Source organism: Plectropomus leopardus, chromosome 18 (assembly GCF_026936395.1).
Source record: "Plectropomus leopardus strain MGB_pleo_1.0 chromosome 18, ASM2693639v1, whole genome shotgun sequence".
NCBI classification, from domain to species: Eukaryota; Metazoa; Chordata; class Actinopteri; order Perciformes; family Serranidae; genus Plectropomus; species Plectropomus leopardus.
In genome coordinates this window covers 29,696,186-29,942,041 of record NC_142193.1, presented here as the reverse complement: position 1 = coordinate 29,942,041, position 245,856 = coordinate 29,696,186, and the positions used below count along the sequence as shown (strand labels likewise).

Here is a 245,856-nt window from a genome sequence, read left to right as displayed (position 1 = left end):
CATCAACTGGAATATTTCCATCGTTCGACTCCGGGGGGACGAGATGAAACATACAAGTTTTTAACTCCTGCAATAATGACCCCGGGGCAGCTCTGAGCTGCTGCCACCTATCATCATATAGGTACAGCGCTGTGCATGTTTGAGAGTTCGTGGCGAGGCAATAATCACCTCTGTGTTTGGCACTTGTCTCCTTCTTGTTTTGGCCTCCTCTCTCAGTTGTTATTTGATGCTATTTTTAGAGCAATTTTGCATTTTTTTCCTTCCAAAGTCAGGTAGCTTTTAATATTTCTCCTGCAGAGATGATCTCTCCCACGGCTAACATCTAATTTCCTCCCTCACTATTAAAAAAGAGGTGCACCAGCTTTGATACATACAATAGAGGTACATTTTCCTTCACGTGTGGCCTATATTTTACGATCTTTGATGTGAGAGAACATCTCACACAAAGCACTACACTTTGAACATTAACATATAAAATGATGATGATACAAACAAAAGAAGCAGCAAGGTGCATTTCTCCCAGTGCTGCATAATAAGATCACCAGTGTTGCTGCGTGGTAGTGGCCTAATATTTAAGACCTGCTCTGCCTATAAATGGAGAGGTAATTTGCCGGTGACGCTCTTCCCTTTAAAGAAGGAAATGTCATCCCCAAAGATGAAGTAGGTAACAGAGACCATCTGGTCGACTGAGTCATGTATGCCGTCTGCTCCGGGAACAAACGTTCCCTCGGCTAAAGAACAATACACTATCACTGTCACAGCGTCCCGCCACGGCTGCTGCACTACTGTCAAATATGACCATGAGCACACACGCACCATGCATGTTTGTTTCGGTTTTTAGCACATCTGAACTTATGGAGCACAGTGAAGGTTTAGAAGATAGTTTTGATTTATGTTCTGTACACTTTTCTGTTTCTCTCACAATTAACAGGCACTTTTGTACCAGAAGAACTTTGCAGTAGTTCTACGAATGCCCCCTTTTTAAAAAAAACTGTTGTCTTAGTTTTTAGGATGTTATTTTAGGGATTTTTTAGCTCTATTTAACTATTTCAGTTTTTTTTTTTTTTAATCTTTGGGTTTTTAAAAAAAAAAAAAAAGCTATAACAACGTAAATGCGCGTCTTTGAAATATTAGTAAGTGTAGCTTTTTGTTCTTCATGTTTCTGAGTGAGGTGAAAGTGCACGAGTTTAACAGTAAACCAGATTTTGGAATTACACTATTTCAATATGTGGATATGTGATTTATGATTTAGGAATGATCAAAAGCTAAATAATAAAAGCCAGGTAACACTGCTATCCATCCCAGAGAACACAAAATATAACGTAATATAAGACATACATTTGTCAATAAATTACACCTAAATTACTCAGTTAACGCTTGGAAACCAGGATGGACATCGGTTTTCTTGTGCTGTGTTTAGTCACCCTTGAAAGGATATTAAACTCTTTGAAACCTGCGCACATTGGTTTGATTTCTTACAGAAACATGGGAAAAAGGCAGCTACCTATTTGAAGAAAGGCGACAAAAAATGTATGCAAAAAAATGATTCATTTCTCAAAAAAACTAGGAAAAAATATCTTGAAAACTATATAATCTATAATTATTATAATGATGTATGTTACAGAAATAAAATGTCCCAAAAATTGCTGAAAATTTCACACTTTATATCTATCTATTTTATTTTTTTCTGTTAAATCATTATAATTTTTTGTGCTTATTTTTAGGTAATTTTCTTGTAACTACTTTTACTAACTTCTTGCTCATTTTTGGGCCATGCTATTCTTGCCAAACTCAAGGCACCTATGGCGACGTCACACTAGCTATTTCATACGCTCTACGCCACTGACTCCATGGGGAGCTCCCCAGAACTGTTTGATCCCAGAATGCATCGTGACCTGTGTTGTTTTTGGGAGGTATGGCGGACGGAGCTGCTGATCAGTGTAATCCAGGACCACCTGACTCGCCACAAAATGCCCACACAGACACTCGGCGTGATGAAACAACACGCCCCAGGAGGAAATCAATACTGCTTCGTGTACTCGTACAGCTCTGACTAAATTCAATGTTGTACAGAAGTTTCTGGAGGTTTAACAAGCCGATGGCCTTCATCAGAGCTAAACTGACTTAACCGTTTCTGTGATGTGAATTAGTTTCAGCAGAAAAGAAACAGAAGGGGTTGAGTGGGCGAGTTCTGGCTTCCACCGGGTCCCAGATTATGCAGGCCCCATCTGAGCTGGCAATAACACATTCCTTGTCAATGCCTTTAATCTTAATGCAGTTGGCAGAGGCCGTATGCTTTCTCATGGATTCCAGGAGCTTGTGAGTCCTGGGCAGGATCTCCCACACACGAGCAAACACGCACCTGGACGGAGAAGAGACAGCCACCGGCTTAACGGCACACATGAGGCAACTGACGCAGCGCTCCCTCCAGAGACGGTGGAGCCCGGGCTACGGAGCTATTTCTATTCATGCCCTATTTCATCCACGACCAGTCCTACTTTCACTGTATCTCAACTGGTATCAGTTACAGCAGGAAACCACACAGCAGGAAACAAACCAGCTCAAATTATAACTGCAGCAGAAATGCATCTTATTCCAGTCCCCTGGGCCTGTGGGGAAATCATTAATATATTTTTTGTTGTTGTTGGTATCCCCTGTTAGTTTATCTCTCCTCCCCGCCAAATGATTTGCCTGCTATCTCAGGTGGAGGCTGTCAAACTGTGGGTGGTGCAAACAGGGAGCCTCCTCTTTCGCATTTCAGCAGTAAACACACAGATTTTCTGTCACTGTTTGGCTGCAAAAAGACAGGCGGCTCATGTGTGAACAGATGTTTTGGTGAAGTTTTGTAATTATTAACACGTCATAAGTTGTCGGCACCTGTGCGCCGACAACTTATGAAGACGTGAAGGATAAACTGCAGAAAGGTTGACATATTTACGGGGTTACATGCAAATCAGAGTGAAAGCTGCTGGTTAATGATGCTTCTGTCAATCATAAAGTCTGCAGAACTGCAAAAAGCTCTGGACTTGTAACTGTACAGTGCCACTGCAAAAAGACAACACCAATATTTAACTGTGCTGCTTTTATAACTAAGGAAAACCAGCTTTTCCAGTTTAACCCTTTGAAAATAGAGCAAATTGGTTTGATTTCTTTCAAAAGATGGAGGGAAGGCAAAAATCAATTTAACAATGGCCGGAAAAAAAAAAATTGCAGAAAATTACCTGAAAATAAGCAACAAAAAAACAAAATAAAATTTAACTTTTAAAAAATTGACCTAAAAATGGCTGAAAATTAAATATATGTGTTTAATACACACACACATTTTTTGTAACAACTTCTTCTATTTTAAATATAGTTTTCTGGACATTTTTTTGATAATTTTCTAATAATCCTCATTTATTTTTTAGGTAAAAAACAGGGGCGGCAGGAGCACTTTTGGTGTTACTCAAACCACTAGTGCTCATGGAAGGGTATACATCAAAAAAACAACAACAACAAAAAACAGGAACTCAGGATGGTTTGAAACCAACACGTATCAGCTTACACCTTCTTCAGGGTTTGTGACACACTGAGACAAAATTTTTAGGTAATTGTCTTGTTACCTTTTAACTAATTTCTTGCAATTTGTGGGTCATTTCTTGCCAAGTTGCTCATGGCCCTTTTCCCCATGTTTTGTCAAAAGATATTAAATCATTCTGCACAGGTTTGAAAGAAACAAGAAGCTTGTGAAAGGCGTCTGAACGCAGCATGGGAAAACTGATGTTGATCCAAGTTTCAAAGGGTTAAAGAGCACGTGCACACGCACGCACACACGCACGCACACACACACACACACACACACACACACACACACACACACACACACACACACACACAGCCTGACAAGCTATCATAAATACATGATATGACACCTCAGTACATTTGCAGCAACTTCAGATTACTTGTGTTATGGCTCCCTCTACTGGTTAGTTTTGAATCTGACATGCCAAAATTTGAATTTTTAAAAGAGAGCAGCCAAATGGGACAAAACAACACATGAATATTGAACAGATGATGGTGACACTGATGAACATACTGACAATCAGGACTGTCACAGTACACGCATCTGTTACAAAGAACACGCCACAACTCCTCACAGTCTCTGACTCGTACCTAAAAACCAAAAGGTGGCCAACCTTTTTCTACTGCTGCTCTCAGGCTCATGAATAACCCCCCATCCCACAACTGACAAGTTTAAATCAAAATTAAAGACGCACCTTTTTTCGCTTGAATTATTGCCAAGTGTCAGTGTAAAGAAAAAACTGAATTTGATGGAAAAAAAGAAGACAACAGTGTTTGTATAATAATAATAATAATAATAATAATAATAATAATAATAATAATAATAATAACTTTATATTGCAGCTTTAAGGATACCCAAGGATGTTTAACACAATTGTATGATTGTTAAACAAACATACAAAAAAAAAAAGAAAAAAACACAATACAGACATGGAATCGAAACAATATTCACAGGACATTATATGCTTAAAATTTCTCGAAATTGCTTGTTTTACACAAACTTCCTGCAGTTATTGCTTTCATTTTTCGGTTTAATCGTACAGTTTTTCAGATATTCTATATGGTTATGGTATTCTGAAAATAACACGTAAAAGCCATATATTTGTCAGGGGGCTTGAGCTTACTCAATGATAAAAAAAGGTTGGGAACGGCATTTTATAATTCAGTATTTACTCTTAAAAACTGTGTCAAAGGCACAGTCAGTGTGTGAATTATTGACTTTTTTTTCTCTGATGCAACAATCTTGTTATGTTGCCTTTATGGTAATGTTTCTCAGAGGACCTCTTTCAAGATCCTAAAATGAGTTTTCAAACGGGCCACTGACCTTTTCAACAAAACAGTTAAGTCAACGCTGCAGTGGCTTCAGGACAAAACTGAAGGAGTCACTGAGCGGCTCAGCCAGAGCCTGTTTTAAATTCCATTAAATATTTATTGGATGATGATGATAGCTGCTATGATGATGCTCCCCATCCAACTTGGCTGAACATGAGCTAATCTGCAAGCAAGAAAGGAGGGAGATCCAAGAGTGCAGCCAGGACCAAGAAAACTCTCCTCCAGAAAACTTGAAAATATTAATCAGTGCCATAGGGGCTTTGATAAAGTCAAAGTGGAATTCATTTTTTTATCAAATTGTATTTATTTTATCTAACCAACAGTCCAAAAATTCAATTCCAAACCTGATTTATGACAGATTTTTGGACATCTTTTTTATATGTTTGATATTAAAGCATTGCACCTAAAGTATAAAAATAGGTGGTATATGTGTGCTCCCCTGCAGAGGTATATTCAAATTTGATAATTAGAGTGAGTTAGGTTAATCTTTGTTTTGCCAACAGGTAAGTGCAAGTATAAAATAAACAGTATTTGTTTTAGCAGTAGGTTTAAAAACTAATAACATCAGAAATGTGGACTTTCACAGAAAAGAGCTTAACTCATTGACAAAAAGAAATTAAAAGAGGGATAAATTTAATGAGATAAAAAGTTTGCAGCAATTAAGACCTCACAAATTCAAATCTAAGACTATTTAAAAGTCCTTATATTTGTGAAGTTGAATTTAAACATTTCTGATGACAAAGAAAATTAAAAATTTAAATTAAATGTGTTTGAGTATTTGAGACAGCCATATTCTTATTTTATTTGTATATATCTATTTTTTAAAATATTTTATGTTTGTTTCTGTTCGTATTCTTATATTTGTGAAGCTGAATTTAAACATTTCTGATGACAAAGACAATTAAAAATTGAAATTAAATGTGTTTGAGTATTTGAGACAGTCATATTTTTATTTTATTTGTATATATCTATTTCTAAAAATATTTTGTGTTTGTTTCTGTTCGTATTCTTCTGTAGTTCCTGTTATATCTGTTTGCCTTGTTTGTTTGCATTGATAAGAAGAAAGAAAAATAATAATAAAAATAAATACAAATTTAACACATTTTTGTAAGTAGATGAAATATCTTGGAGTTGTGTATGCGTTTTGCATAAATGAGTGAATAAAAAAATAGATAAACAAATAAATAAATGTCTTACCTTTCACCTCCAACGGTTTTCATTACGACGTCACTTCCTTCCGCTCGTCGGCGCCTGATTTTAGCGTTTTTTTAATTAGCCTAATTTGGCACACCTGTGATACATGGAAACAATGAGGACGTTATTGGTAGGTTATATTTGTCTAAAACTTCTTGGCTCTTTCAGTTTAACCGGCCTTTTTTCATACCGAAGACATTTTGACACGTCGCGGCGGGAAAAGTGGTATAAAATATAAACAAAAAATGACACGCTAGCTCCACTTAGCCATGTATTAGCTTGATGCTAATACACAAAATGGCTCTTACTTACCGGGACACTAAAAACAATACAGACACTTTGGAGACTTTGACGGTGTATATTAAATTTAAAAACGACTGACTTTAAGTTGTACGAGCCAAATATCAACCACACAATCATCCCAACAAAGCGAAGATGTTATGCTAACTGGTTGCTAACCAAACGTTGGCTAATGTAGCAAAACGAAACACTCGACGTTAGCATGCTTTTGTGTTTGACCGTGTACTTTTTGTATTACGTTTGGTGAATTATATTCAATAAGTAGAGTTCTGTGATAGTTTAGTAGTTATTTTTTACGCTTACTGTAAAGGGACAGGAGATGACAGTCTTACCGGGATCCTTCAAACATGTCCGACTCGCTGTTGACGACTTTTAGTTTAACGCTAATATTCAAAAGTCTCCGTCTGAGACACTTTAATGTCATTTTTATTAGCAAAACACGCGCTTTTGCTGCTATCACACGTCAAAATGGCAGCTGTTTATAAAAAGACAGGCGCATTTACAAATGCTAAATTGTATTTATTGAAGAGTAAGGTTAGATTTTATTTCACAGTGAAGCGGCTGAGATCTATTTTATTATGCAGCAGTAAATATATTTATATTTCATACTTACAATGACAATGCGACTCCAAAAGTTGTCTGTAAATGTGTTTGTGTATTTAGCTTTGACGAACTGCCCCCCTCCCCCCTCCTTTTCCTCCTCAATGCATGCTGGGATATGTAGTTGCACTACATTACATTTTCTGCTACGTTGCATTACTACATCCAGATGAAAGTATTTTACTTTTTACTCCACTACATTTATTTCAAAGTTTTACTTCAAAGCTTACTTTGTAGATTTAGACTATCAACATAAAATGTAATAAATGGTGTGTTGATATAGATTAACCAATTAATGAACTCCACTTATGCAACAATATTGTGATGAACACATTATAGCCACATTAAAAAAACTATAATCGCGTGTGTGTGTGTAAATATTGTATACATATATATGTCTGGATTGGAAATTAACACAAGCCACCAGCCAAATGTTGATAAAATATGCAAGTGGCTAAAACAATGGTAATCCTATGAGAGGTAGATTTTGGAAAACACCAGTAGAGAAAAATTAAATTTCCAACCCTGATATATTTATAACTTATGCATATTAATGAGACTACTTCTATATTTGGCACTGCATGTATATTTTATGCAAATACTTTTATACTTTTACTTTAAAAAAATGATTGCGTAAGTTTTTTCATGTAAAGGAGTATTTTTTGGTATTATTTCTTTTACTTAAACACAAGATCTGTATACTTCAGCCTCTTGCTACCTGGTGCAGTACAAACAGTGAATAAAATGGGTGATTATAACAATATACCATGTATGTAGAGTTTTTGCACTATATAATACGAAATTTTGTAATTCAGTGAAGACTTTAAAAAATACAGTATTTTGAATATGCATGTGCTTGTACGACATGGACATTTAAAATGCACATTGATATAAATGTATACATTCATGTGCAAAAATAAATAAAAGCAATTTGTATGATTTATTTCATATTTTCTTATTTGCAGGGTAGATTCCACTACACTTTAAACAGGCCGAGAGGACTTCATATAATAACTGACAATATGACGGTGAGTTGACATTGTCCCGAAAATGGCCACAACAAACACCAGACTCCATTTAAATAAACAGTAATTTTAGTATGTATAGTGCCAGCATATTTTCACATCTTACTGGGAGAATGAAGGGCTTCGTTATACCACATTAGAGTTGGTAATAGTTAGAACAGCTAAACCAAACAGCTTTTATGAGTTTTATTTGGCATATGTCAGCTTTCAATGAAGTGTATTTTACAATGATAAAATTACTCTTAATATAAATGGAGTCTGGTTGGTTGGTCTGTTGGTAGTAAAAACGAACACTTTGAGCAGATGCTAATCGACCAGTTTCAACAATTGTTGTTCTAATTCCTCAGACACTTAAAAATGGGAATATAGGTTCCAGGTTGAAAAGAAAAGTTAGAGAGAAAGTAAAACGTACCCTTTAATTGTTAGTGTTATCATTTATTTTATATAAATTTAGACTGACGGCACAAAAGCCAAATAAAATGTCCATCTTTATTCCAGGAAAAAAAAGATCACAGTGACATTTCATTACTATAATAGTCAGCCGACATCTTTGCGATACATTTCAACAGGCCCTCTATTTAATGCTTTGTGTTTTGCATAATGTGTGGTGAATCAGTGCCCCTTGACACTTCAACAAAAGTGAGGTTCATGCTAGAGCAGGCGCCGTTCAGAGCCGCCCGGCACAAAGGTCTTTATTAGGGTCACATTCAGCGTTGGCGGACCACCCAGCTGTGCGGATGGAGACACATTATGTTGCCCGAGCTTTGCCCTCATGATGACAAATGTGGAAAAAATAGTCATAATTCTCCCTTAGACATAAATGACCTGTGGCACCTTGGCTGAAAGGGTCTTCAGTTACACTCTGCAGCCGACCTCCAGGGTGGCATCTGAGCTGGGTGAATTATGCCAAACATGAAAGGCACAAAAGTGCAATTCAAAATGCCTTTAAAGCTCCTTGTGTGTAACATTAATCTTTGAGTAGGAAGCATGACCAAAAAACACTGTCTCCCTTCATGCACATCAATTCAAAAGTTTATTGTTTGCACCCAAAGAGCCACTTCTCCTCTGCAGAGGGCAGTATTTAGCAGAGAATGGTTTCTGCACATGGAAACTCCTCTTTGGAAATGTTACTGGGAGTTCAGAGGATCCATGAGAGGAAACCACAGAGGTGGCCCAGAACCATCATGTCGTAGGCTTTGGCACAGCCGATCCTCTAATTATGAATGACATCAGGCAAATTGTTGTAATTTGGGCTGCTAGAGTCGCTCCAACACAGTGGTTTGTCTTGAATTGCAGGATGTTTTATTGACCACCAAGTCTCATCCATCTTTATTATCATATTTGAGTGAAAGGACCAATAAGTTTAGTGTGTTTTTTGGGAAGCTGACTTTTATTAAACCTGGAATTCTTTGTCAATCAAACAATATTTAAGTAGACAACACAGAACTTTAATCAAAAACTCCTAACCTGCACTTATTGGATTTATCGTTTTTCAAGGTTTTATTGAGGACAATGACCTAAAAGACACAATGTGGGGTCTCTCCCAGCAGTAATAATAATATTCATGCTTGATTTACCTAAGCTTTCCTCTCTCTAATACCTGAGTTCAAAACCAATTTGAGATGTGTTAATTGAATATTAGCTGTAAAACAAACAGAACGACCCATTATTGTGGTGTTTAGGCCTCTCACTTTTCTGTGTGGCTCGACTGATCTGTGGCGGCCTGGGCGGCAGCACTTCAGTGTGGTCGTGGCCTTTAGATGAGCCTGATTGGCTGAGCCGGTTTTAGCACAGGGCTAATTGGATAAGCTTCTAATCTTCACACCATCGCTCCGCTGCTGGATCCTAGGTGAAGGATTACATAGATACTCCAGGGTAAAACAATTTGATGAATGCAGTTCAACAGCTATCATAGGTTTTCATACAGGAAAATATATATATATTTTTAACAAACTTGTGTACACAAGGATGTGCAAAAGCAGGTGGTTTGTAGAAGTTTTCTTCTGTGCCATTGCAGACAGACAGATGTGTACTTACTTAAAATTTCACTGTTACAGTGTCGCAGCAGATAAAAGACTAAAATAATGTGCAAAAACTGTACAATACAACACTTCACAAAATTCATGATTTGGTTCAATACAACACGGTGGCGTCTTGGTTTGGTACGTTTTTAATCAGCAAGAAAGAATAAATTCTGGATAAATTTCCTTGATTTTCAACAGTTTTGTTAAAACTAACATCTTAAAGCAATGGATCCCAACTGGTCCAGCCAGACTTCTCCTTAGTCCTTAGCTGAAGTTCCACATGTTAGATAAATTACCACATATTCAATAACATTTCACAAAATGTAAACAACATGTGGGCTTAAAGCATCATGAAATAAAACATAATGTAAGAATGGAGTGCAATTACTTAAAAATGAGTAAATAAATAGCACTGCAAACAAAAAAGTGTATATTTTCGCTTCAAGACCAGTGACTCTGCAAAAGTACCGTATGTCAATAGGCCATATAAGACTAAGAACAGGGCAATGAAATAGTTGCTCTACTGAAAAATAAAACAGGTTGGTGTGATAAATTAGGCCCCAAACAAAATCTGTATATTTGTGCTTAAAATAAAGGGTTTTTTTTACAATCTTGACACATTGTCGTGTCATTTGCAGCCCTTTCACAATAGACCCATGACCCACTTTTTCCTCACGACCTACCAGATGGGCACCACTGTCTTAGCATAGGATCTCTTTTGACTCCAAGCCATGTTGGAGGTTATTTAAATGACCCATCTTTTGGAGTGTCTTCTCAGCAGCATAAAAAAAAGCCTCTTATAAAATATTAAAATAGTTACGATCAAATACAAATGAATGAAACAATTCTGTTTCTGAAATGCCAGATGAATTTACTTGTTGCTTCAATTTTTAAATATTTTAAATTTCAGCAAACTTCCTTTTTTTTCTCATCCTGTGTGTCTGTGTCCCTTTTTTATGATTCTGTGCCCCCTCTAATTTTGCATGTTTTTGCAGGTTTGCAGAGGTTTTCTTACCTCAGCAGCAATTTGAGGAGTTTGAGTTACAGGGTGGATAATTAATCTGTCAGTCTGGTCAGAGTTGATGAGATTAGATTGATGGATTAGAGGAGCAGCTGCTGCAGAAACATTTAAGTTTCACTTTCTCTGTGCTTGAGGTTCTACTGCTCCATCTGTGCCCAGAGGAATGGTATATATATTCCTATATATTCCAATAGCGTTTCTAATGAACATTGCAGCTCCCAAAATGTAAACTCCATTTCTGGCACCAGATGTTTCAATCATAAAAAAATAATACATTTGTGGGAAACCCTGTAGAACATTGTTTTAAACAGAAATTCGTCAGTGTATTTATTAATCAAATTTAATAGGATTAGTTCAAGGTATCATTCGGTTTGTAATGCGCACCGAACTAAAAGCCTCGTACCAAATGGTTCAGTACAAATGCATTTATTGTTACAACTCTCCAATACTTATAAGTCTACAGTAATTAGCAATAATAAATATTTTTTTTAACCAATAGCCTACATAAATGAGAATATTTTACATGTATGTGTAATGCCTAAATGTGTAATGCCTAAATGTGTATTTTATTAAATCGCCAAAAGATGTGTTGCGAGACTGCAGACTTCTTAAAATCTGTTTTCAGTCTGTATTCTCTGGATTTTCCCTTTTGAATAAAGGTGTTTAATATTATTGTGGCCGGACATAAAGCAGATACTGTATGTGTTAGAGACTCTGGTATGCACTCGTATCACGTCTGTTTACAAAGAATTTCACATGATGTAGTAGCAGCGCATGGCTATGTTTTTGCAAAAGCACAAAATAAGATTTTCCTCATTTCACCTCATTGGCCGAGCTCTGCCATCACTGACGAAACACAGAGATGTTTATGCAGTAAAATCCACGCATGTAAAACATTGTGATCCATAACTGTGATTACGCCTACGGTGTGTTCTCAGAGAGGATTTGTTATTATTACATACTTCATACTCCTACTCTCTAAATATTCTATTTGTCAAAACTTCAGATGTGTTTTTAAGTTATGACTACATACAATAAGTTGCTAAAATGTACACAAATTACAAAAGAGAGCCAGTATACTGGTGGCCAGGAGTGCCATGCCAACAGCTTGTACCGGGATATCCTCGGGTGGTGGCTCCTTTACATGTCACCCTTTTTCGATTGTGCATGCTTGTGCAGTGAGGAAGTCCACCTGAAGCGAGTCCAAATAAATTTCACCAAGTCTAAAGCTGGTTGAGACTGAGTTACAGCAGCGGCAGAGCGAGTTCTGTTGAGGACTGAGACCAAACCAGGCAATAAATTGTCTGCATGTCCTTCCAAAAACAATAAGCCTAGGTGGCCCTAGTGATAGCTGGGTTATTGTCTGGTATGTGCATTTCCAAATGTAAGACTGGCAGTATGTTTTAACCTCTGTGGGGCGGCCCAAAATATCTCAGGGGAAAATGGGGATGCAGGTCTGTCTTCAGGAGCTCTGTGCTGAACCCTGTCACCTCCACAACAGAGAAATACATAAGGTTTTGACGATTAATGCATGGAGGTCTGCTGCTTTACACCGGTGTTATACATAAAGGGAAACTGATTTTTTTTCAGCCTGGACCTCTATTTTCCCATGCTTTTATGTCTCAGTGATTAATGGGAACAACAATTTTTGAAATTGGTCCAGTAATGAGAGAGTGCTGCAGCCAGCAGCAGCAAAACGGGCTGCAATGTAAACACTTGGGGCAGGTGCACCCTGTTAATTTAAGTACACCAAAAGTGCACTGACAGGCTCAGATTGTTATCAGGGTTTACCACACATTTATTCATTTGCAGCCGCCTGCCATGATTAAAAAATCTGCCTCTTTTTGGTGCTGGACCATTTACTGAGAGTGCTGTTGAAATATATATTCCATTTGGTTGCATCGCAAGACACTCTCGGAGTGTAGAGCGTACTCTGGGCACAGATGGAGCAGCAGAATGTCGGTTGCCTAGAGAGTGACTTAACCGTATATTCTGCTTGGTCTAAGAGTTTGCATTCACTCGCAGCAACTGCTCCTTTTATATATCGATCTGATCATCTCTAAACGGTTTGACAGATCAATTATCTACCCATGAGATAAAAACTGCTGCTGAGGGGAAAAAACCTTGTGCTGCTTTAACGAACCCACAAAAACCTCCAAATTCAGAGAGAGGCCACAGAATGACGTCGGCACCTCGACGTCACCCATTTGTTTTGGACTCACGTCTTGAAGCTTTGAGGCATTTTTATGGTCACCATCTTGGGTTTTTGGAGCCATGGATGACCATATTTGGATGAGAGGTGAAGAAAACCTTAACACTAGCTTCTAGCTTTGTTCGTGCTGTGCATTTAAAGCTTTGGTTAATTGTGATAACACTAATGCACACTAGTAAGAACACTAGCTATAAACAGGCTTAAAACCAATTCAACAAAATATGTTTAACATAAAAACCGAATATCCTTAGAGGGTTTTTTAATACAACCATACACAGAACAAGACTTTTTTAGCCGGCCAAAATGTTACAGTTAACATTTCTGAACCAAAAACAAACTCAAATAGCCACAGTGGCAGCTATGCCTATATGAATATATATGTAAATGTATAATGTAATACAATATGGGAAACGCAACAACAACAAAGTAATGAAACCCACCTGTCACTCAGATGAGTTTTATAAAAAAAAAAAAAATTCAGCTCTCATACAGTTGTCATGAATGTGGAAATTAGCTATAGAGACCAAAACTTTTTTTTGTATTGGGCTATAAACATGTTTATTTCTGCTGTAAAGGTTGACATTTTAAAATGGGGATCCATGGGAATAAACTCCCTCTTGGAGCCAGCCACAAGTGGACATTACAGGAATTGCAGTTTTTGGCACTTTAGTCCCCAAGGTTGCCACTTGGCACTTCAGCATGCTTACATTAGAATTTAGCATTTAGTACAGCCTCTAGTATGGAAAAAGCCTCACTTTTGTTGATATATTTTAATGTCAATCATCCAGCAATGACTGAGAAAAATCTCCTCAGCCTGTTCTCAAGTGCTACAATATGTGTGCCTGGGTCTTTGTTTGTGTATTAGGATACGTAGTACAAGCAAACTGCAGACATAAAAATTTATGTGTGGCACCATGTTTCCATTAGTGTGTTTATGCCGTGTGTGCGCGGAGATCTTTGAGGTATTTTGAGAACATAAACTTGTCATTAATGAGCATCATTAGAGGCGATCGTTTGGGACGCAGCAGCTAGGTGCAGCAAGGCACTGCAAAAGAATGCAAGACGTAAGTCCAAGTTAATCAGCTCCTCCGTTGCTTTTCTTGGCGTTAGCCGGGCCCACCACAATGCCACAGCCCCGGAGGACAGCGTAATTACAAGCTGCTATCTCGCTAAATAGGGCTCTTGCTCCTATGCAGAACAGTGATGACATGATTAGTGTTTTCCTGCTCATCTAGGCCTTGTGAATGGGGATGATGACAGCTGTATGTGGCCGGGGAAACAGTGCTAGATTGTTCCTCAGTGCCTTTAAACATAACAGCACCTACCACAGAGAGCGCTTCTTGTGTGAGCCGCAGAAATGAGTGTTAGCAGAATAACAGCAATCTGTCTGCATTCCCTCATTATTCAGTTGAACTTGCGGTCTTTGGTATCAAAGAGTGCATGATTTTTGGTGGCAAATGAAGACAAATTGTGTTGTCCTGTGGAGTGATGAGAGGAGTGCGAGAGGAGGTTATATCCTCGCCACACACCGTATAACTAACAGATATGATTGTGTTTTCTTAGTATACTTTTTTCTGCAAGAAAAACAGACTTGTGCAAGAATAAAACTCAGAGTAAGGCTCTAAATTATATGATAAACAGCTGAGCACAAATTCTTAGAACAAACCTGCAGACACTGTAAATTAGGCTGTAGAGTTTGCCTTTGGTTTTGCACCATCTTCAAAAAGTTGAGCTCTTTTAACCTTTTTGTTGTCCATATTTCATACCTTCTTTCTGCTTAAAGTTAAACTATAGTAGGTGGTTGCTAAAATGGGATGATAACATATGACCTCAGTGGAGTCTGCAAGTCATATGTCACTCTCCAAGCTTTCACTTGGTGTAATGTTACTGTTGTAAACATCATAAACATTGCTGTAATCTAGCCAGTCAATTTGTCTCGTATTTTACTATACTTGCAAAATTTATGCCAGAGTTATATCTTTGTTTCTCAACTTACTTTGCAAACATAGTTAGTTGGCTGAGCTTAACCTGACCTAACTTACTGCATTAGCTAACCAAGGGTCTTCATTTTACTTTTTTGTTTCCTCCACTGTTGTTTAGTGTGTTGTTTATTCTAATAATGGCATTTGCAGCTGATGTGAGGTGATCAGCTTAAATCAACCCAATGGATTACTCAAGATCACACCGGCAGAAATCTTGCTCTCTTCTTTTCTGTCTCTCGGCCTCAGGGCACCACAGGATGGATAGAAATGTTTCTGAGGTCCACCAGCACAAGCACGGTGCTGGGTACAAGGCAAGAGTGACTGATGCTGGTAGACGGTGCCCACCTAAAACGTCCTGTAACTCCATTTAAAAGCAGCGGACTTTAGCAACACATTTATTCTTAACGCAGCAGCCAAACAGCGCCTCATCACTACACAACTGACCAATACATTCTTATCCCAAATCATCCTATATTTTCAGTTTTCAGTGGACCTCTGTGTCTACCTTGATTTCTACATCAAGTACATGGTGGGATTACGCTGCATGTTCTTGTGTTTAGGCAGCAAAAGCACATGCTGGCATGGATGGTCAGGTTTAGGCAAAAGAGGCACATGGTAAGGTGTAAAAAAAAAACATCACATTCAGACGGAAAGCGAACACTGGACTCCCTCACAAAAGCCCCGCCCCTCCAGCCTGTCCTATATGGACCTTGGTGCTTGTTTATTACATTGATACCGATAGCGTGTCAACCACTGTCCAGAGTGTATCATGCGGACACACACGTCCCATTCGGACACCACTCGTCTACAAATCATGCTGCCACGGCATATATTAACAGTAATGTCCAGTAGTGTCATGCAGACACGAGAGGAGGCTTTTGATGTCTTGTGCAGAAAACACTGCAAAAACGGCACTTTTTTACAACTTCTGAATAAGAACGGGCTGAACTGACAGCTACAGCAGGGGGAGATGGCAAAGAAGAGAGGGAGTGAGAGAGAGTTGTTGTTTACTCATTTGTTGTCTGATTAAAAAGTTAATTCATCACATTAAATGTCGTATTGCAGTTTTCCAAACTACTGTAGCTGCAGTCTCGTTGCTATGGTAATGTGGACTATGTCTGACTGTTAAACACCATTCTCTGTTTCAGAAAGAACGTTAACGGTTAAAAGGTACCACTGGCTGGAGATGGGCTTTTTTTGGAAAATGTTACTTTTTATTAGGAGAAGACCCCTTTGCTTCAGTATCCTCGTCCCTAACACCTGTCGAAATATTAAAGAGAACTTTGCACTCCATTAAACGCGAGTCCCAGTGAGGAAGAGGTGGGTTCTGTCATCAGAGTAAATCATGGATGTGAAGGAAGGCCTTCACCCAGAAACGCTGGGATCTGCCACAGTGTGAGTTACTGGCTCTCTCCTCCGTCCTGCAGGTGCTGGTTTGTGTAGCAGAGAGCTGCTGGGAGCTGGCAGAGGTCACTGGAGGGGGGGCTCTTGTACTGAGTGAGTGATGTTCGATCTAAACAGCATGTACAAAGAAGTCAGAGGGAAATGGCTTTGGCCTGAGAGAGGCTGTTAACAGTATGCTCCAATAATATTTCCATTAACGACTTCTCATTAAACTCTGTCTGTTTTCGGCTGCTAAAAGAGGGTCTAAGCTTCCTGCATTACACCGGCTCCATTTTATTTAAACTATAAGGGCCTGGGGTCTTTTATAATATATAACCCTCTCTATCACATAACTCACACAATTTTTCTAACTCACGCTTTCCTGTCGAGTGGATGAAATGTCTTTAAAGTGGTTTTACAGTATCAGCTCAGTGCAGAGGTATTCCATCCCAGGCGAGGGTTGCTCTTGTTATCTTTAAACTCCAGAGGTTACATCGATCCATAAATCACCCGGCCCGCGGTGTCTAAACGTTCCGGCTCGACCTGCCTGTCCGACGGTGGATTTATGATTCACGGGTGTAGCAGCGAGCGCCAGCGCGGTCTCCTCTGGGCTCGCAGGCGCTCTCCTGTGCACTTGTGTACATATTTAGAAAAAGTGTGGGGTGGCTGAGTGCTGTTCTGTTGTGGGTCAGACCGCCTGAGCCTCCCATTACGGTGCTGCTGCACCTTTTTAATGAGATACAAGGCTAAAAGCAGAGTGCACACTCCTGCTGGAATCCTTTATGCAGGGTTCCCATTGTCATGGAATTTCACTATCACATTTTCCAGGCCTGGAAAAGTAATGAAACTAGTAAAATCATTGACAACAAACTTGTTGGGTGCAACAAGTTAAATTATATCAGTGAAACATAATGCTAAACCTTCTCTGTAGCTGATGACATACCGTGTTTTTAATTTGTATTGATGTGAGACAGCATTTTATTTTTGTTTTTGTTTATTCATTTTCTCCCCCCCATTTCATCTCTCCCTTCATGTATGCCCACTGGGAACATCAAATAATTTTTTAAGCACTTTTGGCTTTAGGGGTGAGGCGTACAAAAAATTGCTGTGTTTTGTATTTATTTTTCCGCTAATAAAAAACCCCAACCTTCCAAATCCAAGGGCCCGCGATTTTGACAGGCTTGTTCTCTTTCTGTCTTTTGGAAGGCAAGATTTCTTTTTTTTTTTTTTTTTTGCAATTTTTTGCAATTTTTTTTCATTAACATTTTTGGGGATTTTTTTTTTTTTTTGCAATTTTTTTTTTTTTTTTTACAATTTTTGCAGAAAGGTTAACGAAATTTACACTTTTTCCCCCTTTGGGGCATTTGTAAAGAAAATGTAAAAATTGTTGGTGACTTTTTTTTTGGAAAACCACGAGTTTGGAGTTTGGAAGGTATTTTTTTTAAAATTGCTTTTTTTCTCTATTTATAAATACATATTCTCTATTTTTTCTTTATTTATAAATAAAAAATCACCAAAATTACACTGCTTATTATAAACAGAAACTTGAAAAACTACAAATTATTATTGGATTTTCAATTTCCCAATGGTCCTTGAATACATCATTGGGGATGCTGAGCATATGTTTGAGCAGCGTTTGAATCATATATATGTTTGAAAAATGCTGGGCGAGTGGGACAAGGAAAAAAGTAAATATTGGATCCTTGAAAAGCCAACGAAAAGTTTTGATATTTTGTCCATTAAAATGTGTGGGAACCCTGTTTATAGGTGGGAAGAATCAACACGAAAAGACCTCAGGACAGCTTGAAGCACACAGATAATGTGCAGAGCTGAAACCTGAGGGAGGGTGATGGTAGAAGCTGTGCTGCAGGCTCTTTTTTTCAGTTTCACATTCATCTTGTGAAACTATGTGCTTTCAACAAAGCTTGGCAAAGAGGTAAATAGCAATAAAAGGGGATTGGAGTGTACATGTTTTCCTTGCCAAGTGTTGGAAAAAAGATATTCCCCACATTGAGCGTCTGGCAACAGAGCTTTGGCTGGTGATGTCATCTCCAGGTCCACAGTTTCTGTTTGTTTCACCTCCATTATATGTGAAGGTTCAACAGACCTGAATCTCTTGTGGTTTCTACCCTGAGACACATTTTCCCTTGTTTGGTGTCCAGTCGAGGCCTTACAAGGCTTTAAAAGAAGAAAAAAAGAGGGTATGTACAAACTTCATGCCTTTCTGTGACATGTCTGTGTAATTCCATTAGCAGTAATGCCTCCTCTCTGTTGCCATTCATGCTTCAGGAAATTTGGATCTGACATGTTTATTAGCCTGGCAGATAAAATGACGTGCTTTTCTCTTCACTGGCAAAGATGGCAGCTAATAGCAGATTGAACTGAGAGCAGAGACTTGGAGTGAAGTGGCGTATTAAGCCCTGTTCGCACGGGACGAGTATTACCAGGGGACCTCGTGTGATTTAATAATTACGCCCCGACTTCTATGTTTAGCATGGCACATTCGCATGGGATAAACAAAGTCTGCACATTACTTAAATATACGAACATTATTCCGAGAATATGATGTCAAGACTCTGTGTAACATCCACTTCCTGAATAAAGAGAGCAACAACTGCTTAGAAACAGGCATTGGATGCACTAAATAGGGCTCCTACTGTCATGAAAAACCTGGAAAAGTCATGGAATTTTCATATAGCAAGTAAAAAGCCTGAAAACGGTTTTGTAACCTAAATATTCCGTAAAAGGTTTGGAAAAGCGAAGGAATTTTGTTTCACAAATCTGTTATAACAATAACAAATGGTGTGTTCAAGGATTGTTAGATATTTGAAAATAATTTCCATTTTTACACTTTACAGTTGACTGTAATAAATAGATTTGTGTATTTTTGTAGTAATTTTCAAAGAGAAAAAAAATTGCCTTTTTTTCTTTAAAAACTGCCCAAAAAATAAAGAACATATAATCGCCTATTTATTTATTTATTTATTTATTTATTTATTTATTTTATGAGGTTGTGTTGGGAAGTGGAGGGTATGAAAAGCTATAAAAAGAAAATCTCCCCATCTCAGCAACAGAGCATTTGGTGCACTTGTTTATAACAGCTTAAAAACTCTATAGAATTTCTACAGATTTTCATTACTATATTATCTTAACTACCAAAAAAGACACACGTGCACACACAAGCAATTATTTTATTATTCACTGTTATAGTAAATAATAGAAAGAGGCCGTATCACCTGTTCCTGTGGACTGCAGGCATCTATCCGGTCTGATGCCTGGTTATGTAATTGGCCTCCGCAGTGTGATGTTGGATTGCTTTTCTTTAAAAAATTGGATTTGTTTTGACTTTTTGCTGCAGGCTGCTGCTTTTGAATTTTACTTTGGTGCTGCCATGCTTACATAATGAACATGGTAAACTTACACCTGCTGAACATCTTACACACAGATTACACATTTACATTTTCTTCAAAGCAGTTTGACCCCCAAATAAACCTGATTAAAGTCCATTGCAGTTGATCATATATCAAGTTTCATTAGGCTCTGGTGTGAAATGACACCTAAGGGCTGCGGTGATGCACAGTATGACTCAAAATTCATACCAGGATGAAAAGAAAATACTTCAATGATGATCGTATCTGGTTCTTCAATCAGTGCGCTGGAATGTGTAAAGCTTTCAACAGCCATCTGTGCCATTGTGACATTAAATTCCTCTGGTGGAAGTACGGCACATTTACAAGTCCTGCCCACGGTGTCAGGAAGAATTTGTCCTTTGCTGTCTCTGTGTAATGTGTGTGTAAGAGGATGTATGTTTCCTGTCAGTGAAGAGTAGTCTTCTTATTTCCTGTGTGGACATTTTAAACGTTTCTACACAAACATTTTCATTGGCCCCAGAGCTGGTTTTCACCACAAAAAGCTCGGGCATGCCAGCCGCCGTGTTTCCTCAGCTGGTGGATAACCTCCACTCCTCACGCATCTCTCCCTCTGCCATCAATTTCCTCCTCTCTGCCTCCTACCGGCCCATCTTTCAGCACTTGAACGGGCAGTCAACATGACGGGCTGTGGGTCCACGGTCTTTGCTGGGAGCCAAAGTCAAACTGAATCACATATGATGGACAGGAAGGGAAAATATAGTCTGAACTAACAAAACTTTTTGAAGCTTTATGAGACAATTGACTGTTTGCTAAATGCCAACTCCGACCACTGATAATCCAGATGAACCCTTAGCAACCGTAACTAGGCACAACAGGCCTGTCAAACTTCGAATTTCCCAACATTTCGAAAAGCTTTGCATCGGACTGTAGTAAGATAAAAAGGTAGCGCTTTATAGTACAGCTCACAACTTACAACGTACTTTAGAGGAAAGATGTTTGAAGTTACCCTCTAAGTATTTTGTAATTAAGTAAGTATTTGTAAGTATTGAGTACCTACGGGGTACCGTACAGGTTTATAGATCCAAATCGACAAAAAATGGGATCCTGCTAATTACCCCACAGGTACCCAGTGCTTGAAAAATACTTAGAGGATTGCTTCTTTTGTTTTCCCCTAAAATACCCCGCCCCGTAAGTACCCAGTAATTGCAAAATACTTAGAAGATAACTTCAAACGTTTTTTCCTCTAAAATAACCCTCCAAAATACCCTGTAGGTACCCAGTCCTTTCAAAATACTTAGAGGATAACTTCAGACATCTTTCTTCTAAAGTACCCTGTAGGTACCCAGTACTTAAAAAACACTTAGGGGATAACTTTAAACACCTTTCCTCTAAAGTACCGTAATTACACCATAAGTTGTGGGCTGTATTATAAAGTGTTACCAGATGAAATTTAAAGGGTTTATAGGGTGATGTGTTTTTTCCCCTCGTCACTACAAAACAAATAATACAAGTGCAGAGGTGCAAAGAATTGCCTGTATGGGGCACACGCTCAACCAGGTGAGCTAGAGGTCACCCTGGGTGTCTGTATTTTTGACGGGATTGAGAACTATACCTTTGGGATTTCTAAATACCCCGGTGGTACAACTTGATACCACCCAAGCGTAACGTGCAGGACAGTAGCGCAGTAACTTTCTTTATTCCCTACAGTATATGAACACACTTTCATTGCTCAATTCCTTCCTCCAACATCAAAGCTCACCTCGACACCCACCTCGGTGACCTCACCCTGCGGTTGCCTCACTCCGACTACGAGGAATCCAACTACGTGGCAGGTTTGAGATGAGGAAGCCAAGGGTGAGAACAACGCTCCGAGTGCCATACTTTGAAGTTCCTGCATGCTCTGGAAACAGGGCAAGGAATCACCTGCCATAAAGACGTGTGCGTAAGCGCTGAGCTATTTGTTCTGGTGCCTGGGTGGTTATGGGTCCCCAGGGAAGGCTGGCCCGGGCCCCTGTGAGATCACATCAGTGCGGAGCGGGCGGGAGTCCACCCGGAGGTGGAACTAATGGGCCCATGTGTTCGCAGACACTTCTGAGAGCCAGATGCTGGGAAGAGAGACGTCCGTCGAGTTTTTCACAACACCTCCCCTGGAGAGAGGAGCGGGGAGCGCAGTCAGGCTTCACACGCACGCTGGACGCAGAAATCGATGTATACAGATACACATACCATGTTCATTTGGTTAAATGCAGTCAGGAATGCTCTCTGTTACACACACACCTTTAGTTTGTTGAGTCTACGCCGAGACTGTTTCCACTCTCCCTCTCGCTGATGCAGCACGCAAGGTGAAACGGTCTAATAAAAGGGATTCGGGGCTCACATCTATCTATTCCATATGATCTGCCCGCCCCAGTAAAAGTCACGTACAGACCCCGCTGCCTGCGGTTCGCCGTGTTATTGATGCAGTCTTGACCTCTCCGATCTGACGTCTTATTCGAAGTGGTTAATGATTACCATCTTTCAATGTGTTTCAGCTGTCGCACCGGTAATCCCCCCCCCACCTCTGCTCCATCACAAGGATTGTTCCTGTGGATGTCAACGTCTGGACATTGTTTTGACCTCATCTCTTCCTCACATCAGACACAGACAGGGTGAGTCATTAACCCATCTGTCCAATCTGATGTAACATCAGACACAAATCCAATACATTGATATGGGGATGAAGCACAGACTTAGGAGAAATACGTGTTAATGGCCACCTGGTTTATCTCAAACAAAATTAGAAACACTCAATAACTCCACCAGAGCTGATGCTGTCAGATGGTTATAGAGTCAGTAAAGGATAAATAATAATGTTTAAAAATCAAGATAGTGTGACAGATTGTCCAGCGAAAGTTTCTTTCTTTCAGGCAACCCTGATACACACTCTGCAGTCCTAAAAGGACAGCTCTCCCCAAAATCAAATTTCAGACTCAAAGTCATTTTTCCTCCTACCATTGGTGGTATGTATCTGTCTAGATAGCTGTAGTGTGAGTTGTTGGAGATATCAGCCATAGAGATGTCTGCACTTTTTTGGGTTGTGGTATTGTTTGTTGGGGGTTTTTTTTTTTTTTTTTGCTTATTTTCAGGTAATTTTCTTGGAACTTTTTGGGCCATATCTTGTTATATCTAGGAAATTTTCTTATAATTTTTTATTGATTTTTGGGCCATATCTTTTTTGCTTACTTTAAGGTAATTTCCACGCTTTTTGCTAATACTTTTGCTAAATTTTTGGCCATGTCTTGTTAAGTGGCTCATTGCCTTCTCCCTATATTTTTTGCAAGATATCAAACCAAAGTTTTTAGATTTCAAAGAGTTGATAGTAGTTTTGATTGTTCGTGTGTGTGTGTGGCCTGTGTTCTGTTTAATGTCTTTCACAAATTACTCCTAAAGGAAACAATAAAGGTTAATCTAATCTGATCTACAGCTCAGGTTCCTACATGAAACTGCTCACAACAATGTCTGTGGAGTCATGATTTCTGGAAAGAGACATTGCTGTTGAGTTTATCAAATGTTGTTTTTGGCGCTTTGAGCACTGCAAGTCGATTGTCATCTGGTTTCATTATATCGGAGAGAAGGCAGACACATCCACGGCTGATATCTCCAACACTCGGCTCACACCAAAACTATCTAAACTGATAAATAGCACAACAATTTGAAAAGTTTATTTTAATTGTGAGGTAAAGTATCCCTTTAAGTGGTGGTGTTTTGAGAAATTGAAAGGGAATGTGTCACGAGTCCCCATGCTGCCCCATCCAGTCCAAACCGGAAGACTGGCGCAGTCCAGAGCACACAGATAATGTGTCGCCACCCTCTTCCTTGCTTGAGTATAACATCCTCGAGTTTTGTGTGGATCAAAGCGGAGACGGATCGCACACATCCTCAGTAAAACCCCACAGAGTGACTGTCTTCAGTGTCACGGAGGGTTACAGAGAGCGATTCCTCTGCGCCTGAGAGAAAAGGCTGGCGGCTGAAAGTGGCGGAGGCTTTCTGCAGAGAGGAAAAACATTAGGAGGAGGAGGTCAGCGAGGCCTCGGTAATGACTGCTTAATAACAAAGACAGAGGTGAGAATGAGTCAGACAGTAAGAACAAGATAGGAAATAAAATGTGACTCAATCCTAATCCGTTGTTTAAATTTCAAACTATACAACATCCAGAGGTGGATCTAGAAACTTTTCAAGGAGGGGGTCAGAGCATGGAGGTATTAAAGTAAAATCTGGATACAGCTGTGGGGGCGGGGCCTTGTTCATTCCTTTGAGAGCTGCTCAATGGTGCATGACGCAGAGAAAGCTCTTTTTCCGGGTTTAGAAATGTGTAAAATACCCGGATCTACTGGCTCATAGAGCATGCGTGGTAGAGATTAACGGCAGCCGGATGCTCTGCAACCGACTACCGGATTAGTGCCTCAGCTAGTTTGAATGGCGGTCTAAACAATGTAATCTTGCAGCTCTTTTAGACTTTCCAAATGTTATCGAACCGGATGGTTTACATCCAGACAGAGATAGAAGACGTTTTGCAGGGGTTTTGATGCTTACAAAAATTATTTACTGACTTACAGACGTATCTTTCCCCATGTTAGCAAACAGGGAAAAGTCTTTCTGGGCCAGTTTAATTCCGCTTTCGGCAACTATGTAAATTTTGCATCAACGCATGCCGCATGCCTGGGGGCTGGGTCGGACTGGGTAACTGTTTCAGAGAAGATCACCACATAATTAGAATCCATGTCTGTCCTGCTCCGTCTGTGCTCAGAGTACTCTATGAGCTCCGAGAGTGTGATGAATAACCAGATGGTATTTTTCAGTAGCGCCTCTAATGAATGGTCCTGCTCCAAAAATATAAATTAAACATGTGGCGCCACATGTAAATAGTATGTGTCAGTTATTTTCTTCATGCTGTTTGGTATAAATATCAGAAAATACTAAAAGATGTCAGATCAAATCAGTGTTTCTCAAAACCCAAGATAATCTTCAAACTCTTGTTTGCCCACAACCCAAAGATATTCAGTTTATTGTCATAGAGGACTAAAGAAACCGGAAAATATTGACATTTAAGAGGCTGGAATCAGAGTATTGTGACTTTTTTTTTCTTCTGAAAAAAAAAAATACTCAAATCAGTTAAGCGATTGTCACATTAGTTGGAAATTAAATTGGAACTAATTGATTAATTGTTGCAACTCTGGTGTTTACAAGACACATAATTCTACTTTTAAGTCTAAACCAAGAAGTTAATTTACTCGTGACAAATACAAGTACATTATACTGAAGCCTACATTGTTTCAATGACATGATCAAAAGCTTTTTTTTTTTTAATTACCAAGACTGAATAAATAAATTAATTGCAGGACGCATGCATTTGGACACTTCTTATTAAGGTGCTAATAGATTCACACCTCCTCCTGTGAGATGCAGATGCATTAAGATGCGCTGACACACTCTGGTAATGAGTGCGTGTCATTAGAAGTGCTTTGTTTATCAGCGTTTCCCTCGATCGCATGAGGACAGCTTAGCTGTTAATTGGTCTGAACGTTGAGTGCTTGTTTTCCCAAGAAAAACAAATCTGGGACCTGTTGATTCACAGGCACGGCTGCTTATTTTGTGTGTGCATGTAGCAGCCTGCGCGTCTTGAATTAAACACGGCTGCTCGTCTCTGTAGTATTTCACATTCCTGGTATCTTTAACGGAAAAAAAACAAAAAGCAGTCATCAGTTTTCCATGCAGGTTTACCACCTTCTGTCCTGCGTTTCATCGTGGAAAAAGGAGCTGTTGTCCATATGGGAGCAGACAGCTCACATCACTCAGGAATCTTTAACATGATTGGATGAGCAGAGAGTGTGAGTCAAGAGCGTTGAGCTGTTTTCTTTTCCTTGTTGAGCGTAACGTCGAGGGCTGGGCGGCCTCTGGTCAGTCACTCGCAGCAGGGATCACAGCGTTTTCCCTCAGATGAGCCTGGAGGAATTTTTTTATACTCATATTAAAAGATCTGTTCTTGTTGATTTAATGCTGTGCACGGAGCAACAAATGTACCAGCTCCGACGTGACTTTATTGGAGATCAGGGCGCACCTGACTGGAATGAAACATTCACTTGATGACACCAAAGTGTTGTTGCTGTCTAAGGCTGTAACTGAGAAAATAACAGATTTTTAAAAATACCATGCTGCTTAATACATGATAGATAGATATTAGTTATGTCACAGTCCACAGAGTTTAAGTTTTGGTCTGCTACATCAAATGGTCTCACTCCGAAGTTGTTACATGGCAACAGTCAGTCAGTGACCTTCCAGGTCAACATATGACATTTTAGGTATCCTTGAAGCGTCAACATATGACGTTCCAAGTTCGAATCGAGAATGGGTAGGTAACCACGTAATATAAGGAGCACAAACACGCTCATAGAGCAGGTGGTTGGGGAGGAGGATGGGTCCCACAAACAACCAACTTTCATGTTGGAGTTCACATCCTGTGTGTGTGTGTGTGTGTGTGTGTGTGTGTGTGTGTGTGTGTGTGTGTGTGTGCGCGCACGCATGTACGCGTGCGCACGTGTGTTTGTGTGTGTGTGTATGTGTTTGTTTTCTACACGAGTTTGCGTCCCGTGTGTGAGTGTGAGTGTGTGTGTGTGTGTTCAACACCACCTTACCATGTGCCTCTTTTGCCTTAACTTAACCATTCATGACTTTGGTGCTTATTCCCAACCATCGTAACGGTGTGAACTTGGGGACCGTGCCATGTCATCCCATCTCATGTGCATTTGTTGAAATCACGGTAACAGGCTGCGTCATACCACCATGACGTCATCCCACCACATGCATTTGTTGACATCACCATAGCAGCATCCGAGTTCGGAGTGGTGTCACAGTTCAGTATGTGTTCAATACAGCAAAAGAGTAGAAATTTCTTTCCGTCATTTTGTTGTTGTTTTACGTTCTTTAGCCCAGTTATTTATGTCTAGAAAGCTCTATGGCTTCGAACAGCAGCTCTCTCATTTTAGTGCAGAGCATCAGATTGGATTTAGAAATGCAGCCAGAGTCAGAGGGCTGGAGCAGATAGAGCTGTACCACGCCGACTCTGCTTTGCTCCATGGCTGTCGTCGTGGAGACAAGAGACAGTTAAAAAAAAATTGAGATACAAGGAGGTGTCAATTGAAACATGATTTGCCACGCCCACACAGTCTGGAGAAATGCTATTATCCTCAAAATGAGCTGTTTTCAACTCGGTTTTCTGATAGTTTGGAACATTAATTTTCAGTCAAATTTGTGTAGATACTTAATGAGACTTTAAATATAAAACATGCATTCTTACTATTTCAAGACAATAAGTCTCCTAACAATGCAGCAAGAACCCCAAGGTCACCATCCTGAAGGTGACTCTGCGTGTGCAGGTGTGTGTAGATAGATTTCCTGCTGGCTGGCGGTCTGACCCGGGTCCTCCTCCTGTGACCCTGTGGATGATTGCTGTGACTGAGACGTGTTTGATCCCTGTGCTGATGCTGGGCTTTTGATGGCCACCCCGCTTTGATGCCGCCACAAGATTGAATCCGACCGCCCTCTGTGGCTCACGTACACACAGTGGACCAAATAGCACCATCAGACGTTGTATCTAAACAGGAGGTGCTCTTTCCTCCTCCTCTCTTTGATCCCGAGCACTGATATTTGTCATTTTTCTGACATTCTGCGTCCAATACAGCATTTTTTTCACTGGAAATCATTCACTGAATCATACACGATGTCAGTATAAAGATAACTTTTAGTAACCCTTTGAAAGCTGATTATATTGGCCTGATTTATTTCAGATGAGGAGGAAATGACCCAAAAATTAGATAGAAATTAGTAAGTAAGTTAAAGAAAATTATTTGAAAATTTGTGATAAATAAATAATAATAATTAATAATAGATAAAGACTAGCTTTTTTAAAAATAATTTTCTAAATCTACTAATTTCTTTGGAGTTGGTACATTTCTTACCAAGTTGTAAAGAGAAAGAAAATTTAAGTAAAAGAAAATTATCTTGAAAATTAGTGATAAATAAATAAATTAATTGATAAAAATATTAATAAATAAAGACCTGGAAAAGTGTTTTGAAAAATTATAATAATTATAGAAATAATAATAATTCTGTAACATGATTTAAAATATGTAATTATGATAGTTTTATATTTTTCCATAGCTTTTGTATTTTTTCCCCTGGCTTTTTTAAAAATAATTTTCCAAATCTACTAATTTCTTTCGATTTGGTATATTTCTTACCAAGTTGCTTATTGCAACATGTTTTTGAAAAAAAGCTGTCTGAAGGCAGCACAAGAAAAGTGATGTCGCTCTCGGTTTTTAATGAGTTAAATTTCTCCAGAGTCTTCAGTACATGGAGTATATGATTTTGGACAGACAAACTGCAACTTGACTGGTTCCATACAACCACGGGCGGTAATTCTAGTTATACAACAGCTCTGTTTCCTGACCGTTTGATGTCTTCCTGTATTAATCGGAGCGAGAGAGCGGTCTGATTTACTAGCATCTCAGGACCACTTTGCTTTTACTCTGCTTTTATGTCGAGTTCTGCAGGATGGAACAACACGCTGACTAATGGTCAAAGCAGACCCACACCATTAAATAAAATAAAATTCACTTTCTGCTCATATAATGAAAGTATATGAAGACATTTTCATTGAATATGATTTATCGCTAAAGAAAAACAGCTTTACAGGTGCTGGAAGGCAGATTTTTTTGTTACCTTTAAACGGAGCCAGGCTAGCTGTTTCCCCTTGTTTCCAGGCTTTGTGCTAAGCTAACTGGCTGCAGCTTCATATGAGACAGACACATGAGCAGCATCAATCCTCTCATCTGAGAAAACCTTTTCAGATGTTTTGATACCTTTGAAACACATTAGTTCATGAAAATTTTTACATGGGTAGCTCATGCTTTGCAATTTTTTTACCTTTACTCAAGCACTGTAATTACAAAAAAAAGTAAGGCATTTTTTTCTTCATTTGAGTATTTTAATTTTATGTTACAAACTTCTACATAGTTCTGAATTTTGGGAAAATATTGTAGTTTTTACTCCACTGTATTTGATTACTTTAGTTACTTACTTAGTTTAGTTACTACTTACTTTGGAGATGAAGATTTTATGAACCTATGATGAAATACTGTACGATGCATTTTTGTGTAGTAAATTAAACCAACCAACAGTAATAACGAGGAATAAAATTAGCACTGTTGCAGCCAACATTAACCCTTATAGGGCACGCTGTCATATTACACACACACTCGTATTCCTCTGCACACAAAATGTGCTTTAATGAATATAATTCATTAATATTAATATGTTATTTTTTTTCCATTGAAACTCATGTTGCTGTTTTTAGGTGGCTTAAAACTAATTAATGAAGGCAGAGTTTGCCCATTTGATTATACGTATGTGACACACCGGTGATTGTAAATAAACGATTATGATTGTATAAATAATACAGCTTTATAGCACAAGCTGAAAGAGGTCGTATCTCCACCTGTTGTGGCGGCGGACAAACTTCATCAATAAATGGATTCTCCCTCGGTGCTTGTATATTGGGACGAGGGATCGAGCCAAAACCGTAGGTCGACTAAACTATGCATGAAAACGTGACTGTAACTTGCTGATGTTGTGACCAGTAAATCAAAAATAACTTGTTACCCAGCAGGTTGTGAAGGGGGACTGTTTTGAAATTGTCATTTATGAGAGAAAAACAGTTGAACATTTAGTTTGCAGCCAGTCTGGAAACTAAAGCGAGACATCCTGAGAGTTATCGCTCTGCCTCGTCCACACGAAGCGTTTTTCTAACACTAAATCTCAACATAGGTCAGCGCTCTGTTTTCCTACATTTCTGTCTCCCACTCGACCCAGAACTGTCTGGTAGCTTCTCAGCGCTCCGCGGACGGACAAGAGCAAAGAGAGAAAAATGGCGGATAGAATAAGTGATTGTGAGATGTGGGAGCGAGGAGTGTTTGGCAGCGCTCGTCTTGTTTGCTCAGTAAACCCCCGAGGCCTGTGTTTTTTCGCTGAGGGAAATGCCCGCATTGTTGGGCCCGGAGACCGTGGTTACGGGCCAGCCCGGGGCCCAGCCAGGCAGGTTGGGACAAACAACAAGATGAAGGTCAGCTAATATAGCAGTTAATTCTACTTCCTGGTCCCCATGACACCCAGGCAGGGTTTATTTGAAGATCCCAGACCCTGAAGTCACTCTGCACTTTGTTTAGTCCATGAGTATTTTTGGTCCGAGCCAACACTTTCAGATATTAATGTATTCGGACGAGAAGGAAGGGAGGGTTGAGGAGAGAGGAAAGGGGGACACAGCCGAGCAGCGAGGAAGAAAATTCCAACAACACGCCTCTCAGCTGCATATTTGACTAATTTCTTCAACAATGATGAAGAAGTTAGCTTCTAATTAGATTAATAATTTCCACATCCTTGAGGATTAATTGTATAAATAATTACAAAAATAATTAACTTTCTTTGATATTTAAGTCAAACCTGCATTTTTTACACAGTAATGATGTATGCTGGTGCAGTGATTTTAAATAATAATAATACTAATATTATGTATATACCTTTTATATAAAAAAAGAGTTTACAAAGTGCTTTGACAAACAAAGCAAAAGCATAAATGTCCTGTGAACACAAGTGAGATGAAACTAGGGTAGAGTTGGGATAAACTTAAAACAAAAGGACAGATAATGCACTCCTCCCTGCTGGAGGACAGATTAAATATGCAGGTTAGTGATAACATTAGTATAGTAACAAGTTGCCTTCAATTTTTAAAAATGATACAAAAATAAAAACAAAAATTAAAAAAAAAGGGAAACTTATAGTAAAATCAGATATTTAGGACGCCACATGCCAAATATGGTTTAAAAAAAAAAAAAGATGTCATCAGGTGGAAAATAGTAAAAATTAATAATTCCACGGCAAAAGCCCAGAATGACTCCCAGAAATAATATAATGCATGTTTTTATGCTTTGACAGTATGAATGTAACAATTTTGTTTACACAGTGTATTTTAGACTTATTGTAGGAACTGAACCTGCCAAAATGTGTGCCATATGCATGAACAAAGCCAAAATAATTTTTTTTAAAAAGAGGAGTAAAAAGTGCATAAAATGTGCCAAAAAGTCCCCAAGGGTTAAGTGGCTATTGCAGAAAAAAAGTCGACCATAAACAGTATTATAAATGATGTTTTAATGGAAATCTTAAGTATTGAAACTTAGCATTTACAGAGCATATAAAATGTCAGTGTCAAACTTTGTTTGGTGTCCTCTTGTCCCCGTTAAAGCCTGGCGGGTGAAAACAGGGCGCTACTGTGAGGCAGCTGAAGGACTCTCCTCATGGCGCAGACTCCAATGAGATCCATCCACTCCGGCCTCCTCTGGACCCGGCAGCGTGCGTGAATAGACATTTAAAAGAGCCAGTTTATGAGCTGATGGTCTTACCGATCGTTTAACTTGGACCTCGAGAATGCAGCGAGGGGGGGTGGGGGGTGGCGGGCGAGAAATATAGTACACACCATCCAAAAGCCAAGTGGCTTAATCCTGTATGGAAATGGTAATGAGAAAAAAGAGGTCTAACTCTGTCTGTGTGCGCTCTCCTATCCTGGATGGGATGGAGGCCTCTCTAGTGGGGCTTCTCCAGGATGCATAAGAAGAGCCTTTGTGCTCCAATCTAGTAAGCCAGAAATACAGCTTTTGAACCATGTGCATTGCAAGAAAGAGAGAGATGGAGAGGCAGTTTGGGAGAGAGTGAATGAGTCAGTGAAGAGGTGGGGGGCAGGGGGGGCTCTGAAGGTGTCAAAAGCAGCAGTTGTAATAATTGTGTGTCTGTGTGTGTGCACATATATGTTTTTTTCGGGGTGTATGCGCCCATGTATGTGTGTGTGGTGGTGGTGGTCACACACTGGGCTGATATCAAGTACCTCTTTAAGCCCTCCTTCCATCTCCGAAGGTGCTTCACTCTTTGTTTCATGGACCCCATTTCCCCCATTTCTGCTGCAGCCTGACTGTGAATGAAGGCTGGGAAACAAAAAGAGAGGCTGTCAACTGATGGAAGACGGCGCTTTAAAAAGTGGTAGAGTGGTAAATGATTTACATGTTGTTCTGCATAACCAAGCTGGAAACTCACGACACCTGAACTCAAACCGCGTCCAGGGCAGAGTGCATCTGGACAGTTATAGACGACATTAGCCGATTACAGCACAAGCAAAAACATGCAGGCCTACCTGCAGCAGACAGTGTAGGACAAACACCTGCTGCAGACACCTGTTGGACAATGAAAGTGGAGCGGACACAGGGAAAACACAGATTGACGGAAAATCTCATCAATGGTGGGGAAAGAGGTAAAAAAAGTGAAAGAAACAATGGGTTAAACCCTGCTGCTGACTGATGACATGTTGTGGACTGATCGAGCCGCAGCAGTTTGACATGCAGCATAATGCAGTGTGTGTAGTACTGACGGAGCGAAACCATGGCAACACAGGCAAAATCAAAACAATTTATTGTTATTATTATCAGATCTACTTACCGGCTAAAAATGTTATTATCGGAATCATCGGTATGACGTCATGAGTCCCATTATCGGGCCGATAATTATCGGTCCCTATAATTATCGTGCCTCCGTACTTTAAATTTTTATTCAGCGCAAACTGTAATGAAAAATTTGACAGGTGATAAACATTTATCAGGGAAGCAGGGAAGCGTGTTGGTGTGTCACATTAAAGCAAGCCAAATTCCTGAGGTTTATTTTGATAGTTTATTTTCTGGCAATCTTTGTGAACGCTTGCATGAATTGAAACTCACTCCGCTAGGTTTGTAAATTATATGATTGTTTCCCACATCCTCACGAGAAGCAAAGCAAACAGGGCTTGGAAATACATTTAGTCAGCTGAGAAAACACAGTGTTATATTGTTCTCTGTTTAGTCGGGTGCTTAGGAGCAAACAAAACAGCATCTGTGGCGCAGCTCGAGTTTTACCGAGGGTTAAGAAGAAGGAGCAGGGGGCCAAGTGGGTTTGAGAAAAACAAAAGACCGTGATTGCGTATAGTTTTCTGGCAAAAGTGGTGGTCGTCGAGATCTCATGCATAAAATCAGACTGAAAATCTGGCGTGATTGAAATGATTGAACATCCCTGACTGAAATAAAATGTAGTGACACGCATAAAGAAACGTTAAATGACGTCCTTCTTTGACAGTCGCTTCCCCTGAAGTGCTGCTGTGAATAGAGATTAGAGGTGGCGGCGTTAAAGGTCCGGGGCTGCTGGTTCATGTAAATCAGCCTCTGTGATCTCCTCTGGTGTTCCTCCTTCGTCCCAAACAACTAATCCACTTAAGTATCACAGGCCTCTCAGCTCGATCTCAATAATTAGATCTCTCCCTCGCTGTGCAATAAAACACCAATCATAGTCATTAAAACACTGGTCATTTACACCGCCGTTAATGAACGTCTCTTCACTCCACTGTAATTACCTGCTAATTAGATTGTTATTGGACTATTTAAATACCTCCTTTTCTTTTTTCTTCTGCTATTGAAGGCTCTATCGGGCCCGCTGATTAGGGTGTGTGAATGGGATTAAGCTGCCTGTGATGCTTCCTGTCCCACCATGGTGGTCATTCTTCCTAATAGATTTTTTAGGAGCTTTGTCCATAGATTTCTGGTTGTAGACAAAACTTGCGCTTGAAGAAATCCTCTTTTTCATTCCAGACTGAAAGAATCTCTACAAATCATCATGTACAAGCACGAAGTTTGTAAACTAGAGCCTGTTTACGCCTGGTATTTTCTATTTGACCTGGAAACTCGGCCAAAGTAGCAGCTGCACATGTTAAAATCCAACATTATATACAGACATATGCCTTCGTCTCGACATTCTTTATGACACCTTTAAATTAATAAATGGATATAAAGTTTATTATTAAGATCCTTTTGCAGATTATGCCACGCCCCAATGTGCATTGTAGGATAATACAGTTTCCCCAGATTTGTGAAAACATGGGGCACATTAAGGATAAATGGAGAAAGTGAGGGAAGGACGGGACCAGCAAATCAATGCACTGTGCTCAGCTCTAAAGTGAAATGAGATTTCTCAAGTTTTAAATAGTAAAATTGCGGTGATTGGACAAAATTACGAACTCACGCAGAATTTGCATTAATTGTTACGACGGCAAAATCCTGGAGGGACTGATTTATTTCGGTGATTGCGTTGATTCACTGCATTGACAGTCCTTCAGTGCTGCGTCTAACCCGTGTAACAGCAGCAACCGAAAGTTTGCTTGTTTGTCTGGGAGTCGGACAAAGATGTCAGCTAATATGGTCTAGGACCCGAACTCACCCTCCACGGAATCTGATCACCCAAATCACACTTTAAAAACTCAGGGGCCGTTTGGTGCATTTTACACACTTTTTATTCTTCAATTATTTGATAATTTTGGATGTGTTCATGCATATGGGAAAACATTTGGTAAGATTGTGTATTTTTGTCTAATCTTGGAATTTCCAGTTCAGCTCCTACAATAAGTCTAAAATACACTGCACGAATTTATTATATTTATACTGTTAAGTGCAAAAAATGTGCCCCCTGTGATCATCCAGAAAAAAAAAAAGAAAAACTACTTTGCATGTAGCGTATTTTTTAATCTAAAAAAATCATGACAAAAACCTGGCATTTAAAGTGTTAAAATTCTGAAAATTAATGAATATTTGATATTTATGATTAGGACTGATGTTGGTTAAATAACTCAATGAAAGTAGAGAATAATACTTATGTATAATATATTTTTTGAACCTATATTTTGTGTGATTTGTGTTTATAATATTAAAGCTGGCCCTAAGGGTTAATACCAGGTGTCAACGGGACTTTAGATTGTTGAGTGATTTTGAGTCCACTTGGGTTTTTGGGCCTTGGGGGACACTGTAAGTGTCTCCACAGAGTTATAAAATGCAGTGTAACCGATGTGTTGTTGTTTCAACGTTGCAGACGGCCGCAGCGGCCTCGTAACACTTAACGCTTACCTTTCAGGGAACAACAGAGGGGGTAGGGAACAATAAGGAAAAGGCAATAAATTCAAATGCTCCATGTATTTTCACGGGCTCAATCTGACAAAGAAATCAACGTCTTTTCCATCCTGTCCTCATCGGTGGACTTATAGAAGATATGTCATGGGATTTCACCCAGCCACTGGCTGTTTCCATTTCCTGACAGCTGTCAGCGCAGCATACAGTCCGAGGGCAGAGCTGCCACCGCGGCGAGGACACCCTCAGCGTGTCGCATCGTCAGCGCCGCCCCGCCTGACTCTGTTTTCCGAGGAGTCCTCTCTCTGTTAACACGGAGACAATAGTAGCGGTGCGACGGGGGGGACTCATCTGTGTGGAAAGTTCCAAGTTGGTGCTGCTGATGGAAACCCGACCCCTGCATTCACTCCACTTTGCCGTAGTACGAAGGCCAAAAAGCTTCAGTCATATTGTGTCCGTGTGTTTGTTGTTCCAGCTTCATCTTTGCACATACTGAGAGTGAAGTTCACACACACCCAGATCTCTTTTCAGCTCTCCCATCCCGCCCAAATCATGGGAGAAATCACAGGGAGATTGTGCAACAGTCGGCCTCGATGAGCTGAGGTGAAACTGTTCGTGTCCTGCAGGCACTATCGTGATCTCATCGCCAGAGAAGCCAAAGAACCCGAGCAGGCAAACATGCCTCCGCTCTCTGGTCTCTTCATCCCTTATTCCAGGGACACTCAACCTGCTTTGCTTGGGGGCCAGTTTTGCAAAATGACAGAGGGTCAGGGGCCAGTGGCAGCAGCCCCAGACATGTTTTAAAGACATTTTCAAGGATTTTTGGATGTTTCTAGGATTTTAGGATGTTTCTTAGACTTAAGACTGTTTCTCAGATTTTAGGACATTATTAGGACGTTAGGACATACCTCAAATTTTACAACATTTCTCGGATTTTAGCACATTTCTGGGATTTTAGGACATGAAGGTGAATGTGACTTATATTGTGAAAGTCAAACATGACTAGAAAAGCACTTTACAAGTGCTAGATCATTCTTGGATTTTAGGACATTTGTAGGATTTGAGCAAGCATGAAGAATTTTAATGCATTTCTCATATTTGGATGTTTCCGAGATTTTAGTGTGTTTCTCCAAATCAAGACATTTCGAGGGTTTTAGGATGTCCCTCGCATTTGACAATGTTGGTAGGATTTCAGCACGTCTCCACTACTTTTGCAGGTCTCTAGGTTTTGGGGACGTTTCTCAAACCTTTGAACATTTCAAGGATTTTTGGATGTCTTTAGGATTTTAGTACATTTTTAAATTTTAAGACATTTCCAGGATTTCAGCACGTCTCTTGGGATTTAGGATGTTTCCAGGATTTTATGACATTAGGGGCTTAGCTCGTACCTCTGTCGGGGCATTCAGGAGATCCTCCATTTGCACTTTTTTTGATTAACACCTCCAGCACCTTTCTGAGACATCGCATCATTTCCAACTCATGTGTACTAAAAGTGCAAAAACTATTCCTGGTGTGAATTACTTTATTTTTATTGTGGATTAGAAACTACCTGGGGGCCCAGATTTGGCCCTTGGGCCGTAACTGGAGTATCACTGCCTTACACGCTCTTTAGTCGGGGCGGTTTTATGGTTGGTAATCCTGGTGGCCTTTATATTAATGGAGAACACAGTGACTGTGTAATTGGTTGGCCCCTTTGGAGTATTTCACACTGGGCATTGTGGGAGCAGTATATCAATACCCTGTCCTCCAGCCAAGACAGATGGACTCTCATTTGGAGCAGGTTCAGATCTGTGTGTTTTTGTGTTTAACTCCCTGAGGAATAAGTTAAGGGGTTTCCACTGATGCCAGAACCTCCCAGCTACAACAATAACATCTGCGGTTTGGATTAGACACGTTGGTGATATCACCCTTTTAGTAATATGCCTGCATTATAGCAATCTTACAGCCAGCACTTATTGTGTGTGAAGTTTATGGAGGCGCAGGATCCAACACAAATGGTGATCTGAGCTGCTTGAAGTTCTTTGGCTGACGCTGATGTTTTAATTCATTTGCTTCATTTCATTGCTTAACTATTGGATTCACATTTTTTATGTCACTTTGACAACTTTCCCTTTAGAGAGTTCACATTTTTCTGAGCATATATGGTATATATTTTCAGGCTAGGAAAATTATTGCAGAGCCCTCTCATATTCAGAATACAAACAGCTCTCATCGAGTAACTTTGGATTTGAGGGTCTTCCTCTGAAAAGAAGTTGCCATTTTAATCCCATTTCCTGCATTTCTACATAGATTTTGAGATTCTCATAACCAAAATAAAATATGTAAAAATAATAAAGTTGGTCAACATACTACAATTTGCTAGAATAGCACTTAAAATGTTGAATATGCTACTCCTCTGTGGGATTTTTTGGACTATATCTGAGCAAAATTAGCAGCTCAATTCCCATTCTCAGACAGAATTTGACAGCTGTTCAAATGGTTGAATATTAAGTACCATTTTTTTATGGTTAAAAAAGTTTTTGAAGTTTTCCAATGAATGAGCACAAGGGGATATTGAAGGCATCAAAAGTAAAAGTAATGTTAATTTTCTTAATCATTAAGAAAGAAATCATCATTTTAGTACAAAATAATCATTGTAAAGATTCTTTTTTTCCATAATGTTACATTATTATTAAATTGCGCGTAAAGTGCTCCTTGAGCCTGCTGAGCTGTTAATCACTTACACTCCTGTACCTTGCTTTTCAACTAATTTTATAATTTAAAAAATAATTTTAGAAAGCTTACTTGCTAGGTTCTCAGGGCAAATGAGAGATTAAGGTGGTAACACATTTTAATTTAACGGAGCCTGACTTAAATTCAGGGTTTCACAAATGCCACATATTTCCCAGTTCTGTTCTGCCCTCATCACTGCCACAAGACAAAAAAAGTCAGGTTTTACAGTTTACATTTGGGCAGTAACGAAGTGATGTCGGCTCATGTTTTCTTTTTTACCCTGTAATTTTGGTTAGTGTAAATTGCTCTTAAATTTGGTTCTCAGTGGCATTTAAAAAGGCTTAAATCTTGCCTTTAGCTGTAGAAACCCCGAAACGACACTGTTTTTTAATTACCTGGTAAATGATAAATAATTACAGGGTACAGACAGAACCAGCTGGCTCAGACTACACAGGTCCTTTCACAGTAGCTACTGTATGTCATGACAAGAAATCTAATTATGTGTGGCACTTTCACTTAGTCAAAAAACCTTTATTATGAACTTAAACATACCCCATAACCAGCCACTCTATAATTACAGTAAAAAGTGGTGAAAAGAGGCTGCTTACCCAAAACTTACACCGTAACAAGCAGGCTTTCTCACACTTTTTTAGTGCTTTATCTTGTTTAATACAATATAAATATATAACATGTAATTTGTTCAATTTATGAATAGCTGGCCTCACTTCAATTAAACCCATATGTCCAGTTAACCTCAGTGTAATGGCTCCTTATTCCTTTATGATCTGATGATAAGACGGGGCAGAAACAGTCATCTAGTTTATTCCATGACGCCAGTTTTGATTGTTAGATGGATTTTGGAATTGGATCATAAGAAAGCTTTACTTTTGCCATGTATTTAATCGTTTTCTTATTTTGTATTATTATTTTTTAATAAGCTTTTTTATGGACATTGCGTTAAAAGCGCACCCTTTTTTGTTTTGTTCCTCAGCAACAAAAGTAATGAAAATGGCAAAACATTGCTCAGTAATTATGTCCTGTTTTGTAAATGTCATCATTTTGAAATAAAAAATGACATATTTCTTTGTAATATAAACAGTATCAAACTTGTTTTTCCCATTTTCGTGCCTCGTTACCCAGTAATAATATTACTACCCCATTTATCTGTCTTCGTCACCTTTGTCTCCTAACTGCTTGTCTTCTCACCTCATACTTACATACTGTTTACATTTGCAATAATTATTGTATAATTACACTGTAATTTTTGGCCTGTAATCTTTAGTGTTGCTAAAAATATCCTGCGGCATGTTTGTTGGCTTTCTCCGAGGAAATTATTTGACTTGAGTACTTATAATTTTGTATTTATGTTTTGCAAGCAAAGTTAAAATACATACTAGCTTACAATTACAACTGACAAAACATGAAGAATACTGCTGCCTCTGAGTTTTCTAGGTGTAAATGCAGTTACAGTAGTTTAATTTTCAGTATGTAGTGTGTTGTAATGACAAAAATAATGACACTTTTTAAATGTAAGAGGAGAAAAGAGTTAAAAAATGTCATTTCAGCTGGGATCATCCTCAATTAGTTTTTTTACACAGCTTTATTTCAGATGAATTAATTTTCAGTTCTATCAGGCTGTTCAATAGCCAAACACGTATCAATACTTTTCATTACAGCCATCTACAATTCAATGCAAAAAAAAAGTAAAAAATAAACCATAAAAACCACAAAAACCACATTGTTTCATGTATCATTAAATATATTCATTTGTGATAAACATAATATATTAGTATTACAAGACATTACACAACCATTTGCAATGGACACTGCTAAACAACATTTACAAGCCAATGTATAAACATGAGCAGATAATTATTCAGATATAATATTCATGGAGAGCAGAAGTCTGGTAGAAGTACCTTTCTGCAAACGCCTGCAAAACTAAATGTGTCGGTACAGATGAGTTGGCAGAGACTCGATAAGTGCCTTGTAGATTTCAGATACATACAGTATAATGCACAGAGTACTGAGTGTACCCATGTATTTGTGTGTGTGTGTGTGTGTGTGTGTGTGTGTGTGTGTGTGTGTGTGTGTGTGTGTGTGTGTGTGTGTGTGTGTGTGTGTGAGATCCTCCGGGTGCTCACGTAAACATGAGACATTTCTCTGACATTCATTTATTTGTCTGTCATTTATTAAGCCTCTAGTATTTAAAACTCTGGTTAAGTTCACAAGGAGATAGATCTAGTTAATGTTTAACAAAAAAATAAAAATAAAAAAGTAATACTATACAGCTATATAACACGTAGACAATCAGTCATGCCTTTTTGTCGAGTACCAAGTCTTGATCATGAAATCCAGTCCTCAGAAAGTCGCTCTGAGGTGCGAGCGTTTGACACGGCGTGCTGAGCGCACTGTACAATAAACATCTGTGATATCTTTATCACTCCACAGGTTATTTTTCCCACAACACTGAATACTGTATACAAAGTAAATGTGTACATAATTCACAATCATTGTTAGCCATCAGTCAGCTGAAGTAAATAGTGAGCATGCATTGTGTCAGTGGTTTGAGCATTGCTTGATAGGTCAATATTCTCTCTCTTTTTTTTTTTTTTTATGAGTGAGATGCTTTACTTCTTCAGTTTTCTCTCACTTACAAATGTTTTGGACATCCAACTTACATTTAGTCCTCTATTAGAGAATAAACACTATTGTTTTCTGTCGTGACGAATTGGGTTGTTCCCGTTAACCAGAAACACGAGTCCATACAGAGCAGCCGTAAGTCGCCAGAAAAAAATGTTGGCATCGTCCAAACCGCAAATTACATTTGCTTGTTTCATGTGTGTCATATCAGTGTTTCTAAATATCGCCGTTTCTAAAGTGAGGTATTATATGAGCTGACTTTGTCATCGGGAGGTGGAGGGGATGGTGGATGATGTGTCACCTAAGCGAGATGTCTGCCAAGCTGCTGATTGCTGTTTGAGGCCAAAAAAAAAAAAAACGGTTAGGATTTAGTGACTCGCTGTTTTTCCAGCAGAGATAGCGCCTTGAAAAGCCATTTTATTTTACAATGGTGCGTTTCCAGCTGGGATAGTGCCACAAAAAGCAGTTGCTTTTAACTGAAATATTGCTGCTATTTCTGCCAGGAGAGAGACACAAAAAGTGATTTTTATAGAAACATTACTGTGTTCCCTGCAGAGGTAGGTATTATAGAGACATCGCTGCATTTCCAGCCACAATAGTTTAACAATAAGAAAGTTGTTTTTATTGAGACAATGCCGCATTTCAGCCAGGATAGTGGCATAAAAAGTGCCCATTTATTATATAGAAATTGCTGCATTTCCAGCCAGAATAGTGGTTAGAAAAGTGAGCCATGAGAAGCAATTCTTTTTAAACAGAGACATTGTTTCATTTCCAGCCAAGATAGTGCCACAAAAAGTGGTTGTTTTTACAGAAACATTGACGTGTTTACTGCCAAGATAGTCCCACGAAAGGTTTATTACAGAGACATCGCCGCATTTCCAGCCAGAATAGTGTCACAATAAGCACTTGTTTTCACTGAGACAGTGCTGCATTTTTAGCCAAGATATTGCCAAAAAAAACTGTTGTTTTTTACAGAAACATTGCTGTGTTTCCTGCTGAGATAGTGCCATGAAAAGCGGCTTTTTATTGCAGACATCGCTCAATTTCTAGCGAGAATAATGGCATGAAAAGTGGTGGTTTTGTACTGAAATAGTTTTGCATTTACTGCCAGGAAAATGTCATACAAAGTGGTTGCTTTTTGATAAGACATCACTGATTTTTCGGCAGGGAAAGTGCTCCCAAAATATAATAGAATATCATAACCAAATCATTTTTGTTCCTAAACGTGACAGTGCGTTAACCACAGCGTTGTTGACACGTGAAGTTCCAGCATTTCGGCTACATAATAGCATGCACATGCAACATATGCATGGTTTGCAGACATATACAATGCCAACATTTTTCTGGCAATTGGGTTGCATCAGTGAGGCAGTGAGGGTTTGAACTATACAGCTTTTTTTTTGCATCATATATGGGATTTTTTTTTTCTTTTTGGATGCCATTTCTAAAAATGTGAACATATCTCATATGTTCTAAAACTTTTGACTAGTAAAAAATAAGTGCATGGTTGACATGTCTACTCTACAACTAGCCGATGCTACGGCATCATCTACTAAAAATAATGTCTATGTATGCGCGTATGGTTACTTTACATTGCAGAGGTCACAACCACAACATAATGTTGATACATCGAGAAGCGCTGAGCAGAGACTTGTGATGTGATCATTATACAGAACGAGCAGAGGATCTTTATGGCATTTTGTTCCCACGACACCAGTCGTCCCACTGAGGTAACACTCACATACGAGCAGGGAGCTCTCAGGCAGAATGGCACCTATTATGTTTCCACAGTTATGAATAATTTTACATTTTTTTCACTTTCAGCTGTTAAAAAGTTTATCCAAAGTTTGGCAGGTTACAAGAGCAACTTATCATACATGAGTGGATTTCCTCAATGCCAGGAAATGTCTCTTCATTTAACTCGAAAATGCTTTACACAGCACAGTGGAAATGGATCCTCTGGAAAAACAGAAGAGTGATACAGTAGATGCATTGCTCTGTAACCCCTCGAACCTGAGCAAATTGGCTCAATCTTTCAAAAGCACAGGAGGAAGGCAATGAGCAACTTCACAAAAAATTACCCCAAATTAGCAAGTAACCTGTAAAAAGTTGCAAGAAAATATGCCTGAAAATTAGCGCACAAAAATGAAAAGAAAAATGTTTTAAAAAAAAGAGTCAAATGATTAAAAAAGGGCTAAAATGTCATTGTAATCAGCAGCTTTTCCTAATTTCGTGAAAATTTTAGGACATCTCTTGCCAAATTGCTCTTTGCCTTTTTAGCTGTTTTCAAATGAAATCAAACCAATTTGCTCAGGTTTAAAAGGTTCAAGCACTTGTTAAAGGCGTTCAAACGTAACACAAGATTCTGGTGTCGATCCAGGTTTCAAGGGGTTAAAACATCTAAATAAGGGACTCTAAAAAAACAGCGGCATCATGGGTAAAATCGTCAGGGCGTGACATATCTGTAACATTAGGTGCAAACTCTGCAATTACACAAAACAAACCTTGAAAGACGAACAGAGACAGAACAAATGTAGAATGAGCTCCTTCACGAAAGTTCCTAAAAAACACTAATCTCTTCGCTCCGACTCAGAGCAGCAGCACTCAGTCAATCCCCCATCTCTCCTACTTTTCACCTGTGTCTTTCTATCTTTTATTCTTCCAGTTTATGTTTTCATTCATCCTCTCCTCTTCCTCGCAATCCGGAGACGATATTATGCCTCCTCCTCGCCCTCAATCTCTCCTCTTCGCCAACTTTTAGCACTTCCCCCTCTTGTCACGCTGTTGGAACTTCCTCAGCCGGCGGCCCCACAGGTCCTTCCAGGGGATGAGCAGGCTCCCCTTGTCCGCCACCACGCCGCTCTGCCCGGGGGAGTCGTCGTCTGTACCCAGGAGCAGGTACTTCCTCCCAGGCTTGATCTTGGGGCACTTGCAGGCCACGTCTTTGGCGCGCACCCACAGCAGCTGGTCCCCGCGGCGGATGCGGTGCTCACCTTGTTTGTAGACGGAGATGATGTTGACGGTGAACTTCCACCACTCGCCGGCCTTGTCCCCTTTTAGCACGTGCACTTGGACCGCTGGAAGAGGAGGAGAGAAAATCCAGCGTTAAATCGATAGCTTGTATCATTAACGATACCCAACCAGGGAGGCTTGTTCCCATGGAATATACGGCATGTACCCCTGAGTGTACTGTATGTACCCCGGGTTACTGCATGTACCCCTGAGTGTGCTGCATGTACCCCGGGTTACTGCATGTACCCCTGAGTGTACTATATGTACCCCGGGTTACTGCATGTACCCCTGAGTGTACTGTATGTACCCCTGCTTATAATGTATGTACCCCTGGGTCTACTGTATGTACTCCTGGGTTACTGTATGTACCCCTGGGTAACTGTATGTACCCCTGGGTCTACTGTATGTACTCCTGGGTTACTGTATGTACCCCTGGGTCTACTGTATGTACTCCTGGGTATACTGTATGTACTCATGGGTTACTGTATGTACTCCTGGGTATATTGTATTTACCCCTGGGTTACTGTATGTACCCCTGGGTATACTGTATGTATTCCTGGGTAACCGTATGTACCCCTGGGTAACTGTATGTACCCCTGGGTATACTGTATGTATTCCTGGGTAACTGTATGTACCCCTGGTATACTGTATGTATTAACAATTGAATAGTTGGCTGAAAGTAATAAACTGTTGAAACAGCTTAAAGAAATCTGTAAACATTTAAAATAGTTACTAAAAAATAATGTGTAAACAGTTGTAAAAGTTAGCTAAAAGTAGTGTATAAACAGTTGAAACTGCTAAAAGTAATGTATAAACAGTTAAAATGTTAGGTAGAAGTAAGCACTTTAAGTAACAGTTGCTACAAATCCAAAACAAATGAGCCTAAAAACAGGCAGCTTGGCAGTATGAAAAACAGTGTAATGATATCTACTTTCATATTGTCAACAGTGTTAAATAACATCCATTGGGGCTGTGGAGAACGGACAAAAGACGTTTGGGAACCGCTGACATAAACTTTAACACCTTCTTTTTTTAAGAGTTGGCATCTGTCTGAGGCCGCACACAGATGCCAACTCTTTTATACAACGCTGTATAAAAGGTCCAATAAAACCTCCTGTATAAACATGACCCAGAAATCGCTGACTTTGCTGCGTGTCACTGGTCCCTCCCCTCATCTCTGACCTTTGACCTCTCCTTGTTGTGCTCCTGAGCATACTCCCTATTACAGCAACAGTTGCCATAGCGCTCTCTGTGCGAGCACAAAGGGGCCCGGTGGAGAACATCTGAGAGCACACTTCCATGTGAGACGCAGAGAAACACTTTTCCTTCAGGTGGCCGGGCTGAGTTTTGGATATTAGGTTCTTTATTGCAAACATAAACGGCCAAAAGAGATTTTTTTTCTTTTTTAATGTAGAAAAATGGCACATCTGCTAACAATATAACTCCTGAAACAGATCTTTTTAAATCGGTCTGTCAGGTGTTAGCTGGACTCTGAACACTGACAACCTCAGGCTACATTAAGCTAAACCTGGTAACTATTGGAGCGCCACTTGTAACGGATATTTTCATACCAGGAAATGAGTAAATCTCCCTCCGCAGAAGCTCCCCTGCACTGATTCTCCGTCAGGCGGCGCAGCCATTACTCCATCACTGTGATTGCAACAAGAGGCAAACAGCTCAGCGGTGATGGAGCTAATCTGTGCTTGAAGTGAAGTGCTTTACCCCCGTGGGTTTAGTGAGGAATGTGCTATTAACGCTGAAGTGTGTGGGGGTTTACTTACAACTGTGAGAATTAATCGAATCTGGAGGAGATTGGATTAGATGATGGGAAAGATCTGAGTAACAATCGGCTGCATGTGCGTGGAACAAATCTTTAATTTGTCTATTTATGTTCTATCTGTAACCTGTTTACTGCTATAAATGGACAGTTTGTCCCTTAAACAATAATACATATTTTTCCTCTTACCTGTAGCGCTATGTATTTTATCTGGATTGTTTTGGTGTGAGCTGCCGAGTGTTGGAGATATCAGCTGGAGAGACGTTGTACTGAAGTAGATGGCTCTTAGACTGCATGATTATGGCCAAAATGATAATTACTGAAGAGCTGTTAGTTTGTTTCCAGCTTACAGAGAATAAATCATCACCTTTAACTGCACTGCGGTGGTAGTGTGAGCAGCTGAGATGTTTGTTTTTCTGTTTGCAGAGCTCCAGTCGTGACTATTTAGTCACATTTCACGACCATGGAGCACTACAGGGATTTTCAAATACTGTTGATATCTGAACTAGAGTGCTGTTAGTTTGTTTCCAGCTTAATAAATTACCACATTTAACGTCGCTGCAGTAGCAGTAACTTCATGAGTGGTAGTGGCAGTCATATGAGCAAGTGAAGTGTGTGTTTGTATTTCTAGAGCTCTGTTCGTGACTGTTAGGTCACATTTTGCGACCACAGAGCACCTGTGCGATTGGAAATATTAGTAATATATGATGATTGATGATGACATGATTCAAGGCGCCATGGCATGTTTTTAACTTTCTGTCGATGCTAACATTTAACCGTTGGCCAAAAGCTTCAAGTCCACAACAAAAACATCAACACTTAAAGGAGACAGGCCCTTCAAAATAAAAGCACCATAGATCCTGCCTTGATGTATTTAATTATAACAATACTTTTTAAAAATTTATGATAAAAGTACTTAATTTCACTTGATTACTATATTTTATGAAATGTTATTATAGCAGTAGTGTATTCAACTTCATTGTTCATTTAATAATTTTAGATTTTAGTTATTAACATCAGTTAAAAGGAAATCTAAAAATAATATATCACGATATAGCCTTAAAATATTGTGTATATAATATTTTAAAGCCATATATCGCCCAGCTCTACTTGCAAGATAACATCTATAATAATAATATCTAAAGTTTATTTCCTTCTCATTTTGTTCAGACAGCTAGGTATGTTAGCTTTTTCTTTGCCTTCCTGGCTGAACATGATCACTTTCAGTGTTCATCAGTCGTCCGCCATCTCTGCCAAGAATGAAGAGAACCGGAGGAGTGGGCTGTTTGAGTATGTGTGTCAATGCATGGTGTGAGCAAATTGCACACAATTTCAGAAGAAAGAAGGTTTGTTGGGCTGAGTAGAGCGAGCTCTCACAGCCCTGCCATTCATTGCAGCCCTCTCCTTCATCCAGACACATAAAGGGTGTGTGAGGGGGAGGGAGGAGGGGCCACTATTTGTCTTCCCAGCCACAGAAAAAGTTCCAGGAGAATCGGGATGTGTTTCCGACCTCATGAGCTATCCGGGTTCTGCTCCCAGAGCCCCATCCAACTCCGCAGCGTGAGAATCCGGCGGAGATAGCGCTCTCCTGTCCAGGCCGAGGAGACTCGGTTACAGCGTCCAGTCTCTCTGCCTCTTTCTCTTTCTGCCTCAAGTATGTTCTCAGTCTGCGCCGCTTATTTAAACACACGCAAATCCACACACCTTCTGCCACTCTGAGCTAAATAGACACCAGAGAGAGGCACAGGGTCAAACAATCTATGACAAAATAGTGCACGCTGACACTGTTTGGTGAGAGATAAGTGTGAGATGATCCTGCGCTCGCACAATGGCTGCCAACCGAGCCTCCTTCACAGCCAAACTTCCAGCTGGGTTTATCTTCTTTGGGTGGTGTGCTGCAGCTTGACACCGCATGCCACCAACAAGCAAGGGCTAATGAAATTAGAGCTCGCTTAATTACCGCGCTGAGGCCCCTGTCCCCTCTGGTTATCAGCTGAGTGAATGATCAGGGACCTGTTACCCTTGGGTGAGCGCAGAGGGGTGGCCGGGGAGGCTGGGGGGCCCTGCCTTTGAGCACTATCCCGGAGCGTCAGTAAACACGCGGCCCTTTGATTCATTGTCCCCCCCTGTGGCAGCAGGGGGAGGGTGCGTGTGTGCAGAGGAGGGTGTCAGGCGAGAATATAATCCCTTTGTGTCCCCCGTCTCCGTAGCTACGGCAGTGATGAAAAACAAAAATTGAATAAACAAAACATATTTCTTTCTCTCCGGGGTGGCAATCCGTCACCGTCTGCCTAATTTACCACCTGTTTGTGCCCCGAGGAATGCTCGGTGCCGGCAGAGCGCACAACTGTGTTTAAACAGAGGGCCCCTTCCCGTGACCCCCGGGGCCCTGCAGCACCACTCACACATGGGGGTTGTGGCCCCCAAAGAACAGAGGAGAGACCCACAAAAGCAAGGCGACAGGCCTGAGAAATGAATTAGGCCGAGACGGAGGGAGTGCATGCTAAGCACGGGGTTCAAGAAAAACCTGGAAAAGTCATGGAATTTGCACATAGCAATTCCCAGACCTGGAAAAGTTTTAGAAATCTAAATATACCCTGTAAGTTATGGAAAAGTCATGGAATTTTGTTTTGACAAACCTGTGAAATAACACATGATGTGTTGAAGGATTGCCAGATATTTGAAAATTGAACAATAATTTCGGGTTTTAATGTTTTTGCCTATGGTGGCATTTTTTAAAGAAAACATAAAAATCACCTAAAAAATGAAGAGAAAAAAATTACCATTTAAAAAAATAAAATAAATAAATATTAAATATTAAAGGAAAAAAACAAAGCTCAACTTTTTTAAGAAAGAGAAATTGCCAAAAAAAATTTAAAGAACCAAAAAATCCTATTTTTCTTTAAATTTCACCTAAAAGTCTTCTTTCTTCATAAATCTCCTTATTTTTAAAATGACCTACATTTTTTAAAGAAAACATACTAGCAGTTAAATAAATACATTACACAGCCATTTAAATTTATATGCCCCTCCCCTAAAGCCAAAATAAAAAACATACCTCCCTCCCAGTGCATGAAAAAAATATTTGACACCCCCTCTCCTCTCACAAATAAAGCACACTCCCTAAGTTATATGTAAATATTCCTTTCTAATCCTGTTCTGAATTTATTATTTTATTAATTAATTAATTAATTATATTTTGAAAAGCTTTTATATAGTAATGAAAAAGAACCGATAAGGAGTATCGATGGTCATTTCGGAGTACGGATGGTCTTTGAAGTTTGCTTCAAAGTCGTGGAAATTTATTGGTAAAAATGTGTATGAACCCTGTAAGCGATGATGTCTGTCATCCTGCCTCAGCGCAGCTCAGGCAGAATCATCTGCTTCCAAACTTTTTTGGGGAACTTCAGAGGGAAAAGCAACAGGAACCGCCCGCTTTGCTTGAATCAGCCTGACTGATTTATAGACGCAGAGCTTGTCTCAGCTCTGATGATTAAGATTTAAATCAGTGGAAATATGAATAATGGCTGCATTTGGCTTCCTAGCAAAATTTAACAAATGGCCTGAATTACTGTCTGCTCAACTGTAAGGGGGAATAAAATATATTTGGCTCAATGTTCACTTGGACGCTGTTTAAAGTCTATAAAGATGAAGTTTCAGCGATGATGATTTTGAATGAGAGACAAGTTTGTCTGAAAGAAATCAATATTAGGGGAGCTGGAGGGGTTCGAGCGGGGTGATTTTTAACAAAGAAAAATGTATTTACAGACTCTTACTGTGTTTTTAGAGGATACAGTGCTCGCAAAAACCTGGCTGAGAAGAGACTACATCCTGTGTAACATTGGATCGGCCTTAGAAGATTTTTATGTGCGTTTCTGTGGTTTACAGATGTGGATCCACAGTTAACAGATAAACTGTTATATTGCGATGATTAATGGTGCAGAAAATCCAAAGAGTGCAGTGGATCGTTTGCCATGTGAGTGAAAGGCAGAGCTGCACAGTTGGATAGTGCATTTTAAAAAAACAGTCTCTTTTCTATTCTTATGTCCTCCTGTGCTGGAATTACAGGTATGATACTCGTCTTTGTTGTGGTTTTTGTTTGAAGCATAATGGCTCAGTATCAATCATCAAAACGTCCTCTCCTTCCAAGTTTTTGATTTGTGAGACACAGCTGTCTTCGCTTTATTCTGGTGGTACCAACGCTTTAATATATCATTTCAGACCCTGTAATATGTTGTTTATTTACCTGGCACTGCATTGTTAGATGTATTTCAGCTGCACCACTTTCTCTGTGGATTCATTGACAACTTCATGTGATTGCTGTGTGTGTTTTGGCGTCTCTTATCAGTTTGGGATTTGCTCTAAAACGTCTCACAGTTTTGCCAAATGCCTCGGGCCGACTGAGCTGGATGGAGCTGATCTGCCATACTTGTGTGGTCTGTTCCTCTGCAAATCCACCGTACGCTTACCAAAGCTGAGACATCCACACTTTGACTCTTAAAGACCTTTTTTTACAGCTGACGTCATTAAAAATATTCGTGTGCATGTTGGTAATGAAAGTGGTGTTTTGCTCCGGCTGTTCTGACGAGTGATCGAGCTTTAAATGTTGTAATAAAGCTAGTGACAGGATTTAAATATCTGTTTGTGGTGTGTTTGGTTGTCAGAATCAGTATTCCAACAGTTCTGCCAAATTCGGTACAATCACAATGGTTTCAAAGCAACTCGTACTCGGTCAGCAAACTTCCTGTATCATTATTCTTTGGTGTGTCCCTTATCATTCTTTGTCCCCTCTCTAAATTTGTTGGTTTTTGCGGATGGAAACACATGAATTTAACAAACTTACTAAAAAAGTTTATGTGCTTGCATGAGGTGGTATTTCAGGCAATTTGGAAAAAACATATTTCGCAAAACTGCAATGGAAACACTTTTTTGGCTTCTTTAGGTCACATGATGCTATGAGGTCACATGATGCTGTGTCTCTGAGCTCGTCAGTAGGAACTGGCTCCCTCATGATGCAGCAGGAGCTGCAAGAGCTGGTATTGCATCACACGTATAAAGGGCTTGCCTTTCCATTATCACTCCATAACACGCCTACGTCGCCTTCGACTGGAAATATTGACAGTTGCAGTTGCGGTGGCTGCAATAGAAATAAAGCTGCTAATGTTTTGAACATCCATTGCCATGGTTACTGGGATGTTATCACCAGAGGAGAAGCTGCATAACATCAGTTAAGATATTGCTTAAATTTTGCACAAATCTGTACTGGTAACCAGAACACAGATAGATCCACATTTGCCAATTTGTTTTTGTGGAGCTCAACAACATATTAGACTCCACCATACCTTATGTCCTTATTTCTATCATTTTTTACAAATTATGAAAGGTGCTGCACAATACTAGTCTTGACTAGATGTAGACTGTGACTATAAACCTGCCACTGGCCGACTACTCATGCTGGCACTCTCCCCCTCTACTGTCTGCATTTTACCATTTTTATATGCAAGGAACAACAACCTACAGGCTGAAAATGTCAAGTTTTGATGAAGTTTTTGATTGTGCAATAAGGCATTCCTGCTTTGCTGTTTTGGTGAATTGATGTTAAGAGTTACAACAAATAAAACAACTTATTAAAACACCTCGGAAAAGCCCACAGTCAGCCTCGCAGGACTCTTCCACCCACATTGACACAGCACTGTGGAGACTGATTAATCTAAGGGAGATGAATACAGTGCAGCCGTTCTGACTGGCCTTACGGGATATTTCTGCTGTTGTGTGACTGTACAAGCGTTCAATAGTGATCTGAGAGTAAATGCTGCCTGCTGAACCAAGCTGACAATAATTTTTCATCATTTGTATAAAGACTTTCAGCTGTATCATCATACGTGTTACTTGACAACAAGAAAAAGAATTAGATGTCAATGAAAACACTTGTCCTGTGTGATCAGATCAGCTGTATCAATACACAAAAACGAGCAATTTCCAGTGACATATTGTTGGCTGACGGTCATACGTCTTGAACAGCTCAGTTTTATGTGTCCAGACTTTAAAATTATCCACGTTTATGTAAACCTCAGTTCTGTCAGTTTGTCAGCTGTCAGTTTGGTGTATGAAAGCTCTCAGCAGAGGGAAGATAAAATGTTTTCAGATTGATTTGTGTCAGCTGACATCGCCTCAGGCTGTGTAAGTAAGCCATCGCAGAAATATGCAGAAAAGCACCAGGGTGTGGATTGGCGTCGCTCGGGTCTGATTAATTGAGACATCTGACCTTTTGACTGCTGGCTGACATCTGGCGGCAAACATTCCTGCATATTGGACTCACTCACCGTAGTCTTTTTTACAGTACTTCTTCATCGTGATCTTCATCTTTCCCTTCGAAGCTTTACAGTGAGACTCGCAATCTGAGGGGAAAGAAAGAGGGAAAGAGAGTTAGATAGTTACTTTCATCCTGCATCGATCACACTAAAGCATCATCACACCAGCGTCTAGTGCACTGATACTCAACTTACTGCCCACGGGCCAAATCTGGCCCCTGATAGGGAGCCAGTGGCCCCCCAAACCATTTTCGAATTCACAGTAAAATGCAGTGATTCACACTGGGAATTGTTTTTGTATTTTTAGTATACATAAGGTGCCAGAGTGCATAAAACAGCATTGAAATAGAGCTTGTTTATCAAAGAAAGTGCCAGTGGAGGATCTCCTGCACCCCTGACAGAGGTCCTAGCTAAGCCCTTAATGTCCTAAAATCCTAAAAATGTACTAAAATCCTAGAAATATCCCAGAATCCAAGAAATGTATTTAAGAAATATCTTAAAATCCCAGAAACATCTTAAATTTCTCCAGAAATTTCTTAAAATCAAAATTGTCCTAAAAACATACCAAAATCCTAGAAACAGATTAAAATCCTAGAAATGCCTTAAATTAAGTAATCTCCTTAAATCCCAGAAATGTACCAAAATCCTAGAAATGTTCGTAAGTCCTAGAAACATCCTAAAATCCTAGAAACATCCTGAAATCCGAGAAATATCCTAAAATGTCCTAAAATCTGAGAAACCTCCCAAAATCCTAGAAACGTCCTAAAGTCCTTGAAATTTCCTAAAATCCGAGAAATGTCCTAAAATCTGGGAAATTTTTGGGAAATGTCCAGAAATCCAAGAATTGTCCCCAAATCCTTTTAAAAATTTAATAACATGTATGGCACTGCTGCGACAGGTCCCTGGCTTCCTGTCATTTTACAAAAGTGCCCCCCCCAAAAAAGCCATTTGAGAGTCCCTGGTCTAGTGGGATGCATGTGGTCCTCTGCGTCACAGGTTTTGTGGGTCTCTGAGATGTCTTTCAGTGAATCTGGTTGTAGCTGACACAGATGCTCCTGTGTCTGTCAGCACGCTCTTTACTACACTCCTCCCAGCTTTTCCACTCCAGCCTGCTCCCTCGTCAGTGTCCTGGCATGCATTGTGTGAGCTCCGAGGGCTTCGGAGGTCACCGCCGCACAAAGGAAGGTCACGGGGGGGAAATTAGCGAGTGACCTACTGAAAATTAGCAGGGACCTTTAGCAGCATCTGAGCCACATGAGGCGAGAAAGTGGAGGCTAAACGTTTTGTGGCCCCGGGAGAAAGAAGCTCGCAGACTTATGATTAATGTCTCGGCGGTGTCCCTTTTTACCTGAACCTGCCAAAGGGCTTTATCGATGGCCGCTGCTGTCACTCTGTCACCGCGCCAGCTACCTTTTGTAATGAAGGAGCCAGTTTTGGGACCAGAGGCCAAACTGAAAATTGAAATCATTTGTTCCCTCCACTTTCCACTGACTGACACAAATTGGAACCAGATCATCTCTGAGTGTCGCCCCCCTCCCTCTCCGCCTCTCCCAGAGCAATAAGCCTTGTGCTCTTTTCTGGGGGGGTGGGAAAGCTGGGCTGGGCAGCCTGCAGAGAAAGGAGGGGGCAGTTGAGAGAGAGAGGGGACCTTTCAGCTTGCCTGAATATGGACAAACTTCATTATTTCTTCCAGCCCTCTGTCCAGTCTTCCCCTTTCTTCCCCATTATACTCTGTGTGAATGAGGTTGCCTGGGTAATGATTGAGGAAGAAAAAAACGCCCCTCTCCTCCCTCTCAAAAAAAAAAAAAAAAAAAAAGAGCGGTTTGGGACGTGGGATGAGGATCGAATTCATGTATGTAGAGAAAGCATTTCTGCTGGAATGCCTGGCTGCTTTCTGGGGTGGCGGGAGAAATAAGAAAAGAGGAAATCCCAAAGTAAATGAATTTGACGAGTCCATATCGAGCACGCCTGATTTCCATGTAAATGAAGTGCCGAGGGCGGAGGGGCTCTTTATCTCCCGCTGGCCCCTGGGGGCCTTTATCATACCTCCCTTTGATAGCTGACGTTGCCCATTAGCCCCTTAGCGCGGTCGCCGCACTGGGCCATTACACCCGCAGCTCTCATTAAGGGCCAATCTCCTGCTGCGAGGACAAACGCCCCCTTTGTGTGTCCCCGCAGCAGTGCCACGTTCATTCTGCGGGGTCCCTGGGGACCACACTGCTCCTAATTTGGAGGGTGGTGTCTGTGTGGAGTTTCTGACAGGAATCCAAACTCCACACAGCCTCGCCAGTCACTATAGTAGGAAGTGGGACTCACAACAAAGCTGAATGAAGTCAGTGGCGCCACTCTCATCAGACGCTGATTGATGATCAGAGGTGACTCAGCCCATTCAAACAAACCTGCATCATGCTGAAAACTCATTAATATACTGTAATTTAATTAATACCAGAGCTGGGACCAAGTCGGTGTTTTGCAACTCACAAATAAAGGCTCATTTAAACTCTCTCTTCAAGGTAGATATGTTCATGTCAAACACTGTAAACGTCACTAGGCGGGTTTCCATCAACCCTGAAATTGCACAAATTGCGAATTGAAAAATACAGCTGATGGAAAAAGTTCCATTTATTGCAAGAAAAGTTTTTACGCTCACATTAGATGGTATTTCAGGCGATTCGAAAAAGCCATGTTTCGCAAAACTGCAATGGAGACACTTTTTGGTCTTTTCTAGGTCACATGATGCTATGTCTGTGTGCTCAGTAGGAACTGGCTCCCTCATGATGCAGCAGGAGCTACAGGAGCTGTTATTGCGTCACATAACTCTGAGAAAGTTCAGTGGATCATCCGAAAGTTTTGAATCCACAATTCCTCTGTGAAATCGTGGGGGGCTCGTCTTGCCATTATGGCTCTCATAACACGCCTTCGTCGCCTTCGATTGGAAATAATGACGGCTAGTGAGGTGGCTGCAATAGAAATAAACCTGCTAATGTTTTGAACATCCATTGCCATGGTTACTGGGATGTCATCGCCAGAGGAAAAGTCACATAACATCACTCAGTGGAAAAACAGTCATCTCACAATTGTCTTTAATCGACATTTCGAAAATATCGCTTAAATTATGTGCAAATCTGTGATGAAAGCGTGACCACTGTCCTCATACTTCCATGCTCCCGAGTCAAGTCCCAAGTCCTTAATTTAGAGTCTCGAATCCTAAACAAGGCAAAATGTACTCAATACTCAATATAAAGTAATACCAATAATAAATTTACAAAAATGATGAATGCTTTTTAAAATTGCATTTTTTTGTTAAAACAAATTCAATTTAAAAAAAAAAACCTTACCCAGCTGTGAAGTTAACCATTGCCAAGCATTAGCATGTTAATATTAGCCTCCACATACACATTTTTGTGCAGTTTTTACAAAGTTGGAAGATGTTGCATCTTAGTCTGTAATTTTCAACCTGTATGTTTTTTGTACTGCAATTTTTTTTCAACCATGACATAGCTTTTGTACATGCTACTGTTTTTATACATTATATTTGGCCTCATTTTCTTCTCAGCTGGTGCTCAGTAATGTAATGTTAGTTCTTCTTGGCTCTCTCCTGCTTTCTCAACTTTTTAAATAACATACTTTTTAATCTTTAGGCTTAGAGAGAGAGGTATCAAGTATTTTCAAGTCAAAAAGCTCAAGTCCAAAGTCCAGAGTCATTAGTGTTGAGCTGCGAGTTTTTTGTGTTTTATTTGCAGTTGAGTCTAAAGTCAACAAATCTGTGACTCAAGTCCAAGTCATGTGACTGCATGCCTATGATGAACACAGCCGAGCAAACCGTTGATTGAAAGGATGAAAGGTTGATTACAATTTCCGAACAAGGTGATCGGGATGATGAGAGACACAGAAATTAAAACTGCAGGTAAATATTTTTGCTGCGCATCATCTAATGTTGACAGTCCAACACGGAGGCTCCTGTCAGAGCACATGAACAATGGGGTCGGGCAGGGCTTCACTGTCGGCGCAGCCAGCCTTGATTGAAATACAAACTGGTGCAAATGAAGCATGTAATCAGATTAGGGCTGGGACCCAGGGGAGGCTGCTGGGCAGGCTGGGAATACAGGCGAAGAGGCCGCAGGGAGCACTGGCAAAATATCTGGAGTTTACATCAGCGGCGCTCAGACCTCACTGACGTGTGTTTAGTGGAGGAGTGAGACTGTGAATGGATGGAAAAACATGCATGTGCTAAAGTTGTATTTATAATTTTGTGTGTGAAGGAGCAGTTACTTCAGTTTAGGCTCCGCACGTATACAGATACTTTTGAAAACCAACATTTCCTTCTTCGTATTGGCTTCTCGTCCACACACAAACAGTTTTAGGTCACTAAAACAGATTTTTTAAAACGCAGTTTTTTCAGGACTTTGGTTACTTTAGTGCCACAATGTTACCTCATCCCCACTCGTCAAATTTGGCTACTTGGGCAAATATTTTGCAGCTTGGGCAAAATATGATGAGTCGGGATGAGATCACATTGTACCGTGACACGGAGAGGGTCGGGGATTAGGTTTAGCCCTCAAAAGTTGCTCAGGGCCTTAGTTTCACTGTAATTGCAAAAAGTGCAATTATATTAAAAATTAATTAAAAGAGCAATACCACTAAATTGTGAAATTGAGCTTGAAAACAAAATTTGTAATAAAAAAAAAGTTTTATTGTTAGTAAATCAGGTAAACATGTTACTCACCTGACGGCTCCTCGTAGCTGGTGTAAGTTGCTGTTGGAGATGCAACTGGGATCTCTGTGATGAGGAGAGGAATAAATACAGACTTTTACATTGTGATCATATTGCAACGCATACAGAATAAAACTTATGTGATGGGAAATATATGTAGTTTAATTTCCTGGTTATTCTCCAAAGAGCAGAACTGCACCCCTGTAAAAAAAACCCTCAGATGAATATGAATGGATTTAACAGGATGCCTTGTTAATAAACAGCTGATTTTGACACACAGATGTGCTGAAAAATTTGTAACAAGACCGTGAGTTTCCTATTAATGTTCAGTTATAGGTACAGAGAGCCAAGGCCGCCGGTCTCGTTAAAGTTGGAGCTGGCAGGAAGTTGGAAATCACAAAAATTTAATATCATGCTATTAAAACCAAAAGCCATTATCTCAAAAAAATATATACGAGAAACCAAATATATTCTCTAAAAAACCCATTTCCTCCAACTTTTACACCACATTTGTTTCCTTCCCAACAAAATTAAAGAAATCCTATTCCAGCAGGTTCACAGGTTTAAATTATCGCTGTGGATTCGAGCCAAACAAGTCCACAGAGACCATGTCCAATTTCCACACACAACTTTATCAGAAATGTCAACCTCAGTAACATAGTGGACGATTGTTGGTGTGCACGTGTCCTCACAGACATCTCTTTTATCTTATCTGTTCGTGCCAGCCAGCTACTTGATGCTCCTAGCTGCAGCAGCGACCGGCGACCTGTCTCTGTTTCTGTGAGGCGTTGGCGTTTATTGCCGCGGGCCTGGAATCTGCAGGCAGCAGATACAGCCAATAAACATATCAGCCATCATTCCCTTGGACTGTTTCTGTGGATTTATGGCAAGACGAACAGTTTAACAGTGTTTGAAGGCACACAGGGCCATGTTAGGCAAGCTCTAATGGTCTGTTTATCCAGGCTCTGGTTTAAACAGACAAATATCTATCCAAAATATCTGAAAAATAACACGAGATGAGTGTGGGCCATTAATTCAGGCGTAACGAGCGCGTCCTGTCCTTTTCAGGTTTGAGGTTTTCTGAGGGTTAGGTATTTATGATGGAGTCTAGGTATCAAAGCTTGGACTGTAGGATTTGGCTAAGCTGGCTTTGCTAAAGGCAGAGTCTCACCAGAAGTTGAAAAATAAGCAGAAATGTGATCAATAATACAACTGGAAATCCCACATCCCACAACCCTTTCCCACCAAAATTAGCACTTGCATGTGGTTTTTTCAAATATGTGTAAACCCACTAAATAAAGGAAATAGACTACATTCCCAGAGCCAGTGAACACACTGCTGCAGCAGATGAGTCTGCATTTCTGTCAGGTTTTGTGTGTGTGTGTGTGTGTGTGTGTGTAGATTGGTTTGTTGGTGTGTCCGTGCAACATTACAGACAGGCAGAAGAACAGGTAAACAGTCGACAGCAGCGGGCACAGAGGTCTATGAAAACTTTTCAGTGGTTTCTTCTCTTTATATATCTATTACTTATCCAGTCTCTCTTTCAAACTCAATGCGGACTAATTTGTACTAATGTTTGAGCTGCTTAGGAGGAGACGGAGGGTAATTAGCGACAATAAGTCATTGCATCTCACTGGTTAAAGAGCAGAAATTACCGTGTTCACCTGAGTGTTATGTTTCCATTAATGCCAGTTGAAGCCGAAGGCAGTAAAAACACGTCTACCGCAGAGTCATTTGACCTGGATGTAAATGTCGATCTTACACATTTTCATTGCATGAAAAAGCCAGATGTTAGAGGGTTTTTTGTGCAGTGGGAATGAGGCTTTAATGAATACACTTGCATTGTAATTCCTTTGAATTTTTCTCATCAACTTCAACTGTACACCAATAGCAAGCTGTTTTAACAGAGTTGACCTTTGAGGAAACTAGGGATGGGCATGAGTACTTGAATACTCAATTTGGATATTGGTATTCAATAAACGTAAAGAGTACTCGCCGCCCAACCTACCACATGTAAACAACAGTGGTTAACAGAAATGTACAATGCCAACATTTATTCGGGTGATTGCGTTGCAATAAACTATGAAGTATTCCTTATTTAGTAAAGCGGTTGTTGAATGTGTAGTTAACATGGAAAATTAACTGGATCCAGTCATGGTGTGTGAGGGTGGTAGAAGCCGTCCTTACTGATGCAGGGGGCGATGGGAGAGCGGCTCTGCTGGTAGCCTTTGGCACAGCGGTTACAGGTGATTCCCGTCACTCCGTCCTTGCAGGGACATTGTCCTGTTGTCTGGTTACACGTCTTCCCTGCTGCTCCAACCGGATGGCAATCACATGCTGTGGAAGGAAAAAACACAAGAACATCAAGCTACAGATTGAACCCGAGTAAACAAGTTGTGATTTGAGAAATGAAAAGCAATTTGCAAAACCAGCGCTCTTACAAAACAAATATCAGCTTTCAAATGGCTACGGCATGTCTCCGCCCTGCCTTCTGCTGACTCTACATATTCCATACAATAAAAAGTCATCCGACACGAAAACCTAGAGAGGAATCACTCACATTAGAGCGAGCTGTGTTTTGCTTCCAGACCATCACAGATGGGGAACTGGGCCCTGCACCAGCATAAAACCTCAATCAAATTAAACCGCTTCCCTCCGCCCATAATGACCATGGGATTCTTCATTAGGTCTGCTCTGGAAGGCACGCACAAGAGTAAATAACTTGATTAATTATAGTATTTCACCCTCACCGCACAGTTTCGGTCTACTGTGTGTAACGCAAAATGCATGTGTGCAGAGGGGCGTCTTTGAGCTTCTTGAGAGCGGCTCTTTGTGTCCTCCGCAGCGTTGTGATCAGACACTCTGTGTGCTCTTCAGATTGAGTTTCCAATGTAAAGCTTTTTGGCAAAGAGTTCCTTACAGGCAAATACTGCCTGAATAATGTTTCCCATTAATGGACGAGTGGAACGCACTTCAAAGTCTGTTTAAGCTGTTAGTTTGGAGGATCGCACGTTAAAAGTGAGAAATTTGTCTCTCTCTCTCTGTTTGTGTGTGTGTGTGTGTGTGTGTGTGTGTGTGTGTGTGTGTGTGTGTGTGTGTGTGTGTGTGTGTGTGTGTGTGTGTGTGTGTGTGTGTGTGTGCTCTGCCAAACATTTACCATAAAGCCAGTGTTTGAAGTGGAAGCCCAGCCTCCCTATTAGGCTTGCATGTGTTATATGTACCAGCAGAGTCATTTGAAATGTGCTTGAAGTGGTCCAGCGGAGGTTTGAGTTGCTTTTAGTTGGAATTTATGAAGCTTCATGAACATAACGAGATGCTTGTTAAAGCTTTTCTTTTTTGTTTTTGTTTTTAAAGGTTTAACTTCTTTGTTTTCTTTGAGTTAATTTGTATCGTAAAAGTGTCTTCCCAGTTTATCTGTTGACAAAAATCAAATGGTTAATTTTTTTAGGGATTACGTTTATTTCTTCTGATCATTCAACACTGGTTTGTTCTTTACATAAAAATGAGGGAGGGCTGGAAACTATAAATGCAATAAAATAATCATCACATAGGATTCCAGTAAAAATGAACAATGAGATCATAGAGAGAAGTTTTCAGTCTGACCGTTTCTAAGAATAAGGTTTGCTTTTGACTGCTACTGTACAGAGTTTATCGACCAAAAATTAAAGCCTGAGCATGGCTTTGCGAATACGAAATGGCAAACAATGCAAATTTGTTCAATGTTTTCTTTAACTCTTCAACACCTGAAGACTGACTGTGCAAAAGTGAATTTGCAAAAAATGCAACATATCTAAAAACTTTGTGATTTGTTTGTTTAATAAATAAAATGTCCTTGTTCCATAGTCCAAGATAGGAAAATCTGTTTAATCTGTCCCAAAACAGTCTGTCCCGCTTAATTGGCCTATTTGAAATGCTGTTAAAATACAAGTATAAAGTCCTGACGGCCTTCCTACTTATTAGCGTTTAAGGTTATTATTATTGCTAAAATTGGTCAAATTTGTCTGCCATGTCAAACTATGAAAGTTTCTTAAATATAAATCGACAGTTTTTAAGTATAAATTTGATCAGGTTTTGTACCTTGTCCATTTTTATGTCAGCTTATGTGAGCTCGTTGGGGTCATTTACGGCTCGCTGTCGGATATCAGCTGCTGCTGCTGCTGCTGCTGCTGCTGTGTAAGCTCGTGCTAACCGTGCAGAGAGAGCAGCTCCTTCAGACCATCCTTTAGCATCGCTTCAGCGGCAGTAATAGCCAATCACTGCCTCCCTCCCATCTAACCCCCACGACATCATCACAAAGAGATTATAATTTTTTGGGGGAAACTCTAAATACTTGTAACAAGCTTGTAATAAGCTCTGAATCCGAGACGGCATTATAACAGTTTTTGAAAATGTCATTTGCCCCTGCATATTTATTGCTAAAAATGACCTATAAACATTAAAACTTCTCAATTTTGGGTGCCCAGTAGCTCAGTTGGTAAAGTGGGTGGTCCATTTACAGAGGCTATGTTTTTGCTGCAGCAGTCGCAGGTTCAATTCTGACCTCACCCTTTAATTCATGTCACCCTCTCTCTCCCCCTGTCATGCTTAAGATGTCCTGTCAAATTAAGGCAAAAAGTCCCAAAAATAATCTATTAAAAACGGGAAAAAAAATCTTTTTTCCAGAAAAGTTGCCATGAAATCAGGCATTTCAGGTTGCAATAATCCCAAAAACAGCGTGCAAAATCCTGGTGGGACTGAAAGAAAATGAACTTTTGTGGACCCACGCTTCACTTGGCAGTCTGACATAAAGAAAAAAATCATAATGCGAAAAAATATCAAAATAATTTTGAATGTCGTTGTTTTTAGAGCCAGTGTTTCCTTTTTCAATGCCAAATTTTAATTTTGATGCCAAACCTTAAAGTAATGTAATTTTATTTAGACAGGGACCGTGCATAATTAAACTTTAACCTCATATAAAACAAAGAGAGACGCAGGTTTTAGCAAATTGCTATTTTCTGCCTGTAGTCTCTGGGCAAGTAGGTGTAACAATAAATAGTCACAGTTTTAGCTCCACAGTACAACTCGGCCTACGAGAGCGTGTTGAGAGTTTGTATCGGAGATCCGTCTCAGACGCAGCGCTGGGATCGATTTACTGCATGTGGCTGTGCTGAACACAAGCTTGATAGATCTCCTGCACTTTGCTGAAAAATGACAAATGGTTGGTCGCAGCATTGTTTCGCTGCGCCAGTTTAAACATTTTCACAAGCTATATTTGGGGAGTAGTTTGGTTCAGGGGGATGCCTCCTGCTTTGCCTAATGAATGGATGTAGCAGCATCCATAGATCTCTGCAAAGTCTGTCCAAACAGCTGGATCAGTAACCTGAACACTTAAAGCCCCTTCGCCCCTTCATATACGCAGCACGGTGCTCTGGGATCAAACCTAAACAGCCTGATTGCTGCCTCCCTCCTCAGGTGACAAATACAGGGCGATGTGACATCACTTAGAAACCTCTATATTTATTGTTCAAATCAGCCAACCATCCCACTCTGCTGTTGTTGGACAGGAAATACAGCGCTGCGCCAGCACAGCCAGGAGGAAGTCTGCTTTCATTTCCCATTCCTGAAGGCCCCCCTTCCTCCCTCGCCAACACTCCACATCTCAAAATGTCCTCGCAACGATTTACTTAATCGTTGGAGGTTTAGTGAAAAAAAATGTCTCTTCTGCGCCTACATCTCCAGCGGCAGCGTGGAATGCCTCATGCTTTATTTCCCAGATTAACAACTTCACCCCTCATCAAGCGCAGTGTAAACACGGCTCTTGGAGAACCACAGTGCACGCCCCCCACCCCTAACAGTTTGTTTTTTTTCCCCCGTCCCCCTCGTACGTTTGGCAGTCTAAGCCCTTAACTGGGCTCAGCGAGTCCACAGAGATGAAGCTGGTACATGGTTCACTGCACCGCACCCCTCAGCAGCCATTCAGCTCCGCAGGACCCCCACTGCAGGTTGAAATTAATTAATCTGTCCAGTTTGGAGCACCGAAGGCAGGGAGGCTGTGGTTTTGCATTAGGGGACTTTTGGGATTTAAGTGGTGCAAAATACAGTCAGTCTGTCATTACAAGACAAATGACAAAGCAGCACCGTGATGTTTCATTACCTCGTAGATTTCATTCAGTCTATCATGTGAAATGTGGAGTAAATTAAACTGTTATACAGAAAGAGCAACTTTTCATGCTGAAAAATGAAGTCAAAGTGCCCAAAAACTTTAGTTCCTCTAATGTCCACTAGAAGCTGGCTCCAAGAGTGATTCAGTCCCCAAAAACCCTCACGTTAAAATTCATGTTAAATTCAAATTCTGACAATATCAATATTTGATATTTATGATTAGAATTGATGTTAGTTTATTTAATGTATAATACTTTTTAAAGCTTGATTTTGAAAAGTGCATTTTGTGTGCAGAGTCATACAAGTGTGTATAATATTAACGCATGCCTGAAGGGTTTTACTTAATTACACACTTTTGACAATTAAAAATCAATCCATTAACTTACTTTTTTCAAAAACAACTCACTGTTCAAAGACAGTGCTTATTTATTATACTTATCAGGTCCTTCTTATTACAAAACAGCTTGGAAAAAATAAAAATGCATATCATATAAAAGCAGGGAGGCTACAAACACAGTAGAATGCAAACAAATATCAAAATAAAATATTTTTTATAATGCCTGTGTTTTATTTTATAGTGGAACTTGTGCAAATGTTTCCTTTTTCAATGCTAAATTTGCCTTCCCATGCAAACCTTCCCGTCACTGTTCTAGTTCTGTATATCTGCTGCCTTTTCTTTTATTTCATGCATGCTGAGTCAGAGTGGATTGAGAGCTGAGCACTGTTGTGGCATGCAGCAGGAAATATCATGTTGCTGTTTCTGTGTTTAAATAGCCAGCGGTGTACCAGGGATGGAGGCACCGCAGGACGGGCATCCCGTCATCAGCCAATCATAGCTCAGCGGTGAATGCTGCTCAAGACCACAAAATGTTCATCTGCCCAAAGTCACTCATGTTTCATTAGTGTGGTAAGTAATTGTGATATAAATGTACAATGGCATCCAGTATTGTGCAAAAGCAGCATGCAAAAGTACTGCCATAAAATCTGTTTGATTTTAGAAGATTTTTCCCTCATATAAACAGACTTTCTCTCCTAAAACAGCACATTAACATTAATGTTTGCCAGTGTTTGTAGGCAAACATGCTGTCACATGCTCTGAGACGGGCCACAGATACTGTGTACATTCATGGGAACGCCCAAAAAATGTCTCAAACTTTTACTCCGAGTAGAAAAACAAAGTATTCGCCACCATTCTGAAGATTTGCTGTGTGGCTTTTTGCATGTCGAAAAACCTTAAAAACCCAGAGTTAAAGAGTATTTTGCAACTTGGACCCTGTTTTCATATGTTTCTGTGTCTGAGTGACTAATAGAAACAGCATCTTTTTAAAATTGGTCCAGTATTATGAAAAGTTCAAATAGCAGCCAGGATGAAAAACACTCAGAGCACGTTCATGCCTTCAATGTGCATCCACTAAAAGTTTGTTTTTGCCAGTGACAGGCTCAGATTGCTATTAGAAGTGTCTGACAACATTATGAAAAATACATTTTGATTGACAACTTGTTAAAAATAAAATGCGTTTGTTTAACCAGAAACCGTCCCAAAATCCCAATCATCAAACCCAACTGACGACATTTAAATAAACGGTAATTTTATCATCATAAAACACACTTCATTCAAAGTTGACAAAAACAAAATAAAACTCAGAAAAATAGTTTTGGTTTTTCCTCTGCACTCTTCCAACAATCCCCAACTCTGGTTTGGTTGAAATAAATCCTTAACTCACCCAGTTCGATGTGAAAATACGCTGTCCAGCTAAAATTACTGGGGTTTTTTGTTTTTTTAATGGAGTCTGGTGGGTTTGATGATGGCGATTTTGGGACTGTTTCTGGTTAAACAAAAAGCATTAGACGCTTTATCTTCAGCCACTTCTAAAACAGTCTTGAGCTTCCAAGGACTTGGTGTTCTTGCCACTGCAAATCCCTGTTTAATAGCGTTACAGCACGTCGTCAAAACATAGGCTAAAGGCGCTGCTGTTGCCCTGAATTTACCGTCTCGAAACTTGCAATTAACTAAATAAAAAGGACGCCTCTTAGCTATAACTGAACACTGACTGTATCTATGCATTTTATGCATCTACAGGATATTTTTGCGGTGAGTATACAGCCAGAGTGACAGCAGTTTGTTTGCTCAGCGGCTCAGAGCTTGTCTCTACTCCCCGAGGTGCTGCGAGACAGAAGGAGCCCAGCTTTTGTCTCCCTGCACATTAATCCTCGGCCGCTCGCTCTCACACCTGACGTATGCGCTCACACCTGTGTGTGCGGTGTTGTTCTCGGCCCTCGTGTTGAATAGAGGAGAGGGACGATTAGCGAGTTGTTTCCACTGCTCTGCTCGGTGGATCAGCTCACACCTCTGTTCTGTTTGTCATGTTTGTCTTGTCAGGGATCCACAGACGACCCCAAAGAGCCGGGAGCTGCACGGGTCACTTCACCTACACCAAGACAGGTGGGCGCTTTTCTCCTCAACTTTTTAAAGAATTCCTTTAATGCCTGAAGTGTGAAACGCAGAGTGGAAGAAGTACACAGATCCTTAACTTAAAGGGAAGCTTTGGTATTTTTCAGCCTGTAGTCTGTTGTGAGTAATAGGAACAAAATTTTAGAAATTGTTCCAGTATGGCAGCGGTGAAATAGGCTGCGATGTAACCACTTGGGGCGTGTTCGTCCCTCAATTTATGTCCACTAAAAGTGTTTGTTTTTGCCACTGACGGGCTCATATTGTCATTCTAAGTGACAGCATTATTGAAAGGTTTCCTTCAAAGAAAGACATTTTTGTTAAAGAGAAAGATCATCAGAAAGTTTTAAATCCACAATTCCTCTGTGAAATCGTGAACTATCAGCTCCCAGAAATCCCTCATACGTGGCTGCTCTCACGTATAAGGGGTTCGTCTTTCCATCATCGCTCTCATAACACGCCTACGTGGCCTTCGTTTGGTAATAATGACGGTTAGTGCGGTGGCTACAATAGAAATGATGCTGCTAATGTTTTGAACATCCATCACCATGGTTACTGGGATGTTATCGCCAGCGGAGAAGTCGCATAACATCACTCAGTGGAAACACAGTCATCTCATTGCGATTGTGTTTTAGCAACATTTTGAAAATATTGCAAGTTTTGCACAAATCTGTAAACCTGTCCACTAAGAGCACACAGATCTTGAAGTCAGTCGACATTTGCCAAAGTTGATTTCTTTTTGTGCAGCTTGACAACATATTGAACTTCACATACCTTTGCCATGTTGCATGTGCGCCCTTATGTGCGTCATCCCATCGCAATTTTGTTTTATTATTTTTATATTTATTATTTTACATTGCAAAAATGTTGTTTACGTTTTGTGCAAATCTTAAATGGAAATCCGTGTTCTGATGAATTGATGTGTAAGCAGCACTTTGCCACTGTAACTGATTACCTAACTGATAGTTAGGTAGTTTATTCCAGTGTTTCTCCCTCTAGACGTCATAATATAAATCTGAGAGGCTTCTTGAATCTTTGCTTGGACTTTTTGTTTTGTTTTTGTAAGGGATCGCATGACATAAAGCCTATTTATTTACACTTCTCTTTAACAATTAAATATAGTGGAGTAGAGGAATAAAATAACAGAAGTGAAAAGTAAATAAGCACCTTAAAAGTACAGTATTTCAGTATATTTTCTGGGCTACTTTACACTACTGTGAACAGAGTACTGCTGAGAAGCATGTGTATAAAACATTACCTGAACCCAAACCTCAGAGGAGTTTAAGCAGGATTATTGGTTACTGTTTATTAACACACTCACCAGCTAAAGATTTAGTCTTGTTTCGCCTCACTATCTTTGCGTTTTTTTGGCGCTGTGTCTCTTGGATGTGCTTACAGTCTGGCAGCTGGTTGCTACCTTTTTATAAAGCCTGAAACTCACCCGAGTGCCCATAAACGCCCCAAGCACAGAGAATAATAAGATCGAGTCAGAGGGCGGAGTCACTGTAGAATAATACACCACCTCACACTGACGGTGGCTCACAAGGGACCACTGATTCCTTGGGGGTTTTTTTTTTTAGTAAAATCCTGCATATTATCAAAAAGTTAAGCTGCAAAAACACTGTTGACAGTTCACATAAAACATTATAATATCCAACCTTTGACACGTCCTGTGTCATGTTACCTTTGCAAGCCCTCCGGTGAGAAATGGACTTGGTCATGTCCCTGTAGTAACCCTCCTTGCAGTAATGGCAGTGGCGTCCCGCCGTGTTGTGGCGACAGTTGAGGCAGACGCCGCCACTTCTCCGCCCCGACAGCTTGTACAGCTCCATGTTGAAACGACAGCGGCGGGCGTGCAGGTTACAGTGGCAGGCTGAGGAAAGAGAGAGAGACACTGTGACATTTTGCAGATCGGCGAGTCATGATGCCTTTAAGTGAAATAAAACATTCAGCACTCAGATTTAAACTATCCCATGTGGCACAGTTTGAAAACCATGTAGCTCCGGTTGTGCAGATTTTTTTCATGTTTTCACTCCAGTTGCGTGGTTACATCGTCCCCTGTCAGTTGAGAAACTCCAAAACTCGTGAAACCAAATGCAGTGTCATCAAGCTGCAAAACACTGCTGTTGTTCTAAGCTCCTGAAAAGCTGACATTTTGGAAACATGAGCTTGTTATCTGACAGCGATGAACTCGGCTCACACTGGCTACAAACCCTCCAATTTGCAAATGTGGTGCGGAGCCAACCGCAGTCAGTCTGAGATCCTGAGAAAATGCATTTACTTGAAAAACATCGCAATCTTCTGGTATGAGTTTGTCATTTTTAAGACAACAGGTTATTGAAACAGATGGTGTGGCTCGGCCTGCTTTGGTCTGGCCGCAGAATAATGGAGCCTCTTAAAGAAACGTCCTGGTTCGCTTGGCCACCTGCTTGTGAATTTAACCTCTGACCCCCGGTGATGTCAGGCAGGAAAACTTTCTTCCGCTCTCCCACACATCTGAGAGACTGCTGATTTATTGTCATTGCTATTTTCACTCGTTAATATCGACCCCAAGTTCATATTTCTCACGCAATCATGCACTTTTGCGATTTTAGGACTCTCTTATGGAAGCCCAAAGTGGTCGATATGAAATCCATTTTTTTTAAAAGACATGAAATAAATAATCACATGAATGAAATGTGTAAAATGTATAAATGAAGGAGGCCTGTAAAAGTCATGGAATTTGTAAAAATCTTTAAAGGTTTTTAAAAAGTCATGTAATGTTGTTGTGAGTATTAAAATGTTTATTGTAATCTTCCATGAATAACCTTCCACGTTATGTAAAATTACAGCAAATTTATTTTCTGTAGCTGTCGACGTAACGTAGCATCATGTTGCGTACATTTTGTAATTTTCTCTCTGTGCCCCGTCTCTCGCGTCATGTTTGCCAGCTGAAATTATGTTTAAATAGATTTTGAATCTAATATGTTTGTAAAACACTGGGGAAGTGGGCCAAATAAAAAAAACAAAACAATTATAATGGTTCCTTGGAAAGTAGTGGAAAAGCATGAAATTTTGTCCATAAAAATGTGTGGAAACCCTTTTAAAAATGCCAATATAATACATATTTTTTTAAAAAGCTGGCGTTTGTAAGAGGCTATTTTGAATTAAAATATCTATGATTTGATAAGAATTAAATCCATTTTTTTTAAATGAGAACATTTCCTAATAATGAGTTGAGTTTTAATAAAGTCGATAATGTTTTACACTATTTATTAATGTGATTTGTTATTTCAACATGACTTAATTAATTCAATACTGAACACTGTGGGGCTCCATATTCTCTATGATCATCCTCGTGTTTGTGATATTTTACCTTTAAGGTCACTTTTTTCCTTCATGAGGCTGAATCAGCCACGTACCAATCATATGATCGGCCCTCACGGGCCCTCGCTTTCCCGTAATCTCTCCATCAATGCGCCCGTCTTAATGTTATTACAGCGAGATGCTGGCGATTAGACCGCCACATATGCTCCACGTTCATCAGCGGTCTGAATCACGTACAGACCAACTCACACCTGCCAGCAGGGACCCGAGCTGGCAGGTGGCTGGGATTCAGAAACACTCCCTCTGAATGGGGGGCCCAGACACACACACACACACACACACACACACACACACACACACACACACACACACACACAGAGGTGTTTGGCAGCTGTCACAGGCTTATCTCCCACACCGCTCTCCCCAGGGCTGATCCAACACACACTACAGCAAGCTTTGAAGAACACACACACACACACACACACACACACACACACACACACACACACTCTTCCCTCTCACTCTTTGCTGCTTTCTTATCCCAGATGTTATCTCCACTTAAGGGAAGTGTGAGGGGAAAATGCAGCGGGGCTTTTTTCATGAGCAGGAAATGGAATGCTCTTAGTTTTCGGTTCCTGAAGAAAGACGATGCTGGTACTACACTTTTCATCTTCCAAGATATTCACACACAGATGTGTTTATTGTAACACTGCAGCCGTCACTTCATAGAACAATATTACTTTATTTTTTAAACAGCCAGAGACAAAATAAAAACTAAAGTGGGCTATGCATCATCATTTCTATATTCTTCTTTTCTGTCAATCCTGCACAGTCAAATCAGTGAAGTCTGTGATTCTTTGGCATACATTGATTTGTCTTTTCCCTCTCAAAGGTAAAAGTGTACTTTCTGTGTGTGAGAGAGTGTCAGGAGATTAATAAGCGCTATCTCCGCAGCTGTCCCCAGGCCCTTCTAATGAGCGCTGTGCTATCTCATCCACACATCCTCGCTCTGCTCACACACTTGTTGTCCAGCAGGGACAACAGCTTGAGCGCTGATAAGACGTGTTTAGAGCAACAGGCTCCAAATGCCCCTCGCAACATCGGCCGCACGTTTGCCAGATAGCTGTGTACCATCGAAAAGTCAAAGCACAGGTGAACTTTTTTGTTCCTCAACAGTTTGGTCTGCGTATAAAGAGACCAACCCAGTCGCCTGTACAAATGTTAGTATTATATGTTTCTGAAAACCACAGATGCGTTACATTTGTACGTTATTATGTAGTAGATATGTTCACCATGCTGTAATATAGGTGTGGTTCGGTGTAGGTACAAAAACGTTTGCAACTCTCCTGGAATGGTGACACAGAAAGGGGTAGCTAATAAACGCCTACATGTGGGTGCGAAACGCCTCTGGAAACACAGATGGTTTTGTTGCTGTGATAGTTGTACTATCCTGGCAGAAAACGCAGCGATGTAACTGATTTTTGTAGTGCTACCACTGCTGGAAAAAAGTGTGGTCTGTTGGTAAAAGACAATCACATTTGAGGGTAGTAACACCACAGGAAAGGAGCCATGTGTTGCCAAAAAACACCCACTTTTCAGGGCTTAATATTTGCTGGTAAACAGCTGTGGGTCACTACAAACACCCACATTTTGGGGCTTAGAAGCTGCTTGAAAAACAGCAAAGCGTTGCTAAAGAACGTCCACGTTTGGGGCAAAAACAAATCACTAAAAAAAAGTCCCGCATTTGAGAGATAAAAAAGGTGCTGGTAAAAGAGCAATGTGTCGCTAGAAAAAAAAAAAACATTTTGGGGATAATACCTGCTGGAATAGCAGTCAGGGTTTGAAAAAAAACACCCATGTTTTTTGACACAAACACAGCTGTATAAAGAACATCCATATTTTGGCGGTAAAAATCCACCGGAAAAACAGTCACAGGTCACTTGCTAGAAGACACCTACATGTGGGGGCTACAAAGCCGCTGGCAAAACAGCCACAGTGCAGTGTAGTTTCCAGTGAGTATTTCACCTGTATCCTGCATTTTACAAAATGTTTACACTTTAATTCGGAGCTGTAATCTAACGTGTTAACTGTTTTTAAATACAGCTAAATAAAAAAATGGGTACCCACTTCATGGGTATTAATGAACTCTTTTGACACTTCTGCAACATCCCCCACATACACACTACAGGTGTTATGCAAGCATTGTATAATCTCCATATGCTCTGCAGTGAGTCCTAGAATCAAGTATATTTAATTTAACTTCAACAGCATGTGAGAGAGAGAGACGTGTCACTAAAAACTAAACGTGATGCCGTCGTACATGTGCAGACATTCACAAGTGTCTGTGTGTGTGTGCGTGTCTCTGAACCACTAAACCAACTGTTGTCAGGAAAATATGGCTCAGTAATCCTTTAAGGGCCAAGTGTTGTCTTTTCCTCAGATCGCAGGCTGTGATGAACCCTGTTTGATCTGGCACACGTCACCCCGCTCACGATATGAGTGACTGCGCGGGATTATACACAGCCAGAGAGTAATTGGTCCTGAATAAACAACAATTGTGCAGGAATTTCATCTTTCTCCGTCTCTGAGGAAGCGGAGCATTCTTCAGTCTGTACGCTTAAACATCTGACACCTGTTGACAGCGTTGGTAAATATCTGCCTCCGCGGCGGCGCTGAGTTCCTCGAACCATCCATAACCAAATTTCATTAGAGATCATCATGTACAGACGTTTGATTGTTTCTGAAGTGCGCTCTCTGATGTAGACGGGACCGAAAAACCGCCTCCACCGAGCTGTGGGATGCGCAATTTCCATGCAATATGCACACCCACCGTGGACGCTTCCTTCACTGCGGCTGATAGATGGCACTTGAACATAAATAGATTGGAATAGCATCGCTCAGAGTGGGCCCTTGAAACCAAATGAAAGCAGACCCAGAAAAGACACCTTGTCCTCTGGATGTCCAGTGAAAAATCAGTCAGCAGCTGATGTGCAGTAACCGTTTCTTTATTAAACACACTTTTAGTATGGAGTTTTAATTCTTTTTTTCATTTAATTATGTAAATGATATGATATGTTTTCTAATTTACTTCTGTCATAAGCACTTAAGTGCTATTTTTTGCAGTGAAACAGTGTAACATTTACTGTGGCAATTTTCTGTTGCTTAAGCCACTATATGTGTGTAAGCATCCTACATCCCAAGAAAAAAAAAAACGTCCTAAAATCCAAGCAATGTCTTTAAATCCTAAAAATCCTAGAAACTGTGACTGGCCCCTGGCTCCCTGTCGTTTTGCAAAAGTGGCCCCCAAGCAAAGCCGGTTGATTATTCCTACTGTAGTTCATACGCTGTATATGCTAAATCATTAGCCTGTGATTTGTGAGTTTTCTGAAGTGTTACCAAAAAATAAAAGTTTAATGGAGCTTTGATGGATGAAGTCATGGAGAAATTTTTTTTATTTGTATTCCTTACTGATCAAGCAGTGATTATTATGTTTTATTCTCTGGAAGCAGTTCCTCTGTAGGATTATAAAGACATCACTGAGCTGCTGATCACATCATAATCCATAAAAAAAAGATGGCACAAATATGCCATTATAATACTGGAAGGCTGAGAGTAAATCATAAATAAATCATTGTCATAAGGAGACTTTTCTAGGAAAGTGGTATCAGCTGCCTCACTGAGACTCATCGTTATTGAAGCCAACACTCGAACAAACAGGCGTTTTCTGTCACACGGCACCCGTGGACTTTCTCTGATGAAGCACGTTTGACTCGGTAACGCACAAACATAAAAAGCGAGCGCTCTGATCCGTCACCCTCAGCTGCTTCCAGGCCGACTTCCACCTCAGTTTCCCACAATAAATATTTCGATCACACATCACTGCAGCAGCTGTGAGTTTGATGAGGGCGCGGACAACAACAAAGGACTTCTGCAACAAGCACTCCACATGATGAATCCTTTTACAAGTTTCCGGACTGCTTTTGATGATTTCACTCGAGCTCCCCCCCAAAAATAATGTAAACAGTGAAGGGGAAAACAGTCGGAGCTGTCACGGGAGATTTTTATCTCGGCGCAGGTTTACGCAATGACCTTCGAGCACCGCTTCATCAATAGCAAGCCGTCACCTTGGTGTCACATAAACAAATAAAGCATCAAGACATGCGAGCCAGCATGAGAATGATTTAAAGAGCTTCTTTGATCGAGTCGGACAGAGATGGCATGACTAAGACAAACAACGGAGCTGGAACACGAGGAGTTAGTCTGTGTGACGTGGTTTTAATGAGACACATATTAAAAAAAGGAAGGAAAATGAGCAAACTGGGTTCACTTTGCTGCACCTGCCTCTGTGCTGATGTCTGAGCTTTTTTTACGTGATGTCACTCCATCATTTCAGATTTCCTCTATTGTACCTCCAGGACACCAAATAATGGTTCCTGTTTTCCTGTAATCATGAAAATCAGCTGCTACAGTCTGGCCAGAACTTCACAGTTTGAGTTCATACTTACAATTTAAGGACAAAAACATAAACACGTTATAGAAAAGTGGAAAACATGACGTGTAGCTGTGCAGCTACAATCATACGCTTTAATTTTATAGCCCGTAATACAGTAAACAAGCTGCAAGGAAATCAAAAAAGCTGCAGTTCCCTTAATGGCCACTAGATGGTGACTTCCACAGGAACCCCAGAATCTACTGAAGGGACTAGAAAAATTGCAAATATTCAATATTCATTATTCAGTTTAGATAGAAGATGCACTTTATTTCATAGACTGTTTAAAAATAATTGATGCTGCCTCCATGACATCACCTATAACCTTGTGGACTCTAATTTTGAAACCTTGAGTTTGGCATTTTGGCCGTCGCTATCGTGGACTTTTTTGGGGGGAGAGAGAGTGGGGACGACATGCAGCAGAGGATCTCGAGCGGGAGTCGAACTCGAGGCCGCTGCAGCAAGGACACTGCCTTCATTCATGGGGCGCCTGCTTTATCCACTCAGCCACCGACGACCCACTATCTTAGACTTTTACAGCCAGAAGTGACCATATTTAGACTAACTAGAAACATCTGGCTTCTTTTTGTTCAACCAATCATTGAACAAGAAATTATAGGTGACCAAAACATTGCAATTAACCTTAATAAACTGAAAATCCCTGAAATAGAAACAGCCTATATTCTGTGTATCTGGGGGTTTCCATGGAAACGCTACCTAATTTAACATTGTCACTATGATCGTGTTGCAAAATAGTACTGAACACTAAATACTATTTCACTGTTTTCCTTCTTACAGTTTTATGCTTTCATGATGTTACAGCACTTTGCTGTTAATTTTACAGACATTTTTTTACAGTGTGGTCTATGTACAGTTTACCACTCTGACTAGTTTAGTTAGCTTGAGTCCAAAAATTTAGTAAGCATGATAGCAACGCAATTTTGTCAGTCTGGACCTATTTGCCTTTTTTGGCTTGGACCAATTAACCAGATACAGCGAGCTGGAGCGGACTTTAAAACGTCGTCTCAGAGGCCTTTAGGCGGGGTTTTTGTTCTTTTCTGTTAGGAACTATTATCGCTGTCGACTTCAGGAGTGATATCAAGGCCAAAGGCTAACAGAGCAGTTTAGCTGCATCTGCCCGGCTCTGTGAGGACAGATGCTATCAATCTAATGATGCCATCACGGCCAATTTGGCAGCGACACCTCGGTTCCCCGTGGGGAGTTGTGTCTGCTCGGCTGCCATAACAGCACACAGAGGAACATAATGAGCCATCACTCAGCTCACCTTTCACCTCTGAGGAGCTGCCAAACCACACCAGAGTGCACTTTGTGCCCCGAGACCAGATAAGAGATGAAAAGGTTGAAGCTGAGCTAATGAATTGAGTTATCCCCGAGATGAAAGGCTATCTGAAGCCATCTCGCTCTCCTGCTTCGTCCAGGTCTGAGCACGTTCCCGTGTCTGCGTCAAAAATCTGCTGGTCACTGTGTGTGTCCAGTTTTAGGTACAAACCGGACATTGTTTTAGCCAGAAATGATTATTTTATCATCATAAAGCCAAAACTGCTCCTTACCTTAACCGAAGCGCTATAACCACAGATGAAAAGCCTCATTTATAAACCTTTGTGATAGCGTGTTATCCACAGTAGAGAGCCTGCAGCACAATCCTAAAGGACGTTTCCAACCAAAGCGCTAATTATTCTTAATATGTACGGGGACATTCCTGCAAAGTCAGAGGTCAAACTTATCTGCAGGTATTTAGTGTCTTCCTCAAGGACCCGACAAGAGGGCTTGAACTCAAGTTGTCTTGTTAAATAAGTCTCACTGAACACTACATATATATATATATATATACACATACACATATATGTATATATATGTCTAAGTAACAGGAGACTAAATCATGTGTTGTGGAATCAGACTCAGTTTATAGTAACATGATGTCAGTAAATTTATCCTTTTTTCATTATTATTTATCTATTTATAATTTCTTAAGTTTTATTTGCAATAACAAAGACACACATGACATACAGATGGGGGGTAGAGGTGGTTACAAGTTAATTACATATAGAAAATCAAAGTACTACTAAAGTAGTAAATTATTTTGATGAATCAACTGTTTTTAGTCATTTTTAACCCTATGAAACCTGGACAACTTAACGTTTGAACTAAAAGTTGAACTTCAAAACTTTGAACCCCCAAACAAATGTGGACAAACTTTGGAAAACAGGAAAAAAGGCAAAGAGCAATTTGGTAAAAGATATTCCACAAATTGAAAATGAATTTAAGTTAATGTAACAGAGTTACTATAATTTTAAGCATTTTGTTCCGGCTATTTACTTGGTATCTTATTTGTTGTACTTTTTTTCTTTTTCTTTTTTTTTCCTTTCTTCTTAAAAATAATTCCTGCAAATGTGTTGCTTATCGCCCTCTTCCTGTGTTTTTGACAGAAATCATGCCAATTTGCTCAGGTTTCAAAGGATTAAAGATGAAAAAGGAAACTTAAATTCTCTGACTGTAGTTTCTTAATTATGAATATCTTCTGGTTTCTTTTATCGATCATATAAACACAGTAAACTATTTTTGCGTCGCGGTCTGTTGGTCAGGACACAATAAGAAACTGGCAGCTAATGTGTAAGTTATTTTAATTTCAGAGGCGTAAGATAAATACTATCAACACATTCTGCATTATTACCTGTTCAATATCAGGTGCAATATCGGTTTTTATGACTTTTTCAACCTCATGCTAATATGGCTTTCTATTCTAGTTTTTATCTTACTTTTGTTATTGTTATTCTTCTAGGCACTTGAGTTTACACCTTTTATAAACTTCACATTTATCACTTAGTTGCATATTTAGTTTGTGTGTGTTTGTGTGCTTTCTGTCCTCTCCCTGCCCCCCTCAGTGTGGGAATACGTCTCCCCTGACTTTGCACGCCTTGTCTCACCATGCAGCATGCGGTGATGTCATGGGGGGCGTCCCCTTTCTTTACGAGCGCAGCCCTGTGATCTCTGGTGGAGATCAATTAGCTGAGCAATCAGCCCGCCCCTTGCTTTTGTGTGAGTAACTGCTCGTAAACCGTCCGGTTGCCTGGTGAACGGGGAATGCACTGCCTCAACATAAACAGCCACCCAAGTCAGCCTGGCCGGGGCAGCGCGGCGGGCTCCGTCTCAGCGCAGTATACGGTATGTCATTAGGTAATGCAACGTGACATCAGCTCACGCAATGCACCATTAGCATTGCAATTTAAGATGAGCTGGTAATAATGTGTGTGGGTCACAGTAATGAGCTGTTAGTGGTGACGGAGAAGAACAGTAGTTCTCTCTGATGCCACGTTGATCTGCATACTGACTGTGCTGACTAAATGCAAGGTTCGTACGGTCATGAAAAACCTGGAAAAGTCATGGAATTTGCAAATAGCATTTTACAGGCCCCGAGAACTAAATATACCGTCAGTTTTGAAAAAGTCATGGCATTTTGTTTCTCAAACCTGCTTAATAACACATGTCAAAGGACTGTTGGGAATTTTAAAATCCAACGATAATTGCCATTTTTACAGTTTGTGGCTGTGATAAAAGATTACATTTTTGGTGATTTTTCTCCAAAAAATAAAATTGCCAAAAACTTTTAAAGGAAAAAAATTTTCCTTTAAAAGTCATTGATAATAATCATTGATAAGTTTTAAAGAAAAAAAATGCCAAAAACATCCCAAAAGCCTAAATAAAACAATAAAAAAATAAAACAATAAAAAAAAAGTTTTATTTTTTTATTGTTAAATAAAACAGTCAGTTCTAACCCTGTTTTGAATTAATTATTACTTTTAATAATATTTATATAAAACAGCTTTTATATACTAATTTAAAAAAGTTGTTTCACAGAATTATGGTCTTCAAGATTTGCCTCAATGTCATGGAAAAGGAAGTTAATCGGTAAAAACATGTATGAACCCAGAACATACCATAACATGAATCTGTTCTGAGAATCAGCATAGCGTTGTTTATATATGGGATGCATTTGCAGGACGTATTGTGCAACATGTCACATCTCCTCTGCAGTTTGTAAACTCAGACTAATCTGAACCATGACCCGTTTTACACACAAGAAAAAAGAGCTGACATTTTGTAGCAACAACATGCTGTAATTGTGCAATCAGTAATGACCGGAGTTATTCACTCTCCTCTCTAAACAGCCGCTGCTCTGCGCTGCCAATGATAACACACCCTCTCTTATGAATAATAATGCATAATGGCCAGCATATCTCAGCCCATTTATCCTCTTGTTGCCGGGTTGGGAGCGGTCCAGGGGAGGCGGGAGTGGGCGTACTGCTGGTTCACTTTGCTGGAACGTATGCCGTGTAATTGCAACAATCTCGCCTGGGATCTTTGTTGCATGTCACCCGTTTTCTATCACCCATTCGTCTTGTCTTTGTGTACTTTTAACTCGCTAATTAAAGCGGCAATGACATGGAAAAATGGGAAGAAACAGGAGAAAGTGGGACAAAGGAAAACACAAAGAAGAGGGGAAAAGAGGAGCGTGTATGTTAGTGTCGGCTACAAGCTCATTTAGATTTTATTCCGAAGTCTGGGCTGTTCTCAGGGCCTCTCTTACACCCGATCCTGCCCATATCAGAGCTCATGTAGGCCTGTCACGATATCTGCATTTGTTAGATGATACATTGTCCCTAAAATAATTGCAAGAGACCGAATTGCAATGTTTGGTTTCATTAACCTCCACGTCACGTACATTGAATTAAAAAGCGCTGAGCAACTGCTGCCTCAGTTGATTAGATTTTAGCCATCCTTAAAATGCTCACCAACAAAATCAAGGAATTGAAGCCATTACTTCAAAGCAGCTAGGCTCCATTGACAAAAAAACATAATTTTACTTTGCAGAACACAAAGCCTTGACTGGTTAGTGTGTAAGGTAAAGGCGAGCAATATTAAATATAGTGTCGGTTCTCAAACTTAATATTCAAAGAATATTAAGAATCTGATTTCTGTTCAAGTCTTAAGGCCCAGAACTTACGTTTAACTAACAAGCGATGTACATTTAAGTTTAAGGAAGTCTGCGACTAAATATATCCAACCCAAGTGGAAAAGAGCCACAGTTTGACTGCAATCAGTTGCTTAAATCAGCGCAACTCTAACTTTAAAGCAACACACATGCAAATGTTAGAAATATTCAAAATTCATTCCAAGCTCATGAAAAAGAAACGGCACTGTTTGCGTGCAAAAGGTTGCTTGTGAACTTTAGCAGCTCCAGCTGTCGACAAAAATCTTCACTGACTGATTTTCATGCAAAGTTTCGTTGTCCTCACCTCTGTAAATTTGAGGTTATTTCTGTTTGAAATGTCTGTGCTTTGTGTCATGGTGGCGTTTAACATTTCCACCTTTCACAACTCGTCTTTGAAAACGTCCTCACCGCACTGACGTTGTAATGAACACTGACAGAAGTCGTCAAAGTCTGACTTTCTCAAGCCCGCAGGACAGAATGTGAACTCTCATTAGCCGTTCACTAACTTGCTTATTTTGAACGGACGACTCTTAGCCCACCCTCGAACTCTTACACGTGACGGCTTAACTGACATGCTTGTCCGCTGTCAACGTTGGCATGACAACCGTGTCAAACAAGGAAACGATTACGTCTAAGGCTTAATCCTGGGCCAGGATCGCTGTAACGATCTCCAAGTTAACTATATTCTACAAAACTAACAATGTATTGAGGTATAAAACTTGTTTTTAGGTAGAAAACACACTTCATTACATCGTATTGTTGCATTCCTAATACTTAAGGTGTGGGACGGGTCAGGACTGACTTACTGTTGGGTGCGGATCTGGATCAGAGTCCAGACTTTGAGAACATTTGATGTTCACTGATACTGATTTTTTTTAGTTGGCTAAAATCTGTTTTGCTGTGGCGCCGTCCAGAAGAGAAAGCCGTTCAGCTTCTTTGCTGGTAGATTTGGTTCATCAAAAGCTTAACAGTACGTAAAATTTGCATACATAAATGTTACCATTTGATGCGCCGTAACAGATTATCTTCAACAATTCACATCTGCAGTCCCTCAGCAGGTCAGAACAAATACACAGCACAATGACCAAAACTAAAACTGATAAACCTGTTCGTATATACAAGAAGGTACTTCTATAATTATAGTACTGTTATTAGTGTAGCCCAACATCAAGTGATGCCTCTTGTGACTTATAAAACAAATTTAGCAAAGTCAGATCTTTTACTGGTTTGGAGAACTCTGTTTTTATTCTGGCATCATGTGAACTTAAATGTTGGTAACATTCTTATGTAAACAAATTTTGGCAAAAAGATTGAGTTGATGTCCATAAATCAAACGCTGAGTCAATAACATAATTATGGAGGCAGGCCTAAGGTCATGTGTTTGAATGTAGCATTCAGCCAAATCTTAAACTGAGTCATTTTATCAAATGTGAGGTTTGTTTCCTGAGAGTTGGCTGCAGGAAACAAGACTGGACTTAAAATGTCCAATTAAAGCATAAAGCTGATGGATTGGTGGAGGAACATCCTGCTGTCGCTGGTTGGCAGGAGCTCGGGGCGTTGACTGGGGAATACTTCCTCTTTACTCTGTGTGTGTGTGTGTGTGTGTGTGTGTGTGTGTGTGCATAAACAGCCACGCAAGTGCGTCAGCAGCGACACATGCCTGCTGTGACTGTTGTTAAAATATTCTCCTGAGTAATAATCTCATAAAAGCTTATTAATTTTCTGATGTTTGTGTTTGATGCGGTGTATATTTTCGTTAATGGACTGGGGTGCTCCCACAGTGTAGGTGTGGAAACAGGCCGACTGAGCGCTGCTCCTTTCCTTCCTCAAGTTTATTTCCTCAAGTTTATGGGAGAGGTGATGAAAAGGTCCACGGTCATTAAGCTCGATAAGCAGATTCTGTTCTCTTCGTTCTGTCTCTGAGAAGTTTGCAAACAGGTTTTAAAGGTTCAAGTGTTGCAAATGTAGCGTCTTTCTCGCTAGATTTGGCGACTTTTAAGACCCCCTTTGCAACTTTTTTTTTTTTTTTTTTTTTAGTGGCTAACAACATATTGAGCAACCTTCACTCCTCTGTGGGTGTGATGTGAAATCATCCAAACATCATCCAAACGGAGACATAACTGAGCTGTGAATATGCGTATTTAATGACCGATCACTGATCTCCTTTTATTATTTATCTAAGTTTGATTTTGTTTTGTTTCCAAGGCAATTGTGATCAGTTTAAAGAGATACAAACAACCCAGAGCATTTTTCCCCTTTAACACCAAAGCATTTTTCCTTGCTAAAAGCACCAGACACTCCTTAAAACCTCTGGAAACGTGGCTTGAAATAGTAAGAATGCACACACTATATCAAAGTTAAGTGCTTCGCTAAGTATGTACAAAAATCTGAGTAAAAAATAAAATCTTCCAAACTATAAGTAAACCGAGTTGAAAAAAGCTCATTTTGAGGATAACAGCATACCTCCACACTGTCTGGGCAGATCACGTTTTGATCGACACCTCCTTGGATACCAGTGGTGTGAACTGTCTTTCGTCTCCACGACGACAGTCATGGAGCAAAGCAGAGTCGGCGTGGTGCAGCTCTATCTGCTCCAGCCCTCTGACTCCGGTTACGTTCGTAAATCCAATCTGACGCTCTACACTTCAATGAGAGAGCTGTTGTTCAATGCCACAGAGCATTTTTTTCTCCATCTATTAATGAACAGTTTATTCAGTTAAGTCTAAGACAGAGTGCCAGAGTCGCTCTGACACTCCCAGAGTGCAGTGCTCCTGAGAATCCAACGGTACATTGCAACAGCGCTCTGGATTTACCAACGGTCCAGTTTGGGCCAGAGTGCTCCCCTGCACTCAGGGTGAGTGTTTCTGAACGCATCCTATTTGTAGCATTATTGAGGGATTTCAGTTTGGCATGTTCAATTAGTATCAATTGACAGCTGAGTTTGATTGATCCATATTACATGATATGGATCCGGGATAACCACGCCCAAATCAACCCAGCTTCAGGAAACTGTGAAAAAACTAAAATGACAATATTTTAGATTTGGAGTAAGACCAATGCCTGATTATTTTTAGGGTTTTTTATGCATGTCAGACCCTAAATTACATATTTAGAAAGTTTTGGGTGATTTAGAGGCTTTAAAGAAACACCCAGCTGGAAGCGTTGGAGAGCACTTTGTAGCGTTTTTCAGCTGAGACGTTTTGTTTGTGTCTGGATGCTCTGATATGGAATACCCACAGAAGTAAAAAATGTCAGCGTAAAGTAGAGTTCTTGCACTGGATGGAGGAAAGGCTGACGCACATATGGAGAGAGGTCCACGTTCATGAGCAGAAACATTAATATGCAGTATAGTTACGTATTTCTTCTCCATAGTTGTTCAGCATTTGTAAATGTGAGATGTAACAGTTGCGGTATTCGTCTCTTTCACTGTGATTGAACAGCGAGGTAAAAAGTGATGGACTCAGAGCTACTCAAAGTTCAAATTTTTTCAACTTATGGTGTTCAGAAAAAAAATTAATTCAATTCTGTACCCAGAAAAAAACAATCAACCCTCAGAGCTAGAAATTAAAAAAATTAAAAAATTAAACTGTCAGAGCTAAAGAAAAAAAAAATTCAGAGCTAAAAAAAATCAACTCTCAGACCTAAAAAAAAAAAAAATTATTGCAAACCTGCAGCATTCAAAAAAACGCTTTGGTGGACATGACGTCTTTGTGTGAAGTCCCGATGGGTTCAGTCAGACCTCCTCCCACACAGGAAAATAGGTCTAGTAATGCGTGACTGAGACTTTATCCCACCTAAAAGGATATTCACATCCCGATGGCAACCTGAGACACGTTTCCTTTGCAGATATCATCGCCAAAGTCCTCAAAGTTTCCTATCACCTACACAAGTTTACTCACAAGTTTAGTTGGTTGAAAAGAACGTATGACAGATGACAGATTGAGCAAAACATTTATGAGTAGTGGCACCATATTTTTTCTGTACCTTTTCTATCTTTTGAAGCTAATTGTCTAAATTACAGTAAGTCCTTTACTCTTTAGTCTTAAGAGTAATTTAGATGATAGAGATTTTGGTTTGAGTGTTGATACAGCTCGGAGACATCTTAAAAATCGCTCATTTATCCTAACCGAAATCACCGACTTGAGAACGACCGGAGTATTTCCCTCCAGTTGGAGCTTGTATTTACAGTAAACCTGAATGCCGCATAATTGAGCCTGTGGTGAGAGCGGACGTTCTCCAGACTAAACCTGTATCTAAACAGGGCCAGGTTGCTGTGGGACTCTGCACGCCGGCGTTCGGCGGCGGTCCAGATCTTCCCCACAGAGCGGGGAGGTTATTTTAACACTCCGGCACGTGTGTCCTCCTCTGTGTGGAGGGAATAAGGGAGATGGAGACAGGAAGCCACGAGGTTGTAAATCATAAAGCTGAGGTGACAATCCATCCTTCTTGTGGCATGTTTATTGTGCTTTTCTTCCCTTTTCTCCAAAGGCCTATTTATAACCAGCCACATCCCCAAAAATATCTCCCCCGTGTGTTTTCAGATTGCATCAAAACATTTAACCCTGTTGCTCCTTTTAGTACGCTGGAGTTTCAGGGCCACATCGAGGGGAAAAGTTTTTTTTGTTAGTATAAAGTCAGAATATTATGAGAAAAGCTCTCAATATTAGGAGAATAGATATAATCTCCCCTTTCTTGTAAAAATATAACTTTACTTTCGTAAAATTACGACTTTTGTCACATAATATTACAACTTCATTCTTGAAATTACAAATACAATTTTATTCCCCAACTATTCTGACTTTATTATGACTCTAACACTTTTTTTCTTTAACATGGCCCTAATCAAGGCGGGATTATCACACTGTTATGAGGTCTAGCTGTTCTGTATAAAACATGCGATTGCGTAATGAGGGGAAATCAGTGTCTTGCCTTTGAGCCAACGGGACAAAGTGTTATGCACGGGAGAACTTAAAAGCAGTTAGTAGCTAATTCAAAGAGGAAAAACAGCAGCCATAAATGTCCACAAATTGGAAAAACAACATCTCTTTTTACACAGAGATTCTTAGTCACATCTTTATGCCACTTTAGCATTTTTACACAGAACCAAACAACGGTAGGATCATGCTGCTCCAGTGTGTGATTATAGGCAGCATGCCGGTATCCCAGAAGCAAGAAAGGCATGACGGGCGTGACATTTAACCCTAGACTGTATATAAAGATGGACAACAGTTCCCCAAAGTGTAACTCTGAAATCTTGACAAACTAATTGGTGCTGACTTTACAATGATAAAGCTTTGAAATTGAATAAAAAAGGCACTGAGCAACAACAACAAAAAGTGACTCAAAAAAATAACATGAAATTGGAAGAAGTTAAAAGATAATTTCCAGAAACTACCTGAAATAAAAAACAAAATAAATAGCAAAATAAATATAATTAGTATAATTTGTTTTCTGGACATTGTTTCCCTTTTTTATGTGTTAATTTAGTTTCTAGTTCTGTCTTCTTGTTTAAGTTATTTTTCTTGTCACCCACCCACGTTTTTTTGCAATTTGCAGGACATTTCTTTCCAAGTTTCTCATTGCTGTTTTTCCATCTTTTCAAAAGAAGTCAGACCAAAAGGTTGTGGCACAAGCTCAAGAAAACTGATATCTACAGGTTTCAAAGTGTTAACTCAGTATTATTATTTTGATTCCTAACCTGACCAGACCCGCTGACTGTTTTTCCTGTCCCGTCCCAGTCACGTGATGAGTGACATTGACTCCCCTCCTGTGAGAATTTCACAGAAATCCAACGACTCACAGGATCCCTTTAGAAAATGCCTCTATTACCCGCCATGCCTCTTTTGGTTCCACGAGGCCAGCATGCTGTCTAAAATCACAAATTGAAGCCAGACCATACAGTTCTGTGTAAAAATGCAAATGTGGTGTAAAGAAGGAATTTTGTAGTGTCTCCTTATTGTGATCACTGTGTAAAAGGGGCTAAAGTCTCAACAATCACAGATTAATTTTAGTTGCATGCAGTTGTTTTCTATTTTTCATTCAGTTTGTGGAGATATTCACTGACAATTTGCACTGATTTGGCGTGAGCTCACAAGCACACAAGCTCAGCTCAGGAAAAAGGGCACAGCCTGAACACTGTCACAGTTTCTCTGTATAAGAAGGAAAAACTTTGGGAATTAAAGGTTAATGATTCTGATTATGGAAACATTGAGAGGTCATTGTAAAAGTTTTCTTACTACTGCATCCCAAAGTTTGTTCTGGTTGCTAGGTGACTTCCAGGACATGGTAGCAAAAGGCTTCCTGAAGCACGCCAACTGTTGGCGATCTTAGCAGGAACTCACTGAACCTTAAAATACGGTACTAATGAGTAAAACAAATGCTACGGGCCTACCCAGATTAATGGAGACACCCAGTGTGAGGGAGGGACCTGATGTCAATCAAACTGATGTGATTCAGCTGTTTGGACTGTACCGTAAAATGTATTTCATGTTCATTTTCACGTTTGCTTTCCAAACTAACCGCAATGATGTCATCGGGGTTATGGGAATTGTTGGTTCCAGTATTTAGGGAACAAAAATTGAAATATTTTAAAGTACAGTAAATTTAAAACACCTTATGTGTCCCATGAAGGCAATTAACAGAGACACTATAAAAATTGCGTAAAAATGCAAGGAGCCGTAAAATATACATATATGTATATATATACATATATATACATATATGTATATATATGCAAAATAAACAGATAGACCACTTAAATTTCGAACTAAGTATCTGCTCACGGATGTTTACTGTGGTATTAAAATTGCACTTGCTGGCAGAACCAGTAACCATGGCTGGATTTTTGTGATATTCACATTTGCATACATCAGTTGACATCCTGCCCAAACATTGCAGCCACCTCTGTATCTTAAGCTCTCCTCTGCTCAGTGTGACAGCTTCAGTGTTTAGTTATACTCAGCTCTGCTCCTGTCACTCCACAACAGAAAAACCTGCTGTAACAGAGCCCAGGTACTCATCACGGTCTAATCTAACATGGTCTTTGGGCTCTGAGGTCATTCTTTCCCCAGCTGCCTGCCCAAGTGGGAACCAGATACAGCCAGTTATCTCTGACTCACTATCATGAGAAACTGAGCCTCGTTATCTGTGTAAACAAACCACATGGCACACACACACACACACACACACACATACACACACACGTAAGTGCATGCCATGAGCTGTGAGTTTACATCACACTCTCAGAGAAAGGAGGAAACCATCTGATGCGCGTCTCAGAGCTCGCTGATCAGGAAGGAAGTGACTTTCTCCTGCTTGGTGTGAAGGAGACATGTGTCCCACAGTAGTTGCAGTGAACTGGACATGAGACAAGGAGAGGGTGGGAACAGGAGGGCTGCTCTGTCTACTGGAGGACTGTAAGGCAGTGATACTCAACTTACAGTGCACAGGCCAAATCTGGCCCCTGATAAAGTGCTGGGTGGCCCCCAGACAGAGACGTTTGTAATTTTAGTTTACATAAAGGTGCCAGAGTGCATAAAACAGCATCAAAATTGAGCTTGTTTATTTAAAAAAAAGTGCCAGTGGAGGATCCCCACAAACTAATGTCCTAAAACCCTAGAAATGTCTTAAGTCCTAAAAACTTCTTAAAATCTAAAAAATGTCCTAAAATCAGAGAAATATCCTGAAATCTGAGAAATTACCTCAAATCCTAGAAACATCCTAAAATCCTAGAAATTGCAGAAAATCAGAGAAATGTCCTAAAATCTTTGAAACATCCTAAAATCCCATAAACATCCTAAAGTCCTAGAACTGTCCTAAAATCCCAGAAATGTCCTAAAATCCTAGAAACTATTTAAAATCTGAGAAACGCCCCAAAATCCTGGAAACATCCTAAAATCTTAGAAATGACCTAAAATCCTGGAAATGTCTTTAAATTCCAGAAATGTCCTAAATTGTGAGAAATGTTCAAACATCCTGGAAACATCCTAGTCCTAAAAATGTCCTAAATTCCTAGAAACATCCTTAAATCCAAAAAAATGGCCTAAAATCATATAAATGTACTAAAATCGATGTAACATCCCAATGCTAGAAATGTGTATAAAATCCTAGAAGCATGTATAGCGCTGCTGTAAGTGGCCCCTGGCCTCCTGTCTTTTTCCAAAATTGGCCCCCAAACAAAGCACGTGAGTATCCCTGCTGTAAGGTAATCCCCTCACTGCGCTCCCTGTCTGACTCAAAGATCTGAACCGATCACAAACACACAGTCTGCAGAGGGAGGACTGCAGCTGATGAGTCCCCAGGTTTCCCCTCCTCTGAGCAGATGTGGGGTATTTATTGTCCCGTGGGGACCGGTGTCTGGTAGCCTCTGTGTTCTCCTCTCCTCCATCCATCCTGCTGGATATCCCCTCAAATCCAATAAGTGGTTCCTCATTCTCTCTCTGAGAAGAATCGGTCACTGGGGTATGAGAGGGATGGAGGCAGAGTGCAGGAGGATGCAGACATCCATTATGGAGCAATACAGACTCTTGGACGGCTCGCACTGAAGTTATATGGAAAAATAAATATGAAACGGGAACCAACAACTCCATTTCCTCTTCAAAGCTGCTTGTTATGTCTAAACTGTTTTTTTTTTAGTGTTTTTTGGAGATAAGTGGCTGGAACAGGATAATTAGCAGACATTCCTGATGCTTGGTGGGGTGTTTTGTCTGATTTATTATCATACTCTACAACATTGTGAGTATTTATTTTATTTTTTTTGCTTGTGTGATGGCTTTTCCGTTTCACCCTGCAGTTACACCGACAAAACACTAGTTGGGGGTGGAGTTTCTTTGTCACTGTGTTGCGTTTCTCTCCGTAAAGTTTGATTGATTCAACCAGCTAGAGGGCGACTGTAGGCCTGACATGATGCAAGATTTCACCTACAATTATCGTGGCCAAAAGAATTCACAACAGTAGGAGAAACATACCACCGGGCTACTCTGTAGGGGGCGCTACTGAGTCATTTTGTTAAACCCAAACGGCAAAAGCAATTAGTTTTCTAAAAATAATAATAATAATAATTCCTTCAGTTTTCACCTGTCATTGGTGCTCAGACCCTAAATCTTATCCCGATACTTATAGTAATATATAAGGCCCCAAACTCTCGATGATAACAATTAACCAACGATCGATTATTCCGTCTTTAAGAATTTAATCAAACATGTAAAATATAATCGACCAATCGATACGTTTATACAATATGTTCCTGAAAGTAAGCAAAAAAAAAGTAAAAACAAGAAAATGCCAAAATAAGTGCAGCAAAATATATTTATGTTTCTTTCTTTATTATAATTTTAAATATATAATTATAAAAACTATAAATTTGGCATGGTAACGTAATCGGTGATCAATTAATCGATTGTTAATTATTTAATAGACCAATCGATGCAGTCCTGTTAAAGTAAAAGCAATATGTTGCTGTGAGCTTTGATTGAGAGAAAAAAACCCTTTTTGTATTGTTTGAAATCAGCAGTTTTTATGTTTTTTTCTGAATAATCAGTCATTTTTACCAATAATCAATTAGGGAAGGTGCTTACGATTTGCAGCCCTTCTCCAAACTATTAAGAAGGACCCTAAAACTGTAGTAAAGCCCCTGCAGACTTACTGTAAGTGTTGTTTGAGGATCAAGACTTTATTCGACTATAATTAATCCAGTTGTCAGCCGCAGCCTTTGTCTCGCAGTAAAAAGACCCCTGTGTCGACAGCGCAGCGGGGAGGATGGGACCAGCCAAAGGAGCTTATGCCTCCACTGCAGACTTCCTTAATGCTTTTTGGGGTTCAGAGGGGGAAGTGGCACAGGGGGTGAGTCGGGTAAGTGACACTGAGGAAGCGTGTTGTGTGTGGGCGTACAAACGGCGCTGTCACTGAGCTGGCTGTGTCGGGTGGCAGCGCAGCAGGGGAGCTGGCCGGGGGTCTGAAGCTGAGCTGCGGAGCGTGTCACTCCGCTGGCCCATTAATCATTCCCAGCCTGCCCCGCTCCAGCGCCTCAAAGGGGGCTCGATGCGCACGCACTAGGTGGTCCCGATGCCACCCTGGAAGCCAGCGGCGTGTAGACAGACGGTGGACACAAAGAGTCGAGCATCCACACGTCGGCTCGAACATGTGCATGTGTTTCATCTCGGCTCAGTGGACAACGAGGCGCCTGGTGAACAAACTGAACAACCACAAACAAACAATCTGACACTCAGGATCCACCTCCTGCATCACAGTGTTGTTGTGTTAAAGTGTGTACAAACAGAGATGAGGCCCGAATCGTTGCACTGCATGTCGGGCCACAGTTCACACTGACTCACTGAATACATGCAGCAGTAATGACTGTGTCACACTCTGTTTGTGCACCTGTTCATGTCAAAATGATATTTACTTTCCTACATTTTTTCAGTTGTTAGCAAATTGTTTATAAATAATAATCAAAACTTAATTTCTGTTTGAAGCTCACAAGCCCCAAAATTAAAAAACGGAGTCACATGTCATTCCCCTCTTTCTCTCACACCAGCTGTCACAGATGCAGGATATCAGCATTTATCAGCCTGTACAGTAAACCCGTTACATCCTCTTTGTTTAAGTATTAAGGAAGACGCTGAATCCTTTTCATGTTTAGTTGTCATATAACATTTAAAGCTGTTTGTAGTAGTTCATATCCGAGTAATGTCCATTTATTCATTTGCATCTTTTGCAGTAGGCGGGTACTTCTCCATTTCAAGAAGCATAATGATTGATGTTCAAAACATTAGCAGCTTTATTTCTATTGCAGCCACCAAACTAGTGTCATTATTTCCAATCCAAGGCCACGTAGGCGTGTTATGGAGCCATAATATAAAGGCGAGCCCCTTATACATGGGAGCGGCCACGTATGAGGGATTTCTAGGAGCTGATAGTCCACAATTTCACAGAGGAATTGTGGATTCAAAACTTACGGATGATCCACTCAGCTTTCTTAGAGTTATTTGATGCAATAACAGCTCTTGTAGCACATAGCCATAGCATCATGTGACCTAGAAAAGCCAAAAAGATAAAAGTTTCCATAGCAGCCCTCTGACTCGTTCGTGAATCCAATCTTACGCTCTATTCTGAAATGAGAGAGCTGTTTTTTTTAATCCACATATTGTTCTGTTTCTCCTTGAATTAACAAGCATTTCACAGTCACTCCGTTCGGTGTTTTGCTGCTCCTTTCCCTCAGACAGAGTGTCCAGAGTTGCTCTGACACTCCCAGAGTGCGGTGCTCTGGATAACTGAATGGTACATTGCAACAGCGCTCTAAATTTACGGTCCAGTGTGTGCCAGAGTATGCCGCGGCACTCACAATGAGTGTTTCCAAATGATAGAGAGCATTAAGGGATTTCAGTTTGGCATGTTAAATTAGTATCAAGTGACACCTAAATTTGAATTTTTGATTGGCTTTATCCATATTACGTAATTATGGATCGGAGATAATACCGGCCAAATCGACCCAGCTTCAGTAAGCTGCATAAAAACTAAAACAACAAGATTTCAAATTTGGATTGAGGTTCATTTCTGATCATGTTTTATGCTTTTTTTATGATGCATTTAAGACCCTAAATTACATATTAAGAAAGTTTTTGGTTATTTGGGTTCCCAGAGGCTTTAAGTGATGAAAAAAGGTCATGATCTGTATTCATTTTCACTTTTCCCATCGGAATGAAAAGATTTAGGGCCGCTAGTCTCCTAAAGGGAGTGGTAAACACCCACGTGATGCAGATAAAAACATATTTGACGAATACACGTGACAGGTATTCATTATCTCGTGACTTCAACAAAGAAAATGTGACAGCGATTCTTGAATTCGTGTCGTCCTGACTCTACCCCGACATTCCAAAATTCACAATTACACACGGAGAACAATACTTCTTAAATTGGCCTTCGACTGTGTCGCCTCCAGTCTTTCTTGCAACATAAGCCTTTGGTAAGAGGTTTCTCTGTATACAACCAGACCATAAAACAAAGACACGTATTTGGGGGATCTAAAAAAAAAAACCCAGTGTCCTCTGGGTAAAGGCTGCATGTTTTGAGGATTTTGTTTTGTTGAGCTCATAATTCAAGACAGACATGATGGTTTGAGCCAGAAAGGTTTCACTCAGGCTTTTAAGGAGCGCACTGAAAAAATCTGCCATGCTGAGGATGGCGGTTTGGAGAGGTGACTCTGTGTTTTGAGAGGAGTTTGTTAGCTTTGATTTCACGTTCGTACCCTTCGTTCATTGGGATGTCGGATATTGACTGAAAGGTGATAACTCTGTCAGAGGGCTTGAGACACACATGACCAATAGGAGGGTTTCCATTAACCCTCAAACACGTTAATTTCGAAACTTTTGTCAGTAGGAACTGGCTCCCATGATGCAGCAGGAGCTACAAGAGCTGTTATTGCATCACGTAACTCTGAGAAAGTTGAGCGGATCATCTGGAAGTTTTGAATCCACAGTTCCTCTGTGAAATCGTGGACTGTCAGCTCCCAGAAATCCCTCATTCGGGGCTCGCCTTTCCATCATGGCTCCATAACACGCCTACGTCATCTTCGATTGTAAATAATGACGGCTAGTGCGGTGGCTGCTTTAGAAATAAAGCTGCTGATGTTTTGGTCATCCATCGCCATGCTTCTTGTAACAGTATTGTGAGAGAAGTAATGGTGTTTTATCATCATTTTGAAAATACCGCTTAAGTTTTACATAAATCTGTAATGGAAACCATGTGACTAATTTGCAGAATACGTTGTCACCACATTTTTTTTCTCAATCCCCGTGATTGACAATGGTTCCTGTCACAGTTTCCACAGAGCTCATCTCCAGTTTTCTGTTGCTTGTTTCAGTCAGAGGAGGTTGTCACGCGCGTCCTGACAGTTTCAGCCGCAATTATATTTTTAGATTCTCTCTTCATAGTCCGAAAACGAGCTCACTTGGGGTCTGCTTTTGCTGATTGAAAGGGGTTGGTTTAATATATATTTGCTTCAGAGTCACCGCTGCCTGCTATTACTTTCTCTGAGCTCCCATCGGTCAGACCATGTGAACTTTCCTCCCCGGTCCCCCTGAGCTGCACGCAAGCTTTGACTTGTTCTAGATGACTGAGACTCGTCAGTCCGTCTAATTGGCACTTTGCTCCTGACGGGACGTTCATGCTGCTGTTATGCCAAAAAAGTATCTGAAAGTCTTCTAACCTGCTACACACCTGTTTCCCATTTTCCACTCAAGATTTAATGTCCGTTTTCCACCTAATAACTCCTTTTTTTTCTCCCCACATGTTTACTCTTATGTTCTCGTAATTATTATCTCAACTACTATTTCTATGTCGTCTTGATGAAATGCAGTTTGCATCGTTGTGTTTAAGTATTTAAACTATTTGCACAGCACATTTGAGGGTGTGATGTTGTTCAGGTTGTTATGGGCCCTGGGGAAAATGACAGTTGCCCCTATCATCAGTAATGAGGATCCAAACAACCCACAACAAGAGCAAGACGCCTAAAACCACGTGTATTTTTTTCCCTCTTTCTATTTTCTCAATAATTAGTAATATGCACCTTTCAAACGTGATTTTTATGCTTCCGTGCCGGCAGTAGCCATAACCAGAGACATTATATTTCCGGGTTTTCTGTACCTCTGTTCCATTCTCGTGAACCCGATATCTCAAGAACGCTTTGAGGGAATTTAAAAACATATATAAAAGATTGGCACAAATGGCCACTTGGACTCAAGAATAAACTGATTCGAATTTGGTGGTCAAAAGTAAAGGTCATTTTGACCTTCTGTCCGTCTCATTTTCATCAACGCGATATCTGAAGAACACAGGAAGTTTACTCAAATTTGTCACAAACATCCCCCTGGACTCAATAATGAAGCTGATACCTTAAAAACAACTTGAGAGAAATATCCTCAAATTTGGCACCAGTGTCTACTTGGGCTTATCTATAAAATGATTTCATTTTGGTGGTTAAAGTTTAAGTTCAATGTGACCCTGCATCACTCTCATTCTGATACACAATGTTTTAAGAACACCTCAGGGAAATTTCTTCAAATTTGGCACAAATGTTCATGTAGAGTCAAAGATGAACTGATCTGAATTTGGTGGTCTAAGTGACGTTTACTGTGACCTTGCATCCATCTCATTCACATGAAGTGCTATCTAAAAGGGCCTTGTGGGAATGTCCTCAAATCTGGCACAAACGTCCACTTGGACTCAGGAATGAACTTTGGTGGTTGAAGGTCAAAGCTCAAGGTCACTGGGACCTCAAAAATCCTGTTTTTGGCAATAACTCTAGAATTCATACGCTGATTATGACAAAATTTCACACACATTTCTAATGGGATAAAATAATGAAGTGATGATTTTACATATCCTAAAGGTCAAAGGTCAACTTCACTGTGACATCATAATATTCTGTAAAACATTTTTTTGGGTCATTAACCAACATCATACTTAATAGGTGAGACTAATCTTGAAACTGTGGGGACTGACGTGATAATTCGAGTTTTTCTGCATGATTAAAAATGTTTAAAACATTTGCTGCTTCACCTCCAGCAAAGAAACTTCTCTTTTGCCAACCAGAATGAGGTTAAAGGTCAGACCAGAAGGAGCCTTGCTCATGGGTACTTCAGTACAACAGAGGATTGAACTCCTTGACATCACCTTGCGTCTATATCTTTACCATAACTGTTGCACGTTAAGTCAGTTTCTTGCGACGAATTAACTTTGTAAACGCAGCTTGTTTCCATTCCTGCAGCGGACAGTATGTTAAACTAATATATTTAAACACGAATCTCATCAGAACAGAAGTCAACAAAACAAAAACAACCACAGAAATAGCCGTTTCCTCTGGCTATTGTTGACTAACTTCATGTGAAAAATTAAAACCCTTAAATATGTCTCAGCTTACACATTAAATGGAAATGGCTGCCTGTCCGCTGGCGCTGGCACACGGCGACGGTTCAGAGAACGACAGCGAGAGACAATGAGGGAACCAAAATACCAGCGGACGAGTGAGACAGAAGAACATCTATGACATCATGCTTTACACAAATTCTTCTCTCCCGTCACATGGAGCTAAAAATGAGACCCAGATGGTGAGCGGGCCGGGCCCAACCTGGCAACCCGGGGGAGGCGGCGGCACATTCACCATCAGCAGAAACGGTGTCAGTCGTCCCGCATGGACAACAATGAGAGATGCTGTCAGCCTGCGTCCCCAAAAACATCTTTGTGATTCAAATTATTGTAAACTGAACAGGGAATGCGACGTTAGGGAAACGGGCTGCGGTAAATGTGGTGTCGTTGTACTGGAAGTGCTGGTTACCAGTCTGTCCCCTTTTCTCTCTTTCTGAGCTGCTGTCATGCAAGTGGTGGTTTAAAGACACAAATCAGCAGTTTTCTCAAAACACTCTTAACTTGATGTGTTTAGACCAGTGATGGGGCGGGGGGGGGTTGAATAGCAGTAAAATAATAATTTGATTTGAAATACGGTCTGCATCCATAAGGAGTCAGCTGTAACACCATGAGCTGCGAGAAACATCGAAAACATTGGTTTTACCATCGATAAACTGTTTGGGACAGTTAAGTAGTTAAAAATACTGTATAAATGATTGAAATATTTAGCTAAAGGTAATGGATAAATGAATAAAATAGTAAGACTAAGGTAAACAGTAAATACTTTGCTAAAAATAATGGATTAATAGCTGTAACAGAAGTAATTGATAAATAAATTAAGTATGGTCTTAATAGCCGTCGGTCATAGTTACGGCTAAAATAGTTAGCTAAAGATAATGAATTGCTGACATATTTAGCTAAAGGTTATGGGACAATGGTACACAGTTACTTAAAAATAACAGATTAATGGTAACAGTAGACAGTTTGAACTAATGAATAAATGAATGAAACAGACTAACGTAATCAATAAATACTTAGCCAAAAGTAATGGATTAATGACTGTAATAGTTAAAAGTAATTGATGAAAAATTAAGTATTTAACTGAACGTAATGGAGAAATTGCTGAAATATTTGGTAAACGGTAATGGATACATGAATGCAACAGCTAGACTGAAGTAATCAGGAATATTTAGGGAAGGGTAATGGATAAAGGGCTGAAATATTTAGCTAAAGATAATGGATAAAGGGCTGAAATATTTAGCTAAAGATAATGGATAAAGGGCTGAACATTTATGGATAAATGGTTGAAATATATACCTTAATGAAATGGATAAATGGCTAAAATACTTAGCCAAAGGTAATGGATAAAAGGTTTAAATATTTAGCCGAAGGTAATGAATAAATGGTGAAATAGGTATTTCTAGAACTATTTAGCTAAGGAAACAAATGTTTAAAATAGCTACAGGTGATGGTTATGGCTGAAATAGTTAGCTAAAGATAATGTGTAAATTATAGACACAGTTAGCTAAAGGTAACAGATTAACTGTTACAGTAGATCATTTAAATTGATGGATAAATGGATAAAATGTCGAGCTTTTAACAGTCTAACTTCGACATTAACAGTTCAATTTTATGAAAAGATTATTGAAACAATATCCAATTCTGTTCTGTCAATTCTGGTTTTGGGTCTTATATCTAAAAAAAAAAAAGTTTTGATAGCACTGGTCTCATCACACAACATAAAAGTAGCTGAGTATTGATTTTAGCATGCAAATGCCACTTATATTTGTACTCCAAATCTATTCTTCCATCTTTATCACCAAATCTGCTGCTTCTTTTTCAAAAAAGTGAGCATGCATTTATATTCTGCACTCTATTATTGGAGTTGTTAGAGACACTGGGAGCAGAGCCAGCAGGCGATTGATACAATCATAGCCTAATTCAGCTACCTTGTGGGCGGCAAACACGTCGGCTCTTCCTCACAAAGGTCTCTGTGTAGGTTTAGTCAAATATTTTGAGCAGAGCACAAAACAAAAAGCCCTCTACTAGTGCAGATAGTAAGTGACTGTGATCACTGAGACACAATTTTCTTTTACTGCACAAGGCAGGATGAACTGCTGAAATTACAAGTCTCGTAAAAATTAACTTTGTCATAAAATTCATTTAGAGTCAGATAAGCGCCTGCCAGCCGTAAAACAGACGTGAAAGTGAAAGTTTACTCTGAAAGCACATCAAACGCGTAAAGAAACAAAACGGATCGAACTTCCAGCCGACTCTCAGCCGCCATAAAACAGAACATCGCATGGCACGGCGACAGCAAAAACAGAGTCAAAATTGAACAAATGTGCAAAATTACACGTATGAGTGACTGAGGCTACCATTTTCAACTTGCCTCAAAACCCACTTGGCAAGTCGGAGTTTCCCACAGTTCCCTTCACAGCCCATCAGTCAGGCCGGAGAGGAGCGGGGGCCTGACTGTCAGGGGTCAGTGCTACGCTGAACATGGAGAGAATATGAAGCAGCTGCCTGGGACAGGAGAGCCTCACGAGCCACCGCGTGTGTGTGTGTGTGTGTGTGTGTGTGTGTGTGTGTGTGTGTGTGTGTGCGTGTGTGTGTGTGCGTGTGTGTGCGTGTTTCTCAGGCTCATTAGCTCCTTTACATAAATGATTATGGGTTGTGGTCAAACATTATCCTGCATTAACATTAGTGTAAAGATTTTCATTTTCAAGTTTTATGCAGGTTTTTTCATGCATTTGTGAATCTAATGCTGAAAATGTGTTAAGCTTTCTTGCTTTTTGGCAAATATTGAGTTCATTTTATTAATAGTAACATTACAGTAATGAATGACTGCCATATAAACAACGGATATGAAATAAAAACTACTCCAAAATACAGCCAGGCCCCAGGACACAGACACATGAAAGGCCGCCCATCCATTTTATGTCTCTTTTTAGTCATTTTGTATCTTTGCGTAGCTGTTTTGTGTGTCTTTATCATCGGTATCATGCGTGTCTTTTTGGTAATTTTGCATCTTTGTTGTTGGTTTGCACTACTTTGTAGTCAGTTTGCATCACTTTGGGGTCCCTTTGGGCCTTTTGTAGTAGGTTTGCATCACTTTAGGATCATTTTGCATTCGTTGTTTGTCTCTTATTGGTCGTTTTGCATCCGTGTTGGCATTTTGTTTCTTTTTGTGATCTTTTGTGTCTCTGAAGTCATTTTGCATCTTTGCAGTCATTTTGCCTCTCTTTGCAGAGTTTTTTGGGTTTTTTTGGCTCATTTGTATCACATTAGGGTCATTTTGCATTGCTCTGAAGTCTTTTTGCGTCTTTTTATTATCATTTTGTGTCTGTTTGTGTCTTTGTGGTCACTTTGCATCTCTCTGTAATCATTTTGCATCTCATTGCAGTCATTTTGTGCCTCTTTGTAGTAGGTTTGCATGTCTTTGTATTCCCCTTTGCATCAGTTTCTGGTCATTTTGCATCTTTTTGTAGTAGGTTTGTATCTCTTTGTAGTTATTTTGTATATCTTTGTAGTTATTTTGTGTGTTTTTTTGGTCATTTTGTATCATTTTTAGTCTATTTGCACCACTTTGCATATTTGTATCCTTGGTTTGTGTCTCTTTATGATCATTCACATCTCTTGGTAGTTATTCGTAGCTCTTTTGCGCCTTTATTTGGTCATTCGATTAACTTTATGACAAAAAGTATAAAACAGTCACTTCATGCATCTATCCATCCATCAGTGACACTAACAAACCCGCTCCGATCACCTTGTGCCTCTGGTGGGTGAGGCAGTCTGTGCCACCCTGTGCCTGGCCCTGGTTATATACAAATCTGTAAGTTGTGCAGCTCCAGCTGATTGTGAAAGCTGCTGCCAACACACACGACAAAAAGACTGAAACCTTGCATGCAAAGTCATGAGAAACGGCCTTCTAGTCTTACTTTCTTGATGCCAGCGAGTGAAACACAACCACACCTATCTTTCTCACTCCTCTATATGAATGTCCTCCAGCGGGGAGGAAGAATCCAGACAGATCATCAGCACCAGCCACTCTGCATCCCCACCGCCACACCATACAGACCCTCCGCTCAATGGAAACAACCCCTCCCCTGGCTCGTCTTCTTTCACTGATAGGTGTCAGGCCATTCTTATTATTTCCTCTTTGGACAGAAGACATGCTCAGTCTGACTTTCTTTTCTGCGGTTTTATCTGATGACACCGCTAACACACACACACACACACACACACACACACACACACACACACACACACACACACACAAAGAGATGGTGAAAGGGGGGCCCTCCCGCTGACAGCGAGATGGATGCCATAAGTGACAACCTTTTGTTTTAGTAAAATACACTGAGATGCTGGCTGCGCAGAGGCGAAAGGCGGAGGCCAAAGGGAACAACTTGTTCACTTGTTCCGTTTGGTTAAGCAAACCGTGGCACTGTCGGAACTTGTTACTTTTCCAGGTTTGTTTCGCTGAAGCTCAGAGGGGCTCGAGCTGTTGATAGAAGCATCACAGCAAATACACTCGGTATAAAAAACTCACGTCAGGCTTCAAATTACCACGCGCTTTGTCCTCTCTGAATGCTTTACTGGCTCCAAAGTGGCAGTTTATACTCTACGTGCCAAAAATGTCAATAAAACCGCCTTAATCGCCCATCCGATCTGTAATAGCACCTGCTTATGGAAACACAACACGCCCCTGCAGTCTATCTCCGCAGCTGCAAGGTTTCCTTCCCATTAAAGCGCCACTACAGTCGGAAACACAGGTCAGAGCGCAATTACGCATTCGGACAGGCGCACTTTGTTTGTGGAAATGACTTCCTGGCCTTTTCTTTTCTTCTGGATGTTGATAAAAATCAGGGTCACAAAAGTGCATATAAATACACGTAGGCCCTACTGAACGAAACAGCTACAGAAACTTGAGAAACAGCAGCATATTTTTATTATTATTTATTATTGCATACAAGAAATATGGAGCTATAGTTGGAGCAGCATCTATTATATTTCGGCAAAACTGTGTGCGTTTATGTTTCTATTAAAATGCGGATCTGATTTCCGCAAATGAATCATTTTCTCCAACAAAATAGAATCACTGAATTCAGTCATCTATTTAGATAATATGCATTTTATATAGGCATAAATGATAGAGATTTTATTATTTTATTTGGGGAACAGCTTTATGTAAATACATGTTACTTTTTTGTTTTGGACTCATTAAAAGTTGCAATAACGCCAAAAAAGATTAATTTTAGGATAAGATTAATCATTAGTTTAGCTAAAACAAATTGTTATATAATTTAATCGTGTCTTGATGTTAATCATCGGGGTTTTTTACTGTTCAGGTCGTAGGATTTCAGCTCGAGGCCTTCTCGTCTCTCTCTGCCAAAATCAGGATTTATTTAGCCACAACCAAATTAATTAAACCCTGATTTTAAGTCAGATCACCGCTAGTAGCACAAAGATTTCCCTGTGCTAACATCGAGAATATTTTGGTTTTAGATGAGCGTTGCATCTGTGTTTTATTCACGAGAAAATATAAAATGATTTCACATTAACGAATAAACATCAGGCTGGTGCATAGTTTCCTGTGCGTAAAGGCAGGACGCGGTGAATATGCTTATTTGAAACAAAATCTTTTACACGAATTAAATAAAACATTTAAACAAAAATAGATTTAGAGCTAAAATAATTAGAAAAGTGAAGGAGAAAAGAGGGGATGCCTTACCGACACACTCGTTGGCTTCCCGGGCCGTGGCGCGCTGCCATGGTCGGTCATAGTGGAAAGGTTTGCACCTGTCGCACTCCGGTCCCGCCGTGTTGTGTTTGCACTCACAAACCAGATTCCCCTCTCTGTCCTTGACGCACTTCGACGCGTGCCCGTTGCACTTGCACCGTCCCCCGACTTGCAGGTCCGACACGGCGTAAAAGTAGGAGTCTCGGGCCAGCTCCGAGTCGTCCTCGTTCTCGTCTCCGAAAGTGTGAAGCCGGCTGAAGATCACCTTGATGTCGGTGGCCGTCACCCAGTCCTGCAGCACCGGGGAGTTGTCGAAGTCGTGCGCGGACGGTCTGCCGTCCAGGGTGCTGAAGGCGATGAGTCCACCTGTCAGAGGGTGCATGTCCGTGTGGGAGTCCGTGCAGATGGCCTCCTGCTCGTTCTGCTTCGTTATTGCTGCTTTATTCTGCCTGTTGTACATTTTCTTGCACTGAGTGGAGTAAAACTGAAACGGCACCCACGACTTTCCGTAGTCCATGGACTTGTAGATCGCCATGGACTCCGGTCTGGGTGAGCAGAACTGCAGGCTCACATAGGTGACCTCAAACTTTTTCCCCAGCGACAAGGTGAGCGTGACGTTCTGCGGGTACTGCACGTAGTTTTCAGACTGCCAGCAGGTGAGGTTGTGCGGATTGTTGAGGTCCGTTAAGTACGCAGGTGGATGGGACTTCTTGGGGTCCCCGGCGTCGCACGTGTGACAGTCCCGCGTCCTCTCCTCGCCTTTCTCGGTCACCACACAGTACCTGGCGGCCGGGTTGCCGCAGGTGCTGGACACGCGCACGTCCTTCCCGAAAGCGGAGTTGACGAAGTCGGGGATGCACCTCCGAGGGTTCCCGTTCTCATCATAGCACGGGTCCGGAGGGGACGACTGTGCAGCAAACATGCTGAGCCCGTATCCTCCAAAGACCCGCTCGGTTAGCGCACAAACTGTCACCAAGGTGACCCAAACCTCCAAAATCCTTTGCATTGTAATCCGTGCACCGCAGGGACTCTGGCGCTGAAATGTAATGCACACAAAATATCAGATTAATAATTAATTATGATAAAGCCAAAATCAAGTCACTCAAAATAAACGATTCTCTGGTGCGTAAAACTTAAACGCACAAGCGAAAGAGAAACAAAATATTCTTACGAGGCAAAGAAACCCAGGACTCTTCCTCCAAATAAACTGCTCAGTCTGAAAGTGAACTCCTAACAATTTGGAGAGCAACCTATCCCGTTTACGTACGAAAAACTACTGCTATACTTTCCCCCTCTGTGAAATTCCTAAATAAAAATAAGATCTGGCAAAAGCCCAGCTGGCTCTGAGGGTCCCTCTGCCTGTCCTCTCAGTCACACCTCTGTCCACCTCTATCTCTTTCTGTCCCATTCCCTCTCTGTTATAATAGGAGAAAGGGGGTCCACTCATTCAGAGGAGACGGAGCCTTTGGAGAGTCTCTGCGGAGGGAGAGGGAGCAGCGACATCTTCCGGAGCATTGCTGGTACTGCAGGTAAAAACACCTCAAAAGAAATGTGATGCATTCAAACTTGTGATTTGAAGGTACAAAAAGAGTAACATTTATTTATATCTTAAGCAATTTGCCTTAAAAACATGACTTTGTCTCTCTTTTGATTTTTTTTTGGTCATGTTGCAGCATTTAGCTCCCAGGAACTGTTTGGCATGTTTTCTGCACTTTTCATTCTTCATTTCTTAAATTCTTTTGGCTGTGTTCATGCATATGGCATACATTTCAGCAAGATTGTTTATTTTTGTTTAATCAGTAAATTTCCAGCTCAGCTCCTACAATAAGTCTAAAATACACTGTGAAAACTAAATAGTTAAATTTAGTCTGCTCCACTGAAACCCATTCAAACTGACATTTTTGACCCCACAGCCATCAAAGCATAAAAACCTGCTTTTATTTATTATATCTGGGTGTCATTCTGGTCTTTTGCATTGGATTTTTTAAAAATTATTTTCCACATGATGAAGTCATTTTTAATCACATTTGGCACATGGGAAAAAAATACATGCTATTTCCACTAGGTGCACTGTCACAATCAGTGTTTCTGCCAATCACTGACACATCCCAGACTGTCATAATAATAAGAGGAAGAATCTACTCTGCATGTAGTATATTGAAGATGCATCTGAGGGAACTTAAACCCAGGAAAATTTACAGTTCTGAAACAAAATTTTTAGATTGGGGATGCCAAATTTTAAATGACTCAGTGTCATTTTAGGGAGCCAGCATGTAAGGGCCACACAGGAAAAAAGCACACACTATGGCTTTTTTTCAATGATTTATAGTAACAGATATGTTTTTAATGACATTGAAAAACGCTCCGCTCTCTTTCTCCGCCGTTCTCTCCGCTGGTGTCTCCCAATGTCTGATTGGTCTCGTTCTCCGCTGGTGTCTCCACCAGTGTCCGCTCAGCTCTCATTCTCCGCCGTTATCTCTGCCGATGTCTCAGAATGTCCGCTGCGCTCTTATTCTCGTGTCTCCGTCAGTGTCTCCGAGTGTACGCTCCGCTCTCATTCTCCGCCGGTGTAAGCGGCTGCTGTCTCCTCCCTCCCTCCTTCTGCTCCGTGTGTGTGTGATGGGGACATGATGAGAGGACATGATGAGGGGACATGATGAGGGGACATGATGAGAGGACATGATGAGAGGACACGCTGGACGCGGTTTGAGTTCAGGTGTAGTGAGTTTCCAGCTCGGTTCTGCTGAAAGAATAAACTGATATCTGATGTTTGATTCCTTCCAACAACAAGCAGAACAACATGTGAATGTGCAGAGATCACAGAGCCGTTATTTAGGGACGGTTCTGTAGCTGCTGCTTCCTGACAGTTTGGGGAACGTTTCTCTCTATAGATCCACTAGAACTCAAACACATTATTATTTTTGGCATTATATTTGTACAATTCAAGTTGACATAAATGTCAGTTTTTTGATGAAAATGCACAAATTAAATTCATCAGTTCTCACCACATCTCAGCCTTTCATACTCTCAGGTAATGAAAAACAAAGAAAAAGAAATAATCAGTTATCGGTATCTTATCGGACACGAGAAGCTAGAAATTATTGGTTTATTGGTGAAATAATCATTATCATGAATCACTGCTTTTTGTGCGCTTTTCTGTTTCGAGCTTTGTTATTCAATGTTTATTTTATATTTTGTTCATTTTTTTCCACCTCTGGCCTGAGGCATATAAATACACGTAATTATTTTATTTTATTGTTTTAATTTATATATATATATATATATATATATATATATATATATATATATATATATATATATATATATACATTTTAAATAAATATGTTTATTTATAATAAGTTTTTAAATTTTAACACTCACACATAAAGTACTAACTAAACTAACTAACTAAAGTTGCTATACAAATTAAGATAACATAAGATAAGATAAAACTTTATTGATCTCACACCTGGAAAATTCACTTGTCACAGCAGCTCAAACAGAAATTTAAAAAGTATACAAATATAACAAAATATAAAGTACTCAAGACTATTTATAGTATATACACATTTCAGCGAAGATTTCTACAGTGCGATACACAGTGTGGAATAAATATTGCATAGAGATAAAAACAGTGTAAACATATAGTATTGCATGAGGTAGGAACATTATGCATGCATAAACCTAGATCACTGACGTGAAATAGTTATTTTGTGTGATTAATTTGTCATTAAGTGTCAGTGATAAGATCTGCCATGTGAAAGACTCCTCCTACAACATCAGTAGATTGTGTTCTGTGAAGCACTTCAGCCCAAAGACTCGCTCAGTTCCTGTTTTGCAGCACATGCTCTCTGACTCTGCAGTCGGACGGTCTATTTTTGAAAAGCACAAACCCGGGAGGATGTGGTCTCGGTATTGTTTCCCTCCGCTGCTCAGCTGTGGTTGATCTGGGATGATCCAGGACACTGATAACAGCAGCAGATGGGTAAGACTTATGTGTCTTACGTTTTCATTTCTAATCTCTTTTTATGTTTAGCATGTTTACAGTACCTTCAGAGTGTCTGTATTTAATGTCTCATGCCTGTCTGAAGGAGCTTTTTTTATACTTTTACCATTTCCATAAACGATCTCTGTAGTAGGAACAAGCCTCTGTTGCATAACGTCCATCAGATCTAACTGCAAAGTGTTCAAGCTCTGCATGTTTCCTGTTCCTCTTCTTCTAAAAGCTGCTGAGGGCTTTTATCAGTGCACTGAGGATTGCGCAGTGTAACATTTATTTAGTATTTATTAGATAATATTTTTTGTATTGAAAGATACAGCAATAATTATAATGCAGCTGGTTTTATAGAGGGCAGCTGTGCGTGTATCAGTGTCACCGATCTTGTTTTTCCATCTCTCCTCCACTTTGTGCAATTAAAGCAATTAAATAATCTTCATTTTAGAGCGGGATCAGCAGAGATCGGTGCTGCAGAGATAAGTGTTTTTGCATTGTGGCATTAACTGTCAGGTTTGCATGGAAGTGCAGGACAATATAAACATACAATGGAGCAACACCTGCTTCCTCAGCAGTGGCTGAATAGACTTGCAGAAGCTGGATTCGCAGGTGCTGCAGAGCACAGAGCTGCTGCCCTAATGCACAGAAGATATGCGTGTCTTCATGATTTATGCTGCAGGCTTCATTTATTTTAATGTTAGATTGATATGATAATTGTGACTGAATATCATCATTACTTCAGCCTGTTATCAGATTATCACTGCCTTTTATGCAGACCGCTACTTCTCTACAGTGATCCCCAAACTGCAGACACTTCTGCAGGTTCAAATTCAAGAAATCCAAGAGGGGAAGAAATAGACAAAAATATACACTGAGTCAGCTGGAACGCCTGAAAGTTGTTGCAACTGAGGGAAAACTGAGCAAATAGTTAAAAGTCATGAATAAGAAAGATGAACTGGTTTGCAAAAAAAAAAATGAAACCTGGATCGACACTACTTTTCTTTCTTCAAATCAAATTGGTTTGATTTTTTTTTCTTTTTCAAAAGCATGAAGAAAAGGTTATGAGAAATTTAGCAGGAAATGCCCCACAAACTGCAAGAAATTAGTAGATTTAAAAAGTTTTACTATAATAAAAAAAACTTTTTACTTAAAATTATTTTTGCAAAATCATTATGATTTTTGTTTTTTTAGGTTTTGTCTATTTTATCTTCTTTTATTACTCCCCCTTTTTTTCATGCTAATTTTTGGTAATTTTCTTGCACTTTTTAAAATGAATTTTTTGGGTCATTTCTTCTAAATTTGCTCACTCTCTTCTTTCCATGTTTCACAAACAAATCAAGCTGATTGGCCCAGGTTTCAAAGGGTTAAGATGTAGTTTCTATCCCGTCTTATTAATGCTTCCCGGAAGGCCTTTTCCTGTTTTGTCGGGCTCAGGTGACCCCAGTTTTCCAGTCGCACACGTGATTCAACACTGGTCACAGTGACACATCTGCCACAGCTGGGCACAAACTGCAGCTTCCGTATGCACATCGACATCCTGGAAGCCAAATATACTTAAGAGGAAAATATATTTTCTCATCGAGAGGGAAGTCTCATGGCAGTCTTTTTTTCAATTATGTCTCTTTAAATAGATCACAATAGGCACAGAAACAGACCCCGGCTTGGGAATAGTCTTTATTACCCCAGTGAAATGTTTCCAAAATGTCCATTTCATTGTGTGGTCGGTGTGGTTTTACTTGTTTGTCATCAAATGTCTGTGCATCCTGACCACAGGTGTCATGTGATGGGTACCAAGCAAAGTCCAGAAATGTCTTTTTTCTTTTTTTGTTCATAACTGTTGCACTTTATTGGGTTTTGTTGATTTTACCCTTCAACATCCTCGGTCAGAAAAAATCGACAGAATTTTTTTTTGCATTTTTTAATTTCCCTGGTGTTAAAATAACTTTTTTTTCAACAGACGCCCATACACATACATACCCTTTTTTTTTTTTTTTTTAAAAAGGCCTTTAGTAAACAGCTGAGACGGCCCCTAAATAAAACACAAAGAAAAGATCAAAATGACAAAACATGCTATTAAAATGCTTGTAATATGCAGTTTTCCAGCGTGTATCAGTTTGTGACCATTAAATGAGAAGTATTGCCAGTATTAGTACTGTTTCCATGTTTGTATTCGAGATATTTACCACCAGCAGGACTGTAAATGATAAACATAGCCAGATTCTTGTCTTTACCTTGACTGACATTTACACTTTTGATAATAAAACACAGAGACACTTGTCTGTGCTTGTTAATCAAGATTAAATGGGAAGTAGTCCTTTTGTCACATTAATTTCTATCCCACTTTCAGTCATGAAATGTGGTGTCAGCGGCTGATTTTAAGAATGAAGTAGAGAAGCAGGAGAAGTTGTGGTTGCTGCTTTCGACCAGCTCATCTCCGGTCCGCACACGCAGCCTGTGACTCACTGGTTTTAGTAGGAAGTGGCGGGCTGCGTTTTCTGCCCTGACATCTTTGTCGTGGACATTTGTGCTCGCACCCCTGTTTGTGCAGACCTTTTGTGTTTGATTGTCTCTTGGGAGGAACAATAATGATTATGGAGTGCTGGCAGCAGCAATAACAGGAAGTTTGGATGACCAAAGAGACACCATTTATTGGTTCAGTCGAACACAATAATAGGGCGTGATTCTTGCTTTTATTTTGGGACTTCCTGGAGGTTTATCTGCTGTGGATGTTGTGATGTCTCTGCAGAAGATGATGCTGAGGATGGAGCAGAGCTCGTGCACTGAGGATCGGATCCAGCATGTCCTCGAGCGATGCCTCAGTAGCCTGGGTGTCGACACTCCTGACAAACAACTCTGGAACGGTAAGACTCAATTTCATACCTCCGATAACTGTATATGACCTAATATGAGTTCTCAGTTTGCACCAGAGTACACGTGGCAATAAACAGGGTTTATATGGTCGCGAAAAACCTGGAAAAGTCATGAAAAACTAAATATACCCTAAAAGTCATGAAAATCTGTTCACAAACCTGTGTAATCTAATGACAATTTCTTTTTTATGGTTTCTTGCAATGATTAATGGTTTAATTTTGGCCATTTTCAAAGAAAATATACAATGTTTTCTTCAAAAAAAAAGAAAGACAGAAAAAATGTTTGCGATGAAAACTGCCTAAAAATATGGAAGAAACAAACACCAAAATGTTTTGTAAAAAAAAAACTAAAAGTTTAAAAAAAACTTTCTTCCCTATAAAACTCACAAAAATGTTTAAAGAGAAAAATCACATTTTTTAATGCACAAATAATTTTAAAGGGGAAAATGGCTAATATTTTTGATAGAAGTAGTTTCCTTTTAAAATTGGTGGTAAAATAAATACAAAATACAGCTAGTTAAAGTTGTACAGCCCTCCCCGAAGCCAAAAAAAAACCCCATAACTCCACAGCGCTTAAGAAATAATTAAACATGCCGTCACCTTTTTGCAGTCCCTCACTTAAATCAAAATGTTCAGTTCTGATCCTGTTCTGAATTTATTTATTTTTTGGAATATATTTATAAAAGCTATTATTTTTATTCATGAAAAAGAACTGAGGAGTATCGATGATTGTTTCAGAGCATGTATATTCTTGAAAATTTGCCTCAAAGTCTTGGAAATGTAGTGGTCAATAAAGAATAAAGATGATATCTTAAAACCACGTCCTGACACGCTGCTGTTGAACTGAACTGAAATATTAACTGAGTGATGAAAACACCACGTGAATTTTAAACTCTTAAATTATCAACACATGCAACCGGCAAACCAACTGGGAACATATTGTCCGTCTTATGGCGACAAACGGGAATTGAAAGTGGTGACACTCAGAATGAGGAGTGACTGAAAGTGTCGAACAGGATCAGTGTCACAGAGTCACATTTTGAAATACTTAACCCTTTGAAATCTGAGCAAATGTGCTTGTTTTCTTTCAAAAACATTGGAAGAAGGCAATGAACAACAAAAGAAATAAACCAAAAATCAGTAAAAAAAAAAAAAAAAGTACAAGAAAAGTAGCTCAAAATTAGTAAAATAAATAAATGAAATAAAAACAGGAAATGACCTGAAAAAAGAGTGTAAAAATCATAATAACTCTGTAACATAATTTTAAATATGTAACTATGATAATTACCTATATAGTTAGATATTTTTCCCTAGCTTTTTAAAAAAATATAAATCTACAAATTTCTTGCAATTTGTCGAACTTTTCTTACCAGGTTATTTACTGTCTTTTTTGCCATTAAAGACATTTTTTAAAAAAACACAATTTGCTCAGGGTTAAAAGGTTAAAATACTTGCGAAAGGCGTCTGAAAGCAGCACAAAAATTGTGTGGTCAGTCCAGATGTCAAAGGGTTAAGTGAAACATTCAGTGGTGCAATCATCTTTCGCTCCTCAGCACCCTTTAGAGTATTGACTTTATATTGCGTGTTTACAGCCTGTTATCAGAATGAAACCTGAAAGGAGAAATAAGTGGTGTGTGTTTCTGTCTGCCTGCAGCTGGCCTGTGCATCAACCGCTGGTGTTTGGAGGAACTTGTGAAGAGAGATGCCCACAACTTCCCCATCCTTCTACAGAAAATACTGAGAAAAACAAAGGAGGTCTGCAGCTTAAAAACAACATCATGAGTGTAATATGAAGAATGATGGTGTGTTTTAATTCATGCTTTTATTTTTTTACAGGTGCTAGAGCAGAATCTGTATGATCTGGTGGTGCCGCTCACGCTCCTCTTCTCCTCAACCCTCCTTAAAGTGAGTAGAAGAACCAGCTCGTCTCCTCCAGATTACTCTGTTTCGTAATTAACCCTTAGGGACTGTTTGGTGCATGTTCTTCACTGTTTTGATTATTTTGGCCGTGTTCAGGCATATGTCACTCATTATTGCAAGACTGTGTATTTTTCTTTAATCTTGGAATTTCCAGCTCAGCTCCTATAATAGGTCTAAAAACATTAAAAACTAAATTGTTCCACTGTTAAGTTAAAAAAATGCTCAATTGAAATCCATTCAAACAGCAATTTTGGGTCCCACAGCCATTAAAGCAAAAAAACATTAATTTTATTATTTCTGGGTGTTATTCTGGGCTTTTGACTTGGAATTGAAATGTTTACTATTTTCCATCTGATGATATCATTTTTACCATATTTGGCATATGGAAAAAATAAATGCTATTTCCACAAGGTGCACTGTCATAATCAATTTTGCTGCAAATTATTGACATCATCTAGGCTTTGATCATCGAAATAAAGAAAAAAATCAAAATTGCATGTAGTTTAAGGTAGTGGCATCATGACAAAAACCTAGAATTTAAAGGGTGAATATACTAAAAATTAATGAATAATTGATATTCATGATTAGGACTGATGTTGGTTAAAAAGTTACTCAAATAATGTATATATTAAATAATTAATATTTTTAAAGCTTTATTTTGAAAAGCACACTTTACAGAGTGGTATTAGTATTTGACACTGCACAAAAAATAATAATGTATAAAAATCAATGTTGCTGCTAATCACTGACATATTCCAGGTTGTGATAATCCAAAAAAATGTACTTTGCATGTAGTATACTGAAAATATTTTTGTGTTTTTTTTTCCATCTAAAAACATAGTGGCATCATGCCAAAAACCTGGCATTTAAAGGGTAAAAATTGGGAAAAATGAATTATTATTTGATATTTCTGATTAGGATGTTGGCTAAAAGATTAAGTCAATGAAAGTAGAAAATAATGTAAATGCATAATATTTTTCCAAGCCATTTTGTGCACACAGCGGTTTGAGTGTGTGTAATATTAAAGCAGGCTTTTAGGGTTAACATGGTCATTTGTTTCAGGCTCCTCATGTGGCTCAGGACTGCAGCGTGCTGCAGGAGGCCTACCTGTTGTTCCACAGCTTCCTGGCCTGGCCTGAGCCGTGCAGCTCCGCCAGTAAACGGCTGCTGATCATCATCCAGCAGGAGCTCAGAGCTCCAGGTAACTCTGACTCTGCACTGCAGTGAAACACAACGGGTTAATCTCCCTGTGTTTGGTTGAATTTGTGAAGAGGGCTGTTTTTCTTGCATGTCTCTGCGGTGAACAAAGAATTCAAAAACACAGAAGAGGCGGTGGAGGTGGATGGTGGATGGTGTGACACCTGTGCTCGATGCCTGCATATCTGCAGAGCACAGTTTGAGACCACGAAACAAAGCAAACCGGTTTTAATTTTGCAAAGTCATCACTCTGTTTCCAGTGGCTTTTAGGCACCAAACGTGGGTGTTTTGTAGCAACTTGTTGCTGTGTTTCATGTCGGGATAGTGAGGAAAAAAGGTAACTTCTGCACACTTACTCTTTGCCATGCAAGTTTATTCAAAACATCATTTCGACCCCATTTGGGTCTTCATCAGGTCAGGTGTTTTTTGATAGCCTTGCACGTATGTGATGTGCATATAACGACCCTCTTTCAACCTCCTGTCGAAATAGTGACACAGAAGCGGTTGTTTTTCACTGACACACTGCTGTGTCTTGCCCAGTACCTCAAAAGGCGTATTGTTTGTTTTTTTTAGAGATATCGTTTCTTTTCCTGATGCGCCTCTGAAACTGGATGCCAAAAATGATCTTTTCTTAACCAGAACCAAATTATTTTTGTGTCTAAACCTAACCGTGTTGACCACAGCACTGCTGAAACATAAAGTTTTTACTGCTGAAATGTAAAATATCTGTGGTGTGCAGAAATGTACAACACCAACATTTTTTCTGTCATTGTGGTTGTTTTTATATACAAAGGTTTTACCAAAAAATGCATGTGCTTTTGAAGTAGAGCACGAGAATGGCTAAATGAGAGTCTGTAAACAGATGTTTTATATAGTCTTGCTGTTGTTAAATGTGCCCCCCCCCCCCATTTATTTCAGTTCATCAAAATTTATCTCAGTGACTGAATTCTCTGTTCACATGGAGGCATGTGAGGAAAACAAAAAAGTTCTCTTCCCAAATTCAGTGAAACACGGAGTGAGTAATTGATATACAAATTGTCATTTTGTGGGTGAAGTGTTTCTGTAATGGTTTTTGTTTGGAGTAGGTCACATGACTGGTGCTGCTGACGGGTACTCGAGTTCATCAGACATGGAGCAGGAGTTTTTAGGCGTTCCTCGTGTCTCAGTGTGACTTTTCGGGGTGATGTTTACCCACTGAGATAAACTAAACTGTGTACTTGTGTTGTAGGTATTTCATTTCAGAGGCTGGTTCGGACGGAGCAGGGTGTTTCCCCTAATATTCACTGCTCTAAGACCATGTGAGTTCACTAAAACTAAGATGTTAAAACAAGCTAAACACGTCAAAGACGACACTTTTAATTTGAATTGACACGTGACTTGATTTATAGGATTTTTACATCATTAATCTCAGTGTATCCGATGTTGTGTGTGTGTTTGTTTTATCAGGACGGTGCTGTTAGTGAGCTCAGACGAGGACGTCCCTCCGGAGGTCCAGTCTGTGTCGGAGCAGCTGAGCAGCACCCAGCACTCCAGCACAGACGTCACCATCACCCTCATCCTGCACGCCTTCCAGGCTGCTCTGGGCACCGACCGTGACCTGCAGGCGCTCCACGCCGCCCTGCAGGTGGCTGACCGGCGTGTTCTAGACGCACAACTTCTCTTTATTCTTTCCTTCCTAAAACAAACTTTTCTGCTGTTCCTCCAGAGGAAGCGTCCAGAGGAGCTGGAGCAGCTGATGGAGGCGGTGACTGACCGCATGGAGACAGCAGCCTCGACAGCAGATCTCAGCGCGGCGAGACGAGTTTTGCTGCACAGCATGGAGAGGCTCCGAGAGAACGTCGCAGGTCCTGGTCCTGCTGATGGCTGCCCAGATACTGGTGAGACAGATAACACAAAACGCACAAACAAAGTGGAAATAGATAAATGTGTGAAGTGTTGCTCTGATTATTCTGCTTTCTATTGTCCTGTAGTGCCTCCTTAAAGCAGTGATACTCAACTTACGGCCTGTGGGCCAAATCTGGCCCCCGATAGAGTGCCAGGTTTACTTTAAGTATACATAAGGTGCCAGAGTGCATAAAACAGCATCCAAACAGAGCTTGTTTATCAAAAAAAGTGCCCTTGCACCTCCAACAAAGATGCAACCTAAAAACAAAGAAACATCCTAAAATCCTGGAATTATCTTAAAATCCTTGAAATGTTCTAAAATCCTAGAAATGTCCTTAAACCCTAAAAACATCCTAAAATCCAAGGAATGTCCTCAAATCCTAGAAAAATCCAAAAATCGGGGAAATGTCCTAAAATCCTGGAAACATCCTAAAATCCTAGAAATGTCTTTAAATTCTAGAAATGTCCTAAAATCTTAAAAATGTCCTAAAATACAAGAAATGTCTTATAAGTACAAAAAATTACCAGCTGGACATCATCGTTTGAAACAGACAGTTCACGGGAGCGTTTTTGGGTCTGGTGCAGTGCATTGTGGTAGTTGGAGGTTTTCTACCTCTTGAGCAAAAATGTCCTTTTCTCCGTTTTCTCCGATGACTTCAAAAGTATTTGTGTCTTTCTGCTGCAGAGACAGACTAGTCTTGTTAATAGACCATCTTTCCAGCAGTCAAATACTTCTTTAACCTGAGCGTGACCTCCTCTCATCAGGAGCTGTTGAGACTTTCACGCTGCCGTTCCCCAAATGTCACACGTGCTCCTGGGAAAACGACAATTTTGGTAACTAGTCCAACATAAGACAGCTCTCCAAATGCCTGAACTGGAGTTTATATATAACCTTTCTTAAATATTTTCTTCTTCAGATGTTCTGAATGACGTTCTCAAGAGTGAGTCCGAACTGGACTCACTGCCAGAATGTTTCCTGAAAAAGGACGAGGACGATAATAACGACACCAGTGTGGACGAGGAAGACGAGGTGGAGGGAAACAAAGTGGACGACGAGTTTCAAAACCACCGCATCTCCACCACATCCTCCTCCTCGAGGGACTCCGGCTACTCTCTGTCCTCCAGCTGGTCCGTGGTGTCCACGCCGTCCGGCTCATCGGGCGTGGAGAGTGACTTCAGCGAGGACACGGCACACGAGGACACAGAGGAAGGACAGGAAAGCCAACCAAAGCTTCGAAAGAAGCCCAAAAAGAAATCCAGATCCATCTTAGGCGTAGAGCGCTTCTCCATGCTTTTTAAAAATCCCCGCAGCCCGAATAACTGCCGGCGCGCTCAGAGTATGGGCTACCGGAGCGATTTTACCAAAGACTTTCAAAGAACTGGGTCACAGCTCAAACACTCCAGGTCCAGACACGCTCATCCTCTGGATCCGTCCACCGCCGCCCTGGATCCCCTCTCCCCCCGGAAGCACGTGTGCGTCCGCAGGAGGCCAATCCTCAGCTGCGATGAAGGCGATGTGGCACAAGTGCCCACCCTGGTCAAGGTGGTGGTGTTTGGAGGTGACAGAGAGGCGGGCAGGCTGGCCCGGGCGTACAGCGACCTGCAGCAGAAAGAGAGTAAATGCCCCCGACTCACCAAGACCTGCAAACTGCAGTTTTACTTTGTTCCCACCAGAAGGAGAACGTCAGGAAGCACAGGAGGAGGAAACACACCGACTGAGGGGACGACAGGAAGTTCAACCAAAATTGTGGTGAGACGGCTGATTCAGTCTTTTACCTGTACATGTATACAGAGGCCTTCGTTTACCGCCAAAATTAAATTTAATTAAAACATGGGTAAACCTGCTAAAAATAGACTAAAGACTCCTTCCCACTGCCAGTAGAGCAAAGCTGTGTACACGGCTCTGCAGAGGACAAGTGTGCCTTTTGTGTGTGGAGTTTTTTTGGGGTTTTTTTTGGTGTGTCCCTTTGACGTCCCGGACAGACCAAAGAACAGGTAAACAGCAGATGCAGAGGTCTGTGAAAACTTACCAGTGGTTACTTCTCTTTATATATCTCTTACTTATTAAGTCTCTCGTACAAAGACGGTGCAGATTAATTTGTATCGGTGTCCTTGCATCTCAACGGTTAGGGAGCTGAAATTAGCACGTTCACCAGGGTGTTGTGTTTCCATAAATGCTTATAACAACTGCTGATAACTTATCAATAAAGCATTAACAAACAATTCATTAAAGTGAGGAATTGTTTTTGTACTTTAAGTACACAAAGGTGCCAGAGTGAATAAAACAGCAACAAAGTAGAGCTTGTTTATCAAAAAAAAGTGCCAGTGGAGGATCCCCCGCACCCCTGACTGAGGTCCTAGAGAAGCCCACAATGATGTCCTAAAATCTTAGAAACCTCCTAAAATTAGAGAAATGTCCTAAAATCTTAACACCGTCCTAAATTCTCTCATAATCAAGCCATTCATTAAAACCTAATGCATTAACCCTTTCTAAACGGTGCCTCATTAGAAAGTGGAACAGATAATAGTTTACTGTAATATAATGACATGAAATGTTATTTATGTGCATTTTGACTGAGGTGTTAAAAGTTTTTATTCTCTCCGTCTGACAGGAGAGTAACGGCACTGTAGTGGAGGACAGCACCACCGACATCGCCCACATGTTGGGCATGATGGACCCCTGGTACGAGCGTAACGTCCTCAGTCTGCTCAGCCTGTCCTCTGACGTCCTCTGCCAGGTATCTACCACACTGTTTGACCAATAAGAAATGCAGGTAGCTTTTTTTAGTGAGTACTGGCTGCATTTCAGCTGCTTTTAGACAGCTTTTAGACTTTGCTGTTTTTCCAGCTGGGATTGTGCCTCCAAAACCAGGTATTTAAAGCCAAAACAGGATTTTTTCCTGACCATAACAAAGTGGTTTTTATACCTAAACTTTACATTACCCACATTGGATTTCTTGTGATTCTGTTGATTTAAATGTCGTTACACCTGTAAACCAGTTCATAAGACAATACTTGACGTGTGAAAAAATGTCGAGTGTAAAAACATGCCGGCAGCCTCAACTGTCAAAAACCTTCTGATTTGCTTAAAATTTTGTGAATTGAATTTTACGGTGACACCTTTTTATATAGCTGCACACAGATGAAATCACTGTGTGTGTGTGTGTGTGTGTGTGTGTGTGTGTGTGTGTGTGTGTGTGTGTGTGTGTGTGTGTGTGTGTGTGTGTGTGTGTGTGCTCTCTGTGAAACAGACGGCAGGTAAGGAAGGAGGCTATGAGTCAGTGAGCAGCAGCAGCACGGAGAGTCTCCCCCTGTTGGCAGACTTCGTGCTTTATTACTGTCGACATGCAGACCAGCCTGTTCTGGTGCAGCTCTACCAGGCCGAGGTCAGAGGAGCACCACACACACACACACACACACACACACACACACACACACACACACACACACACACACACACACACACACACACACACACACAGTCTCTCACTGCAGTAAATACATAATTATTTCTTTGGTTTCTTGCTCCGCTCAGCTGACCCTGGCTGGAGGAGAGAAGCGAAGGGAAGTGTTTATTCACTCTCTGGAGCTCGGCCACACTGCAGGAACCAGAGCCGTTAAGGCCATGGGTGAGTCACACTCTGACAGACACATAGAGACAACCACAACACACACAGACACACACAAACACACACAGACACACGACCAAAGATATCGCCACGTTTCTGCCACGGTTATCTTTTGTTTGAGACAGCCCAACATCGCACAGTGTATACCAGGCTTAATGCAGTAATACTCAGCTTAAGGACTGCAGGACAAATGTGGCCCCTGATAGCGTGCCAGGTGGCCCCCAACACTTTTCTAATTCACACTAAAAAAAAGCCTTTAGTACTTTAGTATACATAAGGTGCCAGAGTGCATAAAACAGCATCAACATAGAGTTTGATTATCAAAAAAAGTGCCAGTGGAGGATCCCCCACACCCCCGACAGAGGTCCTAACTAAGCCCCTAATGTCCTAAAATACTAGAAATGTCCTAAAATCCGAGAAAGGTCCAAAAATCTGAGAAATGTCCTTAAGTCCAAGAAATGTCCTAAATCCGAGCAATGTCCTAGAATCTGAGAAATGTCCTTAAAATCTGAGAAATGTCCAAAAAAAAATGAGAAACGTCCTAAAATCTAAGAAATGAAATTTAGAAACAAGTGTGTGGCTGTGGCGACTGGCCCCTGGCTTCCTGTCATTTCACAAAAGTGTCCCCTAAGCAAAGCCCGTTAAGTACCCCTGCTTTAACGTGTTATTTTGCAGGTGCTGCCAGCAAGCGGTTTGGAATAGATGAAGAGCGGGAGGCTGTCCCTTTAACACTAAGTGTTGGCTACAACAAGGTATTTTTCCTCGCCCGCAGGTTTCCAGTAACACAGATATATTTAAGTTCACATTCACAGCTATTTTTATATCTGCTGTCTACACCCAATTACAGGTGGCTGTTAGCGGGAGGAGTCAGTGGATGCAGACTGAGAAAGTTTGCACATCGATAAATCTGTACAAAGCCTGCAGGAACCCTGAGCAGCTCGGTGTGTGGCACTGATAGTGTTGCTCTTTTTATCATGTGCCAGTGATTTCATTTTGTTTGGGTTTTTTTGTCCGCACTGTTTTTTTCTAAACACATCAAATCTCATCTGTCCAGATTCTAGAGTCGAAAGTCTGCAGCTGACGATAACAGAAGTCCTGAAGAGACAGTGCTCCAAGTCTAAAAAGGGCTACAACCAGGTGAAGGGTTAAAATGAGTAAATAAAACGTAATGTGCACTCCTGCTTATGAAACTCCCCCTCCTCACACTTCCTCTCCCTCCACACGCCCTCTGGCAGCACATCTCTTTATCGCACGTGAAGGTGGACAAGGTGAAGGTGAACGGGGGAAAAGACGGGACGACCTTTGCTGTGTGTCTGGATCAAGATGAGAAGAAGTTCATCCAAAGTGTCACCAGGTACAACAGGTCGAAGGTAGCGGGTAGATTTATTAGTGGAGACATTTGTCGTGATCCTGCTGCATCTTTTGGAGTTGAAGGATGAGTTGATTAAACTCAGCAGCTACTATAAAGATTCCAGCTGGTTCCTGGTGATGTTGCTGCTGATGGCATCGTTCAGTTCCTGCAGGGCATTTTTTGAATTTCCTTCAGAGTCCTTATGGCTCCCAACAAGGTCTGCCTATCCAGCGCAACAGCTTGATCCAGGATGTTAGGGGTTAACCGTGTCTCTGTGAAGAGCAGTCTCTGATCTCCCGTTACTGAGTGAGCCTCAATCGCATCTCATCCACTTTATTCAATGGTGACCGGAAATTAGTCAGAAGAGGTCTTGGTAGAGGACCGGATCTCGGTCCAAGTCGGGTCAGCCTCGCCCTGATGCCGGCTCTCCTCCTTCTTTTCGTCTGGTGCTTTCAGTTTCGTTTCTCCTCTCTGGTCTGACTGGCCCCTCGGTGTATGCCGTTTTTGGGGATCCTCAATCTGCTGCATTCAGTCAAAACCTCACACAACTTTTCCTGATGTTGATAAGTGATTCTCCATCGCTGAAAAGCCGTGCTTCAGCAGAAGGGTCCATGTTGTAGAAAAATAGAAAACTAGAGCAAAATAGAGCAGAAAAGTAGCAAGGGTTTAAGGAGCTACAGGCTGCAGCATCTACATGTGCTGCCGTCATCAGATCATCACTGAATGCCAGATCGCTGAACCTTTACTTAAAGGAATACTTCACCCGTTTTTTTATTGAATTTGTAAAGAGAACTTTGCTTTTCTCACCTGCTCCAACAGTGAAAGAAGAATCCGAAATTGGAGAAAATTCATCCAGGCCAAACACATGCATTTTTACTAAAACCGTATGATTTAAAACACTTACGCTTCCAGGTCGCACATGTGGGTAAGCGTGTTTTCAAACATCATTGAGCAGAATTCAATTATATGCGCTTGCTTAGGAAAACCACCCGTCTGTGCATGAGACTGTGTCGTTTTAAAATCCTAATGTTTCAGTGAACATGCATGTGTATCTGGATTTTACTGCACAAATTGTGTGAGAGTTTGTAACAGATTTTTTGTTCAGCAGTGGAAGAGGTACTCTGATGTTTTACTGAAGTAAAAGAAGCAGTACCACTGTGTAGAAATACTCTGTTGTCCTCCATTCTAACCTTTATTTTTTAACGGTACACTATGCAGGATTGTCAGTTACAGATTACAAACGCTCAGCATTTATTGATGTTTTTTTGCCGCTTTGACTCTCGGATGTGTGCTAGCACCTGTCGCTGCCTTTTTTTAAAGCCTGATCTCACCTGAGCGCTGTGAGGATTTAAAAATGCCAAACACAGAAAATACAAAGAAAATAAAATCAGGCCGAAGGCAGCGTCTCTGCAGAAAATATACCGCCACGCGCCGAAGCCCGAGTCATGGTCAGATACGCGTCGTTGTTGCTCGACAGAAATGACAGAAAAGTGTCACCTGACATTTTTCTTTCACGTCACACACACACCCGGAGATTTTCCTTATGTTGCCGACAACATCATGTTTTGTCAAACAATGCGATGTGGCTTTTTATATTTTTGGCTCGTAATAAGACGCTTGCATAGCCTGCGCTGCTATTTTTTTTCCCTCCTCGTACTCAGTGATGCTTCTGTTTCTGCAGGTGTGAGGTGTCTCTGTGCTGTAAACCAGGAAGCAGCTCAGACTGGAGGTCCTACAAACCCTCACCTGGACAAGTCCAACCTCTGCACCCGTCCTACTGCTCCCTGCTCTGCCTCCCCATCACCTCCTTCTCTGCCTCGCACCCCTGACATACTTTTTACTACAAAAAAAGAGGAACTTGTCACCAAAAAACAGTGGTAGAAAAGATCCAGATCCAGGCACTCAAGATGGTTTGAAAAGCATAAAAGACCTTTAATTCAAAGGGCTAAAAAACATTAAAAAGATGTATTTTTAATTGTTTTTTTCATTGTTTTTTGATTATAAATTCCTCTTGTTTTTTGAAGTTTTCCCCTCCATCAGCACCGGTGGTTTGAGGGGCACCACAAGCCTCCTGCTGCGTGTCTTTTACACTTTTTACTTTTTACTACACTGAATAAATCCACGGAGGTGATACTTTAAACCAAAACAACACCGGATTCAGAACAGAGATGATGAGTAGATGAGTGGTTCTGTCACTTTTATTGACCTACATTTATTTCAGGTTTGTCCTGATGCTGGTATCAAGGTGTGTCACATTATTAGTACAAGAAGGAGCGTCTGACTGGATTGTGTTTTTCCTCGTTACATAATGAACTTTATGCAACTTCAAATATAACATTAATGCCAGTGCTCTGTCTGTAGAGCTGGCTGTACTCCAATTATCTGCTGTCAGGAGTGTAAAAACTGATTACTTGATTACCGCTGTGTACGTCCTGTCGATCCACGACAGAATTAACCCCCTTTTTTTTAAAGAAATGTGTAATGAAATAAGTTATTTATTTTGAAATGACAGCAATAGAAACATTATTTCTTTTTTATATATTTTTCAGAGAATACATTGTATTGTTTGTCGTTGAAATAAAATCACACTTCAGTCAGTTGTGTGTATGCTTCGTTCTCACAGTTTAAACAGTGGCTGCTTTTGACTGAACTTCCTCCTATGAGTCACTCACTTACACAACAGACACCAGCTGTCCGTATCACGTTATTTCAGTGTGAGGCAGCAGCCGTGAGAGCAGATACGGTGATGAGCTCCTCCGGGTCACTGCGGACGGTGTGTGTGCGCGTTTGCTCATGTTGCTGAAATTATCCTGAGACTCTAAAGAGCAGAAAAGATGGTTGATCCTTCAGGTGAGCTCTCAGTCTCTCTTTGACTGCTGCAGACGTCATAAACAAACTTGTTTCGCTGGTTAAAACTTGAAGTATAATGTGAATTTGACTGTTTAATTATAGAAATATGTGTGTGATCTTCATTTACAGCTAACGTGAGCCTCTCGCCTGAGATCAGCCTTCACAACGACATCCAGGCTCTTCTCAAAGAGATGAGCAGCCAGAGCGCTGCGCAGACAGGTAACTGCAGCTGACGGGGTTTTTTTATTTTGGTCCTGTGAAATTTAACTAAACCGCCCATACGAGGCAAGTGCATTAAAAGCTGTTTTAGTACGTGTACATGCATGGTGTCATTTGAAAGGTAAAACACTAAACAGTCAGAATCACCGAGTGCTTCTGTCATTAATCCAAACAAACAACAACAAAAACAAAAAACAAAAATCATGGGAAGAAAAACAAACAAAAAAGTTGTTGAAAATGAGCAAGAAATTTGTTTTAAAAAATAAATATAAAGAAAAAAGTATAAAACAAAAACAGAAAATTATCTTTCCTTCTCTGTAGCAATTGTAAATATAGAATATAGACAATTATAAATATTTGGGGTTTTTTTGCACATTTTATCCTAATTTTTTGATAATATCTAATAGTCAATTACAATAAAAAAAGAGGAAGAAAAGCGAAATGACCAGGAGAAAGTGCTTAAATAAATAAAAAAGCTTTGTAACATAATTTTAAATATTTAATTTTGATAATTATAAAAAATAGTTTTACTTAGCATTTGTATTTTATGCCTTGACATTTTTTCCCTAGCTTTTAAAAGATAATTTTCTGAATCTACTAATTTAAGTAATAAAACTATAATTATTAGCTTCTTTATTAATTTAAAGCTACACTCTAATAAATTAAACATAAATGCAGACACCCACATACCTAAAATCAAAAATCGACAGTTTTTAATGATTATAGGAAAAAAGAGGGAGATAAATATCCAGAGATGGAGCGCTGGTCTGTGTTTCTGCCCTGCAGGAGTGCGTCGATGGAGCCTTCAGAAGAAGCTGGAGGCCGATCCGTCCGGCAGCGTTTCACTGATCACAGTTTTGGTCAAAGAGCTCAACAAGAAGCTGAAGAGGATCAGTGAGGTTCGTTCCCTCAACTCTGCTTTCAGATTTCAGTCAAAGTTTTTTTAAAATTCTGCCATACCCTTGACCCTTTGAGACCTGGATAGATTTGATTTGATTTGATTTGATTTGATTTGATTTGATTTGATTTGATTTGATTTGATTTGATTTGATTTGATTTTATTTGATTTTATTTTATTTTATTTTATTTTATTTTATTTTATTTGTGCTATGTTTTATTTCAAGCGGTTTAATCATTTAAGAATAAATAAGTTTGACTGCTTTGGCAGTAAGCAGCTTGGCAAGAAATCTCCCACAAATTTCAAGAAATAAGGAAAAGGTGACAAGAAAAAAGACCAGATTTTTAAGGGAAACAAGGACAAATGTCCAGAAAACTATAATCAGAATTTTGATAACTATATATTTAAAATGATGTTACAGATGAAATATTACTATTTTAGCACTTTTTTGGGGTCATTTCTTGTTTTTTTCCCTTTCCTTTATTGCTTTTTTTGTAAATTGCAAAAAATACATAGGTAAATCAGTAAAAGATGACAAGAAAATAACCTGTAAATTAGCTTTGTGTTATTATTAGATATTAACAGAAAACTTGGGAATAATATCCAGGAAACAAGGAAACATTTTCTTGTTCTTTGTTTTGTTTTTTCATCTTAAGTTTGGGTCATTTAATTTTTAACTAATTTCTTCCTTATTTTTCGGTCATGTTTTATTAAGTTGCTCATTGCCTTCTCCTCGTGTCTTTGTAAAAAATCACACTGGGTAGTTCAGGTTTCAGAGGGTTAAAGCTCATTTAAAAAAAAACACCTATTAATATGACTTTATTTTTGACGACTGATGCAGATTCATAAAACACGATCCTACAAGCGCGTCGTTCCGATGCTGCACACGCTCTACTACACAGTCCTTCAGGTAAGACACACCTGTGAGAGTCTAACTGACATTATAATAGTGCTGGAATAAAGTCTGTAACAGCGGAGAGTTTTTTACACTTTGATGCAGAAAACAAAAAGAGAATCACTGTAGAGCAGAGAGTTGAATAAGTATTGTTAGAAGTATTTTCTGTCTTTATTTTGGCAGTCCGGTGTCATGATTCCCACCAGCCTCTACCAGACGCTGTACGAGTGTTTGATGAAACTGCTGATTTTACCGTCGCCGTACTCTGCTGTGGTCCTGCACACTCTGAGGAGCATCAAGATGGAAATGAGCACACCAGGTATCATGATGCACAATTTCCAAAAAGCTGAAATATAATACAGTGTGATGCTCCGCATCATCACGTTACGGGCCCCTGAGCAAAAATGTTTGATGGGCCCCGAGCCAACCTGGTGGGGTGGTCAAGTTTGTTTATCTTATTTAGTAAATTAGAAATAGCATTCAGGGCATATATTCATTCATATTTCATATTGGCCACTGCTGGGTAACCTATAACCTTTAACTTCATATCATTATTTATTAGTTTATTTACATTTTGTTTTTCTAATCTGAATCTATAAAGTTACTACAGTTATCAAAAATGAATATAGCCTAGTGGAGTAAAATGTACAATATTTGTCTGAGATGCAGTGAAGTAGAAGCATGAAGTCGGATACAGGTAAATACTCAAGTAAAAGTAGCTTAAAACTGTATGTAAGTATAGTACTTGAGTATATGTTTTTGGTTATAACACTGAAAGAAAGGCGTACTAATACTCAACTAAAGGTCTGACAACAAATAGACAACAAAGCAGCCAGGGGTTATTTTATTTAATTTATTGTTTTTTTTATTTTTAATATTTTATTTTATTTTATTTTATTTTATTTTATTTTATTTTATTTTATTTTATTTTATTTTATTTTATTTTATTTTATTTTATTTTGCGTCTTCATGTTTAAAATATTAATCTAATTCTTCCCTCAACAGGCTGCTTATATCAGAGGAGAGTCACTGCAGAGCAAAACCTGAAGACTGAGAGTTTCACCCGGCAGGAAAAGTGAGTTTATCCTTTAATTAAGAGTCAGATTGAACTGAAACGCTGCAGGGCTCTGAGTCAGCTGCTTCAGGACTCTGCTGCTGGTTTCCTTCAGGGTGTTTGTGCTCGCTGACCCGGCTGTGTTTTCCGCTCCGCTGGAGGCGGCGGCGCGGAGACACTTGGAGGCGTCCAACTTTCTCAGGGACACAATGAACGCAGAGATCAACGTGGTGCAACATGTGCTGCAGACGGGACTCGGGGCGACCTGCAACAACACGAGACTCGCCCAGGCTCTGGAGGTGAGCAGGTTTATGAAGATTAGGTCACAAAAGCGCGAGATTTTCACGGCACAATCATCGTCTCAGAAAGTATTATTTTTCATGGTGTCAAAATGTATGCTATCACACTATTATCTTTATTTTTATTTTTATTTTTAAAATGTATTTATTTATTTATTTATTTTTATTATTTAATTTAATTAATTTTTAAAAAATATTTTTGAAATCCTTTTCAGCATATGGGAAAAGATGGTATAGTATGAGGAAATGTCAATTGATTTTTAAAACTATATTTCAAACATGTAAAACAGAAAATAGAGAAATGATTCTTGATGGATAATGAAAAACATAAAGCAAAACAAATTTTTAAACACATGATGACTTGGTTTACATATTCGGAAAGGAGTGAGAAGAAGTACAAATTTATTTAATCCCATTCTTCCTCATAAGTCATTGAATTTGAACTAATCAGCTTAAAATTATTAGATATTATCTAAAAAAAAAAGAGAGAGAAATATTTTTAATTCTCTTAATTATGTATTTAGAATTATGTTACAGAAAAAACAAACAAAAAAAGCGTTTTCTTTAGACCTTTTTTTCTTTTTATTTGTTTTTGGGGTTTGGGTTTTTTTTTAAACTATTTGACTTTTGAATAAATTCTTGCTAACTTTTGGGTCGTTTCTTGTTAAGTTGCTGGCTGCCCTCTTCCCATGTTTTTGAAAGAAATCAAGACAGTTTAGCCAAGTTTTAAAGGGTTAACTGCATAAATAATACATCTAACTGCGTTAGTCTTTGTTTTTTTCTTGTGTCCTTTGTGTATTTCAGGCTTTAGGGGAGCAAACGGTGGAGAAATATTTCCAGGAGGTGGTTGCAGCCGTGGAGATGAGCGTGAAGCTCGGCGCAGGAGGTCGAACAGTTTACCTGAAAAAACTAAAACACATATACAGAGACATCTTGTCCACCTCCACAGAAGGTTTGTCTCCTGCACCCTGCTGTCAGAGCACAGATTGGTATAATCAGAATATTTTGGTGAGACTGTCACAGTTACGCTGTTTTCTCAGGAAAAAACAGTCTGAATCATTCTGGGTGCAGCGCTGCGATGCCTCCTCCAGAGGTCAACTTCATCTTGTGGACAGACGAAGATGTCCTATGTGAGTCAGACAAACAAAAAAACTGCCATCTTTTTGTTTTTCTGTCAATAAATTAAATAGTAAAAATGTCTTAAATGTGTCTGTCCAAAAGGGAACGTGCTGGCAGACTTCGCCTGTGGTTCCTGCTCTAACTCCGCCAGCATCGATGAAGAAGACAAGGACAAGAGAGACTCGGTGCGGTCTGAGGACAGCGGGATAGAGAGAGACCTGAAGGACTTTGAGGACGCAGTCCCGTCTCCTGTCACACACACTGCACCAGTGATCAGACGGAGGAACGCCTTCAAGTCCATGAGACCAGGAGACAGACTGAGCCTCATGAAGGACAAGATGGACACGTTTCCCGGAGGCTCTGCGACCCTTAAAGAAGACGGGAGGCGTCACACGGCTCGGGTGGTGGTGATGGGGGACGACCCCGTGCTGGGAAGACTTGCAAGGACGTATCACTCCATCCGGTGAGCAGCTGCTTTGTTATGAAAACTTTCTGCCGAATAGTTTGACAGCAAAGTTCGAAACGGCACGAAAACGTGGGAAAAGGCATTAAGCTACTTGGCAAGAAATGCCCTGAAAATTAAAAAAAAAAAAGATTTTTAAAAAAAGTAATAGATGATTTTCTTCAAATTCTTGTTATTCAAAATCTTTGTTGATTTTTAAAAATATTTTGGATTTTTTTTCTTTTTTGAAGGAAAACATTTTGGCAATTTTTTATTATTTTTTTTAATTTTCGCATTTTTCAAAGAAATTAATTTGGTGTTATTCCCCAAAAAAGGCACTTTTTTGCCAAACATTTTGGCAATTTTTGTTTCCAGATTGTTGCCAGCACAAAGTTCAAAACCAGGATCTGTGATGATATGGGGGGGGGCACCACGATTGCTTCAAGGTGCACACAGGTTTTGGCGCAACATATGCTGCCATTCAGAGAAGTCGGATATCAGGCAAAAATAGGGGAAAAAAATCACCTTTAAAACTTCAAAATGAGTTCTCTTACTGAGTGTTGTTTAAGGGAAAGGTGATGTCACGCAGTGGTAAACATGCTCCTGTCACGACGTTTTTGGAACGTGTTGCAGACGTCAAATGCAGAATGAGTGTTTATCAGTTTGATTATTAAATATGTTGCATTTGTGCTGTAGTCAGTTGAATACTGGTTAAAAAAAAAAAGATTTGCAAATCATTGCATTCTGTTTTTATTCACATTTTACACACTTTTTTGGAATTTGGGTTGTATATTACATTTCATTTCTGCCAATATATCCTCCTAAATCCTAAACACTGGACCTTTAATGTTCTGCATGTGTTTCCCGACAGAGAAAGAGAGTCGAAACGTCTTCTTCTGACGAAGAAACTGAATCTACGGTTGTACTACGTCCCGGTCAGCGACGTGGAGTCGTCCGTCAGTTTACCTGCGAGCCACGCAGACTCGCTCAGAGCGTCGCAGACTGACTGGTATTGTGCAGAGGACTCTGAAGGACTCTGCAGCACCGGTTATTCCTCACCGGATCGCCCGCGCCAGGACGGAGGCAGACTGTCTCTCGCCGCCTCGTTGGGCAGAGCGGATCCGTGGTACCACAGCAACGTCAACAGTCTGGCAGCTACAGTCTCCAAACTGGGAGAAATGGTAACCATTGACTCAGCGGCCATGGCAGCAGCACACATGATTACAACATAACAATATCAACATAATTTAGTCTATGCATGCTAACGTTAACCCTTTAAAACCTGAGCACATTAGTGTTATTTCTTTCATGAATATGAAGAGCGGGCAATGAGCAACTTAACCCTTTAGAACCTGGATAAACGTCAGGTTTTTTTGTGCCGTGTTCACATTTTTTACGTGGAATTTAAGCCTTGAAACCTGATTTATTTTTAAAAAATGACTAAAAAAAGGCAATGAGCAACCTGACAAAACATTGCAAGAAATTCTTAAAAGGCATCAAGAAAATGAAAATAAAAAAAAATAAATATAATAAAAATGAGAAATTATAATTATTATAACCATGTAGCTAGGTAATGTTTCCAAAAAGCTGTCCAAATTTAATTTATATAAAGGCTCACTTTTGTCTCATTTAACCCTTTAAAACCTGAGCAAGTTGATTTTATGTCTTTCTAAAACATAGTGATAAAAGGCAACGTTCAACTCCACAAGAAATGTCCCACAAACTGCAAGAGATGATAAGAAAATAATGTAAAAATTAGTTTTAAAAAAGAGGGCAGGATTATAAGAAAATTATCTTAAAAAATAGGGGAAATTGCTACACTATAATAATAACAATTTTTGAAATCATGTTACAGAAAAAAAATATTAAATAATTTATAAATAATATAACAAAAAAAAATTAATAATAATTTTGTAGGTCTTTTCATGTTTGTTTTTTTTTTTTTTAATCAAAGTCTAAGTGTAATTTTTGGGCAATTTCTTGTTAACATAACTGTCTGTGGTGAATGTTCCTCTGACACCGTGTTCCCTCTCCGCTGCAGCACTCTGATCACAGCGAGACATCACAGCAGAGTCTCTTCCTGCTGGACGCTCTGTCTTACTACCTGCGCTGTGGGACGCAGACGGTTAACCTGCCGCTTTATTCTGTGAAGGTACAGTACACGAATCTGCTCCACTCTTACTCTCCGCTGGTGTCCCCGCCGGTGTCCGCTCCGCTCTCTTTCTTCGCAGGTGTCCCTGCCAGTGTCCCCGCCGGTGACCGCTCCACACTCTTTCTTTGCTGGTATCCACACTGGTGTCCCCGCTGGTGTCCGTTCCACTCTTATTCTCCACTGGTGTCCCCGTTGGTGTCCGCTCTGCTCTCTTTCTTTGCCGGTGTCCCCTCCGGTGTCACCCTGCTCTCTTTCTTCGCCCGTGTCCCCGCGGTGTCTCTGATGGTGACCGCTTCACTCTCTTTCTTCGCTGGTATCCCCACCAGTGTCCCCGCTGGTGTCCGCTCCACTCTTATTCTCCGCCGGTGTCCCCGTCGGTGTCCCCATCGGTGTCCGCTCTGCTCTCTTTCTTCGACGGTGCCCCCTCCGGTGTCCACTCCGGTGTCCCCTTTGGTGTCCGCTCCACTCTATTCTCCACCGGTGCCCCCACCGGTGTCACCCCGCTCTCTTTCTTCGCCCGTGTCCCCGCCGGTGTCCCCGCCGGTGTCTGCTACCCTCTTATTCTCCGCCAGTGTCCCCGCTGATATCCTTGTTGGTGTCTGCTCTGCTCTCATTCTCCCCCGCCGGCGTCGTATATATGTGTATATATATATATATATGTATATATATATATATATATATATATATGTATATATATATATAATTTTTTAATTAATTAATTACTTAATTTTTTTATTTATTTATTTTTTTCTGTTAGTGTTCTGTTAGATGTGTGAGTGTTTTATTCGAGCTCGCTGAAGTGTCTCCACTCTTATTCTTTTTACCGGTGTCCGCTCCGCTCTAATTCTTCGCCGATGTCTCCGCCGGTGTCCCCGCTGGTGTCCGCTCCGCTCTAATTCTTCGCCGATGTCTCCGCCGGTGTCCCCGCTGGTGTCCGCTCCGCTCTAATTCTTCGCCGATGTCCAGAGTGTTTTGTTGCTGCTTGCTGGTGTGTCTGACTCCAGTTTGTGTTTAGATGACTCGCTCCGGATGTGACGTGAGCTCTGTGGTGGACGAGGTGTTTGTGTCGCACCTGGAGGCCAACCTCCCAGAGTTCAGACACCTGAAGGAGAGGATCAAAAGTATGTTTCCTGTGTGTGTGTGTGTGTGTGTGTGTGTGTGTGTGTGTGTGTGTGTGTGTGTGTGTGTGTGTGTGTGTACTGCCATGAAACCATAGGTAGATAAAGTGAGGTTTTGTCTCTGACAGAGGAGCCGGCTGCACGCCGAAAAAAGTCATCAGTGGATCTCTTTGGGGCCGTCATGTCAGTCAGTTATTCAAAGGTTCGGTCCTTTTCTTTAATGGTCACTGTGAACATTTTCTCACAGCATCAGCAGCAGGATTTGGGCTAATTCTTACATCCTCAACAGATGTGTTTAAGCAAAAGAGAAGTCCTGAAGGGAGGGGCGCCCATGGTGTGTGGCGTGGTGATTACATCTGAGCCGGCAGCTTTCGCATCAGGTTAACCTTCTTTTTTAATTTGTAGTTAACAGATTTATGTCACTGTAAGAAATGCAAAGAGTTAACATTGTCGCTTTGTGCAGGAGAGGATCACCTCACTGTCAGCTTTGACAGTTTGAACCCCGGATACAACACAGTAAGATTTTCACTTTTACCTAATATACAGACAAAATCAATGTTTTTACTGTTATTACTACTTGTATTTGAAGTAGTATTTATAGTTTTGTTTTAACTGTTTTAAATTTGAGCTTCATTTCTTTCAAAAACATGGAAATAAGGCAATGAGCAATGAAAGAAGAAATTACCCAAAATTTTGTAAAAAGCATGAGAAAATTACCTAAAAATTTGTAAAAAAAAATAAAATAATAATAATAATAATAATAATTAAAAAAAATAAAATAAAATAAAAAAATAAATAATAATAATAATAATAATAATAATAATAATAATAATAATAATAATGAAAAAAGCTAAAGATTATATTTTTTAAAAAAGAAAAAAAATATCTGGGGAAAGGGCTTAAAAACAATAATTCTGTTACCTCATTTGAAATTTGCGTTTTAAAATGAATTTTCTAAATCTAAAAACATTTCTTACCAAGTTGCTCATTTTCTTTTTTCAAGGTTCAAATGTTTAAATACGTGTAAAAGGCCTCTGAAAGCAGCACTGGAAAAGTGATGCCACTACAGTTTTTTAAGGGTTAACTGAACTTTAAATGGAAATTTTTAAGCTGTTGTGTTTTGATTATAGACGATCCAAACGCAGAACATCAGCATCAGGACGATGGAGAATCGAACGCTCGCCGTGTGTTTGGACAAAGACTCAAGAGGACTTACACTGATGTTCACAGGTTATTTATGACACGACAGCTTTTTCTCTCCGTCGTAACGGAAAACTTTACCTACAAAATGACCGTTTGCACATCAGTAATTCATCTCATGCTTTGTTGAAATTGTGAAGAAAACAGCTCCACTGTGAACGAAGAATCCAAAAACACAGAAAATAACTGATGAATCAGAGTAAAAGTGGTCCACGTTTAACAAATGCTGAATGGACAGTTTTCTACTCACTTGAAGCAATTTAAAACAAAACAAAAAAATGCATAGAAAACTATATTTATAATTAATAATAATAATAAATATAACAGATTTAAATTATGTAAAAGGAAAAAATATTTACAATTTTTTTTAATTTTCACCCCTTTTTCTCCAGGTAAGTTTTTGTACACTTTTGCGTTTGCTTTTACTTTTACTTTTTTTTTTTTTTAACTTTTCTTTTTTGATTAATTTCAGGTGCCTTCAAATTTGCTCAGGTTTCAAATGGTTAATTTCATAAATTGTACTCTTTGATTTATGTTAAAATTACTTGACTCAGCTGGATGGAAATATTATAATTGACCTAAACCTCAAACAATTCTACTGTTTTAAACGTGGTGTGCATTTGAATTACTGGATTGCACGAGCAGAAGTCAAACATATGCGCTTCTCAGATCTGTTTGTTTCAAATAGCAACATTTTAGTGAAAATGCATATTTTTTGGGAAGTACTGAGCATACAACTGGATAACAACTCTTGGATTTTACTGCACGAGCTGTATGAGAGTTTTTAAAAGATTGTTTTGATATAGTTTTGCTGTTGTTAAAGGTTGACCCCTTTTACTTCAGTTTTTGGATTCTTCGCTCACAGTTGAGGCATCCGAGAAAAACAATGTTTATTTTTTTATTTAGTGGGTGAAATATTCCTTTAGACAGATTAAAAAGTGTGTGTAATGTACCTTAATGTCCTCTGCAGGATAGAGATTTCTCCGTGTTTGGATCCAGGATGCAGCATCCGGTCCAGGTTTATTGTGAGTCTGGACCGAGAGCTGCTGATCAGCAAGTATCTGGACAAAGTGCTGTCACTGCCGATCCACAGCTTCACTGGTGTGACCGCCTGATCCAGCTGCCTGCTTCATGTGTGCAGATTTCTGCACGCTGATGTACATAATGCTGCATCAACACCAAACTGTGTTAAGATGTTTGTCAAATTTTAATTATCTGCTATAAATACTAAAGAGGAGGTGTTAAACTAAAAAATCAAAAGTATAATTAAAATGATTTCCACCTCAGCAACACTAAAAATAATCAATTTAATTTAATATTATTCCAATAATGTACAGTATATATAGTTATACAACACTAAATGCGACCATTTGATGATTTTAAGTATATTTTATTTTATTTTGCTGCTAATACTTCTGGAGTTTAAGATCATGAATTCATGATGTGTGTTGAATTTGGGAAATTTGTTTAAAAAAAAATCCTAATAAGAAAGATGTAAAAGCTTTAATAAAAATAATAACACAGTGAAAAGTTATAATAAAACTAGTTTAAATAGACAAAACAAGGATGAAAATTATGACAATAGATCTAGATTTAAAAGCTATAATAATAACAGTTTAAAGGTATAATGAAACTAGAGAAAATACATAAAAGGGACAAAACAAGAATGAAAATTCTGACAAAAGTTTAGATTACATATTTAAAAGCAATAACAATAAAATAATGGATTAATTTAGCAAATAATGACAGCTAAATAAAAGCTATAATAAGGAAATAAAATACTGAAGATAAAAAAAGGACAAAAAACAATAATGAATGTGTTAAAATAAATTGTTGTTAAAATACAACAATAAATGTTGATGCTATATTACTGATAATAATAATAATAATAATAATAATAATAATAATAATAATAAAATTGTTACATAAAATAAAGATTCAAAATACAGTAAAAAAGACACCACAACAAAGGTAATAAAATTGAAAAATAATAATAATAATAATAATAAATGAATAGAGAAAATTTTAAAACACAAATAAGTGATTAAAATCGTGTAAATAATCTGTAAATTAAACCGTGCTGGTGCTCCTGTGTGTGGTGCAGTGAGCCATCCGCGCCGTGAGGCGGCGCTGCAGTCCTGAGGATCTCCGTCCAGGTGTAACATCACAAACAGCTGCGTGAGTCACCGGTCAGACGGTAACAGGTGTCTCCTCCGTCACAAACACCGGAGGCACCGGACCGTGCGGGAGCTGCGGGGGCTCGAGACGAACGATGAGCGGTGGACAAGTTTAGAGAAGTTTTTGGGCGAAAGTGAGAAAGGTAAAACTTTGACATTGATTTTTATTTTCTTATCTGATGAAGTCGAGGCGACGCGGAGTGACACGTCCACGTCTTCACGTCCTGCAGGAACAGGTGCATCCAGCCGCACAGGTGACGCTCACATCGACACTGCTGACTTTATCTGAGTGTTTCTGCAGAAATAAATGTTATAATTCTATAAAACACAGAATAAAACATGAGCATACATTTTATTTATTTACAACCGTAACAAAAGAATAGTTGTAAATACGAAGAGCCTACATGTTATGGAACATTAATCCTGAAAATCAAATGAATTTATGTTATTAATAAAGCGGAGACAAACCAGGTGAAAGGAGATTTTGGGCTTTTAAGCTTCCATAATATATTTTCTATAAGATTATAGCGGAGAAAACTTCCAAAATACACATTTAGATGTTTTTTCTCAGTTCTGAAAATATCAATTTGCATGTTTTTATATTATTATTATTGTTATTGTTATTATTATTATCATTATTATTTATGCAATTACATTTTGAATTGCTTTTTATACATACATTATCATTATTGTTGTTGTTGTTTTTGTCACCGTTTTTGTACATTATTATATTTATTTGTGTTTATTCTGTTTACTAATAGTGTTATTATTATAAGTAGTAGTAATTGATAATTTTACTTATTTATTTTATTCATTTGCATGTTTTTTTTTTTAAATTAAAAAAAGTGATAGCCTATAACTGGTTAAATGTTTTGTCGTGTTCACATGTGGTGTCTTATTTCTGGTCTAAGTTTTTTCTTTTTTTTATACTCTGAGCCAGAACTCTCAGCAGCATTTACCAAACTTTCCAGTTTTATTCTTGTCTATATTTTAAAGGCTGGTTTAATTTCTTTCATAAATGTTGGAAAAAACGCAATGAGCAACTTGGCAAGAAATGCCCCAAACACTTTTTGAAATTTTTAAAATCATAGATTTTAAGCATTTTTTTCAGGTCGTTTCCCTGTTTTTTGTTTTTTTTTTTTTTCTTTTTTTTTTTTTTTTTAACTTTCCAGGGTTTTTGGTTGTGTTTTTTTTTTTTAATTTTTTGTTTTTTTTAAATATATTTTCAGGTAATTTTCTTCTTGCTGATTTCTGGCTAACTTCCGGGCCATTTTTTTCTTAAGTTGCTCATTGCCTTCTTCCCACGTTTTTGGAAGAAATCAGGCCAGTTTTCTCAGGTTTCAGGGAGTCTTAATATTTCTGTCTCTGTCTCCCAGTTTAACTCCACCAGTCGCTCCATGTGAACCTTCTCAGTCATGAAGCGGAACAAAACGATCGACGTCCGGCGAGCCCTCGCTCTGGCCAGCACCTTCAACTTCCTGTGCTCCTGCGCCTCGGCCTGCCTGCTCCCCTTCCTCACGCTGTACCTCCGACAGCTCGGTCTGACTCCCGCCATGACGGGCATCGTCATGGGCGCCAAACACGTCATAACGCTGGTGTGGAGCCCCGCCTCCAGCCTGCTCTCCAAACACTACAACAAGAGGCGAGCGGTCATCGGCGGCTCGCTGGTGTGCTCGGCGGCGGCAGCTCTGGTGCTGCTGTTTTTCCCGGCCACAGGTGTGCACACGCACACCTGCAACATGACGGATGTGAGAACTCAGAGCGCGGTCACGAGCAGCGTGACGCCGGCCACGTTATTGAGAACTCACCCCAAAGTCGACCCATCTCCTGTTTCCCGCTCTGCCGTCACTCCGCCTGCAGAAACGCTCGCCGAGACCAAATCTGCTGCTGTTACGACCACGAAAATTGACGATAAATCTCGTCAGCTTCCACAGGAGGAAACATCGGCGGCGGTGGTCCGAGCCGGAGAACCAAAGACCAGCAGCTCCGTGACGCCACAAACCACCACAGCAGCTCCATCGAGGAACAAAAAGTCAGAGCGAGGAGAAAAGACGCCGGATGGCGAGCAAACGGTGACGCTCGCTGAGGCTAAATCTGCTGCTGATACGACAAGAAAAGCTGCACTCGATCGGCACGACGAGGACAAATCCCGTCGTCAGGACGACGTATCAGCCGCTGAGAAACCGAGGACCAGCAGCTCCGTCACGCTAAAAACCACCTCCGCAGCTCCAGTCAGGAACAAAAGGTCCGAGCGAGGAGAGAAGACGACGGATGGCGAGCAGACGGAGGGCGAGTTTGAGTTCCTCGGCAGCCTGAAGGTGATGGACCCTCAACACCAGCTCTTCTTCTTGGTCCTCATCACCGTGTCGGTTTGGGAGGTCGCGTCGGCGCCTCTTGAGTGGACCGCGGACGACGGCTTGTACGAGTATTTGGACTTTGCGGACGCCTCTGATCGCTACAGCAGCACCGGGGTTTGGGGTCTACTCGGAGCGGCGTGCGGCGTTGGAGGAGCTGGCGTCCTGGTCAGCCAGTTGCGCTGCCTCATAGCTGGTCAGACGCCTCGGAGCGCCGTGCATTTCTGCTGCTACGCCGCTCTGTGCGCTCTCACCCTTCCTGCCGCCGCCTGTCTTCCTCTCTACCTGAATAAGAAGCGAGATCGAGCCAACGGGCTCCTGAAGGCGGTGCAGCTGGTGCGCGGCTCCCCCCGCGCTCTGCTCTGCGCCGTCACCGCCCTGCTGGTCGGTGTGACAAACGCGGCGGTGGAGAACTTCCTCCTGTGGCAGATGCAGGATCACGGGAGCAGCGAGCTCCACATGGGGCTGTCCCTCGCCCTCGCTCTGCTGTCACAGGCCGCCTTCCCTCTGCTGGCCCCCCGCGTGTCCAAGCTCCTCAGCCCGGGTCGTGTCCTCGCCGTGGCGGCGGCGAGTCTCGGGCTGCAGTGCTTCTATTACTCCTTCCTGTGGGGGCCGTGGGCGGCGCTGCCCGCTCAGGTGTTGAGCTGTTTTAGCGGCGGGGCCCTCTGGTGGGCCGTGAGGATGCAGTGCGAGGACATTGCCACGCCGGGCGCCGAGAGGAGCGTGAGGAGGGTCTACGGCGCTCTGTCTCTACGCCTTGGTGGCGCGATGGGGAGCTTCGGCGGAGGCTTCGTGGTGCAGAGGTTCGGGCTGGCGTGGCTGTTCAGAGGGGCGGCGCTGGGTGTGATGGCGTGGTGCGTGTGTCTGCCTCTGCTGCAGTGGAAGGCTCCTCGCCAGCGCAGGATCAACTATTCTCGGCTTCTGGCGGCAGACGCCAGCGAAGCGAGTGACTCCGAGTCGGAGCAGGAGCGAGACTGGCTGGAGAAAGCCATGGAGGACGACAGAAGCAACAACAACTACGGACGGAGGACAAACCACTAACGCGTGCGGCGTGAGAGCACGAAGAGACGCTTCAGAGAGCGCGGAGAGCGTTTAGCTTCCCAAAATCACTGAGTCATTTCTGTCAGTATGGAAACGATCTTTTCCCAGCAGGCCTCTGCTCACAGACGCCGCTCTTCATCATCAGGGAGCAGATCAGACGACAGACGAAAACGTTGTACGTTTCTGCAGACGATGATACGTTTATCAGCATTTTTAAAGTGACGGTATAAGATCTGACGTCATCAGGAGGGGGACGAGATGTTCACGACCAACAACAACAACAAAAGCCGTTTTGATTTTCTGTTCGACTCCTTTCAGGCACAAAAGCGGTTTTTTTTTTAAACATACTGCGGTCGTGTTAAATTATCGCAAAAAGTGATTTCGCTGCATTTCCTGCCGGGTTAGTGCCACAAAAAGGAACAAAAAAAAAAACACGAGGCTTTGACGAACAAAGCAAAGCAGAAACGGGATACACAGACGGCGAAACAACAGAAAGTCAAACTGTCGCACTGAACACAAGCGAGAGGAAACCAGGTCGAGTCAGCATGAAATTAAAAGCAGAGGACTAGAAATGTACGATGCAGGACGCATAATGTAAAAATAAAATAATACAAAAAAATAGACCAAAAGGAACAATAAAAGCAATAACTCCACAAATAAAAGGAAATAAAAGAGATAAAACATAAACTAAAAGGGTAAAATAGTCAAAAATAAATCAAAATAACTAAAAGAAATAAAAAGACAAAATAAAAGTGGTTGTTTTTACGGAGATGTTGCTGCATTTCCAGCCGGATTAATGCCACAAAAAGTGAAAAATGACTTTTTTCCTGGCAGGTTAGTGGTACGAAAGCGGTTATTTTTTGACACCAACATCGTTTCCTGCTGAGACGGTACCACAAACAGTGTTTTTTTGGGGTTTTTTTTGCAGAGATGTCGTGTTTCCTGGTGGCGCAGTGGCATTAACACCGGGACAGTGTCTCCAAAAGCGGTTGTTTTCAGAGACATCGCTCAGTTTCCTGCTGGAATAGTGACACAAAAAGCTTTTTTACTGAGACTTTTCTGTAGTTTCAGCTACATAACAACATGCACGTATAACGTCTCCACCAGGGCTCAGCTGATATTGTTTTTTTAGGGCCGATACTGATTATTAGTACTTAATGAGACCGATAACCGATATTTGGAACCGATATGCATTTACAATAAAAATGAAAATATTTGTTGAAATTTAGAATTTGGAAATACAACAAACACCAACACAAAACTTGTGTTTAAATACCTTTAGCAAATCTTTAATCAAAGCTGCGACATTCAGCATCACATACAGCAAGTTCCCTGCAACTTTATTTTATGACTTTCAGTGAAAATAAATATAAAAAGGTTAAAAAGTTCCTCCTATTCTGGCACTTTCTTAGCATGTATTGCAGACTGTCTTCCCTGGTGATGGTTTAGTGTAATACGCACACTTTTTCACTTATTTATTTCAGCATATATTTAACGGCAAAATGCCAAATTTCGCCTCGATAACCAGCCAGGCCGATAATCTGTATCCACGTTTGCAGAAACGTACATTTATTGTGCTGTTTTGGTTGCAGCTCAGCCCAAAGCAGGATGACTGATGATTGACAGGTTTAATCAGAAGATAAACGCTGACTTCTGACTCTCATCGCTGCTCATAATTTTTCCATCATCACGAAATGTTTGTCGCATCTGGTCTGTAGACTGTCGGCAGCCGCACTGATGGACTTTGGGGAGCCACCTGAGCCTTCACAAATTTGCATTTGCATAAACAGTCATTCCCTCACAGAGCAAACGTGCAGCGGGATTTTGGGTGGGTGGCAGCAGGAGGACGCGGCTCCAGTGTAAACAGCCGCCGTGTGCACAAGGTGAGGCTGAGCTGCGGCCTCCTGCTCCACCACACCCAGCGCTGTTTGTCTAAGGTCCCCGCCGCCAGTCTGTGCCTTTCTGTGCTCTGTGTGAACCGAAAAACCGATTAAACAAACTGAACGTTAATCAGTCGTGTGTGTTTAACCGCTGTGAGTTCAGCAGCTTCACGCTGCGTGGTGAGATTGTCGTTATGTGGGCGTGAGCTGGTGTGTTAATTAGTGTCAGACGGTGTTTGTTTGACCTGTGTTTCAAAGTCACTCTGAGAAACACGCCTCGTATCAGATGGCTCATTATGACCTGTTAGATAACTGCAGAGCGCGGGGCCAAATGTGGGTGACAGAAGCTGCAGTTTGATGCAGCAAAGTCAAATTTCACAGATATAAAAAGCTCCCTAGTGGGTTTTTTTGTGCAGAAAGTTTCTTTATTTTGCTGTTTTTTAGTCTATTACAGACACTCCTACTGTGAAGAGTTAACTTACAGGCAAGGCAACTTTATTTGTGCAAAACATTTCATACACCAGAGCAATTCAAAGTGCCTTACAGAGGAATAAACGTCATACATTAAAGGATGCAGACTTACAATAGAAGAGTAAAGGGATATAAAAGGTCAAATTAATCACTAATAATTGTATTCTGTACTTATCCTAAAAGAATCAGCTGTTTTACAGCAGAAGGATCTTGCAGCATTAACTTCTCTTGAGGTTTTGCAATAAATAAATATTCTTACATTTCATATGAAGAGCAATCAGCAGCCAAAATAAATGTTTGCTTTAGATCCAAATCATCTACTTCCAGAGAAATACCTTCACACTGTTTTTTTTGGGTTTTTTTTTTACAGTTTGGGGAACAGTTTTGAGTTTTTGAGTGTGATAATAATCCAAAAACATCAATATAATTAACGTAATCAGCTGCAGTGAAAAGTGATGGTGAATATTGATTCTCCTGTGATGTTAGAGAGCAGCAGACCATTGAAACAGCAGCTGGCTGTTATTTTATCCTCTTATTTAATGTTTGAGCTCCTGATTTAACTCCACACATTTACACTCTTTTGGAAACAAAGTCCGTATTCAGTTTAACTAAATGGATTTGAACACAGCGTGGAAATGTTACATTTACTCAAGTATTTGTACATTACTAAATCTCAGAGGCAAATATTATTACTTTTTTCTTCACTACAGTTGTCTGATAGCTTAAGTTACTTTAAAGATTACAGTTTCATATTTAAAATGAGAGATAGAGTGCATATATAATACTTTTTATTTTCAGCACTTTTAAAGGTCTTTTTTGTTGTTTTACTTTTTTTTGCTTTTTTCAGGTAGTTTTTTGTAACTTTAATTTTATTTTATTAAAATTATAATTATTATAATTAATAATTATATGTTTTTATTATTATTATATGCATTTAGTGATTTATTGCCAAAAGCGTTGCCTGTATTGTCCTGTGTTATTTCCTCCTGTCAGCAGATGTCGCCCCGCAGCTCAGATCAGCTCCTCCGCTCCTCCTGCAGCTCTCATCCCTCCTCCTCCTCTGCAGGAGTCGCTTCAGCATCTGTTGGCTGCTCTCCTCCCGTTATTTTCCCCTCACACATTCAGCAGAGCTGCATGGACCTCTCTGCCGTTAAATATTAACTCCCAGGGCTGCACATATTTGATTTTTTTCTCTGCAGAGTGTTTGAGAAGGAGACTTTTTGCGAGCAGGATGGAGAAAGAGAGAAGATCCTCCAAACAGTACGGATCTGTGGAGAAGACGCAGCTGGAAGAAGCGGCGGAGAAATCAAGTGAGTTTGGAGAAACGTGCACCACGCATGGTTTGTGTTTGGGGATGCATGTTTAAATAATAGTGTTACTGTTTGAGCTGTATTGCACCAACTTTGAGCAGAGCGACTCAAAGCTTCAGGTCTCTGCAGATTCTCACAGTCAGCATGTTAAAGTTGTCTGTCTGCAGGATTTTAGACCTGAAGAGGGACAGACCTGTAAAAACCCCTGTGTTTCTATAACGAGTGGAGATTTACTGCAGAGTTGTATATTAAATTTAAACGTCGTATGTTTACCAAGAAGATACCTGAAATGCAGTTCATTGATATTTATTTGAAAAACTGCTTAAACATCTTGTTTTGTCCAACCATTAGCCCAAAATATACAGATATTCAGCTACTGCCACATAAAACAAAGGAAGGACACTCATTAGATCATCTGAGAAGCTGGGAATGGAAAATGTTTGCCACGTTTTGCCTTAAAATTCACAACATAGTTGGCCGAAAGTGCAATAATGTGAACTTCAACTGGGCAAGCATAAAATTCAGAGAAAACTAAGATCCTTGTAATAAATACTATAATAATATTTTTAGTCATTGCTTGAGAATATTTTCCCTGTTATTCCAAAATATATATATATTTTTCCAGGAAAATTCCATAGAAACCAACATAAAATTAGAGTTAATGGAGACACCTTAAATTTTTTAATTGATCGTGAGATTTTAGTTTTGGCGTTCCTCAAGGCTCTGGTCTTGGTTTTCTGTTATTCCCATTCTACAAGCTTTGTTTCTGTAATAATAACAGAGACAACGCTGTGTTTCCACCAGCTGTAATGCCATAAAAAGCCATCACAATCCATCAGGGATTGTGCATCCAGATGTGGGGATCAGACGCCAAAACATGACTTTTTTTTCCCACAACAAACATAAATACTGTAAAAATGTGCAAATGTAACACTTGCGTGGTTTGCAGAAACGTACAACGGCAACATTTTTTCCAGCAATGGGGTTGGCATTTTACTGCAAGAACACACACAGACACACATCCATTTTATTTTATTGCTTTCTATTGGAGCACATTTACCACACGGTTGACTTTAAGTGTGCCTTTAGGGTGTAACAATATTACTGTAACTGAGTTCTGTTCAAAAACACACTGACTTTAAGAGATAAAAAAGAACTGACACTCAGAAAAAAAATAATTGTTTCTTTAGATAAACACACTGTAACAGTAACACAGAAATTTAGATTTAGTATTGATTACTATTAAAGTAATTTATTGAGCCTGCTGGAGGGCTTGAAGCAAAATAATTGAAACAAAATGAGGCTGTTTCAACAATAAAACAAATTGCCTGCTGATAGTTAATATCTTTGCATTTCTGTCAAGATCAAGATGAACTTTATTGTCCCCTAAGGGACATTTGTCTCGGGCTTCAGTATTATGCAAAATTGCAACTTTGAGAGACAGTCAGTTGATACAATGAGGTGAAACACACAGAACAATACAAACAAAACACTGATTATGAGGATCAAATGTCACCTCGAAATGAGGAAAGAAAGTTTGCATTGCCTTCAAGTGTTGCCTCTCTGATCACAATAATATTGCACCAAAAAAAGAGCAATGCTGAATCAAATCATTCATTTTAATTCTTTTATAAACCCCGCTATCACAAATCACAATTTGCCTCAAAGGGTTTTTACATCATTCAACATCCCTCAGGCCATCACATCCGGAAAAACTCCCTAAAAAAACGTTTTAACGGAGAAAAAATGATAGAAAACTCAGGAAGAGCGACTGAGGAGGCATACCTCCTCCAGGACGGATAGACATGCAATAGATGTCGTAAAGAACAATAAAATAACAGTAGATAATCGACAAAATAATGCATTGAAAAAGAGACAGAAACAGAGAGGGAGGGACAGAGGGGTAGAGATGCAGAGCAACAACAAAAAAAACAAACAAAAAAACAAAACAAACAAAAAAATGGCAAAACATACAAAAAATAAAATATTTTTTTAAAATGTTCATAGATGTATTTAAAAATTAATTAAAAATGTAATTGCAGAAAGATTAAAAAAATATGAATGAAGATAAAAAGAAAGATAAGATAAAAAAAAACAATAGCAATGTCATGCACAAGGATAAAAGTAAGATATGAAAGGAGCTATTACACAAGCATAAAATAGGATAAAATAACCAGAATTAAAGCAACATAAGTTAAAATAACTTATGAAACGTAATACACATGCAGATCAGCAGATGCATGTGCAGGTTAGAGGAGTGTTTGTGCAACCCTGAGTGATCCGGCGTGTATGATTGTAACGTCTTTTCACACAAGGTCAGGTAATTAAAAGCTGATCAGAGCTCTGCTGGATGACTCATCGCTCCCGGTGAGGAGGAGGAGGAGGAGGAGGAGCAGCAGCGGTGCAGTTATTCAGTGAGGTATTAGTGGAGTCTGATCGGATCATAGCAGGGGGCTGAATGTGATCTGGTTTTAACATTTAGAGCTGCAGGTTTGACTCTCGTTCATAAAGTCATGTGTGTTTGTCTCTGACTGTAAACGTTAAGTTTGTCTTCATGTCTTCATGTGTCTCCAGAGTCTCTTCACGGCCGTGATAACAAATTTGGTTCCTTGCACAAACATTCAAAACCCCCGTGTTCAGAGGCCGTGTCCTGGTTGGCTCTTTGCTGCATGTCGTCTTATATGTAATAAATTCAAAAAGTCAAAAAATAATAATATTTTTTAAAATTCTGTTGCATTACAACGTGTAATTAAAATCAATTTGCTTTATTGGAAGAGTGAACGTGTGGCTACGTTTAGGTGCAAAAACACGTGGTTGTGGTTTGGGAAAGATCATGTTTTGGCTCAAAATACCTGGATTTGGTTGCAGAACACCTGGCTGGAAAAAACTGGGAAAAAAGGCAACAGCTCACTACAAAACACCCACGTTTGAAGGCTGAAAAGCTGAAGGAAATGCATCACGTTGTCCGTAAAAACACTTTTTTTGTGGTTAAGAAGCCATGTTTAGGGCTAAAAAGCAAGAATAACAGCGAGTTGCCACTTAATAACATTTATTTCTGGGGCTGAAAAACTGGGGGAACAGGATGGGTCTTAAAACCACACAAACAGCAATGATACATTAAAAAAACTCACTTTTGGTGATTGAATTGTAGCTGGATAAAGAGCGATGGGTTTCTAAAAACACTTATATTTGGGCGTATTTCTGATATTTATGGTGCTTTTGTCATTTGTTTGTTTGCAGTTGAACATTAAATGTTTTAATCTAAAAAACAAACAAATAAAACACGTTTAAAGACTCAAAATGCCACGATTATAACTGAATCAATGTGCTTTGTTCTCGTGTGTCTCTCAGCAGAAGATGTCGTTTCAATGGCCGACTCCACCATCACGGTCGAGGACATCGAGGGCGAGCTGTGCAGAATCGAGCGGATAAGAGACATCCTCATCCGGAGAGAATCTGAGCTGAGATACATGTAAGATCTGCTTCTTCAACACGACTTCTTATCTCCAGTAAATAATCAAATTTGGTTTATGATTAACCCTTTGTAACTTGAGCAAATTGGCTTGATTTCTCTCAAAAACCTGGGAAGAAATCACTGAGCAAAAACAAAGTAATCACCTCAAATTAGCAAAATATTAGTAAAAAAACAAACAAAAAAAGAACAAAGAAATTACCTGAAAATTAGCAGGAAAAAAGTTTTTTAATTAAAAAAATAGCGGAAATGACCTGAAAAAAGTGCTTAAAAATGATAATAAATCTGTAACAGTTTAAAACTGTAATGTTTCAAATGTAATTATGATAATTGGCTATAAATATTGTTTTTCCTCAGCTTTCTTCCTTTTTTCCCTAATCGTCTCCAAAGATTTTCAAAATAATTTTCTGACTATGTTGCTCTAAGCTGCTTATTGCCTTTTTTTTTTTTTTTTTTTTTTAATATTTTGGGTTCAAAGGTCTAAATTTGTTAAAACCGTCTGAAAGCAGCACAAAGAAAGTGATGTTGATTCAGGCTCCAAAGGGTTAAAGATTGGATGCAGACACGCAGTGATGACATTAGATGATAAAACATGCTCCTCTTCTATCATGTTGCACTGCTTGCTCCTCTGCACACACACACACACACACACACACACACACACACACACACACAGTAAAGCTGTGCTCTTCAGGGATCGGATTCTGTCGGCGGTCCCTCGGGAACACGAGGTGATGCACCGTGACTGTCAGCCGTCAGCTCTGGGAGCAGCAGCCGAGTGCATGACGGCAAAAAGTGTGTGAAGAAAACAGCAGAGCTATTTAAAGTCTTCACTGACTACCAGCACACACACACACACACACACACACACACACACACACACACACACACACACACACACACACACACAGAGAGATCTCAAAAGCCGCCCTTCACTCTTTACTCTCTCATCCTTGCTTTTAATTTTTTCACTCTTTTTCTGCGGAGACCGTCCTCATTATTTTGACACATGAGGACAGAGGTGGTGGAGCGCAGAGGGAGAACGGCGGCCAGCACGGCTGCACGCTGCGAGCACACGATGGATCACAGAAACAGAGAAAAACACTTTTATTTAGGTTTTTGCTTTTGTTTTGCTGTGTGAGCCCTCAAAATAACTGAACAGTGATGAATGTCGGTGGTTCATGATGACTTTTATCAGTTTTACATCAAGTTTTCGCTCCCACGTTCACCAGAATCCAGACAGTGGAAATGATGCGTCCGCTCCCAATAACGGACTGTTTTCTCGTCTCCACCTGCATGCAGGTTTTATATATGGTTTCTGCAAACCATAAATATGTGGCATTTGTGTGTTTGGCGGGACACCCAGGAGAGAACGCTCTGTTTAAGACCAACAAACAACAACCCTGCATCCTAAATATTTGGGTCTGCGCCCTGACTGAGAGCTTTCTCAGCCTGCACAGTCCTGCAAACACGTTTGTTTATAGTGATGAGCCAAATCAATCAGGGACATTTGAGTATTTTGTCCTCTTTGGCGCAAAGACTTGAGACGTGTGACCTCTTCAATGTTTTGGAATAAGCTCAGAGTTTTGGGTTTGGCACCACACGAAGAAACCCATTGTTAAAGCACAACCTGCGTTTCTAAAAACAGCCTCGGCAGTGTTTCTGTCACCAAACCTGGATGTTTTTAGCGGCACACTGTGGCATGTCACGCTGACTGTTTTAATGGCACATTGCAGCATCTTGCAGCAGCGTTTTGAAGCAGTTTGTTGTACTGAGAAAGGGTGGGGTTTTTTTTTACCCAAACTTATGTGTTTTTTTGTCACGTCCTAATGTTTTCCAGTGGCGTTTGGGCCGCAGAGTGTAGGTGTTATTTCCAATAAATAGCAGCATTCGTGTCGGCATTTGTGGTTCTGAATCTGGCTGAATTTTCTATAAGACCTGGGTGTCACATTGCAATGGTTTGTAGGTGTTTGAGGCACCAAATCTTCGTGTCTTTATTGACACATCGCAGCATTTCCCAGCAGCTTTTGAACCACCGAATTTTAAAGCTTTTAACCAACATATCACAGCGTTTCCAGTGACGTTTGAGCCAAAGAACCTGGGTAATTGTTGCATTTACCAGCAGCATTTTAATCACCAAACCTGAGTGTTTTTCACGGCCCATCCCTGATTTTCCAACGGCTGTTGCTCTTCTGAACCTGGGTGTTTTCACCGACGCATTACAGCATTTTCCCAGCTGTGTTTGCTGCCTTTAAGCCACGGACCACCGCTGTGTTTCTGACCGACCTGTTCCTGCTTCCTCTGTGACTTTTGTGCCGTTAAATGTGGGATGTTTTAGCCAAAACATGATGTTTCCTAAACATAAACAAGTAGTTTTCTGAGCCAAAACCTTACCCACGTATCCACATCACTGTTAAACATTTCAACATATCCGCTACAAAGTAATGCAAGTAATGCAAATGTATCATTTATGGTGCTGCAGGAACGTACCATGGCAGCAGTTATTTTGGTGCTTGCGTTGCCGTGCTGCACGCAACATTAGTCGTGTTTTACTGAAATCCTGCTTTTGATGCAGCACTGACACTTTGACTGCGACATAAACACGACACGTTTGTTCGGTCTGAATAACACTCCTGAACGGCAGCGTGAGTCATCCTGAAATACATACTGCTGAAGCACAGCACAGCTCAGTGTTTCTACCACTGTAACAGCAGCCTACACACACACACACACACACACACATACACACATACACACACACACGTGTGCGACGGCGCCTGATGTTTTGAATCAGAGTCTGACGGTGAAATGAGATCTGATAGTGTCAGCTGTGATTCATTCAGAGGGCAGCGCGTCGCTGTTATCACACACACCTCGCCGTCATCTCAGGACCGTTTTCTATGATTTCAAAGCCCGTTGAAGAGGAAAAAAACAAATTTGGAGATCAGGTTTATATTTCTCACACTCACATCACCTGCTTTTTGTTTTCCACTCAGGATGGACGACATCCAGCTCTGCAGAGAAATCACACGGCTGAAGACGGAGCTGCAGAAACTCGTCTCTCTTCCAGGTAAATTAAAAAGCTTCAAAAGTGTCTCACTGCGTGCCGTTTGTCGTATTTAACCCGCAGGCGTTTTACTCACGCATTCTTTTTTATTTGCTGTACTATCTCTGAAGAAATGACAGCAAACTGTAGCAATGTGTTTTTTCTCACCAGCAGTTAACTGTGAGAGGAGGCCTGGAGGGAATTTAAGTGTCAGAACGAGCTGGTTGTGAATAAAAATGCAGCTTTTTAAAAAGAAAACTTTTCAAGTATCCTCAGACAAAGACAGACTTTATATAACAATTCTACTCTCGAAGCTTTCCTGCAGAATCTTGGTTTTATACTTTCATACTCTTCTGTTAACTGAGTTTGTAGATGACGGCTCTGCTGCAGAAGTTTGTTTTATCTAAAATAAAGTTTTCCTGTTGACATCTGACAGTTCTGGATTTTAGTGAGCTGAATTCATATCAGGAGCGATGCAAAATAACAAGCCCACATGGTGGTTATATAGATGGTAGTAATAAAATAATAAAGCATCCAGTAAAATGGACTAAAATGTATGAATAAATAGTCAATCAGTAAACAGATAAAGTTCAATTAAAAGCCAAACTAAAAAGATAAATCTTGAGTTTTCTTTTTAAAATTTCGCCCCCCTCTGCGGCCCTCAGGTCTGCAGGCAGGCTGTCACACAAACATGGACCATAGAAACACAAAGATGCCTCACCGTGAGTTTTAGTTTTGATTTTTGGGACTTTTAAAAGGTCACGGCCAGAAGACAATGAGGGTACGAGAGGACTCATAAGATTAACGCAGATCTGATAAAAAAAAGACCATTAAGATCTTTAAAAACTAATAAAAGGATCTTAAAATCAGTCCTGTCCTGTTTTGCTCGGGTTCACGATGTCGGTCTGCCTTTTTCTTTTTCTTCTCCTTTAATTTATTTATTTTCTATTTTATTTCTAAAGCGACCTTGAGTTCTTAAAAGGCGCTACATAAATCCAATGTATTAATATTATTATTATTATTATCATCATGTGACTGTTGAACAGACGACGACAAGTCGAAGGAGGACAGAGAGAGAGAGGAGGAGCTGCTGCAGCAGATCAGCAAGCTGGTGGAGACCAGAGACTTCCTGGTGGACGATGTGGAGTTCGAAAGGCTCAGGTGAGCTGCTCTTTATATCCGATACTTCAGTGCAACATCTCAGACTGTTCAAACTGATCAAACTGTGAGTTTTTTAAAGAATTTTCTGATCCTCATGTCTTTAAGTCTTATTATGTATATCTATAATAGTGATCCACCGTCACTCAGATGATTTATTTTCAGTGTTAAATTAGCTTTCACCACTTTTAAGAAGAAAGTTGTTAATGCGAAAGAAAATATCTTTGAGCGACATCGTGATCGCTCTCAGAAAGACTGCAGGGATGCAAGAGGACGTAGATAAACGTTATTAATAACAGCGGTGAAATGCACATGTTAGAGCAGCTCGGGACTCAGGAGAGGAAAGTGCAAAAAGAGCGAAAAAAGTGTTGTGAAACCGTTAAAGTGTAACAAAAGTACAAATTAGATGAAATGAAAATTAGTGTAAATCATAATTACCTTATCATATTGATCAGTGTGTACATTACTATCTGATTTTATCTTATTTTACAGATTTATGTATTTTTAATGATATAATTCTATCATATTTAACAGTTTTACTTTTTGTGTTTTGTTATGTAATTTTAGCATATTTTATTGTATCTTTTATCATTTTATTTATTTATTTATTTATTTACTGAGTCCTTCTTAATGACACATTTTCTAACCTTCAGCGTGGATTTTGGGGTCAAAGTTTGATGTAAATGCTCTGAGTGGAGGATTGTGTGGATGCAGCAGATATTTAACATGGTTAAGAAAATCTTCCATACTTGATAAATAAATAAATGTTGTCCTTCACAGGGAGAGAGAGGAGGACAGAGAGATGGCCGCCTTCTTACAGTCCAAATTCCCCAAAACTCTGACTCCAAAAGGTGAGTGCAACCATGAAGCTGTCGTGTGCGAACTCCCAATTAAAGAGAAATCTCTGACTGCAGTTTTCTCTGCAGCACCGTGTGTGTGTGTGTGTGTGTGTGTGTGTGTGTGTGTGTGTGTGTGTGTGTGTGTGTGTGTGTGTGTGAGAGAGAGGTGTGAGGACTTTTTCACGTCGGCGAGTTGTAATCCTCTCGCCTCTCGCCGTCTGATCGCCTCTGAGCTGAGCCTCTCGGCCTCAGGATTACTGCCTCGGTAATCCCAAACATTTCACTGCTGGACGATTCGGTGACACCTGCAGCTCCTGGTGGTCACAGCGAGATTCTTAAAACTGCAAATCACCTTTAAACAGCTTCTGTGAGAGAAACACAACAAAAGAGCAGCTGATGTCTCTGTTTACACAAGACGATAACACGGCTGACTGCAAAACACGAGGCGGGTTTCCGTTAACCCTCAAAATACGCCTGAAAAAACTCCATTTATCACAAAAAGTCTTTACGCTCGCAGAAGGTGGTATGTCAGGTGATTTTTAAAAAGCCATATTTTGCAAAACTACAAGGGAAACACTTTTAGTCTTTTCTAGGTCACATGATGCTATGGCTATGTGCTTGTCAGCAGGAACTGGCTCCCATGATGCAGCAGGAGCTACAAGAGCTGTTATTGCATCACATAACTCTGAGAAAGTTGAGCAGATCATCCAAAATTTTTGAATCTACAATTCCTCTGTGAAATCGTGGACTATCAGCTCCCAGAAATCCCTCATACGTGGCCGCTCCCACGCATAAGGGGCTCGCCTTTCCATCACAGCTCCATAACACGCCTACATCGCCTCGGATTGGAAATAGTTAGTTTGGTGGCTACAATAGAAATAAAGCTGCTGATGTTTTGAACATCCATCACATGCTTTTTGGAATTTTATCACCAGAGGAAAGTTAAATAACATCACCCCAATGGAAACGGATTTCTCGTGATTGTGTTTTATAAATTTATATATATCGCCTAAGTTTTTTGCAAATCTGTGATGGAAACCCGCCTCTTATTCTGGGAGGAAAAGCAGTGACATCTCAGTAAAACAGAATTGCATGTCATGACACTATCCTGACAGGAAATGTAATAATGTCTAGGTCAACAAAACAATCACTTTTCTTGGAAATAATCCAGCAGAAATCACAGCAAATCTCTTAAAAATTAATCACTTTTTGTGGCAGTATCCTAGCAGGAAATGCGGTAACGTCTCCAAAAAATATTTGTATTTCATGGCACTATCCCAACAGGTAACACAGCAATATCTCAATAAAAAGTTTTATTGTGGCCGTATTTCTGCAGGAAAAACAGCAACGTCTCTGTTTAAAAAAAAAGGACAAATGCAGCGATGTTTCAGCTGAAAACTGCTTTTTCAGCCACTGTCTCTGCAGGAAATAACGTGGTCTCAGTGAAAAACAGACACTTTTCTCAGCACTGTCCCTAAAACACAGAGACAGGTCGCTATAAAAAACCCACATATGGATGCATCAGAGCTGCTGGAAATACAGCAGTGACTCAGTAAAAAAACAAGCAGCTTTGAGTGTTTGCTGGTCTCAAACAAACTGCAGCTCGTATGTTTGAGACGTGTGAAATTTGCAGTTTGCGGAAACGTACGACGCCAGCATTTTGTTCTGGTGACTCGGCTGCGATCAGAGTGTGAACTTGCTGCAGAAAATACGAGTTCACTGTCACGTCTCCTTTTCAATCAGGTGCTTTACAAGATCAAAAAGTGGCGACCAAATCTCAGCAGACGTCGGCGCCGTTCATCACTAAAACTGGACTCACACTGCTGAAAGACTGCTGCGGCCTCACCTGCGCCGTCATGTAACTCTGTGTGTGTGTGTGTGTGTGTGTGTGTGTGTGTGTGTGAAGTGAGATTATCTGCATTCATCTTGATTATGCTCGTTTGAATATGATGTACGAGACGTGTATTATATTATGTGATCTGCTGCTGTGACATGTTGTGTTTAAACGTCTTGCAGAGGAGAAGCTGACTGACTCATAGATGTAATAATGCTTTGTGTCAAATTACGGTAATCAGATATTATTATTATTATTATTATTATTATTATTATTATTATTATGGCTGCTCTGACTTTCTATCTGTGATGTAAAAGACACTGTGGGGGTCGATGTCACTGAGGGGAAACTTGCTGTGGTTTTGTAGCAGAGAACTGCAGCCTGGCATTATTGTAATTATTAATTAACCTCTTTTATAAATCTTTGTTATTACTCAGTTAACCCTTTGAAACCTGGCTTGATTTTCAGAAGGCAATGAGCAACTTATGAAGAAATGACTCAAAAATTACCAAAAAAGATACAAAAGTACCTAAAAAATAGGAAAAAAAACCCACAACAATAATAAAAAAAGGAAATCACCTGGGAAAAAAGTGCTTAAAAATAAGAATAATTTTGAAAAATAATTTTAAATACATAATGATGATCATATTATATATATAATTTTTGGACATTTTTTTTAAAATTCTAAGGCTACTTTTTTAACAGTTTAAAAGTTTAAGTTGCTCAATACTTTTCCTCCCCATATTCTTTAAAAGAAAGCAAACCAATTTGCTCAGATCTCAAAAATTTAAATGACTGTGAAGGCATCTGAATGTAGGACTAGAAGACTGAGGTCGATACTGGTTTCAAAGGGTTAACCTTTTGAAATGATTTTGGCTCGATTTCTTTGAAAAAAACACAGGAAGAAGGCAAGAAACGACTCAATAATGAGTAAAAAGCACAAAAAATGTGTGAAAATTAGCCAACAAACAAAGAGGAAAAGGGAAAGTTTTAAAAAAAGGAAATTACCCAATTCAAGTAATTTAAACATATAATTAAAATTTAGTTTTAGAAGTTTTCCCCTGAAAATGTATTTTATCTTTTTTACAGATTGCAAAGGCATTTCTTACCGAGTTACTTAATACTATCCTTCTTAGTCTTCTTATCCTAGTTACTAGTTACTACTTTTGTTTTCGGCAGTCTGAATCCATCACACAAAAAAAGTGATCCAGGTTTCAGAGGGTTAACTGTTTGGTCCAGTGAGCAGTAGCAGGACCTCGGAGAGAGCTGCAGTTTATTTAGATGTCAGATGACAGTTTTATGTACAAAAATGTAACTGCAGGAGGCTGTACTGTGATGTACACAGAGTTGAAAAAAGTGATGCAGATTTCAGTTTTTTATTCTGTAATGAAATCCTGAACGTTTGATTGCTGCTCAGTTAACACAACTTAAACCAAAGTCTTTGTCTGATCCTGGTGTAATTCATCTTTGAGTAATCTGAATACTCTTTAGGTTTTGTAAAAAAAAAAGAAAAAAGATTTTCAAAAAGTCACTTATTTTGTGTGTTTATGACTGTTGAATGTATCATCTTTACAACGCTGTTATAATAAAGACTTTTAATGCTCTTCTCTTTTCAGGCTGCTGAGCATTTTTGTCATAATCATCACGTACGTAAGTCACTGCATTCCTCAGCCAGAAGAAGCTGTGAAAAATATAAATCTTTATATTTTGTCTTTTTTGAAGAATTATTGTCATGTTTATTTGTCATTCATGTTAACACATTTTAAAGGGGAACCACAGACATTTTTAAAAATATTATTCCTACAGTCTAAAATACACGTGAGCGTGAACATCTCTGTCATTTCCAAAACTAAAGCGCTAAAACTATGATTTCATATTTTCAGATTTTATAACGGCCGGGCACCACAAAAAATGATGGCATTGTACATTTGTACAAACTACATTACATTTGCATGTTTTATCATCAACATTTCTAAAGTTTTTTTTTTTTTTTGCCAAGTCACTGTTGTGTTTCCTGCTGGGATATTGCCGCAATAAAAGCTTTTTTTTTTTAATCAGACATCATTGCATTTCCAGCAGAAATTGTGCCACCAAAAGCAAGAAATTTAAGCAGCGTTTAAGATGAACTTAAGTTGTTTTTGTGCCTAAATCCAACCGCATGTTAATCACAGCTTTGCTGAAATGCACAGAAACTTAAATTCTAGGTGCTAAATCGCAGGCAGCTGATGTTTCTCCTCATTAAGAGGCTTTTTCAGTTCTACGTTTTTGCACGAAACATGAAACTTTTGTTGCAGTTTGGCCTTTTGTTCACACAACAACAACAGCGTATGCCCGGCGGATCATGGCATGCATACTACGGCGTTTTCGGTTGTTTTTACGGATCGTTTTCACAATGTTATCATATGAACACAGATTTTAAGTTAAGGACTTTTCTGTTTTTAAAAGTGGCCTTAACTGAGGAAGATGAGAGAGGTGAAACGTCTTCAGCAAACCGAAGCAAGTCCAGTGTCCTACGATTTAGCACCAAGAATTACTGTGACCGGGATGACTGAGAGTCTTTACCAACAAAGAAACTTAAAGTTTCCGTATTTCCATCACGAAAAAATCTACAAACAACCGATCTGTGGTTTCCAGAAATGTACAATGTAACATTTATTCTGGCATTTGGGTTGTAAACACCTGACCGACTGTAAACAGCATCTGGTCGCCATCCTGTGTGTTATCACTCTGATCTGTGTGTGTGTGTGTGTGTGTGTGTGTGTGTGTGTGTGTGTGTGTGTGTGTGTGTGTGTGTGTGAGATGTTGTTATCCAGCATTATTATTGTTCACTGTGCTGAGGAGAAAACCAGATGGTTTCAGTTCCACATAGCCTACCATACACACACACACACACACACACACACACACACACACACACACACACACACACACACACACACACACACACACACACACACACACACACACACTGCAGCCACGGATGAGTCACACACACAGAGATGCAGCACCAGCGAGACAAAGACCACTGAGTTTAATTTGTCTGGTAGAGCAAAAAAAAGATGCGTTTTAGTAGAAATGACAGACATGAGCGGTGCGTGTGTTTTTACCTTTCTTTGATTTTCAGAAATTAAACTTCAATTATTGCTGCTGTGTAGCAATGTGTTTGAATTTTGAAAAGTGACAGAAAGAAAAAAATGGTCAGCACAAATCAGCACAACTTTCCAGACCTGAAATAATTAAACCTTGAAAGAGATCTTTTAAATAAAGTATCTAACAGTACTATGGCGGAGTACGCACAAGTATTTACCCAGAGTCTGAATCTACAACCTTTGACATGTTAATATATTATATTATATATATATATATATATATATATATAATTGTATATTGTGACTGAGTTGCCTGAGCAGTGGAGAAATGACTGAAGTGACTTCATGATGCTTAAAGGTGCTTTTTTAGGCTACATGATATCAGAATTCAAAATGCTGTCAAAAATTCAGTTTTTGACATAAACATCTGAAACTGAAGACACTTTATTTACCCTGACAGCAAAATATTGTCATTTTTTCATTAACATTGGAGCTTTATTTTGCGAGTATTTTTAGCAGCTGTTTACAGTGATGCACTGTGGGCTCAATTTTTGACAATTCGATAATCTGTGTGTGTAATTGTGCAGGAAATTCGTGTGTAGATGTTGTGTAGTGAGTTTATGCAGGAGAGTCTTCAGATCACATGTAGTGAGTTTGGTGTGAATTAAGCAAAAACTGTGGGAGTCGACTGGTGGAATTAGTTTAACACTTTAATGAAAACGGTGATGGACTTCATAATTTGCACTACGTCAGAATAAACAAAAGTGTCTTCATAATTAGGTGTATAGTTTAGCGAAAGTATATAATCATACAGGTGATTTGTTATGAATTTTCAACATTTTGAACTTTAAATAGCCACTGTAACGCCACCATCAGGACTTTTGGCCCCTAATTTCCATCGAGGAAGTTTATCATGGGACTGGGCGTACGTGCAAGTTTGTTATATTTTCATGCATGTGAAACAGAGCTGCCCAGCCCCTAATAATGCACATATTCTGTGTATTGTCCACACAGCCTGTTTTCCTGCAGAGTTGCGGTCTGCTCGGCGGGTCTGTCCTCGTGGCGGCTGATAAAGGCCGTCACAGCTGGTTGCAGATTAACAGACCTACAGCGCTCTCCTCTGTATTTAATTTGCAGGCTGAGGAGTCTAATCAGCCGGCTGCACACTGTGAATACAGACAGGTTACTGCCAACACGCTCTTAATTGGATGCTTGTGGAAGAAGCTGCTTGTTCTCGTGTGCAGAGACGTCAGACAGTCCTTTGAAAGGTGATATCATGCTCGGCCAGTTAAAGACTTGATTTTCTTTCTTCTTTGCAGCTCCTGAAAGCGTTTAATAACCTCAGGCTCAGAGCTGGAGAATCCACTTTATGCTTCTGTACATGTACTTTATGTTAAACGCTGCAGAGTCCCTCCTGCCTCCGGGGAGTGAGAGATCTTTGTGTGAGTCTGTTTCCAGCTGCTGAGAGCTACGACGGCGAACAAAGGCAGAGAAGGTTTAAATGGAGGGCGAGAGGAAGTGTGATGGTACAGAGATGGCAGATGAGGTGAAAGGTGGTGGGACGGAGCGCAGAGAAAGATATCAAACTTGTCTCTCGTCTAATTATGGCTGTGGACTCGCAAAGTCAAAGCAATTTAAAACACAAACCCCACATACTGCCTATACCTGTCACATGACCAGCCTGGATTATTGCCTGGATATTTTGGAGAATTAGAAAGTTGTTAGAGTGCTAAAGTAAGAAATTAAAGAAGTGAAGATTGAGGCTTTTATTGCAGGAACTTCCTGTAAATAGCTGAAACCCAAACTTATTTATATACTGAAAACATTTCTGGCAGTGATGCTCAATTTAAAGCCCGCAGGAAAAATCTGGCCCCCAATACAGTGGCAGGTGGTCTCCCAATCATTTTTTTATTCAAAATAACAGATTCATTTATCCTGGGAATGTCCTAAAATCCTAGAAACATCCTGAAATCCCAGAAATGCCCCAAAAAAATCCTAAAATCCTAGAAGTGTTAAAAAATCAAAAATAATGTCCTAAAATCCCAGAAATGTCCTATAATCCGAGAAATGTCTTAAAACCCCAGAAACATCCATAAATCCTAGAAATGATCTTTTATATGGGGATCAATAGAGTATTTGTGATTCTGTTTAACTAAATGCATTAAACTTAGCAGAGGTTTATATTGTTTGATAAGTAAATGTATGAATACAGGTGTTATTTACCTTTTAATGCATAAAAATACCTAAAATACCTACAAACTATTAATAATCTAATATATAACTGATATTGGTTTCTATGTTATTTCCACTAAAATGTTAGTGACTGTTATTACATGCATTTGTCTTCAGTAGCGTAGCAACCATTGAGGCTCCATGCAGCTGCATCACACACACACACACACACACACACACACACACACACACACACACACACACACACACACACATCACACATGCACACACACACGAGACCATCACTCAGAGCAGATTTAATTGCAGTTCCCTCACACAAACTGGATTTCACACAGTGTAAAGACCGCAGGCTCGGCTCTGTCTGCAGGAGGATCAAACAGCGAAACTCTCGCTGAAAATACTTTTCTTTTAAGGACGACATCAGCGATGAGACACAGCCTGGATGTTTGTCCGCTCTGTGATCGCCCACATCAGCCACATCTGGTGCTGTTTTAACGGGCGCGCTGTATCATCTGTGCTGTGAGGAGTGGGCCGAGCGTCCAAACTTAATGTGCGTCTCGAGCTGGACTCTGAGTCACTGTGTGTGAGTCACACACTCACATCACGGACCAAACACAATGTGCCTCCCAGCATCACTGAGGTAAACATCCACAAATGATCTGGAAGGTTGCAATTAATGTGAGACATAATTATCCAGAGGTCTTTAACCCTTTGAAACCAGAGCAAATTGACTTGATTTCAGTGAAAAACACAAGAAGTTGTTATAAGAAAAATACCTGGAATTTCACCAAAAGAAAAAGATCAAAACAAAAAAATGAAAAATAAAGATGAAATCATTCATAATAATAATATGAATAACATAAATAATATGAATAATAACTAACATTTTCCTTTTTATTATTGTAAAGCTTTACAAAAATCAAGTTATCTTTCTCTCTCTTCATATAAAAATTAATTTTCAGGTCATTTTCCTCTGATCTTGTCCTAATTTCTTGCAATTTGAGGGACATCTTTTGTAAAGTTGCTTGTTGCCTTTTTGGCCATGTTTTTTTAAAGGTTTCAAATTCTTGGAAAAGCTGCTGAAAGCAACGCAAAAAAAACAACAACAAGCAAACAAAAACACACATAGAAACCCTCTTCAAAACCATGCAATGCATCTGGACCCACCTTAAGGTTTTTATTATGTCAGTTTGTGAGATTTAATGTTGCATATTCCCATTTACATATTCCAGTTTGCACTGGTTTTGCATCTTTTGGGGGTCGTTTTGTGTATCTTTGAGGCATATTTGTTTCTTTCTGGTTGTTTTTTTGGCTCTTTGTACTTCAGTTGCATCTCGTTGTTGTTGTTTTGTGGCTCCCTGGGGTGTTCTTGTGACTTTTTTGGTCATTTTGTGTTTTTTTGTAGGCATTTTGTGACTTTTTTTGCAGGCAAATGCAGGGGCACCACTGAAACCTGTTCAGAAATCCATCCACGAGCATCAGGCAGCAGGCTTTTACCTGACAGTGTGAAATGTGAAATCAAATAGTGCACCCATGTGGCAGAAAACCACACACCACAGACACTGAGATTTTAACCCTTTGAAACCTGAGCAAATTGGGTTTATTTCTTTTCAAAACATGGGGGAAACACTGCAGATATGTCATATATACACATATAGTACATTTTATTTATAAACGCCTTTCTCAGCACTCAAGGACACTTTAAAAAGATAAAACAATTATAATAAAACAACAGATAAATAAATATATACATATATTTATTCAAATAACAACAACGACAACAACAATATAATAATAATAATAAAAGAATTGGGTTTTTCAAAATCAATAATATATAATCATGATAAAAACCATAGCTGTTATACTCTTTTAAAAAAAATTACCATTCAGTTGGTTGTTGTTGTTTTGTTTGTTTTTCTTTGCTATTTGTTTGTTTTGTGTGTGTTTCATTTTTTGTGTGTGTTTCATTTTATATATATATATATATAGATAGATAGATAGATAGATAGATAGATAGATAGATAGATATACATTTTTTATGTTTTTATTTTTTTAAAACATGCAAACACTGCAGACATACTGAATAATAATAACAATTCTAATTAGAATAATTATTGTTATTATACTCAATGATGTAAAATACTAATGAGCAAACAAATTATGCTTCTTTTAAGAGTTCACAATTTTACTTTTCATTTTATGTAACTTTTGAAAATATTCTCATATATGAAATTGGTTGTGCAAACATTTGTTGTGCATTTTTGTGTGTGAAAAATGAAACATATATGATCCTATATATGAATAATACCTGTCTTCTTGCAGAGAGTGCGTGTGTTTGGACGTGTGCTTGTTGCGGGCTGCTGTCGCTTTAAAGCGTGACGCAGCTCAACTGTTGCCCCACTTTGTTGTTGAGCAGCAGCCGCGTCAGACCTGCGGGACGGTGCGGGGCTGGGCGCTGCGTGTTCGGCTGGTTCGGCCCGGGGACGTCGGTGCTTCTCGGGGCCCTCACCGCCCTCATCATGGAGTTTTTACTGGGGAATCCGTTCAGCACGCCGGTGGGGCAGCGGATCGGTGAGTTTGATTCGTATAAAGTCGTTACATTGTAATAATCAAACGCTTCAGTGCGGATCATCGTTATCACCGGAGTCAATGCACCGGAGACAGTCACACCTCTGTCCACCTGCTGCTGCAGGATTTTATCAAAAATGACCTTAACACGCGAGCTAACGTGTTAATGTCAATGTGTTTCAACAATAAATCTATATTTATTAAGACTGGCGGAGGAGCAGCGGGGGTTTCGGTGTGATTGACGCGTCAGCTGACCAATGATCTGTCAGAGGCGGGACTAAGAGACTCTGAGGCTCCATCTGATTGGTTGTATTTATGTCTGTTAAGCTGCCAATCACTGGGCGGGACCAAAAGTGGGCCATTTCCTCCTGACCCAAATTTGATGCACATTCAACTTAATGACCGCACATGTGTCTTCATTCAGTGGTAGACAATGAGAGTCAGTCACTGCAATAATCGGATTGGCAGATTTAATTATAGTAGTATTATTCATTGTACAAAATGTACATTATTATAACAACAACAACAACAAAAAATGTATACACCCACCCTACACCTTTATATCTATAAATATATAAGATCCTTGAATCTGATTTAAGCATGTTTACTATTTGAAACAATTGAAAAAAAGGATTCAGTCTATAATGTAAAGCATAATAAAAGTATTTTGCCCACAAGCCGTGTAACTAATGTCAACATTTATTGGCTGAGACATATATTGAATTCACTAACAAAGCCGACCGTCCAAATCAATTGCTGATTTCATTTTCTGTAAGTTAAATTTAACTGTAAGTTCATTTACTGTAAGTTCATTTAACTTACATAAATAAAGGACGTGAAAGGGTCCCAGTATTGATCCCTGTGGAATACCTCAAACCACAAACTTAATTTTGGGTCCGAAAATCCAGTGGAATATATAAACGGAAGTGTTTATTATAATTATGATGTCGTAAGAAACATGTACTAAGCATTCAAATGACAAAATCATTGTATTAGTAATCAATAAATGCCACAGTGAAGTGTTAATTACTACACTGCAGTTTCATAACGTTTAATATTATATATTCACCTCATTTTCACAGAGGCTGCGACCAGTTCCAGCCTGCCGTCAGAAGACTGGACGCTCAACATGGAGATCTGCGACATGATCAACAGCTCAGAGGAAGGGTGTGTGTGTGTGTGTGTGTGTGTGTGTGTGTGTTTTATCTGTCAGAATCAGGAACAAACTAGTCCTCTGGAGATTACATGCCTCTGACCGTTGAAAATTCTCTGATTACAGACCGAAAGATGCCATCAGAGCCATAAGGAAAAGGATTGTGGGAAACAAGAACTTCAAGGAGGTTATGCTGGCGCTCACTGTGAGTGTTGCTCCCTCGTCAGCGTCCTCATTTTCAGGATCATACTTGTGTTTAAGGTTTCTGCTAGAGCACGTTTACATGCTTTAATGGCTTTCATGATAGGTCCTGGAGACGTGTGTGAAGAACTGCGGCTACAGGTTTCACATCCTGGTGACGACACGGGATTTTGTAGAGGGTGTCCTGGTGCGGGCAATCATCCCGAGAAACAACCCTCCGTTAATCCTGCATGACAGAGTGCTCAGCATCATACAGGTACAAACAACAACATAGTTAGCGGCATAGGAGGAGAATACGTTGTTATTACAGCTGCTGCACAGCAATGGATCAGTGCTCGGCGTTTTGAGGAACAAGAGGAAAAATCATCTGTTTCTAACGAGGAGGCAGAAGCGTTTTTAATGTGCACCGACTGGGACTTGAACTCACAGCCTCTAGACACCAGTGGTAGGTTGTTATTAAGTTGAGCTACCTCACCAGTGTAGAATTTAGAGGTGATGCAGCCAACCAGCACGGTGCAGCGTAACAGCTGTATGTGTATTCACAGGCAGATTTCAAACAAGTGTCAAAAATTTGGTTATCAAGAGAATTTGCACACTTCATCTAGACAACATAGAAAACATCTGGAATGTCTTTTTGAAAGTTTTTAGGATCCATCAGTGAAAAAATGATGCTTAGAAATGCTCTTTTATCATCGACTGCTGTAGGCTAAAAGAAGGCTAAAAATTATCTTTTTTTCATGAACATTGAAACTTTATTTTGTGAAAATATGCAGTACTTTTTTACAGTACTGTTTACAGTGATATATTTTGATGCACCATGGGCTCAGTTTTTTGTCATTTTAAAATCTGTGTTTTTGTAGGACAGTATAAAGATGCAAAAGAAGCGTTTTGGTGTGACCCAAGCAAAAAATAGTCTCTCAGTTTTGGGTAAAAACAGAGTGATGGACTTCATAATTTGAACTCGGTTGGAATTCAAGAGTTTTTGTAATTGTGCCTACAGTTTAGTGAAAGTCACAAAGCAATAGTCCATACAGGTGATTTGTTATGAATTATCAGTTTTGAACTTTAAATAGTCGCCGGACTGCCACCATCAGGACTATTTGTCCCAAATTCCTGTTGTGGAAGTTTAGCACGGGACGGGACCTTTGAGTCGCGTTTGGTTTGTTTTCGTGCTTGTGAAGTTAGATTTTGGAAGAACAAATACAGGACGGACCGGCTGCAGAGTCGTCCCTAATCATCCTTGGTGTGGTCACGTTGCTCTGCTGTCTGATTGTAATTTGTGGTTTTCTTTCGTGTAGGCGTGGGCTGATGCATTCCGCAGCTCGCCCGACCTGACGGGCGTGGTGTCCGTGTACGAGGACCTGCGAAGGAAAGGACTTGAGTTCCCCATGACAGAGCTGGACGGTTACTCCCCTGTCCAACCCCAAAAAAAGGTACAAGCATGGCCGGTGCGCTCACTGCTAAAATTTCGGTGCTGTCTGTCGTCTTTGGTCATTCTTTCGGGTCATTTCTGTGCCTTTGCCTATCAGACCGTGCCTGGGAACGGGCCTGCTGTCACCTCTCTGCCCGCCGCGCTGCTCTCTTCCAAACCTCCGCTCATCCCTCCGCAGACCTCTGAGCTCAAACTGGCCCTCGAGGGGAACAATGCCTTCACTCCCAGCCAGGTGACGGTCTCTCTGCGCCGGAGACGGATATTTAGGAGCAGGGACACGCAACCTGCTTTGCTTTGGGGGCCACTTTTGCAAAATGACAGGATGTCAGGGGCCTGTCCCAGCGGCCCCATGCATTTATGTTTCTAGGATTATAGGACGTTTGTAGGATTTTGGGACATTTCTGGAATTCCAGGACATTTGTAGGATTTCAGCATGTTTCAGAGATTCTCCGAAATTTAAAGGATTACAGCACGTTCCTTGAATTTTAGTATGTTTGAGGGCTTTTCAGAAGTTTCTAGGATTTTAGGATATTTGTAAGATTTTAGGCAGTTTGTAAGATTTTAGGCAGTTTCAAGGATTTAGTACGTTTGTAGGATTTTAGGACATTTCTGGGATTTTAGGTCATTTGTAGGATTTTAGCATGTTTTCAGAGATTCTCCGAAATTTAAAGGATTACAGCACGTTGCTAGGATGTCTAGAATTTTAGTACGTTGGTGGGATTTTCAGAAGTTTTTAGGATTTTAGGATATTAATAAGAATTTAGGCAGTTTCGAGGATTTAGTATGTTTCTAGGATTTTAGGACATTACTGGGATTTCAGGATGTTTTTGAATTTTAGCACATTTATAGGATTACAGCAAGCTTCTTGGAATTTATCATGTTTTCTAGGATTTTTGGACATTTCCTGGATTTTAGCATGTTTCTTGGATTTAACACATCTCTATGATTTTAGGACATTTGAAGGGATGTTTCTTGAATTTTAGGATGTATCTAGGATTTTGGGATGTTTATAGGATTTTTGGGATGTTTTTATGATTTTAGGGCATCGGGGCTTAGCTAGGATCTTTGTCAGGGATGCAGGGATCCTCCACTGGCACTTTTTTGATAAACAAACTCTATTTTGATGCCGTTTTATTCTGGCACCTTACATATTATAAAAGTGCAAAAATAATTCCCAGTGTCAATCGCTTTATTCATAATGTAAATTAGAAAATGTTTGGGTGGCCCCCCAGCACCCTGTCAGGGGCCATATTTGGCCCACGGGCTGCACGTTGAGTGTCACTGTTTTAGTGTATGACTTCGGTTTTCCTGTAAATCACTGGTCTGTTTCCATGTTGGCTGTCGCACAACTCCTCCACTCTTCGCTCTCCAAGACTAAAATCAATATTTGTCTTTTGTGAGGAGTACTCGCCGTGTTTCTTCAGGTGATGTTATTGATTTTGCAGATAAAAAAGCTGAAGGCGGAGCTGGGAGTGGTGCGGAGCAACCTGACTATGATGTCAGACATGATGAGTCAGCTGGATCCTGTCACGGTGAAACAAGCAGACATGGAGCTGCTGGAGGTAAAAACAAAACAGACAGACTCCGCTGTTATTCATGTATCTGTGTGAGAACGTCTCCTCCATCCAGACATGTTGAGTAATAGCTTCCTTACCTTTAACTGATCTGGTACGTTATATATTTTGTGCTGCATCGGCCCCCTCAAACCCCCGCCCACACATTCTTTGTCTGGTTGTGTCATTAGCAGTTATACACAGTATGTAAGGATATGCAAGACAGGATAGTGAAGATCGTCCCCAGACTCAGCGAGGAGAAGCTGATTGAAGAGTTGCTGGCAGCTAACGATGAGATGAACACCGCTTTCACTCGCTACCACAGGTTAGCCATGTTTATTATTAGGGACTGTTCTCTATTTATCAGAGGAAGGGGGGTGGCTTAATTTTGTTTTGTTTTTTTTTTAAATCTCCCCGAAGCTACAAATATTTTTCCTTTTGTCTCCCTGAGTGACTTGGGGGAAATGCATGACTCTCCCTTCACCATAAATTAGTTGTTAATTTCTTAATTTCTTTTTTTTTTTTTTTTTTTTTGAATTACCCTTTAATGAGATTTAAAAGGTGAAGGCAAAATCACAGAGTTGAAAAAAGCTGCCGTTTTTCACTCTTGTCTTGCATGTTGGTTAGTTTGTGCAAATGGTTTATTTTTGGCAGAATTTTAAATGAGACATGCAGAATAAAGAGATTTTGATGAAATATCACAATTTCCAACAATAATTTCTCTTGTCACAGTTTCTGGCGAGGGTAACTGGTGTAACTTTAGTGATTTTTAAAGAAAGTATGCCTTTTAAAAGAAAAAGAAGAGAATTAAATGACAGAAGAAATTAAGAAAAAAAATCAATTTTTTTTTAAATCACCAAAAAAAAATTTAAGAAAAAAAGTCACCAAAAACATTTAAAGAAAAAAATTAAGAAAAATTAAAATAATAATATTAAAAGTAAAGTCAACTTTTTTTTAAAGACATACCTTCCAAACTCACGGGACGCAAAATACAGCCATTTTAAGTTGTATGCCCCTCCCCAAAGCCAAATTAAAAAACGTAAAGTCCTTCCTGGTGTTTATGGTAATATTTGACATGCCTCCCCCTATATACACCACACCCTCCCCTCTAATAAATAACAAACATTCCCTTATTTGCACCTTATTTGTTAACACAATAAAAGAATGCTAATATTGATAATAATGATGTGTCATTTTGTTCCGCTTGCAGGTTTGAGCGACGAATACCAAACGGTCAGAGCACAGCAGAGAAGGTAGAAAACGCGGCCGAGATTTTAAAATCGTTTTTATTCAGCTCAACGTCATAATTTTATAAAATGGTTTCAACATTGATTTTTCTCTCTTTGTTCCTCAGAGTCACACATACGTCAACCTAACAGACCTCAATCTGACACCTGAGTCCGTCACCAACGACAGCGCGCACAGCCTGTCAAAATCTGCCAGTTTGTCCAGTCAGATGGCGAGACTCAGTAAGTGCTGCAGGCACACACACACACACACACACACACACACACACACACACACACCGACGTACTGCACATGCTCAGTGTGTGTGTGCTTATCTTATGCTCTGTTAACTTCTCGCTGTTCTTCTTGCAGGTACAAGTGAATCAGACGACACATTATCGCCCAAAACCAATGTTGCAACTCAGCAAAGACCAAGGTACAAAACTCTCTAAACCTTTTTTAATGACCTTAAGCTGTTATTTGTGACCAAAAAATCAAACTTCAAATGACTTACATGACTGGCTGGATTTTAGTAGTATTATTTTTTTAGTAGTACTATTTTTATTCAGTCATCACAAACAACACAGCAAGGACAAAAAGTACAATATGTATATACGTTTTAGATAACAGCATAAAATAAATAATGTGTGGTGGTAATGACTGAGAAGGTAGAAGCACATTTCTTATATATGCCTGTCCTTCATAAATCCTGCATTACATTAAGCTACCCGTCTGAAGATGATGATAAAAATGATTTTTTTAATTTGAAGAAGGAAGTTTTACATCCAGTCACAGTGATTATGTTGACAAATACATCCGTTTTGGTTTCGCGCAGTCTCGATTAAAAAGTGCTAAACACTACCTTAAATACGTACAAAGTCTTAGCTGAAACTCTGAGGTTTTATGTGCAACAGAGTACTGAGCTCACCAAGATATTCACAGTATTTAACAGCCTGTCTGAGTTTTATTATTTACAGGACGGAGGAGAAATTAGGGGGGAAGATCTGCTGACAGCAGGGTTCCCATAGATCCTTAAAAAGTTTAAATTCATTAAAAATAAGGCCTTAACTGCTATTAAAATTCCTTAAATTAATCTTTCCAATGTCAAAAAAATTCTCAGACACCAGAAGTAGGATTTTATGAGTTGTTTTTTATTCTGTTTATTTATTTGTTGTATGTAATGCAACGTTGAGTTTCCAGAAAAGCGCTACATAAATACAATGTATTGTCATTATTAACATCTTCAATGCCAATTTTATTTATAAAGCACATTTAAAACAACCGTAGTTGACCAAATAATCCTTAATACGAGGGACAAAACAACTAGAAACTAGTAAAACAGGATAAAAAGAGTAGAAAATAAAACAGAGATACAGGAAAAGTCCATTTGGACGCTCCCCTTTTACAATATTATTTCACAACCTTGTAAAACGGTCCTGCACGCAGCTTCCCGTGATGTGAACACCAGCTGATTTACGTCGTTATTATGGAGGATACCGACACCGAGCTGCTCCGTGCTGTGCTGCTGTTGGACACAGACACAGAAATAGCTCGACTCCGTTAGTTAACCCGTTAATAACCGTTAACGTGGTCGTTCCTGTCACTGTGTGTGTGTGTGTGTGTGTGTGTGTGTGTGTGTGTGTGTGTGTGTGTGTGTGTGTGTGTGTGTGTGTGACAGGAGCAGCATCACAAACACTGAAACGACATTTGTCTGTTTTAAAAAAAAAAGTATCTGAATGCCGACTAAATGAACTAATATTCAAATAGCCAAATATTTGGATCCGGCTTTACTTCGAGTGTTATTGATGAATTATGCTGATTTTTTTTTTCAACCTAACACACAGTCATGCAGCTTTTTCTGCAGCTAATTCTCAGGCATTTGCAAATGTTGATCTTTGTTTTGGAGTTTAAATCCCTCTAAATCCTTTTAAGGATGGGTGCCAGCATTTCGACCAGTTAACTGAAGTTTTTAGCTTACATGGCAGTTAACCAGTGTCCGAATGTTGTGTTTCAGCGAGCGGAGCGACGCGGCGGACGGCCTGGCTCAGGCGCAGGACAGCAGACTACACAGCGCTGGAACGGTAAGAAAACGCGCCGAATAATTCCGGTTTATCACAGTTTAGGTCACAAGATTCATCGTCTTTCTGCTTTTTCTGAGCTGTGATGTGACCTTAGAGAGCATTCGAAAAATTGAGTTCAGCTTATGATGAAAACCCAAAACTATCATACTGTAGAGCTTATTTCACACCAGGTTTAACTGAAAACGTTTTATGTGCAACAGAGAGCCGAGATATTCATGCTATTATACAGCCTGTCTGAGTGTCATTATTTACAGGACAGAGGAGACATAGCCAGCAGGGTTCCCACAGATAAGTTAAAGTGAAAGATACTTTCAGGGACGTTTCTACAATTTGATTTTGTTTTTTTGTGTTGGGGAGTGGCATCCAAATAGCAAGAAAGTAGTAAAAAATTACAAGAAAATAATCAAAGTAAATGTAAAAGAACCAAAAGAGGATATGGTCAGAAAAAGTGATGAAATAAAATCGAAATAATATATCTAATTAATAATAATTTATGATAATTTGAGTAATTATAAATGGAGGGTTTTTTTTGTATTTCTTCCTTTTTTCCTTCCTTTCCTTCCTCCTAATTTTCTTGTCACCTTTTTCAAATCTTTTTTGCAATTTTCTAGACGTTTCGTGCAAAGTTGCTTTTCACCTTTTTCCCCATGTTTTTAAAAGAAATCACAATAATTAGAAACGTTTAAAAGGTTTAAATGCTTTGGAAAGGCAGAAGAAAACTGATGATCTGAGTTTGTTTGTTTATTTCAAACAACAAAAAAGAAAGAAAAGAATTAAAAAACAACATAATTGAAACATTTATAAGTATGTCAGTCAAAACTGCATCACTGTCTTGTGTTTGAAAGGGAGTTTCAGCTGCATCTTATGTTTATTTTACAAATTTTGAATTTGTTTGTAAAAAATTCACTGATTTTAAAAATTCTGCATTTCAAAGGTCTAAAAATCTGAAACCTAGCTGCAGGGGCACTGTGGCCTGTAAAAGGCTCCTGGGTTGAATAAAGTTTCTTTGTCTCAGTAACTGTTTTCCTCCTACATCACCTGTCTGTGCGTACCTGAAGGACGACAGCCCGGCCTCCACCCGCAGCTCCTCGCCAAAGTTAGATTGGATGATTAAAAGGGGAATGGTGCGTCTGAGTCCTGGTTTTACACGATTCCCCTCCACGCCCTCTGTCTCTGTCTCCTGGTTTGGTCATGAGATTTACTGTCGCTGTGGTCTGGATTGCTTTTGCTTTTTGTTTTTTGATCTTTTTTGGGGTTTGGTGGTTCAGGTGTTGAGATGAAACACGGTGGTTTGCATGTTTTTATGTGGTGAAGAAGACAATAAGGTGTTTTTGGAGATTGTGTTCACGCCCAATTCCGAGCATGACGATGTTTCACCGTGCATTGTTGTCGTACCTGCCATGCCGGTTTTTCCTTTGTTGTTTCCTTTTATTTTTTTCTTTTTTTTTTTTTTGTGGTTTGGTCAAATTTTCATAAAGTTTAAATATAAGTGTTCATGTTTTTGTTTTTGCACTGACCGTCATGTTGCTTTCCTTCTTAGATTCCCATCAACCAGTCGACTGTGATGGATGATATTGAGAAATGGCTGGAGCTGGATGACGAGGTAACTGACTTTAGCTTTATTACATTTCTCCAAATTAACCCTTTAAAAACTGAGCAAAGTGGCTCGTTTTTTTTTCCAAAACAAATGAAGAAGTTAAAAATTAAGAGTAACCTAAAGTATAGCACACAAAATTCTTCTTCTTCTTCTTCTTATTATTATTATTATTATTGTTGTTGTTGTTATAGATTTTTAGTCATTTTCCATATAGTTAAAAATTATTTTTAACTTCTAAAAATGTCTCTGTCTTTCTCTCTTTTTTAAAAACAAATTTTCTAATAATTTTTCAGTTTCTTGCCAAGTTGCTCATTGTGTTTCTAGTCATATTTTTAAAAGGAAAAACAAACAATTTGCTCAGGTTTTAAAGGTTTAAATGAATTATAAGGAATTATTATGATCAAATACTGTGATTTTAAAACAAAATGTGTCTTTTCTGTTTTGTGACGCAGTACGATGACTTTGAGGACTCAGATGGTGTGACCAGTGAAGGTGAGCATCTTTACAGTTCACTTCCTTCCCAAAATACGTAGCTGTTATCGTCCATTATTTGATTTGCCATTCGTGCACGCCCACAGAATTTGAGCAGCTGTTTTATGCTGTATTTACTATATATTTGGTAGTTTGTTATAGTAGCAGATTTTCTCACAAATTAGGTTATCTGAAATCTAAAAGTACATGTAAAAAAACATTATATATATATATATATATATATATATGCAAGACTTTCTAAACTTAAGGTTTTATCACATTGCACTACTTTAAATATATTAAAAACCTAATTTGTACCCATCAGTTTCAAATCTGCTGCTAAATATTTCTGCATGTGAGCCATAGGTGGCATTAGTGGCGTAAGTGGGCACGTGGAGCCAAATACTTCAAACCTGTTGAGCATAAAAACTGTACACAGTAATGCTTTTTTTTAGTATTTACTCCAAAAGGTCTGCTGCCATATTTAATTTTTTTTGTTTATGTAACAGAACAAATAGTTTTGTTTCATTAGTATCTGTCTTAATATATTATATATATATATATATATATATATATATATATATATATATATATATATATATATATGCACCAAAAACAAGAGTAAATTGTAAGTGAAACCTTCTTAGCAATAAATCATTTTCTTTTATTCTGATAACAGGACTTTGTTATTTTTATTTTATTTTATTTTATTTTATTTTATTTTATTTTATTTTATTTTTATAAATATTTATTTCTATATAATGTTAGTTTTAAAATGTTAGCACTCTCGCATGTTTGAGCTGCATTTTATGTATGAAAGGTGTTATACAAATAAATTATTATTATTATTATTAGCAGTTCATCAGTCAGGTTAAATTTAATTTTTTTCAGTACCACCACTACTACAACAACTGCTAGCCGCTCCAAATCAGTAACTACCATCCTTATACTTCTGCAGCTGCTGAAGCACGTTTTAAAATCTTCATCCCATTTTTTCATTCAGTAAATTAACTTTTGCCGAAGTGTTTTCTCATCTGATCCTGCTTCTCTCGCTCGGCAGAGTTTGACCGGTTTCTGGCAGAAAGAGCAAAAGCAGCCGAGCGTCTGCCGTCGTTGAGAGCTTCCTCGCAGGACACCAACCACTCCGAGTCTTAAGCTTCACCTGAAACCTGCCAAACTAACACGAAGCTCCTGCGCCGCCGGCGGAGGAATTTCTTTTAGCCGAATGGTTGAATGGCACATTTGACACGGGACCTAAAACCCGTGTCTGAGGAAGGACGTCCTAGCTGTGTTTCCCGCTCTTAAACTGGGGAGCAAATGTGTTTTTTTAACTGATAAAAATAATGTTATTATATATGAAGGGCAGACGTTTTTACTTGACGCTTTGTGGAGGGGGTTCGTCCGTGTGTGGGATGCAAACATTTGCACATTTTCTATGGTTACATTCCTGCTGATGAGAGAAAAAAGAGAGGATGCTGTTACAGACATAGATTGTGTATTATATTGCTGTGATGTATGTGTTGTCGAAAACATGATGAAGGGTTACAGACAGAAAACGCCCCCCGTCGAGGTAGCAAACACTAAGAGAAGCTCAGCTGTTTCTGATAGTTTGATGCTTCACATCGTTTATTGATGTAGGATGTCAGAAAAACCGTGTGATGTTTTTTACATCCAGCATTCCCCTGTGAAGATGTTTTACTTGAAGTTTAACAGGAAGTCGTGACAGACTGCTGTCATATATTAAAACTATTAACTGGAAGTCTGGCTGTCATTATTCTGATGTGATTCATTGGGTCCGGCGTACAGGATTTAGGGGGAATATACTGGCAGAAATGGAATATAATATAATATAATATAATATAATAAGTATGTTTTCTTTAGTGTATAATCATCTGAAAATAAGAATCATTGGGTTTTAGTTTCCTTAGAACCAGATGTGTGTATCGTCCTCGTCTACAGAGATCGCCATGTTGCACCGCCATATTTCTACAGAAGCCCAGAACAGACAAATTAGACACTGGTTCTAGAAAGGGATATTAACCCTTTAAAACATGAGCCAACTGGCCTGATTTGAACACATGGGAAGAACGTTATAGTCAGTCAAGGAATTAGAAATTGCTTTTGTTTTTTTAAAGTTACAAGAAAATTATTTAATTTTTTCTTTAAAAATTAATATTTTTTTTAAGGAAATGATCTGGACAAGTGCTTAAAAATATAATATTTCCATAACATAATGTTAAATATGGAATTATAATGATAAGTTATAAACATAGTTTTCTTTTTCCATAGCTAATATGAAAAAATGCGCTTTTTTGGGGGGGGTCAAATAAGGTAACTAAGGTCAGCATGCCTGTATGTGGTAAAATAACACTGATAATTATTGTTTTTTGTAGATATAAGAAAATCTTTTTTTGTTTATATTTTTTATGTCTTATTTTTATTTATTTTTTTTAAATTAAATTAAATTAAATTAAATTAAATTAAATTAAATTAAATTAAATTAAAGTACAGTTTTTTTGGTATCAGAAAAACAGTGAGAGGAAGTGAAACATTGTAACAGCTCACGTTGGGCAACATTTTACAACCAGTGGATCCTTAAAACTCCCTGAAATCTGATTGGACAAAATAAGCCAACGCGTAAGTGCTCTGCCCTCTGATTGGTCCATCGCGCATACGCCCACCCTTGTTGCGTGATGACGCAGCCCCTCGGCCGTACATAGCGGTTTGTCTTTCTGTTTGACACCTGAGACTCTCGCAGAACAAACCGTCATGTCGCTCGGAAAAGTCACCCGGAGTTTGTTGAAACCGGCCCGGGGAGTCCTCCGGTCGTCGGCCGCGGCTCTGAGCCGAAGCTACGCCGCCGTGGCTGAAGCCAGAGCGGTGCTGGAGAGCGAGCTGGACGGGATCCGCGCGGCGGGGACGTGGAAAGCGGAGAGGATCATCACGTCGAAGCAGGGACCGCAGATCAACGTGGACGGCAGCCGGAGCGGTCAGTGCTGCTGTGGAGCAGAACCGGGACATTACTGTCTCTAAACCAGTGGTTACACCCAAACAAGTATATTTACTCATTGGCTACTTAAGTAGTAATTCTGAGGTACATGTACTTGAGTATTTTCTTTAGGGAAATACTGTAGTTTTTTACTTGACTACATTTATCTGAACGCATAAGTTACTTTTTCAAATTAAGATTTTTGCACCAAAACATAACAAGAGTCGAAAAAAACAAATTCACCGATCAAACAGTTTATAGAAGAGCTTCTGCACCGATTCGTTGATTTAATCAATCAGTGTATTGCTAGTTTTCTTCACTTATATATATCATTTTGAGGTTTTCTGGGTGTTTCTTTTCTTTTTTTGTGCAGTTTTTTTTATTTGAAATTTGAGGCATTGGGGGTGTTTTTTTGTCATTATTTAAAATAATTTTGAGGGTTTGGGGTTTTTTTTTTCTTTCCTTTTTTGCCTGTTTGCTTGTTTATTTTTTAATAAGTAAATTATTAACTATCTAGTGATAAAAACATACTTGCTAGTTCTTTTTCAGTTGGCAAGTTCTTATCATGATGTTAAACTTGACTCACACTGACTAAAGGACACAGAAACTTGCAAATGTGTTTTGCAGCGATTAGGGACTGTTGGTTATTTATGAGAGAGGAGAGAGTGGTGCAAACGGAGGGCTGTCAGATCATTTTTAAAGCACTGGGGAGGGACTTCTGTTTTTATTTTGGCGTAGAGGAGGGGCATACATCATTTAATGGTTGTATGTTGTAATTATTTTACCTTCGAGACATGTTTTCTTTGCAATTTTTGGTGATTTTTCTTCTATTTTGTTCTTCTTTCTTTATTTATTAATTTATTTTATTCCCCCTCTTTTGCACCGTCCCCTCCTCTCTCATAAATAACGAACAGTCCCTGACTTCCGGTAAACCGTCCACAAATTCATCAACTTTAACATTTTATTACATAAACATGGGTTTCGAGGAAAAAAGAAACACAGTTTGTGCTAAATTTAAAGGTGCAAACTGCAGCCGTCGGTCTCTCCGCTGTTTGCTGTTCTGTCAGTGTTTACACTTCAGGATGAACCTTTGCCAAAATTTGACTCTGCTGATTTGTGAATGGCTCTCAGGCTTCAGGCCATGACCCCTCAGCGACTGTTCGATTCCTCTGGTTTGCAGGTCGCAGGCTTTGTTTTCTCTGTCTTTGTTCTCATATGTTGGTTTCATTGGCCTTTATGCAAAACAAACAAACGAGCAAAAAAAGAGGCCTAATGCGTATTGCTTGGTTGGTGTTGATTTGCAGCGACCGTTTTACCTTTGGTTTCATGTCCTCTCTTTCCCAGCCATATTGAATTTCTGTGCCAACAACTACCTCGGACTGTCGAGCCACCCAGAGGTGGTGCAGGCCGGGATCGATGCTCTGAAGTCGTACGGAGCCGGACTGAGCTCTGTCAGGTTCATCTGTGGCACACAAGTACGATGGATAAATCACATCTCTATATGCACATTGAAGAGATCATTTATAGTTTTTAAAGTGTGGTTTTATGAGGTTTTACCGAAGTTATTGACACACAGTAGATGATGGTCAGCATGCTCTCAGTTTGGAGAAGCAGACAGGAGTACCAACATGGGAGATAAGTAATGTACTGCTGCAGAGCAAAACGTATTTTACACACCAAAAAATCAATATATATTTAAGTATTTGCTATTTTTTTAGGGCTGATGCCAATACTGATATTGGGGAGTTACATAGTCCTGATATATATGATATATCAGCCGATATTCATTCTATCTTTGTATCTATCTATCTACACAATTTATTAATCCCTCAAATTTGATTATCAAACATCGGCAAGAATGACATCAGTGCACAGAAAGAGAATGTATATAAGTATACTTTATCTGTGAGAGGCCAGTATCGGCAGATAAAATCAGCTGACATTTTAGTAACTGGACCTCTGTGAATTTTTGTAGAATAGGTCCTCCAGTTGGTGATGTCTGTTCTACGGTATATTTGTCATGTTCAGTGTTTGACTGAAAATAAATATTTAAACCAAAATTAACCTTATGATATCCTCATATCTCACTTCGGATTAAAAAGGAACCTTTAAGCTCGACAGAGATAGTGATTTGATGCATACGTGATATATATCAGTATCGTCTGATATGAAAACAATTATCGTGATAAGACTTTTTTCCATATCGGCCAGCACTAACGCAGCTATACTGCAGTGAAATCTCCTGCAGGTCATTGAGTTCACCGTCTGTTTACAGGATCTACACAAAAACTTGGAGCAGAAGCTCGCAGAGTTTCATGAGCGGGAGGACTGCATCCTCTACGCCAGCTGTTTTGATGCAAACGCTGGACTGTTTGAGGTTTGTCATGTTTACACTCCACTGATTCAAAGAGCAGAAATGACTCCTCAGTTATGGTCAAAAAGGCGTTGCATTACTCTGGCTGCAGGTTCTGCTGGGTCCGGATGACGCGGTGCTGTCTGATGAGTTAAACCACGCCTCCATCATCGACGGGATCCGTCTGTGTCGAGCAAAGAGGCTGCGCTACAAACACATGGACCTGAGTGATCTGGAGAACAAGCTCAAAGAGGCTCAGGTGTGTGAGGACTTTTATCTGAGCTGCAGGAGGATGAGAAGAGCAGCTTTTCACACAGAAACATCATCACAGTGTTTTTCACCCTTAGGGACAGTTTGGTGCATTTTACGCACTTTTCATTCTTCGGTTTTTTGTTAATTTTGGCTGTGATCATGCATATGGTGTAAAATTTAGCAAGATTGTGTATTTTTGTTTAATCTTGAAATTTCCAGCTCAGCTCCTAAAATAAGTGTAAAATACACCGTGGAAACAAAACTGTTAAGTGCAAAAAATGCTCCATTAAAACCCATTCAAACTGACATTTTTGATCCCACAGCCATCGAAGCAGAAAAACATGACTTGTACTGTTGCTGGGTGTCATTCTGCGCTTTTGCCTTGGAATTTGTCTTTTTTATTTTTTCCACCTGATGACGTCTTTTATTTGTTTTTTAATGCCGTATTTGGCATATGGATAAAATACATGCTATTTCCACTAGCTGCACTGTAAAAGTGTAAAAAGTTGAGCGGATCATCCAGAAGTTTTGAATCCACAACTCCTCTGTGAAATCGTGGACTATCGGCTCCCAGAAATCCCTCATACATGGTCGCTCCCACGTATAAGAGGCTTGCCTTTCCATCATCGCTCGCGTAACACGCCTACGATTGGAAATAATGACGGCTGGCTGTAACAGAAATAAATCTGCTGATGTTTTGAACATCCTTTGACGTGCTTCTTGGATTTTTATTGTTAGAGGAGAAGTTGCTGAACATCACTTAGTGGAAACGCAGTCATCTCCAAATTGTGTTTTATCAACATTTCGGAAATATCGTTTTAAGTTTTATGCAAATGGAAACCCGCCTGCTGTTATCGGCGTGATCCGACGAACAGTCAGTTGTATTTGAGGCAGAGCAAACGATGATGAGATATAACTATAAGCTACCAGAAAAGGTTTTGTTCGGTAATTTTGGAGGAACTGACCCTTTCTCCTCTCTACTGTCATGATGCAACCAAGGGCGATCCATAGTTACGCAAACAGGATATTTCCAAATATTTAAGTCATGTCAGGCCAAGTCAAGCCATTTTTTTGTCATATGCACAGTTAAAAACAAGTTTGTCCAGTTAATAAAAATCCTTTCTGCCATTAATTAGACCGCGTGTGCTCCACTGATGATCTGTTTTTGTCTCCTCAGTCGTCTCGAATGCGCCTGGTGGTGACGGACGGCGTCTTCTCTATGGACGGAGACGTGGCCCCTTTGCCAGGAATCTGTGACCTGGCTGAACAGTACGGAGCCATGGTGTTTATAGATGAATGTCACGCCACCGGCTTCCTGGGGCCCCGAGGGAGGTGCGTCACATCCTGATGAAAATGCAAAAAGATGCATTTATTTTTTTAGTTTTTTGTTCTCAAATTTGTGTTTTATTTATCGCAAGTTGTTGGCAAAACATGTAAATTGTCTTCTGTCAAGTAATATTGCAACAACTTGGAGGCATTTTTTGGGGGGTGTTGTTTGTCCATCGGTTTTATTCTCGTGGACGCGATATGTCAAGAACACTTTGGGTGAATTTCTTCAAATTTGGCACAAATGTCCACTTGGACTTAATAATGAACTGATTTCTTATGTGTTCATAAGTCAAAAGTTAAGGTCACTGTGACCTGCGCCAGTCTCATTCTCATGAATGCAAGAAAGCCTTGAGGGACTCTACTCAATTTTGGCACAAACATCATTTGGACTTGATCATGAACTCATTATATTTTGGTGATCAAAGGTCACAGTTGTTCCATTATTGTAAATGCATTATCTCATTAACATCCTGAAGCAGTTTCTTCAGATTTGGCACAAACGTTCACTTGTACATGACGATGAACTGATGAGATTTTGGTGGCCAAATGTCAGAGGTCACTGTGACCTTGTCTGTCTCGTTATTGTGAACACAATATATCAACAACACCTTGAGGGAATTCTTTCAAATTTGGCACAAACGTTCACTTAGACTCAATGATGAACTGTTGAGAATCTCGTGGTCGATGTAACTTCAGAAAAACTGTTTTTGGCCAGAAGAGGCCAATTTAATTCGGTTCAATTCAATTCAAAACACTTTATTCGTCCCAGAGGGGGACCCCCCAAAAACTCCCTGGAAGCACATCTGGAAAATCAGCTGAAATTGCTGTCGAGCGCAGCTGCATGCGCATGGCCAAAAGTGATATTGACAAGGGGTGCGACTCTGCGCCTAAAGATGAAAATATTTAAACAGGCACGCTGTACCATAGTGAAACAATGGTTTTGCAACACTTTTCTACCGATGCGTCTTGGTGTGATCAGCCCTTATATCAAGAATTCATACAGTAAAAAAACACTTTTATGTCCATTCCTCAACATCGTATCTCAGGAACAGAAGTGCAGACATTTGGTCAGATACTGAATCGGTGACTGTCTGGGGGAAGGTGTGTGTGAAGCGTCCATGATGAGGAGTTAAAGTAATGGTGATACTCTGTGATTTTCAGAGGAACAGACGAGCTGCTGGGAGTGATGGACAGAGTTCACATTGTAAACTCCACACTGGGAAAAGCACTGGGAGGAGCTGCTGGTAAGATCTGACTTTGAGGATATACAGTTTCTGGCAGAGCGTTAGATGAGAAGATAAATACCACTTTCATTGTCTGAGAGTGAATTTATCTTCTCATCTAACTCTTTTCCAAAAAAGTTGTGATTGTGAGAACAGGCTTTCCCTGTCTTAATGTTTTTTTCCTTCAGGTGGCTACACAGTCGGCCCTAAACCTCTCATCGACCTGCTGAGGCAGCGCTCGCGGCCGTACCTGTTCTCCAACTCCCTCCCCCCTCCTGTGGTGGGCTGTGCCACCCGCGCTGTGGAGCTGCTGCTGGCATCCAATGAGATCTCACAGAGCATGACGGCCAAAACTATGAGGTGCGTTTGTTTGGGGGGAGGTTTGTCGCAGGCTGACGCTGCAGGGTGCACACGCTGTGGTGTTACAGCTGACACGGCCGTGCTTGACTTGTTATGCATCTGCATTTTCTGTGAGGCGAGCGCAGCACTTTGAACGTTAATATTTGCAGTCAGTCATGCTGATTTAACTCTTAAGGATTGTTTGGCACGTTTTACAAGCTTTTCATTTTTCATTTTCTGATCATTTTGGCTGTGTTCATGCATATGGCATAACTTTTGGCAAGACTGCGTTTTTTTGTTTAATATTTGATTCCCAGCTCAGCTCCTGCAATAAGACTAAAATACACTGTGGAAACTAAATAGTTACATTCAGACTGTTAAGGTCAAAAAAAATGCTCCATTGAAACCCATTAAAGGTGACATTTTTGATCCCACAGCCATCAAAGCAGAAAAACAGGACTTGTATTATTTCTGGGTGTCATTCTGGGCTTTTGACTCTGAATTTGTCATTTTGACTATTTCCCACCTGATGAGGTCATTTTTACCATGTTTGGCATATGGAGAAAATACATGCTATTTACATGAGGTGCACTGCCACAATCAGTGTTGTTAGTAATCATTGACATAATCAAGCTACTTAGCATGTTGTATATAGAAAATAATTCATTTTGGGAGTTTTTTTTTTCATCTAAAACCCTAGTGGCATTTTGGGAAAAAAGCATTTAAAAGGGTTAAAATTCTGAAAATGAATGAATATTTGATATTTTATGATTAGGAATGATGTCGGTTAAAAAAATAAACTAAATGAAAGTAGAAAATAATATAAAATTTTAATCATTTCTTAAAGCTTGATTTTTAAAATTGCATTTTGTGTGTGTGATATTAAAGCGGACCTTGAAGGGTTAATTGGGGGAAGCCAAAATTGTGATCAAGATTAGTGTTCTATTAATTATGCAGCACTAGTCAGAGCTATCACAATGCCATCTGGCAAAATATATAATCGTTGTCTTTTGTAAATGTACACATATTATTGCACAGCATACGTGTTCATGGAAATAAAGCAGCAGCAGCAGCAGCCAGGAGAAGGAGCTGTGGAAACGTCTCTGTGTTGTTCCTGAGCTGAGCTAATATTTGTGCTGGCAGCAGGATTAATCTCGATATGAAGGGAAAAAATTGTGTCTCACGTCTTGTTTCTTAACCGTGTTGAGTAACGCCCACATGCTGCCTGCAGGCCGCATTATGTAACTGTGAGCTACACCCTAATTGTTACAGGAAATAGACTGAACGCCTCATCTCGAAGCATTTTGCAATCTCTCTTTTTTCTGAAAAAAAAACACCCAGAAAATTTTTTATTAAAATCAGGGAGACTGTTGGCACCCCATCCCCCTTTTTTTTATTTTTCCCAACTATTTATTCATTCATTCAATTTTATTTATTTATTTTTTAATTTCTTTCTTTTTTCAAAATCTCGTTATTTATTTTATCTTTTTATGTGATTTAAAGGTCTTCATGTTCATTTGTTTTTTGGATTTTTTTTTTTACATTCACATAAACCAATAAAAAGAAAATTATAAAAAAAAGGCCAAATTCTGTGACTTCCAGCGTAGCTGTTCCAAATTGTGAACTATTTACTTTTACTCTGACACACAAAAAGAAAGAACCTGATGTGTTTGGTGCATTCACGCTCACAGTGCTGCACTCCTCTAATTGTGAACATAATATTAATTTTTCTCTGCTGTGCGTTCAGGTTCAGGAACAAGATGACGGAGGCCGGCTTCACCATCGCCGGCTCCGCTCATCCCATCTGTCCCGTGATGCTGGGCGACGCGCGGCTGGCCTCCGTGATGTCCGACGACATGCTGAAGCTCGGTGAGTCGACCGGATCCTGAGCTGAGAACATCTGACCCGGTTTCATTTAGAAATGCATCATAAACGTGGCCCTGTTTACACCGGGTCCTTTTCATTCAGCTCTACGCTACATTAAATTAAAGGGAACCCACTGTGCTAATTTTCAGGTTCATACTTATATTTAAAGATTTAATGAGAACATGTTTACATGCTTTAAAGTCACATTATGTAACAATTCGGTTCTGTGCGCTTTGGCGCCGACTGAAGGTCTCTGAGTGCAACAACGCTGTGGTAAAGCGCATATAATAATAATAATAATAGTTTTATTTATATTGCACCTTTAAAACAGTTTACAAAGTAAAGCCGAGGCTGTAAACCCTAAAGTTAATAAAATAATTGAAGGTAGTCAATAATGCCGACAAGAATTAAGGCAAACAAAAGTAAGTCACAAAAGTTTAAAAAATACGGTAACAAAAAAGGCAGAAAAGACAGAACATTAATAATATAAATGATGATAAGCAGGATCAGGGCAGAAGAAAAGATAAGTAAAACCGTGCAGTGGTAAACGGACCATGTTGACAGTGAACGTTTGAGGCTCTTTAATAACTCGTCTCTTCCCTCCACAGGGATCTATGTGATCGGATTCTCCTACCCGGTCGTTCCAAAGGGCAAAGCCAGAATCCGCGTTCAGATTTCAGCCGCCCACACAGACGAAGACATCGACCGCTGCGTCGACGCTTTCATCCAGACGGGCAGAAAACACGGAGTCGTCTCCTGAATCTGATCAACTCAGCTGCCAGAGTTAATACTGAAGTACGACGCGCTCGCTCCTGCAGATTGTGCTGCTTGTTACTGAAGACTCATGAACGGTGTTGATGGAAATATTAGTTACGTTTGTAGGTCAACGGAGGTCCGTGTTATTTTTGTGATTGCTCGGCTTCATAGAGCTCTTTTGCTGACGTGTGCAGGTGTTTGTATTTTAAGAAAAAAGGGCTGCATTTATTACAATCAGCTTTCAGCTCATCCTGCCGAACCACTGGAAGAACCGCGGCGCTTTGTTGATGCTTTCTACTCAGAGGAAAAGCATTTATGAACTTTGACGAGCTTTAACGATGTTTAAGCAGTCCAAGGTCAGATGCTGTTTCTCAACACATCTTCTCCTCAGAAGGAGCCGACTCGCCTTTTCCCTCAAGAGACGCAGCAGCAGATTTGTACATTTTGGATGAAGAAAACTTAAATATTAAAATCTGCCTTTACTCAAAAATGTGTTTTTTGTATTATTACTTCACTGGGATGTTTGAACTTCATTGTGCAAAAGGACGTGTGTGCAGGAGGAAGGAGGAAACATTTTTCCCTCACTCACCTTAAACATATGTTATGTTCCAAATTGCACACTTTTTCTTTTTACTTCAAATATTGCACTACAAACGACAACAGATCTATAATCAAGAGGGTCCAAGTTTAGGATGCAATGGTTTGGGAAAGTAGTATGTCTCAAATGTGTGCATGCATGCAACATTATGTACTTTTTGAGGACACCTGCAGTACTGGAGGAAATTAAAAAACAAGTATGCAATTTGGGACGCAGCTTCAGTTCAACTTCTTCATGTGCGTGCATGATTTGTGACATCACAACAAAGTTATAAGACAGTTTAAGTAACTTCTGCTTAAGCGTGACATGAAAACTTAAGTGCACATTAACAATATTAATAGACTTTTCTGTAAAGACGGGGACATCTTGTGTCCAGTAGTTACATTTTTTATTTAAAAAAACATTCATAAATTCTGTATTTTTGAATGGAGGAGATGTCATAAAAACATCATAGCAGTTCTTTTTTCTTTTTATTTTTTTCAAGACAAAAATTATTATCCAAATAGTATTTTCCATATCGGAAGAGGAGAAACTGCTGGCCGAAACACTTTGAGATTTGGGACTATTTTGCTTTCATAATATGTCCTCTTTAGTAGAAAGAAAATGTCCAAAATACACGTTTATTTTAGTTCAGATGACTGTTTTTTAAGTTTATACAAAAAGAGCATATTTGAGTAGTTCATGTCTCATTTACACATAAAATCTAAACAAAAAAAACTTGCAATAGGCCTACTCCCTTTTTTATCTCCTTTTTATATCTTCATTTTATGTTTCTATGCATCAAAAACCAAAGAAAATCCCTTGAAGTGAAGTGAAAAACTACTGAATAAACCTGAATCTGAAGTGACCTAGTTATGCATTATGAACTGTCACTATCCTCAACACAAATACAAATCCTGTCAAGAAACAGCGCTCCTTAAAAAAACAGCGTTGCATTTATTAATGTTTGTAAAAACCTAAGTTTTTGCACTTTAATTTGTCTTTTAATGCTTTTTTGTGGCACGTTGTTTCTGATGCTCCACATGCTTCCTCCTCCTGTTGTCTTTTTCGCGCCACCAGAGCTCACAAGCCCCACCTTTCAATCTGGACCACGCCCCCACCGAGGCACTCTGGCCAATAGAAGAAGGCGTTGTCAGCTCACAGCCAATCAGATGACCGCAGAGGGGCGGGGTTAGAGGCGACTCGCGGGAAACTGACGGGAAGGAGTTCAGTTTTTGCCGCGGAACAGAAACTCTGAGCAGCTTTTGTCTCCTCGGCAGTTTTCATCTTTTGTGTTTTACTTTAAAGTAAAACTTAAATCTTCACTTTCAGCTCCAGTTTGACCGCAGAGCCGCCGCAGGATGTCTGGATTTGACGACCCGGGAGTTTATTACAGCGACAGCTTTGGAGGAGGAGAGGGACCCGGCGGGGACGAAGGGGGACAGAAGAGGGTCCAGATCAAGAAACGGTTCCGGGAGTTCCTCCGGCAGTTCAGAGTGGGCACCGACCGGACCGGATTCACATACAAATACAGGTCAGTTCATAATAAAATAATAATTAATGAAAGTGTAGACCTACCTGATAAAGTCTGCTGATGCTCTGATTAGTTATTTATGAAGTCTGAAAGGAATAATAACCAGATGATGTCATCTAAAATTAGGTTTGCCAATTAAAAACTTAAAAAACAAACGTGTAATTTAAAGTTGTAGTTAAAATGTAATGGATGTTAAATGAAGCATGGGTTTGATGAGTTGCATCATGGGAAATGTAGGACCCAGTGTTTCTGGAGCCTGATATGTTTAGACTACAACAAGGAGCAACTTCTGGGGCTGAAAATGAAGCCACCGAAAAAAAAAAGATTTCTTGATTTATTATTATTATTCATTTCTTGAATGAATAATTATGAATATTATATTAAGAATATTATATTTAATTTGTATCTATGTATATATTTATGAGGTAATTTTTCTTGTTGATATTTCTCTTTTTGTAGTAGTTTATTTTTGTGGTAATATTCCACTTAGGTTTATTTTTTTGGGTCATGTTCCTTTTTTTTGATAAAGTTTTTTTCGTGATATTTTTTCCCCTTTTTATGGTAATATTTTTTTTTCAGTAATAATTCTTTAAGGGTAATGTTTTTTGTTGTAATGTGTCTATATTTTATTCTATGTTTACTTTATTTTGCTTTAATGTTTCAGTTTGTTTATTTTTTTTGTAGTGCTGCTTTCTTTTTAAATGTGTGACTTCCTGCTGACAGTGACACTGTACACACACATTTCAAACTAATATTTTTACTCATGTCAGTGAATTTGAGGTGACTTTTTGACTTCGTACCTGCTGCTCTTTCGCTCGTCCTGTATTTTTAATTTATTTTTTTGTTTGTTCAGAGATGACCTGAAGAGACACTACACCCTGGGGGAGTTCTGGGTGGAGGTGGAGATGGAGGATCTCGCCAGTTTTGACGAGGATCTGTCCGACTGTCTCTACAAGCTGCCGTCTGAGAACCTGCCTCTGGTCAGTCCGGAACTGAAATAAAAGTTTTAAAAAAGCTCAGCTGCCATGATTTCTCTGCTCTGACTGTTTGGCGTTTGTTACAGCTGGAGGAGGCTGCGAAGGAGGTGGCGGATGAGGTGACTCGTCCTCGTCCTGCAGGGGAGGAGACGATCCAGGACATCCAGGTCACGCTGAAGAGCGACGCACATCACGCGTCTATCCGCGGCCTCAAGGTACCCACGCACACTCGTCTGCGCGCCCCGTTTTTCCGTACTTCTCGCAGAGCTTTCGGTCACGTGTTGTGGTGTCCTCGCCTCTCGTAGTCGGAGCAGGTGTCTCGTCTGGTGAAGGTGCACGGCATCATCATCTCCGCCACCGCGGTGAAGGCGAAGGCCACCAAGGTGTGTCTGCAGTGTCGCGGCTGCCGCAACGTCGTCCCCAACATCCCCCTGCCCCCGGGCCTGCAGGGTTACGCGCTGCCGCGCAAGTGCAGCAGGTGAGTGTCCGCACCTGCATCAGAGACGCGGGGAGGCGACCGACGTGTGGAAACATTTCAAACCTTCAGATGCAGATATTTTCCAACAACTTTTCTCTTTTCTCAGTGACAATCCCGGCAGAGTGAAGTGTCCCGTGGACCCGTACTTCATCATCCCGGACCGCTGCGTCTGTGTCGACTTCCAGACTCTCCGCCTGCAGGAGTCTCCAGACGCCGTGCCTCATGGAGAGATGCCCCGTCACCTGCAGCTCTACTGCGACCGGTGAGGAAAAACTTTAGAAAAAGTTAAAAATTAAATTAAAGAAAAAACCTGGAAAAAGTGCTTAGAATTGTAACAATTCTGTAACACGAAAATCAAGAAATGTAATAAGAAAATCATCAGAAATGTAGTAATAAATAAAAGAAATCAACAAAAATGGCATGAAAAAAGTGCTTTAAAATTATTATAATTCTGTCAAAATAAGAACAAGAAATGCAGCAAGAAAATTACCTGAAAATTAGTAAAAATAAATAAAAGAAAGGAAAAGGGTCTAACAAAGAGAATGAAAAGGTGCTTAAATAATTGTAATTATTCTATAACATAATTTATAATTATGGTAATTATAAATATATTTTCCCACAGATTTTTTTAATAGATATTTTTCTCTTTTATAAAATAAATCTTTCAAATCTAGTTTTATTTTTATATAATTTTGAGATTTTTTTTCTTTTATTGTACATTGGGTGCTTGTACAAGTTGTTTATGGACTTTTTCCCAATATTTTATAAAGCAACCAGTTTGCTTGAAGGTCAGAGGTTTAAATACTGAAAGCAGCAGGAGAATCGTGACGTCACTGAAGGTTTCAAAGGTTTAAATCTGTTAGTTTTCTCACATAATCAGAAATATGAAGCTCACTCTCCTGCTCTCAGGTACCTGTGTGACCGCGTGGTCCCCGGAAACAGAGTGACCATCATGGGAATCTACTCCATCAAGAAGATGGCGGCTGCGAAGGCCAAAGGCAAAGAGAAGAGCGCCGGCGTGGGAATCCGAGCGTCTTACCTGCGCGTGGTCGGCATCCAGATGGACACAGAAGGCGCCGGTAAACACGAATCTCTGCATCTAAACCCGAGCTGCTCTGAAAAGTTATTAGTAGATTTTTTAGATTCAATCCGACAAATCGCTTTATTCAGATTTATTCAAAAAACAATATTTTTTCAAAATTCAGTGTACGGGTCAGGACGGAGTTTTCCGTGCTCGGTGTGAGGGACGAAGAAGAAAACGCCTTTTTTTTTGTCTTGCAGGTCGTGGAGCTACCGGGTCCGTGTCTCCGCAGGAAGAGGAGGAGCTCAGAGCGCTCGCCGCCACTCCCAACGTCTACGCGTCTCTGGCTCGCTCCGTCGCTCCGTCCATCTACGGCAGCGACGACCTGAAGAAGGCCATCACCTGTCTGCTGTTCGGAGGCTCCAGGAAGAGGTGAGGCCACCGCATTTTTCTTTATCCTGCACAGTTAAAAAACCCAAAAAATAGAAGCCGAATGTGCAGGTGAGATTCTCACCTCAGTCACAAAACAAACACAGAATCACGGTATCAAGAAATAAAAACACGTATGATCAATAAAGTACAGTTAAAAGGCCGATACGAGCGAGCAAAAACTTAAAATGATTTTTAAAAAAGTCTGTTTCCTCCTCACGTGTTGAGTAAAGTTTGCGTCCTCGTCCCTCCAGGCTGCCCGACGGTCTGACGCGTCGAGGCGACATCAACCTGCTGATGCTGGGAGATCCCGGAACCGCCAAGTCTCAGCTGCTCAAGTTTGTGGAGAGGTGCTCGCCGATCGGGGTATTTATCCGCTCTGCTGAATAAAAGCCGCTCCGCAGGCGTAAATGCAGCGTCTGACGCAGAGTCTTCGTGTGTCTCCAGGTTTATACGTCGGGTAAAGGCAGCAGCGCCGCCGGTCTGACCGCCTCCGTGCTCAGGGACCCCAACACCCGCGGCTTCATCATGGAGGGCGGAGCCATGGTGCTGGCCGACGGCGGAGTCGTGTGCATCGATGAGTTTGACAAGGTGAGAAAACGATCGTGAGCAGCGGGATGTTTGACGTTTAACTTCGTGTCGCAGGATTAAAGAAAAAACTGCTTTCTGTCGTTCAGATGAGAGAAGACGACAGAGTGGCGATCCACGAAGCCATGGAGCAGCAGACCATCTCCATCGCCAAGGTATTCGCCGCTCGATCTCTGCGTTAAACACAGGCCACGGTCAAAAAGTCTAAACACTTTTCCGAAACACTGACGGAAAACGTCACGAGGTCAACGAAAGACGCGACGGAGAGTTCATGAGGTTATTGATTTTGGTCTGCTGTGATCGAACTACAGTGTTCAGATGATGGATTACTAAAAGCACTTTCTAACTTTTTGGGTTTTTATCCACCGAATAGTTTAATTATTCATTTTTTTGTAATTGTAGACGTACAGATAAAATATAACATAAGAGGCGATAACAAATCGATGTTTTGGAGAGTTTATCGTCTGATTTAAGCCCGTGTTTCTGAAAAGCTGAAGCAGCAGCACTCAGCTCAGTAAACGGCTTCACGTTCACGTGTTTTCGAGTTTTTTGGGCTCATGCAGACGGTGGATTTCTTAACGTAATAAAATGGCTGATTCCTCAAATAGCGGCCAATTAAATGTTGCTGTTGCAAGGAATTGTGGGACAGAATTAGCTCCTTTCCTTTGGTAAAGGATGCTTCACATATGTCTGTTATGAAGGAAGCACTGAAGCTCCTTTTCCTAAATATTCGGAGAATTCAAACAGAGTTGTTGACAGGACAAACTGAATCCGTCTCGTCCTCAGGCCGGCATCACCACCACGCTCAACTCTCGCTGCTCCGTGCTGGCCGCCGCCAACTCCGTGTTCGGCCGCTGGGACGACACGAAGGGCGAGGACAACATCGACTTCATGCCCACCATCCTGTCCCGCTTTGACATGATCTTCATCATCAAAGATCAGCACGACCAGCAGAGAGACATGGTGAGACGCGGCTGCTTTAAAGGGACAGTTCTGATTTTTTAAAACTTTGAAATCAGCGTGAGCATTAATATTGAGTGTGTGTGTGTGTGTGTGTGTGTGTGTGTGTGTGTGTGTGTGTGTGTGTGTGTGTGTGTGTGTGTGTGTGTGTGTGTGTGTGTGTGTGTGTGTGTGTGTGTGTGTGTGTGTGTGTGTGTGTGTGTGTGTGTGTGTGTGTAGACGCTGGCCTGGCCACGTGATGAACGTTCACCTGAGCGCTCAGACGCAAACGGAGGGAGTCGAGGGCGAGATCCCGCTCGCCACCTTCAAGAAGTACATCGCCTATTCCAGAGTGTGAGTCCTGTCTATTTTTTTCTTTTTGAACAAAAATCATTAAAAAAAAAAGAAAATATGAAAATAATAATAAATAATAAAGTAATAGTTATTTTTAAATAATAATAATAATACAAACATTTATCATATCAAAAATATAATCTGCTGGTAATAGTGACAGTAGTTAAAATGAATTTAATATTAATATATACATTTATTTTAGTTTTTATTTTATTTAATTAATTAAACAAAAAATAATTGAGAAAACTTACAATAGTGATAATGTTACAAATTAAAATATACATAAATATATAATAATAAATCTATAAATTTAATTATGTGATTACAAAGGGGAATTTGATTATCTCAATTTAAATAACTAAATATTTGAACTAGTATTACTGCATGTACACATGTAAACATGCCTACATATGAGTATATTGAGTTTCCTTGATAAAGCGACCGTGTGCACTGATTCTGGTCCGGTTAACGTGATTGGGTGTGAATGTTTCCTGCAGGAAGTGCGGCCCTCGTCTCTCTGCTGCGGCTGCAGAGAAGCTGAAAAACAGATACGTGCTGATGAGGAGCGGCGCCAGAGAGCACGAGAGAGAGAGCGACAAACGGCCCTCCATCCCCATCACCGTCAGGCACGTCCATACCTTCATTTTTCCACGTCTGTGATGAACACGTGACCTTTGACCCCAGCTTCTGACCCCTCAGAGCTCTGAAATGACGGTTTCTGTTTGTGCTCCCGCAGGCAGCTGGAGGCGGTGGTGCGAATCGCAGAGTCGCTGGCGAAGATGAAGCTGCAGGCCGTCGCCGGAGAGGAGGAGGTGGACGAGGCTCTCAGACTCTTCCAGGTGTCTACGCTGGACGCCGCGCTGTCCGGCAGCCTCTCAGGTCTGTGTGCCGCGCGGTGTTTGTGAGGCCGTGACGGGTTTATTTTGTCACATGAGCATGCAAACGTCTGGCTGTAAAAGTACACAGAGAGTTAAGACAAAAAACAAATATGTAAAGATCTGAAAGTTTTAACTGAGCCAGGCTCCGCTGAGAGACGACGCAGCACTGTAGCCTCTGAATGTGAGCAAAGAGGTTCAATTTCTTTCAAAAACATGAGAAAAAAGCAATCAGTAACTTGGCACGAGATGTCCTGCAAATTTCCAAAAAAATAGGAAAAAGTAACAATAAAATGATCTGAAGATTGTCTTTATAAAAAGAAAGAATATTAAATATTTAAGGAAAAATATAAAGAAAATTATATTTTATTATTATAATTCTATACTTAAAACTGGGTTATAAAAATAAAAATAAATATTCAAATAATAATAAACTTAAAAAAATATATATACATATATTTTAGCACTTTTTTCAGGTCATTTCGTTATTTTTTGTCTTAAACCTTTATTCTTTTTTGTGCCAATTCTAGGTAATTTTCTTGTAACTTTTTACCAATTTCTTGCTGATTTTTCAGTCATTTTTGTTTGGGTATTTTTGGCAGAAATAAAGCCACTCTGCCCAGGTTTCGAAGGGTTAAACGCTGATTCAGTTGTATGTAAAACGGTTTCAATGAGGGCCGGTGAGCTCGTGAACAGGGCTGTGGGGTGACATCATGTTTAACACAGTTAAGCTTTAAGTTTTTATGTTTTCTAACGTCTTTCTGACCACATTTGGTCCGCAGGAGTCGAGGGCTTCACCTCTCAGGAGGACCAGGAGATGATCTCTCGGGTCGAGAAGCAGCTGAAGAGACGTTTTGCTATCGGCTCCCAGGTGTCGGAGCACAGCATCGTCCAGGACTTCACCAAACAGGTCGGTCTGAGGAGACCAGAGAGACGCGTCCCCCCACGCGCTCATTTCGCTCTCTGTTCCCGGAGCTGGACGTTTATTCGGAGCGCCGAATAAACGAATATTCGGTTTTACACTGCACCGCGCGCTCTGACTGAATCAGCAGGTCGATTTTCCGACCGCGACTCAAACTCCACATACTGCTATTTCGGACAAAAAAAACCCGTGAAGCCTTCACCTGTGCTGCATTCATGGGTCTGCAAAAAGTCTGAATTTAGAGAGATGACACTGAAAATTATACATTAAAAAACAAAGAAAAAAGAGAGAAGGGCTCATTGAAAAAGTTTGAAAACCACAGACGTTTTAGTGCTTTTTCTTCAGAGAAAACGCAGCTCGTTTGTTTACAGGCGTCCTCGGTGGCGATGTTTACTGAAGTTTCACCCTGCGAGCCAAGGCGGAGTTATTTGTACAACCTAAAAGCAGCTTATAGAAAATGAAGACCTAACAGAGACAATATTAACTGTAATTTGTGTTTTTTCCGTCTATTTTAATTTGGGTTTCGGTGTGAAAGTAGAATATCTTACACACATGTACAGAAAACTACGTTTGAAAAACAAAAAATAAGTTCAGCATATCAGCAAGTTAACAAAATACATTTAAAAAAAAACAAACTTTTTTCTGAAATCTATTATTTAAAAAAGGAAAATAAACAGCTATATATATATATATATATTCATACACAAGTATAACAATATTTTAATGGTGAGACGATATTTAGTTCTCTTTGTATTTTCCTGTTTGTTCCACTTTACAGACTTACAGATGTGTTTTTATTGTCTTTTGTGCGATTGTTGATTGTTGAGAGCTTGCAGATGTGAGACAAATTCCTGTGAAAATGGAAAATAAAGTATCGTCGTCTTATCTTACAGAAATATCCGGAGCACGCCATCTACAAAGTCCTCCACCTGATGCTGAGGAGGGGCGAGCTGCAGCACCGCATGCAGAGGAAAGTCCTCTACAGAGTCAAATAGAGCAAACTGCACTCATACCTGTTAATCATCATGTTCATGAAAATGTAAATAGTTTAAGTCTGCCTGTTTTTGCTGCTCTGCATCTGAGAATCATTGCTGATCTCAGTCCTGGTGGAAACTGTTCAGTTTGGATTTTATGGCGGCGAAGGCCAGATAGATGTATCCTAAAAAATGAAAAATGTCTCAAAAATATTAAGTGTATTCATGATGTGTAAAATTAAAAGTAATAAAAGTATTTGAAGTCATAATAGTGTCAATTCTGATTATTTTATTCAACAAAAATCATTAAAAAGTTACATTTTCTATAAAGTTCATACAAATACGTAGTAAAATAATCCCAGTTTCAGATGTGATTTGATCATTTTCGAGATGAAATTAAATTTCGTTTGTCAGTAAAGTGCAGTTTGTGCGTTTAAAGTGCTGTCGAGGTCTACATGGCGTAGATTCCCATCCCGATGGTGGTCAGAGCCACACACACTCCCACGGTGAACTGCATGATGGGTGAAGACGGGAACAGCGTGTTTTTGACGACGCTGCGCTCCGATTGGTCTGCAGTTTCTGTTGTGACACTCAACATTTTCTGCAAGTCATCGAAAACCTGCAGGAAAAGACGAAACCGCTCAGCATTTTCAAACACTCACTTCCTCTTTCAGTGGTTTCAGTGTGACTTGAAGAAATTCTGGGTGTTATTTTCGGTCGGCGACGTTAATCTGCTCTCACCTGGATGTTGGACTCGAAGGCGTCGACGGCCTCCTGCAGCAGCGCCGCTCTCTGCTGCGCCGTCAGCTCGATGCTGTTCATGCGGCTCCGGTAAAGCTGCTTGAAGCGATTCGGGCTGCTCACGCCGGGGAAGGAGAAGAACGACAGCCCGTCTTTGCTGCTCAGCCCCAGAGACTTCTGGGTGATTTTTCCCAAAACTTGACCTCCCGACAGGTCGCCGAGATATCGAGTGTAGGCGTGCGCCACCAGCAGCTCCGGGCTCTCTTTACCAAGCTGAAAACAAATGAATAATAAAATAAAAAAATAAAACAAGGACATGTTCAGCTGTTACTTCATAACAAGACCACACACTGGAGCAAAATTTAATCTGGATTAAAGTAATCTGGATTTGGAAATCCCATGTTTCGCTGTCCAGAATCAGCTCAATACTCTTCAAAGCAACATCATGATGATAATAATATTAATAATAATCTTCATGCATCAGGCAGTTACATTTAATGCTGTTTAAGACATTTTTAACCAAATTAAATGCAGATTTTTTTTATAAATCATCTGTTTCTTATTCAGTTGCAGGTAAGCATAAAGCTAAGTTATGTAGTAGAATAATGTTATTAAAGTTCAGTTAATCTACACCCAAAAAGTTAAGTGTAAGTAATATGCTGAAAGACAGTGAGATCAGGCGTAGTTAAAATTTGTTACATAAACTTTGATGCGAAGGAGCTTGACTCTTTCTGACAAAAATATATTTTTGGTGCAATTAAGACATCAAAAATATAAAATTTAAAACTAATTAATCATTTTTAAAGGTTAATATCTATAATATTGAACATAAGACATTATAAGACTTGTGATGTAGCTGCAGAGTTTGTTTCAAACCACAACAAAACTGGATAACATGATTAAATCTGATTTCAAAATCCCTTTTTTTGTCCTTTAAAAACACATTTTTTTAGATTTGATACAATTTAATATCTGATCAGGTTACTTCTGAATAGGGATAAAGCAAAAAAAAAAAAAAAAATCATCAATGCAGCAAAACATAATATTTTGCTTGGTAATATTGCATACACAGGTGCAAGATATAGATTTTTGTTTTTTATGAATCACTAATATTGCAAACTAAAATTTGTTTTGATACCTTTTTCAGTACACTAGAAACCTTTTGCTACAATTAAAGACTTAAAAAAAGGGAATACTTAATCTTATTACTTTGGGTGAGACTTCATTTGAAGTTTAAAAAAACTGTTCTATTAATAGTCAAAAAAACATTTAAAGTCACATTAACATGGTATCGTGACTAAATTATCGTGATAATATCGTATCGTGGCGCCCTCGCTGATTCCCACAGCTCTGAACGCCCCGCTCACCTGTCGCAGCCTCTGCTCGTATCTGTGTGTGGCTGCAGGAACAATCACTTTCTTCCTCCAGTCTGAGCCCAAAAAATGCTCCAGGTCGCTCTCGAGCGACTCCAGACGGGCGAGCTCTTGGGGGAAGTAAATCGGTGCCACGGCTGGATGGGAGCAGTTTCTGTCGAGCTCCTCTTCCAGCACTTTGTAGATCTGGTAGAGCGAACACAGCAGCACCTGAGACGAACACACAGAGACTCTTTAGGCTTTTTAGGACAGAAAGAGAAGCGAGAGCGTGATCTTGATGTGTTTATCAGGAGTTTTACTTTATACTGAGGCAGCGTGATCTGCCCCTTCTGGTAGCTCAACATCAGCTGTGTGTTTTCAGCTCGGACGTGGTTTTCTTTGGTGGCTGCTTTAATCTGCTCTGATAAATCGCTGACAGGAAACACAAAAAGCATACAATTATTAATATGAATAGATATATTAAAACAGTTATTCTGAAGGAACGCTTAAAGCATGAAATCAAACTTTAAAATCTCACAGTTCAGCATGATTAACAGGGATCATATGGTCATTAACATGTAAAAGTCAAAGTTTGCCTTGGAAAACTAAATATGCTCTGAAAGTTTTGGAAAAGTCATAATTTCTGTTTTTACAAGTTTCTGGCTTTGGTTAGTGGTGTATTTTTTGGTGATTTAAAAAAAAAAACAAAAAAAAAACTGCTGTCCAAGACTACAGGCTTGTGTGAAGGCATATTTTAAAAAATCATCAAAAATTTTAAAGACAGAAAAAAAACCTAAAATATTTTCTTTAAAAATCACAAAAAGAGAAAAATATAAAAAGCTTTTTTTTCCTTTAAAAATCACCAAAAGCTTACAAAAACAAGAACAACAAAAAAATATGCTGAATGTTTTCTTTAAAAATCACCCCGAAAAGTTCAAGAAAAAATAAGCAAATATGTTTAAAGGAAACGTGCCTTCATGTTTTCTTTAAAAATTGAAGATAAAATAAGTTAAAAATACAGACATTTATATTGTACGTCTGCTCTGGAAGCCAAAATAAAAAGATAAGTTCCTCTCTGGTGCTCAAAAAATGATTTGACATGCCTCCCTATTTTTGCACCCTCTCCCCTCTCATAAATGACAAACAGTCCCTAAATTATTTTCAAATATTCACTTCAAGTCCTGTTCTACAATAATCATTTTTAAATAATATATAGTTAGTAACACTCGTATATAATAATGAAAAACGACCATTAAGCAGTAACGATGGCACTAAAGTTTGCCTCGGTGTCTGTATACCTGCCGACGTCCCCTGTGTCGTCCTTCCTGGCGCTCTTCATGTTCTCCATCTGTGCAGACTGTCTTCTCTGTCGTCCTCTGAGAGTTGTCTCCCCCTGTGAGTTTACGGTCCACTGTGTCCCCCTCACAGCTCCGTCCTCTTTTATACAGCTGAGATCTGCTGTAGCAGCTGAGTCAAAGGGGAAGTGTGACTGCTGACTCACATCCCTCAGACTGCTGAGGCTTAAACATGACACGGCAGAAGTGAGAAAAACATGGAAGGGAAATCTGAAAACATGACAAGGCAGAAATCAAAGTTTACAGCAGTGATACACAACGTAGGGCCTTCAGGCTAAATCTGGCCCCCGGTAGAGAGCCAAGTGGCTCCCCAAACATTTTCTAATTCACAATAAAAATAAAGTGATTCATGCTGGGAATTGATTTTATACTTTTTAGTCTACATAAGGATCCAGAGTGAATAAAACAGCACCAAAATAGAGCTTGTTTTTCAAAACAGTGCCAGTGGAGGATCCCCCACACCCACTGACAGAGGTCCTAGCTAAGATCCCAATGTCCTAAAATCATGGAAACGTGCTGAAGTCCTTCAAACTTCCTAAAATTGTAGATGTCTTAAAATCCAAGAAGCGTCCTAAAATCCGAAACATGCGCTAAAATCCTCAAAATGTCCTAAAATCTGAGAAACAATCTAAGATCCTGAAAATGTCCTAAAATCCTGGAAGTGTCCTTCAGTTTAAAAAATGTCCTTAAATCCAACAAATGTCCTAAAATCCTGAGATCCAGAAATCCTAAGAAACATCCTCAAATCCTTAAAAGCATCCTAAAATCTAAGAAATGTCCTAAAATCCTTGACACATTCTGAGGTCTTCGCAACACCCTGAAATCCTAGAAGCATCCCAAAATCCTGGAAGTGTCCTGCAATCCGAGAAATGTCCTAAAATCCAACAAAAAGTCCTAAAATCCTAGAAATGTCCTACATTCCTAGACACATCCTAAAATCCAAAAGACCTAAAACCTGAGAAAAGTCTTTAAAAAGTTTCTACCTCCACCTTCTTCACCAGATGTAACTGTCTAACACTTTGTCTGAACTTTTACTTTTGACTTCACTTGGAGTATTTTTTCGCCTTCGATACTTCCACTTTTACTTCAGTTACAGATCTGAATATTTTTACCGCTTTTGAAAATACTGATACACGGAGATACACCAAATATTAGTACAGTCAGTACTTTTCAGATAATAGTCTGAAGATATCGACATAAAATGCTTAGATTAAGGGTTTAAACACACATATGGACCTTTGGTAAATTTGCTTTTTTTTGCGGAAAGTTCACACAAACCACTGAAAAGAGGAAAGCTTTTGCCTCAGGCAGAGACCACTAAATGTTTTTCTGTTTAGACAAATAATTCTGTCCATCTCCGTCCGCCTGGAGAAACCTGAACAAACACTGACAGCGACAGTTGGATAGACGGATCCTGAAGTTACAGCTCCATTCCTCACGCTCAGCGAAAGTCCTCTACCTAACGGTGAGTAAAAGCTCTTTAACTGCATTAAAGCAGGGCTGTAACATGGATATTATCGCTTTAAACTGTTCAACTAAAACATAAAATTTGTGTCAATTGTGAAATGAGAGTACAATATAGGCCTGTATTACATCACCTACACTTACACCGAGTAGCAACTAACATATGGTCGCTGTGAAAAGGCCTGCACGGTGAAAACAGTTTTAAAGGCAAAATTTTCAGAAAAGAAATTGTGTGTTTGCTGCTTAAAATTTGCAGTTGAAACAATCCAAAAAATACTGGCACAGTCGTGGCTGACATGGTAATAGAAATACAATAAAATAATAAAATAAATGACAGAGACAATAACCGTATAAATAAATGATTAAAATAAAATAAAAGAAGTTGAAATGACAGTAAAAGTGGTGATGCTGAACGAAGATGAAGTAACTGTTTAGTTTACATGTCATTTTGTTAGTTTTGTTTCCTGAAAAAAGTGTCATTTTGATTTAGTCTTTGTGCTGAGAGAAACTGAAGTTTAAATTTTAAGCACTGTGAGTGATAAATTGAGCCGGTGGTGTCAACTGAAATTAATTACTGCCAATTCATGTGTATGAACTGAAAGATTATGCAATTTAATTTAATGTAATTTTAATCTGAAGCAGTCAATAATAGCTTTTTTTCACTGATGAGGCATTGAGAATATCAAAGAATACACACACACACACACACACACACACACACAAATAATTCAAATAATTTGGAAGTTTAATCTTTGTAGGTTCTTCTCATGATGAGGAATTTTAAGAATTTTTAATACTTTATTAAAATGTGGAACACCTCTTGGAAAATATAGTGTGCACATATACACTTCCCCATCCCAACTATTATTCTATTCTATTCTATTCTATTCTATTCTATTCTATTCTGTTCTATGGTATTCCCTAATCACGCCCCCTGATGCTCGCAGCCGTCCATTGGTGTGTGTGATCCGGAGGGGGAAGTGGGATGAACTGGTGGGTTTTCTGGGATGAAGAAACATATCCACACACACATATCGAGCTTTTGCACGTTAATCAGTAAACATGTAGCGGTCTCGAGGGCTTTCACACGTGCAGATCCGCAGATGTTGCGCGCGAGGGCTCGCCTGGTGTAAAAGGTAACGTCAGGTCTCTGTTTCTGTCTGTAACCTCACAGCTGCTCAGCGGCTCATCGCAGCCGCCGCAGCCCCGGGAGGGTGAAGGACCACCGGCTGCAGAGTTCCAGGAGAGCCGGGGGTCCCACCAGCTGCTTACCGCTGGTTTTTAACGCGTTTACTGATGTTTGAGGCGCTAAATGATCTGATAGTAGCTGTCTGTCTGTTTTGACGACATCATGATTTTGGGCTGATTTGTGTTTTTGTGCTCCAGAGCAGCGACACGCGAGGTTTATTCAAGATGTTGCCTGATCGTGGCCCACATGCCAATGCAGGCGAGGGGTGAAGCAAATGATCAAAATTATCTAAATAATATAAGATAAGATAGTTTACAAACAACTTTTTGCGGGGAAAAAAGCATAAAAAACATTTTATGGCTAAATTAATGCTGAATTATTTTCACCGTAGTGTTCCCAGTGAGGCGTTCAGATAAGGTACATGTGGATTTATGTTTGTATTTTAATTTTATTTATGTATTCATTTATGTATTTTGCTATAGGTTACATTTTTTATCAGCTGCAGTATGTTAAAAGCAAGACCCATGGAGATTTTATTTTTATTTTTATGGTATTACTGAGGGCTTACAGAACATCAGATTTTATTACCATGGCCAAAAAGTCTATCTATCTATACTCTGTAACATGATTTTAAATATAGAATTATTCTATCTTTTTCGAAAAACAATTTTAAGGTCTACTGAAATAAATAAAAAAACACAATTATTTGTAAAAAAAAAAACAAAAACAAAACAGTGATATCATTTTCAATTTTAAATCATAGTAATTATAAACATTGTTTTCTGGAAAGTTTTTCCTAGTTAAAAAATGTTTTTTTTTTTTAAAAAAACAAATTTTAGGATATGCTGAAAATAGAAAACATATGTATTTATTTGAAATATTATCTTCTTTCTGTAACACAATTATGTAAAACGTATAATTTTTAAATTGAAATTATAGTAATTAGAAATATTATTATTTTTTGTTAAAACAATGCAGTCCGATGAATTTTTAGCTTTGTTTGTTGTGTTTTCATGTCTGAACGTTAATTTTGAAATGTATAGACCTCTGTTTTGTTGTGCTCTATACATGTTTATATGACGACAGCCCTTGTGCAGCACTTAAAATATTTTAATGGCTTTTATTTATAGATTTATGACGGGAATATATTAATAACGGTATCATATAATCATACACCGTTGCTTTATGTCCAACAGGTTATGGATTCGAACCTTCCTTGTTTTCTCCTCTTCATCCTGATTGGCTGCGTCACATGCTCTCCCGATAACCATCATCATCATCACAACGCCACGCGCCGCTATGATTACTGTGTGCTCGGAGCCGGGCCTGCAGGGCTGCAGATGGGATACTTCCTCTCCAAGGCCAAAAGAGACTACATCATCCTGGAGAGGAACTCAGGGCCGGGCAGCTTCTTTAACAAGTACGATACTTTGTGATGTCGTATGTTGCAAGAGACACACGAAAAAGCAGCCTCCCGAATAACCTTTACAGGGATGGTTCAGATTTTTTTGAAGTGAGGTTGTGTGGGATACTTACTATGTACACAGATACACAGATACAGTAGATGTCAGTTGGCAGGCCCCCAAATCTAGTAAACATCATAAAAACCGCATATCCTAACATCAGAAATGTCCTAAAATTCTAGAAAAGTCATAAAATCAAAAAAATGTCATAAAAGTTTAAAAACGTACTAAAATTTGAGAAATAACCAATAATCCTACAAACATCCTAATATCCTAGAAATGTCCTGAAATCCTAGAAAAAAGACATCTTGAAATCCTGAATGTCCTAAAATCCAAGAAATTTTCTGAAATCCTAGAAACGTCCTAATATCCCAGAAATGTCCTAAAATGCAAGAAATTTCTTAAAATACGCAAAATGTCAGAAAAGCCCAGAAATGTCCGAAAATACAACAAACGTCCAAAAATCAGAGAAATGTCATAACATCCCAGAAGTGTCCTAAAATCTGAGAATTATTTTAACATCCTAGAAACGTCCTAAAATCCGAGAAATATCCAAAAAATCTTAGAAACGTCCTAAAATCTGAGAAATGTCCTTAAATTATTGCCATTGTCTTGCTACTTTGTAAAAGTGCCCCCAAACAAAGCAGGTTAAGTATTCTTGAACTTTATCTTCCTTGTATTTAAAACATTTAAAACACTAAGTACCTCATATAACCCCACTTGAAAAAATCCGAACCGTCCCTCTAACTGCTGCGTCCTCTGCTCTGCTTTAAGGTACCCGAGGCACAGGAAGCTCATCAGCATCAATAAGATCCACACGGGACGGCAGAACCGAGAGTTCAACCTGCGCCACGACTGGAACTCGCTGCTGAGCGATAAACCCGACCTCCTGTTCAAGAGGGTGAGCAGCGAGTTCTACCCGCCGGCCGACGCCTTCCCGCTCTACCTGTCCATGTTCGTGAAGGAGCTCGGGCTGAGGGTCCGGTACGGCGTGGACGTCGGGAGGATCCGGGCGGTGCAGTCAGCCACCGACAGGAGCTACATCCTGACTGATCAACATGCGACGGACTTCACGTGCAGGTAGATGACGTCACGCTGAACCTGAGATCCAAACTTTACATTGGTTAGGATTGTGGATTGTCTGTCCTCCAGGGACGTCTCTGGGATTTTAGGACTCTGGGGGATTAGCCTGGACCTCTGTAGGGGGGTCGGTGATGATCCTCCTATTTGAATGCTTTTGATGCACTCTGGCACCTTATTAACCCTGAAAAACTCTTTATTTTATACTTTAATTTTGAATCGTGATATTAAAAATAGTAGTTAGTGGTTAGTAATTAGTAGAAACAGAATACTTTACAAATACTATCATTAAAAATAAATTGACAAAAGTTTAAGAAAAAAGTCTTTATTTTAACTATGTTCATTCAGTCTAATATAAGTAAGGATAAATTATTGGATCCAGGGCTTTTTTAATATTATTAGGGACTGTTTGTTATTTATGAGAAAGGAGGGGGTGGTGCATAAAGGGGTGGCTTGTCAATTTTTTTTTTTAAATTTTGGTATAGGGGAGAGCCATACAACTGAAATGGCCGTATTTTGTATTTATTTTACTGCTGATTTTTAAAGAAAACAGGGCCGTGGGTTTGGAATTTATTTTCCTTTTAACATTTTTTGGCAGTTTTTTTCCTTTAAATTTTTGTGTTTATTTTTGATTATTTTTTTCTTTTCTTGAAAAGTTATCTTATATTTCTTTTTCTACGTTCTAGTTTTTTTTTTTTTCTCTAAACTGTTTTCGCCTATGCCTTTTTTGGGAGAGGGGTTAACACTTTTAGTGATTTTTTAAACCTGCGGGCCTGCCAACCATTTGTTATAGTCAGAAATCTGTAAAAACAGAAATTGGATTTTGACATTTCGGATGGTCCTTAAACACATGATGTGCGATGAACGCTTCATGCATTTTCCTTGAGTCGCTCACTGAGGCTCAAGGAAAAAATGTCTGCAGTTGTGGTGAGGGTAAAAAAATAAATCAGAGGCGGTTCGCTTGGTTTTACCTATTCTTAATCTATTCTTTTAACTTTATATTCACACACATATTTAGATCCGGGGCTCTTAATAAAACATTCGGGGCTGAGACCTCGGACGTCCAGGCCTAATGGCGCCGCTCTCGTCCTCTCTCCCTCAGCGTCCTGCTGGCAGCCACAGGTTTGTGGGTTCCTCAGAAGGTCGAGTTTTTGGGTTCTGACCTGGTCGAAGGCTACGAGTCCATCTCCACTGATCCTGAGGACTACAGGAACCAGGCTGTGCTGATTCTGGGCAAAGGGAACTCGGCTTTTGAAACGGCCCAGAGCATCCTGGGAAGAGCCAGTCGGGTGCACATGCTCAGTTCCAGCCCTGTTCGACTCGCCTGGCAAACTCATTATGTCGGAGATCTCAGGTAACGCCAAAGACGTTTCTCTTCAGGTGTTGCCCCACAGTCCTGTTACATAACCTCAAGTTCCCGACTATCAGCATCAGTAATGTTCCTGTTCATTTGATTCTAACTCCTCTAAGGGTTAATGTATTATTTTGAAAATGTTATTTTTTTTTGTGTTTTTCTTTAATCTAAAAACATAGTGGCATCATGACAAAAACCTAGAATTTAAAGGGTTAAAATTCTAAAAATTAATGAATATTTGATATTTATGATTAGGACTTATGTTGGTTAAAAAAATAACTCAATGAAAGTAGAAAACTATAATAATGTTTAATAATTTTAATAGCGTGAGAGCGGTATGAGTGTGATTATTTGACGCTGCACAAAAAATAATAATGTATAAAAATCAATGTTGGTGCTAATATTGACATATTCCAGACTGTGATAATCCAAAAAATCTACTTAGCATGTAGTAAACTGAAAATAATTCAGTTTTGCATTTTTTTTCCATCTAAAAACATAGTGGCATTGTCACAAAACCTGGAATTTAAAGGTATAAAATTCTGAAAATTAATGAATATTTGATATCTATGATTAGGACTGATGTTGGTTTAAAAAAAAAAAACTCAATGAAAGTAGAAAATCATATAAACTTAGACTGTTTAAATGCCTGGTCTTTAGAGCGGAGTGGTTTGAGTGTGAGTATTAGATACTCCACATTGTTTTGTTTGTTTATTTGAAGTTACTTTTATTTCGTATTTTTAGTATATAACACTGATGATTCTGTTTTTACTACATATTTAATACTATTTTTTTTGCTAGATTAATTTTTATTTGTATCTGTTTATTTTTGTTGATTAATTTTTCTATGTTTATTGTTTGAAGTTACTTTTATTTTCAGATTTCTATTATATGACATTGACTTTTTCACTTTTCACAGTGCATAATCCTGGGAAAATCTAATTTTTTAAAAAAAAATGATGCATTTTGTTAACATTTTTTATTTAACTGATCTCTGCTTTTCGTTTTCAGGGCCGTAAATAACGAGCTATTAGACACATATCAGCTGAAGTCCCTCGATGGGTTGGTGGAGGCGAGCTTGGACAAAATAGTTATCGCTCAGCGAAAGGAGGAAAGCAGAACAAGATCAAGCGCAAAGAAGAAAGAGAAGAAGCGTCAGATGTACCTGACGTTAAAGAAGTACGTGCAAGAGAAGAACAGCTCCGATGTGACCGGAGACGAGCTGCCCGGGTATTACTTTGACAACTTCTCTGTGCGAAAACCCTACGACCGCGTGATTCGATGCCTCGGCTTCAGATTCAACTTCAGCATATTTGACAGGTGCAGACTTATGCAACATGGTATTGTACTGTGTCAGTATTTGTACTTTAATGTACCTCCCTGTCAACAAACATAACACGTAATGTTCATCCTCGCAGCTCTGCGTGCCCTCCGAACAGCGACAATGCCAAAGGGAGGTTGCCGGGGGTGACGGCGTGGTATGAAGGGAAGAACACGCCCGGTTTGTTTGTTCTGGGGACCGCCGCTCACTCCAGAGACTACCGCTTATCTGCTGGCGGCTTCATCCATGGATTCCGGTACACAGGTGAAAGTCCAGCTGGTGTTTGTTATTTTGCGACATTTAGGGCAAATAAGACCCAGTCACAGGGTCTTATCTGCTCCACAGGGTCTGCAGGGAAAGTACACAATTGTGATAGTACTAAATCGTCGCCCTAGAAAACTCAACTACCTCGGTCAAAAAAGAGTGCTGCGAGGATGGTTTTTCTTGTAGATTAGATCAGATTAGATTTGCTTCATTAATCCTGAAGGAAAATGAAGCACAAAGCAGCTCACAGTATCAATCAGTCAATCTAATGTTATTTATATAGCACCTTTCAAACAAATCAAATGCAATTAAAAGTGCTTTATAATTTGATTTAAACCAAAAGTAAGTAAAAGTAAAACCATTAAAAAAAATTAAATAGTAAGACACTACATGAAAGCCAGACTGAAAAAGATAGGTTTTTAGGTTTTGCTTAAAAAAACATAAACTAGTAAGACATTAGAGGAGTAAGACTAAAGAGTAGGACTAAAAAGATAGATTTTTAGTTTAAAAGTATCAACATTTTGAGCTTTTCTCAGAAAAGCAGTAAAAAAAGAAGTATACAACGAGACAATAAAAAGCAAGTTAAAAACAACAGATAAAAAAAACATACAAAAACAGAAATACAAACCTAGAAAACACTAAAGTAAACACTGAAAATAAAAATCAGCTAACCCGGAAGTTAACGTTTCCCTGGTTCTCTTGACAAAAAGCCTGTGGGATTTTTCCAGTGGATTTTGAGCTATTACAGAAAATAAGCTTTGCAACAACAATAAAAAGGTTATTGATGCTTATGCATTTTGTTCAGCAAGATAATCTTTGCAAATGAACACCACTTTTATGATTTTTGAATCATAAATCCAAAAACAAAAAGTCAAAAGCTAACATTATGCTATAAAGTCTAGGCTTGGGCGGTATGTAATATGTCAAACCTTCATACCTTCTTGAAGCTTCACTGATATTCAGCTTCACTGTGTTATTTAAATTCTCTGTGTGGATTTCCTGCCGCAGCCCGTGCTGTACATCGTGTGCTCGAGCAGCGTTACCATGGCAACCAGTGGCCATCGACGACGCTATTGACAACGCAGCTGCAGTCCTGGATTCTGAAGCGGGTCAACGAGGCCTCCGGGACGTACCAAATGTTCGAGGTTCTGGGGGACGTCATACTTCTTAAAGGGTAAGTGGATGTTATTTTGATATCAGTAACTATACCTGCTGACCAGCATCAGACGACTAAACCGCCTTAACTGGCTTCTTTTGATTAATGTGAGACAAAATACACCTGCTGTATAACTACACCATTATCACCCTTTGAGGGGTGTGTTTTCGAGAAATATATTTTTAACTCACTTCACTTTAATGATAAGTGTAAAAAAAAAGAGGGTCAAAATAGGTATCGTTTTTCAGATGTGAAATTCTGTCAGTGACTTTAACCCTTCAGGGCCCGCTTTAATATTACACACACTCGTATTTCTCTGAGCACAAAATCCATTTGATATTATAATACATACATAATATTATACATTTATATTATTTTCTGCTTTCATTGAGTTTTATTTTTAAACCAACATCCACACTAATCATGAATATCAAATATTCATTAATTTTCAGAATTTTAATCTGTTAAATACTAGGTTTTTGTCGCGCTGCCACTATGTTTTTAGATGAAAAACAACACAAAAAATAATTATTTTCAATATAATACATGCAAAATAGAATTTTTTGGGGCATTACCACAGTCTGGGATATGTCAGTGATTAGCAGCATCATTGATTGCTCATCAGGTGGAAAATATTGAAAATGACAAATTACAAGTCAAAAGCCCAGAATGACACCCAGAAATAATACAAGTCCTGTTTTTCTGCTCTGATGGCTGTGGGATCAAAAATGTCAGTTTGAATGGGTTTCAATGGAGCATTTTTGGACCTTAACAGTCTGAATGTAACTATTTAGTTTCCACAGTGTATTTTAGACTTATTGTAGGAGCTGAGCTGGAAATTCACTGATTAAACAGAAATGCATAATGTTGCAATAATTGATGCCAAATGCATGAACACAGCCAAAATTATCATAAAATGAAGAATGGAAAGTGCGTTAAATGCACCAAACTGTCCCTAAGGGTTAAACGCAGGCAATGGCAGAGTTGACAGATAATGTTTGAATTGCAACAACAAAAAAATGTTATTATTTTAGTATCACTCTCTGTGTGTAATTGTACATAAAATGCTGCTCTTCATGGGCAAAAATCACCAAATTTTATTGCTGGAAATTACATTGCAAATCACCTTTTTTCACAATAAACAGATGCAAAATCAATCCTGCATCATATTATTGTCGTTTCTTCTCTTTGGTTTTCAGCTCTCACTGTGAATACGTGGAGGAGTTTACCCTCCAGGCTCTGCCTCAGTTCTCCTCTCTGTCGGGTCACGAGGTCTCCCACCACGGACTCATAGTTCTGGTCATGCAGTACGGGAAGGAGAAGATAGACTTCCTTGGTCGGGGCAGAGCAGAAACAGACTGGACCAAAGCTTGGAAATCCAACTTTCTGCACCCTGTTTTATATTACTATGACACACTTCCCACTGGTGAGTACAAATACATGAAAAAGTGTACTTTTTAGTTATAGAATTACTTCAAAGGCTCAATTAGAGGCTCGGTCTGGTTATCATGCAGTACATTTTTATAAAAGTTCTTTGGACGTATAAAAGCAGGTTTTTGGCTACCTGCTGGAGTCAACTTTACTAAGCTGCTTCGATCACGCACACAATACGTATATATTCTTAAACTTTTGTTAATATGGACATGTTACACATATTATTAGCTCGGTAAGAATTTCTAAAATTCAATCATTCGGTTAATTTCTCTGACATCATGAGCACTGAAGAAGACGGTTTTATTACTACAGTAAACAAGAGAGACTCAAAAAAAGTAACTAGTAGATTATCTTAAAAATGTCCAGAGAACTATATTCATAGTCATGTGTTTGAAATTATTTTAGAGAATTATTAGAATTTTTAAGCTTTTTTTTCAGGTCATTTCCTGCTTTTTTTTTTTAAAGAAAAATGTCCAGTCCAGTGAACTGTATTCGTAATTATATTTTTCAAATTAATTTACAGAATAATTATAATTTTTATGCTTTTTTTCTAGGTCATTTCTAGCGTCTTCTTTGTTTGTTTTTTTACCTTCTTGTTTTTTCAATTAATAGCCTGGGCTATTAGCTGAAGTTTTACTGTATGAATGAATGTTAAAGTACATTTTGTTTTCCCCAGAGGAAGAAATGAAGCTCCGTCCGAATGGCTGGCCTTTACCGAGGCCCAAAGCTATTCACCACATGATCGAGGACTTCCTCACAGAGTGGGACAGTCCTGTGTCTCATATCCAGCCGCTGCGGCGTTTCCTGGAGCACTGTGTCCACACTGACCTCAGGGCCTTCTATGCGGGTAAAGCTGCATGTTTGTGCTGCAAATACTCATTTTTAAAGAATATCACACTGATCTGTGTATTGATACAGCTTTCTCAGGGACATAGAAAACCTGTAAAAGTCATGGAATTTCATTATCACATTTTCCAGGCCTGGAAAAGTCATGGAATCACTAAACATCATGGAGCGTTATGGAAAAGTAATTGAATTTTGTCACAGTAATATTGAAAAGTCGTTACAGTAATCTTTCATAGATAACCTTCCATGTGATGTAAAATATTTTTTTCAGTTTCTGTGTGCGTAACATATCTCCAATTTACACATTTTGACCTGGTCGTAGATTTTTAATCGAGACCAGTAAACGGTAACAGATTTATTTGTTAACATAATTACTGTGATTGGATATAAAACTTCCTTCTTCAAGTCCAGCCAATCACGGTTTGGTGTGTCGGGCTTTTAAACGTCACACCTCTTTTTGTTCTGTGATGCCGGCATGCTGCCTAAAATTACACACTGGGGTGATATGATGCCGCCGTTATTTGGTTGTGTGTAAAAATGTGAAGAACCATAGAGACGGGACTTTGTAGCGCCTTTATAGTTAAATCTCGGCATAAAAGGGGCTAATTTTTCTCTCGTCTTTTAGAGTCATGTTTCCGCTCCTCCCTCACCCACCGGAAGCCGCCGCTGTTTTGTCAGCACGGATACTTGAAGCAGCAGGGCGTCGCTCACAACAGTCAGCTGTGGCAGCACAACCACGATGCCGGACTGATGGCGGGCGAGCAGGACGCAGACATATCAGGGGCCGACCCCGCATTCCCCAAATACGTGGCACAAGCTGGAGCCTCTGTGTCTTCAGGCCTGAAACTCGACTTCTGATTGTTAAAGTTAAGACTGTGATGCTGTTCTGGTTCCTCAGACTTTCTACCTCCAGCACCCTTAATTAGTCCCTCCACAAGACCAAATATTTGACAGAATACCATCCTACAGATCAGGCTCCCAACGTTTTTGGATTGTGATCCCTTAAAGGAGCAGAGTGTAGGATTTTAGAGGATAAATCGGCAGAAATGGAATATAAGTGTTTTCTGCGCTTTTCTCACCTCAAAATGAGCCGTTTATATCTACATAGGAAGCAGGTCCTCATCTATGGAGATCATGGATGTATTAATAAGATATGGATACAGCACTGACGCGAAGCCGCGTTTATTCGTTTGAGAGATGCTCAATAGGGCATGAAGCAAAAAAACCCCAATATTATTAATATATAAAATACCTGTATCTTCCACGTTATCAGTGAACATTTAACTTCCGCCGGTGGAGCGACTGACTTCCGGTTTAGCACTTCGCTAAAGCTCAAATGGCGACCTGATTGCGTCTCTTTTAGACTTTCCAAATACTATCAAACTGAATGGCTCAAATCTAGATAGTGAAATGAGTCATTTTTGGAGGTTTGACGCTCATAAAAAAATGATTTACTGATTTACAAAATAATAATAATAAATATTAATTAAATAATCTTTCCCAATTTAAGTCAATGGGACCCATGGCGTCACAAGACGGACCTGCACAGTTTGGGCCACTATGTAAAATTTGCATCAAAGCCTGGTGTGCTTCCTGTGGGCATGACGGAGAGCACTACGTTGCACCTCCATGTTTCTACAGTAACGGACGAACCAAACATTTACTCGGATTTTCCCGTTGGCCACCGCTGAACAGTTAGAGGCCCCTCCTTGATGAGCAGCATCGATAAAACCACTTTTTAAACATTTTTTTGCATGAAACTACTTTATTCAATGTTTTTAACATTTTAAATAACGAGGTCTGTATGTTTGAAGAGGAAGAAACCTCTGCGGATAATTCGGTAAAATCCTCCTGAACATCTGGATTTTATGTCTGTCTCTGACATTTAATCACGTGATCCGTTTGTTTTGGAGAGATTCTCAATAATTCGTCTCCCGATAAAATCCTGAACACTGAAGGACTTCTAACAGGAGAAGTTTCAGTTGGTTGCAATCTGCAATCCTCACCACTAGATGTCACTTTATCTCTTAAAATCTTAACACGCTGCTCCTTTAAAAAAAGTTTATTTCTGCTGACAAACCCTCTTCAATAGATGTTAATCCACACTTGACTATTTCAACCAAAGAGTTATTTTCCCTTCTTTAATTTAATTGTGTTTAAGGGTCTAAAGGAGAAAAAATATTCAGTTATTCACAAGAAAAAAAAGCAAATATTGGAGGAAAGTCTAAAAACTAAGGGACTGTTCATTATTTATTAGAGTGGAGGGGATGGTTTAACAAGGAGGAGACATGTTAATTAGTTTTTTTAGTACTGAGGAGGGACTTTTTTATTTTGACATAAGGGGCATATACATTTAAATGGCTGCATTTTGTGCTTATTTTACAGGCGAATTTTTTTAGAGAAAATATGTTTAGGAGCATGTTGTCTTTAAAAATCACCAAAATTACACCGTTTATCATAACCCGAAACTGTGAGAACAGAAATGATCCTTGGATTTTCAAATTTACGACAGTGCTTGAACACATTATGTGGGACAAACAGTCCGAATCTGAGCTTAAAATAGTGATCTGTCATCAAAGTCACAAATGTTCAAATTTTCCCAAAAATAAATGTTTGCATGAACTAAGCCGCATGCACAACAATAGAACCGAGGCTATTTTCAACAACATAATTTCGTCTCAACATTTAACTTTAAAAGATCAAAGGGTCATTTTTAAAATTTAATTCATGGTGGTCATGCATTTTCCACCAGTCACTCAGGGAGGCTTGAGGAAAAATATTTGTAGCTTTGAATAGCGTAAAAAAATAAAAATAAAATCAAAACTCACACCCCAGGCACCCCCATCCTCTAAAAAATAAAAAACAGTCCCTAAGCATTATTTATTTTTTATAATAATATCACAGCCTCTCAGACTTCATCATTATGTGATGTAATCACTGCTTATCACCAGAGAGGCACCTTATCCCTTGAGCGCTCCCTAGTTTTTATTCCTCAGAAAATATTTATATACATTATCATGGCATTTACATATCACAAATATATAGATTATATAAAGATATATAAGTCGAGGGTGGTTGTTACTAAATGAAAATGCATTATACATTTTACATGATGTAACCTGATGAAACAAACAATAAAGAGGGAATACAGACTGTTTTTAATCTAATTTTGTTTTCGTGTTTTTCCCCACAAGCTTAATTGAATACATTTAACACGGGGTACGGACATCCCAGATTTCCATTACAAAAGTTATGTAATATTTATCATAATATAAAAAAAATCATGGAAAATAAAGTAAAGTGCACAACAAATAAACGAGGACCAGAAATACTCTATTGATCTCCAGGGGTAACTTGTGATTTGTACAAACTTTTTGATGCCAAGCATTGAGAGTTTTAGCAAGTAGGAATAAGATGTATGAAAAGAATTAAGTAAAAATATAGAATGATAAAAATATAGAATAATAATATGATAAAATGTGCACCAGTAAAAATATACAATAACAATGATGTGCATTATGCTTTAACTTCACACCAATATGTAAAATGTTTTATAATTTTAATCGTAATAATTTTATATAATAGTTTTAAAATTAATCCGTTGTTTAATTAAAATAATTAATTAAATATTATGTAATATTTATCATAATATAAAAATAGAGTAAAAATAAATAGCACAACAAATAAATCAAAAGCAGAAAAGCAGAAACACTTTATTGATCTCCAGGGTAAATTGTGATTTATACAGTTGCTCTGATGCCAAGCATTGAGAGTTATAGAAGTGAAAATCAGAAGTATGAAAACAGAAAATAAATAAAAATATATAATTAAATAAAATATAAATGACAAAATAAAATAAAACATGTGTATCAGTAAAATATGAAAAAACAGTATGTGCAATGTCATTTAATTTAATTGTCATTTAATTTAACGTGTTTTATTAACTACTGTTAATCTTCCACAGTGCTCATGTGTGAAGTAATCTGAGCGTGACATCTTTTTAAAAATTGTTTTGAGAGCTTCATATTTAAATCTTTTTTTAAAATTTAATTTAATTCTTATTTTTATTTTAATCTTAATAAAATTTAATTTAATTTAACGTGTTTTGTGAACTACTGTCAATATTTTTAAAATTGTTATGAACGCTTCATATTTTAATATTTTTAATTTAGTTTAATTTAATTTAATTCTTATTTTTATTTGTATTTTAATTAAATTTATTTTTTTCATTTAACGTGTTTTGTGAGCTACTGTTAATATGGTGCGCATGCGCGAAGGAATCGGAGCCATGGATCCATCTGCTGATTGGTTGCGCGGGTGCGTTGATCCGATTGGACGGGAGCTAATGAACAACACGGAATCTGATTGGTCGTCGCTGCACGGCGTGTACAATAAAAATACTTTTTACTGCCTCTAACCCGTCAATGTAGAACAGGGGACATTTTGGTTTTGGAAAGGAAGGGTGTATGTTTTATGGTGCCAAAATAATTAAAATTATGGGGCTGGAGAGGCTTTAACGGTGTTTCTGTGTGTCTGCGCGCGGTGTAATGGCTCCTCGGTGTCGCTGACGGCGCACTCTCCGTGTTAATGACGTTAAAAATGGCCGTTTTTAGCTCCGCGCCGTCGTGTAAACACAGCCTCCGTATGTCGCGGTGAAGTATGGACGGGTGGAGCCCAATCATCGCTGCAGCCTCGGACAATGACCGCTCCAGCTCCGAGGGGGAGTACATGGTGGAGCCGGGACCCGAGGATGAGCCCCGGGAGGCGGGCAGAGAGCAGCGGGGCAGCCCGGAGAGGATGGAGCCGGGGGGACCCGCCGCTGTCGGGTTCGGGATCAGTGGGACCGGGGAGGGGAAGGTGGTGCTGGGTCGGGTCGGACAGAGAGACGATAAGGAGCTCCGGTACCTGCACCTGCTGTGGGAGCCCGGACGACCGGAGCTGAGTGCCGGTGCAGTGCCGAGCAGGATGGGGAAGGTGACGGGGAGCCGGGCCCGGAGGCACCACAGAGCCGTCCGGAGCCTCGGTCCTCTGGGGAAAGACATTTATGGTAAGAGGCACTTATATTTTCTGTTAATTTAGTAAATAAAAAAGAGAGTTAGGTGTTGGTTAACTTCAAAATACTCGCTAAAAAAGTAAAGTTAACCATAATGTATCTCATCGCTAATGCACCGTTAAAAATATTAATAAAAAAATAAAAAACAGTTGTTTTTACGGGAAAAAAAGGCAGTTGTGGTTGCCAGAATATTTTTTTAAATACAGTGAAAATGTAAAACATCCTTTCAGAGAACAGGACATGTAAATTTTACATTTTAAAACTGTTTTCAACTGTAAAACTGTTGTAACAACATTTTTAAACCGTAAAATTGACACTGTCCATTTGTAATACAAATAAAAATAAAAACAATAATGCACTAATATTGTAATGTATTTAAACAATTCGATTTTTGATTAATAACGATAAGTTATGTTGATATAGTGACTAAATGGTTCAAATAAAAATAATAGAGAACAGTCTGGTAAGTTCAGAAAACTAAACATGAAGTAAACTATTGATGAGCAGTGTGCTGTGCAGGTGTGATTTCAGTGGCCGATTAATCGGCAGTCCTGTGGGAAGTGTGAAGCCAGTGAATGATTTCTTTGTTTGCTGCTCTGCAATCTGACCCCCATCACCCGGTCATTAAACTGTTTACATACCTGTCACTTTGAATGTCTTATCTCCACAGCTGTCAAAAGACTGAGGGAAGCAGCAAACAGCAATGATATAGACACAGGTAGGTGCACAGAGGCGAAGCAGTAAAATGACCTGCATGTGGTGCAAAGGGAAGTTTATGCTAACAAAATGTTGTTCTTCCAGTTCGAAGGCTCCTGCAGGATGAGATTGACCCCTGTGCAGCAGATGACAAGGGAAGGACGGCCCTCCATTTTTCCTCCTGCAATGGCAACGAGAGCATTGGTAGGTTGATGATTATATTTTGGGAAATCATATATAATGCAGCAGGATGGTTGCAGTTTGAAGAGCAAAGTTTACACAACCATGTATGCAACAATCCATACTGCTGTAGCATAATTGAACACAGCATTTTCACATCACTCACAATTACATCTACATTTTTACAATTAAATGTGTCTTTTAAAATATTTCTTTATGTCTGTAGTGCAGTTGTTGCTGAGCCACGGCGCTGACCCCAACCAGCGAGACAGTCTGGGGAATACCCCCCTCCATCTGGGTAAGACAGACGAGTCACCATGTCTCAGAAAACCTGCAGCTCTGTGTTCACTTATTCAAGGTTTCACTCTGACTCGCAGCTGTGCAGCTGCTTCAGCGCACACCTGCCAAATGAAGGGAAACTTCAGAATTACGTAACTTAACTGATGTTTTTTTTTGCATGCAGCAGGTGTTGTAGAACACTTTTTTCTCGTAATTTAAACCATTTTAACCTCTGTCTCTGCAGCGGCCTGTACCAACCATGTGCCTGTAATCACCACACTGCTGAGAGGAGGTGAGACCTCTGCAGAGGTGTTTCATTCTGTGTTTACATGTCGCTCAGTTTCCTGTTAGAGTTTGCTGAAAATAAAGGGGAGCAAAATCAACTTTGTTTATTTAAACATTATTTGTGGGGTGTCTGTTCTGAAAGAGAACGTATAAGTCCAAATGCTTTAAAGGACAGTGTTTTATTTTTATAAATAGAGAATTTCAAATAGACTCCTTGGAGAGGAATACCTTACTCTATGGTTATTTACCAAAAATACAGCAAGAGCCACAGGTTCCCTTTTAAAAGGGTACTTTACTTTTTTTTTCAACTCGCTTTGTTTCATAAGAATGAGGGCAGTATGTGTTAAAGGGTTGGACTGATGTGAAAATGTTGAAACCAGTTTGATATTAAGCCGAACACAGGACCGAATTTTACCAGTTGTCCAAGTGATGATCACAGTCTGTGATATGTTAATGATTAGCAGCTACATTGATTGTGACAGGTCACCTAGTGGAAATAGCATGTATTTCCTCCATATGCCAAATATGGTCAAAATGACCTCATCAGGTGGAAAATAGTGAAAATGACAAATTCAGAGTCAAAAGCCCAGAATGACACCCAGAAATAATACAAGTCCTGTTTTTCTGCTCTGATGGCTGTGGGATCAAAAATGTCAGTTTGAATGGGTTTCAATGGAGCATTTTTGGACCTGAACAGTCTGAATGTAACTATTTAGTTTCCACAGTGTATTTTAGGCTTATTGTAGGAGCTGAGCTGGAAATTCACTGATTAAACCGAAATACACAATCTTGCCAAGATGTATGCCATGTGCATGAACACAGCCAAAATTATCTTAAAATGAAGAATCCAAATTGATTAAAAACAGCAAAGAGTCCCTAAGTCTCTTATTTCTAATGCAATACAAGTTGGATTTAGCGACGTGATGCCGTCAGCTTGATGGCGGCTACTTTTTAATTTCCCAGAATGTGTAGTAATGTCAAATGTCGGTTCAGCTGCTCAGCCTAAAATCAAACTGGTTTATTTTTTCCATCACTGGCAAAACCAGAAATTCCCCCCGACTCTAATGTGTTAATCCTACATTTTACCATCGCCAGGATCTCCCCGCTTCTCTCCCAAGACCCCTTTATTCTTCAATTAAATCGTAAATCCACTAAACCATTTAATGAGCCTGCGTAACAGAGAGATTTGTGCTGTCATTGTGTCTGTTCAGGAGCCCGTGTGGACGCCCTCGACCGAGCAGGAAGGACCCCGCTGCATCTCGCACGCTCCAAACTGAACATCCTGCAGGAGGGAGATTCCCGCAGCCTGGAAACCCTGAGAGGGGAAGTCACACAGGTAGAGAACGCGTTCACCTGCCTGGATAAGGATTTGGATGGTGATTGTGCATCCTTGATTTTTACAAACAGGCAGTTTATTTGAAGATTTTTATGTTTGACTTACCTCGCAGATCATTCAGATGCTGAGGGAATACCTGAACTTAATGGGCCAGAGTGAAGCTAAAGAGAGGCTGGAGCACATTTCGACACAGCTGCAGCACACGCGCACCAAAGAGCAGGTGAGACATGACGAACGATTCTCAGATTTACGTACAGAAAAACAAAATCTCTGCCGAAACTAAACTTAAATGTTTCTTGGGGTGTTTTTTTATTTGCATATTGTTATGCATCATAACTGTATTTGTGTTTTTGTTTTTTTTTCAGGTGGATGAAGTCACCGATTTATTGGCCAGTTTTACATCGCTCAGTCTACAGAAGCAGAATTTGGGGGATAGGTAGAAGATGAAGAACATAGAGAGCTGAAGTCCTGCTTTTTTTTTTAAGAAATCAGTTGCACCACTGATCACGGCCAGACAAGTAAATGCTGAAGGTTTTCTGTCCATATTCCAGACTAAATATTTATCCTCAGAGCTGCTGAGAACAGAAACATTTAAACTTTGTCATTTTAACAGAGATAACACAGTTATTCTGAGAACCCTTAATGCGTCAAAGGCCTCAGTTTGGACATGGTTGTTTTGATATTCACAAAATTTGGGATGTATATTTCTGTCATCATTTCGGACTTATTTCTAATTGGTTGTCATAAGCTCCGCCCACTCCAAAGTCTGCCCTTTTGAATTTTGTGCATTTTTCATTAATTTTATGCTAACTTTTAGAACGCCTCCTGAAGGGTTTGTTGGACTCATTTCAGGTTTGGGTGGTTTAACTCTGACTAATGTGACGATAATTTGTGAAGGAATAGTTGTTAGCTTGAATGATGCGGTCATGTGTGAACACGCCATTTGAAGAACTTAACAGACATAAGACATTTTGATAGTCTGATACCCCTTCTCCACCAACATGAAACTGTTTTTGTTCTTCCACACCTAATTTCAAACTGTTCAGAGCCTTTTAACCAAAAATAAAGTAGTTCAGAACCTAAAAAGTTGGTTTTCAGCTGAACAAATAGCAGGTTTTCCTTGACCTGAAGTGTGAACTGTAATGACATCAGTTTGATGGAAAAAGTTTTTTGAATGATTCAACTGATCCATCTCAAATTTGGGCAGCTGAATCTCGAGACCGTCAAGATGCCAAATTGCGAAGCACACAAACACAGCAACATGACCGATGCTGTGTTTGTGTGTTCTCTTGCACATAAGTGAGCTCAGAAAGTGGTATAAGATTAGCAAAAGGTCATTTCCAGCACCACTCACACGAAACCAGAGATACCATCTAACTTCAGTGTACATCATGTGACTTTCATGTAAATGCACGGCTAAGCTGACTGGCATCGCTCCAGTATCCCCCGACCTCTGCGAAAGTGTGAGGGCCCTTTTGTTGCTGCTTTCAACTTTGATTTTGTCAGCATTTACTGCACCGATGAGGTTGTAACAGTGTGTAATGCTGCTGTGCTTACAATGCTAACAAAAATCCTGTTGGTTAAAAAGAAAAGATGCCGTTACTGCAGATGTTGCAGATATCCATTTAGTACTTGGACCGAAAGGAGTATTGCATGTAGGCTTTTCAGAAAAAACTATAAAGGAAACCCCCGAGGGAAACATACACTGAGAGCAAGAAGCTGGTGGAGCCGAAACAAACCCAGGAGTGCAGCAGGGCCTCAGCTTTCTATTGTGTGTGTGTGTGTGTGTGTGTGTGTGTGTGTGTGTGTGTGTGTGTGTGTGTGTGTGTGTGTGTGTGTGTGTGTGTGTGTGTGTGTGTGTGTGTGCTGACGTGTTCTCGTCTTGCCTGCCGTTATTAGCTCAGTTCTCTGGTAATCATGAGATTTTCTCATGAAATGATTCAACAGTCCTCACTGTTGTATTGTCGGTTTTCTTATCTACAGCATCTTTGTATCTCGTTGCCTTTTTCTCTTGTTTTGCATGTTATGTTTGTATGTGAAACCGTACTGTAAAAAAATGATTTAGCTGTCATTGAAGTGGATTTATGTGATTTAATAAATCAGTATGTTGGCTAAACTTGTGAAATGTTGTATTTCAGAATCAATATTATATTAATATTATCACATGAGACCTGTTTTAGATTTTGTATATTATCATACAGTTAGTGTCTTAAAGGCTGTGTCACAGTAAAATAATGTAATTTTCTGAAATTACCCTGTTCTATGTAGTCATTACATCCACATTACTGATGATTTCTGAAAAGTCTCATTGTGTAAATAGTTTGTGAAAGAATCAACCCTAAAACATTGTCACAACATCACTATAATAACAATAATAATAATAATAATAACAACAGAGTTTATAGAGAGCACAAAGCAAAAGCAGAAATGGGATATATAGAAAGCAATGCAACAACAGAAAGTTAAATAGTCCTAGTGGGCTAAAGCATGACAAAACTAAGGAAGATATAGAAGAAACAAAATTAAAACAAAAATAATGCAAGATACAGGATGCAAAATGTCAATATAAAACAATACAAACAAATAGACCAAAACCTAAAAAAGCAATAAAAGCACAAATAAAAGGAAATACATTAAAAATAAATAAAAAAAGATAAGAAAGGTAAAAAAATAAAAAAAAAGGAAATAAAAAGACAACATCACATAAAATCAAGTCTATGAAAATGGTTGGGTGACCTAAAAAAGTCGTTGACTCTGAGGACCATAATCAGAATTGGGTTTTATTAAGTACATTTACACAAACAAGGAATTTCACTTGGTGCTTTGGTGCTGAACAATTCAGCGAGCCTTATATACACTATATATATATATATATATATATGTATGTATGTATACTGTAAAAAAAATGTTATTATTGTGTTAATATTGTTAATATTGTGCTATTATTATTATTTTCTCCATGTCGCCCAGACCTATTACGACCTATTTCACCCAGAAGAAATTTGCCTTGGTGCCACAATTAACATATAATAAAAATATTTAAAAAAAATATTAATAAAGGTCCAATGTGAAGGATTTAGGTTTTTAGGCAAGAAACAATCTATAAATAATTAAATAAATAAACAGCCAATAGAATAAAAATTTAAATAGATAAATAATAAATAATACACACTACTAGCTAAATGATTGTGCGCATCATTGTTAAATGTCGTCACTGCGCTCGGTAGGAAACCTTTTATCGCAGCTTTAGCATCATGTGTAGCGCTTCTTTTCCTCTCCGCTGATTGGCTGCCTCACCAAAGCCCCTCCCCTTACGTCGGCACGTATTGTTGCTCGCCGACAACAAAGATGGCGACCGGACCCGCGTAAATCGGAGATGCCATAGAGGTAGTAAAATTTAATAAACACATTATTTCCTTTCTTCCTGGTGTCTGTAAACAACACACGCTATCAGCCCAGAGTAGCTGAAGACACGAGAAGAGTTAAATGCATGTTCGCTACATATTTTTAGGCATTTTGGTCAACCGCGGCCTAGCTGTGGGTTGTAAGCCTCGCGTTTTCCTTAGTCGCTCTCCCCGGAGAGAGGAGACGGCGCTCCGGGAGACGGAGTGGAGTGGTGGAAATGTTAGGAAGCTGAGGAGTCAAAGTGAATGGAGAGGGGGTGTGTTTGTGTATCTTTATGAAAGTAGGCGGGAATTTGTTTAGCTATCAATTTGTGCTGTTTCGTAGGTGACAGACCAAATTATTAGTGTAACGTTACGCAGATTTTCCTCAAGAAGCGGCTAATCGCGGAGAGTTTCCCCACTTTTTAGCCGTGTTTATGCCCAGGTTAAACACCTGCAGCTCCAGGGTTACTATACAGCTTCAGCAGGAGTAGTTGTATCAATTCAGTGCCTGTTTAATCGCTTTATTTATGTCGAGGTAGTGTTAGATGCGAAGTATCAGGCATATATACGATATAAAACGAAGTTTTACACTTTATATTGTGACGTGAAACCGCTCTCATAGAGATATTGTCCAAAACCTGAATTTTTTCCATCTTGATTTTCACTTCACAGGTCAGTTTCCTGCCTTATGTTGTCAGTGACACTCTGTGACAGATAAAGGTGTTGACAGCAGAGGAGCCATGGCTTTTGAGGAGATCAAGACTAAAGGAGGAATGGGTAAAGTCTGCCTTTAAACTGCTCATGCTTATCAAACACAATGGTAAATGGAAAATTATGCAGCGTAATTGTAGCTTTACACATTATGGTCCTAGTTTGCACACTGTGTTGAGTTTTGTACTTTTACTTTTTCTTTGTAAGATTTAGGGGGGTTTAGTGGCATGTAGCAGTGAGGATTGCAGATTAGCATTTTTACATGCACAGTTTAGTCGAGCTACAGTTATATCTCGATTAGGCCATTTCACTGGACTACTGTCCTTGTCCGAGTATACAAGCACAGGGGAAGAATGGATTTATTGACAGAAATATGTTTGACACCTCCACTGCAGGTGGACATATGTCCCCTTTCAGCTAGTTGTATAGATCTGTAATATTTATACATCTGTGATATCGACCGAATCACAATCATAACTGTTTAATTACAATTACTGCATCACGTACATATAATCAAACAGCGCTAAGCAAACCCTACCTTCATTGAAAAGTTTTAAGTCATCTAAAAAAATCACCATCACCTTAAGTGTATGCTGTATTTAGAATAGTTTCACCGCTTTACCTTGCCATAAAACATCTCTCACTGACAGGGATCTGAAGCCGTTAAATCAAAAACACCAGAGTCCGCTGTCGTTTTACTCCACTGAACGGTGGAGCTGCTGCTCTTTCACTGCCTCCATCAGCTGTTGTTGAAGGTTAAGAGGAGCATAACGGCTCATTTTAACGTTACAACTTAAAACATTAGACTCCATTTCTGTCATTCTTTCCTCCTAAATGCTACACACTGGACCTTTTCAATAAAGGATTATAACTCTGGTTTCATGTGTTGTAGATTTGGGGATGGAAGGAGAGCGGGGCCTTGTAGCTGGTCGCAGCCAGAGAGAGAAGAGGAGGTCGTACAAGGATCTGTTAAGGGAGGAAGAGGAGATCGCTGCTCAGGTCCGAAAGTCTTCCAAAAAACGCCCCAAGGTAAGCAATATGTCCACATTTCAGCTTTTATTAGGTACTTAACTGTAGTCTGTGAATTTCATACAAGGGATGTGCACGATAAGTCACATCGTCAATAAAACATAGCCACTTAATCAAAATGTCATTATTCAGGCATGTTATCCTAAAGAGTATCGTTTTCACCTTTGAAAGCTATTTTGTTGTTCCAAATCAGGATTCAGAGCTGTTCATGCTTGGAGGGGACTCACACAAAAAGAAGAAGAAACATAGTGACGACTACTATTACCGGGGTGAGAGATTGATATCGTGTAATAATCCTTTTAATTTCCCAAAAAATGACTCTGCAGCTGTATTAACTTTTTTCTTTTTCTTCATCGTCTAGACAACGATGGTTCGGGTCCTCCTCCCCACAAGAAAAGGCACAAGTCTGCAGACCGCTCCCCTCCTCTCTCGTCCCCGTCGTCCCACCCCACAGACACAGCGATGGGCCTCCTGCAGGCTATCACCTCGCCACTGGCCACGGGTTCAGACCCCAGCCCGCACTTGCACAAGAAACCCTCCTACCCGCCGTTCTCCTCGCACTCCTCCAAGGACCGCAAACGTGAGAGCAGCAGCGGCAGCAGCAAAGGAAGCCACTCCTTCTCTCACTCCCGCCCCGTGTCTTCATCGTCATCTTCCTCCAAGAAGCACTCTTCCTCCTCCTCCTCAAAGTCGTCTCTGTTCCACGGCGGAGCTCCCAAAGAGGAGCCGCTGACGTTACGCGAGGCTGACGGGCTGAAGATGAAGCTCATCATGTCGCCTGAGAAAGAGGAAGGCGAGAGCTTCCCGTTCACGCCCCACTCATCCAAAGGAGGCGGGAAGAAGGAGAAGGATCGAGACAGGATGCAGCTCTCAAAGACGCCCAAGAAGAAACTCCAGCAGAGTCGAGACCCGCTGCCCGTGGTGGGCAAAGAGGTGGAGGTGGAAGGTAAGAAAACCTCAAAATATGATCCCGTTACGTTTTCGTTTCTCTTAGTGAGGCAGGAATTCTGCTTCTCCGGCTGCATAAGCTAACGTACACTGCTGAGGTATTGTCATGTTCCTTTATGTTTCTCTTTTATACCTGAAACAAAAATCTTTAAAACAAATGTAAGAGAAAATGGATTTATCTCTGCAGAACCACAAGTCCTGCGTTAATCAGTCATTTGAAATCCACTCACTGAATGAACCCACAGATAACACTGAGATTGGATTGATCTTACAAGTGAAAAAAACCCAAACTATAACACCTTGTTAAGAACTACACCGAAAGTAAATAAGATTTCAGTAAGTGTGAGTTGAATCTTGGCTTTTCAATATGCCTTGGACCAGAAATCTCCTCATATATACATATATGTATATGTGTGTGTGTGTGTGTGTGTGTGTGCGTGCGTGTGTATTTGTCTTCGCTGTCTCAGAGGACTTTCTCCCTCCTTTTAAGAGTACCCTTCAGTGTTTTCATAAGTACTCTGAATAAAATGTACTCCCTTCAGTGTTTATTTTCATCGTCCGGACATCTTTTTGCAGATTGAATCAATAACTTACTATAAATGGGCATTTGCTCGTTGGGCTTTTGCTGTACTTGCGGTGGCAGTGTGAGTTTCCGTGGTGGAAAAAAACTGCACTAGAGATGACACATAATCAAAATGCAAAATATTTTAAAATATGAGTAGCTTTATAATTCCTATAATTCCTAGTATTTCCATTAGTCATCGCTGTGTTCTGTGTTACATAGGTCATTACGGAGGTGGCATGGGAGACGACAGCTCTTCATCTGGCGGTGAGCTGGAGGCGGGCGAACTGGTTATAGATGATTCGTACACACATCTGTCAAAAAAGAAGAAGAAGAGCAAAAAAAGCAAGAAGAAGAAAGACAAAGAAAAAGACAGAGATAAGGACAAAAGCGGGAAGGACAAGAAGCACAGCAAAAGTTTTGGAGGTGAGTTTACTGTTTGTTAAAGGTAAATCAAATATGCTGTCCAGATGACGAGGTGTATTTGTGTATGTGAACCGATTCTGTTAATGACGTCTGTAAGAAATAACAGCGACTAAATTGATGTCGATATTTGTTGTTACCATCACTTTATCTTTTTTATGACTTTCTACAGACTCATCGAGGGACCACAGTCACTCCCATCCCACTGTCACTCACAGCGCCGTCGGTCCAATGTACGCCATGGGCACACCCGTCCCCCCACACCACCACCAAGGCAACGATGGAGTGACAGAGAAGAAGAAAAAGAAAGACGACAAAGATCGGGGAAAGCACAAGAAGGACAAAGATAAGGTAGGAGATTGTTCAGCCGTTTTTCCTGCAGTGCTTTTAGGCTTTCATACCACATGAGATCAAAATCTGTAAATGTCATTTTGTATCGCTGACTATACACAAATCCGGCGACTGCTTTGTGTGTTCTGCCTTCTTGCCACCGGCTGTTACTGTGGTGGGAAGTCGCAGTTTCGGCTGCTGCCCGCCGAGAGCAGCAAAGGCTGTTGCTTTTCTGAATTCACTCTGAGAATTAAAGTCAAACTTTGGCATGAATGTAGACATTACTGACTGCCAAATAACAGTTACGTTTTACGTGGTTTAAAAAAATCAATTATAACAGTACTTTAACTTCATTGTAACAGTACTTTATTTAACTTTACTATAAAAGTACTTCATTTAGATTTTTTAAAACGATTAACATAAGCATTGTTTTTGTCGTGCATCTGTGTTTCCTGCATTATTTCTTTGTCCTCTTTCAGCCCAAGAAGAAGTCGATCATGACAGCCTATCAGGTGTTTTGTAAAGAGTACAGGGTCAACATTAATGCAGAACAGCCGGGACTCGGTGGGTTATGACACTTTTTGGCAATATGTCCTTTCAAATACTGCTAAAACAAAGATTTCAAGCAGTGTTTCTGTGTCTAATCTGCAGTCTTTGGTGAGCTAAGCAAAAAGTTGGCGGAGGTGTGGAAGGGGATGCCAGAAAAAGACAAGCTGGTAAGTTTTATTTTCTTCTTTGTAACTGATAATGGAAAATGTTTTGAATACTGTTGTTGTGTTTGCAGTTGTGTTGATGCTCTTAATGTTTTCTGTTTGTTCTGTGCAGGTTTGGAGGCAGAAGGCTCAATATCTGCAGCACAAACTGAACAAAGCTGAAGCCACAACAGTCAAACACAAGAGTGCCGCCGAGGGCAAAAGCAAAGGTATCTTTGGCTTCTTTCATACGTAGTTTTTGGTAAATTACTGGGTTAACCTTTGAGCACGGCTGGTGATCTTCATTATTTCCACGTGCACAACATCCAGAAACATTTTAGCTTGTGCCTTTTCAAACGTCATGTTAATGGATGGGCGTCGGACAGTCCAGCAGATGGCGGTAATGCATCATTTATGGACGCCAACTGCTATAAAACTCAGCAGAAACAGACGTGGCAATGCAGGATGTGCATGAATGGAGCTCGAGTGGCTGCATCAACATACCTTAGTTTCTAGGACACATAACTGCAGATAGGACGCTGTGGTTCGAACATCGGGGACATCTCAAAATCATACATCCCACGCTCATAATAGAACACATGATTTGGGTGCTGATTTAATTGGAGGAAGACACAAAATAGCGAGAGGTAAAAAGAAGAGAAAGGTTAGAGAAAATGACAGAAAGTGTCCAAAATTTGGGATAATTTCAAGATAACCCAAACATCAGGAACCACTTAGTGCCTAGTTATAGGAATTTAAGCAACAAAAATGTTGATTTTTCCAAAAAGGAAAACCAATTGTTAATCGAAGACACCTGTGTAGTTTTCTCCTTTTTGTATATTTGCTGTTACTCTTACATAAAGCAAAACTACTATCTGATAGATAGAAAGTAGTAATATCTTTCTAATCTGATGAATTAATTGGTAAAATACTAAAGTAATTAATAGCTTCATCTCTCTCAAAGCTGTCATCTTAAATTGTGTTTGGTGATGAAAGTTGTAGGAGCGGCCACAGGGATGGTGTCACCGAACAGAGCGCCGGGCACTTTGTCCCTGTCCCCCGCTCGAGTCCCCGATGTCGATCCCATCGATGCAGCAGCTCACCTGCAGCTGCTGGGAGAGTCCCTGTCCCTGATTGGACATCGGCTACAGGAAACAGAGGTAGGCCTATAAATGCAAGCGTGCACGAGCAGTATTTTCTGTGTAATTTGCTGTGGATTTTTGCCGTTGTGGCCCCCAGACTCTGGAAGCAGCTGGCCCCAGATCAGACGAGCCGTACCTTTCCTGTTTCTGATCCTGTATAAAAACTCATTTATTCTCTGCGGCTGTCTCAGATCTTGTATGAGAGTTGACAGTTTTGTGTAAATATTGCCTCTTTTTAAACAGCTTGTTTTTTGTCCTCTCTTATTATTATTTTTATTTTTATTAATATTAATAATTTTTTTTGATGTTCAGCACTTTGGTCAACTCTTATTTTTAAATGTGCTTTGGATTATATTTAAATCGTAACTTTTATTCAACAGTGAAAAATATCAAAAGAGCAGATAAATAGATAAATAAATATTAAAAATAAGAAATCGGGTGCAGCGATGAGTGAGTCATGTGACCGGTCTTTCTGTGTTTTAGGGGATGGTGGCTGTATCCGGGAGTCTGTCTGTGCTTTTGGACTCTATCTTGTGTGCGCTGGGGCCGCTGACGTGTCTCACAGCGCAGATACCACAGTTAAACGGATGTCCTCGAAACGTCCTGGTAAAGTATTTATTCTGTTTGTTATTTGTATGAATTAAAGCGCTGCTGTTTTTACTCCTGCCAGCATTTTTGCACATCTTTAATACATTTTTCTAACAAAGCTCTTTCTCTTCACTGCCAGTCGAACACGTTGGACAACATCGCCTACATCATGCCTGGACTGTGAGTAAAGGCTGATAATCAGAGTCAACAGATTTGACTGGAGCGACTTTAACAGGAGTGACCCTCGGACTTTAATTTAAGCCACTTACTTGGCATCTGAAAACTTGGATATTTCTAGCATCGACATGTTTTTAAAGTATTTTTTTAAAAAACCTTGTTCTCTTAATTTTCTAATTGTTATATTTTTAAATGAAACATTTTACTGAACATGTTGAGGTCTCTTGGCATGTCAGCTTAGTTTAACTCTTATTGTACAGTGTGCTGTTGTGTGAATGAGTGTGTGTATGTAATGTACCGAGTGCGTGGGTTTCAGATGGTGCTGGTCCGCGTGTCCCGTACAAATGGGAGAAATTCCAGTCAAATGTTACGTTTATTAAGCTAAAAATTAATCAATATTATGTAAACAAACCATGTACCTATCAGCTGTGCGCTCGAGATCTGATCGGAGACATAACCACTTAAATGGGTGAGTACTCGCTATCTTACTATGTTTTTAAACAGAAATCCAGGGTTGGGTGCTGTTCACCTTTAAATCGATGCCTGTACCTGTAACTTTTTTCGATATTTGACTTTCTCTGTGATAGCAAAGATGTAACGAACTCGAGGGGTGACGCAGTAGACAAAAACGCAATTCTGCTACTTTCTAATCACAGTCTGTCTACTTTGATGTGCGTCCGCTCGTCTAGCTGTGATACTTGACTTTTAATAAAATATTGTAGTAATGAAAATAGACCAGATGCTGAAACTGCTGCAGCAGATCAGCGTCACAGCGGGGAAACGCCGACGGCTGACTTCGATAAAGCCAACAGGAAGTAGGTTGTTATTAGTCATTTACCTGAAACTTTCAGGTCCAGCTGTCACCTTATTTAGGTTTTTGTGATGAAATGAGAAGAAATCATACAGATGTTTCCTCATTTTAGCTTCACGAATCCGCTTTTCCTCGTCCACTGTGGTGCTTTTAAAGCAAGAGGCAGGAATAAATAGAAATTGCAGTTAAAAACATCGGCGCCGCTTCGCTCACGTTCAGTTCAGACGTTCCAAAAGAAAAAAATCGGGTTGATTTTGACGCTGAAGCTCACTTGAGTCACGTTCAGTTTGGACGTGAAGCAAATTATGTTCAGGAGATATTATGACCAAAAAGATTTTGATATTGGACTGAAACAGATGTTCTCTGTCAAAAAGTGGTAATAACAGGATAACGAAACCATGCTGAGTGTGTGTGTGTGTGTGTGCGTCTGTGTCTGTGTGTGTCTGTGTGTGTCTGTGTGTCTATGTCTGTGTGTGTGTATGTTTGTTAAAGGCAAACTTTGGTATTTTTCAACCCTATTTTCTCATGTTTTTGTGTTAAAGTGACCATGGGGAATAACAATTTTTGAAATGTGTCCAATATTGAGAAAAATGTGATGTTGCTGCGAAACAAGATATAATGTAATCCTTCACGTCAACGTCGAGCGCTTTTTTCTGCCACCGGCAAATAAGCTTTACTTTGTCCAAAAACATGGGAAGAAGGTAGTGAGCTTCAAAAGAAGAAATGACTCAGAGGTTCGCAAGAATCTGTGAAAAGTACTACAAAATTACCTGAACCCCCCCTCCCGAAATCAAAAAACAAAATAAAAAAGCCTCAGCAAAAATAAAAAAAACAGAGAGAAATAAAAATAAAAATACAATAAATGACCCAAAAAAATTATAATAATTCTGTAAAATAACTTAAAATATACAAATATAAACATAGTTCACTGGACATTTTTCTTTTTTTTTACTTTCCCAATAATAATAATAATCTTCTTTGGTGCTCATAGTTTCAGTAAATTTAACTGAATGATTAAATTGTGGAGAATCTTACCGAGCTAACCTGTGTAGCACGTCCATGTTGACAAAAGTTTAAACATATATGCATATTTGTATGCATCATCGAAACAGCTAACTAACGTTTTCTCAGCAGATCGCCAACAACCTGGTTTTATACGCCCAAAGATCTTCTGTATAAATTGGCTGTATGGTAACCACACTGAGCCTCTAATTGAGACCGACCTTTATTTATCAAAATGTGTCCCCGCACCTGTCGAGTGAAAGGAAGCTGGCATTTTCTCACCTTTACGTTATATAAACGGCGCTTAAATAACCTGTTTGTTTTCTTTCTCAATACTGGACCAATGTTTAAAAAAACGAGTTTCCATCAGTCAGTCAGACACAAAAATACGGGAAAATAGTGTCCCAGGTTAGAAATGACCAAAGTTTCCCTTTAAGTGGGTTTGACTGTTGCGTGTTCTGTACGTGTTTATGTATTGACTTTTTTTTTACTGAAATGTACAGGAAGTCGTTCGTCATTGACATAATGTGATATATTTGACAGCAGCTGCTTAGTTTTTCTTTTACCGTGTAAAAAGTGCTGTCATGCCTCGCTGTTTTATACATTTGATATTTTACCGTGCACGCAGCATTTAGACTGCTGTAGAAAAGTGATAGAAAACAACTTTGTTTTAATCAGGAGCTGTTCAAAGAAATCACTGTCAGACATTTAACACAGTGGCAACATTAAAACTGTTACCAAATTTGATTTCTACTTTTTTATTGGATGAAAATGCTAGCTGTTTGCTTTAGTCTGCAGATGACAAAAAACAAAACTTTCGTGCTGGCCAGACTTGAGTGATGCTCTACATTTTCCTCTGGTGCACACATGAGGTGACATTTTTGTTTTTTTAGTGGAACTTTTAGAGGGATTGCTGTAAAAATTTAACAAACTAATCTAACATGGTGCAAACCTGCTTATTTTATTAATTTTATTAAACAGTATAGTTAGCCGTCACATCATGCCCTGCAGCCCCAAAAAGACCCCTGTAAAATGACTCGTTTCTCTGACAGGATTTGCATTTGATGTGTTTTGGGCTCTATTCATTTTTGATAATTTTGTCTGTGTTCATGCATATGGCATAAATTTTGTTGTATTTTTGTTTAATCTTGAAATTTCCAGCCCAGTTCATACAATAAGTCTAAACCCATTCAAACTGACATTTTTGATCCCACAGCCATCAAAACAGAAAAACATGCATTTTATTATTTCTGGGTGTCATTCTGGGCTTTTGACCTTTCTGACTTTAGACACTATTGTCCACCTGGTGGTGTAATTTCTGCCGTATTTGCACTGTCACAATCAATGTAGCTGCTCATCACTGACATATCCTAGCCTGTAATAATTTTTAAAAATCTACTTTGCATGTAGTTTATTGACATTATTCTTTTTTTAAATCTGAAAACATAGTGGCATCATGTCAAAAACCTGACATTTAAAGGGCACTAACACTTACTAACATTGTTCTCATCACAAATCATAACCTGGAAAGTAAAAAAAAGTTTCAAGAGTAAGTAAGGTACTTTAAAAGAGCATGAAAATAGGGTTGTTTATCATCATCATCAAAAACAAAAAAATCCAGTGGGAGGATTTGCAATGATTTCAGTGCCAAGCCTCCAATGTCATAAAATCCTAAAAATGTCTGTTAAGTGACTTTTAGTGACATTTTGAGGTCAGATAAGAAAAAGAGCCACACTGATGCTCTTTTTACAAAACCCTCAGAGGCAGCAGGACCTCGTTCTCAGGATGCCACAAACAACAAACACTCCTCTGTCTACTTTACACAGCAAATACTGATCTGTGATACTTTTACGTTTTTTGTCAGGAGACACTTTTGTGTTAAGGACTAAAGTCATCCAGTCAATCAACCCCCCCTCCCAACTGAAAGAATTACCTTTTTAATGGGGCTCCAGGAAACTAAATTTGAAGAAATTTGTTAGTATTATTGTATGTGTATTTCCCTGAAATACCCTTCTTTTATTTGTATATTTATTATATTATGTTTATTTGTATATTTCTATTGATTTATCTTAAATTCTGAACACTCCAGTCTTTGTTTTGTTGTTGTTGCTTTAAGAGTGTAAAAAAAAGAAAAAAAGAAAGAAAATATGTTTACCCTGTAAAATTACTTCATTGAAGATGATTGTATGATGGCTGCTGTGAAGTGAAACCAAAACAAGAAGATATATATATATAAGTAAAATACCCTAAACTGTAAATTAGAGCTATATGAAAGGATAACAGCACAAAGTAAAATAAATAAATAAAAATAATTAAATTATAGACTAAAATGTATCAGTAAATGGTCAATAGATACATAGGTAGAGTTCAATAATAATAATAACAACTAAAAAGGTAAGTTTTGAGTCAATGCAACCAACAAAAATACTCCAATAAAATGCAGCTGCAGAAACAGAAACCACGTTTTCCTGAAATATCGCCCATTTTCGGGTGTTTCGATGATAAGAAGACTGTTGAGTCACTTTTAGGCGGACCCCTGTTGGTCCCCGGGCCCCGGTTTGAGCCGAGCTGAGTCCAGAGGCAGGAACGAGGAAGTGCGGCCATCCTCTGATTCAACCCTGAGCTCAGATCAGCCCGCAGGAGCAGACATGGACACATCTGCACGCGCAGGTAGGCCGGATCTTTATCTCCTTATCTGAGAGTTTCAGACCGTTAACGGATCTGCGCGTGTGACTGAACCGGAGAGAAGTCGGTCCGTTGGGCGGCTCCCCGCTGCGCGTTTACGGTGTTTGTGTGCGCTTTGACGGCAGCTGCAGGGCGCTGCCCCTCCATGGAGACATGACAGCGGTGTCTGTCCGGTCCATGACACCGCATTCAAATCAGCTGACTGAATAAACAGCGCGCAGTCTGGCACTTTTAGGAACAAAAGCTAAGAATTTAATGATTATGTTGCTACAAAATGCCAGCAGAAGGTGGATTTAGAAACTTACTAAGCTACTCTGGACAGCTCTTACATATTAAAGTAGAGTGTTAAAACCATAATTGTGCTGTTTTTCTGCCTCTGCTGTGTGCAGAGCTGAGGCTGGTGGTGCTGGGCCGGACAGGAGCAGGAAAAAGATCAGCAGTCTGCACCATCCTGGGCCTGCAAGACCACGACCAGGGCACAGATGACGCAGAGGAGTGCAGTAAACACAGCGGGGAGGCTGCAGGCAGGAAGGTAAGAGTTAAATACTCAGCACTGCCGAGTAATTAGGCTGCTGGTGCTACTTAAGTACAACTTTGAGGTACTTGTATTTTACTTGAATATTTTCATCAATACTGCAGTGAACTTTGTTGCAGAGGTAATTAACTCTTTAAAGTTGTGCTCAAGCTTTTGTTCGAGCACGTTTTGAGTCACTGTACCTTAATGACAAATTACATGAACTTTACTCAACATGACTGAGGTTTATTACACAAAAAAATAAATAAATAATTAAAGTAAAAAAAATATATTCCACTAGATGTCACTTTTCAGTTCGCCTCCAACAGGAAATTAGTAACAATAAGCGCTGTGGTGTGGGATTTTCAATGGTAGGCCTGTTTATACCACATGTTATAGTTTCAGCAGATTTATGTAACTTTCTACACGTAATAAAAATCTATTTAAGAGTCTTTTTTTTTCTAAACATACTCTGCCAAACAGTTCATTTGTCCATTTGTGGTAAATGTATTGAAGCTAAGCTGATGAAATTAAAGTTGACAGTTTGCAAAAAAAGAAAATAACACAAAACTTCTGATCATTCATTTCTGTTAAATGATACATTTAATGTTATCTGTACACACTCTCTTTACTAAAGTCACGCTAAACCAAACAGTTGAACTGTCCTTTTATAGTAAAGGTTGTGATGCTAAGATTAAAAAAAAAAATCATATTTTTTGTTAAATAAAAGTATGAATACTCAGTTTTGGCATTACCATATATTTAATGTTATTCCGTTAAATAGTTGATGAAAAAAGTATTTCAGTATGATTTTTTTTGTTTAACGATTTCTGAGACATTTTCAGAGTACTATAAAGGTAAATATGCATGGAAGTAATAATAGTACTGGTAATACTGATTCCATTTTAATTTTCTCTTTCTGTTTCATGATTTCCATGAAAGGCCATCTTGAACTTTAAGCAGAGGTTTTTTTTAACTATAAAAAAAATCAAGTGATTTTTGTTATTATAGCCTCAAAGAATAAAGAAATATTTTTCCCTGTAAGGACATACATCACACTGTGAGGACTTTTAGAGACTCTTGTATTCCATATTTCTGTGATATCGCTCAAGCTTATTGGATACGATGAGTTACTGTCCAAACAGGCAGCTTTTCAACCTGTTTTCCACAAATTCTTCTCTTTAAACTTTATATTAGTTCTTATTTAATTTACATTAAATATAATTGATTTTGATTTTATTTATTTTTTTGGCATTTTTGCCTTTATTAGATCAGACAGATCAGCAGCATGATAAGGGAGAGAGAGGGGATGACATGCAGCACAGAGCTGCGAGCTGGACTTGAACCTGCGACCACTGCAGCACAGACAATGGCATTATACATGGGGCGTCTGCTTAATCCACTAAGCCACCGGACACTCCTTGATTTTAGTTGTTTAGCACATAGAAAAAAAACCAAACCAGCATTGTTATACATTTCAGTAAAAGGAGACATGCAGGGGAAACCCAGAAAACCCTCAAGGGGCTTGACAAGTGAGGTTCCCCCTGAAACTGTCAGTCTGTGCACACAGCCGGTTATCATTGATAAGAAAAAAACAGTTATAATTTTAAAAAAATATACATATATACACATTTATAATCTTCACAGTAACTTTGTTCAGTCTGGTTTCAGAAACATTTCTGTACTTCATAAGCAAAAAAAACCCAAAAAACATTTCTGAGTTGTGAAATCAATAATCAGCCTTGATTTTCTGCCTCCTCTTTTAAGTTGGTGGTCGTCTCCAGTCCGGCCTGGTTCAGCTCAGACTGCGCCCCCGAGGACAGGAAGAGACACATATCGTCCTTCATCGCCTTATCCAGCCCCGGACCTCACGCCTTCCTGCTGTGTGTCCCTGTGAACCAGCCGGCCGACGGCGAGGAAAAAGCGCTGGACGTCCTGACGGAGCTGTTCGGCGCCTCCGCCCTCAGCAGTAACACCATCATCCTCTTCACCCACACCGAGGAGCTGGAGGAGGACGAGCAGCTGGAGGAGTACCTCGTCTCGTGGCGCAAGGACCTCCTGAAGCTGGTGGAGAGATGTGGCGACCGCTATCACACCCTGGAGACCCGCGGAGGAGAACCAGACGAGGGGAAGGCTGTGGAGGAGCTGCTGGAGAAGGTGGAGGAGGCGGTGAGAGAGAGCGGGACGCAACACTTCAGCTGCCCTCTGTACCAGGAGGCGGAGGGGAGAGTCAGGGAGCGGCAGGAGGAGATCCTGAGACAGAGGAGACGACAGGACCAGGTGACTCCCTCGGACTCAAAACCAGAGGAGGACATCACAGAAGAAGACATGGAGGAGGTCCGGGATGAGGCAGAGAGGAGCGTCGGGGACTTGGACGTGGATGTGGATAGTAGTTTCCCCTCTGCTGCTGTCTCACCCTCCTCCCCCTCTTCCTCGCTCCTCTGGGGCTTGTGGGAGAAGCTGACCGGCTGGATGAAGTGGCTGCCCAGAGTGGTGAGACGGGAGGCGCTGCTGGGAGCACTGGTCGGCCTGTTTGTCGGAGGGCCGTTTGGAGGTATTATGGGGGCCACTGTGGGATCAGTGGCGACCGAGGTGGGGAGGAGAAAAACGCAGAAAACCAAATAAGAGGTAATCTCATCTTTTATCTATTAAGTCGCACCTTAAAGTCACCTCTAAGTGTTCGTCAAGTCACTGTATCACTGAGCTTTCAGCTAACAGCCAGCGCCTGTTAAAGTCGTGTTAATGCTTCACCTCTGAGCACCAGTATTCACTGTCTATGGTCGAGTTTCCACTGTGGGAACTCTGGGAAAACCCAGGAGGCGGGAACATTTACAGGAACCACCTGTAGTCGGTCTACTCGGACTTTGTGTCTCTACTGCAGTTTAGTTTAGGACCTACTGGACTCCCGAGTTTATGTAATCATTGTTCTTCTTCTGTCAAGACTTTAGACTGTTTATAAAGATGGACAACGCGTCCCCACTTACCCCCGCTATGCTGAAGCAGCTAAAATATCGGAGATTCAGGGAGTTCCCGCCAAAAAACCCGTCTGACCAATTGCAAGCAGTTGAATTGAATGCGAGCGCGTGGATTGGCTATCACAGCTGTCAATCATGGCAAAAAATCAGCTTGTTGTATCATTTAATATCTCATTTTAACTGGATTTATCATAGAAAGGATCACTTGAACAAACATCAGAGTGACGAGAACTACCTTTAGTGACAAAAAACATCTTTGGGAAAAATTTATTTGGCGTGTATTTTGAGTTTTTAGTTTGGGCCATTCACGAACTTTATGACCTATACTGCAGTCAGACACTAGGGGGCGATACAGATGAGAAGTTACACTTTGGCTGTGCTGTCATGTTGTCCAGCTTTATATATAGTTTATGGTTAAACCTAGGAGGCTCGAACAGATCCTAGAAAGGTCTCTGCGTACAGTTACTGGGCTGCTGACCGGCCCCTGACCTCCTGTTATTTTGCAAAAGTGGCCCCCAGGCAATGCGAGTTGAGTATCCGTTATCAATTGTCAATAAATTATGCTTCATAGATCAGAAGTAATCCATTACAAAGAACAATGTTTGGGTTGCCAAGTTAGAAAAATACCTTTGGCTTGTGTTTATCTTCCTGTAGTATAATGTGCTCTTTTCTTTTTAATAAGCTTAGTTATTCATCTTTCTAGCTCAACATACTCAGTTATTTAAATTATAAATGAATAATATAAATATGAATAAGGATTTAGTTATCTTTCACTACAGTACTCCATTAAGTCTGCAGATGTGATTGTTTTTAATCCTGAAATAACAGATTTGGACACTTCAGGGCAGAAGAAACAATGACCATAATAGCTGAGGATAGTTCACCGCAAAATGAAAATTCACTCATTATCTACTCACCTTCATACTGATGGAAAGTGGAGTGAAGTTTTATAGTCCGCAACACACCGATGTATTACGGGGAGAAGGCGTTGTACTCATCTCCCAAACAACAGAAGCAAATGGTGACCAGGATTCAAACGTTAAAGAAATAAAACCACAAAATGTCTCCATACTGCTCGTCCAAAGTAATCCAAGTGCCCTGAAGCCCCAATGTGCCAAGTTGTTTTGAAAAACGTCACTGGCGCCATGTTTTTAGCCTTGTTGTAGCCTGTAGCTCAGGGTGCAGGAGCTGCATTCACGTATTCGCACTCACGTGAGACCAATGAGAGCTCGTGGTATCTGCACACCAGTGTTTACATGCTAGGAAACCTCCCACACACACGCAGAGAGAGTCCCTTTGTTGAATGTAAAACTACTGCGTGTGTGGGAAGCTTCCTGTTAGCATGTAAACACTGGCGTGCAGATACCATGCATTCGTGAACTTCCACACTGGGAGCTACAGGCTTCAACAAGGCTACAAACATGATGCCAGTGACAATTTCAAAACAACTTGGCACGTAGGGGCTTCAGGACACTTGGATTACTGAAGAGCAGTATGGAGACGATTTGCGGTTTTATTCTGTATTTTTTTTAACGTTTGAATCCTGGTCACCATTTGCTTCAATTGTTTGGGAGATGAGCACAATACCTTTTCACCGTGAAAATCTGGCAGTGTTTCTGGGCTATAAAACTTCACCCCACTTTCCATCAGCATGAGAATGGGTAGATAATGACTGAAATTTCATTTTTGACTGAATTATCCCTTCAGTATGAAAATATTGATCTGTCCAGCTTTCCCTGAAAAACCAAAAAATGCGTGTGCCATACTGTAGGAGGATTCACACCAGCCAAATAGCTTCTTCACAACACAAATGTTGTCCTCATGAGTGCATCATTTGTGATCTATAATTTATTAACCATTAAAATGTTATTTGTAACAACTTTTAAACCACTTTGTGACTTTTTAGAGAGTGACACTGCTGATGTTTAAAGAGACAGTTACTCCCAAAATCAAAGATAAATATTGTTATTGTTGAGTTTTATATTTTTACTGTTTTTTGGCAATTTGAGCACCATAAATCAAGTGTGATCTAGTTCTATTATATTGGAGAGAAGGCAGACATCTCTACAGCCGATACCTCTAACACTCAATAACTTATACCAGAACAGACTGATAAAGAGCACTACAGGCCAGAGGACACGTTTGTAATTTTGATTTTGTGATAAACTGTCCCTTTAAAAACACTTTGTAGAGATGCAATGCTAAGAGTCGTCCACACTGTGGAGACATTGATCTTTTTATTGGAGAAGTTTGAAATGTTTGAGGTGAGCTGAGATTATTATTTACTGCTTACCAAGCAAATAAAAGCTGCTGTTTCAAGAACTTTTAACTGTTACGTCTGAGATCTTTGAAGCTGCACCTTTTCTGCAGTGTGCAATCAGATTATGGTGAATTTTCTTTAACTTAAAGATGTCCAGCATTTACAAAAAGGCAAACTTTAACCCTTTAACAGTCACACTAAGAAATAGCTTTGTAAAAAAATTATACAACATTATAGACCATAAAATGTTAACACAATGCATACATTTATTTATAAAAAAAACATTTTCCTGCAAAAAGTGCAAAAGTCAATGTAATACAATAAATATCTGAAAATAAAAGTAACTTTATACAATAAACATATAAAAATAAATATACAAAAAAATAGATACAAATAAAAAAAGAATCTAGTAAAAACAAATTGTCAGTGTTGTATAATGAAAATCTAAAAATAAACAAATAAACAAAATATATATAAAAATAATCAAATAATAATGATAAATCCACCAACAAAAGCTGTTGAAAATGTATATAGTAAATAGTCAGTTTAATATAATGAAAATGGATTTACTTTACAATAAAAAAAAACTATAATGCATTGCATAAAAACATCTGTGTGAGATATAATCAGATTTTTGGTGAAGCAGTTTGATCGCAAAAAAAAGTCGACCGTGCAGTTACAGTGCCTGTTAAAGAGTTTAACATTTGGGGACTTATTTTCTGAGATGCATTTTTTGTGAGCAGAATGAAGTCGGTGAATAAGTCAAACAAACGCAGCTCCCAGACTCTCCTCGCACAATGGCAGGTTACGGCTTTGACATTGACGTAATTGATACTCTGCTAAAACCGTCAGTCATAACCCATCCTTACATCTCCCTCTCTCTCGTTTGTCTCCCTAAACTGCCGGCGGCTCTGCCTCGGGAACAGCTAGGCGTTTCCGAGTGTGGGTGGTCCGGCCGGGGTGGGAGGGAGACAGAAAGAGAGAGAGAGAGAGAGAATTAGCTCGGCTCTCATGTTTCCCAAAAAGAGAGGGAGGGAGGGAGGGGAGGACGCGAGAAAGAGAGAGTGAGTGAGAAGCAGCGAGAGTCAAAGGCAAGAGAACAAGCTCTGGGACTACATCTGTCTTCCAGATGTGGCCTCCGCAGTTGTCTGAAACAGGAAAAAAAGAAGGTTTTAAAAGTAAAGGAAAATTGGTGCTAAACAGTTTTTTATTGTTAGGGATTACACATACAGTGCAGACTACAGTACACAGCCCCGGCCGAAGAATCTGCTGCTCTCTTCATGAAACTGCAATGAAATAGCACCCTTGAAGTTAATGTGTATGGACGAACACCTGTCCAAATATTATTCGGCCTCGGTGGATACACACTGCGGATAAGAGCAATGAGAGAGTTGGCACAATGTGGAAGAAAAATTAATTTTGTTGGAGGGGGATTTATTTCTCCGGGAAAGATTCAGGACAAAAAAGTATCAAAAATAGCATAAAAATCAAAGTGTGAGAGCCAAAATCAGGAAGATGAGACCTCATCAGGGACAGAGAGGAGGGGGGAAAGAGTTTGATTTGTGCCTGTGTGTGTAAGCGAAGCCAAAATCTGAGCAAACATGTGAGGGAATCACCAGTGAGCCATCATTAACACACAGGCTGTAACTCCTGCTCGTCTCCCTCCGAGAGAAAAATGTTGTTCTAAGGGCCTTGTGGTCCCTCGGTGGATTTGGGGGGCAGGTCCGCTGTGAGACGTGGACGCCGCAATATTTTTTTGTTATCATCGCGCCCCATGGGCTGGAAAAGACAGCAAACCAAAGGAAAATAAACAAGATGACACACTTTTTCCTCTAACAGCACAGGGCCGTTTTCCCTCGCTGCTGGTTTACACAGACATCACACTTTATCATTACACGCTCCAAACTGTTTGTCCTAAACGTGATAATAACAGCGTTCACTTTTAACATTTTACTGACCTAGATTGTAGCTTCAGAGGCGCGGACGATATTTAGCATTTAACGTTCAAACTACTTCTTTAAGCCTCAGCAGCATCAGTTTTCCCGTGCTTTGCTCAGCACCTTTCACCAGCTTTTAAATCATTAAAACCCTTAAAAAAAGAAGAAAAAAGGCAGTTTGGCAAGAGATGTCCCAAAAACTGCAAGAAATTAGGAAAAGATGACAAGAAAATGACCTGAAAATTATTATGTTTTTTTTTAAAAAAAAGTAGAAATTAGTTAGCAATATTAGTAAAAGTTAATAGTAATAAAATAAACTGTTCAGAAAACTACAGTAATAATAACTATTTTTTATATTGTGTTTTTTAATCAACTTTTTTATCTTTGCTAAATTTCATGTAATTTTTTGGTAACTTGTAAAATCAAGCCAGTTTGCTCAGATTTCAAAGTCTTAAATCAGTCGATTAATCAGAATAAACCTTGAATCAGGTTTCCCACGGTCATTGAAAACCTGGAAAATTCATGACATTAGTAAAAGTCATTGAATGTTTTGGAAAAGTCATGGAATTTTGTATTGCGAAATGAAATTGTTCCAGTAATACTCCGTAAATAACCCTCCATGTAATTTCTTCTTTTTTTCTGTAGTTGTCGACATAATGTAGCTCTGATGTGCGCTGACGTGTGACATTTGTTTACCATCACGTACGTTTCTTGATTTTCTCCCCACTTCCCGTCTCTCCTCTTAGCTATGCCAGCTAACTAAAATTATGTTTGAGTAGAGTTTGAATCTGATATGTTTGAAAATTGCCAGGCAAGTGGGGGAAGATTTATTATTTTTATGGGTCCCTGAAAAGTCAAGGAAAAGTTGTGTCTATTAAAAACGTGTGGGAACCCTGTCGAATTCAAACATGCTGCTCCGGATGAGCGCTTACACTGTAAATGACACAAAATCCCAAATTAAAACTCCTTACAAAAGAATGAAAACATATTTTTAAATAATAAAACGGCAATGACATGATCCATCTGATTTTTTGAAAATTATATAACGTTTCCCCTGAAATTTGGTAATTTAAATTTAAAATGCTGGCAAAAAACAAGCAATATGTTAGGAAAACACTGTATGAGAGTAACAGATAAAAATATAATAAAAACAAAGAGATCCATGAGAGAGGAATTAAACACCCAAATGTTAGAGGTCAGATGTATAATACTGGACCTGTAGCGGTCCAAGTGGACTCTGTTAACAGAGCGACCTCAGGCAGAGAGCTCAGTGTGTGATCCCAGGCGGTGTGTGAGCCAGCGGGGCAGAGACGGCGGTGTCCAACAGCCGGCTCGCTCCTCGTCTCTCTGGGTGTGCTCGCTGTGAGCCCTCTCATCTTTTTCCCATTAGAGCTGTTTTCATGTTCCTTCCTAGCATGAGCGTGTGTGGCTGCAGTTGTTTATGAAGCAATGCTTGCCCCATCCGACTGCGTGTTTGTGTGTGTCTGCGCGTGTGTGTCCAGCAAGGATTTATTCAAGAAATTGCTTAAAATATACAGAACAAACTAGTGATAGTGTTATGTTTACATTTATTTAATTATTAATTAGATTTAATTATTACAGTACACACGTGTCATTCAGACACTGAACAAATGTACAATCGTTTTTAACACAGGCTGCAAAATTTAAATTAGTTTTCAAACTTTTATTTATTTATTATTATTTTTTTGACATGAGCTATCCTCAGTACCCCTTCATCAGCGCCACCTGTCACGTTCCAATTATGTTCATTTTAACCAAATTAAATTGTATGTTATTTAATACTTTTAAATACTTAAAAGTTAATATTTTAACGGTATTTTTAAATTTAAATATCAGTGTTAAAGCTGGTTTGGTCAACTATTTCAGCTGTTAATCCATCACTTTAAGCAAACCATTTCTTTTGTTAATTCATTAACTATTAAAACTGTTTTTCCAAAACTATTAGCTATATAAACTGTTTTCCTAGTGCTTCTGGCTAACTATTTAAACAGTAATTTATTGGCTATTTCAACTGTTTTTCAGCTACTTTTGGCTTAATGTTTAAGCTAAACGCCTATTTACCGCCACTTTTAGCAAACTGTTTATCCATTATTTTTGGCAAATTGTTTCGACTGGTTTTTCATTACTTTTGGTTAACTAACTATTTTTTAGCCAACCATTTTAGCCAATTATTTCAACTGTTTATTTGTTACTTTTGGTTAACAATTTAACCAAAAGCTGTTCTGATACTTTTAGCTATTTAAACTGTTTTCCACCACTTTTTGCTAACTAATTCACCTTTTCTTTGCTACTTTTAGCTAATTATTTAAAATTTTTATTTGGTTACTTTTAATTTTAGTTTTTCCAGTACTTTTAGCTAACTGTTTTTTTCTGCTACTTTGAGCTGTTTCAACAGTGTTTCTGCTGCTTTTAGGTAAGTATTTCAACGTTACTTTTAGCTAATTATTACAATGTTGCCTTTAGCTAACTAGGCTACGTAGGCTACTCCTGCTACTTTTAGCCAACAATTTAAACTAATATTTCTGCTACTGTTAGCTATTTTAACTTTTTTTTTAATCCTTTACGCTAACTATTTTAGATAAATATTTTAACAGGTAGGCTAATTCATTAGTTTGAACTGTTTTCCTGCTACTTTTATTTACCTGTTTAAACTGTTTTTCCAATACTTTTAGCTAAATGTTTTGGCTAATGTTTAAACATTGAATCCACTAGCTGTGGCTAAACTCTTGCAACCTTTGGTGTACAGGTGGATATTTAACCAAATAATTTAGTTTTTTTTAATAGTTGAGCTACACGTCGATCCTACGTACCCTGACAACAGCTGAAGTGACCCTGATTTGAAATCACTTGATCTTCACACAACACCAAAAATGTACAGGCAGCAACTTGATATATAGATTAACTTGCTTAAAAATATCTGTATTTACTCAAAAAAACAGACATTTTCTCCTGGCTTTCAAACACTGACAGCATCTGTGTATTATCTGCGTCTTCACAGATGATTCTGACTGGAGATTCGGAGATGGAGCCCTGCAGCTGACACAAAGCAGCTCACATCCATAATCTGACCAGAACGTGTCTCCGCCACGAGGAACAAGGTGTCAGGACACACGGGGGAAAAAACTACAACAGGAAAGAAGCCCCCAGACAACATGAATACAAAATCACACACAGCTGTGGAGGTTAGAGCTCCAACGGACGCACGGCCAACCAGCCGCACATGGACCCGCAGCTGAGCCGCTTTTTGGGGATAAGAGAGGCACGACTCAAGAGGAGGCGCACCGGGTGAACCGGCCAGCGTGAGAGTAACCTTTCGTCCCCTTACACCAAGTCGGCCTGACCCGAGACGTGTCCAGATGTGGCGGAGGAAGTTCCCTTATGGACAGAGACTGAGGAGAAGACGAAAGAGGAGGAGGAGGAGGAGGAGGAGGAGGAGAGGAGCGAGGCTTGGATAATGTTGTGTGGTCTGGTTCAGGTTTGCACGCCCTGCCGTCATCTGTCTGCTTAAAGGGAATTCTAAATATGGTCGCCACATTTGTGTCATTTATTTCCACTCTTACATCCTTAACATACGTCCTGTCACTTGGATACCAAAAAGGCATTTGGGCTTGACTAATACCCCGTGGCGTCGTGTCGGAATCAAACGACGTTAAATGAGTTCCAGTTTGACTCAGTTCACTTGCCAAGGGACTGATAAACAGCGAGTAGGAGGGTAAGGTCGTGGACTCGTGTGTGTTGAACAAAGCCTTCTGTGGGACGATTTAAAGGATGAGTGGAGAAGTGTGGATGGACGAGGACGGCAGTTACATCAGAGAGGAGTGATTACGAAGCTTAAAGGACAATATTCAGCTTGCTTTGGGGGCCACTTTTGGCAGGAGGCCAGGGGCCAGCTGCAGCAACCATGTACATATTTCTAGGATTTTAGGACATTTCTTGCATTTTAGGATGTTTCTAGGACTTAAGGATATTTGAAGGATTTTATGACGTTTCTAGACTTTGAGGATGTTCTAGGTTTTTGGGATATTTCTCGGACTTAAGGGCATTTCTCAGATTTTAGGGCGTTCCTAGGATTTTAGGATATTTCTCGGATTTTGGGAAATATCTAGGATTTTATGACGTTTTTCAGATTTAACGATATTTCTAGGATTTTATGACATTTCTTGGATTTTAGGATGTTTCTAGGACTTTATGACATTTTGCAGATTTAACGATATTTCTTGGATTCTATGACGTCTTGGATTTAAGGATGTTTCTAGGATTTTAGGATGTTCTAGGTTTTTAAGATATTTCTCGGACTTAAGGGCATTTCTCAGATTTTAGGGCGTTCCTAGGATTTTAGGACATTTCTCGGATTCTGGGAAATATCTAGGATTTTACGATGTTTCTAGGACTTTATGACATTTTGCAGATTTAACGATATATCTAGGATTTTATGACATTTCTAGGATTTTAGGATGTTCTAGGTTCTAGGGATAGTTCTTGGACTTTAGGGCATTTTGCTGATTTTAGGACATTTTGCAGATTTTAGGATGTTCCTAGGATTTTAGGACATTTCTCGGATTCTGGGAAATATCTAGGATTTTAGGATGTTTCTAGGACTTTATGACATTTTGCAGATTTTACGACATTTCTTGGATATTACAGTGTCTTGGATTTAAGGATGTTTCTAGGATTTTAGGATGTTCCAGGTTTTTGGGATATTTCTTGGACTTTGGTGCATTTCTCAGATTTCAGGACATTTCCCAGATTTTAGGACATTTTAGGACATTTCTAGGACTTTTTTCAGATTATGGGATGTTGCTTTTATTTTGGGAAATTTCTAGGATTTTAGGATGTTTCTAGGATTTTATGACATTTTGCAGATTTTAGGACATTTTTTTGGATTTTATAACATGTCTTGGATTTTGGGACGTTTCTAGATTTTTAGGAGATTTCTTCTTCTTCTTCTTTCTTCTTCTACAGATGTTTTCAGATTTTAGGAAGTTTCTTGGATTATAGGATGTTTCTTGTGTTTCTTGGATTTTAGGACATTTCCTCTGATTTTCTAGGATTTTAGGATGTCTCTAAGATTTTAGGATGTTTCCAGTATGTGGGGGATCCTCCACTGGCACTTTTCTTTCGATAAAGATGCTGTTTTATGCACTCTGCCACCTTATCTGGTACAAATCCCAGTGTGAATCACTTTATTTTTATTGTGAATTAGAAAAGGGCTTGGGGGGCCACCCGGCATCCTATTGGAGGCCAGATTTGGCCAGCGGTCCATAGGTTGAGTACCACTGCGCAACAGGAAGCCAGATTCACAGGGTTTTTTTGGCGTTGTGGTTAGATAACACGGCATGAAAGAAGAGAGGGAAAGCCCGAGTTCTGTTTGTGTGACAGCTCTGAGGAGTTAGCGGTCTCACACCACACCTCCTGGGCTTTGAGGAGGGGGGCTTCAGTCAGAACAGAAGACAACTCACTACTTGTGGAGCTGTGGTGCGGGTGTTGGATGGCCCCTGAGCTCGCCATAATTGATGAATAGTGTGGTCCACATTAAGTGACATGCGCCGTTGGTTGTAAGTGGGTGCGATGATTGGGGGGCCTTTTGAAGCCGGGCCCGTGGGCTGTGTTTGAACCGTCAACAGAGACCCCTCTTCCCTGTAAGGGACACCAGCCTGTGGTTTGGTCGCAGGCTCGGCACAGGCCAACCTCAGCGCACACACAGAAAAACAAATACGTACCCTTCAGTAGTATTACAGGGTTTGGGGGGAGGTGATTGTATTATTCCTGCTGCAACACTGCCTTAATTCAAGGCAGATCTGACCCGAGCTCGTTCCTCTCCACTTCTGCTCTATTGGATCAAGTCTTAATCCTGCCCTCACCACATGAATGGAGGACACAAAGAGGAGCTGCACTCGCTGCTGCCACAGACATCAAATGTCACTCAGGTCCATATGCTGTCATGCAGCTTCTGATGGGTATCGCCGTGTCATATGAAAGCTGAGGGAGCTTAATGGAGGCCTGGAAAGCCCAGAGCTGGAGACAGACAAGACGGAAGATTGGAGCCACGTCTCGCAGATCCGCAGTACGCGCCGTCAACCTGGAATTGATCTTGTGTTGCCCTGTTGTTTTCACAGATCCTCCTCCGCCAGGAAAGCCAGAGGAGCTGACCCGTGACACCACTTCAGAGCCGCTGCGCACAAAGCAATCTCTAAATAGGAGCGACTTAGGAGACACTTTACAGTAAGCTATGACTAACAAACCCAAAGCACCTCAAAACAACACTGGGAAGCATCCAACTTCCATCGCAGCAACATGAGCTCACGCTCTCAGCCAAACACATAATAACTCCTGCTCAAGGGCCCGTTATTGTCATATCTTTTCAAAGGATGCCAAACCCAAAACACACACTCCGCTCACACACGACCTTGAGCTAACAAGGGATGCAGGCGAAGCTTTCAGGGCTTTTCCAATGACTGTGTGCATCAGACTGCGGATCGCGGGGCAGAGGCACTTGCGGTGGGCTCGATGTTTGGTGTGTGTCACGGTCCGGCTCCCACGCGGTGGAAACACAGAGGCCCTGGGGCGGCGGGTGCTACTGAGGCCCCCTCATCCCCCGAAAACGCCAGAGGAAGACTTGTCCTTCAATCTCCATGTGAAATAAGAGACGGGCCGTTGGCGCGCAGGGATGGGCCTCTGATTTGTTCTGTGGTCCCTTTGAAACCATGCATCCTGCAGAGGAGACGAGAGAGGGAAACATCAAGTAAACATGACAGGCAGGACGGAGGAGAAATAAGATTAAGATGTGCAGCTGCAGTGGCTTTACTTTGCCCCAGAGAGGGCAGTGAAATCAATGTGGAAATGATAAGTTAGTGTCAAAAACGTGGGGATTTTTACATGCAGTGACTGTGGGGCTCTGTCATCAGCCTCTGAAGCTTAAATATTGTGTCAAAAAACACTAATATAATGATTAAGCCTGTGTTGAAATTTAGGAATTTTAATGTCAAATTATTTAATTACTTTTTTAATTACTTTATTACTGTTTTTCATTACTATTTCAACTGTTATTACATCACTTTTAATGAACTGTTTTAATTGTGTATTTATTATTTTTAGCAAACTATTTTTTATTACTTTAAGCTAACTGTTTTAACAATTATTTGTTATTTAGGGCTAAGTATTTCAACTGTTATTTTATTACTTTTAGATTATATATAACTATTTTAGCTGTTATTTTTTTACTTTCAGCTAACTATTTTAACTAATAATTCATCAGCTAGTTTAACTCTTCAGATCTTTTAGCTATTTCGTAACTTTAGGATAATTTAATAGTTTTCCACTACTTATTTAATTATTAACTTTAGGTTAATTGTTTTTCACTACTTTTAATTTACTATTTTTATTGGTAATTTATCACTTTTACCCAGCTATTTTAACTATTTATAACATTTTTCTAACTATTCCCAGTTTTTCTATTAGTTTTTTAACTTTTTCGCCATTTTCACTTTAAGTTCAGCTAATTTCACCTGTTAATTAACTGCTTTTAACTAACTATTTTTGCAAATTCTCCACTTCTTTTAGCTAACCGTTTTACCTGTTTTTCTGCTTCTTTTAGTTAACGCCATGTCCTGACTGGATGCGAGTGTCAGACTGTTGCGTCGCACTGTTACATCGCACTGCATCCGTTAAAATGCAACTCCGTCACATCGTGAATAAACCACGTACCTAACCACTGACAACATGGGTGAGTGCTTACTTTCTCATTATTATATATATTATATTAAAACAGTGCTATCGTGGGTATCTTCGCTTTGTAAAACAAACCAGCTTGCTAGTATCCCGCACAATGTTTAAAGAAATATTCAGTTCTTTGGCGATTTCCCTCCGTCCAGATGCCAATTTTGTTACGTGATGTGCACATTTCCCGTTATATGTTAATGAAGTTTTAGTTCATACGTTACACCATTAGTAATTTTGCAGTTACATTTCAAGACACCAGCTGTATTTCACTTAAAGTTACATTCAATATCATGACTCGAATTAGCTTCCTATCGTTCAAACTGAAAAAGAAGTTACTTTATCCAGTTATTGCCAGTAAGAATTAATATTGAACTTTTTAAATTTAATCCTTAAAATTACCCTCTTTTTGTACACTGGCAATTTAAATGTGAGCCACAGGACTCATAATGAAAAAAAGGGGTGTCCATCAAAAGTTTAGCTCAAAGCCAACTACATTTAGCTAACTATTCCAGCTGTTTCCCGCCACTTTTACTTAACTATTTTTCCACTGCATTTAGCTAACTATTAAAGCTGCTTTCTCACTACTTTTAGCTATTTCATCTGTTTATCTGCTACTTTTAGATAACTCTTTTTCCTCTTCTTTTAGCAAAGTTTTTTAATGCTGTATCGACTTCTTTTAGCTATTTCAACTGTTTTGACGCTGCTTTTAGCTAACTATTTCGTGTTTCCTACAACTTTTCGTTAACCATTTTTCCTTTGCTTTTAGCTATTTAAGCTGTTTTCTCACTACTTTTAGCTATTTCAACTGTTTTGACGCTGCTTTTAGTTAACTATTTAAATAATTTTTCCTACTGCATTTAGCAAACTATTTCAGCTGTTTCCCACCACTTTTATTTAACTATTTTTTCACTGCTTTTAACTATTAAAGCTATTTTCTTACTACTTTTAGCTAACTATTTCATCTGTTTATCTGCTTCTTTTATTTTAACGCTTTATCGACTTCTTTTAGCTATTTCAACTGTTTTGATGCTGCTTTTAGCTAACTATTTAAACCATTTACGACATTTAGCTAACTATTTCAAGTGTTTCCCACTACTTTTCATTAACTTTTTCCTCTGCTTTTAGCTAACTATTTAAGCAGTTTTCTTATACTTTTAGCTAACTATTTCATCTGTTTGGCTAACTCTTAAACTCTTTTTCCTCTAGCAAACTATTTTATGGCTTTTTCCACTTCTTTTAGCTATTTCAACTGTTTCCCGCCACTTTTAGTTAACTATTTTTCTGCTGCTTTTAGCTAACTATTCAAGCTGTTTTCTTACTACTTTTAGATAACTATTTTAGCAGGTTTTTTTCCACAACTCATAGCTAATTATTTCAGCTGTTTTTTCACTACTAACGATTTCAACTAGTAATTCATTACTTTTACCCATTTCGACATGTTTGCGCTACTTTTAGATAATTAGCTGTTTATTCTTTGCCTTTGGCTAACTATTTCAACTTTTCCCTTAACTTTTAACCTTAACTATTTTAACTGTCCATTCATTACTTTTAGAATTATGATAATTATTATGATGGTTACGTTGTTACATGTTCATTATGTTGAAATCCGGGACTTCAATGTCAAAAAATAAATCAGAACTGTTTGTGAAAACTACTTTGGAGCAGATTCGCTGTCAGATGAACTGTGATCAAAGATATGTTGAATCCCTCCCATAACACACTCTCACACAAATGTGTTTCGGTTTGTGCATGGTTTGTGCACAGGCGTGGGCCAGAAAGAGAGAAGGAGTGTGTGAGAGACAAATCGTGAGAGAAACAGACAGATTGTGGTGGCTTTGATGTGCGCTCAGAGCTCGGTCCTCAGAATAGATACTAGATGGAAAAAAAAAAGACGCAATATCACAGGACAAATGTCTCTATGCAAACCACTACAGTAGAAGAGTGTGTGGGACTCTGTGTGCGTGTTTGGTGCTATAATTTGCAAATGGCTTGCACACACTCATTCATGTGTGCAGACTATCGAGATGTCAATCACGAGGAGTGATAAAGTGGAAAGGAGTTTTTTCTCTCCAATATCCTCAAGCAGTGCAGACAACTGACACGCCTTTAAAGGGAAACAAAACAGCCCCCGCCACATCTAAATCTTGTTGTATTCACTTCTCCTCAGAAGAAACTTGTGTGATCACAACCAATGTGCGCCCCATATGTCCACTCTTTAGTTTTTTTTGAGGAATTTTGGCCTTTGGGAACATGTCTATGTTCTCTGCTCTACGCATCAGGCAAATTACGAGAAGGTTGTCTTTGAGTGAATGCTGACAGACCGTCACTTTGCACTGACTTGATGGCTTTCTGTATTAAAAGCATACAGTATTAGGAAAATAAGGCCTAAATAATTGTTCAAACTTTTCTTATCTGACGTACCCACACAGCCTATTTTCATTCATCAAATTTTACTGCTTTTGCTGTGATTATAGAGTAAGAGTAAGAACGCCAAAAGCCGCCTTTCACGGCTGTATAATACAGGGACAGGTGGTGTTAGTTGACAACGTTGTCAGTCTGAATCTGCTGCGTCCACATAATATGCTTGATGGCGTCATGTTGAATCGCTGCTTGTAGCGATGTCCAACAAACCCCAGACTTTAATGGGGAATCAGGTGTTTGCTTCCCGACTGAATCTTTTTTTTCACTTCCTGTCTGAATGTGAGGGTTTTTTTCTGCACCTCACCATGTACTGGTTTTGCCTAAATCACGCCGTCCTTGCCTTTGTCGCCTAATCCTAAGCACGTGATTTTGTTGAGATTCCAGCGTCAGTAGTGGAACATTAACAGGATATCTTGGGTGTAATATGTAGACGTGAAAGTCCACTGACTGTCATGACTTGGGATGAGAACATGTTGACCCCAACAGCCAGATAAACTCAACTGCCCCTTGTATGTAGTAACATATTTTAGCTGGGGCATAATTACAAAACCCTTTGGGGTGCACAAGTAGGCCTATTCCCCAAAATTCAGAAACTGGCCTTTATATATAGGTTCAAAGAAGAGGGAAACGCTGCTCTAGTTCTGTCAAGACTGCCAAACATTTTGAATTTCCATGGATCCCAGTCAGTTTCCACATCTAAACAAAAGGTAAAATATAGTAAGTTTTAGAAAACCTGACAAAAACCTCAGAAAATAGTATATCTTAAAAAATTGTAATAAAAATTCATGGCCTATTATGTCTTCAAAAATCATAGTATGGTTAGACATCCAAAGTATCAAAACAATGTAATGGTGCAGTATGTTCTTTAAGATTTCATAAAAAAAAAATCATACCAAACTATTTCATTAAAAGGCCTCATATTTTATTATTTTGTAAAATAAAATATAAATCACAAAACATCCTAATATAGGATGCCATCAAAAATACTACCAAAACATTATAGTAGTTTGTTGAAACAATCTCACAAATGTCAATAAAAATATAATTAAAAAGTCATATTATAGTATGTAAAGTCACAGTGCGTTATGTCCTTAACAATCTAAAAAAAGGAATAAATAAATCTAAAATGTGTCGTAGTGTATATATGTAGTATAGTGTATGTCGTAGTGTGTATGTCAATAAATGTGAAAATTTGATATCAAAGTATATAATCAAAAATCATAAAAGAAATTCTACCAAAGTATATAATCAAAAATAAATAAAGTATATTACATCAATAAAAATCTCAATGTCATTGTATAGCTGTATTAAAAAATCTCACAACAATGTCATTATATAGTATGAGGTCAAAAAATCTGACCAAAAAAGTCATTATGTTTTCAATAATGCCAAAATGTATTAAAAAAATTAAATGATGAGAAAAAAATAAAAATAAAAAATCTGACCAAAATGTAATAGTGCAGTGTGTCGTCGAAAATCTAAATTTCCCAAAAAGCAATACTACAGCATGGAGACAATGTCAAAAAATGACCTTTCCCAAAAACAGCCAAAAACATGTAAAAATGGCATGTTGAAAAAATGACCCAAAAAGCAATACTATAGTATGGCAAAAATGTCAAAAAATGACCCGTCCCAAAATCACCCGAAAACAGCTCAAAACTGTATAAAATAGCAAACAGTGGCAGGCCATGGCATAGAATGTTGCAAAAAACAGCCAAAAACACCATAATATGACACGCCAAAAACACCATAATATGACACGTCAAAAAATGATCCAAAAAGCAATACTACAGTATGGCAAAAATGTCTTCAAATGACCCATCCAAAAATCATCCGAAAACAGCTTGAAACTGCATAAAATAGCGTGCTGAGGGACGCCATGGCATAGAATGTTGGAAAACAAAAACAAAAACACCATTATATAGCATGTCAAAAAAATGACCCAAAAAGCAATGCTATAGTATAGCAAAAATGTCAAAAAATGACCCTACCGAAAAACAGCTGAAAACAAGTGAAAACTGCATTAAATAGTGTGCCAAGACATGCTATGACATACAATGTTGCATAAACAGCCAAAAACACCAAAATATAGCATGTCGAAAAATCGTCCAAATACACCAAAATAACCAAGGCTATACTATGGCCAAAAATGTAAAAATTTGACATGTCCCAAAAACAGCTGAAAACTGCACTAAATAGCGTCCCTAGACACGCCATGGCATAGAATGTTGCAAAAACTGCGAAAAAAACACCATAATCTTGTATATCAAAAAATCGTCCGAAAACACCAAAAACACCAAGGCTATACTATGGCGAAAAATGTCAAAATTTGACATGTCCCCAAAACAGCTGAAAACCACACTAAATAGCGTGCCGAGACACGCCATGGCATAGACTGTTGCAAAAAACGCGAAAAAACACCATAATCTTGCATATCAAAAAATTGTCCGAAAACACCAAAATAACCAAGGCTATACTATGGCGAAAAATGTAAAAATTTGACATGTCCCAAAAACAGCTGAAAATCGCATTAAATACCGTGCCGAGACACGCCATGGCATACCATGTTGCATAAACAGCCAAAAACTCCAAAATATAGCATGTCCAAAACTCAGCCGAAAACACCAAAAACACCAAGGCTATACTATGGCGAAAAATGTCAAAATTTGACATGTTTCAAAAACAGCTGAAAACTGCACTAAATAGCGTCCCGAGACATGCCATGGCATAGAATGTTGCAAAAAACTGTAAAAAAACCACCATAATCTTGTATATCAAAAAATCATCCGAAAACACCAAAAACACCAAGGCTATACTATGGCCAAAAATGTCAAAATTTGACATGTCCCAAAATCAGCCAAAAACTGCAATAAATAGCGTGCTGAGAAACGCCATGGCATACAATGTTGTCAAAAACTCGGCCGAAAACTCCAAAAACACCAAGGCTATACTATGGAGAAAAATATCAAAACATGTCCCAAAAACAGCTGAAAACCGCATTAATTAGTGTGCAGAGACACGCCATGGCAAAGAATGTTGCAAAAAAGGCTAAAAAAATCAAAATATAGCATGTCGAAAACTCAGCCGAAAACACCAAAAACACCAAGGCTATACTATGGCGAAAAAAATGTCAAAATTTGACATGTCTTTCTCCCCTGTTTTCTCCCTTGTGTTTTTTCCAGGTGCTAATGACATGAGTGTTTCCACCTGTGCAGAGGGTCAGGATGCTCATCGGGTCCCTCCTCTCCTACCTGGACAAATATCCTTCGGCATGGTTTTCAAAATCGATGTCCCGCAGAGTGCCAGTCTCTCTTTTGTTGTGTTTTTTGTTCTGCGCCTGAGCTGGCGGGATGCCTTTGTAACCTATGATCAGAACTATGTTTTTGCATTTCGTGAAAGGTATGTGATGAGAGGTGGTGGACTTTAGGTAAGTTGGGGGTACCCTTTACTTTTTCACACACTTAGGAAATCTCTGTGGGACACACTAGGTAAAGTGGTTGTTGTACCTTGTGTTTGTTTGTGAAAGCTGTTTTTTGTAGCGTTTGTTTTCCAAGGTAATTGTTTAGTTAGGTTATTTTTGTTCTGAAAAACATCAGATGACACGTCAAAAAAATGACCAGAAAAGCAAGGCCATAGTATGGCAAAAATGTGACAAAATGACCCATCCCAAAAACAGCCGAAAATGAAAAAAACTGGATTAAATAGCGAGCCGAGACATGCCATGGTATAGAAAGTTGCAAAAATGTTGAAAAACACCATAATATGACACGTCAAAAAAATGACCAAAAAAAAAGCAAGGCTATAGTATGGCAAAAATGTCAAAAAGTGACCCGTCCCAAAAACAGCCGAAAATGAATGAAAACTGCATTAAATAGCGTGCCAAGACACGCCAGGGAACAGAAAGTTGCAAATACGGTGAAAAACACCATAATATTAAACGTCAAAAAAATGACCAAAAAAAAGCAAGGCTATAGTATGGCAAAAATGTCAAAAAGTGACCCGTCCCAAAAACAGCCGAAAATGACTAAAATCTGCATAAAATAGCGTGCAAAGACATGCAATGGCATAGAAAGTTGAAAAAATGGTGAAAAACACCATAATATGACACGTCAAAAAAATGACCAAAAAAAGCAAGGCTATAGTATGGCAAAAATGTCAAAAAGTGACCAGTCCCAAAAACAGCTGAAAATGAATGAAAACTGCATTAAATAGCGTGCCAAGACATGCCATGGTATAGAAAGTTGCAAAAACGGTGAAAAACACCATAATATGACACGTCAAAAAAATGACCAAAAAAAAAGCAAGGCTATAGTATGGCAAAAATGTCAAAAAGTGACCCATCCCAAAAACAGCCGAAAATGAATGAAATCTGCATTAAATAGCGTGCCAAAACATGCCAGGGCATAGAAAGTTGCAAACATGGCAAAAAACACCATAATATTAAACGTCAAAAAAATGACCAAAAAAAAAAGCAAGGCTATAGTATGGCAAAAATGTCAAAAAGTGACCTGTCCCAAAATCAACAGAAAACAAACAAAAACTGAATTAAATAGCCTGCCGAGACACACCATGGCATAGACAGTTGCAAAAACGGTGAAAAACACCATAATATGACACATCCAAAAAATGACCAAAAAAAAGCAAGGCTATAGTATGGCAAAAATGTCAAAAAGTGACCCGTTCCAAAATCAACCGAAAAAAGATAATAACTGCATTAAATAGCGTGCATAGACATGCAATGGCATAGAAAGTTGCAAAAATGGTGAAAAACACCATAATATGACACATCCAAAAAATGACCAAAAAAAAAGCAAGGCTATAGTATGGCAAAAATGTCAAAAAGTGACCTGTCACAAAAACAGCCGAAAATGAATGAAAACTGCATTAAATAGCGTGCAAAGACATGCCATGGCATAGAAAGTTGCAAAAACGGTGAAAAACACCATAATATTAAACGTCAAAAAACTGACCAAAAAAAAAGCAAGGCTATAGTATGGCAAAAATGTCAAAAAGTGACCCGGCCCAAAATCAACAGAAAACAAACAAAAACTGAATTAAATAGCCTGCCGAGACACACCATGGCATAGACAGTTGCAAAAACGGTGAAAAACACCATAATATGACACATCCAAAAAATGACCAAAAAAAAAGCAAGGCTATAGTATGGCAAAAATGTCAAAAAGTGACCCGTTCCAAAATCAACCGAAAAAAGATAATAACTGCATTAAATAGCGTGCATAGACATGCAATGGCATAGAAAGTTGCAAAAATGGTGAAAAACACCATAATATGACACATCCAAAAAATGACCAAAAAAAAAGCAAGGCTATAGTATGGCAAAAATGTCAAAAAGTGACCCGTCACAAAAACAGCCGAAAATGAATGAAAACTG

At 39.6% G+C, this 245,856-nt stretch overlaps 13 protein-coding genes across 21 annotated transcripts; 11 read left to right on the top strand and 2 right to left on the bottom strand.

Annotated features, from left to right (window-relative positions):
* The first annotated feature begins 6,126 nt into the window (after positions 1–6,126).
* On the top strand, positions 6,127–117,712 carry LOC121940368 (phosphoinositide 3-kinase regulatory subunit 5-like). Of its 2 annotated transcripts, XM_088069173.1 has the most exons (23): positions 6,127–6,217; positions 7,953–8,015; positions 22,537–22,653; positions 63,143–63,275; positions 64,749–64,811; positions 99,698–99,799; positions 105,011–105,125; positions 106,789–106,889; positions 106,971–107,039; positions 108,117–108,255; positions 109,480–109,549; positions 109,698–109,875; positions 109,957–110,128; positions 110,901–110,969; positions 111,053–111,885; positions 112,748–112,873; positions 113,387–113,521; positions 113,671–113,764; positions 114,440–114,516; positions 114,612–114,705; positions 114,819–114,901; positions 115,000–115,118; positions 116,797–117,712. In XM_088069173.1, exons 4-23 carry the CDS (start codon positions 63,216–63,218, stop codon positions 116,942–116,944), a joined length of 2,847 nt encoding a protein of 948 aa, XP_087925299.1. In that variant the 5' UTR covers positions 6,127–6,217; positions 7,953–8,015; positions 22,537–22,653; positions 63,143–63,215; the 3' UTR covers positions 116,945–117,712. The 2 variants fall into 2 exon arrangements, with proteins under 2 accessions (XP_087925299.1, XP_087925300.1); XM_088069174.1 differs by lacking the exons at positions 6,127–6,217; positions 7,953–8,015; positions 22,537–22,653; ... (1 more) ...; positions 64,749–64,811; positions 99,698–99,799 and adding an exon at positions 101,858–102,255.
* ntn1b (netrin 1b) lies at positions 39,352–99,664 on the bottom strand. Its single transcript, XM_042504291.2, has 7 exons — positions 99,442–99,664; positions 98,262–99,306; positions 66,502–66,690; positions 58,415–58,564; positions 56,240–56,293; positions 51,526–51,600; positions 39,352–43,490 (listed from the first exon to the last, which is right to left on the bottom strand). The coding sequence occupies exons 2-7, from the start codon at positions 99,274–99,276 to the stop codon at positions 43,171–43,173; spliced, it is 1,803 nt and encodes a 600-aa protein (XP_042360225.1). The 5' UTR covers positions 99,277–99,306; positions 99,442–99,664; the 3' UTR covers positions 39,352–43,170.
* Positions 117,713–117,807: 95 nt separating the features above from the next.
* On the top strand, positions 117,808–128,903 carry pik3r6b (phosphoinositide-3-kinase regulatory subunit 6b). The gene is given in 19 exon segments (XM_042505160.2): positions 117,808–117,965; positions 118,095–118,184; positions 118,971–119,083; positions 119,924–119,992; positions 120,161–120,296; positions 120,983–121,052; positions 121,147–121,330; positions 122,135–122,282; positions 122,371–122,460; positions 122,552–122,912; positions 123,763–124,072; positions 124,933–125,043; positions 126,059–126,164; positions 126,290–126,363; positions 126,451–126,541; positions 126,625–126,677; positions 127,292–127,364; positions 127,367–127,391; positions 128,332–128,903. Coding segments are annotated over 19 exon segments (2,265 nt in total). The 5' UTR covers positions 117,808–117,949; the 3' UTR covers positions 128,477–128,903.
* Positions 128,904–129,337: 434 nt separating this feature from the next.
* mfsd6l (major facilitator superfamily domain containing 6-like) lies at positions 129,338–135,911 on the top strand. 2 transcript variants are annotated; one of them, XM_088069175.1, is made up of 2 exons: positions 129,338–129,774; positions 130,915–135,911. In XM_088069175.1, the coding sequence occupies exon 2, from the start codon at positions 130,954–130,956 to the stop codon at positions 132,931–132,933; it is 1,980 nt and encodes a 659-aa protein (XP_087925301.1). In that variant the 5' UTR covers positions 129,338–129,774; positions 130,915–130,953; the 3' UTR covers positions 132,934–135,911. The 2 variants fall into 2 exon arrangements, with proteins under 2 accessions (XP_087925301.1, XP_042361129.2); XM_042505195.2 differs by having other exon boundaries at positions 129,339–129,792.
* A 342-nt stretch (positions 135,912–136,253) lies between these two features.
* Positions 136,254–148,730, top strand: LOC121957257 (bMERB domain-containing protein 1). 2 transcript variants are annotated; one of them, XM_088091299.1, is made up of 6 exons: positions 136,254–136,594; positions 139,949–140,066; positions 143,063–143,136; positions 144,159–144,273; positions 145,051–145,121; positions 146,853–148,730. In XM_088091299.1, the coding sequence occupies exons 1-6, from the start codon at positions 136,516–136,518 to the stop codon at positions 146,969–146,971; spliced, it is 576 nt and encodes a 191-aa protein (XP_087947425.1). In that variant the 5' UTR covers positions 136,254–136,515; the 3' UTR covers positions 146,972–148,730. The 2 variants fall into 2 exon arrangements, with proteins under 2 accessions (XP_087947425.1, XP_042361744.1); XM_042505810.2 differs by having other exon boundaries at positions 136,256–136,594; positions 139,946–140,066.
* A 5,886-nt stretch (positions 148,731–154,616) lies between these two features.
* tom1 (target of myb1 membrane trafficking protein) lies at positions 154,617–166,267 on the top strand. Of its 5 annotated transcripts, none has more exons than XM_088069219.1 (16): positions 154,617–154,796; positions 155,876–155,960; positions 156,073–156,151; positions 156,254–156,403; positions 157,446–157,580; positions 157,677–157,811; positions 159,025–159,141; positions 159,327–159,457; positions 160,343–160,385; positions 160,487–160,601; positions 160,732–160,795; positions 162,374–162,440; positions 163,499–163,564; positions 163,981–164,043; positions 164,490–164,529; positions 165,569–166,267. In XM_088069219.1, the coding sequence occupies exons 1-16, from the start codon at positions 154,745–154,747 to the stop codon at positions 165,661–165,663; spliced, it is 1,437 nt and encodes a 478-aa protein (XP_087925345.1). In that variant the 5' UTR covers positions 154,617–154,744; the 3' UTR covers positions 165,664–166,267. The 5 variants fall into 5 exon arrangements, with proteins under 5 accessions (XP_087925345.1, XP_087925346.1, XP_042361731.1 ...); XM_042505797.2 differs by having other exon boundaries at positions 154,618–154,796; positions 159,324–159,457; XM_088069220.1 differs by lacking the exon at positions 157,677–157,811.
* Positions 166,268–167,214: 947 nt separating this feature from the next.
* On the top strand, positions 167,215–176,105 carry gcat (glycine C-acetyltransferase). Its single transcript, XM_042505706.2, has 9 exons — positions 167,215–167,497; positions 168,842–168,972; positions 169,773–169,874; positions 169,963–170,109; positions 171,280–171,434; positions 172,593–172,675; positions 172,843–173,014; positions 174,741–174,862; positions 175,468–176,105. The coding sequence occupies exons 1-9, from the start codon at positions 167,278–167,280 to the stop codon at positions 175,617–175,619; spliced, it is 1,284 nt and encodes a 427-aa protein (XP_042361640.1). The 5' UTR covers positions 167,215–167,277; the 3' UTR covers positions 175,620–176,105.
* A 1,289-nt stretch (positions 176,106–177,394) lies between these two features.
* Positions 177,395–185,552, top strand: mcm5 (minichromosome maintenance complex component 5). Its single transcript, XM_088069022.1, is given in 17 exon segments — positions 177,395–177,726; positions 178,580–178,706; positions 178,790–178,918; positions 179,009–179,181; positions 179,288–179,443; positions 180,091–180,260; positions 180,463–180,634; positions 180,886–180,997; positions 181,079–181,222; positions 181,309–181,374; positions 182,006–182,182; positions 182,399–182,407; positions 182,409–182,512; positions 183,010–183,142; positions 183,253–183,391; positions 184,170–184,297; positions 185,203–185,552. Coding segments are annotated over 17 exon segments (2,214 nt in total). The 5' UTR covers positions 177,395–177,553; the 3' UTR covers positions 185,305–185,552.
* hmox1a (heme oxygenase 1a) lies at positions 185,553–188,832 on the bottom strand. Its single transcript, XM_042504231.2, has 5 exons — positions 188,675–188,832; positions 187,697–187,808; positions 187,392–187,607; positions 186,025–186,297; positions 185,553–185,902 (listed from the first exon to the last, which is right to left on the bottom strand). Exons 1-5 carry the CDS (start codon positions 188,722–188,724, stop codon positions 185,735–185,737), a joined length of 819 nt encoding a protein of 272 aa, XP_042360165.2. The 5' UTR covers positions 188,725–188,832; the 3' UTR covers positions 185,553–185,734.
* A 2,341-nt stretch (positions 188,833–191,173) lies between these two features.
* On the top strand, positions 191,174–203,459 carry foxred2 (FAD-dependent oxidoreductase domain containing 2). Its single transcript, XM_042504229.2, has 10 exons — positions 191,174–191,331; positions 192,581–192,804; positions 193,622–193,927; positions 195,030–195,281; positions 196,293–196,601; positions 196,700–196,866; positions 197,875–198,040; positions 199,222–199,448; positions 200,133–200,303; positions 200,928–203,459. The coding sequence occupies exons 2-10, from the start codon at positions 192,584–192,586 to the stop codon at positions 201,158–201,160; spliced, it is 2,052 nt and encodes a 683-aa protein (XP_042360163.1). The 5' UTR covers positions 191,174–191,331; positions 192,581–192,583; the 3' UTR covers positions 201,161–203,459.
* Positions 203,460–204,707: 1,248 nt separating this feature from the next.
* On the top strand, positions 204,708–210,247 carry ankrd54 (ankyrin repeat domain 54). The gene is made up of 8 exons (XM_042504857.2): positions 204,708–205,349; positions 206,026–206,073; positions 206,157–206,255; positions 206,458–206,529; positions 206,755–206,802; positions 208,007–208,131; positions 208,244–208,351; positions 208,497–210,247. The coding sequence occupies exons 1-8, from the start codon at positions 204,962–204,964 to the stop codon at positions 208,569–208,571; spliced, it is 963 nt and encodes a 320-aa protein (XP_042360791.1). The 5' UTR covers positions 204,708–204,961; the 3' UTR covers positions 208,572–210,247.
* A 1,148-nt stretch (positions 210,248–211,395) lies between these two features.
* Positions 211,396–220,679, top strand: hmgxb4a (HMG box domain containing 4a). Of its 2 annotated transcripts, XM_042505064.2 has the most exons (13): positions 211,396–211,518; positions 212,190–212,294; positions 213,121–213,257; positions 213,451–213,526; positions 213,619–214,203; positions 214,990–215,193; positions 215,363–215,541; positions 216,000–216,084; positions 216,172–216,236; positions 216,346–216,442; positions 217,209–217,372; positions 217,838–217,960; positions 218,082–220,679. In XM_042505064.2, exons 2-13 carry the CDS (start codon positions 212,258–212,260, stop codon positions 218,124–218,126), a joined length of 1,797 nt encoding a protein of 598 aa, XP_042360998.1. In that variant the 5' UTR covers positions 211,396–211,518; positions 212,190–212,257; the 3' UTR covers positions 218,127–220,679. The 2 variants fall into 2 exon arrangements, with proteins under 2 accessions (XP_042360998.1, XP_087925147.1); XM_088069021.1 differs by lacking the exons at positions 211,396–211,518; positions 212,190–212,294 and adding an exon at positions 212,871–212,983.
* A 139-nt stretch (positions 220,680–220,818) lies between these two features.
* Positions 220,819–228,428, top strand: LOC121956839 (GTPase IMAP family member 9). The gene is made up of 3 exons (XM_042505235.2): positions 220,819–222,602; positions 223,007–223,149; positions 224,899–228,428. The coding sequence occupies exons 1-3, from the start codon at positions 222,581–222,583 to the stop codon at positions 225,754–225,756; spliced, it is 1,023 nt and encodes a 340-aa protein (XP_042361169.2). The 5' UTR covers positions 220,819–222,580; the 3' UTR covers positions 225,757–228,428.
* The last annotated feature ends 17,428 nt before the right edge of the window (positions 228,429–245,856 follow it).

What these genes read in the sequence shown, in the direction of transcription:
- LOC121940368 (XM_088069173.1), top strand. Translation starts at nt 63,216, where the DNA reads ATGCTGCTCAAGACCACAAAATGTTCATCTGCCCAAAGTCACTCATGT. An exon ending in GAGCATTGCTGGTACTGCAG is followed by an intron (nt 99,800 to 105,010) that starts GTAAAAACACCT and finishes ATGTCTCTGCAG; the next exon opens with AAGATGATGCTGAGGATGGA. An exon ending in CTAAAAAGGGCTACAACCAG is followed by an intron (nt 114,902 to 114,999) that starts GTGAAGGGTTAA and finishes GCCCTCTGGCAG; the next exon opens with CACATCTCTTTATCGCACGT.
- ntn1b (XM_042504291.2), bottom strand. Translation starts at nt 99,276, where the DNA reads ATGCAAAGGATTTTGGAGGTTTGGGTCACCTTGGTGACAGTTTGTGCG. An exon ending in TCACCGGAGGGCTTGCAAAG is followed by an intron (nt 58,565 to 66,501) that starts GTAACATGACAC and finishes TTCCTTCCACAG; the next exon opens with CATGTGATTGCCATCCGGTT. An exon ending in CAGCTACGAGGAGCCGTCAG is followed by an intron (nt 51,601 to 56,239) that starts GTGAGTAACATG and finishes CTTTCCCCTCAG; the next exon opens with ATTGCGAGTCTCACTGTAAA.
- mfsd6l (XM_088069175.1), top strand. Translation starts at nt 130,954, where the DNA reads ATGAAGCGGAACAAAACGATCGACGTCCGGCGAGCCCTCGCTCTGGCC.
- LOC121957257 (XM_042505810.2), top strand. Translation starts at nt 136,516, where the DNA reads ATGGAGAAAGAGAGAAGATCCTCCAAACAGTACGGATCTGTGGAGAAG. An exon ending in AGAAGCGGCGGAGAAATCAA is followed by an intron (nt 136,595 to 139,945) that starts GTGAGTTTGGAG and finishes TGTGTCTCTCAG; the next exon opens with CAGAAGATGTCGTTTCAATG. An exon ending in GTGGAGTTCGAAAGGCTCAG is followed by an intron (nt 144,274 to 145,050) that starts GTGAGCTGCTCT and finishes TGTCCTTCACAG; the next exon opens with GGAGAGAGAGGAGGACAGAG.
- tom1 (XM_042505797.2), top strand. Translation starts at nt 154,745, where the DNA reads ATGGAGTTTTTACTGGGGAATCCGTTCAGCACGCCGGTGGGGCAGCGG. An exon ending in GCCGGTGGGGCAGCGGATCG is followed by an intron (nt 154,797 to 155,875) that starts GTGAGTTTGATT and finishes TCATTTTCACAG; the next exon opens with AGGCTGCGACCAGTTCCAGC. An exon ending in GAGTGCTCAGCATCATACAG is followed by an intron (nt 156,404 to 157,445) that starts GTACAAACAACA and finishes TCTTTCGTGTAG; the next exon opens with GCGTGGGCTGATGCATTCCG.
- gcat (XM_042505706.2), top strand. Translation starts at nt 167,278, where the DNA reads ATGTCGCTCGGAAAAGTCACCCGGAGTTTGTTGAAACCGGCCCGGGGA. An exon ending in CAAACGCTGGACTGTTTGAG is followed by an intron (nt 169,875 to 169,962) that starts GTTTGTCATGTT and finishes CTCTGGCTGCAG; the next exon opens with GTTCTGCTGGGTCCGGATGA. An exon ending in ACAAGCTCAAAGAGGCTCAG is followed by an intron (nt 170,110 to 171,279) that starts GTGTGTGAGGAC and finishes TTGTCTCCTCAG; the next exon opens with TCGTCTCGAATGCGCCTGGT.
- hmox1a (XM_042504231.2), bottom strand. Translation starts at nt 188,724, where the DNA reads ATGGAGAACATGAAGAGCGCCAGGAAGGACGACACAGGGGACGTCGGC. An exon ending in GACACAGGGGACGTCGGCAG is followed by an intron (nt 187,809 to 188,674) that starts GTATACAGACAC and finishes GTTTCCTGTCAG; the next exon opens with CGATTTATCAGAGCAGATTA. An exon ending in ACGAGCAGAGGCTGCGACAG is followed by an intron (nt 186,298 to 187,391) that starts GTGAGCGGGGCG and finishes ATTTGTTTTCAG; the next exon opens with CTTGGTAAAGAGAGCCCGGA.
- foxred2 (XM_042504229.2), top strand. Translation starts at nt 192,584, where the DNA reads ATGGATTCGAACCTTCCTTGTTTTCTCCTCTTCATCCTGATTGGCTGC. An exon ending in CCATGGATTCCGGTACACAG is followed by an intron (nt 196,867 to 197,874) that starts GTGAAAGTCCAG and finishes TTCCTGCCGCAG; the next exon opens with CCCGTGCTGTACATCGTGTG. An exon ending in CCTCAGGGCCTTCTATGCGG is followed by an intron (nt 200,304 to 200,927) that starts GTAAAGCTGCAT and finishes CTCGTCTTTTAG; the next exon opens with AGTCATGTTTCCGCTCCTCC.
- ankrd54 (XM_042504857.2), top strand. Translation starts at nt 204,962, where the DNA reads ATGGACGGGTGGAGCCCAATCATCGCTGCAGCCTCGGACAATGACCGC. An exon ending in CAGCAATGATATAGACACAG is followed by an intron (nt 206,074 to 206,156) that starts GTAGGTGCACAG and finishes TTGTTCTTCCAG; the next exon opens with TTCGAAGGCTCCTGCAGGAT. An exon ending in CACCACACTGCTGAGAGGAG is followed by an intron (nt 206,803 to 208,006) that starts GTGAGACCTCTG and finishes GTGTCTGTTCAG; the next exon opens with GAGCCCGTGTGGACGCCCTC.
- hmgxb4a (XM_042505064.2), top strand. Translation starts at nt 212,258, where the DNA reads ATGGCTTTTGAGGAGATCAAGACTAAAGGAGGAATGG. An exon ending in CTTCCAAAAAACGCCCCAAG is followed by an intron (nt 213,258 to 213,450) that starts GTAAGCAATATG and finishes GTTCCAAATCAG; the next exon opens with GATTCAGAGCTGTTCATGCT. An exon ending in ACAAGAAGGACAAAGATAAG is followed by an intron (nt 215,542 to 215,999) that starts GTAGGAGATTGT and finishes GTCCTCTTTCAG; the next exon opens with CCCAAGAAGAAGTCGATCAT.
- LOC121956839 (XM_042505235.2), top strand. Translation starts at nt 222,581, where the DNA reads ATGGACACATCTGCACGCGCAG. An exon ending in GGACACATCTGCACGCGCAG is followed by an intron (nt 222,603 to 223,006) that starts GTAGGCCGGATC and finishes TGCTGTGTGCAG; the next exon opens with AGCTGAGGCTGGTGGTGCTG. An exon ending in GGGAGGCTGCAGGCAGGAAG is followed by an intron (nt 223,150 to 224,898) that starts GTAAGAGTTAAA and finishes TCCTCTTTTAAG; the next exon opens with TTGGTGGTCGTCTCCAGTCC.